The sequence below is a fragment of the Mobula hypostoma genome, chromosome 6, assembly GCF_963921235.1.
Source record: "Mobula hypostoma chromosome 6, sMobHyp1.1, whole genome shotgun sequence".
Classification (NCBI taxonomy): Eukaryota; Metazoa; Chordata; class Chondrichthyes; order Myliobatiformes; family Myliobatidae; genus Mobula; species Mobula hypostoma.
This window is the reverse complement of record NC_086102.1, coordinates 130,559,055-130,847,412: the sequence shown is the minus strand read 5'-3', so window position 1 is coordinate 130,847,412 and position 288,358 is coordinate 130,559,055. Positions and strand designations below refer to the sequence as shown.

Genomic DNA, 288,358 nt, shown 5'->3' with positions numbered 1-288,358 from the left:
TGTTCAGTCACATCTTCAGGCTCGTAAGGCATGACCTGCCTTTGACAAAGCCATGCTGACTATTCCTAATCATATTATACCTCTCCAAATGTTCATAAATCATGCCTCTCAGGATCTTCTCCATCAACTTACCAACCACTGAGGTAAGGCTCACTGGTCTATAATTTCTTGGGTTATCTCTACTCCCTTTCTTGAATAAAGGAACAACATCTGCAACCCTCCAATCCTCCGGAACCTCTCCCATCCCGATTGATGACTCAGCAATCTCCTCCCTAGCCTTCCACAGTAGTCTGGGGTACATTTCGTCCAGTCCCGGTGATTTATACAACTTGATGCTTTCCAAAAGCTCCAGCACATCCTCTTTCTTAATATCTATATGCTCAAGCTTTTCAGTCCTCTGTAAGTCATCCCTGCAATTGTCAAGATCCTTTTCCGTAGTGAATACTGAAGCAAAGTATTCATTAAGTACCTCTGCTGTCTCCTTTGGTTCCATACACACTTTTCCACTGTCACACTTGATTGGTCCTATTCTCTCACGTCCTATCCTCTTGCTCTTCACGTACTTGTAGAATGACTTGGGATTTTCCTTAATCCTGTCCACCAAGGCCTTCTCATGGCCCCTTCTGGCTCTCCTAATTTCATTCTTAAGTTTCTTCCTGATAGCCTTATAATCTTCTAGATCTCTGTCATTACCTAGTTTTTTGAACCTTTCATAAGCTCTTCTTTTCTTCTTGATTAGATTTACAGCAGCCTTTATCCACCACAGTTCCTGTACCCTGCCATCCTTTCCCCATCTCATTGGAACGTACCTATGCAGAACTCCACACAAATATCCCATGAACATTTGCCACATTTCTTCCGTACATTTCCCTGAGAATATCTGTTCCTAATTTATGCTTCCAAGTTCCTGCTTGATAGCCTCGTATTTCTCCTTACTCAAATTAAATGTTTTCCTAACTGTCTGTTCCTATCCCCCTCCAATGCTATTGTAAAGGAGATAGAATCACTATCTCCAAAATGCTCTCCCACTGAGAGATCTAACACCTGACCAGGTTCATTTCCCAATACCACATCAAGTACAACCTCTCCTCTTGTAGGCTTATCTACATATTGTGTCAAGAAACCTTCCTGAACACACCTAACAAACTCCACCCCATCTAAACCCCTTGCTCTAGGGAGATGCCAATCAATATTTGGGAAATTAAAATCTCCCACTACGACAACTCTGTTATTATTGCACCTTTCCAGAATCTGTCTCATTTTCTGCTCCACGATGTCCCTGTTACTGTTGGGTAGTCTAAAATAAACACCCAGTAGAGTTATTGACCCCTTCCTGTTCCTAACATTCCACCCACAGAGACTCTGTACACAATCCCTCCATGACTTCCTCCTCTTCTGCAGCCATGACACTATCTATGATCAACAGTGCCATGCCCCCACCTCTTTTGCCTCCCTCCCTGTCCTTTCTGAAACATCTAAAGCCTGGCACTCGAAGTAACCATTCCTGCCCCTGAGCCACCCAAGTCTCTAATAGCCACAACATCATAGCTCCAAGTACTGATCCACGCTTTAAGCTCATCTGCTTTGTTCATAATACTCCTTGCATTAAAATAGACACGTCTCAAACCGTCAGCCTAAGCGCGTCCCTTCTCTATCACCTGCCTATCCTCCCTCACACACTGTCTACAAGCTTTCTCTATTCGTGAGCCAACCACCTCTTCCTCCGTCACTTCAGTTCGGTTCCCACCCCCCAACAATTCTAGTTTAAACTCTCCCCAATAGCCTTAGCAAACCTCCCCACCAGGATATTGGACCTCCTGGGATTCATGTGCAACCCGTCCTTTTTGTGCAGGTCACACCTGCCCCAAAAGAGGTCCCAATGATCCAGAAATATGAATCCCTGCCCCCTGCTCCAATCCCTCAGCCACACATTTATCCTCCATCTCACTCTATTCCTATACTCACTGTCACGTGGCACAGGCTGTAATCCCGAGATTACTACCTTTGTGGTCCTGCTTCTCAACTTCCTTCCTAACTCCCTGTGGTCTGTTTTCAGAACCTCTTCCTTTTTTCTACCTATGTCATTGGTACGACTATTTACAATGACCTCTGGCTGTTTTCCTTCCCACTTCAAGATATTGTGGATGCGATCAGAAACATCCCGCACCCTGGCACCTGGGAGGCAAACTACCATCCGTGTTTCTTTCCTGCGTCCACAAAATCGCCTGTCTGACCCCCTAACTATAGAGTCCTCTATCACTACTGCCATCCTCTTCCTTTCCCTACCCTTCTGAGCCACAGGGCCAGACTCTGTGCCAGAGGCGCGGCCACTGTTGCTTCCCCCAGGTAGGCCGCTCCCCCCCCCACCCCCCCAACAGTACTCAAACAGGAGTACTTGTATTTCTTGGTCCCTCTGTTCTCCAATGCTTCCCCCGGCATTACTGTTTACTTTGAAAGTCCTACCCTGATTTACCTTCCGAAAATGCAAAAAGTTGCACTGATCTGAATTGAAAGCCATTTGCCAGTCCACGGCCCACTTACCCAGCTGATCAAAATCCACCTCTATTGTTTGATAGCCTTTTTCACTGTCTACAATACCATTTATTTTAATGCTATCCACAAACTTCCTAACCATGCCTTATATATTCTCATCCAAATTATTCACATACAGAAAATGACCAAGTACAGTGGTGTAGCACTGACCCCTGGAGAACACCACTAGACTGAAAAACAACCCTCCACCAACACCACCTGCTTTCTATCATCAAGCCAATTATGGATCCACTCAACTACTGTGACTCTCTTTGGATCCCGTACAATTTAACCTTCCAGATTAGCCTTCCATTTGGGACCTAGTCAAATGCCTCGCTAAAATCTGTATCGACGATATCCAGTGTCCTGCCCTCATTAGCCTTCTTGGTTACCTCTTCAGAAAAATAGCCAAGATCGCCTAGGCAACCAGAAGGTGAACAACAGTGAGCTGCCTCTCAGCACCTGGGGTGCACAGACACACCAGGCTCCAATAAATGGTGGATGTGAGAAGCAGGTAGAATGAGCTATTTCAGCATTTATTTTCCAAGGACGTGTTTCTTGGTTTCTGTCTCTCTGGGCCCAGGTCTATTCCTGTTTGGATCAAATGAAGGAGACCACAAAGTGTCAGGATTTTGGAGTCCATTCCACAGCTGGCCTCTAAAAGCCCTCAGTGGGCTTCTGGTTTCTGAACATTCGAGCCTTGCTGTGCTACCTGTATCATTGACTACACATGTGCCTAGTTATTCTGCGTATTTAAGTTGTGTGAATCGTGCTGTTCTTTGCTCAGTCTTTGAGTCAACATTTGATAGTATACCTGTCTTGTAATCAAGTGCTGTATTCCTTTTGAGTGGGCTCTTGTGTTTGCCCGGCTGTTTCTGTATGTTGGGCATGTTTTATTTTTGAACATTGGATTCAGGCCATTGTTTTTTGTTTTGGAATTGCTTGCCTGCTCCTTTTTGACTCCTGTTTTTTTGTAATATTGAACCACTGCTCAGCCTTCTGAATTGGATAATTGCTTTTGTTTTGAAACTCTGCTGGAAAGGCAAGATATTGAGTAAGATATCTGTCTGAATATTCATTTTGACCTCCTGTGATCTCGGCACCTGGGTTCCTCTCTCTCAGCCCCTTCGCTACAGTGGTACAGTTGTGGACAGCTACACTGGAGACCTGGGTTCAAGCCCAGACAGGCCTGACCCAAAGATACTGGGCCACAGTGTTGACCAGGTGTAACCTCTCAGCACTGGCCATCTGAAGGTAGTTAACCAGTGCATGTCACACTCTCTTCTTCTGACTCCTTTCCCTTTCAGTACTTCTCCCATGGACTTCAGGCAGACGTTAGGGGTCCTGACCCTGTTGTATCTGTTTTATATTTCCTGGTAGTTCAAAATCATAAAGTCGTAGAGCACTACATCACAGAAACTGGCCCTTCAGCCCATCTAGCCTGTGCTGAACTGTTATTCCAATTAGTCCCATCAGTCTGCATCTGGACTATAGTCGTTCATACCCCTCTCATCCACGTACCTATCAAAACTCACAACCACCACCTCCACTGGCAGCTAGTTCCACACTTGCACCACTCTCTGAGTGAAGAATTCCCCTTTAGGTTCCTGCTAAATATTTCACCTTTCACCCCTTTACCAATGACCTCTAGTTCTAGTCTCACTAAACTTGTCGTAAAAACCTGCTTTCATTTGCCCTAATGATACCCCTCAAAATTTTGTATACTGTACCTCAGTCAAATCTCCCCTCATTCTCCTACGATCCAAAGAAAAATCTGCAGCTGTTCAAGAAAAGCTGTAGTTCCCTCCTCTGCCGCCTTTTATTTCTTTTCCTATCAGAACCTCCCCAGCCCTGAACTTGTGACTTCAGAAACCCCATGACCTTTCCATCTCTACACATTGTCTCAGAGCAAGGAATGCCAAATACTGGGGCAGTCTTGAAATGTCTTCTCGTTGCAATGTTTGTTTGTAAATATTGTGAGCAGGAAGTCCTCCAGAGGAAAACATCAATCAGAAAAAAATCAATGGGGAAAATTTAATGGGGGTGGAGAAACTACAAGAACCAAAATCAGGATTATTTGTACTGATATATGTTGTAAAATTAGTTGGCTTGCAGCAGCAGTACATGCAACTTATAAAATATACTATAATTTATGGTAATATAAGAAACAAGGGCATGTATATATTAAAGAATAAACTAGTACAAAAATACAGAGGTAGTGTTCAAGGGTACATTGTCCATTCAGAAATCTGATGGCGAAGAAGAAGGAAGTTCTTATGCTCAGCGTGCATCTTCGGGCTTCTGTACCTCCTCTTTTGCGATAGTAACGAGAGGAGGGCATGGTCTGGATGGTGAGGATGCTTAACGATGGACCTCAACGGTGGGGAGGCTAGTGCCCATGATAGAGATACATCCTTCTGAAGCTCTTTCTGATCCCATCCAGTGGCCCTTCCATACCAGATAATCATGCAACCAATTAGAATACAGTAATTCACAAGGCAAGAAACAATATACAGAGTTATGGATTTGTACCATAACTCTGTAACCAACAGCAGCCATTGCGTCTGTTGTGTGAAACGATTCTTTTCAAGTGAGGCAATGAAACCCTCCAGGCTCCTTGAAGATTTGAAGAGAATACACTCTGAATAAGCAAACAAGAACGTGCTTATTTTTGGTCACTCTGTGAGAACTTTAAGAAGTAGAAAACATTTCAAAGCATATTTGCCAGCACTTCCCCATAAAACAGTAATGGTCTGTGTGCTTCACACAACATTTCATTGCTAAATTTGGAAAGCCCCTACAATTGGAGAATTGATTCTGCCAACAGTAAGGAAGGTTCTGAGTATGTTTTTGCATAAGTTACCAGACCAAAGAATTAAAACGCTTCCACTCTGCAGCAACTCTGTTCAAAGATGAATAGATGAAATGTCTGAGAATATGGAAAACACATTGCACAACACTCTTAGGACGACAGAATTTGCTCTGCAGTTGGATGAGTCAACTTTGCTAGGCAGTGAATCTTTGCTTCTTGGTAATATTCACTTCATAAAAGATTAAAGCATGGTTGAACAGTTGTTATTTGCAAGGGGACTAGAAATACATACAAAGGAAGAGTTAATATTTTGGGTTGTTGAGCAATTTATCAAAGAGAAAGAGAGTCTGCTCAGCAACATTCTTGCTTGTGCAACAGATGGGGCACCATCAATGTCAGGATGCCACTGTGGGGGTTATGACTTTCTTGAATAAAGATTGTGAAATTCACAGACAACATCTTGTCATTAAAAACCTAAGTGATCGGCTGCACAAATCATTAAGTACTGCTATCACAGTGGTAAATAAAATGAAGTCTCATGTCTCTCTATTTCAAGAGCTTTGTATTGGGAATAATGAACAGGTTGGACACTTGCTGGTGCACACAGAAGTCAGGTGGCTCTCAAAAGGAGACTGCTTGAGACAGTATAGGCAGAGACTGAAGACTGCACCAGTGTGAGGACCAAGAAGGTATGGACAAGGGAAGCACAGGAATGCCTACAGGACTACTTTGAATCGGTGGACTGGTCTGTATTCAGGGATTCATCTTCGAACCTGGATGACTATGCTGCAGTTGTTACCGACTTCATTGAAACCTGTGTGGATGAGTGTGTGCCTACAAAGACTTACTGTACATTCCCAAACCAAAAGCTGTGGATGAACCAGGAGGTACGTCATCAGCTGAAGGCCAGATCTGTGGCATTCAAGTCTGGCAACCCAGGTCTGTACCAGAAAACCAGGTATGATTTTTGGAGGGCTATTTCAAGGGCGAAGGGACAATTTCAAATGAGCTTGGAGGTGACATCGTATGTACGACAACTCTGGCAGGGTTTGCAAGACATCACTTCCTCCAAAGTGAAACCCAATAGCATGAATGGCAGCTTCACTACCAGATGAACTGAATGTCTTCTATGCCGCTTTGAAAGGAAGAATATAACTACAGCTGTGAAGATCCCTGCTGCACATTATGACCCTGTGATCTCTGTCTCAGAGGCCGATGTTAGGATGTCTTTAAAGAGAGTGAACCCTTGCAAGGCAGAAGGTCCCGATGGAATACCTGGTAAGACTCCGAAATCTAGTGCCAGAATATTCAAGGACATTTTCAACCTCTCACTGCTGCGGGCAGAAGTTCCCACTTGCTTCAAAAAGGCAACAATTATACCAATGCCTAAGAAGAATAATGTGAGCTGCCTTAAGGACTATTACTTGGTAGCACTCACATCGATAGTGATGAAATGCCTTGAGAGGTTAGTCATGACTAGACTGAACTCCTGCCTCAGCAAGGACCTGGACCCATTGCAATTTACCTAATGCCACAATAAGTCAACGGTAGGTGCAATTTCAATGGCTCTTCACACAGCCTTAGACCACCTGGACAATACAAATACCTATGTCAGGATGCTGTTCATCAACTATAGCTCAGCATGTAATACCATCATTCCCACAATCCTGATTGAGAATTTACAGAACCTGGGCCTCTGTATCTCCCTCTGCAATTGGATCCTCAACTTCCTAACTGGAAGACCACAATCTGTGCGGATTGGTGATAATATCTCCTCCTCACCTATGATCAACACTGGCGCATCTCAGGGGTGTGTGCCTAGCCCACTGCTCTACTCTCTATATACACATGACTATGTAGCTAGACATAGCTCAAATACCATCTATAAATTTTCTGATGATATAACCATTGTTGGTAGAATCACAGATGGTGACAAGAGGGTGTACAGGAGTGAGATATGCCAACGAGTGGAGTGGTGTAGCAGCAACAACCTGGCACTCAACATCAGTAAGACGAAAGAGCTGATTGTGGACTTCAGGAAGGGTAAGACGAAGGAACACATACCAATCTTCATAGAGGGATCAGAAGTGGAGAGAGTGAGCAGTTTCAAGTTCCTGGGTGTCAAGATCTGAGGATCTAACCTGGTCCCAACATATTGATGTAGTTATAAAGAAGGCTATACTTTATTAGGAGTTTGAAGAGATTTGGCATGTCAACAAATTCACTCAAAAACTTCTATCATACCGTGGAGAGTATTCTGACAGGCTGTATCACTGTCTGGTATGGAGGGGCTACTGCACAGGACTGAAAGAAGCGGCAGAGGGTTGTAAATTTAGTTAGCTCCATCTTGAGTACTAGCCTACAAAGTACGCAGGACAACTTCAGGGAGCGGTGTCTCAGAAAGGCAGTGTCCATTATTAAGGACCTCCAGCACCCAGGGCATGCCCTTTTCTCACTGTTACCATCAGGTAGGAGGTGCAGAAGCCTGAAGGCACACACTCAGTGATTCAGGAACAGCTTCTTCCTCTCTGCCATCCGATTCCTAAATAGACATTGAACCCGTGAATTCTACCTCACTTTTTAAATATATATTATTTCTGCTTTTTGATGAGTTTTAATCTATTCAATATATGTATACTGTTATTTATTTATTATTATTTTTCTTTTACATTATGTATTGCATTGAACTGCTGCTGCTAAGTTAACAAGTTTCACATCACATGCCAGTGATAATAAACCCAATTCTGATTCTGACTTTTATGCATTTCTTGAGACTGATAAAATTCTTTGAAGACTTGAATGCTTCATTCAGTTATCAACTCAAGAACATTAGTCGTGACATTGCTTATTTGTCAGAATTGTTTGCAATGTTTAATGAAATTAATCTTCAATTGCAAGGAAAAGATGTGAATCTTATCAAAGTCAAATCAATTGTTTCCACGCAACACACATCAAAGTTGCTGGTGAACGCAGCAGGCCAGGCAGGATCATGGGACAGGAGGCCCAGGGAGAAAGAAAAGGGGGAGGGGGGGAAAACCCAGAGGATGGGCAAGGGGTATATTCCTTGTATTCCGTCTGGGTAGCCTCTAACCTGATGGCATGAACACTGACTTCTCAAACTTACGCTAATGCCCCACCTTCCCCTCGTACCCCATCCATTATTTATTTATACACACACATTCTTTTTCTCTCTCTCCTTTTTCTCCCTCTGTCCCTCTCACTATACCCCTTGCCCATCCTCTGGGTGTTTTCCCCTCCGCCCCCTTTTCCTTCTCCCCGGACCTCCTGTCCCATGATCCTCTCGTATCCCTTTTGCCAATCAACTGTCCAGCTCTTGGCTCCATCCCTCCCCCTCCTGTCTTCTCCTATCATTTTGGATCTCCCTCTCCCCCTCCCACTTTCAAATCTCTTACTAGCTCTTCTTTCAGTTTGTTCAGATGAAGGGTCTCAGCCCGAAACGTCGACTGTACCTCTTCCTAGAGATGCTGCCTGACCTGCTGCGTTCACCAGCAACTTTGATGTGTGTTACACCAGGGAGATTGCAGGATCTTCTCTCGATCCAAATTCCAGACTGGGTAATAATCTATTTCTGAACACTTATAATGAGGAACTAACAGGAAGGATGGAGGAAGAACTGATCTCCCTACAAAATGACTTTGATCTGAAGCTGAGGTTCAAAAAATCATATCAGTACTTTCAGCTGCAGAAAGAAATTTCTGAACGCTATCCTGCACAGCGGAAAAAGGTCAAGATGTTCCTTGTTGCCTTTCCAACATCAGATTTAGTGGAGCACAGTTTCAGTGTAGTCACCAAAGTTCTTACAAAGCAACAAAATAGACTTCAAATTACTGAACTAGAGGATCTGAAACTCCTTCTGATGACATTCAGTCTGACGTTGAGAAGCTGATATCACTGCACCAAACCCATCCAAATCAATGAAAGGTGAGAAAGCAATGAGGTAGAGAATAGTTAGACTACTAATGTATGCTCTAAAATCGTTGATGAAAATTATTTTTACTGAAAACTGAATAACGAATTTATTTTCTTTGAGCTTTAAATAGATTGGAATAATCTTTGCAATTATTTGTCACTGTTTTGAATTTGCAGTTCTTATTTTTAACTGTTCATTGTAACAAAATTCTTCATAGTTTTTATTTCAGGTTGGAAAGGGAGAGTGGCGATGTGGGCTGGGAGCCGGGGGGTCGGTAATCCGAAAATATTTGGGATCCACTGTATTTGGCTAACAGTTTAAAACTAGCACACTGGCACCATCTAGTGGAGAACGTTTAACTCAGCAAGTAGTGGTAATATTACAAACACGAGAAAATCTGCAGATAGTGGAAATACAAAGCAACACACGCAAAATGCTGGAGGAACTCCAGGTCAGGCAGCATCTATGGAAATGAATATAGTCGACATTTTGGACCAAGACCCTTCTTCAGGGCTCTTGGTAATATTAGCAATCTGGTAGTTTGTTATTGAAGCTCACGTCAGTTCCTATTGTATAGACATGTCTTCATCTTGTGAAAAATTGCACATGGTTTGAATCAGAGTCGAAGGCATAGAATCATAGAGCGTTGTAACAGGACCTTTGGCCCATTATGTTCATACTGACCATCAATTGCCATTCTATATTCATAGACTAATACAGCACAGAAACAGGCCCCTCAGCCCAACTCAACAATGCCCACCAAGATGCCAATCTAAGCTGGTCCTGTTTGCCCTCAGAGTCACAGCGGGATGGGGTCTGTGTGCTGATTTATCCCATTTACTACCACTTGGCCCAGAGTCTTGGAGATCCAAGTGCCTGTTTAGATATTTTATAAATACAATGAGAGTCTTTTCCACTACCGCCTTCTCAGGCGGTGTATTCCACATTCCAGACACCCTCGTGGTGAAAGAGTACTCCCTCAAATCCCTTCTAAACCTCTAACCCTTTACCCTATGCCCTCTGGATACAAACATCTCCATTATATTTATCCAAGGGACGTGGGCATCAGAGGCTGCGTCCATCCCTCGCTGCACTTGAGAAGGTAGTTTCGAGCTGCTGCCTTGAACTGTTGCAGTCTTCACACACAATGCTGGAGGAACTCAGCAGGCCAGGCAGCATTATTGGAAAAGAGTGCACTCGACGTTTCGGGCCGAGACCCTTTGGCAGGACTTTAACAGGTCGTGCTGCTGATGAGGGGTCTCGGCCCAAAACGTCGACTGTATTCTCTTCCATGGATGCTGCCTGGCCTGCTGAGTTCCTGCAGCATTTTGTGTGTGTTGCTTGGATCTCCAGCATCTGCAGATTTTCTCTTGCTTGTGCTGCAGCCTTCAAGCTGCTAGGGAGGGAGAGCCAGGACTTTGGTCCAGCGATGGTCGAAGGGAAGTCGGGATCGTGTGTCGTGAAGGGCAAGTTACAGCTGGTGGTGTCCCAGTGGCTTTGTTGCCCCTGGCCCCCTAGCTGAGTAGAGGTGGTGGGGCTGGAATGTGATGTGTAAGGAGAGTTGGTGAGTTCCTGCAATGTATCGTAAAATGATACAAAGTACTGCGATTGTGCATCGATGGTGGAATGAGGGAAAAGCTGTGGATGGGTACCCAGCGAACCACCTGTATGGTGTAGAGCTTCTTGGGTGTTGTGAAAGTTACACTCATCCAGGCATCTGTTATGGAGCGAGGTTCCCTGCTTTCTACTCTATCCACATCCCTCGGGATCTTGTGTAGCAGTATCAGGCTCCTGACTGATTAATTCTGCTGTGAGCCGGTGCAGCAGGTGTCACTGGATCAGACGGTGGAAACAGGGCACTGCTACAGCAGCAGTTTGCTCAGACGACGATGTGCACTCCGCTTATCCCCACTCCAAGCCGATGTATGGTCGCTCCCATCACTACAACTGGGTTCTGCGCCACCAGCCCCAGCCAAGATCACCCTCGTCCTCTTGCTCCAGTATTCCACAACTTGCTCCGATTCCACTGTTGGCATCTGAGCCTTCACATCCACATCCGTTCTCCAAAGCTCCTTACCTAATTATCCCGTGCTGGCCTCTCACTCTCCATCTGAATAGGGCCACAAAGCACACAAGCCTTCAGCCCATCAGAGTCCATGCTGACATCGCGTCCGATTTACCAGCATTTGGTCTGTAGCTTGAGCCTTGATTCAGATGCTTCAGAAATCCTGTGATAGTCTCTGCCTCGATCATCTTAGGCAGAGCGTTCAGATCCCAGCCAAAGTTGTTTTGCACATCCTTTTCATACCTCACCTTAAACCTATGCCCACTCCTTAATTAACTGATGCAAAGGGAAATGTGAGTGCACAAACTCTCCTGAAGTTAATAAACATCTCCATTGTCTTGTTGACATTAAAGAAGAGGTTATTTGCCTGGTACCAGACCTTTTGAGCTCTTCGACCTCCCCTCTGTAGGCCGTCTCATCATTGTTAGTGATGGGGCCCCTCCTCTGTCGTGTAATTGGCAAACTTGACAATGTGACTACTGGGGTGTTTGGCCGTGCTGTCGTGTGTGAGCAGAGTGTACAGTAGTGGGCTCAGCGCACAGCCCTGAACGGACGCCCGTGTTGAGGATGATGGGGAGGGAGGGACGGTTGTGCATCCTGACTATCTGTTGTCCGTTGCTTAGGAAATCCAACACCCAGTTGTACAGCGGAGTATTTAGACCAAAGGTTTTGGAGTTTGTTCATCAAGGTCTGTGGGACAACAGTGTTGAATGTCGAACTGAAACCCAGAAACAACATTCTGATATACATGCCTTTGCTTTCTATATGTGTCAGGTCCAGGTGGATGACGGATGGTTTTGTCAGTAAGCATATGGGTGCGTATTAGTTGCATTAACAACACTGAAAAATTACTTGGACAGATATATAGATAAGAAAGGTTTGGGATATGGGCCAAATTCTGGCAAATGTAGATGGGAATCTTGTTGGTCATAGGCCAGATGGGCTGAAGGCTCCTAGTAGTTAGCATCATGACTCTATGAGTCTAAATACTTACTATTGATGAGTTGGTATGCCCAGAGTTCAAGCCTGGGGTTTGTGGTCCTGCCATTGGCTAGTGCCAGAGTCGATAGATTGATCAGAAGTCTGGAATTTGAAGTCTGATGGCAAAGCTTGGAGGTGAAGAGAGGAAAGGGGATTGCTTTGCTATTGTTATTTGTTTTTGCCTGTTGTGGTGTGTCCTGCATTGCATTGTGAGCATGTTATGGTGGCCCTTGAGGTGGTGGTGACACTTGCACATCCTTAGGAGTGTTGGTTGTTAATGCAAACAATGTACTGCATGGTATATGATAAACAAACCTGGATCTGAATTTTGTTCAGCATCAGGGCTCAGGGCTCAGGGCTGTTGGTGATCTCCTATGCCCACCTGCCTGTTAACCACTCACTCTATAGTCAGTACATTCTGATACTAAAGCAAAGTCCAGCACACAGGAGGCAATGTTGAGATGGAATTGTGGGTGCCAGAGTCGAGAAGGTGGAGGAGAGAAGGTAGCTGAGATGTTAGAATCGTAAATCTTTGGAGCTGGCTGGCCTGGTGAATAAGCCAATTTAGAAAGTGTGTGGAAAACTTTACCGATAGCTACCTGTACAAGGAAGCCAGACCAAACCTCCAAATCATAGACTGCGCCTCTTGTAGGGCATTACGTTTAAGATTCCTGCTTTTACGTAAAATGTTGTTCTGAAGCCCTACCTGCTGTTTGAGAGGTCCATGAACGATTCGTGAAATCAACATTGTGTACCTTTCTTATTAACATAAAGTTACATCAAATGACAACTTTTTAACTTTTATGATTTTATTTACGGGTAGTGTTTTACTGCAGACATATAAATAAAAACTTTATTGTTTGGACAATCACATACAATGAATCAACATGATATTTTGAATCAGGTTCCTGACACTTGCCATTTTCTAAAGTCTGAAAGCAACACCACATCCGGTTCACCAGCAAATAAGGATGGCCAAGGAGATCCACAGTTCCCCAGCTCGCTATCAAAGTCTTCGCTGAATCCCAAAGCAAGGCTGGCCTAATGGACATTTGCAAACTTGGTACTTCTCCATTAGGATGGGAAGTTTTTAATTATGCAGTGGTCTTCAACATCTTAAGAACATCCCAAGTTCTTCACAGCCACTGATTACTTTTGAAGACTCTGTTGTAATTTATGGAACAAGTTATCCAATTTATATACAGCAACCTCCCATAACCAACAAACTGCTCAGCTGCTCATATTAACTGAGGGATGAATAATGACTGAGACGTCAAGGGTAACTTGCCCACAATATATTATACACAAACTTGAGAGGGCAGACTACAACATCCAACCTGAAAGGTAGCACTGTGGCACTTCCAGTGAGCATCAATCTAAAATGCAGCTTCCGGAATGTTGTAAGAAGCTTAAAGTTGAGGCCCTCCGTTGGTTGAGTTTGACCATGGATGTCCCGTCCTGGCTGTCTACATGATATGGAAGCCAGAGCAGCATGATATGGAGAGCAAGCTGTTGCCCATTTAGCTAGCTCCACACAACCGTTGGAACGGCAGGGCCTGATACAGTTTGGTATCAGTGGCATCGTAGGAGTTGAACTCAATGTAGGACTGCATTAGGGACTCCTTGGATTTACTGCCGAAGTCTTCCCCATGGGTGGGTATAGCTGTAAGGCAGCAGGAGATCAGAGTTTTCCTTTTCCTAAAGGAGCTACCAACGACGGCTGACAAACCTGATCTGCTCAAAGTGAATGGTTTTAAGGTGCTAGAAGCCTGCCTTTGCCCCTTCTCCTGTCAGCAGAAACAGTTCTGCCTGGCTTAGCAGCTAAACCACACCTGAGGGTCAGGAGCTGGACTTGGCTGTCAGAGGCTGTTTGGGAGCAGTTAGTGGGAGTTTATCCCCAATACTACCCCCAACTATAACAATCTTAAGGAACAAGAAACTAAAAAATAAAACTAAAAATACAACAAAGATCAGACAACCATTGTGGTTATCAATTGTAAATTAAAGTGATTAAAGAATTGCATTTATAAACCATTTTACACTAAGACCAGAGCAGAATCAGATCATTCAGCCCACCATCTGCTCTGCCATCTCATCATGGCTGATTTATTATCCCTCTCAAACCCATTCTTCTGCCTCCTCCTGTCCCTCACTAATCAAGAACCTATCAACCTCTCCTTTAAATATACCCTGACTCAGGACACCCAGAGCTTGAACAATTCAAAATTACGTTTCTCAATTCCTGTATGAAAGTTCCTGTGCTTCCAGGCAAAACAATCCAAGTTAAAGTAGAATCCCAGAAGCAAAAGATAAAAGCAGGGGACTAAGCATACAGCCTTGTGGTGCACCTGTACTGATGGACAATTGTGGAGGAGATGTTGTTGCCAACCTGAATTGACTGGGGTCTGCAAGTGAGGAAATCGAGGATCCAATTGTACAAGGAAGTATTGAGTCCAAGATCTTGAAGCTTATTGATTAGCTTTGAAGGGATGATAGTATTAAATGCTGAGCTGTAGGTGATAAAGAGCAGATTGATGTATCCAGATGTTCCAGGGTTGAATAAAGAGCCAAGGAAATGGCATTTGCTGTGGACCTTTTGTGCTGGTAGACAGATCCAAATAGCAGCTCAAGCAGGAGTTGATATGTTTCATCACCAGCTTCTCAAAGCACTTCATCACTGTGGATGTAAATGCTACTGGACAATAGGCATTCAGGCAGGTTACCATGTTCTTCTTAGGCACTGGTATAATTGAAGCCTGCTGTTAGTACCTCCAGTTGAACTCTGTCTTTTTGTGTGTTTTCCCCTAGCCATCAGTCTGTGGTTTTATATTGCCATGTGCTCATTTGTTTTCATGCCCCGTGTGCTCCTGTCCCCGCTCCTGCTCTACTCCGGCCCCTGTATTACTGAGTACTCCGTCTCTCACCTGTTTCTCATTATTACCTGTTTTGCTGCCACTTCTGTCTCATTGTGCTCCACCTATCATCTGCATCTCTGTTTATTGTCAGTGTATTTTAGTCCTGCATTTTCACCAGATTGTGCAAATGAGTTTTCCTGACCTTTCCAGAATTTGTATCTGAACTCTGTCCATCCGAATATCGACTCTGCTTGTTTCCCAATTTTGGATTTCTCTGGAAGTTTTGATCTCTGCCTGAACTTTGACACTGACTTTGTTGCCCCTTTGGATTTGCTACTCAGTAAATATCACAGTGAGCACAGTACTTGGTCTGCGATTGGGTCCCTGCTTCAGTGCCCTGACATCTGCTTGAAGCAATAGGTTAAAGATATTGATGAACATTCCAGCCATCTGATCCACACAGGTCTTTAGTTCTCTGCCAGATACCCAGTCAGGGCCAAGTGATTTCTCTAGGTTCACCCTCCAGAGGGATGGTCTCATGTCAGCCTCAGATACTGAAAGCACAGAGTCATGGGGGGGGGGGGTTGTGGGAGCTTGTGAAGGTTCTTCCATGTTGTGATGGTCAAGACAGCAAAGAAGGCATTGAGTTCATCTGGAAGCAAAGCTTTGTTGTTGCCTATGTCACTTGGTTTCACTTTGTTAGAGCTGATGGCATTCAAACCTTGCCACAACTGTTGAGCATCCTTCATTGATTCAAGTTTCATCTGGTATTGCTACGTTGCCCATGAGAGGACTTTCTGGAGAACATACCTGGACCATTTGTATCCTGGTTACCAGACCTGAATACCAATGATCTGGCCCTCAGCAGATTGTGGATCTCATGGTTCATCCAGGGCTTCTTGTTTGGGGAAGACTCTGAATGATTTTGAATGGAAAACACTCACCTACAACTGTTTTAATAAAGCCCATGACAATCGTGGTGTATTCACTCAGGGTCCCTGAACACGGCCCAGTCCACCGACTCAAAACAATCTTGTAGCTTCTCCTCTGCCTCCTGCGACCACCTTTCCATTGTCCTTTTCTCCAGAGCTTTGCTCTTTTGCCTCTGCCTGTGTGCAGGTAGGAAAAGGACAACCAAGCGATCAGATTTCCTGGAATGTGGCCTCGCCATGAAATGGTGGGTATTCCTTATTGGGGCGTAGCTGTGGTCTAGTGTGTTTGGACTCCTGGTGCTTCAGGTTTAATGCTGATGGTATATGGGCAGACCTCTCAAAGTCCAGCCCTGCATCCTTGTCGTGAAAGGTGGAAATGGGAAGACCAGCAAGCAGGGCTCTGGTGAAGCTGTACCGTGGATGCAATGGATTACAGAAACATTGATCTCCAACCATAGCATCAACTTTGTGAGAAGAAGCTCACCATCAACTGAGCACATGACACAGTGCAGGGAAAGTCATCAGGATCCTGCACAGTGGACAACACTTCTGTTACCAAAGTCCATATCTACCTTGGATACCTGAAATGTGAGAACCATGTATCAGGCAGGAAAATCCACAGTCATAGCAAATGAGATGGAGATCAACTGGAGAGACTCGACTGACAGATGGGATAACTATCATCCTCTCAGGCCATCAGAGTATTGGTGCCCCATATACAGAGGGAGTAGCTTTCAGGGTGACACCAGAAGCATGTCAAGCCATGATCACATGGGAAGCCACAAATTCCAGATTCATCACTGCTAGCTTTAAAACCAAGCACAAGAAGATAACAGCTTAAGTTATCCAATGTTACACACCAACAAATGACACTAATGAAGAAGATAAAGATGAACTTTACATCACATTCAGTGCAGTCATCAGCAGAGAGAAGGAAAATGACCTTTGTTATGGGAGATTTTAACGCTAAAATAGGCAGGGGTAATGCGGGACATGACCAGGTGATGGGGACACAATCTTGGAGAAATGAACAAAAATGGGGAACGATTTGCTGAAACTTGAGCTAACTTCAAGCTAGTTATTGGTGGAAGCTTATTCCCACACAAGTCAATACACAAGGCAATGTGAATGTCACCAAACAAGGTTACAGAAAACCAGATTGACCATGTATGTATCCCAAAGAAGTTTTGAAATTCACTCCATGATGTGAGAGTGAAACGTGGTGCAGGTGCCGGGTCAAACCACCATCCTCAGATTGCCAAAGTACAGAAGAAGCTAAAAAGAAGCTACATAGCACACAATCAGTGACTGAAGTATGGTGTGAGCTACCTGAAAGACAAAGAAACAGCTCAGAGATTTTCCCTCACACTTTCCAACAGGTTCCACTTGAGGACTTTGATATTGAAGACAAATGGTCTGCTGTCAAGGAAGCAATAAATGAAGCTTGTGAGGAAGTGCTGGGAAAAAGGACTTTTGAGCAGTTGGTGTAATCCTGGAGTGGATTGCACCAGGAACAATGGAAACAACCAACAAGAGGAGAGCATTAAAAGACAAGTGAAATAGCAGAACTAGGAATGAGAAAATTGAGGCACAGAGGGAGTTTGACAGAGTGGACATGGAAGTAAGGAGAAATATCAAGGTGAACAGGAGAGAGTACATCAGCACCCTTGCATCCCAAGCAGAAGAAACCTCAGCAAGAGGGAATATGTAAGAACTGTACAATACTACCAAGAAACTTGCTGGCAAATTCAACCAGATCAATACCCAAGTGAAGGATAAAGATGGAAATATCCTAACTGAAGAAGACAAACAGCTCCAACGCTGGGCATAGTACTTCAGTGAGATTCTGAATAGACCACCTCCTCCAGAATCTCCTCTAATTCCAGAAGCACCATCAAACTTGGCTGTCAACTGTGGCGTCCTTCAAAGAAGGAAATGATACAGGCAATCAAGAGGCTAAAGTCAGGAAAAGCAGCTGGCCCAGACAGTGTACCATCAGGGGCATTGAAGGCAGACCCTAAGCTTTTGGCTGATGTCCTATACACTTTGTCCTGCAACATCTGGGGCAAAGAAGAGACGTCACAAGAGAGGAAAGAAAGTCACATAATCAAGTTTCCAAAGAAAGGTGACCTTTGAGACTGTAAAAACTACAGAGTTATATCCTTAACATCTGTGGTTGGAAAGGTGCTAAATAGAATTATTCTGCATCCACCTTCAACGAGCTGTTGACACAACATTAAGGGACCAACGAGCAGGCTTTAGGAAAGATCGCTCCTGCACAGACCAAGAGCTACCTTAAGAATAATCATAGACCAGTCAATCGAATGGAATACTTCTCTCTAATCAACTTCATTGACTGTGAGAAAGCCTTTGATGGTTTAGATAGAAACTCCCTATGGAAACTTATGAAACATTATGGAATACCACAGAAATTTATCAATATCATCAGGAACTCCTACAACATCTCATGCAAAGTCATACTTACAGGAAAACTGTCAGCAAGCTTCACTGTCAACACTGGGGTGAAGCAAGGATACTTGATGGCTCCTTTCCAGTTCCTGTTGGCAATGGATTGGATTATGAAACAGACAACAAATGAGAAAGGAAATGGAATCCAGCGGATTATGTGGTGGCAACTTGATGATTTAAAGTTTCAAGGTGACATCGCCCCACTGTCTAGCTCTAACCAACAGATGCAAGTAAAATCAACACTCTTGACTGCTAACTCCACCATGCTAGGTCTAAGACCAAATGCAGATAAAACAAGAGTGATGAAGATCAATTGCACCAGCAAAAGATCCATAGTGATGAGAGATACAACCCTGGAAGAAGTGACTTCCTTTGTCTATCTTGGAAGCATTGTGGGTGTATATAGTGGGACAGATGAGGATGTCAAAGCCAGGATCAACAAGGTCAAAGTAGCATTCTACATCTTGAGAATGTGTGGCCATCCATATCAAGGAAAAACAAAATCAGAATCTTCCACTCCAATGTTAAAGCAGTGTTCCTATACGGCTCTGAAACCGGGAGAACAACAAAGAAGTAATTACAAAAACCGCAGGCTTTCATCAACCAGTGCCCGAGAAGACTCCTAAACATCTGATGGACTGACACATTAACCACCCAGACGCTGTGGGAGAACACCAACCAGGAGTCCATAGACATACAAATACACAAATGGAAATGGAGATGGACTGGCCACACCTTGAGGAAGTCAACCAACATCACCAGACAGGAAAGAGGACAGAGGGAAAAGGGATGTCCAAAGAACACATGGAGGAAAGACACCGAGGCTGAAATTAGACAATGGGGATACTCCTGGTCCACCCTTGAGAAACTGGCTCAGAACACAGGACGATGGAGGTGGGAGGTCGTTGATGGTCTATTGATGGTCTATGCTCCAGTGAGAGCTAAGGGTCCAAGAAGAAGGAGAACTGGGTAGAGATTTATTCCAACAAACCTGATTGAAGTCCCAGACCATGATTTGAAATGTGTCAGGGTAGGCTGTTTCTTGCTTGGTGATGGAAGGATTAATATCTTGAGTGCCTGATTAACGTTGACTTTTGGTGATATGTGGACTGCGGTTAGGTGTCACAGAAGAGAATTTGCCTGGTAATTAGAACAGTTGACGCGTAGTTGTTAGATCTTCCAGGTTGGGGGAATAAGAGTATGAGAACACCACCACATCGGAGCACTACAGAGAGCTTATCATGGAACACAGACCCCCACCTTTTGCCTCCTTTAAATCAGAAGCCCGGTCCATCCGGTGTGTGGGAAGCCTTTGAGTCTTACTGACGCATCTGGTGTGTTTGGAGTGTGCTATGCCTCTGTGAAACACAGCAATTCCTCATTTCCCTCTGACACAGCAATCTTGCCCTTGGGTCGTCATTCTTATTCCCCAGCGACTGTACATTTACTCACAAGATTCTGGGTAAAGGGGGTCTCTCTCCTCTGCATTTCACCCTGGCTTGGAGTCTACCCCTCATTTTTCTCTTCCAGCCATGGTGACGTACTGTCGTCTGCTTAAAGGTGCAGTATCTGCTTGTTTGAGAGTTAAGTCCGCCGAGTCTTTTAGAAGATGATGAAATTGCTAGTTCATTCAGACAATTCAAAAGTACGTTGCTTAAAGGGAAATTACATGCTGCACTGCAGATTGCAGTGGGAGTAGTTCAAAGGAGCTACTGTATATTCAGAAGTTTTGCAAGCAGCCCCCGGCACTTCACCATGGTTCACCAGCATCATCTTGATCACTTGCTTTAAGTTTGTGACTGTGAGGCTAAGCACAGCTCCAATGCCGTATTTAAGTTTGCTGATGACACCATTGTCTTTGGCTGAATCAAAGGTGGTGACAAATCAGCATACAGAAGGCAGATTGAACATCTGTCTGAGTGGTGCCACAACAACAGCCTCTCACTTAATGTCAGCAAGGCCAAGGGGCTGATTACTGACTTCAGGAGGAGGAAACTGGAGGCACATGAGCCAGTCATTTCAGCAGACCTGCCCTGGGCCCAGCACGCAAGTGCAATCAAGAAGAAAGCAGCAGCTCTGCTTTCTGAGAAGTTTGGGAAGATTCGGCATGACATCTAACCCTTTGGCAAATCTCTATAGATGTGTGGTGGAGAGTATACTGACTGGTTGCATCACAGCATGGTATGGAAACACCAAAGCCCTTGAATGGAAAATCCTACAAAAAGTACTGGATATGGCCCAGTCCATCATGGGTAAAGCCCTCCCCACTTGAGCACACCTACATGGAGTGCTTTCACAGGAGAGCAGCATCCATCATCAAGGATCCCCACCATCCAGGCCATGCTCTCATCTCACTGCTGCCATCAGAAAGAATGGTACAGGAGGCTCAGGTCCCACACCAACAGGTTAGAAACAGTTATTATCCCTCAGCTATCAGGCTCTTGAACCAGAGAGGATAACTTCACTCACCCCAAAACAGAACTTCTCCCACAACCGATGCACTCACTTCAATGACTCTTCATCTCTATTTGTTACTTATTATTATTATTTTTAATTTTTCTCAGCTCAAGCTGGTAAATCCTGAGGTACAGGCGTAGCCAAGCATGCTCATTTGTTAATTGCTAGGAACTTTCAGACTATTCAGACAGTTGGTTTCTGAAGATTTACATAGATATTTCTGTGTAGCTCTAGTTGTTTAATACTATTGCGTAGTGACTTTGGGATGACACCAGTTGTAGATATTACTATTGAAACAAGCATAACCTATTCATATTCCAGAGTCTTTCAATTTCCTCTTTCATTTCGGCATATTTCTGGTGTTTTCACTTATTGATTTCTATATGTGTTTGGAATGGCTATATCTATTGAATAAGTTGTTCTTGCTTGTTTATCCTGTAATATTATATCCGGATGGTTAATATGGATTGTCCTATTTGAAATAACTGATCAGTCATAATATAATTCGTGGCATTCTATGGACTTTTAGCTTTTTATTTTTGATTGGTACCATTTGGAAATTGACCCTTCGGTGAGTGAGAACTGTTTCTGCAGATCTGTTCCATCAAAGGCCTTCAAAACTTTTGAACACGTCTCTCCCTAACTTTCCCTGCTTTAAGAAGAACAAGTTCAGTGTCTTCACCCACCACAGACAGCTGTTTTGCATTCCAGTCATTAGGTTTGCTTAGAATTCAATTAAGCTGCAGCATAGTTATTTGAGGGTAGGAATGTGGGTGTGGGGGATGTGTATCTGAAAACAGTTTTACTTGATTACTATTTCACCAAGCTCACAGTTCAGAGCTTTTGCTGCATGCAGAGTAGGCCCCAGTTCATTGTTACCATGGAGAGGTGGTTAAAATACATCCCTCTTCTGCACATATTCCTCTTATTCCTTCTCAGTTCCAGGACTGAATACAATGGGTAAGTGATTCCAATGTTACTCTTATTATTGATAATATCCATCAGTAACTTAAGGGAAAGAAAGATTTACATCTGTCTACTGTCCTTCAGAATATCATGAAACATTATACAGAAAATGAATTTTCTCTGTAAAGCAATTTTAAATGTTTGCTTTATTTGCTATATGTGCATCAAAACATTGTAACACATAGTGACATGCGCTGTTTCCGTCAAATCAAATCAGTGGTGGTGTTGCTGGGCAGCCTGCAAGTGTTACCACAGCACCTACATTGCATGTCTTTAACCTTAACCATGCATCTTTAGAATGTGGGAGGAAAACAGAGTGCCCAGAGGAAGCCCACGTGATCACTGGGAGAACACACACATTCCTTGCAGGAATTGAACCCCTCACCAAGGGTCACTGGCTCTGTAATAGTAGTGCACTAACCACTACACTACTGGGCTGCCTCAACACAGATAAAGTAGGGGAAAAGGTAACAGCAAGCTCCATGAACTGATAATGTGATGATGACCAGATAAATAGCTTATCAGTAATTTCGAATGAGAAGTCAATATTGTTCAAAGAAGATCATTTTGGTCATCAATATCAGGAGTAAGTATTGAGCAGGGCAGACCATATAGGTTATCAATATCATCAGGTGATATCTCTGTTGCATTTTGCTATACTATCATAGATATTTATTTATCAATCTGAGAGAGCATCTAGGGCTTTGAAATAGGTTCTCACTTATAAGTAGACACCCCAGACAGCGAAGTACCCTCTGTTGGGACTAGGCTTCTTTCAATGGCTCTGGAAGGGTCTCTGAACACATGACCTTCTGACACAAAAGTAAAGAACAATACCTCAGTTTAACAAGATTGTTACAAAGTATGGCAACAAAGTTTCCCAGGCAATGGTAATGATCAGATTCCAGTTTGAGCTCGTCGATCCTGGAAGGATGGATAGCACTGCAGTGAGACACTCCTGAGGGGTAGGCGTGCAGCTGGACGCTGGGCAAAAGTAAATATTCACATAGTTGCGGGGCATAGAACAGAGGATCTGACAGGATAGGTCTTCTTACACAGAGAACAGCTGATATATAGAACTTGCTGTTAGAGGTGGTGGTGCAATCAGATACTGTGAGACATTTAGACAAACACTGAAATAGGAAATGATTCCTAACTTAGGCCAATGAGATAGAGTAGTGGCCAAGGGACCCAATAGCAAGGACACCAGTTTGACAGTCCACAAAATCTCGTCTCCATCCTACACTGGAACCAGGCTGCATGTCCTGATATTAACCATTGGATCTAAAACAGATTCCTATCACCTAGGAGGTGCACTTTTCTTATTACCACCATCAAAGAGGAGGTGCAGGAGCCTGAAGACACACACTCAACATTTTAGAAACAGCTTCTTCCCCTTCACCATCAGACTTCTGAATGGACAATGAACCCATGAACACTACCTCAGTACCTTCTGCACTACTTACGTAACTTATTTTTATATATATTTTTATTGCAATTTGTATTTTTTTTATTATGTATTGCACTTCACTGCTGCTGCAAAACATTAAATTTCACAGCAATGCCAGTGATATTAAAACTGATTCTGATTTTGACCCATTGCTGACAAGGACCAGTGCCAGATAAGGCCTTATCCAGTCGTTATATACCTCTATCACCCATCAGAAAGGTCTTAGCACATCCAACACTTTGTGGAACAAAGAAACACTCAGTTCCCTCCACTAATACTGTCATCTGCCCAGACCTTGATCTTATCCTAAACAAAAAAAGCTCCCCTGAACTCACCTGAACATTATCCCCAACTTCACTTGCTTCATCTGCCAGCCCTAACTCCCCACTCTTCACTCCTTCTCTCCTCTTTATATTGGCCACCTTTCCTTCCTCCTCTCAGTCCCCATGAAGCAAATTGACCTGAAACGTTAGCCATCTTTTTGCCTCCGCAGATGCTACCTAACACCCCAAGTTCCTCCAGCAGTCTGTATTTTTTCACCCCAGGTTCCAGGATCTTCAGTCTCTCACATCTCCAGGAAGGTGTCATTGCCACAATGCTTTCCTCAATCCTTCACATCACAATGTTGTATCCCACACCAACACAACCTCTTGCAGTAGTGCAACTAAGTGGGGAAATCCTGCACAAAGACGCCCAAGTCCCTTTGCACCTTGGATTTCTGGATTTGCTCTCGTTTTGCCCACAGCAGCCTAGCAACTGTCTTTCGAAGGGTGTGGAACCAAACCCCTCGGGGACTGTTTGCTCCTTTTACTTTCTGCCATAGACTCCATACAGAGGTGCCCTGATGTACACGGACACCCATAATGGTAGCCTGAGTAAATGAAGGCCCAAGGACAGGGCCTGAGCCACTGCTTCCTTGGCAATCTTAAGTGCTTGCTATGGCTCAACCCCATTCAAAAGCTGCCTTTTTTATAGTTACTTTATGTCAGGGTTCGAACAGGACAGTTAGGTGTGCTGTGTGCCACCTCCAGTAGCCCAATAGCCCCACAAGCCATTGTGTCTCTTGCTTATTGGCTGGAGGAACCATTAGAACAATATTATTTTGTACTTCATCTGGGATCACTTGATCTCCTGATTCACACAGGATTTCCAAAAACTGACTCGATCCTAGTACCATCTGTGGGTTAGCCGTCCGTCCTCAATCCTCCACATTCTGACTCAGGTTCATTTTGTTTATCGCATATATGTCGAAACGTGAAGTGAAATGCATCTTTTGCACTAACGTCCAGCCAGTCACAACCTAAAGATGTGCTAGGGGCAATCTGCAAATCACCACATGTTGCGGTATCAACATATCATGCCCACGATGCTTGGCGGAAGAATACACGGCACAATACGGCAAAACAACAGCAAAGCAAGCCCCCGTCCTCAGTCTCCGCCATCCAGCCACGCACGTACAGCACAGTACAGGCCTCCTCCAGGCTCCCAGATTCACAGTCACTGGGCTCCGACTTCTCCAGAGTGTGGCTTTGCATGTAGCTTACCAGCCCACACAGGGCCTCATCTACCTCTTCTCCATTGGGTCCTCTTAGTCAGTTGTCATCGTTACAGTGGACTACCTGGATACTGGGAGATTCAACAGCAGTGTTCATTAAAACCTGTGTGGATGAGTGTGTGCCCAGAAAGACTTACTGTACATTCCCAAACCAAAAGCTGTGGATGACCCAGGAGCTACGTCGTCTGCTGAAGGCTAGATCTGTGGCATTCAAGTCTGGCGACCCAGGCTTGTACCAGAAAACCAGGAATGATTTGCAGAGGGCTATTTCTTCTTTTATATATAATTCTTTAATCATTTCAGTCATCCTTTATTTTTTTTTTGGCGTGTGCGTCTGCGCATCTGTGATTGTCTTTTTCATGGCTTTTTACAAGGCGCGGAGCGAGAGAGAGACTGTGTGGGGTGTCACTCCTCACAGACATTTTCACAGTATTTTCCCTTTATTTTACGAGGTCGAGTTGCAATCTTGACACTCAACCTGGCACGGATGGAAGGTGTACTTGGGAGCAGACCTGACTAGTTTCGAACCCGGGAACCTCTGCTCCCGGGTCCGGTGCCAATGTCGTTGTGCCACCAGCCGGCCCACACAGCAGAGGGCTATTTCAAGCGTGAAGAGACAATTTTGAACGAGGTTGGAGGTGACATCGTATGCATGGCAACCCCGGTAGGGTTTGCAAGACATTACTTCCTACAAAGTGAAACCCAATAGCATGAATGGCAGCGATGCTTCACTACCAGATGAACTCAATGCTCTCGATGCACGCTTTGAAAGGGAGAACACAACTACAGCTGTGAAGATCCCTGCTGCACCTGATTACTCTGTGATCTCTGTCTCAGAGGCTGATGTTAGGCTGTCTTTAAAGAGAGTGAACCCTCGCAAGGCAGAAGGTCCCAGTGGAGTACCTGGTAAGGCTCTGAAAACCTGTGCCAATCAACTAGCGGGAATATTCAAGGACATTTTCAATCTCTCACTGCTCCAGGTGGAAGTTCCCACTTGCTTCAAAAAGGCATCAATCATACCAGTGCCTAAGAAGAATAATGTGGGCTGCCTTAATGACTCACCCGGTAGCACTCACATCGACAGTGATAAAATGCTTTGAGGGGTTAGTCATGATTAGACTGAACTCCTGCCTCAGCAAGGATCTGGACCCACTGCAATTTGCCTATCACCACAATAGGTCAACGGCAGAGGCAACCTCAATGGCTCTCCACACAGCTTTAGACCACCTGGACAACACAAATATTTATGTCAGGATGCTGTTCATCGACTATAGCTCGGCATTTAACACCATCATTCCCACAATCCTGTTTGAGAGAACCTGGGCCTCTGTACCTCCCTCTGCAATTGGATCCTCGACTCCCTAACCAGAAGACCACAATCTTTGCAGATTGCTGATAACATATACTCTTCGCTGACAATCGACACTGGTGCACCTCAGGGGTGTGTGCTTAACCCACTGCTCTACTCTCTATATACACATGACTGTGAGGCTAGGCATAGCTCAAATACTATCTATAAATTTGCTGATGATACAACCATTGTTGGTAGAATCACTGGTGGTGACGAGTGGGTGTACAGGAGTGAGATATGCCAACTTGTGGAGTGGTGTCGCAGCAACAACCTGGCACTCAACATCAGTAAGCTGAAGGAGCTGATTGTGGACTTCAGGAAGGGTAAGACGAAGGAACACATACCAATCCTCATAGAGGGATCAGAAGTGGAGAGAGTGAGCAGCTTCAAGTTCCTGGGTGTCAAGATCTGAGGATCTAACCTGGTCCCAACATATTGATGTAGTTATAAAGAAGGCTATACTTTATTAGGAGTTTGAAGAGATTTGGCATGTCAACAAATTCACTCAAAAACTTCTATCATACCGTGGAGAGCATTCTGACAGGCTGCATCACTACTGCACAGGACTGAAAGAAGCTGCAGAGGGTTGTAAATTTAGTCGGCTCCATCTTGGGCACTAGCCTACAAAGTACCCAGGACACCTTTGGGGAGCAGTGTCTCAGAAAGGCAGTGTCCATTATTAACGACCTCCGGCACCCAGGGCATGCCCTTTTCTCTGTTACCATCAGGTAGGAGGTACAGAAGCCTGAAGGCACACACTCAGCGATTCAGGAACAGCTTCCCCTCTGCCATCCGATTCCTAAATGGACTTTGAATCCTTGGACATTACCTCACTTTTTTTTTAATATACAGCCTTTCTGTTTTTGCACTTTAAAAAAATCTATTCAATATATGTTATAATATAAGTTAGTCCTGACGAAGGGTCTCGGCCTGAAACGTCGACTGCGCCTCTTCCTATAGATGCTGCTTGGCCTGCTGCGTTCACCAGCAACTTTGATGTATGTTGCTTGAATTTCCAGCATCTGCAGAATTCCTGTTGTTTGTATTCAATATATGTAATTGATTTACTTGTTTATTGATTATTATTATTTTTATTTATTTTATTTTTCTTTCTCTGCTAGATTATGTATTGCAGTGAACTACTGTTGCTCAGTTAACAAATTTCACGTCACATGCTGGTGATAATAAACCTGATTCTGATTGTGCGCTCTCAGCCTGTGATATGGGCTGTGCACATACCCCTGAGGCAATCTGGTGAAGATGTACTGCCTGCCTTCCCATATGAAGACAATTTGCTCCTGTGGCACAGGTAATAGTGGAATAGTGAAGCATGCATCCAAAATGCTGGAGGAAGTCAGCAAGTCAAGCAGCATCAACAAAGTGAATGAGCATTTGACATTTCAGGCTGAGATCCTTCATAAGAACATAAGAAATAGGAGCAGGAGTAGGTCATCTGGCCCGTTGAGCCTGCCCTGCCATTGAATAAGATCACGGCTGATCTGACCATGAACTCATCTCCACCTACCTGCCTTTTCCTAATAACCCTTAATTCCCTTGCTATGCAAACACCTATCCAACCTTGTCTTAAATGTATTTACTGAGGTAGCCTCCACTGCTTCATTGGGCAGAGAATTCCACAGATTCACCACTCTTTGGGGAAAGTAGTTCCTCCTCATTTCCGTCCTAAATTTACTCCCCCGAATCTTGAGGCTTTGTCCCTGATTCCTCCAGCATTTTGTGTGTATTGCTCTGGATTTCCAGCATCTGCAGAATCTCTTGTGTACGTTTTCCAGATATATTACATCTGTGTGTTCAGCGCTGGTATCTAGCAGAGCACTGACCCTTTGCTTATTCCCATCCCTCCATTTGGGGAACAAACTCCTTCTCCTCGGTCTAGATACACCACTGTGCAACTGGGTGTTGGACTTCTCAACCAACAGACCTCAGATAGTCGGGATGCACAACCGCTCCTCCCTCCCCATCATTGTCAACATGTGTGCCTCCCCAGGTTTTGAGTGATGAGCCCATTGCAAGTTCATCGATGACACCGCAGTGGTAGGGCTCATCACCAGCAACAAGATGGTCTACAGAGAGGGGGTGGAAGGTACCAGTGCTTGAGGCCTGATGACTGGCAACAACCTCTTTCTCAATGAAAGGAGATGGTCATTGAGAACTCACACCACTCTCACTTCTCTTTACACCGGTGGCACAGCAGTGCAAACTGCGAGCATTTTCAATCTCCAGGAAGTGCATATCTCACACAACCTCTCATGTTCCCAGAACACATCCTACATCATGAACAAAAACTCACCAATGTCATGTACGTAGCTGCTCATGTCCTTTTACAGATGTGCAGTAAAGAGCATTCAACATGCTGCATCACTGCGTGGTACGGAAACTGCACTGCAACGGACAGGACAGCTCTACAACAGGCAGTCAAAACTGCCCAACACATCACCAGCACCAGCCTAACCGCCATCAAGGACATGTACAGTAAGGAGAAAAGGGCTGAAAGAGGGCCAGTAGTGTCATGAAGGATCCCACTCACCCTGCTCATAGGCTGTTTGTCCCACTCCCATCAAGGAGGAGGCTACGTGGCATCCAGGCCAGGACCACAAGACTTAATAACTATTAACTCCCCCTAGCAGTCAGGCTGATCAACACCTCCACCTACTAACCCACCGCTTCACATCCCTCACCACCAATATTTAATCAATTCTTGTCGATCACCATATATACAGACACTCCGTTGCCTAGGGTCATTTCATGGACACACAATCAATCTATGTATATAAGCTATCTTATGTATTTGTATTTATTGTGTTTTTTTGTGCTGCACCAGATCCGAAGTACAACTATTTCATTCCCCTTTACAGCTGTGTACTGAAAATGACACTGGACAATCTTAAATCTTTATTCTTGAATAGACTATGGCCCATTACTGGATGAACCTAAACTAGACAAGATGGCACTGGTGATCATCGACGTTCTGTGGGCTGCAGACGATAGATCCAAATATTCTTTTAAATACTCTTTCAAATTACTCTCACTGCAATCTGCAGCAAGTAACATCCCTCTAGGCAATGTACTGTTAAATCAGCTTAATGATCTTCAGAACTCTCAATTGTCTGAAGGACTCAGCAGACCTGACAGGTATGGCACATTTAAGAGGTTGAAGATTCATTGTCAAGGCTGGAAGTGAGACAGGAGTGGGGGGGGGGGGAGGGGGGTGGGGGCTACAAGCCAGGCTGAAATGAGGAGGGATGAGGGTTCCTCTACCCAACACCTTGTTGGCAAATGTGCAGTCACTAGAGGACAAAATTGAGGACCTGAGGGCAAGATTGCTGTATCAGAGGGAAATGAGAGTCTGTTCTATTCTATGCTTAACCGAAAAGTGGCTTTCTCCCAGCACCAGATACAGCAGTGCTCTTGGATGAGTCCAGAGTTATTGAACACGTCCACCAACACAGTTGCTTTGAAACTGCCGAGGTTCTGGGAGCAAAATGCCATCACTTGGTTTGTAGCATTGCTCGGTAGTTCCACAGGATCGAGAGTGGTGACTCTGCTTGAACACCGATCTGAACATGAAAAATATTGCATGATGAAAATAAAGCCTCAGTAACCCTGGTCAGTAAGGTTTCCAATACACACACACACACCCGTGGCTGTGAAACAGACTACACTGTGTTTGTGCTTTTATCACCGTCGCTTTTGCACAAATACTAGGAAGTGCCAACTGTCTTGCAACTTTGATGGTGCCAGAGCAGTGGGACATCAGAGGTCTGTGATCACTGTGGTTTCCAGCTGCCAGGGTCGTCTACTGCTCATTATGAACTCCCATTCAGGGCAACATGTGTGCTCAAGTGAGTGTGTGGCCAGCGTTGCCTTTGGATCAGAAAGCAAAGAGCGACGAAACCTCACTGGAGACCACCAATGGCAGCAAGATATAGACTTAAGGCACATGATGGGTGACACTCTGCTTCAGCGGGTGACATTACACATGGGACTTTGTCCTAGCTAAAGTGGCTAGACCTCTGCTTGGTGCAGTTTTCCTATGTGCCCAAGGACTGCTAGTTGATCTTAAGAACTGCCGGCTTGTGGACGTCAAGGACTTTTGGTTGTTACCCTACCTCCCCAATAAGTTCCCCACAATGACTCTGTCAAGCACATGCACCACTGCATGTGAGTTCACCTGACTGCTAGGTGAATTCCCAAACCTCACCAAGCCCACATTCTCAACTACAGTCACAAACCATGGGCTTGAGCACCACATTTCCACAACTGGTCTGCACATAGGCTAGACACATAGAAGCTGGCAACCTTGAAGACTGAGTTTGTCAACATGGAAAGACTTGACATTATACGCAGGTTGAATAGCCCCTGGGCTTTGCCCCTCCCTATGGTCCCCAAGTCCGATGGTGGTTGCCACATATGTGGCAGTTAACGAAGCCTTAATGAGATTACCAATCCCGATCGTTACCCTGTATCACACACCCAAGACTTTTTGGCACATTTAGCTGGAAAGTTAAATTTTTCTAAAGTTGACTTAGAGGCTCCCATCAGGTGCATCTGTGCTCGGAGGACATTTCCAAAATGGCTGTGATAACCCCCATCTGACCTATTTGAGTTTCTGCGCATGCTGTTTGAAAAATGCAGCACAGACTTTCCAATGGCTGATGGGCTCTGTATTAAAAGACTTTGATTTTCTTTTCATTTATCTGTATGACATACTTGTTGCCAGTGCATCCAAATACAAACACTTATCACATCCCTCCACACTTCTCGAGCACTTAAACCGATGTAGGTTTATTATTAATCCTGCTAAATGCCAGTTTGGGTTGTCAACCATTGACTTTCTCGGCCTCGCCAAACAAAAGTAGCCACTATTGTGGATTTCCCACTACCTTGCACTACTACAAGAGTTTTTAGGTATGGTGAATTTCTATCACTGCTTCATTCGGTGAGCTACTGAACGTATGCTCCCCTTGTATAATGCCCTTAAAGGCAGTGCCCCTAATCACATGATTGACTGTTCAGCGGACATGACCAGAGCAATTTTCTGCTGTTTGTGATACAACTAATATAGATTATTCTCTGCCAATTTACCATTCTGTAGTTTGTTTTACCTTCAAAACTTTAAATTAGCTCTAGGGCTATGAATGGGTATAGGTATACTCGTTATAAGTACACAGATTTATTATATAAATTGCGTGAATTATAAAGAAGCAATACTTAAGAAAGACAACGGTCATTCTTTCTTCTGTCTCAACATGGGAGTTTGTCGTTCCTCAGCACCAGGGTTCAGTCATCTGTCACCACGTACTGTGACAGAAAAGGGCTTCAGAGAGAAAGCATACAGTAGGTCATTAGTAAAGTGGTGGATAGGAGTATGATTGCAACAATTAAGAGAAGCTTGGATTAGGATATGGATGGGAGGGATATGGACAGCTATGGTCAGGTGCAGTTCGATGGGACAAAGCTGAAAAACAGTGTGACATAAACTAGATGGGCTGAAAGGTCTCCTGTGCTGTAGAGGTCTATGCTTCTATGACTGTATAAAAGATAAGGTTTTATTTTATTTTGTGTTATCATTTATTTGTTTTCAGAAGATTTGGTGAGTGGAGGCTAAGGCAAAGCACAGGTAAGATCTCTTTTCATCTTATTGCACAAGTAGAGTAGTGGAACGGCAGTCCAGACAATGGTGTGCTCCTTGTGGGATGTGGGAAGTCGGGGAGACCTACAGTGGCGGGGGAGGTCCCTAATGACTACATTTGTGGGAAGTGTATCTGGCTCCAGCTCCTTGCAGACCATGTCAGAGAGCTGGAGCTGGATGATCTCAGGATCACTTGGGAGGCTGAGGGGTTGGTAGATAACAGTTACAGGGAGGCAGTTCACCTAAGCTGCAGGACATGGATAACTGTAAGATTGCCAGGAGAGAGAGAGGGAATAGGAAGTCAGTGCAGAGAACAAATGTGAATGTTCCCATCATAACAAATATAATATTTTGAATAGTGTCGGGGGGTGGGGGGTAGATGGCTGGGGGATTTGGCCTGGTAGAGGAAAACCACAGCAGTCATGTCTCTGGCACTGGCACTGGGACTGGCTCTATTGTACAAAATGGAACTGGACAGAAGAAGAGGGCGGCAGCGATAGGGGATTTATTGGTTAGGGGAACAGATAGGAGATTCTGTGGACAATAGCAAGACTCCTGGATGGTATGTGGCCTCCCAGGTGCCAGGGTCAGAGACATCTTGGACTGAGTCCACAGCGTTCTTGGGGAGAAGGTGAGAAGCCAGAACCTGTACACATTGCTACCAGTGACATAGATGGCATAGCCTTGGCCGAGGATAGGAGCAGATAGTATGGGAGAGTACTTAGTTGAGGGATATAGTGGTATTAGGTAGGAACTTGGATGCATAAATTGGGAGCAGATGTTCCTAGGGGAATGCACAGCAGAAATCTGGAGGTTGTTTAGGGAGCTCTTGTGAGGGGTTCTGGATAAGGTTGTCCCTCTGTGGCAAGGGATGGATGGTATGGTGAAGGAACCATGGTTGAGAAGATAGGTGGAACATATAGTCAAGAGGAAGAAGGAAGTATACTAAAGATTTTAGAAGCCAAAATTGAGCAGCATACTTGACATTCTTAGAGTTGGGTCAGGACTGGGACCTCTCCCCAGAACTGATGGACAAATTGGAGGTATTTGCATGTCTCCTATATGCCCCCAAAGCATCGACCACTAAGGTCAATGAGCTGAGGTATCACCTTTTCTGTGGGGGGAAAAAAAAGGTGAAATCAAAAGTCATCAACTCCCACCATGCAAGGGTTTTTTTTTATTAACTTTTCCAAAGTAAACAACAGACTAATATTTTTCTAAAAATGAAATGATTCACTCTACTTAAATTGGGCACTGTACTGTGAGTGCCACCAATGACATAGTTTTCAATGTAGAATTTTATAACAACAGTTGATGAAAAGTGCTTGAACTCAGCTATCATTGTGAGAAATTTCAATGTTGAGGGATCACTGATGACAAAATACCACTAGGTTGAATATATACGTTGTACTTTATATCGGCCACTTGGTAGTGTTATAAAATGCATGATAGCACACACAAAGCTACCACTGGTGCAATGCTATCACATATTTTCTAACTCTAGAGAAGTATACCTTGCCAAAAATCACTGAGCATTATTCACCTCAGATGGTACCAACCAACCCTACTGGATCATGGACTACATGAAGTAATGCTGCAGCCCTAAAGCTTGGGTGAGACCACACTAGGTGCATTGTGTTCATTTTTGATCACCTCATTATAGGAAAGACATGGAAGCTTTAGAGGGGATTCAGAGATTTAACAGGACGCTGCCTGCATTAGAGATCACGACTTATGAGGAAAGGCTGAGTCCCAGGAAAGTAAAGGTGTTTTCCCACACGGTACTGATAAACATATAGTACACTTTTGTAATCTCTATTTATAATGTAATCTGAGAGATAGGGATGTGGGCACATCTAATAATAGGTTTGTAAGAATACGGTCTGCTTAGCACACTATTTCAAATGCTCTTTGTGGCTGTTTGATGAGATGCCAGTGGAACATGTTCATGGGTGACATGAACTGGTGGCTCGGAGGTATCTTAATTTTGAGGATCTTTTCCTTGTTTGCAAACTGCTTCAAGACGCAATACAATGAGTAAGTAGATGAAGTAAATTAGCATTGAAGTTATTTATTAGTAAGTGATGACTAGCCAAGAGTAGCAATAACTTTATAAACATAGTACAATTTTTAGACTTTGACTCAACTTGTTCAAGGTGCCCACCTAAGCATAAACCCAGAAACATGCAAACATGCAAAAGTCTGCAGACACACACACACACACACACACACACACACACACACACACACACACACAACGCTGGAGGAACTCAGCAGGCCAGGTAGCATCTGCAGAAAAGAGTAAACAGTTGATGTTTCAGGCCAAGACCCTTCATCAAGACTGGAAAGAAAGGAGAAGTTAGAGTAAGAAGGTGGGGGGAAGGGAGGAAGAAGTACGAGGTGGGAGGTGATAGGTGAAACTGGGAAAGGGGGAAGGATTGGGGTAAAGTGCTGGGTGAGACCAGCTCCCAGAGGGGATATATGGCTGTGGTGGCGGGTCTGGGTGAGCATGTGGTCAAAGAGCCGCAGGGCTGCAGAGATCATGGTGGGTGGGGAGCAGTGAGAGCACGTATCACTGAACTTCTGTCGAAGGATGTTTTCTGTAGTGGGGGAGTCACAGACCTGAAGGCACAGACTCGGAATATAAGGATATCCTTTTAGAACAGAGAAGAGGAGGAATTTCTTTAGCCAGAGGGTGATGAACCTGTAGAATTCATTGCCACAAATGGCCGTGGAGACCAAGTTATGGGATATATTTAAAGGAAAGATTGATGGGTTCTTGATTAGTAAGGATGTCAATGGTTACAGAAAGCAGGAGATGGGGTTGAGAGGGATAGTAAATCAGCCATGATCCAAGGTAGAGCAGACACAATGGGCCAAATGGCCTAATACTATTCCTATATCTTATGCTGTGACATTGCTCTGATGGCATGGATTACTTGAAACACCACCACTCTAATCTTGTCCTATGACCTACAGACTCAATTTCAAGAACTCTTTCCAACTCATGTTTTCAGTTCTATTTTTATTTGCACAGTTTGTCTTCTATACAGTTGGTGGCCTTAAAGTCTTCAGTCATAATATTGCCGCCTTTTCCTCATGCATCCCTGTTTTGCTCAGTTCTCTGCGCTCCCTCAGGATGTTAGAGAGTCTTTCCACTTCCCGAGTATTCCAGGGCCCTGAGTCTGCTCATGTTTCTACTGCTCGCCAGTATATTTGTCACGTTCATCTCCAGCTATGTACAGAGAACCCATTCTCCACCCCTTCATGTTAGATCCTGCAAATTCCTCAAGAAACCAGTATGTCGGACAATCCCGGTGCAGAGTCTGCGGCTTTCGTTGTGTTACTGAAAGCGGTGGCAAATAGGCAGAGGGGTGGGGAGCAGAGCATAAAACCAACAGAATTTAGTGTAGGCAGCAATTGCAGTGTCTACTCCAACAATACATCAAATACGCAACCTTCCTAGTAATGAATTCCACTAATTCACCACCCTCTGGCCAAAGAAATTCCACCTCATCTCTGTTCTAAATAGGTGTCCCTCTATTCTGAGGCAGCTGTATCCTCTGTTCCTAGACTCCCTGACTATAGAAACACCCTCTCTACATCCACCCCTTCCACAAAGGTGTGAGGCCATGATGAGGTAGATAGTGATATCCAGAGTCCATCTTTTCATACAAGAGGCTCATTCAATAGTCATGTAAAAGTGGGATTGAAGCTGTCCTTGAACCCAGTGATATGTGTTTTCTATCCTGCTCAATGGGAGGAGGGGAAGAGAGAATTTCCAGGGTGGGTGGGATCTTTTATTATGTTGGGTACTTTACTGAGGTGGTGAGAAATGTAAACATATTCCATAGTGAAGACCAGTCATTTACACTTGAAAGAATAGCTCGCTATTGTTATGTACCCCTAGGGGTCATATTTTCTATGGACTGTGCCTCCTTTAAAAAGAGAGAGAGAGAGAGAGAGAGAGCGAGAGCTGTACAACACAAACACCTTGTTATTAAGAGAGAGACAAAGACTGCTCACAGTTTGCTTGGATATGGTGTTATGGTTTCTCTGCAGCGTGTTTACACTTTTGCAAGGACACTGCCATCTTCTGTGTTCCTACAGAGAGAGAAGGGAGGAGCTACTTGATGGACAGCTGGTGTTCAGCATGGTGAGATAAGTAGAAGGTCAACTGGTAGACAGACAGACACATAGTTTTGGACACTGGATGAGCTTTGTTATGCCTGTAGAAAGGTGGGTTTTTGGAGGATCGATCAGGAGAATCGATCAGTGGCTCTCACAGTGTGGAAAAGGTGTGACTGGTGGGGTGTTATTCATGCGTCCAACCCTCGCCTAGGTTGATAATTCCACAACAGAAGAACAGTCCCCTTTGTTGTGGTCACATTTGGAGGACAATGGGAAGATCGACGGCATCAGCTCACCTGAAGACTCAAAACCCTCCCCCCTCCCCCCTCAACTGAATACCACGAACTGAACTGAACTTTACTCATCACTGTAAGATTGTATCCATTTACCCCTAGGCTTGAAGAAGCTTGGTTTCTATATTTCCACAGTTATATACACATAATCTTTGCTAACATGTTTGATATATCTGAATTTATATTACTGTATTGCGTAGTTACTAATAAATAGTATTAACTAATAGCAATACCAGACTCCAAAGTGTTTTCTATTTCTGCTGGTTCTTTAACCTGTCACGGGGTACGTGACACTATCATATTGTTAATATGAAGCAATGACATCTGAAACTCAGTGCGTCTTTTGGGTATCAACAAGGCAAGTCCAATATGAGCCACAGTCAAGGTAAGCCCCATAAGTAATTACCCATGCAATATATCCAATCACTCTCTTTAAGCTGTTATTGTGTTGTATGTGTCAGGTATTAGAGACCTACACCCCAGACCCTAAAATGGATCGCTTCCTCCAAAACATTAAATTCTATGTCTACCGGTTAGGAACATCGATGGCTACCTTTACTCCTGGACAACAGTAAGTATGATCTGAAATGCTCTGTTGCATTCTGCAGGAGTAAATCACAATTTCTGTACAGTTCAACATCCTTCTCCATCTCAGGATCGTCTGTGGAGAAAGTCCATGTTTTTGTACAGCAACAGCACCTGCTTTGGAACTGATCTCAACAGGAACTTCAATGCACACTGGTGCAGTAAGTGGAGCTCTCTCACCCTCTATCCCTTCTGATTTGCAAGTTAGCACTTACGGTGATTTGGTTGCCTATCAATGATTTCTCTTATATATCCACCACAGCCGTCAGCATCAAGGTTTCTTCTGGTAGTGTGCATCATGTTATCTTCCTGTCTCCTAATCTCTTTGCATATCCAATGCAGCAGAGGTCAGTGGTGACAGTGGAATCACAGGGCTCAGTGAAGGGCAGTGCAGCACACGGGGTGAGATGGGACAGAAGGCCTTATAAGGCCCAGGAACATGAAGATGCTGACCCTTTCTACTGCTGACCCCTCAACGAGGATTGGTATGTGCTCTCCCAACTTTCCCTTCCTGGAGTCTATAGTCAGTTCTTTGGTCTTGTTGACATTGAGTGCAAGGTTGTGGTTGTGACATCATTCAACCAGATCGTTCCAGCTATTTGAGTGCTTAAACTTAGCCTGATCTCTGGATTGACATTCCAGTATAGTATCGAGGGTGTGCTGTGTACTGGGGTTTGTCATTTTTGGTTGAGCTGCCAAGCTTGATTTTCTTCCCATCGTTATAGCCATCATTCTTATTGCTGAAGGTGAAGATTACTCCAGTTGCTGCCATAGCAACTGTGCACATATTCACTGTATCTTCTACATTGTAGAAGGAACCGTAAGATATAGGAGTGGAATTAGGCCATTTGGCCTTTCAAGTCTGCTCCACCATTTCATCACGGTTATTCCATTTCCTTCTCAGCTCCAGTCTCCTGCCTACTCCCATAACCCTACGTGCCCTGACTAAGCAAGAAACCTTCAACCTCTGCCTTAAATATACCCAATGACTTGGCCTCCAGTCACCCATGGCAACAAATTCCACAGATTCACCATTTTCTGGTTAAAGAGATTCCTCCTCATCTTCATTCTAAATGGACATCCCTCTATTCTGAGTCTGTGCCCGTTGGTCCTAGACTACTCCATCATAGGAGATATCCTCTCCGTACCCCCTCTATCAAGGCCTGTCAACATTTGATAGGTTTCAATGAGATCTTCCCTCATTCTTCTGAATTCCAGTGAGTACAGGATCAGAGCCATCGATCAGTCCTCATGTGGTGGCCCTTTCATTCTCAGAATCATTCTTGTGAATGTCCTCTGAACCCTCTCCAATGCCAGCACATCCTTTCTTAGATCAGGGGCCCAAAACTGCTCTCAATATTCCACGTGAAGCCTTACCAGCGCTTTATAAAGCCTCAACATTACATCTTTAGTTTTATATTCTAGTCCTCTTGAAATTAATGCCAACAGTTCATTTGCCTTTCTCACCACTGACTTAGCCTGCAAAGTAACCTTTAGGGAATCCTACATGAGGACTCCTAAGTCACTTTGTACTTCGGATTTTTGAATTTTCTCTCCACTTAGAAAATAGTCTACACTTCTATTTCTTCTAACAAAAGTGCATGATCATATACTCCTTGATACTGTATTCCATCTGCCACTTCTTTGCCCCTTCTCCTAATCTGTCTAAGTTCTTCTGCGGCACCTCTGCTTCCTCAACACTACCTGGCCCTCCACCTCTCTTCATATCATTCATAAACATGGCCACATAGCCAACAATTCCATCATCCAAATCATTGGCATATAACATAAAAAGAAGCAATCCCAACACAGTCCCCTGTGGAACACTACTAGTCACTGGCAGTCAAACAGAAAAGGCTCCCTTTATTCCCACTCTTTGCCTCCTGCTAATCAGCTAATGTCCCATCCATGCTAGTATTTATCCTGTAATACCATGGGCTCTTAATCTGTTTAACAGCCTCACGTGTGGCACTTTGACAAAGGCCTTCTGAAATTCCAAGTACATAGCATCCACCGATTCTCCTTTGTCTATCCTGCTTGTTGTTACTTCAAAGAATTCCAACAGATTTGTCAGCAAGATTTTCCTTTAAGGAAACTATGTTGATTATAACCTATTTTATCATGTGCCTCCAAGTTATCCTGAAAACATTTCCTTAACAATCGACTCCAACATCTTCCGAACCACAGAGGTCAGACTAACTGGCCTATAATTTCCTTTCTTCTGCTTCTCTCCCTTCTTGAAGAGCGGGGTGACATTTACAGTTTTCCAGTCCTGTGGAACCATGCCAGAATGTGCTGATTCTTGAAAGATCATTACTAATGCCTCTACAATCTCATCAGCCACCTCTTTCAAAATTCTGGGGTGTAGACTATCTGGTCCAAGTGATTTATCTACCTTCAGACGTTTCAATTTCCCAAGCACCTTCTTCCTGGTAATGGCAACTTCACTCGCTTCTGCCATTTCCTTGTCCTCCAGCATTGTTTTCCAGTGGGCTGATATTTACTATTGCCTCTCTTTTACTCTTTATATATCTGAAGAAACTTTTGGTATCCTTTTAATATTATTGACTATTACCTTTATATTCCATCTTTTCACTCTTTATGACTTTTTTATTTGCCTACTGTTTTTTCTTAAAGTTTCCCAATCCTCTAACTTCCCAGTAATTTTTGCTCTATTATATGCCCTCTCTTTAGTTTTAAGCTGGCCTTGACTTCACTTATTGGCCACAGTTGCATCATTCTACCTTTTAGAATACTTTTTTTTGGGATGTATCTATCCTGTGCTTCCAAGTTGCTCCCAGAAATTCCAGCCATTGCTGCTCTGCCATCATCCCTGCTCATGTCACCTTCCAATCAAGTTTGGCCAGCTCCTCTCTCGTGCCTCTGTAATTCCCTTTACTCCACTGTAATACTGATACATCTGACTTTAGCATCTCCGTCTCAAATTGCAGGGTGAATTCTTTCATATTACGATCACTGGCCCCTAATAATTCCTTTACCTTAAACACGCTAATGGCGCTAATAAATTCCGGTTCATTGCACAACATCCAATCAGAATAGCTCATCCACTAGTGGGCTCATGCTCAAGCTATCCTAAAAAGCCATCTTGTAGGCATTGTACAAATTCCCCCTTCTGGTATCCAGCACCAACATGATTTTCTCAATTTACCTGCATATTGAAATCCCCCATGATTAGTAATTTGCAGCCCACAGCTTTGCTACAGTTTGAAGGCCTGTATATAACTCTCTTCAGGGTCTTTTTAACCTTGCACTTTCTTAGCTCGACCCACAATGATTCTACACCTTCCGACCCTATGTCACCTTTTCCTAAGAATTTGATTTCATTTTTTACTAATGGACCCCCCCCATCTGCTCTGCCTACCTGTCTGTCCTTTCAGTACAGTGTGTATCCCTGGAGGTTAATCTTCTTTCAGCCATGACTCAGTGATGTCCACAACATCATACCTGCCAATCTCTAACTGTGCTACAAGTTCATCTACTTTATTCTGTATACTGTGTGCATTCAAATATAACACCTTCAGTTCTGTATTCATCAGCCTTTTTGATTTTGTCCCCCTTTTACACTGCAACTCATCCTGTTGACTGCAATTTTGCCCTATCATCAGCTTGTCCTTGCTAGCAGCCTCACTATACACTGCCTCCGTTTATAAACCGACTGCCCCATCTTGAGCCCAGTTCCCATCCCCCTGCCAAATTGGTTTAAACCCTCCTGAACAGCTGTAGCAAACCTGCCCGCAAGGATATTGGTCGGCCTCGGGTTCAGGTGTAGCCCGTCCCTTCTGTACAAGTCATATCTTCCCCGAGAAGAGATCCCAATAATCCAGAAATCTGAACCCTTGCCCCTTGCCACAAATTTTTCTGCCAAATGCTCCTATTCTTACCCTCACTGGTACGTGGCACAGGGAGCAATCCGGGGATTACTACCATGGAAGTCCTGCTTTCTACCTAGCTTCCTAAAATCTCTCCCCAGGACCTTCTCGCCTTTCCTACCCATGTCATTGGTGCCAATATACTAAGGCTTCTAGCTGCTCTCTCCTACCCTTTAGCATGCCAAGGACCTGATCCAAGACATCTCTGACCCCTGCACCTATGATGTAACATTGCATCCGAGTGTCTCTATTGCATCCACAGAATCTCGTCTCTATTCCTCTGACTATGCAATCTCCTCTCACTACTGCAGTCCTGAACTCTCTTCTCTTCTGAGCCACAGTGCCAGACTCAATGCCAGAGGCCCAGTCGCTGCATCTCCCTCCCCTTGTAGGTCATTCCCCCTCAACAGCATCCAAAACAGAATACTTATTATTGAGGGTAACGCCCACAGGTGTACTGAGCACTGGCTGCCCATTTTGCCTCCTTGTGCTCACCGTCATTGATTTGCCTGCCTCCTGCAACCTGGTGATGTCCTCGCTGTAAATCCTATCTATCATTTCCTCAGCCTCCCGTATGAGCTGAATGTCATCGAGCTGCCGCTCGGGTTCCTTAATACGTTCTCCGAGGAGCTGCAGCTCTGTGCACCTGGTGCAGATGTGGTTATCCAGCAGGCTGTAGGTCTGATAGAAGAGGACAGAAGACCATGGAAGAAAGGGATTAGGGAGGAGAACCCAAGGGCAGGTAAAAACAGAAGGTGTTAGAGGGAAATAAGCATGGGGAATGGTGAAGGACAGGAGGGGGACAATTGCCAAAAGTTCGAGAAATCGATGTTCATGATGTCAGGTTGGACTCCCACTGATCTCCCTCCTGCCACTTATCCTTGCAAGCGGAACAAGTGCCATATCTGTCCCTACACCTGCTCCCTCATGAGCCTTCAGGGCCCCAAACTGTCCTTCCAGGTGAGGTGACACTTCACCTGCAAGTCTATTGAGGTCATCTACTGTATCTGGTGCTCTCGGTGTGGCCTGACGTAGTTTGGGAGACCGCTCAGACGAGCGCCTTTGCTTCATCTGCCACAAAAAGTGGGACTTCCCTGTGGCCACCCATTTCTATTCTACTTCCCATTCCCATTCCGACATGTCAATCCATGGCCTGAGGCAACACTCAGGTTGGAGGATGAACACCTTATATTCTGTCTGGGTAGCCTCCATCCTTATGGCATGAACATCAATATCTCGGGTAATGCTTCCCCCACCCACCTCACCATTCCCCATCCCATTTTCCTTCTCTCACCTTACCTCCTTACTTGCCCTTCATCTCCCTCTGGTGCTCTTCCACAGCCTTCTACCCTCTCCTGTGAGGTTTCACATTCTCCAGACATTTTTCCCCTTCCACATATCAACTTCCTAGCTTTTTACTACACCCCTCCCCCCCCCAGTTTCACCTATCACCTGCCACCTCGTACTTTTTCCTCCCTTCCCCCACCACCTTGTTCTGACTTCTTTCCTCTTCCTTTTTGTCCTGATGAAGGGCGGACCTGAAATTTTGACTTTTTTTCCCATCTGTAGGTGCTGCCTGACCTGCCGAGCTCCTCCAGCACATTGTGTGTTATTCTGGGAGACCTACAACATCCTAGATGACCACATCTGCACCAGCTCTTCAGAGAACGTGTTAAGGAACTGGAACTGCAGCTCGATGACATTCAGCTCATATGGGAGACTGAGGAAATGATAGACAGGACCTACAGGGAGGTCATCACCTCTAGGTTGCAGGAGGCAGGCAAATTGGTGACTGTCAGGAGAAAGAAGGGAAATGGGCAGTCAGTACATAGTACCCCGTGGTCGTTCCCCTCAATAATAGGCATTCAGTTTTGGATGCTGTTGAGAAGGAATGACTGGATCTCTGGAACTGAGTCAGGAACAGGAGAGAGGTGAAGAGGACTGCAGCAGTGATAGGAGATTCCGTAGTCAGAGGAATAGAGACAAGATAGAGACACCTAGATAGTATGTTTCCTCTCAGGTGCAGGGGACAATAGAGATGTTTTGGATTCTAAAAGGGGAGGGTGAGCAGCTTGATGCACATTGGCACCAATGACATAGGTAGGAAAGGCGAGGAGGTTCTGAAGAGAGATTTTGGGGAGCTGGGTAGAAAGCTGAAAAGCAAGACTGCCAGTGTAGTAATCTCTGCATTGCTGCCTGTGACACATGCCAGTGAGGGTAGGAATAGGGAGATCAGTGGGGAGTCCAATCTGATGGACTGAACATTGATTTCTTGAACTTCTGGTAATTGGGCCCACTTCATCTTTTCTCCCCACCTTCTTATTCTGGCTTCTTCCTCCTTCCTTTCCAGTCCTAATGAAGGGTCTTGGCCCGAAACATTGACTGTTTATTCCCATCCATAGATGCAGACTAACCTGCTGAGATCCTCTAGCACATTATGCGTATTGCTCTGGATTTCCAGCATCTGCAGTACATCTTGTGTCTATAAGGTCTTCTAGAATTCCCACATCTTACACAAAGAGCATAACCCTGACCCAAAGTTATTCTCATTGCTCTAACTATGACCTAACAGACGAGGAATGAAGAATAAGAAGAAACTTACCAGATACTTACCTCGCCCAAATCTGATAAGCCAAAGCCAAAACCTCCCTACTCTAACACTGTTCCACTCCAACAATGGCTGCTCTGCTTGCCCCGCCTTAATTTTATTCGCACTTGCTAATGAATCCTGCTCATTAATTGGTTGCAATTCAAACTGCGAAAACTGCCGCAAAGTGCTGCTTGTTAAATATTCAATCTTGGACCTGTGTGAAGTTGCCTCTTCTTCTCTCATTCCTGTTGACTGACTGCAGTTCAAGCTCCCAAGACATTGGAGCAGAATTAAGCCATTCAGCCCATTGAGTCTGCTCCACCTTTCCATCATGACTGATTTATTATCCCCTTCAACCCCATTCTCCTGCCTTTTCTCCATAATATTTGGTGCCCTTACTAACCAAAAATCTATCAACCTCCAATAAGACACAAGAGTAGAATTAAGCCATTCAGCCCAACTATCTCTTGCTGTAAGTTGCTTTGAGATAATCTGTGGTTGCAAAATCTCTTCACAGAAATTGCCTTTTTATCTTCTTATACTTAAGGTATGTTGGGATACAGAACAAACACGCCACCTTATGGCAACAATGTGGAAGTATATGTGTTCAGCATGCATCTGCAGGACCACAGGGGCCTCACATTATATAATTTAAGTCAGGCAGCTTGGAGAATAAACTGGGGCTGCAATTGGAGTTGGCACCAAATTCTCAAATCTCATTCTGAGGGTCCAACTCAGTTCTCAGGGTAGCAATAGTGCCACCTTATCCAGTTTTATGTATTATGGATTGGGCCAAATTTTATCCGAGGTTTTAACCAACGAAACAGAAAAGTGGGAACTAGTAGATGGACATTGAAAAAACAAACAATGAGGTAGCACACAAGAAGTGATTCAATAAAATTAGAGCAAATGCCATTGGTGTGGATTCAGGATAGGTTAAATTCTGAAATTTGGGCAGGTAGAGCTCGTCAGCCTTGGACAGCAGCCCGCCTAGGAGAAGGAAAACTCTGATTTTAAACCTCCGCTGCCTTGCGGCCATACCCACCCATGGGAAAGGCTTCAGGAGTAAACCCCGAGGAAGAAATCTAGAGCCGGGGTCCTTAAGGCAGTTTCATGTTGTTTACAACTTCACTTTAGCAACCTTTGCGGCGACACTTGTGCCAAGCTGTATCCCTTGGACTACATCAGTGACGTGGAGAGGGGGAACCCGCTGCATGGGCAATGGGCAACAGCCAGTTCTTCAAATCTTCCCGCCCAGGCTTGTGCCCTGGAGAGGACACAGTCCAACAGAGGCGCAAACCCATGATCCCCCGGGATTGATGGCTGCCTACTACTACAAGTTCTGTAACCAGGGAGGAGCTATGGGTGAGAAGCAGTTGTTGGCTGCCAATGTCTAGTTGTGTTCCATAGAAACATAGAAAATAGGTGCAGGAGTAGGCCATTCGGCCCTTCGAGCCTGCACCGCCATTTATTATGATCATGGCTGATCATCCAACTCAGAACCCCGCCCCAGCCTTCCCTCCATACCCCCTGACCCCTGTAGCCACAAGGGCCATATCTAACTCCCTCTTAAACATGGCCAATGAACTGGCCTCAACAGTTTCCTGTGGCAGAGAATTCCACAGATTCACCACTCTCTGTGTGAAGAAGTTTTGCCTAATCTCGGTCCTAAAAGGCTTCCCCTCTATCCTCAAACTGTGACCCCTCGTTCTGGACTTCCCCAACATCGGGAACAATCTTCCTGCATCTAGCCTGTCCAATCCCTTTAGGATCTTATACGTTTCAATCAGATCCCCCCTCAATCTTCTAAATTCCAACGAGTACAAGCCCAGTTCATCCAGTCTTTCTTCATATGGAAGTCCTGCCATCCCAGGAATCAATCTGGTGAACCTTCTTTGTACTCCCTCTATGGCAAAGATGTCTTTCCTCAGATTAGGGGACCAAAACTGCACACAATACTCCAGGTGTGGTCTCACCAAGGCCTTGTACAACTGCAGTAGTACCTCCCTGCTCCTGTACTCGAATCCTCTCGCTATAAATGCCAGCATACCATTCGCCTTTTTCACCGCCTGCTGTACCTGCATGCCCACTTTCAATGACTGGTGTATAATGACACCCAGGTCTTGTTGCACCTCCCCTTTTCCTAATCGGCCACCATTCAGATAATAATCTGTTTTCCTATTTTTGCCACCAAAGTGGATAACTTCACATTTATCCACATTAAATTGCATCTGCCATGAGTTTGCCCACTCACCCAACCTATCCAAGTCACCCTGCATCCTCTTAGCATCCTCCTCACTGCTAACACTGCCACCCAGCTTCGTGTCATCCGCAAACTTGGAGATGCTGCATTTAATTCCCTCATCCAAGTCATTAATATATATTGTAAACAACTGGGGTCCCAGCACTGAGCCTTGCGGTACCCCACTAGTCACCGCCTGCCATTCTGAAAAGGTCCCGTTTATTCCCACACTTTGCTTCCTGTCTGCTAACCAATTCTCCACCCACACCAATACCTTACCCCCAATACCGTGTGCTTTAAGTTTGCACACTAATCTCCTGTGTGGGACCTTGTCAAAAGCCTTTTGAAAATCCAAATATACCACATCCACTGGTTCTCCCCTATCCACTCTGCTAGTTACATCCTCAAAAAATTCTATGAGATTCGTCAGACATGATTTTCCTTTCACAAATCCACGCTGACTTTGTCCGATCATTTCTCCGCTTTCCAAATGTGCTGTTATCACATCCTTGATAACTGACTCCAGCAGTTTCCCCACCACCGATGTTAGGCTAACCGGTCTATAATTCCCCGGTTTCTCTCTCCCTCCTTTTTTAAAAATTGGGGTTACATTAGCCACCCTCCAATCCTCAGGAACTAGTCCAGAATCTAACGAGTTTTGAAAAATTATCATTAATGCATCCACTATTTCTTGGGCTACTTCCTTAAGCACTCTAGGATGCAGACCATCTGGCCCTGGGGATTTATCTGCCTTCAATCCCTTCAATTTACCTAACACCACTTCCCTACTAACATGTATTTCACTCAGTTCCTCCATCTCACTGGACCCTCTGTCCCTTACTATTTCTGGAAGATTATTTATGTCCTCCTTAGTGAAGACAGAACCAAAGTAATTATTCAATTGGTCTGCCATGTCCTTGCTCCCCATAATCAATTCACCTATTTCTGTCTGCAGGGGACCTACATTTGTCTTTACCAGTCTTTTCCTTTTTACATATCTATAAAAGCTTTTACAGTCCGTTTTTATGTTCTCTGCCAGTTTTCTCTCATAATCTTTTTTCCCCTTCCTAATTAAGCCCTTTGTCCTCCTCTGCTGAACTCTGAATTTCTCCCAGTCCTCAGGTGAGCCACTTTCTCTGGCTAATTTGTATGCTACTTCTTTGGAATTGATACTATCCCTAATTTCTCTTGTCAGCCACGGGTGCACTACCTTCCTTGATTTATTCTTTTGCCAAACCTGGATGAACAATTGTTGTAGTTCATCCATGCAACCTTTAAATGCTTGCCATTGCATATCCACCGTCAATTCTTTAAGTGTCATTTGCCAGTCTATCTTAGCTAATTCACGTCTCATACCTTCAAAGTTACCCCTCTTTAAGTTCAGAACCTTTGTTTCTGAATTAACTATGTCACTCTCCATATTAATGAAGAATTCCACCATATTATGGTCACTCTTACCCAAGGGGCCTCTCACGACAAGATCGCTAATTAACCCTTCCTCATTGCTCAAAACCCAGTCCAGAATAGCCTGCTCTCTAGTTGGTTCCTCGACATGTTGGTTCAAAAAACCATCCCACATACATTCCAAGAAATCCTCTTCCACAGGGTTTGTGTTGGGACTGCTTTTTACATCTATATGTCAATAATTTGGGTGACAGAATTGATGGCTTTGAGCCCAAGTTTGCTTATGATACAAAAATAGGTGGAGGGGCGGGTTGTTTTGAGGAAGGAGAGAGGCTACAGAACTACTTAGACAGATTAAGAGAATGGACAAAGAAGGAATACAGTGTCGGGAAGTGCATGGCCAAGCACTTCAGTAGAAGAAATAAAAGTGTGGACTACTTTCTAACTGGAGAGAAAATCTGAGCTACAAATGGACTTGGAATCCTCACGCAGGATTCTCCGAAGATGAATTTGCAGGTTGGGTTGGTGGTGAGGAAGACAAATGCAATGTTAGCATTCATTTGCAAGAGGACTAGAATATAAAAGTAAGGATGTAATGGTGATGCTTTATAAGGCACTAGAGAGGTCTCACTTGGAGTATTATGAACAGATTTGTGTGGAACAATGCAACCAAAGGCAACATCCTTCAGACAGTTCACGAAGTTACTTTTTTACTTCCTTTACTAATCCATCTTCTTTCAAATTTCACTCAACAACTATTGGAGCCTGTGACTTACAGTTTGATGGCGTGTTTTCAGCCAATTGAGTGATGCTTTGCTGTCTCAGCTGGTGTTTGGTGAGGTTTCAAGCAAAGTGTGTGGCCTGGAGCTGGAGCGTGAGCCCATGATTGACTCCATTTCTCGCCAATTAAAGCATTGGGGAAGATTAAAATCAACAGGGATGAGAGCAGAAGTGGATCAGGTGTTCACGCTATCTGCCTGCAAGTGACCGGTCTCGGTCTCGGTCTCTCTCTCTCTCTCTCTCTCTCTCTCGCTTTCTGCTCCCAGAGGAAGGTGCCTGTGTTCGTTCAATCAATCTCTCTCTCTCACTCTCACTCTCACTCTCACTCTCACTCTCACTCTCACTCTCACTCTCTCTCTCTCTCTCTCTCTCTCTCTCTCTCTCTCTCTCTCTCTCTCACTCTCTCTCACTCTCTCTCACTCTCTCACTCTCTCACTCTCTCACTCTCTCACTCTCTCACTCTCTCACTCTCTCACTCTCTCACTCTCTCACTCTCTCACTCTCTCACTCTCTCGTATTGAGTCTTGGGCAAGTTGTGATCGATGCCGTCTGTGGACTGGACTCTGTTGTTCATGTTACAATGTGCTTCTGCTTTCTGGTTGCTCTTTTTTTGGTGCTTTTTTTGTGCAATTTTGATCTGTGGCCTGCAGTCAATGAACAACACTGCAAGATTGAACGGAATATTCCTGGACTGTTTCATTGACATTGTGGTTTGATGTTTTATATTTTGTCATTTGCGTGATTTGTTCTTTTTTTTGCATGTTGGAGGTTTCTTTGTTTCGTGGCTGTCTGCTGGAAGTCAAATCTCAGGATTGTCTGCTGCATAGATACTTTGATAATAAATTTATCTAAGAAGGGATATGCTGACATCGGGGAGGGATCAAAGGAGCTTCATGAAAATGATTCCAGGATTGAAAGGCTTATCATATGAGGAGTGCTTGATGGTTCTGGGCCTGTACTCATTGGAATTCAGAAGATTGAGGGTGAATCTCATTGGAACTTGTCAAATGTTGAAAGGCCTTGATGTAGTGGATGTGGAGAGGATGTTTCCTATGGTGGAGGAGTTTAAGACCAGAGGACAAATCTTCAGAATAGAGGGACTCCTATTTAGAATGGGGGGACGAGGAGGAATTTCTTTAGCTAGAGAGCAGTGAATCTGTGGAATTTGTTGCCACAGGCAGCTGTGAAGGTCAAGGCATTGGGTATATTTAAGGCAGTGGTTGATAGATTATTGATTATTCAGGGTGTGAAGGGGTACAGAGAGAAGGCAGGAGATTGGGGCTGAGAGGGAAATTATTTCAGCCATGTTGAAATGGCAGAGCAGGCTTTATAGGCCAAATGACCTAATTCTGCTCCTATATCTAATGGTCTTATGGTCCACTGCAAATGCAGAACCTCCTAGTGGCCACCTGTTTCAATTAGACTTCCCATTCCTGGTCAGACATGTCAGGCCATAGACTCCTCTATTATGATGTTGTGGCCAAACTCAGATTGGCGAAGCTCCTTGGATTCTATCTGGGCTGCCTCCAACCTGTTGGCACGAACATTGATTCCTCCAACTTCCAACAATTCCCCCCCACCCCATCAAAATTCACTTTTTCTTTCTATCCCCCATTCTGACTCCCCTCTTACCACTTCTCTTCCTCTCACTTCCCTCTGGATCTCCTCCTTTTTCCTTTTCTTCCACAGTCTGCTCTCCTTTCCGAGCAGATTCCTTCTTTTCAGCCCTTCACTTCTTCAGTCTGAAACCTCCCTGCTTCTCACTTCATCCCACCTCCTCCACCCCCCACCCACCTTTCCCCCTCACTTTGTCTCACCTGTCACCTGCCAGCTCGCGCTCCTTCCCCTCCGGCATTTTGTGTGTGCCACTTTTCTTTCACCCCTGCCCAGACTCATTGAAGGTCAGACTCTAAGAACACAGTCAAGTCGAGCTTGTTGTCATGGGCACAAATAGACTGAGGTGGAGGTTCAACGAAGAGCTTGTCTGTGGCAGCATCACAGGCTTGTGGGTACAGTCAACACACAGAGCATAAATTATACATGCAAGTATAGCATACAGTGGAAAAGGAAAGACTGCAAAAACAAGTCCTTAATATAAAACAAACACAAGGACACTATTTAATGTAGGTCCAGATTAGCGTGAAAGGTGGTCTAATGTTCCATTGCTGAGGTAGTGTTAGGGTTGTGCATAAGAAATAAAATCAGGAGGAGGCCATTCAGTGGGATCACAGCTTATCTTTTAGCTCTGTGCCACTTTCCTGCACTAACTCCAGGTCCTCTGATTTCCCCTATTGTTCAATCTCTAACTTGAATATACTCAGTGACCAAGCTCCCATAACTCTCTTGTATGGAGAATCCCTGCGATTCAACCGTCTCTGGGTGAAGAAATTTCAGCTCACTTCTCTCCTGAATCCTTTAAGTTGATACCATGACCCAAGATTCCCAAGACTCAGCCAGGGGTAACACTCTCCTTCCATCCACTCTCAGCTCCAATAGAACTGTGTACATGTCAGTGAGATTCTTTCTCAGTCTACATTCCAGAGAGTATAAACCCCATCTTCTCCATGGATTGTCCCCTTGTCGTGGTGGAGAACCTTGTGTGGTCCTGTGATCCCGAGAGCAATGCCGTCTGGAGCTATGCTCCTGGTAGGCTCACCCATGGCGGTAAGGTCGAGGGTGAGGTCCCTGACAAGGAACAATCCAGCCAAGACCTCAGCGGTGGAACAGGCGGATGAAGTTACTTCGAACTCAACGGCTGTGAAGGCGGATGAAGGCTGCAACAAATCCATCAGCTCCATCGTCGTGGTTTCCATGCCATTGGAATCAGTTGGTTGATTTGTGAAGTATCATGTGCTTCTTGGAGTGCGACATCAAGTACACATTAAACAAATACACACACAGGCGTCTTCACTCTGTGGGCCACTTCTTCAGAACGAAGACCATCATCCTCGACCTCGAGGGATAGCCATGACGACAAAACCCAGTCTCCTAACCTCTCCGTGTAAGACCATAAGATGTAGGAGCAGAATTAGGAAATTTGACCCATGGCGTCTGCTCCTCAATTCAACCATGGCTGAAGTATTATCCCTCTCAGGAGAATAGGACTGCCTTCTCCCCATAACACAGAACCTAGAAATCTACAGCACATTACAGGCCCTTCGGCCCACAATGTTGTGCCAACCATGTAACCTACTCTAGAGACTGCCTAGAAATTCCCTAGAGCATAGCCCTCTATCTTTCTAAGCTCCACATCCCTATCTAAGAGTCTCTCAAAAGACCCTATTGTTTCCACTTCCACCACTGCTGCCGGCAGTGCATTCCATGCACCCACCGCTCTCTGTGTGAAAAATTTACCCTTGACATCCCCTCAATACCTATTTCCAAGCACCTTAAAACTATGCCTCCTTGTGTTGGCCATTTCAGCCTGGGAAAAAGGCCTCTGGCTATCCACACAATCAATGCCTCTCATCATCTCTATCAAGTCACCTCTCATTCTTCGTCGCTCCAAGGAGAAAAGGCCGGGTTCACTCAACCTATTCTCATAAGGTACGCCTTCCAATCCAGGCAACATCCTTGTAAATCTCCTCTGCACTCTCTATAATATCCACATCCTTCCTGTAGTGAGGTGACCAGAACTGAACACCGTACTCCAAGTGGGGTCTGGCCAAGATCTTATATAGCTGTAACATTACCTCGGGGCTCTTGAACTCAGTCTCATTGTTGATGATGCCAACATACCATATGCCCTCTTAGCAACACTGTCAACCTGTGCAGGAGCTTTGAGTGTCCTATCGACATGGACCCCAAGATTTCTCAGATCTTCCACACTGCCAGGAGTCTTACCCCTTATTATATTCTATCTTCAAATTGGACCTACCAAAATGAACCACTTCACACTTATCTGGGTTGAAGTCCATCTGCCCATTCTCAGCTCAGTTCTGCATCCTACTGATGTCCTGCTGTAACCTCTGACAACCCTCCAGACTATCCACAACACCCCCAACCTTTGTGTCATCAGCAAATTTACTTACCCACCCTTCTATTTCTTCACCCAGGTCATTTATAAAAAAATCACAAAGACAAGGGGTCCCAGAACAGATACCTGACAAACACCACTGGTCACCGATCTCCATGCAGAATATGAACCATCTACAACCACCCATTGCCTTCTGTGGGCAAGCCAGTTCTGGATCCACAAAGCAAGATCTACTTGGATCCCATGCTGCCTCACTTTCTGAATGAGCCTTGCATGGGAAACCTTGTCAAATGCCTTACTGAAATCCACACACACTACATCCACTGCTCTACCTTCATCAATGTGTTTTGTTACATCCTCAAAGAATTTAATCAGGCTCATAAGGCACAACCTGCTTTTGACAAAGCCATGCTGACTATCCCTAATCAGATTATGTCTTTCCAAATGCTCATAAATCCTGCCTTTCAGGAGCTTCTCCAACAACTTGCCCACCACTTAAGTCAGACTCACTGGTCTATAATTTTTTGAGTTATCTCTACTCCCTTTCTTGAACAAGAGAACAACATTTGCAACCCTCCAATCCACTAGTACTTCTCCCGACCCTATTGATGATGCAAAGATCATCGCCAGAGGCTCAGCAATCTCATCCCTCACTTCCCACAGCAGCCTGGGGTATATCTCATCCACTCCCGGTAACTTATCTAACTTGATGCTTTTCAAAAGCTCCAGCATATCCTATTTCTTAATGTCTATATGCTCAACCATTTCCAGTCCTTTGTAAGTCATCCCCACAGTTACCAAGGTTTTTTTTCCCTGGTGAATACTGAAGCAAAATATTAATTAAGTACTTCCGCTATCTCCTCCGACTCCGTGCACATGTTTTCACTATCGCACCTGATTGGTCCTATTCTCACACAGCTCATCCTCTTGCTCTTCACATACTTGTAGAATGCCTTGGGTGTTTCCTTAATCCTTCTCACCAAGGCCTTCACATGGCTCCTTCTGGCTCTCCTAATTCCATTCTTAAGCTCCTTCCTAGCAACCTTGTAATTTTCTAGAGCTCTAACAGTACCTAGTTTCTTGAACCTTTTGTAAGCTTTTTTCTTCTTAACTAGATTTTCTACATACTTTGTACACCATGGTTCTTTAACTCTACCATCCTTTCTCTGCCTCAATGGAACATACCTATGCAGAACTCCTTGCAAGTGTTCCCTGAACATTTGCCACATTTCTGCCATGCATTTCCCTGAGAACATCTGCTCCCAAATTATGCTCCCAAGTTCCAGCCTAATAGCATCATTTTTCCCCTACCCCAGCTACTGAAGTTGCTGGGCCACCTGAAAGCTGAAGGGTTGAAACTTTCCCTGGACAAGTGCCATTTCTGCAAGATGTCTGTCAGCTATGTTGGCACATAGTCTCACTGGATGGAGTAGCTATGGATCTGTCTAAGATAGAGGTGGTGACCACATGGCCAGGGCCCCAGACTGTGAGCACTTTGCAGTCGTCCCTTGGGTTCTGTGGGTACTGTCAGAGGTTTGTGAAGGGTTACACGAGAGTGAGTCACCCATTAAAGGAAGAAAGGGAGGAGGACAAAAGGAGAGGAGGGTAAGGATTATCTTAGCCCTTTGGAGACTTTCAGAACGAGGTGGGATGCAGAATGTGAAGAGGCCTTTCAGTTGCTGAAGGAGCTGCTGACACAAGCACCTGTGCTAGCTTTTGCAGCCACCCCACCAACCCCCAACTGCCATATGTACTGCATATGGAAGCCAGCAGAGAGGGCTTAGGGGGTGTCCTGTATCAGGATCAGGGCACGGGGTTTGAGACCTGTTGTGTTTGTCGGCTGGAGTCTGTCACCCTCTGAGAAGAAACTATCCCACGTACAAGTTGGTGTCCCTGGCATTGAAATGGGCGGCGGTGGATAAGTTGAGTGACTACCTCTATGGTGCCAAGTTCGAGGTGAGGACGGACAGCAATATCCTAACTTGTATCCTAACCTTGGTGAAATTGGATGCCACAGGGCCATTGGTGATTGGCGGCATTGTCTGCCTATGATTTCATGCTGAAATACCGGCTGGGAAGTAGGAACTTTGATGCTGATGCTTTGTCTTGATGTGTATTCAAAGGGCTAGACAGGGTCAAAGAGTGGGAGAGTGCTCCTGTCCTAGAAGTGAAAGCCATGTGCCAGTTTGCCATCATGGTGAAGGCAATGGCAGAATCAAGCAGTAGATCAATTCTGATGACACCATTCCACAAGTTTACTGTAACCAGACCACTCTGAAGACAAACCAGTTGCCAGAATTGAGTTCTGGGGGAGTGGCAGCTGCTCAGCGAGATGACCCAGGCATTGGTACCATTTGGTCAGTGGTCAAAAAGGGAGTCATTGCGCAAGTGGAGAGGGCGAAACGTGCGTTGGTGCCTCCATTACTGAGAGAATGGCCCAGATTGGAGTTGAGGAACCAGATCCTATATCAGATCACATCACCTCCGGACCGGCTTTGGCATTCCCAGCTGGTTCTGCCTAAGAAATATCGGAGGATTGCGTTGAAGTCACTTCATGATGATTCTGGCCATTTGGGAGTTGAAAGGACCTATGGATTGCTCAGAGATCTGTTCTACTGGCTCCGAATGAAGCCAGAGGTTGGAGAGTACTGTAAGTCATGCATTCGATGTATACAATGTGTTTCACTATCTAGTCTACGCCAAGTCATTTAAGCTGCCTACTCCCATCAACCTGCACCAGGACCACAGCTCTCCCTACCCTTACCATCCATGCATCTATCCAAATTTCTCTTAAACATTGAAATTGACATTGCACTGGCAGCTCGTTCCACACTCTCATAACCTTCTGAGCAAAGAAGTTCTCCCTCATGTTCCCTTAAACTTCTCATGTTTCACCCTTAACCCATGACCTTTAGTTGTAGTCCCACCCAACCTCAGTGGAAAAAGCCTGCTTGCATTTACCTTATCTATATCCCTCATAATTTTGTATACCTCGGTCAAATCTCCCCTCAGTCTTCTTATTCCAAGGAATAATTCCTAATCTATTCAGGTCCTCCAGCCCCGGCAACATTCTTGTAATTTTCTCTGTACTCTTTCAGCCTTATTTACACCTTTCCGGTAAATAGGTGACCAAAACAGCACACAATACTCCAAATTATATCTCACCAACATCCTATATAACTTCAACATAACATCCCATCTCTTGTAATCAATATGCCAAAAGCTTTCTCTACGACCCTATCTGCTTGTGACACCACTTTCAATGAATTTGGTGCAACGAGACCTGGGTGTCATTATACACCAGTCATTGAAAGTGGGCATGCAGGTACAGCAGGCGGTGAAAAGGGCGAATGGTATGCTGGCATTTATAGCAAGAGGATTCGAGTACAGGAGCAGGGAGGTACTACTGCAGTTGTACAAGGCCTTGGTGAGACCACACCTGGAGTATTGTGTGCAGTTTTGGTCCCCTAATCTGAGGAAAGACATCTTTGCCATAGAGGGAGTACAAAGAAGGTTCACCAGATTGATTCCTGGGATGGCAGGACTTTCATATGAAGAAAGACTGGATGAACTGGGCTTGTACTCGTTGGAATTTAGAAGATTGAGGGGGGATCTGATTGAAACGTATAAGATCCTAAAGGGATTGGACAGGCTAGATGCAGGAAGATTGTTCCCGATGTTGGGAAAGTCCAGAACGAGGGGTCACAGTTTGAGGATAGAGGGGAAGCCATTTAGGACCGAGATTAGGAAAAACTTCTTCACACAGAGAGTGGTGAATCTGTGGAATTCTCTGCCACAGGAAACTGTTGAGGCCAGTTCATTGGCTATGTTTAAGAGGGAGTTAGATGTGGCCCTTGTGGCTACAGGGGTCAGGGGGTATGGAGGGAAGGCTGGGGCGGGGTTCTGAGTTGGATGATCAGCCATGATCATAATAAATGGCGGTGCAGGCTCGAAGGGCCGAATGGCCTACTCCTGCACCTATTTTCTATGTTTCTATGAATTATGGAACTGTTTTCCCAGATCCCTTTGTTCTACAGCGCTCCTCACTGCCCCACCATATAAGACTTACCCTGGTTGGCCCTACGGAAGTGCAACACCTCCCACTTTTCTGCATTATATTCCATCTACCATTTTTCAGCCCATTTTCCAGCTGGTCCAGATTCCAGTGCAAGCTCCAATAGGCTTCCTCACTGTCCGCTATACCCTCAATCTTGTTGTTGTCTGCAAATTTGCTGATCCAGTTAACCACGTTATCATCTAGCTCATTGATGTAGATGACAAACAACAATGGACCCAGCACTGATCCCTGTGCACTCCACTAGTCACAGGCCTCAAGTCAGAGAGGCAAGTATCTACTTCCACTCTCTGGCGTCTCCCTTAAAGCCAATGTCTAATCAATTTACTACCTCACCTTGAATGCCAAGTGAGTGAATCTTCTTGACTAATCTTCCATGCGTGAACTTGTCAAATACCTTGCTGAAGGCCACATAGACAACATCCACTGCCTTACCTTCATCAACTTTCCAGGTAGCTTCCTTGAAAAAAACTCTAATAAGATTGGTTAGACATGACCTAGCATGCAGAAAGCCATGCTGACGATCACTAATCAGTCCATGTCTATCCAAATACTCATATATCCGGTCCCCTGGAATACCTTCCAATAACTTCCCCACTACTGATGTCAGGCTCACCAGCCTGTTATTTTCTTGTTTAATTTCCTCTCTTCTGCCTTTTTCCCTTCTCGAAGAGTAGAGTGACATTTGCTATTTTTCAGTCCTGTGTAATCTTGCCAGAATCTCTTGATTCTTAAAAGATCATCACTAATGAAATCTTGTTGTGCATGCCCCTGCTGAATGGAGCCGAGAATTCAGTGGTGTGGAGATCTTGGAGAATGCTCCTTCCACACACCTCCTTGGCATTGCCGCCTTTTAAATCTGTGATCTTCCTCTGTCCTTGCAGGCACTGGGTCTTCAAGGACCAGCTGCTCAAACAGTTACTGTGGTTCTGCTTTTGAATCTGAACCTGAGGTCTGGGCAGTGGCTGAGTTTATCCGCCGCCACGAGTCCAACGTTCTGTGCTGCCTGACCATCCACTCCGTCGGCCAGAAGATCCTGATCCCATATGGGTGCACCGGATCAACCATCAGCAACTACGACAAATTGGTGAGGCATCAGCACCCGCGGTGGGGAGCAAAGCAGTGGATCCCTGTAGCTCTGTAGACAAGGGCAGGGATTGACTGAAGCAGGGGGCCTCTGATGAACATCTGTCTCCACATTTAAACACCAGTTCAGATCAAAATCAAAGCTGAAGTTCAAAGTAAGTTTAATTATCAATGTACGTATATGTCATGCCTGGTATATGGCGTAGTGGTTAATGTGGTGCTGTCACAGCTCAGGGCGTTGGAGATCAATCCCGACGTCCTCTGTAAGGAGCCTCTGCATGCCCTCCCTGCAGAATGCCTGGGTTTTCTCCGGTCCTCCTGTCTACCCCACAGTCAAAAGATGTACAATGTAGGTTAATTGGTCATTGTAAATTGTCCAGTGATTAAGTTAGGGTTAAACCGGAGTTGTTGGGAGTTGCTGGGTAATACAGCTCAAAGGAACAGAAGGACCTATTCGGGGCGGTACTGCTAAGTAAATAAATAAAAAAAAATATATATACTACCTTGAGATTCATTTCCTTGCAAGCATTTAGAGAAATACAGCCACATTTATGAAAAACTATACATAAAGACCGACAACCAACCAACCAACATGCAAAACAGAAGACAGATCCTGCAAATGATAAAAAATAGATAAATAATGTTGAGAACATGAGTTGTAGAGTCCTTGAACGTGAGTTCATAGGCTGTGGAGTCAGTTCAGTGTTGGGGTGAGTGAAGTTAGCTTCATTGGTTCAGGATCCTAAATGGTTGTAGGGTGAAAACTGTTCCTGAAGCTGGTGGTGTGGGACCTAAGGCTTCTGTACCTCCATCCCTATGGTAGTAGTGAGAAGGGAGAGAGATAGGGGTCCTTCATGATAGATGCTGCTCTCTTGTGGCAGCACTCTTGGAAAATGTGCTCAGTAGTGGAGAGGGTGACGGCAGGGCTGTGTCACCACCGTGAACCAGTGCCTGTTTTCACTCCAATAGATAGAAACTGGAGGAAACTCATTGTTGCCACCGCATTGCCACCTTGTTGGCTCTCAGGAAGATCGTACAGCATCCTCTAAAGGACAACTATAGTCTGGCATGGGCTCCCTCTCCTCCAGCACTATTGAAGTAGTCCCATGGACAGCATCTAATCATTGCTTGTGAGACCTTACCGTGTGCAAATTGGGTGCTAGAGCAAATGCATTGTTAAATGCATGTGATTGGCAGCAAAATACTCCAAGACATCCTGCAGTCATGAAAAATGGTGCAGAAATGCACTCTGTTCTACTTCCATTAGTTTTTCAACATTAATTCGTTGCCACAGGAGGCCAAGTAATTGGGTATATTTAAAACAGAGTTCTTGATTAGTAAGGGTGTCAAAGGTTGGAAGAAGGCAGGAGAATAGGGTTGAGAGGGAAAATAAATCAGCCTTGATCGAATCATGGAACAGACTGAATGGGCTGAATAGCCCAATTCAGGTATGCCTAGTGATCTTATTTCCTTTGCTGGCACACCACCACTTCTATCAATAAACTCTCAATCCCCATGATGCATTTCTGGCTGGAAGACTTGCCCAGCTGACTTCTCTCGCCTTCCCCTCCCCCTCCTGATGATAATCACTCTCCCCACCCACATCTCCGACCTAATAACCAGAAACTGCTCCTAACTGGTCTCCAGATTTTCACAGCCCTGATCACAAGATTACCGTTCTTTAATTGTTCACCAATTGCACAAGCCTTGGCCACCAATAGAATGTTTTCTCAGTATTAGTCTCCTCAGTAGTCCGTAGTCCAAGCACTAACAGCCCGCCCACAGTGTAAACTGAGATTTTGAGAGATGAGGTCATGAAGATTGCAGCTTGCTTTCTGGGGGGGAGGGGGGTGGTGGGGGAATGTGAGTGTGTGAGAGAGATACATTTAAAGAAGACTAGTGTCTCATACTCAGAAGGACAATAAAGAGATGAGGTTGATTGCATAATTACTGCAGTTAATTTGAAATCCATTAAGATACAAAAATGACCTGTGCTGAGAGTTTTGATGTCTTAAGTTTGTTCTTGCAATGTCCTTCAGAATGAGAGTTGCTGCTCTGTTATTTTCCAGGTACGAGTTGCAAAGATGGCAGCCACAGCTTTGGAGCAGAAGTATGGAACCAAGTACTTCCTCATGGATTCTTTGTAAATTTCATCTCTACTTAACTAATCCTTCCACTTATGCAAATACCTCTCAATGGTCCCTCCAAAGTCTCTCCTAACGTAAGCTAACAGCAAAAAAGAAACCACAGATGTTGGAAATCTGAAATAAAAAGAGAAAAGGCTGGGGGTGCTTAGCAGAGTGAAGTGAGATGGAGTTAATGCTTCAGTCTGCTGACCTTTCATTATGTTTGGGAAAGTGTTGACTGCTTTCAACTTCAGTTGTGAATGTTTTCCAATAATATGGCTACTACAACTAGAAGTGGGTGCCTTAACATATTGCTTTGTAGGAAAAATTAATTTCTGATTATCAGATTTCATAAAGGAAACGAGGAAATTGGATAACATTGTTGGCATTGATAAAATATTCTGTCAGCTGGTACGATTAGTTTGTTGGTTAATTGGCTACTGGATATTGATCCTCGTATGTAGGCGAATGGTAGAATCTTAGGGGAGTTGGTGGGAAGAGTAACATGGGATTAATATAGGATTAGCATTGAAGTGTTTGATAGGTGAGCCCAAGGGCTTGTTTCTATTTAGCAGGCCTTTATAACTGTTGTATTATATTAAATATTATAAAGTAAAGTGCTGTAACTCCAACAATACAGTGGATCTAGAACTGGCTTGCCCACAGAAGGCAAAGAGTGGTTGTAGATGGGTCATGTGCATGGAGGTTGGTGACCAGTGGTGTACCTCAGTGATCTGTTCTGGGACCCCTACTCTTCGTGATTTTTATAAATAACCTGGATGAGGAAGTGGAGGAATGGGTTAGTAAATTTGCTGATGACACAAAGGTTGGGGGTGTTGTGGACAGTGTGGAGGGCTGTCAGAGTTTACACTGATAGGATGCAAAACTGGGCTGAGAAGTGGCAGATGGAGTTCAACTCAGATAAGTGTGAGGTGGTTCATTTTGGTAGGTCAAATTTGATGGCAAAATATAGCATTGATGGTAAGACTTTTGGCAGTGTGGAGGATTAGAGGGATCTTGGGGTCTGAGTCCATAGGATTCTCAAAGCTGCTGCGCAGGTTGACTCTGTGGTTAAGAAGGCATATGGTGCATTGGCCTTCATCAATCGTGGGATTGAGTTTAGGAGCCAAGAGGTAATGTTGCAGCTATATTATACCCTGGTCAGACCCCACTTGGAGTACTGTGCTCAGTTCTGGTTGCCTTACTACAGGAAGTATGTGGAAACCATTGAAAGTGTGCAGAGGAGATTTACAAGGATGTTGCCTGGGTTGGGGAGCATGCCTTATGAAAACAGGTTGAGTGAACTCGGCCTTTTCTCCTTGGAGCGACGGAGGATGAGAGGTGACCTGATAGAGGTATATAAGATGATGAGAGGCATTGATCATGTGGATAGTCAGAGGCTTTTTCCCAGGGCTGAAACGGCTAGTACAAGAGGGCACAATTTTAAGGTGCTTGGAAGTAGGTACAGAGGAGATGTTGGGCATAAGTTTTTTTTTAACGCCGAGATTAGTGAGTGTGTGGAATGGGCTGCCAGTGACGGTGGTGGAGGCAGATACGATAGGGTTTTTTAAGAGACTCCTGGATAAGTACATGGAGCTTAGAAAAATAGAGGGCTATGGGTAACCCTAGCTAATTTCTAAGGTAAGAACATGTTTGGCATAGCTTTGTGGGCTGAAGGGCCTATACTGTGCCATGGGTTTTTAATGTTTCTAACCCTGTCAATTTGTGCGGCAACTTTGAGGGATTGGAGGTGGACCACAACATCCCTCTACCCTTTTAAAAATCCAACCATTTACCCAGTATTCTGCCTTAAAATTTGACCTTCCAAAGTGAATCACTCCATACTTTTCTGGGTTGAATGCCATCTGCCACTTCTCATCCTTTCAATGTCCTATCGTAAGCTAGGTCCAGGGTAGGACACGGTGCTTTGAGAACCTCCTGCAGTGATGGCCTGGGGTTGGGATGGATGGAAGTGCCTTTGTGATGTCGTTGTAGGGAGAATTGAAAAATACTGCTCTAACAGCCTGAATGTTCCCTGTTTTAGATAAAACATCTGGCACCTCACATGACCGGGCAGCTGACCTTGGGATTGGGGGCAATGCGACCTATCACTTCATACTCCCCGAAGATCAGATCCAGCCCTGCTGTGAGGAAACCATGGTAGCCGTGACAACCATCATCCAGTATGTCAATGATAAGCACTTCCTGAATTCATTTCAAGGGACTGCAGCCCTGTGGTCAGGTTTGCTCTGTTCTTTCTTATTAAATACGCACTTTGTCAATTCATTATAACAAAGAAAAAATAAGATATAACTTTATAGAAGTCATGAAGAGATGTGACAGCTAGGCATAGAACCGTGCAATCATAAACTTAAAAAAAAATCACTTAAAAGATGCAGGCTTCCAGCATTTAATTACCCATCCCTGATTGTCCTTGAGATGATGTTGAGTTGCAGTCAATGAGGTGTGGGTGTACTCATAACCCTGTTAGGAAGAATTCCAGGATTTTGACCCAGTGACAGTAAAGAAATGGCCATGTATTTCCAAGCCACCATGGCATGTGGCTAGGAGGGCAACATCCTTGTGGCTTATAGAACTAGAACATACAGCACAGTACAGGCATTTCAGCCCACGATGTTGTACTGGCCTCTAAACCTACTCTAAGATCAGTCTAACTCTGCCCTGGCTATCTGCTCAATCTATGCCTCATGTCATCTTGTACATCTCTGTCAAGTCACCCTCCATTCTCCTTTGACCCAAAGAGAAAACTCAACCTATCCCCATAAGGCAAGCTCTCTAACCAAGGCAGCATCCTAGTAAATCTCTTCTACACCCTGTCTAAAGCAACTTCCAAAAATAAGGTGACCAGAAATGAACACAGTATTCCCAAGTGTGGTCTAACCAGAGTTTTATAGAGCTGCAACATTATCTCATGGCTCTTGAATCATTTCCCGAACTAATGAAGGACAATGCACCATATGGCTTCTTAACCACCCTATCAATTTGTGTAGCAACTTTGAGGGATCAATGGATGAGGACCCCAAGATCCCTCTGTTCCTCCACATGGCTAATTAATCCTGCCATTAACCTTGTATTCTGCCTTCAAGTTCAACCTTCCAAAGTGAATCACTTCAGCTTTCTGAATGGAACTCCATCTGCCACTACTCAGCTCAGCTCTACATCCTGACCTGTTCTAACCAATGACAACCTTGTACATTATCAATAATTCCACCAAACTTCTAACTGGTTGAGGTAGATTTGGAAGGAGCCGACTAATCTGTCCATTTACAACAGTGGATATCATTTTATCCATTGTGTTTGTGCTAGATGAGAACAAAATTCCCATTGGAGGTCTCAGCAAATGATGCTGCCTTTCCCCAGCATTCATTACATTAGAACATAATAAAATTGCAAATGTTATTTTGCTATTTAAGAAGAGTGGGAGGCAGCAGAAAGGAAACCATAGACCTGTTAGCCTGACGTCAGTGGTTGGGAAGTTGTTGGAATTGATTGTTAGGGATGAGATTACGGAGTACCTGGAGGCATATGACAACATAGGCCAAAGTCAGCATGGTTTCCTGAAAGGAAAATCCTGTCTGACTAACCTACTGCAGTTTTTTGAGGAAATTACAAGCAGGGTAGACAAAGGAGATGCAGTAGATGTGATGTACTTGGATTTTCAGGCGGCCTTTGACAAGGTGCCGCACATGAGGCTGCTTAGCAAGATAACAGCCCATGGAATTACAGGGGAGTTACTAGCATGGGTGGAGCATTGGCTGACTGGCAGAAAACAGAGTGGGAATAAAGGGATCCTATTCTGGCTGGCTACCAGTTACGAGTGGAGTTCCAAAGGCATCGGTGTTGGGACCGCTGCTTTTTATGATGTATGTCAATGATTTGGACTATGGGATTAATGGATTTGCGGCTAAATATGCCAATGATACAAAGATAGGTGGAGAGGCAGGTAGTGTTGAGGAAACAGAGCCTGCAGAGAGACTTAGATAGTTTAGGGGAATGGGCAAAGAAGTGGCAAACGAAATACAATGTTGGAAGGTGTATTGTCATGCACTTTGGTGGGAGAAGTAAACGGGCAGACTGTTGTTTAGATGGGGAAAGAATTCAAAATGCAGAGATGCAAAGGGACTTGGGAGTCCTTGTGCGGGATGCCCTGAAGGTTAACCTCTAGGTTGAATCCGTGGTGAAGAAGGCAAATGCAATGTTAGCATTAATTTCTGTGGTATAGAATATAAGAACAAGTACGTGATGTTGAGGCTCTATAGGGCACTCGTGAGACCACACTTGGAGTATTGTGTGCAATTCTGGGGTCCTTATTTTAGAAAGGATATATTGACATTGGAAAGGGTTCAGATAAGATTCACAAGAATGATTTCAGGAATGAAAGGGTTACCATATGAGGAATGTCTGGCAGCTCTTGAGCTGTATTTCCTGGAGTTCAGGAGAATGAGAGGAGATCTCAGAAACATTCCAAATGTTAAAAGGCCTGAACAGATTAGATATGGGAAAGTTATTTCTCATAGTAGGGGAGTCTAGGACAAGAGGGCACAACTTCAGGATTGAAGGATGTCCATTTAGAACAGAGAAGTGGAGAAATTACTTTAGCCAGAGGGAGGTAAATCCGTGGAATTTGCTGCCATGAATGGCTGTGGAGGCCAAGTCATTAGGTGCATTTAAGGCAGAGATAGGTTCTTGATTAGCCAGGGCATCAAAGGGTATGGGGAGAAGGCAGGGGAGTAGGGATGATTGCAAGATTTGGATCAGCCCATCATCGAAGTGTTGAGCAGATTCGATGGGCTGACCTTTCACATTCTATACAGGAAAATCGGGACAACTGCAACTTAAACCATAGAAACTACAGCACAGAAACAGGCCTTTTGGCCCTTCTTGGCTGTGCCAAACCATTTTCTGCCTAGTCCCACTGACCTGCACACGGACCATATCCCTCCATACACCTCCCATCCATGTACCTGTCCAATTTATTCTTAAATGTTAAAAAAGAACCTGCATTTACCACCTCGTCTGGCAGCTCATTCCATACTCCCACCACTCTCTGTGTGAAGAAGCCCCCCCTAACGTTCCCTTTAAACTTTTCCCCCCTCACCCTTAACCCATGTCCTCTGGTTTTTTTTTCTCCCCTTGCCTCAGTGGAAAAAGCCTGCTTGCATTCACTCTATCTATACCCATCATAATTTTATATACCTCTATCAAATCTCCCCTCATTCTTCTATGCTCCAGGGAATAAAGTCCTAACCTATTCAACCTTTCTCTGTAACTGAGTTTCTCAAGTCCTGGCAACATCCTTGTAAACCTTCTCTGCACTCTTTCAATCTTATTTATATCCTTCCTGTAATTTGGTGACCAAAACTGAACACAATACTCCAGATTCGGCCTCACCAATGCCTTATACAACCTCATGATAACATTCCAGCTCTTATACTCAATACTTTGATTAATAAAGGCCAATGTACCAAAAGCTCTCTTTACGACCCTATCTACCTGTGACGCTACTTTTAGGGAATTTTGTATCTGTACTCCCAGATCCCTCTGTTCTACTGCACTCCTCAGTGCCTTACCATTAACCCTGTATGTTCTACCTTGGTTTGTCCTTCCAATGTGCAATACCTCACACTTGTCTGTATTAAACTCCATCTGCCATTTTTCAGCCCATTTTTCCAGCTGGTCCAAGTCCCTCTGCAGGCTCTGAAAATCTTTCTGTCTACTACACCTCCAATCTTTGTATCATCAGCAAATTTGCTGATCCAATTTACCACATTATCATCCAGATCATTGATATAGATGACAAATAACAATGACGCAGCACTGATCCCTGTGGCACACCACTAGTCACAGGCCTCCACTCAGAGAAGCAATTCTCTACCACCACTCTTTGGCTTCTACCATTGAGCCAATGTCTAATCCAATTTACCACCTCTCCATGTATACCTAGCCACTGAATTTTCCTAACTAACCTCCCATGCGGGACCTTGTCAAAGGCCTTACTGAAATCCATGTAGACAATATCCACTGCCTTCCCTTCATCCACTTTCCTGGTAACCTCCTCAAAAAAACTCCAATAGATTGGTCAAACATGACCTACCACGCACAAAGCCATGTTGACTCTCCCTAATGAGTCCCTGTCTATCCAAATGCTTGTAGATTCTGTCTGTTAGTACTCCCTCTAATAACTTACCTACTACTGACGTTAAACTCACCGGCCTATAATTTCCCGGATTACTTTTTGATCCTTTTTTAAACAACGGAACAACATGAGCCACTCTCCAATCCTCCGGCACCTCACCCGTAGACAGTGACATTTTAAATATTTCTGCCAGGGCCCCCGCAATTTAACACTAGTCTCCTTCAAGGTCTGAGGGAACACTCTGTCAGGTCCCGGGGATCTATCCACTTTAATTTTCCTCAAGACAGCAAGCACCTCCTCCTTTTCAATCTGTACAGTTTCCATGATCTCACTACTGGATTCCCTCAATTCCATAGACTTCATGCCAGATTCCTTGGTAAATACAGACGCAAAAAGTCTATTTAAGATCTCCCCCATTTCCTTTGGTTCCGCACATAGCCGACCACTCTGATCTTCAAGAGGACCAATTTTATCCCTTACAATCCTTTTGCTCTTAATGTACCTTCTCAAGACAAAGACAGCAAGATTCAAGTCCAACATTATCTACATTATTCAGCATATCTGGTGCAGGCATTATATCCCCATAGTGCCAATAACCAAAAAGTACTTGGATTTTGCAGGCTGTTGATCATATATATCTATCTCTATTAACAATTCCTGTAATATTCTGTATTACAGGAAGCAACCTGAATTACATGTAAATTTGCATATTAAAGCCAAAACAGTGTATCATTGTGCATTTGAATCTTTAGTGATTTAAATCCCTTACTGTGACTCCCATGGAAATAGAGGCAAACAGAAGCTCATGTCTCATACAGGTTATGGAAGTACAATATTGTTACCTCCAAGTCCTTAAAAGACTTAAATGACAATTTTGGTTTGTTGTGTTTATTAAGAGTCAATGTTACTGAAGTCCTGTGAGGAAATGCTAAGACTTCCTCCTGCTGTAAAAGTAATAGCAACCACACTACGTGTACAGAGCAGGAGTAGCTATCAATAAGTGTCTCAGTTCTTTTAAACTCTGCTTTGAATCAGCATTTTCCTTTACTTGGTGAATTCTTTACATGTTTGTAAATTGACAGAAAACTGCATGGGAATGAATTACAGTGGAGCAATTCTCCTTAGTGTCTAGTCCATGTTTATTCCTCAAACGTCAACACGAAGAATGGATTTCCTTACTAGTTACCCATACTCTTTGCAGGTGCTTTCAACATAGCAACATTTTAAAATATACTCTGTTGCCTGTGAAGTAAATTGGGACATTGTGAAAGATGATACTGTATGCAAATATTAATCTTCCTTTCTTTTAATTGTGTCTTTAATCATAAGTAGCTGGAACTAGCACCAAGAATGAGATCTGTTCAGCTCCTTCTCCTGGTTCTCTTCCTTTCCCCAGCTCACCAGACCAAGTTTCTTAGAGACACTTTGACCCAACACTTGATACTCATTTTTCTGAAGCTCATACTTCTCAATCTGATACTCGTTTTTCTCTTAGCTCCCTTTTTTGCCCTCTACCAGCTCCTCGTCCACCAGTTTTCCACTGGTCTGTGCTTTTGATTTTTGCAAACCAGGAAAAGTCAGGGAAGGAGTAAAGTGAGCTGGATCTTGATGCCTATCCAGAAATGAGAAACTACTACTTGTACAATTTTCTATGGCAGGGCAGGAACTGGGCATTACTGGGAAGGACCACACACTCCTTAATTCACCACAATCAGGAGGTCACGGAGTAACACAAAGAACTTGTAAAGCAAAGAAACTGTAGATCCAATAACACAAAGAATCTGTTGGGCATAGAACAGGGTTTTTAGCTCACTCCTTATGCTGTTGTCACACTCTATACAGTACAACTCATCAGGATCACCATCTCAGACAAAAGCAGAAAAAACCTGATGGCCACACCAGGCTAAACAGCCTCAGTGGGGAGCATCACCACCTGTTGCTTTCTGCATACTCATTACTCTACCCTAAAATCCCACTATTCACAGATCTAAGTTGTTGGATCTATTGGTGTTCCTTTTATACAGTATTTATGAGCCATCATCTCTGTCCACTTAAACACTTGCTAATGTTAAAGGTCTCTACTGAGCTAATCTCTCAGCCTTCTTCAGTCTTGCTGTCCCCAAATGGTAATCTCCAGATTAGTTGTGAACTCCGCACTGGATCGGAGGTCCAGCTGAGGCCTGATGGCCGGAGCCTAGGTCTGCAAATCTTTGCGAGTGCATTGGGATACTGGGGCCCAATGTCTACAAGTCCGCCAGAGGTCGAAGAAGACTGTGTGTGTGTGTGCGCGCGTGGCAGCGAGGGAGGAATGGAAGTGTTTTGCTGTTGTTGCTTAGTAGGTTCCGTCTTGACGTGCTCGGTGTTGTTCTGCCAAGCATTGTGAGCACATCATGGTGGCACTGGAATGTGTGGTGACATTCCTTGGGTGTGTTGGTTGTTACTGTAAATGATACATTTCACTCTGTTTCACTGTACATGAGATAAATGAATCTGATCTGAATAGAACAGTACATTACAGTATCAGGCCTACAATGCAGAGTCAAACTAAATTAGTAAACAAATAGCCAATGATACTACACAATGTCTGTATCTTTCCATTTTCCTCACATTGATGTCTCTTAAAAGTCCCTAATATATCTGCTTCTACCACCACTTTGTGTAAAGAACCTGGCCCTCATCTTGTTTGAAACTATCCTCTCTAATCTTAAATACATGCCCTCTGGTATTAGACATTTCAACCCTGGGAAAAAGGTACTGACTGTCTACTCTATCTCTGCCTCTCGTAATCTTATAAACATCTATCAGATCTCCCCTCAGTCTCTGTGCTCCAGAGAAAACAACCCAAGTTTGTCCAGCCTCTCGTTATAGTACATGCCCTCTAATTCAAACAGCATCCTGGCAAACCTCTGCAACACCCTCTTCAAAACCTCGATATAAGCGAACCAATGATAAATGAAAATCATAGGAACCTAACCAACACGTCTCTCAAACACAATGACAAAAATCTACTTTATCTCATCAATGCTGCCTTTTACTATATCAGCGTCTAGACTTCAAATACACCTCCTTACTGGTAAAACCCTCTTGAACAGCCAGAAATCATGAAGGGCACTAGTTAACCAAAAGGAGATGTACTGGAAAAGTCTGTGATAGCTGAAGAGTTGCTGGTGAGGTGAAGTACAGTATATAACTGATGGTAAGTAATATCAATCAAAGGAAGAAAACATTTTTAAAAAAACAATTGACTTTTTAATGTGTGTATTTGTCACTTGTATCATTCATTTTATTTTTTAAACATGTCTGTTGTGGCTCTGATTCACATTATTCACACAAAGCTGTACCTGTTCTGTGAAGCCCAACAACAGCATTCCAGCAGTGGAAGCATGGCAACAGTAAGTGTAGGAAATACTTGGCTGATCATGCAGCACCTGTGGAGACAGAATCGGGGTAACCCTTGCTCTCTCCACAAATGTTGCCTGAAGTGCTGAGCATTTCCAATGGTTTTTGTTTATCCTTATTTGCAGTATGCATGGGGTTTTGCATCTTGTAGGGAGGTAGTTTCTATTGCTAAATTTTTTTTAAAAATATACTTTTTGGTTGCCTCCCAAGGAAAAACAAATTTGAGCCTAAACTCTCATTTGTAAGGCACAGTTGTCCCACAAAACCAAAAGTTAATCGAGAGTGTATTCTTGTTATAGGGGAAGAACATACTGCAGAAGATGGTCCGTCAAACTCATCCTTTGCCATGATATCCAGGGCATCATCACTAAAACAAACATTCAGGTTCATCTGATATGGCTTCATTCACATCCAACTGTCATTGGGTTCAGGATAAATGTGGCACTGCTTCAAGTTAGAGATTCCATTCGTTGGAGAGTGCCATGTTGTCAGGGGCTGAGCCAGTTGACCACATCTTGTCCACAACAGGCACTCAGTGAGTTCTCAAAGGCTATTCATTCTGCAAAGATCGCTCTCGTTAAGAACTGAACTCTTTCATCTTCTGACATCTTTCCAAACTCATGGTCTGACACCTGGAAGATAGGAATATTGGGGGTGGGGGGGGGGTTAAAAAAAATATAAAAGCAAAAATATCCCTAAGAAACTGCAAGATCTGTTCTGCCAACAATAGAGGGTTTTGACCCCAAACTCAGGCAGCGATCAGGGAGTAGATGCTTGAAAATAATTTATCAGGGAACATTTTCCCTTTAATAAAAATCAAAAACTGCAGATGCTGAAAATCTGAAACATTAACTTAAACTGCCTTCTGCAGATACGCCCTGAGCTGCTTCTTGGTGTGTTGAAACAGATGCTCACTGGGAGCATGACATACACATCTCCCTCTCCCTTCTCACGCACACTCCTGAATGACACACAAGTCTGGTGGTCATATATGGAACATTAAACCAGAGGGTTAGACAAATAAAATGAAAAGCATATATATTTTTTTCCCATTTTACTTTTTTGAATTAGCCTCTTTCACAAATTCAAGACATAGTAAACGACTTTACCAGCAATTAAATACTTCTGAACTATAGCCATTGGTTCAATTTAGGAAACACAGCACCCAAGAAATACCCAGACACATCAATGAGATAAACATTTAGTGATGCAAGTTTGTAAAGTATTAGTTGAGACAATGGGTTTAGTACCATTGTTGTTCCCGAAGAGAGTGTCCCAAAAATGTTACAGTCTCATAAGGGAGATGGGTGTCAGTGTAATATCATCCAATTACAGGACCTTTGACACTGCAGCACTTCCTCAATACTTCATGGGAAAGCCACTGAAGCAAGTTTGAGATTTAAAATTCAATTCAAACAGATCTGAAAATACAAAGCTGGTAGATGTAAAAGGAAACATCAAGCTGTTTGACAATTGTAAAAAACAATGCTCAGAGTTATTGTTGTACTTTATGGAAAGAGACCTTGCCTAGGCTTTGGCACAACTCCAATGTGGCTGACACTCAATGGCCCTCACAAAGGGTTCTACTAGATGACAATCAAACCACCAGAAATAGGCACTTCTCGAAGAAACTGTTTGCAGAGAAACAGTTGCCTGCCTTAGCAACATCACACACATCATATCATCAAATTAAGATGAAATCTTGGCCCAGTAGGACTGTCAAAAAGAAAATCCTCAGATAGCTATTTAACCAAAAGAGAACTGACCTCACATCCACTGAAACCTGATGGTTCCACTTGATACCTGCTTTATCGGGCCAGTGATGGGAGGATTGTGGTTCAGTCAAATTAGATCTCAGATAGTCAGGATACACAACCGCTCCTTCATCCCCAACAGCTTCAACACGGCTAACTCCCAGGTTGTGGGCCGAGTCCATTGCTGTACACTCTGATCACACATGACTGCACGATCAAACACCTGATCAACCACATCAAGTTCACAGATGACACAACAGTGCTGGGGCTCATCACCAATAATGATGAGACGATCAATAGAAAGGAGGTGGAAGAGCTCGAGGCCTGGTGCCTGGCAAATACGGTGCCTGTAAAAAGTATTCATCCCCTTTGGAAGTTTTCATGTTCTGTAACTTTGAATCACAGTGGATTTAATTTGGCTTTTTTTGGCACTGATCAACAGAAAAGGACTCTTTAGTGTCAAAGTGAAAACAGATCTCTATGAAGTGATCTAAGTTAATTACTAATATTAAACACAAAATAATTAATTGCATAAGTATTCACCCCCTTCAAGTCAGTATTTAGTAGATATACCTTTGACAGCAATTACAGCCTTGAGTCTGTGTGGATAGGTCTCTAACAGCTTAGCACACCTGGACTCTGCAATTTTCCCCATTTTTTTTTTACAAAACTGTTCAAGCTCTGTCAGATTGGATGGGGGATCGTGAGTGAACAGTCCTTTTCAAGTCCAGCCACCAATTCTGAATTGGATTGAGGTCTGGACTCTGACTTGTCCACTCCAGAATATCAGCTTAGTTGGATGAATCTTTGTTGCACTCCCTCAATAGCATTTATACAAGGATCTGTGAGACTACATACAATACTCATGATATGGTCTCAACAAGACTGTATAAATGGAGGAAGGCATCCCCGATTCTGTACTCAAACCCTCTGGCTATGAAGGACAATATTCCAATTGCTTTCTTAGCTACCTTCATGCCTGCCTGTCCACTTCCAGTGACTGGTGCACAAGCACACCTAGGTCTCCCCGTTCCTCCTTTCCCAATCTATCACCATTCAAATAATACCCTGACTTCCTGGTTTTGCCACCAAAGTTACTTCCACAATATTCTGCATCTGCTCTTTCATTCAATGTGCCCACCTCACACTACAGCAGCAGTGCATCCTTCCTCATTGCTCCTACTGCCATTCAGCTTCATGCCACCACATCTTTTTATTTCCTTTATCTAAATCACTAGTAAGTTTTGTGAATTGCCTGGGTCCTAGCAGTGACCCCACCACCCACTTGGATACAGCTCCCTTTATTCTTATCCTTAATTCCCTGCCTGCCAAGCAGCTCTCTAACGCAATCACGTGCGCTTTAACTTTTGCATGCCAATATCTTATGTGAGATCTTATCGAAGACCTTTTTGAAAGTACTAACATCCATGTGTATCCATTCTGCCATACTGTATCTGGTCTGCTGGTTACATCCTCAAAAAGTTCCAGTAGAGTTTTCCAGCGAGAGTTCCTTTTTGTAAATTGCAGGTTAACCGTGTCAGGTCTTTCCCTGTTTTCCAGGTGCTCTTCTATTACATCTTTTATGATAGACTCTCATATTTCTCCCCACTACTGACGACAAGATAATCCCTGTACAATTCCCTGCTTCCTTTTTCTCTCCTCTTGTCAGTTGGGATGATTACATTTACCTACTGGCCAAACTGTTGGAGAAGTCACAAAGTCTATGGAATTTTGGAAAATGACTAAAATTGCATTTGTGGAAGTTGGAGACTATTTTTCTGAGTATTTCCAGCATTTTCTGGTTTTACTTTTATTCTGGGACCAAGGCAGATAGAAACATAGAAAACCTACAGCACAATACAGGCCCTCTGGCCCATAATGCTGTGCCAAACATGTACTTTCTTTAGAAATTACCTAGGGTTACCCATAGCCCTCTATTTTTCTAAGCTCCATGTACCTATCCAGGAGCTTCTTAAAAGACCCTATTGTATCCACCTCCACTACAGTCGCTGGCAGCCCATTCCACGCACTCACCACTCTGTGTGAAAAAAACATACCTCTGATATCCCCTCTGTACCTACAGCCCTGGGAAAAAAGCCTCTGACTATCCACATGATCAATGCCCCTCATCATCTTATTCACCTCTATCAGGTCACCTCTCATCCTTCATCGCTCCAAGGAGAAAAGGCCAAGTACACTCAACCCATTCTTGTAAGACATGCTCTCCAATCCAAGCAACATCCTTGTAAATCTCCTCTACACCCTTTTTATAGTTTCCACATCCTTCCTGTTGTGAGACAACCGGAAATGAGCACAGTACTCTGAGTGGGATCTGACCAGGGTTCTAACAACTGTAACATTACCTCTCGGCTCTTGAATTCAATCCCACGGTTGATGAAGGCCAATACACCATATGCCGCCTTAACCACAGAGTCAACCTGCGCAGCTGCTTTGAGTGTCCTATGGACTCAGACCTCAAGATTCCTCTGATCCTTCACACTGCCAAGAGTCTTAGCACTAATACTATGTTCTGCCATTATATTTGACCTACCAAATGGAAGGAATGAGGGTGTTGAACAGCAATGAGCAAACACAAAGCTAAATTTAGTTATTTCGAGAAGACTTGAAGATAAAATCAAGGATGTAATACTGAGCCTTTATAGGGCATTTAGTAAGAAAAGATGAAATGGTATTGGAGAGGGTCCAGAAGAGGTTCACAAGAATTATTCTGGGATTAAAAGGGTTAATATACGAGGACTGTTTGATGGCTCTGGATCTGTACTCAGCTTAAAAGAATAAGCGGGGGGGGGCGTGTGGGGAGAACGACTCATTGAAACCTGTAGGAAATTGAAAGGCCTAGATAGAATGGATGTAGTGAGGATGTTTCCTCTAGTGGGGGAGTCTAGGACCAAAGAGACAGCCTCAAAACAGAGGGGTGTCCATCTAGAACAGAGATGAGGAGGAATCTCTTTAGCCAGAGGGTAGTGGATCTGTGAAATTCATTGCCAGACTTGGCATATATTTAAAGCAGAGGTTGATAGGTTTATGATTAGTCAGGGAGTCAAAGGTTACAGGGAGAAGGCAGAAGAACAGAGTTGAGAATGATAATAAATGAGATAGAATGATGGTGTGGCAGAGCAGACTCAATGGGCCAAATGGACTCTCTCCTATATCTTATGGTCTTAAATAGCCATTACTTGTTCTGTCCCTGTAACTGATGTGAAATTGGAAGACCATAAAGTATAATGGCTTTTAACTAGATAACAGTTAAACAAGTGAGCTAAAACCTATCCAGGAAAACAAATCACAATAATGGAAATTTTGCAACTTGTCAGAGTACCAGCAGGTTGAACTTTTATCAGCTGTTTTTTTTTCCAAACCTGCCATTTCAATCAGATTGGGAAGTTTTCAGACCAAGGAAGCTATTGTAAAAACTCACCAATACCACATGATAGCCCAGTGCCTTGAGATGCCGGATCTCCAGTGCCAGCTTGCCTTTGGGATGCCCTGTCCCAAGACAAAAGGCAGATACTGGTGCACACAGCACTGCCACTCTAGAAGACACAAATAACAGTTACATTGCAAGGAATGTTCCTTTTGTGTTAACAATAAAAGATCCACATCATTGTCCCAGAACTTTCTTCAAAGCCAATATTATTTTGTTTTTGTACTTTATGCTTGGGAAAAAAAACATTATTTTCTTCCTCTTCCTTTCAGGGTATTTCAGAGGACCCAGATTTAAACACAACTGTAGCCCATATTATGTTTCAAGCTTACCAGGGATGTAGAGGTCATACGTGGAGGTACCTAGTCCCTGTGTAAGATTAGTCCACTATTCTTTGGGCAAAGCCCAAGACTCATAGAAACTGGAGGAAAAGCACCTCACAATCTGCCTGGGTAGTGTAGAACCAAATGGCATGAACACCAAATTTTCAATTTTCAGATAATGGCTGCCCCTCTATTCCTTTTGTCACTCCTCCTAATCTATCTAGTTCTTCCTAATCCTGCCCCATCACCTCGTTTCTTTCCTCTCCTCCATCTACTCCATCTGTAAATCCTTTGTCTGGGTCCCTCCCCTTCCTGTTCCTATCAGCCCACCCCTCCTTTCCCTTTCCTGTCAAGCTTTGACCATCTTTGGCCCTTTGCTGCCCCCACCTCCAACCACTGTCACTATTTCCAGCCTTCCCTCCTCACCTGGATTCATTTATTGCTTACTAACTCTTGCTCCACCCCTTCCCTTCTCTTTTTTATTGTCTTTCTCCCCTCTACCTTTCTGTTCAGATGGAGTTTCAACCTGAAACATTGACTGACCATTTTACTCCATAGATGCTGTCTAACCTGCTGAGTTCCTCCAGCATTTTGTGTATGTTGCTCTAGATTTCCAGCATCCGCAGAATCTCTTGCTTGCGTAATTACAGCATGTATACAATTTTTTTGCAAAGATCCTTCATTAGCAGAATTGTTTGCAAATATTAAGTTATTCAGAAAGAAGAATAAAGAAAGATGGAAGATATTGCACTTATCAAATGAGCATAGTGTTTACAAAAATACCAACTACTGAAGTAATCTACAAAAAAAAAGTTTACGGAAATTTTAAGGAACTGGGAAATTTAAATTAATGGCATACTTAATATTTCTGTACAAATAATGCACAATTGTTGCAAGTAGAAAAGTTTTTAAACCTAGACACAAGTGGATCAATGAGAAGATCTGAAAGAGTAACCCTTACCTCTGTACATTGGTACTCTGGACAATTTCATCATCTTGAGGAAAAGGTACTACATGTTTTCTCTCCTGGTCCAAAGCAAATTCAAAATCTTTAAAAGGAGTATGGAAAACTGATATTAAACCATGCGTCTTCTCATGCATCCTATATTTTTAAAACTCATTTGCAAGGTCTGAAAAATCCAGTGATATGCCATTTGCATCAAGGATGCACCCCTACATTCCCATCATCTACGCCAGTGCAGAGGCTGGCAGTATTACCTCTGTTACCTTCACAGGCCAGAGTCATACAGCAGGGAAACAGGCCATTCGGCCCATCACATCCATGTCAACCAGTTGGCACCCATCCATTTTTAAGACATCTTCCAAGATTATGTCTAGTCATCAAAGTGCTCAGCTAGACACTTGTTAAACAATGTCTTAAGACTATAAGATATAGGAGCCGAATTAGGACAGAATTTGGTCTACTGAATCATCCCTGCCATTCGATCAGGGCTGATTTGTTTTCCCTCTCAACACCATTCTCTCTGTAATCCTTGATACCCCTACTAATAAAGAACCGTCAACCCGCTTTAAATACACCCAATCACTTGGCCTCCATAGCCAGCTGTGGCAATGAATTCCAGATTCACTTCTTCTGGCTAACTAAATTCCTCCTTACCTCTGTTCAACCATTCTATTCTGAGGCTGTGCTCTCATGGTCCTAGACACTTCCACTATTGGAAACATTCTCTCCACATCCACTCTATCTAGGCTTTTTAACATTCGATAGGCTTCAATGAGTTTCTCCCTCATTCTTCTAAAGTCCAGGGTATACAAGCCCAGAGCCAGTGCTCCTCATATGTTAACCCTTTCATTCCTGCAATCATTCTTGTAAACCTCCTCTGGACCCTCTCTCCAATGCCAGTACATTCTTCTTTAGATATGTTCTAAACTGCTAGAACTACTCACAATACTTCAGATGTGGTCTGACCAATGCCTTATAAAGCTTCAGCATTAACTTTGTAAGCCTTGCATTAAGTCTCTTCCTTTATTGTGCCCACATCCCCATCTAGCAATACGGCACATTCCTCCAGCTCTCATCCTCACCTTCCTTGCTCACTACAGGTGTCTGTACCTCCAGCTGTATGCAGAGTGAACTCTGGATCGTCCTCCTCAACCTTCTGCCCAGCTCCTGCTTTAGGAGGTTGTGTACAACCTACTGCAGAGAACCAGTTGTAATATCTTCTTACTTGGTGCTGAGTCAAATTTGTCTTGGAAATCTTATGGAGCTCTATAAATGTCAGCTGTTGAGGAGCAGTAAAAGGGAAGCATGGAGGAAGATCTTATGGGGGGTAATGCTGAATCTGATGAGTAACAGCATTGTCACTAATGTAGTGGCAGAATATTGCTCGCCTAATGCAAATCAACTCTGAGCCAAAGATAAATCTACAACCAGTGTACTAAACCTGGCCATACCTCCTTCTGCATGGATTTCTGATCCTGAATCATATTAAGGTATAGCACCAGTATTTGTGAACCATTAAAATTAATAGTTTTGGTAGCTCTGGCCCTTACCACCCAGTGGCCTAGTCCACTTCAGAGTGGATTCCTCATGCTGTCTGCTCTGGCACTTGTGTTCGACAGTCCCAGTGTGTGCCCGGGCTGGCTCTCTGAACTGGTGGTCCCGTAGGGCCCAAGCCCCTCCTCTTTCCACACTGCCCTGAAAACTCCACAACTTCACCTTTGAAGGTACCCTCAAAACATTATGGAACCATCCAGGCAGCAAGCTCCAGACAGCAGCAACATGGATAGTGGCAACAAGATAGTATCTTCCTGAGCAAAGGAGAAGTGCTAACCTTTCTGCTCACAACACTGGTAACATTTTCATACATCTCCCATGTTCACTCTCCAAAATGCTCACTTTTACTAGACTACACTGAGTACAGGGGAAGCAGAGCAGCTCAGCTGCTGCAGCCACTGCCTCACCGCAGTGGAGATCCAGATTTGAGCCTCACCTCAGGTCTTGTCTGCACGGAGCTTGTATGTTCTCACTGACAATGCTTGGGTCTCCTCTGGCCTGCTTGGTTTCTTTTTCCTTCACGTTACAAAACTCTGCAGTTTGGAGGTTAATTGGCTGCTGGAAATTGTTTCTAATGTGTAGGTGAGTGGTAGAATCTATTCCAGTTGATGGAAATGTGGAGAGAATGAAATGGGATTAGTTGAAATGGGTGCTTGATGGTCAGCAGAGGCTCAGTGGACTGAAGGGCCTGTTTCTGTACAGTACGATTCTGTGGCTTTCTTCAATTTAGGCCTGGATTTTGTCATTTTGCTGGCAGCTCTACACAGTTTCCCTTGGGTGTTCTAGTTTCCTCCCACATCCCAAAGATGCGTGGGTCAGTTGGTTAATTGACCAGAGCAGCAAGAGGAAAACTGCACGCAGACAGGACCTGAGGTTAGGATCAAAATTCGCGACATATGCCTGTGATATTAAACGCGATTCTGATTCAAATCTGGACCGCTGGTGTGCAGTTGAGTGGTAGATTAGGGGGAGCTGATGGGATTATTGAGAGAATAAAATGGTATTAATGTAAGACCAGTGTAAGTGAGTAGTTGATGGTTGGCAATGGACTTATTGGGCTAAAGTGACTGTTCGAATGCTGTACAACTAACTGGAGTCCTTTACTCAAGATGCATGCATGCAGTTCCTCTCACACAGACCAATGATTTTCTGGTGGTGCCCCAACTTCTTATTGGAGTTCACCAACATTCACTCAAGGCCTCAGCCCATTAAATTGGCCGTGGACTGTTGTCAATATATTCTAGTTACCATGAGAGATTGATGAATGGATCCAGGAAGGAGTTCTAGATCAGCTCATGCTATTTTAACTTGATTAGGCGAGGGGCTAGTTTTGCTGTTGTTGTTTTGGTGTGTCGTTGCTGCTTGTGATGTTCTGAACATTGTGGACGTGCTATGCTGATGTATGCCGGCACTTACGGGCTGCCCCCATTGCATCCTTAGGTTGTGTTGGTTAATGCAAAAGGCACATTTCACTGTATGCTTTGATGGGTGTGATCAATAAGTGAATCTGAATTTGGTAGATCTCGACAATGGGGAATGTGAATAGCATGAGAGGAGCAGCAAAATCACAGCAAATAACCAATAATGTTTTAAATACCGATCAAATGAATGTCTCTCAACACCGACCCACAGCGATACAGGCTACTGTCACCCAGGATGGTTTCCACCACCTCCTTCATGGCTGTGTTTACCGCAATATTGGTTGGCAAGGGCTCTGCGATCCCAGCAATGTCGGGCATGGCAAAAGAAGGATTCTCCAACTCCATACAGAGCTTGATGCACTGAAGCATTCGCTTATTTGACGCTCGATTGAAATGGTCTAGAAAGAGGAAGGAGATATAATTAGGAATGATAACAAAACAATGCCAAGATCATGATAGGATTAAAGAAATCCATGTTGAAGTCCTCTGCTTGGACAGTCATTGACCTGGATATTTTAATACGCTCCAGGACCACGGTACTTATGTGGTAGAATAGGCCTTAAATGACGACAGTGGAGAATAGAAAGGAAGTTGGCCAGGAACTGAATTGGGTTGGGGATAGGGTGGAAATTATGAGGAATGGAAGTGATGGGAGCACAGACCAAACGTCAAGAGGAAGCTCTAATGATGGCATTAGGAGTGGAATGGTTCTCAGTAACCACAAAAATTTAAAGATCAATTTACACGAAAGAAGATGGATACCTGCAAGACCTCCAGTACTGGTCATGTAAGGACTGGTCTTTTAACAAGAAGCCAGTCCTAATTCTGGACACACAGCTCAGGAAAATATTATTTATGGGGGGGTGCAATATAGATTCACTACAACAGTGTCTGACCTCAGATGATCAAACTGAGTACAAGGTGGCGTGGATACACCAGGCTTGGATTCTCTTGAATGCAAAAAATCAGTCAGTGATTTAGTTGAGTTCAGTACAATTAAAAGATTTGAAAGAAGTAACTAAGGCCCATCCAGCAGACAAGATGTTAAAAAACTGTTTATACTGTTTAAGAAATATAGATTCTTGCTTCCCTTTTACTGTTAGAGACCTCTGGTGGCAGCAAATGGAAGACTCTCCAGTATCTGTCAACACCACTTGCAGAACACGGAGAAGCAGATTAACCATTCGGCCCCTTGAGGCTGCTCTGCCATTCAATCACGGCTGTTTTTTTTTCTCAGCCCAATTCTCACGCCTTTTCCCTGTAACCCTTAAACCATTAACCAGTCAAGAACCTATCAATCCCTGCCAGAAATAACCCAAAGGCTTGGGCTCCGCAGCCCATGATGCAGCAAGAACATTGCAATTGTATTAAAAGAGTAAGTTTGTGCATTTTACTTAAAATATTTAAAACTTTTATGAATTTTTGGGTATATTTGCAATTATCATTGTACAATTCATTGGTGTGGTAATGACTAATGTACCAAGAATAAGATAAACAGCTTGATTAAAGCTGGTTGCCGTAATGATTTGTTACGGTAACCTGCGAGATGAAGTTGTTTGCTCAAGAGAAAGGGATATTTTACTGACAGAGTGGACTTCTCCTTCAGACTGGAGTTGCGAACTGAGCCAAGGGCTGTAAAAAGGAAGGATACGCTATCGCCAGGGTGCACTCTGTTCGTTTTCTCTCAAGATTAATTTAGTGGACTTCCCCTTCAAACTGTGGTTGTAAGTGGTGTTGACAGCTAGTGAAGACTGTTCTACTTGCTGCCACCAGAGGTCTCCAACCGTAGAAGGGACGCAAGAATCTTTATTTCTTGAACAGTGTAAACAGGTTTTTGCTTCTCTTGCTGTTAACCATTTATAAGCAACAAAATAACTTCCCAAACATATTGATTGGATCCAAACCATATTTATTAATCCAGCACTTTCTGATATATGGATGGACCGCGTGCAGAGATGTGCTGTTATCCATGGCACATGCTAACCGAGACTGAATGGCCGACTTTTACTCATTAAAACACTGTTCAAAGAGAAAGCACAGTGGAGTTATGAGAATATGTATGTGACAGCCACTCACCTGAGGACTGGAGCTTGCTCAGGACCTCACCCTGGAAGAGATGGTTTAGTACAGCTGGGGGATAGTGTCCCATTAGACAAAGGTAGTAAACTCCCTGAAGCAACTCCACCGATGAACACTTTGACATGTGTGATTGAAACAGTTCGATGAGAGTCTCTACAAATCTACAGGGTGTGGAAGGAACACAAAAACAAAAAAAAAAACTAAATTAAACACATCTTCCAAAACCAGTCAAATTTCCAGGGTCCACCCACAAAATGGTGGAGGAACTCAGCAGGCCAGGCAGCATCTGTGGAAAAGATTACTCAGCAGGACTCAGGAAGGGTCTCGGTCCGAAACGTCAACCGAGCACTTTCCCGTAGATGCTGCCTAACCTGCTGGTTCCTCCAGCATTTGTGTGTGTTTCTTGGATTTCCAGAACCTTCAGATGTTCTCTTGTTTGAAATTTCCAGGATCAAGGATCTAAGTGATCAGAAGCCTGCAAATCAGAATTGCTTCTCTCACCCAAAGACAGATTAAAAGTTTACAAAGCAAATGTGCTTTATTTTTTAAAAATAGCTTTTATGCATTACATTGAATTTATAGCCACATACTGGTGCAAAGCTTGACATGACGGTGCCCCGACAACTCCACCAGGAGTTAAAGTGCAAGGCAAGGTCAATGTCAGAGGCATTGAAAGAGCAGACATAATTGAAAAAAAAACCTGGAAAGCAGAGAGCACAGATGAACAGAGCAGTAGTGTATACCTGTCTTTGGTTTTATAATCCCAGCTCTTTTGGATATATATCAATAACTTCTTAGATATTCAGAATACAATTTCAAAGTTGGCAGGTTACAGAAAATTCCCTGTAGTGAAGGCAGTGACAGAATCTACAGGCTGGTGAATGGGCTGACGTATGGCAGGTGCAATTTCATGGAGAGAAGTATCAATCCATTTCAGCATGAAAAAAAATCTAAATTAAAAGATTCGGTTATTAAGTATGTGCATGACCAGCAAATCCCAATTCTGCTGCTATCTACCTACATAATCTACAATGGCTAATTAATCACCCAGTCTGTCCATCTAGGAGTAAACTAGAACACCCAGAGGAAACTCAGACAGTCACAGACAGAACATGCCCATCCAGCACCAGAGGTTGGGATTGAACCCGGTTCTTAATGCAGCGAGGAAGCATTAGCCATTCAATAGCACCCGATGTATGTACTTATTTCCAAAGGCGCCAGGGCAAGCTAAGGCATTTAAATAGGTACAAAGTAAGGCTGCTTCATAAACAGATGCCAACACCACTAAATTATGCAGAATCTTTATAAGGACAATACTGAACCAGTTGGAACAGAGAGGTTTATTTCACATGTCACATCTTAGGAAAGACTTCAGTTACATCAAGGAAACGGTGTAACTAAAGGTACAATAATGGACACAATGTTCATAGCACAAATATGGGATAAGAAAATTTGCCAATATTTAACATCTTTAATCACTTAATTATTTTGCTGCTTACGCAACTCACCAGCTGGACTATATCAGTCAGTCTTAAGTAACTACTTATTAAAACTTTTTTATCCAAAGGACAAGTTCTCTTGGGAAACTCTCTCTGTTCTTTGCCTCAATAGCTACCAAGGGATCTAGATTCACCTAAGAGTGTAAATAGGACTTCAGTTCAAGCTTCATACGAAAGAAGATATGCCTGACACTGTTTCACCTCTCTGTACTTCCCTGGTGTGTCAAGCTGGGCTATGTTCTTAAATCCTGGAATGAATCTTCAAACATACCTCAGAGCTGTGAACATTTGAGAATTACTACATTTCTCCTGCACGGTTCTAAAGACATGGTATGAAGCCCTTCAAGTTTACAGCAAACTTCAGCTGGAGGGGACAGTTATCTCCTGCTTATTAAAATAATCAATTAAGATCCTTCAGATTTATCCTTTGTCATCCTGGTGAGCAGATGGCAATAATGATCTCCACCAGGAAACCCAGAGAACCTCCCTGAAGCTCCCTGTCCACCCCTTGGTGATAAATTTTTAAACACAAGAGATCCTGCTGATGCTGGAAACCTTGAAAAACACACATGAAATGCTAAGGGAACTTGGCAGGTCAGGAGCATTTTATGGAGAGGAATGAATAGCTGATGTTTTGGCCCAAGACCCTTCATCAGGACTGGAAAGGAAGGGGGAATAAGCCAGCCTTTCCAGTAACGTAAATAAGACTTGGCCTGAAACAGAGACTGCTCATTCCTTTCCATAGATACTACCTGACCCACTGAGTTCCTCCAGTATCGTGTGATGCAATATCCTTAAGTAACTCTTGCCAGGTTTGTTACAACATCAGGAAGACTACGTATCAGGCAAGCTGTTGTTATGACGGGACACAGAGCACGTGAGAGAAAGGATCAGTGGAACTGAGACCTACTTGATGTGCCCCTCTTCTGGGTAATGGTTCAACAGGGAGTAAACACGAAGAGTTGATAGCACATGGTTAAAAGTTAGGGATTCAGATCTTGCTGGCACCATCTGTGCGAAGCCGTCCATCAGCTCAATATGACGGAATCCGAATTCGGCGAGCAGTGTTAGCAAGATGATCAGCTGGAACACAGAACAGAACAAATTGAAGCCTCCTGCTTTCTCGCACTTATCGCCCTGCAAGTTATGTCTCAGTGACACTTGCCTACTTGTTATATAAACCAGCTATCGTAAAGATTAGCTAAAGGATCCCTCCTATCCATTTAACATGTCATTGCCAATTTCTGCACTCACTCGGGTTGCTTTTCCCTCATTAATCCATAAAACCGTAAGACATAGGAGCAGAATTAGGCTATTCAGCCCAAAGAGTCTGCTCTGCAACTCAATCATGGCTGGTTTATTTTCCCTCTCAATCCCACTCTCCTGCCTTTTCACCCTTACTAATCAAGAACCTATCTGCAGTGGCTGTTAATAGTGTTGTTCCTATGCCACTCATTTAGACACTCTCACACGGAAGGAGTTCACATACTGTACAAGCAGTTATCAACAAAGTTCAATTCAGTACCCTGCATGCTGGCATCCTGGTGTGCTCTGCACTATCCCTCAATAATGAGCACAACACCATTGACCTCCACTTTAAATACACCCAATGACTTGGCCTCTATAACCGTCTGTGGCAATATATTCTACACCCTAGAAGGACGTGTCTTTAGAATAGAGATGAGGAGGAATCTCTTTAGTCAGAGGGTGTTTAATCTGTAGAATTCATTGTCACGGACCGCTGTGGAGGCCAAGTCATTGGGTATATTAAAAGCAGAGGTTGATAGGTTCTCGATTAGTAAAGGCATCAAAGGTTGCGGGGAGAAGGTAGGAGAATGGGTTTGAGAGGGATAATAAATCAGCCTGATGGAATGGCGGAGCAGACTCCATAAGCTGAGTGGTCTCATTCTGCTCCTGTGTCTTATGCTGCTGGCTGCAAGGTTAATAACTTCAGACATTTTGAGCAACTTGAAGAGTCAGCCTTTAGGCATATGTGGCAACTCTACTTACAACTTGGTTTTTTCAGCTGCTGGTTATCCCCCTTCTCGTGGTCACTGCAGCCTAGCCTAGGAAAATAATATCAAGGAGGAAGAGGCCGTTTGGTCCATCACGCCTCTGCCAGCTTTTTGATAGTGCTTTCGCTTCAGTCCCAGAAATATGTTTGCCAGTCATGAAAAGTAGGCCCTTCACCCGGTTCTCGGAAGTGCTTTACCTGCTTCACCTCCCAGACAGCTAGCATGGAAGCCATGTGGTTGCCAGCAGCCGTGAGAAGAGCCGGATTCCGGTAACCGAGGTCCTTGCACGACTGTAAGATCTGCACAAGTCGCCAAAATGGGATGCTGTGGATATTGTCTGCAGGAATTAAATGGTTGTATAACGTGTATTATGTAAATTGAACAGTTCCTTTAATTCTTTATAACTACTACAGTCAAACAATCCTACATATATCTGCAATACTCACACTTTTCTCCAACATACTGTCAAGTCACGAGGAATGGCTAACTTTCCCTGCTCTTTCATGCTGTCTCCCCTCTGTTGGAACCATCTACACTTCCTTGGTTTCAACTTTGGTAGAATCTGGGGGAGCTGATGGGAATATGGTGAAATTAAATAGTAAGAGTAGGATTGATGCAAAAAAAAGGTGCAGGATGGTTGGTATGGACTTGGTTGGCCTGTTCCCATGCTATCATCATCATCATGTGACATGTCGTATGACGTGGGCGATCATGGTCCAGTGACCATGAGTGTTCTTGGCAAATTTTTCTACAGAAGTGGTTTGCCATTTCCTTCTTCTGGGCAGTGTCTTTTCAAGATGGGTGAGCCCAGCCATTATCAATACTCTTCAGAGATTGTCTACCTGGCGTCAGTGGTTCCATAACAAGGTCTTGAGATATGCACCACCTCCTCGTATGACCATCCACAAACTGTTCCCATGGCTTCATGTGACCCTGAGTGAGGTCATGTGCCAGAAATGGCTAAACTGCAGAGACGTGAGAATGTGTGAAGTCTACCACTACACTTCCATTAAATCCCTGATACCTAGCATATTTTAAAAGAAATTTAAAGTTCAATTGAAATAACTGCACAGATATGAAACTTTGGTTCAGAGACTTATTGGGGATACATATTGACTGCATATTAAAATAATTAGTACAGTTGACAAAAAAAACTTCAGCAACTAACGTTGACAATGGAGTGTGGGAGCCATGGAGATAAATGAAAGTCACAAATGGGCCACTGATCTACTGCTCCCAGTGCAGTGTGTGATGTGACACAGATTGAGGGACTGCTTTATCAAACACCTTCGTGCTGTCTGCTGCAAAGTGCAGGATCTCCCAGTGGGTATGCATTTCAATTCGACTTCCCATTCTGATATGTCTGTCTATGGCCTCCCTTACTGCCACAATGAGATCAAACTCAGTTTGGAGGAGCAGTACCTCAGATTCAGTCTGGGTAGTCTCCAACCGGATGGCCTGAACATCAATTATGCTATTCTCCTCTCCCCTCTTTTTCTAATCCCCATTCAGATTCCTTCTTCTTCAGCCCTTCACCTTTTTCACCTATCACCTCAAAGCTTCTTACTTCATCTCCCCCCCCTCCTCCAACCACCTATCCCCCTCACTTGGTCTCACTTTAGACCATAAGCTATAGGAGAATTCGGCCATTTGGCCCATCGAGTCTGCTCAGCCATTTCATCATGACTGATCCATTTTAACTCTCAGCCACAATCTCCTGCCTTTGCCCCGTATCCCTTCATGCCCTGACCAATCAAGAATCTACCAACCTCTGCCTTGATATACTTAAAGACTTGGTCCTCCACAGCTGCCTGTGGCAATGTATTCCACAGATTCACCACTCCGTGGCTAAAGATATTCCTCATCTCTGTTCTAAGAGGACATCCCTCTAATTTGAGGCTGTGTCCTCTGGTTCTCTGGTCTTAGACTTTCTCACCTATCACCTTCCAGCTTGTCCTCTATCCCTCCCCCCCACCCCTCTTCTTCTGGTTTCTGCTCCCTTCCTTTCCAATTCTGATGAAGGGTCTTGGCCTGAAACATTGAATGATTATTCCTCTCCACAGATGCTGCCTGACCTGCCGAGTTACACCAGCATTTTGAGTGCGTTGCTCAAGAGTTCCCACATCTCCAGAATCTTGTATTTCTGATTTGCAGAACAGAATGGACTATCAAAACCTTGTTGAACGATTGAGGGTGATTGAAAACTGCAATTCAGTAAGTGCAGCAAAGTGCCCTTATTATGTTGAATTGCTCCAAGATACTACACAACAACACAAAGAGTTTTAGGAAGAGGAACCAAAACCTCTATTCTAAAAGATATCACAAAATGTCTTGGCAGAGAGGAGGAAAGTGGTGAGGTGATTCTAGAGTTTAGGACTCAGGCAATGGAAGCCATGCCCAGAAAGAAGGTTGGGGATGTTTAAGGACTGGAAGGATTGGAGGCACTCATATCTTGTTAGATTAGTGAGTGCAAAAACCGTTAGGAACATTAATTGAAAAGGTTTGAAGAGAAGAATGAGAACTCACCAATAATCCTGTTACTGCAAGCCTCTAAGAGTGGGTACGAGCGGTAACCCATGGCTGCCAAAGTGATGAACATGTACTGCGAGTTTGGAAGAGTGAACTGATTCAGCAATGACAGCGCTTTGTTCTGTGGAACAGGAAGTGAGAGGCTATAAATCATCTCACAGCACTGTAAATCAAGTTTGGTTAATACTATAAATCAACATGTCCCCACATAACTTGAATAAAGCTTTAAAATAGTGTCATTGCCAATGATATATGATGCATATAAAGCACCGCTTCATATATCACTGGCAATGACACTACCATCAAATGGGAGTAGTGTAACACTCATTTTGTAATTGGTAGTGTCTTCTACACAATGTATTAGGTAAGCTCTGCACCACAGGCACTGAAACACTATTTATTTATTAAGATATAGTGTGGAGGCCCTTCCACGCCGCCTAGCAATCCCCCAATTTTTAATGCTAGCCTAATCAAGGAATAATTTACAATGACCAACCAACCTACCAACTGGTACGTCTTTGGACTATGGGAGGAAACCAGAGCACCCGGAGGAAACCGACACGCGGAGAACATACCAATTCCTTACAGACAGTGGCCGGAAATGAACCCAGGTTACTGGTACTGTAAAGTGTTATGCTGACCACTACGTCATCAAGCTGCCCCAATGACTATTGTGTTATCTGTTTACATCAGAAAAACAGTGGTAGGACACTCCACTCTTTCAGCCTGTATCACCATTCAGTCAGAACGCAGCTGATCTGGGCCTTACTTCAATGTACTTATCTTGATTCTACATTCATTAATACTTTAGAGGCTAGGACATTTAGGTAGGGTTCCTTGGAGTTTAGAAAGAATGAGGACCACCTGATTATTCATTGGTTTATTTATTCTTGTTACGTATATTGAGGTACAGTGAAAACCTTGCCTTACCATTCATACACACCCATTTAATACAACATGTATTGCAATAGACAATAAGGTGCTGTTTTATAACAGTTAGACAGAAACTGTCCTTGAGCCTTATGCTAGATACTTTGATATTTGTATCTCATGCACAATTTATATAGGATATCTAGGGTAGGTGATGTCCAGCTACACTGAGAGCCTTGCCAAGGCAGCAAGAAGTGTAATCAAAGTCGATGAGGGTGAGGCTGGTTTCCATGGTGTGCTGAGCAGTGTCCACAACTCTCTGTAGTTTCCTGCAGTAACAAGCAGATCTTATGCCATTCTAAGCCATGTTGTACCTGGATAGGATGCTTTCTATGGTGCATTGATAAAAATTGGTGTGTGTCAAAGGGGACATGCTACATTTCTTTAGCCTCCTGAGGATGTAGAGGCACTGACGAGTTTTCTTGGCGGTGGAGTTACTGTGGTTGGACCAGGACAAGCAACTGACACTATTCATTTCTAAGTCCTTGAAGGTCTGAACTATTTTGACTTCGGTACCATTGGTGTATACAGGAACATGTGCAGCATCCCAATTCCTTAAAAATCAATGACTAGCTCTTCTGTTTTGCTGACATTGAAGGAAAGGTTGTCATGATATGTCACTAGGCTCCCTATACTCCCACTCAATGTTATTTGAGAGACAACCAAGTGTGGGGGTATTATCTGCAATCTTGTAGATGGAGCTAGAGCAGAATACAGCCCCACAGTCATGAGTGTTTAGGAAGTAGAGTAGGGGACAGGGGACAGAGCTTTATGGACCAGTGCTGAGTATAATCATGGGGGAGATTATTCTGCCTAGCCTTACTGATTGCGGTTTGTTGGTCAGGAAGTCAAAGATCCTGTTGCAAAGGGAGGTGTTAATCCCAGGTTTAGGAGTTTGGAACTACAGTATCGAAGATGGAGCTGTAGTCAATAAGCAATAATCTGATATAGATGTCTTTACTGTGCAGATGCTCTGGAGATGAGCAAAGGACCAGGGAGATGGCATTTGCTGCAGACCTGTTTCTGCAGAGGGCAACTTGCAGTTTGTTAAGGTTGTTTGGGAGGTTGGAGTTAATGAGTGCCTTGACCAGCATCTCGAAGCACTTCATGATGGCGATGTAGAGCATAATTGGTCATTGTAAACTGTCCCCTGATTAAGTTAGGGTCAAGGGTTGCTAGGGCAATGTGCCTCAAACAGCCGGAAAGGCCCACTCCACTCTGTATTGCTAAAATAAATAAATGTAAAATAAAACTAATTATAGGTTATATGATGGAACAATTGCTGAAAAGGTAGGTGCAATATGTAGGAAGGATAAGACATCAATAGTCAACTGAATAGGTTGAAATATATTTACTTTAATGCGAGAAGGAGCAGGAATGAGGGTGATAACTTGCAGTATGGATCAGTACCTGGAGCTACGATGTTGTGATCACGTCACAAGTGCAGGAATGGCTGCTGGATGAATCTCAAGTTTGTATATGGTATACGTCGTTTGATAACAAATTTACTTTGAACTTTGGATGTTCCTGGGTTGAGATGTTTCAAATTGGACATACAGGGAGGTGAAACAAGTGGCAATAGTAATCAAGGATAGTGTCACAGCTGCAGAAAGGGAGGACATCCTCCAGTCATCTTCAACTGAGTACTGAGTGTGGGTGGCAGTCAGAAACAGAGAGGGAGCAATCACTCCACTGGGAGTATTCTATAGACCAGGGATAGGCAACCTCAAGCACAAATGACTTTCTAGCATGCGTTATTCATTAATTTGAGGCAAAACATAACTAGATGTACTTAAATGGATAATTCCCATATTTCAAGTTTTTTTATGGCAATTATCTGGCCCACCGCCCACTCATTAATACGCGATCTGGCCCACAGAGGCAAAAAGGTTGCCGACCCCTGCGATAGACCCAATTCCCCTCCCCTCCTCTTCCCCCACAATAGCAACAGAGACACTGAGGTGCAGATTGGGAGGCAGATTTTGGAAAGGTGCAAAAATAATAACTGTTGTCATGGATGACTTCAACTTCTCTAATATTAATTGGCACCTCATTATTGCAAGAGGTTAGATGGGGCAGAATTTGTTAGGTATGTCCAGGACAGGCTAACTAGAGGAGAGGCAATACCGGATCTGGAACTAGGTAATGAACCTCGTCAAGTGATAAATCTCTTGGTGCATGAATGTTTCAGAGACAGACCCCAACTCTCTGATCTTTACATACCCTTGGGCAAGGACAGGAGCAGACGATATGGGAAAGTATTTAATTAGGGAAGGGTTAGTTATGATGTTATTAGCATTAATTGGGAGCAGATGTTCTCAGGAAATATACAAAGGAATGTAGAGGGAGCACTTGGAATGGGTTCTGGATAGAGCTGTTTCTTTGAGGGAGGGTTGCATGAAAGGACCATGGTTGACAACAGAGGTGCAACATTTAGTCAAGAGAAAGAAGGAAGCATGCACAAGGTTCAGGAGGGTAACATCAAACAGTGCTCTTGAAGTTATAAGGTAGCCAAGAAGGAGCTTAAGAGGGGATTTAGGAGAACTAGAAGGGGAGATGAGAAGGCCTTGGCAAGAAGAATTCAGGAAAAACTCAAGGTGTTTTCCATGTACTTGAAGAACAGAGGACGAGGAGAGTGAAGGTTGGACTGATCAGGGATAAAAGAGGAAACGTGTGCCTGGTGTCGAGGGAGATGGAGAAGGTTCTTAAGGCGATGTCGGTGTAGAACAGCTTAATGTGCTGGAATATATTGAGATTAAGAAAGAGGGAGTGTTGAAACTTTCGAAAATCAGTAGGATATACCACAGGTTACTACGGGAAATGAGGAATGAGATTGCTGTACCTTTGGTGATGTTCTTCGTGTCGCACTGGCCAAAGAGTAGTATCAGAAGACAGGAGGATGGCAATGTTTACTCCTTTGTTCACAAGAAAATTAATAGGGATAATCCAGGGAGTTTCACAGTAGCAGTGGGCAATCTCTTGGACAGGATTTATGAGCATTTGGAGAAGCATAGTCTTATTAGGGATAGTCAGCATGGCTTTGTGAGGAGCAGGTTGTGCCTTGTGAGCTCGACTGACTTCTTTGAGGAAGCGACAAAGCAAACTGATGAAGATAATCTGGTATATGCACTGTAATGTATATGGATTTTAGTAAGATGTATGACAAGGTTCCCCAGGGTAAACTCATTCAGAAAGTCAGGAGGGCATGGGATCCATGTAAACTTGGCAGGGTGGATTCAGAATTAGTTTGCCCACAGAAGGCAGAAGATGGTAGTAGATGGAGTGTATTCTGGAGGTCTGGGACTAATGGTGTGCTGCAGGGAATCTGTTCTGGGACCACTATGATTTTTATAAATGATTTGGATGAGGAAGTGGAAGGGTGCATTAGTAAGTTTGCAAATGACGTGAAGATTGGTGGTGTTGTGGATAGCGTAGAATGTTATCTTAGATTAAAATAGAACAGGATGCAAAGCTGGGCTGAGAAGTGGCAGCTGGAGTTCAATCTGGAAAAGTGTAAAGTGATACACTTTAGAAAGTCAAATTTGAAGGCAGAATATAGATTTAATAATAGTAGGATTCTCAGCACTATGGAGGAACAGAGAATCTTGGGTCCAAATCCACAGATCCCTCAAAATTATCAAGCTAGTGTGGTTAGGGTAGCGTATGGTGTGTTGGCCTTCGTTAGAGGAGTGAGTTCAAGAGCCATGTGGTAATGTTGCAGCTCTATAAAATGCTGGTTAGACCACAATTATAATGAGTGACTAGAAATGAACTCAATACTCAGTTGGAGTATTGGTTTCAGTTCTAGTCATCTCATTATAGTAAGGATATGGAAGCTTTAGTGCAGAGGAACTTTACCAAGATGCTGCCTGAATTAGAGAACATGTTTTATGAGGAGAGGATGAGTGAGCTAGGGATTTTCTCTTTGGAGCAAAGGAAGATGACAGGAGGCTTGATAGAAGTGTATACCATGATAAGAGACATAGATAGAGTGGACAGCCTGTGTCTTTTCCCCAGGGTGGCAATAGGCTAAGGTGATTGGAGGATATTATAGGGGGGATGTCAGAGGTAGATTTTTTTTTAAACACAGAGTGATAAGTGCATGGAACACACTGCCAGGCAAGGGGCAATACTTTAGGGGCATTTAAGAAACGCTTAATAGGCACAAGGATGAAAGAAAAGTGAAGGGCAATGTGGGAGGGATGCATTAGATTGATCTTGGAGTAGGTTAAAAGATCAGCACTATATAATGGGCTGAAGGAACTATACTGTGCTGTAGTGTTCTGTGCTCTGTACCCCCATTTCCTGCCTGTTCATGTGTCTGTCTAAATGTCTCTTAAATGTTGCTGTCATATCTACTTTTACCACATCCCCTGGCAGTGAATTCCACCCTCTGTATAGAAAATCTTACATTATAAATCTCTGTTAAATCTTCCCCCTCTCATCTTAGCCCTACATCCTCTAGTATGACATTTAAGCCCTGGGAAAAAGACTTTATCTATCTCTCACAATTTTATAAACTTTTATCAAGCAGCTCCTCAGCCTCCGACTGTCCTAAGAAAACAATCAAAGTTTGTCCAACCCCTCCTTTTAGCTAATACTTTCCAATTCAGGCAATATCCCAGTGAATCTCTTCTGCATCCTCTCCACAGCCTTTACATCCTTCCTGTAATGTGGCATTTATATCTGGACATAATGCTCTAAATGTAGCTGCACCAGTTTTACACAGCTGCAACATAACTAGCCAATCTTTGTACTTAATGCCCCAATCAACCAAAAGTAGCAATGTGCGTACAATTTCTTTACCACGCAATCCACTTGCCGTTTGGATGTGGTTGACTCCACTGCCACCTCCTCAGTCAGAAGGGATGGACAACAAGGCTTGACTTAAGTGAAGACACCTCCATTTTGAGAATTAAAAAGCGTCCTACCTCCAGTTTCTTCTTCAGAGGCAGTGGGGATTCTTTACCAATACACCTCATCATGGTCTGCAGACCCATCACTGTCTTAATGTTTGGGATACGCAGTTCCACAAGTAGCCTGTGAGGAACAACAACAAATGCCATGTCCAATTCTCTTTCCACAGGTGTGAATGTTTAATATTTCAGAAGCTGGATCATTTTGGAAACATGCACATCTTGGGTAAGCGGAGTAAATACTGGTGTGAAAATTCTACCAGGCCACCTCCCTGCTGCATGCTGGGCATGCCGGTCATGATAATTAAAAAAAACTGCAAATGCTAAAAATCTGAAAGTAAAACAATAAGTGCCGGAAAAATCAGCACGGCAGGCAGCATCTGTGGGAAAATTAGCTTTATTTGTTACATGTAGATGAAATGTATCTTTTGCATCGAGAATGTACTGAGGACAGCAGTAAATGTTGCCACGCTTCTAGCATCAATATAGCATACCCATAATTTACCAACTCTAACTTGTATGCTTTTGGAACGTGGGAGGAAACGGGAGCACCTGGAAGAAACCACATGATCACTGACGGCAGCTGGAATTGAATTTCGATCCTACAGCTAGAGCTGCAAAGTATTACGCTAGTCACTACACTTAATGTTTGGGTTTCAGACATGGAACAATTACTCTTGTTTTTCTCTCCATAGATGCCTGACATGCTGAGTATTTCTGGCATTTTCTGTTTTTATATTTCATATGATATATCAGGTTGTTCTGGGTTCCTGGACTGAGAATCTTCCAACCTTGGGCAGATACAGAACCAAGTGCAGGAAACACCAAGTTCCTAATCTCATTGTACACAGGAGAAACAGAGTAGAATTTTTAATCCAGGAGTATCAAAGGAAAGAATAATATGGCCTTTGTCCAGAATCCGTAATTGAAGAGAACATTTAAAACTGTCCTTGCCCTAAATTCTCAAACTATACTTGATTTATACATGAAGCTAAAGAGACACTACGGGCATTACAGATTTATAAGGATAACACCAGTACCTACATGTTAGTACCATTAGAGGGGAAAAAATATTGAACAACATGGGGCTCTTATATCTTGAATGAAAAAACAGTCAGGTGATATGGTAATGGATTTTTTACACTATTGACAAACAGGCATAAAGATGATGTTCTAGGGGGCACAGTGGTGTAGGTAGTAGTTCCAGCAAATGGCTTCAATCCTACCCTCGAGTGCAGTCTGTGTGGAGTTTGTAGTTTCTACCTGATCAGTAAAGGCATCCATTAGTCTTGCAAGACCATGGATCTGTGCCTGGAAAGTCTTCACTCTCCAGGTCGCAGGCCTGGGCAAGGTTGTATGGAAGACCAGCAGTTGCCCATGCTGCAAGTCTCCCCTCTCCATGACACCGATGTTGTCCAAGGGAAGGGCATTAGGACCCATACAGCTTGGCACCAGTGTCATCACACAGCAATGTGTGATTAAGTGCCTTGCTCAAGGACACAACACGTTCCTTCGGCTGGGGCTCGAACTAACGACCTTCAGATCGCTAGTCCAGTGCCTTAACCACTTGGCCGCATGCCTGATCAGCATCAGAATTATTACCGCTGGCATGTGTCATGAAATTTGTTGTTTTGTGCAGTAGTACATTGTAATACATAATAATAAAAACTATAAATTAGAATAACTGTGTATTTCTATACTGTGTATATATTTAAATTAAATAAGCAGTGCAAAAAGAGAGGAAAGATACTGAAGTAGTGTTCATGGGTTCAATGTCCATTCAGAAATGAGGGAAAGAAGCTGTTCCTGAAATGTTGAGTGTGTGTCTTCAGGCTCCTATACCTCCTCGATGGTAGCACTGGGAAGGGGACATGTCCTGGGTGATGGGGTCCTTAATAATGGATGCTGCCTTTCTGAGGCTTCCATCGCCTTTTGAGGATGTCCTCTATACTGGAGAGGCTAGTGCCCGTGATGGAGCTGGCTGAGTTTACAACTTTCTGCAGCTTTTTCCCATCCTGTGCAGTGGCCTCTCCATACCAGACGGTGATGCAACCAGTTAGAATGCTCTCCACGGTATATCTGTAGAAATTTTCCAGCGTCTTTGGTGACATAACAAGTCTCCTCAAACTCCTAATGAAGTATAACTGCTGTCGTGCTTTCTTTGTAACCGCACCTACATGTTGGGCCCATGGTAGATCTTCAGAGATGTTGACACCCAGGAACTTGAAACTGTTCACCCTTTTCACTACTGATCCCCTGAGGAAGACTGGTGTGTGTTCCCTCAACTTCCCCTTTCTGAAGTCCACAACCAAACCCTTGGTCTTACTCAGGCCGAGTGCAAGGTTGTTGTTGCCACACCCTTACCCAGCTGACCTACCATGTTCCTGTACACCTCCCCGTCACCTTCTGAAATACCGTCAACAATAGCTGGGCTGTCGGCAAGTTTATAGATGGTGTTTGAGTTTGCTTAGCCACATAGTCCTGGGTGTAGAGAGAGCAAGAGTGTGCCCCAGTTGCCTCCTACATCCCCATATCACAGCGGGGGGAAGGGGTTGTTGATTAATTGGCTACTCTAAACTGCCCCTTGCGTGTAGGCAAGTAGTAGAATCCAGGGGAGTTGTTGGGAATGTGGATAGAACACCATTAATGCAGGGTTAGCGTAAATGGGTGGTTAACGATCAGCATGGATTCATTGGATCAAAAGGTCTGCTTCAATGCTGTACAACTCACTATGGGAAATTCAAAATGCAGGAAATTAGGAAAAACCTCTTTACCCAGAGAGTGGTGAAAATATGAATCGCACTAAAGAGTTGGGATGTCATATTACAACTGTACAAGACAATGGTAAGAACACACTTGGAATATTGTTAATGGATAGCATGAGACAGAGGGTGGAAGGTCTCATGCTATCCACTCGAAGTAGGCTGCTGTGGGTTTATTGTGTTCACTCTCCAAAAGTGGCTGTGTGACCTTGGCTTCACTAGAAGAGAGATCAAGTCAACCAGCAGGGCTGTAGCTGAGGCAGCAGAGACAGGATCAGCATGTGTGTGGACCAAGTATGTCCGGAGGGGCAGATAGTTGGACACATCTTTTGCAAACCCTTCAGTAGTTGCATAGTCTGCTCTTCAGGTGTCTATCTGTTGGATGGAAGTGACCAACAACTCTGATAGAGGCAGATGCCAAGTTTTTAAGCTCACCAGTGGGAGGTGGTGCTTTACACTGCTGGCCCACCACCTCGAGGGAGTCTTGATCATAAGAGGGCTGAAACTCCTGAAGGCAGGTGGCAGATCAACTGATGATCCCACTGGTGATAGCACAGGACAGTTAACATCTTAGTCCACGTGTATTTTTAACTCTACAGTTCTGGTCATCATACTATTGAATTGGGACTATTTTTTTTGGCGTGTGCCTGCGTGCGTGTGAGTCTGTGCATGTGCATCCGTGATGATGACTTTTTCTTGGCTTTTTACAAGGCGGTGGGGGGAGAGGGACTGACTGACTGACTGTGTGGCCCGCCACTCCTCACACAGACATCTTCGCAGTATTTTTTCCTTTATTTTACGAGGTCGAGTTGCGATCTCAACACTCAACCCGGCACGGATGGAAAGCGTACTCGGGAGCAGACCCGACTGGTTTCGAACCCGGGAACCTCTGCTCCTGGGTCTGGCGCCGATATCATTGGCCCAATTGGGACTATTTTTAAAGAAGATGAGGAATGACTTTACAGACAATTATATAAAGTCACGAAGGGCATTGGTAAGGCGGATAGTAAGGGTAGGAAAGTCTAAAACTAGAGGGCAAAGGTTTAAGATGAGACCTGTTTCCGTGCTGTAATTATTATATGGTTATGGTTATATTATTAAATGAGAGATTTAAAGGGGATTTGAGGGGAATTTTTTTTTTAACAAAGTGGTGTGTAAATGGCAGAAGCTACCAGAGGAAGTGCACAAATGGAAACAATTAAAACTTTTAAAAGCTGTTGGGACAGGTACATGATAGGAGAGGTATAACGGGATATATGTCAAACAGACAAATGTAACTAGCTCAGGCCGATATTTGGGTCAGCATGGATGAGATGGGCTGAAGGACTTGCTTCTGTACTGTTTGTAAGATTCTGTACAAAAAGGCCTAGATAGTATGGATGTAGAAAGGATGTTTCCTATACTAAGGGTGGAGAACTTGTGGAATTTGTTGCCACAGATGGCCGTGGAGGCTGGGTCATTGGATATATTTAAAACAGAGGTTGATAGTTTCTTAGTAAGGAAACCAAAAGTTACAGGGACAAGGCGGGGAATTGTGTTGGGGGAATAATAAATCAACCATGATTGAATGGCAGACCAGACTCGATGGGCCAAATGGCCTAACTCTGTTCCTATGTCTTATGGTCTTCTCAGAAGGAGCTACAATTATGCTTTATACAGTGAACAGAGATCTGTTTATCATCAGCTTACCTCAGGCCTGCTCGCAATGCAACGACGTTTTTACTCTCCTCCATGCTTCTCAAGCAGCTGGACAGCACCGAGAGAGCCCGCTCATCAAACTCGTTCAGACGCTCCTACAAACAGCAAGACACAAGGAACACACGGCATGCTTTCTGTAGTCACACATGTCTAAAATCTATCTTGCTGTCTAGTAGTTACACTAATGATGGCAGGTAAAACAAAAGCCCTGAGTTTAACTGGTATGTTTCAGAAAATTGAGTATTTTTTAAACTGTGCACAGGCTAATTAACACACAAAAGTTGCTGGTGAACGCAACTTCCTGACGAAGGGTCTCGGCCCGAAACATCAACTGTACCGCTTCCTAGAGATGCTGCCTGGCCTGCTGTGTTCACCAGCAACTTTGATGTGTGTTGCTTGAAATTCCAGCATCTGCAGATTTCCTCATGTTTGCACAGGCTAATTAGTTAGTATGGCACATGAACGAAAACAAAATACACTTCAATCGCAAACACCAATTAGTCAAACTTCTTTTTCAACATGAGGACTGCATCCTCTGCCCTCACTCTACTGCATGTACACTCACGAGTCTGCAGCCAGATTGTGTTCAAACTTCTCTTTTAGGTTTGGATATGGATACAACAGGGTCTTTCAAGAGGCTCCTGGATAGGTATATGGAGATTCGAAAAATAGAGGGCTATGGGTAAGCCTAAGTAATTTCTAAATAAGTACATGTTCGGCACAGCATTGTGGGCCGAAGGGCCTGTATTGTGCTGTAGGTTTTCTATGTTTCTATGATACCACTGTAGTGGGCTGTGTCTGACATACTGAGTCACAGTACAGGAGGGAGATAGAAAGCCTAGTGACATGATGTCTTCGCCAAAGGTTACAGGGACAAGGCGGAGAACAGTGTTGAGGGCATAATAAATCAACCATGAAGGAATGGCAGAGCAGACTCAATGACAGGAAAACAAAAGTGACTTCAGGAAGGGAAGTGTACATATGCTCTTCTTTACATCAATAGTGCTGAGATTGAGAGGGTTGAGAGCTTCAAGTTCCTAGAGTAGTCCTGGTCTAACTCACTTTCATGGACTCTACAACTCATGTTCTCAGTATTATTTATGCATTTCTTTATTTCTTTATTTAGTTGTTATTATTTGTTTCTTTTTGTACTTGCACAGTTTGCCTTTATTTGCACACTGGCTGCTTGTCATTCATTATGTATAGTTTTTCATAGATTCTATTGTACTTCTTTGTTCTACTGGGAATAAATCTCATGATACTTGGTGACATATATGTGCTTTGATAATACATTGACTTTCAACCACATTAGACGCCATGGCCAAAAAGCTCACCGATGCCTCTACTTCCTCAGCAGGCTAAAGAAATCTGGCATATTCACTTTGACCCTCACCAATTTATATCGATGCATCATAGAGAGTGTTGTATCCATGACCGCAAGCAACTTCAGAGCTCAGCATCCCCCAGCAAACAGCCTCTTCTCAATGGATTCTGTCGACACTTCTTGTGCTTTGGTAAAACAGCCAACATATCCAAAGATGCCACTCACCTGGGCATTCTTCTCCTCTCGCTCCTCCCAATGAGCAAGTACCACCATGCTCAAGGACAGTCCCCTGGTATGGCCTTATACCGATTGTCTGTTTCTCTGAAACTGTAACAAGTTATTCTACGCTCCCTTATTGTTTTCTCTTGCACTATTTCAATGCACTGTTGAAAGGATGGTAAGCAAAATTAAATTTTTCACCGTTACGTCAGTTCATGTGACAATAATATACCATTTTACCAATTTTGAAGATCACTGTTCTGTGAAACCACAATTTGGGGTCTAAAACCATATTGAGAAACATCGTCACAATCTCACTATTCGATTTCTTAAAGGTATGGACAACACTAACTAGGCTGGCATTTGTGAGCTAATCCTTGTAGTTCTGAGGTAGTGAGGGTCTTTATTTTGAGGCTGAGATTGAGGACCCTAATAAAATCTGCTCTATTGGTCTGAATTACACAGCCACCCTAAAACCAATCCTCTGAACACTGAATATATATTCAGTGACTGCTTTATTAAGTACACCTGCCAGCTAATGCAAATATCTAATCAGCCAATCATGTGGTAGAAATTCAATGCATAAAAGCATGCAGGCATGGTCAAGAGATTCAGTTGTTCAGATCAAACACCAGAATGGGAGAGAAATATGATCTAAGTAACTTGGACCATGTTGGTGTGAGACAGGGTGATTTGGGTATCTCAGAAACTGACCATCTCCTGGGATTTTCATGCACGACAGTTGCCAAGGTTTACAGAGAATGGTGAGAAAAGCAAAACACATCCAGTGAGCAGTTCTGTAGGCGAACTTGCCTTGTTAATGAGAGGTCAGAGCAGAATTGTTCAAGCTGACAGGAATGCAAGAGTAACTGAAATAACTATGTGTTACAAGCCCAGAAGAGCAGCTCTGAACTCACAACATGCTGAACCTTGAAGTGGACATGCTACAGCAGCAGAATAACACACCAGAGTCCACTCCTGTACCTAGTAAAGTGAGCACTGATTGTATATCCCATGTTCAGGGGATTGCCTGTAGGGGGGCGAGATACACGTCTTCCTCACTACCACCTTGCCAAAACCACGAATCGCACACAGAGACATGGAAAGCAATGACCAGCTGAGGTAAAAGTCAGATTCATACTCCTCTTATTCAATTTCCCATCATCATGGCTGAGTAATTCCTGTCTAATGGAAAGGATGGAGCCAGCAGAAGTGGGGTGCTGTCAGGAGAGAACTTTGACTCCTGGACTCCAAGACTTTCATAGTAACAATCACGCAAGGAGGAGAGCTGAGGAGTACCTGGGCTATGAACTGTGCCTACTCTCCAAGTTCAGTTCACCTGAAACACTGTCTGATCAATGAAACAGAACATTAGTCATTAGCTTTCTTTGCAAAAAGCAGGGAAAATTTCCAAATCAAACAAAATACCACCCAATCCATAAGATCACAAGGGCAGGAGCAGAATTAGGCTATTTGGTCCATCAAGTCTGCCCTGCCATTCAATAATGACTGATTTACTTTCCCTAACTCTGCCAGAAAGGGAAAACAAATTTAAAAAACTGCGAATTAAGGAAAAGCAAAGTCCGTGAGAGGAACTTAAGATGGCATTTGGCTGAATTGGCAGACTAACTGAATATAAGGCATAGCCTTTATCTACTTTGGGGTTAAGTGAAAAATGAGGTAGAAATTTAGCATGCAACCCAGACACATTGGCAATCTGTATCATTTCCCATTTCCCCTGACTCTCTTAAGTTCCTGCCCATTTGGTTTTCACGGGAGTGACAGCAAATGACACTTGGTCACTAATAACTTCATCTAATAAAAATCCGTAACCCACAACCAATTCCAAGATGCAATCGTGATTATGAACACCAGTACAAGAGCAAAGGCTCCTGTTAGTCACAAAATGCGCACTCTTGTTTAGTACAGAAATTTCATTAGATCAGTTTTAAACTAAAAGTTCTCTTTGATATAATGGAACATTACTGCTGTACGGTAACTGGGTGGAAGACTCTGCAAATTTAGGAATGCTATCTTCAGAAATTAGTATCTACCTTCCCCCCCACCCCGTCCCATTGGACTTCTGTCAACAGAGGAACTAAATTATAAATGTAAAAGAATGTTTTATTTTAATAAAACATTCAGTTCTGGTCACCTTATAGGAAAGATGTGTAAGCTTTAGAGAGGATGTAAAGGAAATTTACCAAGATGCTGCCTGAATTAGACAGCATGTCTTCTGAAGACAGGTTGAGGGGGCTAGGGTTTTTCTCTTTGGAACAAAAGAGGATGAGGGGTGACTTGCTAGAGGTGTACAAGATGGCAAGAGGCACAGATCAAATGGAATCCAGAGATTTTTTCCCAGGCTGGAATTGCTAATGCTTTTAAGGCAATTGGTGGAAAGTGTGGGGGAGTGTCAGAGATGGGTTTTATTTTTAAACAGACATTGGTGGGTAGAATGCCCTGCCAGGGGTGGTGGTAGAGACAGATACATTATCAACACTTAAGAAACTCTTGTATAGGCACGTGGATGATAGAAATTTGGAGGGCTATGTGGGAGGGAAGGGTTAGATTAATCTTAGTGTAGGTTACATGGTTGGCACAACATTGTGGGTTAAAGGGCCTGTACTGTGCTGTAGTATTCTATGTTCTATAAAGGTAATATTGTATCAGAGGAAAATGGCAATGAGTCGGCATACAATTCTGTCCAGCAGTCAACAGTAAGACTATGGTTGTATTTACCTGGGAGGCCCTCAGTAGTGTATGAATAACATGGCTATCCTGGGACACTCCCATTTTTACCAAAGCGAAAAGGCTATACACCAAGTCACTACATCTCATTAGCCGAACTTCCTTCAAGGTCTGCTGACAAATCTTCTCAAAGACAGGGTGCTCAAACATCAGCTTCCGCTCGTAACGTTTCTGATCGTCCGACAATTTCTTTGTGGTTTCCCACATAGCCATTAGGGAGTTGCTGATATGCTTCCAGGTCACGTCAGATTGCCTGTATAAGTCCAACACGTCACTGGGAGAGGTGCACTGCTGAAGCTCATCGTAGTACTCTTCCCAAACTCGTTTCCTCTCCATCAGTGACATGCTTTTCTGCTCTGTGGAAGAAACCTCAGCGGTAGGTTCTCTGAACTGCGAGGATGTGGCATTTGTTGACTCGTTAAGGGAAATAGTGGTTTCAACATTAGAGTCTCTGGTTTCCCTTTCATGGTTATTTACATCTTCTGCTTTGCTTGGAATGTGGGAAGTCCTTTTGGAAGATTGGAAGTGGACTAAAGTTAAGCTCATACAATTATTCAAATGGTAAGTGAAGCCATTTTGATTCCTTGATGACAGAAATCCAGTTTTTTGGACCAAAGTGCTACAACTTCTATATCCAGTTGCAGTAAACGCTCGAGGGAAAGAGCTGCACAGTCTTAAAATCCTAACAAGCTGACTCCCGGCTGGATGGGCATTCATGATGACGCACTCAAGCCAACTCACGTCAACTGAAAACAGTGCAACACTGCTTCCTTACAAGCTGTTACAAGAGAAAAAAAAACAGATGGTTAATTTTGCAGTAGTTTTGAAACTTGGAAAGGCATTATTAGGTGACAATTTCAAAAATATCTGAGATATTTTGAGGTTGTCATTTAAAATACAAAGACTGGTGGCATTGTCGACTGTGCAGAAGATTGTGAAAGGATACAGCTTGATATAGATCAGTTGCAGACACGGGTGGAGAAATGGCAAATGGAGTTCATTAGAGCCACATGTGAGGTGTTACACTGGGAGATTAAATGTGAAGGCACAATACATTGTTAATGGCAAGATCCTTAGCAGTGTTGATGTACAGAGGGGTTTAGGGGTCCAAGCCCACTGCTCCCTAAAAATGGTCGCACAAGATAATGGCGTAGTAAGGGTGTCACATGGCATGCTTGCCTAAGCCTTGGAGAAGGTGCAGAAGAGACTTGCCAGGATGCGGCCTGGATTACACAGTGTACTACAGGCAAGGCTGTCCTGTAGGTGGCTCATTCTGCCTGTTGAAAGTCGCTTTGTTGTGTTTGGTTACAATTTACAAATTGATTCCACAGTTTAGAAACTGCAGCTGCTTTTCCCGTTGGATAGCTGCCTGGTATCCAGTTTCAAATATCCGGGGTACAACATAGTACTGGAAGGGGCAACCTCAGCCTTAAATACACCCAAAGACCTGGTCTTCACAGTCGCCTGAGGCAATGTCCCTCTGTTCTGAGGCTGTGCCCTCTGGTTTTAGACTCCCCACCCTAGGAAACATTCTCTCCACACCCTCCTATCGAGGCTTTTCAAGGTACTCTGCAACGGCTGCCCACTTCCATTCCTTCTGAGTCACCCAGATGCCTGCCTCCTGTATCATAGGAGTGACAACCTCCCTGTAGTTCCTACCTATCACGTCCTCAGTTTCCCGTTTGGATGGTGGCGTTCTAACTGACCTGGCAGAGTCTCTTAAGACCAAGGCTGGGTCAACGATGCTGTATTACATAATGTGTGTGTGCGCAACCACGTGTAGCACAGTTTAATTTCCGATTAACTTTAGCCTCTGCCTCCATCTGTCAATACCAGGCGCTGGCTGTTATCCAACGGCCATCGGACGTTGAATGAAATCAAACCTTGCACCTTCAGAACTGAAGTACATGCAAGTCACCCTCAATGCCGAGGGACTGAAGAGGAAGAGAGGACTCTGATAGTGAGGTGCACGAATGCTTATGGTGGCCGACCCACCAAACCACAGAACGTGGGCAAAGCCCATCTCTGGTCGGCAGGTTACACTTCGGGCCAAACTTCCACCAATGACCTCACCCTTTTTCTTTCTCTCGCTCCCTCACCTCATCCACCCCGGCCGACCTCTGGGCGCCGCCATGCTGGAACGTAAAAATGACGCAAACCCACTAAAGGTCCTGAGTGGGTTCACGTTACGTCACGGGCGGAAGTGACGATTACTTCCTCGGGACCAAATTTGAAGGTCGTCTGCTTGTTGCTCGGGAAACGTACCAATTCTGTATCAGTGTACCTCATGCTGATTGCAAGACCTAACTGTAATGTTTGATTTCACTCTTCCTCAGACAAATAATATGAGCACCAAATGAAGAAATTTAACTCTTTTCACCTCTCACCTTAAAGGTCTACCCATCAGTCTTTCGTTCCCCGGGAAAAAAAACTATAGTATTCACCCTATCTATGCCCATTATAGTTTTATACAGCTCTATAAGGTCATCCCTCAATATCTTACGTTCAAAGAATAAGGTCCTAGCCAGCCCAATCTCCCATTAACTCAGATCCTCAAAACCTAACAGCATCCTCGTCAATCTCTGCATTTTCCCTCTTTAATAGCGCGACCAAAACCGCACAAAAGTACTACAATACTCCTAGCACAGTCTCACCAACATCCTGTACAATTGCAACATAATATAATTTTAAAATCAGAGTTAGTCTGCCCAGGAGTGAAATTGAGAAAGTACTCTTTCGTGGAAGTAGTTGAGAACTGTTTGTTGCGTGTGCACTAAAGATCGAGGGTTTTTAAAAAAAAATCAGACATAAGGATGATGAATAAAGGCAAACTATAAGTAAGACTGAACGAGGAACAGCCACTTTTATGGCAAGTGACGTTTAGGATAAAACCGCTGTAAACATTCGGTGGATTGTGCAGCTACTGTGCAAAGAGAAACAGTTTTAGCAGAAGTAGAGAAAGTCAAAAGGTGCAAAGCAATAGGGAATAATGGAGAGAAAACGAGGATGCCTGTAATTGGGCTGAGATAAAAGAGACAATGCTACAAAATCGTGGTGGTTCTGGCTGAGCAAAGGTAATCACAGTTGATCTTTCAGGAAATGTACTATAAAATGTAAATGTAATGGAAATGGAAGGAGATGTATATAAATATGAACGGGGAGGGGGAGGAGAAGAAACAATGTGAACAGTGAGATACAAAACAGCACTTGCAGGAAATTGAAAATAAAAATCTGTAAGTATTCAGCAGGTCAGAGTTCATGGAAAGGGAAAAAAGTGAGATTGCATTAAAGGTTAATGAAGTCTCATCATAATTGACCAATTCTGATACAAACTTGAGCTCATTTGGGGGTTCACTGGAAAAGGTGAAGAGTCAGTATGGGAATATGGTGGAGAACAGCAATATACTGTACTGGCAATATTCAGCCTTCAAGACTAGTCTGATATTGGCCAGATCTTTAGCTAATCTGATTGTAACTTCAACTCTTTGTTCCCCATCTTCTAGAAATAGCATCTCACTCCCTTGCTTATTAAGAAGTTACCTACCTTCTAACTGAAAACTATTTAAAGATGCTAGTTTTGCAGCTATTTAAGGAAGAAGATTCAAATCACTCTTGATCCTCTGAGAGGAAAACATGTGTCAACCCTTTGTTCTACATTCTCCCACAAGATGAGAAACTCCCTTCCATCTATCCTCAAGATTGTACATGTTTAAATCAAGTGACTTCTCATTCTTCCAAACTCGAACAAGTCCAAGCTCAGCCTGCCCAGCCTTTTCTCACTGGACAACCCATCCGCTTAAAGGGAGAAACAAGAGACTGCAGATGCTGGAATCTAGAAAAAAAATCTGCTGGAGGAACTCAGTGGGTCAGGCAGCATATGTGAGGGGAAAGAATCGTTGACATTTTATGTTAAAACTCTGCATCAGGACTGATTAGGAACGTTAGTTAAATTTATTGTCATATGCCTAAATAAATGTATGCACAAGTACAATAAAAACTTACTTGCAGCTCACAGACACGAGCGTCCATGAGAAAAACATAAATTAATCATGAATTCCTACATCATTTTTATAAGAAAACAAAATCGGAACAAAAAATGTCCGTTTTAGTCCAAGGTGATCAAAATGGTTATGGTGTTGCTAAATGGCAGTGATTAGGGTTTGGTCAGTTGGTTCAGCAAGCAAATGGTTGAAGGGAAGTAGCTTCTCTTGAGCTTGTGGTGTGGACTTCAGCCTCCTGCCCAATGGTATCTGCGAAAAGGTGGCATGGTCCAGATGGTGGGGATCTTCGATGATAGATGTTGCCTTCTGTAAATACTGTCAATGGTGGGGAGATGTTGTCTGACCTGCTGGGTTCCTCCAGAGTTTTGTGTGTGTGACTTTGGATCTGCAGGCTTTCTCATGGTTGTGATTCGGTACCCTCTGCTGCTTTTTACATTCCTGCACATTCTCATTACCATACCAGACCATGATGCACCAGTCCGACTGCACCAGTATCAGTCCAGTAAACCTCCTCTGAAGAGTTTCCAGTGCATTTACATTCATCCAGAAATCCTGTTCACAAGATCATACAGTATGCAATTTAATTTATTTAAATGTACAGCACGGTAATAGGCCCTTCTAGCCCTAGTGACCAAATAAACTACTAATACTGTTAATACTTTCCATTTCAGAGGATCTGTCCCGTACGATTACAAAGAAAGCACAGCAGCGCCTCTACTTCTTTAGGAGTTTGCAAAGATTTGGCATGACATTATTTTCATCATTATTATTCCTTTTTTTCTTTATTTTTATATTTGCACAGTTTGTTTTATTTTGCACACTGGTTGTCTGCCTGCTTGGTGTGGTTTTTCATTGAATTTGTTATCGTTAATGGATTTATTAAGTATGCCAACAAGAAAATGTATCTCAGGGTTGTATATGGTGACATATTTGTAATTAGATAATAAATTTACTTTGAACTTTGGAATAACTTCTATAGATGTATGATGGGGAGTATATTGACCGGCTGCATCACAGACTAGTATGGAAACACCAATGCCCTAGAGTGGAAAATGCTACTGTGGTAAACCATATATATATATGTTGTAAATGGGTTACCTGTCTGGACACTCCCCTCTGCTGACTGCCCCTGTGGCTCCTCCCACAGACCCCTGAATAAAGGCGATTGTGCCACTGCTCCTCCCTCAGTCCAGGGCAGATACTCAGCATGGTCCAGGTCACATTTTACTGCCTTTCAGTATTTACTCTACTTCCAGTCTTTTGGAGTAATTGATAGTGCATCAGCTACAAAATGTCCCAGGCCATCACGGGCAAAGCCCTTTCCACCGCTGAGCACATCTACATGGAGCGTTGTCACAGGAAAGGGGCATCCATCATCAGGAACCCCCACCACCCAGGTCATGCTCTCTTCTCACTGCTGCCATCAGGAAGAAGGGTAGAGGAGCCTCAGGACTCACACCACCATGCTCAGGAACAGTTGTTACCGATCAACCACCAGGCTCCTGGACAAATATGGATAACTTCATTCAGCTTCATTCACCCCAACAGAACCTTTGGACTCACTTTCAAGGACTCTTAATCTCATTTCTCAATATTTATTGCTTATTAATGTGTTTATTATTATCTCTTTTTATAAATACACAGTCTAGAGTCTTTTACGCATTGGCTGGCTGTCTGTCCTGTTGGATGTGGTCTTTCATTGATTGGATTATGTTTCTTGGATTTATTGAGTATGCCGGCAAGTAAATGAATCTCATGTTTGTATATGGTGACATATATATACCTTGATAATAAATTTACTTTGAAGTTTGAACATGTTACTTCCAAAACAACGGGATTTTATTTTCCAAAATAATTTTTGATGCGGTTCCTTACCTTCTTCTAGAGAACTAAGCATAGTACTGTACATCCACCAATTCCCTTTGAATTCCAGCACATTATTTCTTCAAAGAGGTCCAATAAGTGGGTTGAACTTGATTTCTCTTTCAAAACCTTGTTGACTTTGGCATATTAATTGAATTTTTTTCAGATGTCCTGCTCTCCCATCTTTAATAATAAACTGTTCACCCATGACAGATGTTAAGCTGTGTTTTTCTGCAGTATTTTTATACCTCCCAGTTTTTTGAATAAAGGACTAATATTTGCTGCTTCCAATCTAATGAAACCTTCCCAAATTCTGACTTTTAGAAAAATAAAAGTAATGATCAATTATTTCACTATAAGCTTTAATTAACAGGTTATAAAGAAGTCAACTCTGACCTAGAGACTTGCCATCCCACGGCTCCAACAATTTGTCCAGGTCCCCTGCCCTGGTCTTTGTAACATTTTCAAGTTTGCCCTTCTCTTCCAATTCCAAATTTTCGGCTATTTTTGGGATGTTGCTGTGTGTATCCTCCATAGTGAAGATCAAAGGTTCATTTATTATCAAAGTATACAACTATGAAATTCTTCTTCAGGTAGCCATAAATCCAAGAAAAAAAGGGAGCATTTTTTCATACATATTGGCTGAAGCTAGGGAGCTTGTTGCTCCAAGGATGGCTATGAGCGGGTCTGGTTCCCACCGCTTCCCAAAAGCCTCAGAGAAACAGTGAAAAATACTGTGAAACATCAGGGTAGAAACTGTGCAACTTTTCTTTGGAATAATGGAGTCTATGTATTGTTTTAAACTGTATAAGTCTGTGTCTGATGTTAACCAAACAATCATGCATACTCTTTAAACACTCATCCCACACCTCCTCTGTCAGTTCTATACCCAATTCATCCAGCCATGCCTGTTTAAAACCTGCAGTATTCACCTGAGCTCCATTATGTAGGATCTGATAAAAATAGGATACCGCACTACAAGTAACAGGATCTAATTTATTTATTGCCTCCAGGGACTCATGTTTGTCTAAAACTTCAAAGTTAGTTATATATTTCCTAACATAATCTTGAATTTGTAAGTATCAAAAAAAACTAGACGCAGAGATATTGTAAACTGCTTGTAACTGCGCAAATGAGGGAAAGTTTCCATTAATATATAGGTCACCTACACTACAGATGCCTCTCTGTTTCCAGGTAGAAAAAACAGTATCATTCAGGCCAGGCAAAAAGGAATGATTGTCATAAATTGGAGTGTCAATATAAGTTTTTGGGGCCTTAATGTGTAGTTGAATCTGCTTCCAAATTCTTATAGTGCTGCCAACCACGAAGCTGTTACTAAAATATGATTTATTAACTGCAGTGGGGCTATTAAGGACAGCGGGTAAGGAAGTCTTCTTACAAAGTGTTCGGTCTATGAGTAACCATGCTGGGCACGAGTCTGAGGTAGAAGGTGGGCCTTTTTTCCACCATGCAAGAATGGATAGGTGGGCAGCCCAGTAATACATTTTAATGTTTGGTAGGGCAAAACCACCTACTTCCTTGGGCTTTGACAAGTGATTTTAGTAATTCTAATGGCTTTATAATTCCAAATAAAGGGTATAATAATTAACACTAATGCCAGTCACTGCAGTGGTTAATACAGCGTATTTACAGTCCATTCCCTTTAAAATAACTTATGATAATTTTTCCTATCTTGGTGTGATTGTTACAAAAAACCCAGATGACCTTTTGCAAGTGAATTGGTGAAACAAAGTTGAGCGGGTTAAACGCAATATTGACTTTTGGAAAACCCTTTCAATTTCTTTGGTGGGGAGGCTTAACGCAATCAAGATGATTGTACTGCCACGATTTCTTCATCTTTTCCAGTCAATTCCATGTTTTATTCCTCTGTCATATTTTAAACAAAGGTATTTTAACATAAAATACCTGGATAATTCATCTGCCATCTCTTTGTTTATTGTTAGTTACTTCCCAAGCTCTCTTTTGATGGGTCAAATGGCCTAATTCTGCTCCTATGTCTTATAGTCTTTTCATTGGATCAATATGCTCTTAAAGTGACAGATGACGGGAACCTAATGGTCACCGTTTAGACTGAATGGAGTCACTCTGCAAATCAGTCACCCAGTCCACACCTGTGCTCTCCGAGTAGGAAAATCTACATTATGAGAACTAAGTGTAGCTCCCCATGATAGAAAATATACCTTTCACCTAGAAGGGCTGCTTGAATTCCTGGATGGTGGGAGAGGAAGAGGTAATTAGGACTAACGAGTACACATGGGAGTGTTAATATTAAGGACCACGTTGAATATATGTTTTCAGAGAAACAATTTAACATTGGTTATGCCCACTGATATTGTGCATTTTTCAATTTTAAAATATTGTAGATGTAGATCAAGTGAGGGGTTTGGAGGTGCAATAAGGCATCCGGGAACATGTCTGACCAAAGTTGTCAGCTTGAACTCAAGTGGAAGGTTTAATACTTGATCTTTGTTGAGTTAATTAATCTCTAAAGTGGGGAGGTAAGTTAATTCGCTGTTGTAAACAGCACCCAGTGTGTAACAGAGTGGTAGAATTGTTGGGGGGGCAGGAAGGAATTGATGGGAACAAGAGAGAGAGGTTAAAAGGAAATTTGGGGGTGTGGGACAAGGGATTGCCAGCAAAGATGGGGTTGAATGGTCTGTTTCTTGATCATAGTAAGTAATAAAGACACAGGAGATCAGCAGACTGGAATTCTCTGTCCCACCAGCATCACAAGAACATCTGTGAACGGTTGCTGTGTGATGCTGATGGAACAGAGAATTCCAATCTGCTGATCTGGCCCAAAAGAAAATCTTCATGCCCAATAGAAAGTCTGTTGTCTGAATGAGATACTCAGAAATGGAGAAGTTAGAGCCAGATCTTCATCAAAAGTTTATAAAAATATCTTTAGAATGTTTTTAACACCGTATTTGCATTCTGGTTTTCTTCTTACTTGTTTAATGTACTCATGTGGGGCATGGTCTCATCATGCCATCTTAAAGATTTCTTTCCCCAGGCAGTTCATCTGATCAACTGTTCTAGTTAGCCCCCCACCCCCGCCACTGTCTATTTTATTACCTCAGGCACTGCACTGTAAACACTTGAAACTCCTTTTTATGATGCTGTTCACATTGTAAATATGTCCCGGTAATTTATGCACATTTTATTCCATATCTGTACTCTAACCTCTAACTTTGTATTTTATGTAATTCTTTATTCTTTATCATTGTTGAACGTTGTTGAGTTTTGTTGCATGACTAACACACCACGGCAAATTTCTAATACATACAAATGAATAAAGTTGATCCTTGATCTGACTGGATTCACAGAAACAAAAGCCTTTCACTGTCTCTCAGTACGTTTGACAATAATAAACCAATACCAAAAGTAAAACCCTGATTTGGAAGCACTCCTTAATGGCTGCATAAGCAACGTGTGCTGAAGGCATGGAGAAGCTAGGGGACTGAAAATCTATAAGTTGGCCATTGGAGCATTCAAACCAAAGGAGGCTAGTGAGGTGTCCCAGCTATGATACCTTTTGCACACTGCTTTAATGTTACCAAATTCCTTGTGTCAATAAGGAATGTTGGTTGCCTGCTGAGCTGAGATCAGAGAGTACAGGACAGTGAGTGTCCACACCCAGCACCAGCCGCAGTTCAGAGTTCACAAGCAAAACACTCAGAACATTTCGACAACCGTGAGAACAAAACACTTAGTAAACCTGCCGACTCGTAGCGCCAGGAACCCAGGTTCAATTTTGACCTTGGGTGTTGTCTGTGTGGATTTTTTTAAAACCCTTGTGGGTTTCATCCCACACTCTAAAGGTGTGTGTGCTGGTAGCTTAGTTGGCCACTTTAAATTGTCCTCAGTGTGTGGGTGAGTGGTAGAGTCCAGGAGACAGTAGATGAGAATATGGAGAGAATTAAAAATGGCATCAATGTAGGACTAGAGAGTGGTTAATAGCTAGCGTGAATTTGGTGGCTGAAGGGCTTATTTTTGTTTTCTCTGTCTCTTATACTATGTGTTTAAGGAGGGTAGTAGTGCTGCTACCTTCCATCTTCAGCAACACAGGTTCAACCCTGACTGCCCTTGTCCGTGTGGAGTTTACACTCCTTCCTGTAACCACGTGGTGTGCTGGTTTCCACCAACGTCCCAAAGATTAAGTGGCCAGTTTAACAGGCTGTCACAATTTACCATGTGTGCAAGTGGGGTGCCAGGGAAGTCAGGGGAAGGGCATGTAAGAGAGAATGAACAGGAAGTATTGGAATGGGACTGATAAGAAGGCACTGAGAGCTGGTACTGACCTGACCAACTGTATATCCCTATCTGGGAAAGGCTTAATAATATGAAAATGGGAGTTCATTATATTCTTAAATTTTCCACTTTCCACTGCAAAACAGATTACAGAATTCAAAGTAAGAATGCTTTAAATTAGTAACAAATATATTTTATTATTTTTAATCTCCTTATAGTGAGGCTACTCCTATCCAATGTCACCAAGCTCCTTAAATACAGATGTACCTTCTCATTATTTTTCAAAAGGGTGATTGACCTCTCACTGACCAGGCCCGCAGCGTGTTACAGCATGTTAGTGTGTGACAGTGCATTAAAGTGACCTGTCTTAGCAATGTGTCGTTCATTGATGCAGATTCGAGGATTAAACCAGTTCTGATCAAGAATCGTGTACGTAATCCTATTATCATACATATGAACACTTGAACAAATTGTATTGTATTTCAGAGGCAGATAAATTACTACATATATTGAGGTCAACAAACCCATTGGGTTATGAGTTGTATATAATTATGTTCCCTCGAAGTGTACTGAGAATGATCAGAGCATTGATAACCAACACAGTAAGATTTCTTTCAGTTTTATTCATATTTTAATTCTAGAACATTTGAAGAATATATATTATATAAAATAAATACCTTGCTTTCTAGGATGGATGGCTGGGTTAAATAGTGAGATCCTAAAGGGGTATAGCACCAAGTGAGGCCATTCAGCCCATTATGTTTGTCTCATTCAGCATACCCCTCCCCCCACCAGAACCTACTCAATTCCCTCCCTCAAGGCCCTGCAAATCTTCCCCTGGCAGAATTTGTCCAATTCCCTATTCACCACTGGTCTCCCACCCTTTCCGGCAACGTGCTTCGGATTGCCAGTCCTGATGAAGGGTCTCAGCTGAAACTGCGGCTCTTTATTCCCCCCTCCCCCGTAGATGCTGCCTGACCTGCTGAGTTCCTCCAGCATTGTGTGTGTGTTACTCAGCATTTCCAGCATCTGCAGAAGTTCTTGTGTTTAGGGGTCGCCAGTCACTGTGCATAAGAACCAACCAAATTTCCCGTCCTCTTTGTCCTGTCGATTATTTTCAATGTGTGGGCCCTGCTTACCTGCACTACAGCCAGTGGAATCAAGCTCCCCCTATAAAATCTATAAACACTGCTGTTAAATTTTCCTTATTTGATGCCACTCCAATGTAGAGAATATTGTGAAATTCATAGAAGCCTTCATTCTAGTGTTCAACATTTTCAAAGAAAACTTTCAGTGGGTGGTGCACTTCAACGCTCTGGTGTCTGTGTGTCTAAACTATTCTTCTCTTCATTTACCATTTAACTGAGACTTTAAGAAATCTCACATGGCAATGCAATGCCATTATTATATCAGATGTTTTTCTTAAGCAATTTATATTAAACCTCATGTTGGTTATTTGCAGTGACATCAGTGCATTCCCATTCCAAGACACAATGGTGGAAAATGCAACATGATTATTCCACTACTTAGAAAAAGTATTTTGAAAATGTTATAGTGTCAAGAGAAAGTTCACGATTTTCATAATGTTCTAGACTTCCCAACAGTTTGGTATTTAGATGGGAATAAACAACATACGGTATTTACAACACTTTCAAACAATACAATTGTACATTTTCTCCGTATGACACATAACTGCAATAAGGCTGCTAACTGTGATAATGCTGGCCTGTCAGACCAGTATTTGAGCTGCAAGTCAGTTGACCATGTCATATTCTCCTCTGAGGTGAGAATGTAAAGATACAAGTAATGGTACTTTAGAAAACTATTTTACCAATTAAAGTGATAAGAAATTGAAAGGTAGTTAAAACATTCACTCCTGCCGTTACTTCCCTTTCACTTGGGTTCCAGGAGTAAGAATGTGCCTTTCTTAGAGAAACTCAGTGTATGTAAAAGTGCTTAAAATCAATCCATTTCTCCAACCAACCGAAGTTTCACACAGGGTTTCACATCATGAGCAGAGTCTTGGTTACAAAAATACTCGACACAAGAGGCATTCACACACCTACCCGAGTCAGGCTTCATTTTTGACAACCCAACCGTTTTTAAAAAGAAGGTTGATCCGATTTAGAGAAATAAGTACCACCAGTAAAGAGGCAGCACCAGGTAAAGGTGGGCTGCCTGTAGTCTGGAGACTACTGGCTTCAGGCTGCAAGATTTTTTCTACTTTACAAAAATGGGAATTGAGGTACAAATGAAAAGTAACCATTCGTGACCAACATGAAGGCATTAAAGGAGACTTGATTAGTTTGGTATATTCTGAAATCCCATGTAATAACCAGGGTTCCTCTTTCACCCGTGTCATTGGACTGAACTGAACAGCATGTCTGGAAGCTACCCCTGGGCTAGAATTTGAAATATCAGTTCTGAGCCAGATGTTCTTTAATGAGCCAGTGAATTCCAAGTAATGATTAGAATTCCACTCAAATTACAGCTTTAAGCTTCAACCCAGGTCTGGTCCATTGTTTGGTAGATTTGCTCCAAAAGGTCTCTTGTAGTAAATTGACCCAAGGCTCTTCCTGGGAATGGCAGAGGGTTCTTCAGCTCTCTGCATTGAGAACAGTACTGAGAGACAAAGGCAGCTGGGAATGTTCCTTCTCCAGTTATTTCAGTTGCAAGAAACTCGGGGAGTGAAGGATGCCAATCAAAACTCCTCACTCTGAATGAGCTAAATGCTGTAAAAATGTTCCTATATTTTAGGATTGCCCAAATGGAAAGGTGGAACTTGGTGAGACAGTTATCAGTTGTCATTGGTGTTGGGGTTGCCCCTGAATTCAATTGGTATGAGATTGTAAACAAAGCAACTTTATTAAAGCTTTTCTGTTTGGTGGAGTGTAACTCGATGGAGAGCTGGGCCTGTGGCCCTAGGGAGTCCTGCTCCCTTATCCCCTCCAAATCCAACTTGACCAGCCTGTTAGTGCTGGTGGGAGTGTCAGCACTGTGTGCCACTGTGTGCAAAACATGAAATAGATATACATAAATAAATAGAGACCACACAGTGCAAACTCCTTGTCCATCCAAATGGTTCATTGGCACCCATCACTTTTCATTAAAGGCTGTAGTCAGCCAGCTCTCCTGATGCAGTGAGAAGGGAAGTAACCTAAATAAAAATTAGTAAAGAAAACCATTTAAAACGCCTTCATTAGTAATGCTTCCACACTGGCATTCACAGAACAGCTTCTGAACTTGGGTTTGTCCTGCATACCTTCTTTTCTGATAATTCCTGAGCATGGTCGAGTTGGCTTGGGATTAAGCAGATCATCCAACAACAAAAAAAATTCTTCATAAGCAAGCAGGATTGTCCCTTCTGACGTGTAACCTAGTTCGCTGAGGTAAATTAGTTCCAATTCAAAGACCCCTGGAGCGAAGGGTCCTCTTGTTCAGGAGTTTCTATGATCTGTGAAGCTCTGACCACATTACTTCTTGGGTCAATAGACTTTCAGTCTGAGCACCTTGGAAATGCGTTCCTTCGCACTGGAGTAGATGAGGTACGAGCCTTCCTCCGTGTTGAACTGCTCCCAGTCTGTACAGCCGTATGTTGGCAGGCGATGGACTGGGACAAAGCTTTCGTAGCCCTGCCACCTGCAAGACAATGTAATCTCTGAAGCAACATTCATTTTATTTTGGAAGGTGACTTTAATTTCAAGTTCAAGTTTATTGTCATTCAACCGTATACCGGTAAACGAAACAACGTTCCACCAGACCAAAGCGCACAACACGGTACACGTTGGTGTTGCATTGTTGGCCAAGCTTGGCAATTAGCTTGTAGGCGTCTCATTACCAGATGAGGTGACATCCTCAATAAGCATCTGCAAGCTAATTGCCAAGCTTGGTGAAAACCCCAATATCAAACACCTCAACCCAAGCTACCATCCTAAACAATACATATTACTCACACACAACACACAAGTAACGTTACCACAAATAAATTAATAAATAATAAGGTGCATTTCTCCTGTTGTATGGCACAGTAAGGCCCCAATGCACCGCACGGAAGCCTTAGCAATCAAAATCCGACATCGAGCCACATAAGGAAATACTAGAAGCGGCCAAAGAGCTTGGTTTAAAGTGGTATCTTGGGGGAGTGGGGTGCTGGATGGTGAAGGGAGATCAAGTGTCAGACAAATCTGGGGAGAACATTTTAGAAGGGGCTTCAAGAGCTGAAGCCCAGCTGCCAGTGATGAGGTGATCTGAAGTCGCAGTCGAGCAATCGGAAAGCGTGGAGATTACTAACAGTTCGGGGCTGGATGGGAGGTGGGTGGGCTGGGTTGGGAGAGAGCACACAACTCAGAGACCCGGAAAAAAAAAATCAAGGACAGGAACTGAAAGCTCAATCTTCCATCAGGACGAAAGTTAGTGTACTTCAGTGAGCAGAGAGAGTGTGAACAGGATTTGGTGGGTTACCCTCACCTGACAGAGGTACTCACCTGTATATAACACTGTTTAAAAAGAACTTAGAGCCGTCATATGAGTTTGCCACAACCAGGAAGCTGTCATCACCCACTGTGAAGAACTCCCAGTCAACAGCACTGCAACCACAAGAAGAGCAGAGGGATGAGAATATGGTACAGACCTTACTCCCGCATTCATCAGGTTCTACTCATTCCTGGTTCTTTCAAGATGCTTCATAGTCGACTTCAGATCACATTTCGATCTCCACCCGCTCCAGTTTCATTCATTCCCAGACCCATTCACAATCAGCCACCATTCATACCAAGGCCCCTTTGCAAAACCAGCTCCCATTCATAAGTTAGCCTCCATTTGTGCACAGGTGGCAAACCCAGATCCCACCTGCATCCAGGCTTCTGTTCCCTTGTCTGCAATGGTTAGATACACGGCGGGATTGACAGCGTGGAACAATTGGGAGGCCATAAGATATAGGAGCAGAATTCGGCCATTTGGCCCTTCGAGTGTGCTCTACCATTCATTCATGGTTGATTTATTTTCCTTCTCAACCCTTTTCTCCTGTCTTCTCTCCTTAACCTTTGGTGCCCTTACTAGTCAGGAACGCTTTGAATACACACAATGACTTGACCACACAGCCACCTGTGGCGATGAATCCCACAGATTCGCCAACCTCTGCCCAAAGAAATTCCCGCTCATCTCTGCTCCATGGAGGACACCCTCGCAGTCACTGGGAGAACGTACAGACTCCCCACACACTCCACCCGAGGTCAGGACTGAACCGGTCTCTGCCACTGTGTGGCAGCAGCTCTGTTAGCTGTGTCACTGCACTGTCCTCACCACACCGGGGACTAGGTCAGTGAGGGGAGGTATGAGATCACTTCTGGGGTGAGGCTGTCTGGTCCTGTGTTTTAATTGGAGGGGTAGCTGGTCATGAAGGAATAAAAGAAAATAGAAATAAGGGAACTCACTCAGTCAAACTCCCTCCTCTGGTCTGCATCTTGTTGAGGGAAACCTCTCTACACTGGAAAATGCAGCAGCAGTTACACCTGACTGGGCTGGGACTCACCTCAGAACCATGAGGAAATAATTTCTCCCCACAACATGGATGAGGGATGTACAAACAATTCTGACTGATGTAATTTAAAAGCATGGGGGGGGGAGATCTCATTGGAACCTATGGAATACGCTACGATCTTATGGTAAAGTTGACTGTTTATTTCCCTCCATAGATGCTCCCAGCTTGTATTTTGTGTGTGTTGAGAAACATGGAGGGGAGTTCCAATGTCAGCCACCAGATGGTGCTGTCGCTCGCAAAGCTGAATGCCGCTCCAGAGGTTGGTTGACTGGGTTCCTGAGGTTTGAGCTCTGTGCTGAAGCAATTTCTCAAATGGGACATGAACAGATCTTGCCTGGGAGATGGTGCAAAATAGTTATTACACAGAAATTATTGGTGTACTAAGATTCAATTTTAACTTCTAAAGGGAGTTAGACTAGAAACAGAAAAAACAACCCATTAGGATTGCATGGAAGGAGCCAAGAGTGGGGGACACTTTCAAGAATGTCAGCACAGAATGATGGGCTGAGTAGTCTCTTGTTGTTTGGTATGATTCTTGGCATAAGGCTGTGGGCCTGATAATACCTGAAGGTTATACTGACATCCCAGCATTGCTACTTTTAGTTTGGTTTGGATCGTCAGAGGAATAGTCTGTTTCATTGTCATAGTCATTGGAAATAACACCCCAGTCAAACCAGTGCAAGGAGGACGCTGTTCACTCATAGAGCACAGTTTCAGTTTCAGCGGATTGAATTTTAAAATCTCTCTAATTTAGTTCTCCAACATCAGAAAAATCCTGCAGACTCTGGATAATACTATAAAGAATAATTATGATAACAATGTGGGCCGGTGCTAGTACAGCTCTGGGCATTCTGGAGTTTGGGGTTCATTTCCAGTGGTGTCCTGTAAGGAGTCTCTGTACATCCTCCCTGAGGAATGCTTGGGTTTCCTCTGGGTGCTCCGGTTTCCTCCCACAGTCCAAAGACATACTGGGTAGGTCAGTGGTCCCCAACCACCGGGCTGCGGACCGACAAGGTCACAAAGCATGTGCTACCGGGCCGTGAGGAAACGATACGATTTGGTGATATGAGTCAGCTGCACCTTTCCTCATTCCTTGTCACGGAGCTCATTACGCACGTGAGGTCATTATTCGCGCGTCATCCATGTCAGCGCAGGAAGATGATCAATTCCTCGAGCTTGCAAATGACGGCGGGCTGAAAAGTATGTGTGACATAACATCTCTGCCGGCATTCTGGATCAAAGTCAAGGCTGAATATCCTGAGACAGCCACGAAAGCACTGAAAATGTTGCTTCCATTTCCAACGTATCTCTGCAATGAATGCAATGAAAACTAAATTGCGGAATAAACTGGACATAAGGAACCCTATTCGAGTATCACTGTCTCCCATCACCCTTCGATAGGACCATCTTGTTGCAGGAAAACAAGCCCAGGGCTCCGACTGATTCAACGATACTGGTGTGCTGCAATGATTTTATATGTTCATACGGGGAAAATATGTGCTGTGTGTTTCATATCCAAACGTTACTTAAAATGTTATGATGCTATTGACTTACTTATATAACCATATAACAATTACAGCACGGAAACAGGCCATCTCTGCCCTTCTAGTCTGTGCCGAACGCTACTCTCACCTAGTCCCACCGACCTGCACTCAGCCCATAACCCTCCATTCCTTTCCTGTCCATATACCTATCCAATTTTTCGTTAAATGATAATATCGAACCTGCCTCTACCACTTCTAATGGAAGTTCGTTCAACACTTATTTCAAGCTCCCCTAATAATTGACTTATCACTATATTCATGCGAGGAAAATATGCGCTGTGTGTTTAATATTAAATTCATTAGATAAACCCTTTTAGAAACGCAATTGAGTGTATTAGCAACTTATCACCTATATTCCGGTCGTGATTAACACCGCCCCCTCCCCGGACAGAATCGCCAAAAACGATTTGCAGAACATTTCGGCATATACGCACATGCGCACTGGTGCCCACGCAAAGCTTCATGGTCATCGTAGTCTTTCTTGGGGTAAGCCCAACGTATTTGACTGCTACTCTTGTCCGTTCCCCCCCCCCCCGGGTCCGCCAGTCCGCCGGTCCACAAGAATATTGTCAATATTAAACTGGTCCGCAGTGCAAAAAAGGTTGGGGACCCCTGGGGTATGTTAATCGGTCATTGTAAATTGCCCCCTGATTAGGTCAGGGCTAATCAGGGTTGTGACGTTGACTAGGTCAGGACTAGTCGGGGTTGTGGCGTTGAATAGGTCAGGGCTAGTCAGGGTTGTGATGTTGATCAGGTCAGGGCTAATCAGGGTTGTGACGTTGATCAGGTCAAGGCTAGTCAGGGTTGTGGCGTTGACTAGGTCAGGGCTGTGGCGTTGACTAGATCAGGGCTAGTCAGGGTTGTGGCGTTGATTAGGTCAGGGCTAGTCAGGGTTGTGGCGTTGATCAGGTCAGGGCTAGTCAGGGTTGCGGCGTTGATTAGGTCAGGGCTAGTCAGGGTTGCGGCGTTGACTAGGTCAGGGCTAGTCAGGGTTGTGGCGTTGATCAGGTCAGGGCTAGTCAGGGTTGTGGTGTTGATTAGGTCAGGGCTAGTCAGGGTTGCTGCGTTGATTAGGTCAGGGCTAGTCAGGGTTGCAGCGTTGACTAGGTCAGGGCTAGTCAGGGTTGTGGCGTTGATCAGGTCAGGGCTAGTCAGGGTTGTGGAGTTGATCAGGTCAGGGCTAGTTAGGGTTGTGACGTTGATCAGGTCAGGGCTAGTCATGGTTGTGGTGTTGCTGGGGTGGAAGGGTCTTCTCCATTGTTTATCACTAAATTAAAAAATGAACAAAGAAAGAAAACAAATAAATAAATGTCTCTGTCACTGACACTTTATTCGGCACTCTGTCATTGTTTTACCCTGTTCCACCTCAGTGCAACGTTGGAATGAATTGATCTGTATGGACGATAGGCCAGACAAATTTCTCACATACATGTGATAATAGACCACTTTACTGATTTAACTGGGAAGATTGTCAGGACACTGAGGTCTTAGTCCCTGGGATCTCCCTACCTATGCTTAGCTGACCAGCTGATGCGTATACTGTTGCATCCGTTTGGTTAGAAGGCTGGTTGACTGGAAGGAGGCAAAGAGTGGGAATAAAGAGGGAGCTTTTCTGGTTGGCTGCTGGTGACTGGTGGTGTTCTGTAGGGTCGGATTTGGGACTGCTTCTTTTCACACCGAACAGTATGCCAATGATTTGGAGGATGGAATTAATGATCTTGCGGCCATGTTTGTAAACGATATAAAGATAGGTGGAGGGACAGATGGTGTTGAGGAAACAGTGAGTCTGCAGAAGGAATGAAACAGATTAGGAGAATGGGCAAAGGAGTGGCAGATGGAATACAGGGTATGGTCATGCACTTTAGTAGAAGGAATAAAAGCATAATCTATTTTCTAAATAAGAAGCAGAGGTGCAAAGGGACTTGGGAGTCATCGTATAGGATTCCCTACGTGCAGCATTTCCTAAAGGTTAATTTGCAGGCTGGGTCAGTGGTGAGGAAGGCAAGTTCGATGTTAGCATTCATTTAATAATGTTTGGAATATAAAATTAAGGATACAATGTTGAGGGATTATAGTGTATTGGCCAGACCATACAGAGTACTGAGAGAGTTTTGGACCCCTTATCTAAGAAAGGATGCACTGGCATTGGAGAGGGTCCAGCAGAGGTTTACAAAAATTATCCCAGGAATGAAGTGGTTAACATATGAGGTGCGTTTGATGGTTCTGAGTCTGAGTTTAGAAGAATGAGGGGGATCTGATCGAAACCTATTAACTATTGAAAGGCTGAGATCGAATGCACACTGAGAGGATGTTTCCCATGGTGTGGAAGTCCAGGACCAGAGGGCACAGACTCAAAATACAAGGATGTCCCTTTAGAACAGAGATGAGGAGGAGTTTCTTTCGCCAGATGGTGATGAATCTGTGGAATTCATTGCCACGGTTGGAAGTGGAGGCCAAGTTATTGGGTATATTTAGAATCAGAATCAGAATCAGGTTTATTATCACCGGCATGTGACATGAAATTTGCTAACTTAGCAGTAGCAGTTCAATGCAATACATAACCTAGTAGAGAGAGAAAAATAAAAATAATAATACTAAATAAACAAGTAAATCAGTTACATATATTGAATAGATTTTTTAAAACGTGCAAAAACAGAAATACTGTATATTAAAAAGAAAGTGAGGTAGTGCCCAAAGATTCAATGTCCATTTAGGAATCGGATGGTGGAGGGGAAGAAGCTGTTCCTGAATCTCTGAGTGTGTGCCTTCAAGCAGAGGTTGATAGGTTCTTGATTAGTAGGGCATCAAAGGTTATGGGGAGAAAGCAGGAGAGTGAGGTTGAGAGGGATAATAAATTGGCATTAAAAGGTTGTGGGTTCAAGCTTGAGAACGTTCTCCTGGCTGAACCTCCAACGTTGACAGACGTGCCACCTTTTGGGGTGTGTCTGTCTTAGGAACAGAGTGGTGAACTTTGATATCTGAGATGTGAAGATTGCCGAATGACCAATTACATTATTCCTTCACTCTCAAGTTTTGAAGAATGAGAGGTGGTTTTCAATTTAAAAAAAGAAAAATAAGCACTATTTTCTCCTTGCACCATCACAATGTAATTATGATGTAATTATCTGTAAGGATGACACACAAAATAAAAATTTTCTCTCGCCTTGGTACGTATGACAATAACCAATTACTAGTGTTATCACCTGGACTTTTCCAGGTCCACAAGCGTCTTGGATGGTTTTTAAAGTAGGTATTCATAATGACCTGATTATTCATCTTGCACCATTCTACCCATTTCTCACCTCCTTCATTTCTTTCCCCTAGTCCAAATTTTCCAATGGTATTTCCATCAGCACCTCGTCCTACTTTAGCATTTAGATCTCCCATGACAATAACAATATCTTGAGATTTGCATCCATTCTTTGCTTGTTCAAGCTCTTCACAGAATTTATCTATATCCTCATTTGTTCCATCTGTTGTTGGTGCATATACCTGTATAATTGCTAAATCAAATGGTTGTCCTCTGAATCTAACAAGGAGCACTCTTTCTGATACTGCCCAATGTCCTAAAACACTCTTTGCCATGTTTTCATCCATAAGAATTCCTACTCCATTAGTATGGGATGTTCCACAAGAATAAATCAGTGTTTTATTTCTAATCTGACTTGTTCCAACACCTATCCAATGAACTTCGCTCATTCCCATGATGTTACTCTTTAGTCTTTCCATTTCATTTATCACATTGTCCAATCTTCCTGCTTGATATAGGGTTCTTACATTCCAAGTGGCAATAATTTTCTTTTGTGTTACTTTAATTTTATAAGCAGTAGCTTGATGATGGTCGGGGATCCCCTGCTGCCCAGAATCAACCTTATCGAGCGAAGGATCTTCAGAATTGTCTTGAAGATCCTCTTGAAGCTGTTGTTGTGTGATACATTTTGAGAGTTTGGACCATGGTTTTCTTAGCAAATAGATTATAGGAAACCTAGTATCTAGCAACGGTGGTTTGCTATTGCCTACCGTTGGGTGAACTAAAGAAATCGCCATTTCTCTTCCCAAATGTTCATCCACCTGTACTATAGCCATTGACATTTGAGATCCTAGCTCATCTGCCTTCTCCGTCATAAGTTCAGTTACTGAACCTGCCGGATCTGCTGTTGGCCTTTGCTCGTATCCTGAGCAGGAACCCTTGTAGGTGCTACTGTTCCAGGTCAGAGCGGCCCTGGGAGCGATGAATGACTAAGGGGTAACTTCACTTTCCCCAAAGCTCTTTCAGTTCCCAATCAGAGCCTCACCACCAGTTGCAGTTTAGAGTCATACCCAGGATATCTCCTTTAATTAGCGCACTGAAACAAACTGGCTGCTCCCAGTCTCAGTAGTCCCCTGCTTTATTTTCACCATGGATGTCCAGTCCCTATATACTTCCATCCCCCATCAGGAAGGTCTCAAAGCTCTCCGCTTCTTTTTGGATTCCAGACCTAACCAGTTCCCCTTTACCACCACTCTGCTTCGTCTAGCGGAATTAGTCCTCACTCTTAATAATTTCTCCTTTGGCTCCTCCCACTTCCTCCAAACTAAAGGTGTAGCCATGGGCACCCGTATGGGTCCCAGCTATGCCTGCTTTTTTGTTGGCTTTGTGGAACAATCCATGTTCCAAGCCTATACTGGTATCTGTCCCCCACTTTTCCTTCACTACATCGACGACTGCATTGGCGCTGCTTCCTGTACGCATGCTGAGCTTGTTGAATTTATTAACTTTGCCTCCAACTTTCACCCTGTCCTCAAGTTTACCTGGTCCATTTCCAACACATCCCTCCCCTCTCTGGATCTTTCTGTCTCTATCTCTGGAGACAGCTTATCCACTGATGTCTACTATAAGCCTACGGACTCTCACAGCTACCTGGACTATTCCTCTTCTCACCCTGTCTCTTGCAAAAATGCCATCTCCTTCTCGCAATTCCTCCGTCTCCGCCGCATCTGCTCTCAGGATGAGGCTTTTCATTCCAGGATGAAGGAGGTGTCCTCCTTTTTTAAAGAAAGGGGCTTCCCTTCCTCCACCATCAACTCTGCTCTCAAACGCATCTCCCCCATTTCATGCACATCTGCTCTCACTCCATCCTCCTACCACCCCACAAGGAATAGGGTTCCCCTTGTCCTCATCTACCACCCCACCAGCCTCCGGGTCCAACATATAATTCTCCGTAACTTCTGCCACCTCCAAAGGGATCCCACCACTAAGCATATCTTTCCCTCCCCCCCCTCTGCTTTCCACAGGGATTGCTCCCTGTGCAACTCCCTTGTCCATTCGTCCTCCCCATCCCTTCCCACCGATCTCCCTCCCTGCACTTATCCTTGTAAGCGGAACAAGTGCTACACATGCCCTTACACTTCCTCCCTCACCACCTTTCAGGACCCCAGACAGTCCTTCCAGGTGAGGCGACACTTCACCTGTGAGTTGGCTGGGGTGATATATTGCGTCCGGTGCTCCCAATGCGGCCTTCTATATATTGACGAGACCCAACGCAGACTGGGAGTCTGTTTCACTGAACACCTACGCTCTGTCCGCCAGAGAAAGCAGGATCTCCCAGTGGCCACACATTTTAATTCCACGTCCCATTCCCATTCTGATATGTCTATCCACGGCCTCCTCTACTGTCAAGATGAAGCCACACTCAGGTTGGAGGAACAACACCTTATATTCCGTCTGGGTAGCCTCCAACCTGATGGCATGAACATTGACTTCTCTAACTTCCGTTAATGCCCCACCTCCCCTTCGTACCCCATCCGTTATTTATTTATAATTATTATATATATATTTTTTCTCTCTCTTTTTCTCCCTCAGTTCCTCTCACTATACCCCTTGCCCATCCTCTGGGATTCCCCCTCCCACTTTCTTTCTCCCTATGCCTCCCGTCCCATGATCCTCTCATATCCCTTTTGCCAAACAAATTTCCAGCTCTTAGCTTCATCCCTCCCCCTCCTGTCTTTTCCTATCATTTTGGATCTCCCCCTCCCCCTCTCAAATCTCCCCCCTGTCCTTTCCTATCATTTCGGATCTCCCCCTCCCCCTCCCACTTTCAAATCGCTTACTATCTCTTCTTTCAGTTAGTCCTGACGAAGGGTCTCGGCCTGAAATGTCGACTGTACCTCTTCCTAGAGATGCTGCCTGGCCTGCTGCATTCACCAGCAATTTTTATGTGTTGCTCCCAATCTCAGCCTCGTTTTACAATATCATTCTGTACACAAATGACCATCTAATCACTGTAGGCAGAGAGATAAAAGAATGTCTTGCCATGGCAATGCACATACCTGTAAGTCAGGATGTCCTGAAATTTGACGAACATCTGAGCGGTGATGTTAAGTTCATAGATGGTGGAGTTGATGTTGAAGGAGTTGATTCCATTCGGCGCCCCGGTCTGATAGCTCTGACTGTTGGCAACTGCGAGAAAGACTCTTCCTTCAACATGGAACATCTCCCAGTCTGTAGCACCGTATGTCTGAGGACCAAAGAAAGAAAGCCTTACTTTTCCTACAGTTCTAAAAACAAGCTTGACAGCTGTGTGTGATTGTGAAATGTGGACAGATTTAAAAAAAGTAGGTAATTGAAAGTTACTCAATGACATAAACAAGATAAGCATCTGCTCTCCCCATCACTCCAGTACCGTCCGTCATGGTGTGCTGTATTTACAAGGTAAGCATCCCTCTCTCCATCACCGTCCCTCACGGTGTGCTGTATTTACAAGGTAAGCATCCCTCTCTCCATCACCGTCCCTCACGGTGTGCTGTATTTACAAGGTAAGCATCCCTCTCTCCATCACCGTCCCTCACGGTGTGCTGTATTTACATTGTAAACATCCCTCTCTCCATCACCATCCCTCTTGGTGTGCTGTATTTACAAGGTAAGCATATCTCTCTCCATCACCGTCCCTCATGCTGTGCTGTACTTACAAGGTAAGCATCCCTCTCTCCATCACCATCCCTCACGGTGTGCTGTATTTACAAGGTAAGCATACCTCTCTCCCTCTCTCCATCACCGTCCCTCATGGTGTGCTGTATTTACAAGGTAAGTATCCCTCTCTCCATCAGTCCAGCACCGTCCCTCACGGTGTGCTGTATTTACAAGGTAAGCATTCCTCTCTCCATCGCCGTCCCTCACGGTGTGCTGTATTTACAAGGTAAACATTTCTCTCTCCATCACCGTCCCTCACGGTGTGCTGTATTTACATGGTAAACATCCCTCTCTCCATCACTCCAGCACCGTCCCTCATGGTGTGCTGTATTTACAAGGTAAGCATCCTTCTCTCCATCACTCCAGTACCGTCCCTCACGGTGTGCTGTATTTACAAGGTAAGCATCCCTCTCTCCATCAGTCCAGCACCGTCCCTCACGGTGTGCTGTATTTACAAGGTAAGCATCCCTCCCTCCATCACTCCAGTACAGTCCCTCACGGTGTGCTGTATTTACAAGGTAAACATCTGCTCTCCCTCTCTCCATCACCATCCCTCACGGTGTGCTGTATTTACAAGGTAAACATCTGCTCTCCCTCTCTCCATCACCGTCCCTCACGGTGTGCTGTATTTACAAGGTAAGCATCCCTCTCTCCATCACTCCAGTACCATCCCTCACGGTGTCCTGTATTTACAAGGTAAGCATCCCTCTCTCCATCACTGCAGTACCGTCCCTCACGCTGTGCTGTATTTACAAGGTAAGCATCCCTCTCTCCATCACTCCAGTACCGTCTCTCACGGTGTGCTGTATTTACAGGGTAAGCATCCCTCTCTCCATCACTCCAGTACCATCCCTCATGCTGTGCTGTATTTACAAGGTAAGCATCCCTCTCTCCATCACCGTCCCTCACGGTGTGCTGTATTTACAAGGTAAGCATCCCTCTCTCCATCACTCCAGTACCATCCCTCATGGTGTGCTGTATTTACAAGGTAAGCATCCCTCTCTCCATCACCGTCCCTCATGGTGTGCTGTATTTACAAGGTAAGCATCCCTCTCTCCCTCTCTCCATCACCGTCCCTCACGGTATGCTGTATTTACAAGGTAAGCATTCCTCTCTCCATCACCATCCCTCACGGTGTGCTGTATTTACAAGGTAAACATCCCTCTCTCCATCACTCCAGTACTGTCCCTCATGCTGTGCTGTATTTACAAGGGAAACATTCCTCTCTCCCTCTCTCCATCACCGTCCCTCATGGTGTGCTGTATTCACAAGGTAAGCATCCCTCTCTCCATCACCGTCCCTCACGGTGTGCTGTATTTACAAGGTAAGCATCCCTCTCTCCATCACTCCATCACCGTCCCTCATGGTGTGCTGTATTTACAAGGGAAACATTCCTCTCTCCCTTTCTCCATCACCGTCCCTCACGCTGTGCTGTATTTACAAGGTAAGCATCCCTCTTTTCATCACTCCAGTACCATCCCTCACACTGTGCTGTATTTACAAGGTAAGCATCCCTCTCTCCATCACCGTCCCTCACGGTGTGCTGTATTTACAAGGTAAGCATTCCTCTCTCCATCACCATCCCTCACGGTGTGCTGTATTTACAAGGTAAACATCCCTCTCTCCATCACCGTCCCTCACGGTGTGCTGTATTTACAAGGTAAACATCCCTCTCTCCATCACTCCAGCACCGTCCCTCATGGTGTGCTGTATTTACAAGGTAAACATCTGCTCTCCCTCTCTCCATCACCGTCCCTCATGGTGTGCTATATTTAAAGGTAAGCATCCCTCTCTCCATCACTCCAGTACTATCCCTCATGCTGTGCTGTATTTACAAGGTAAGCATCCCTCTCTCCATCACCGTCCCTCATGGTGTGCTGTATCTACAAGGTAAGCATCCCTCTCTCCATCACCGTCCCTCACGGTGTGCTGTATTTACAAGGTAAGCATCCCTCTCTCCATCACCGTCCCTCACGGTGTGCTGTATTTACAAGGTAAGCATCCCTCTCTCCATCACTCCAGTACCATCCCTCACACTGTGCTGTATTTACAAGGTAAGCATCCCTCTCTCCATCACTCCAGTACCGTCACTCACGGTGTGCTGTATTTACAAGGTAAGCATCCCTCTCTCCATCACCGTCACTCACGGTGTGCTGTATTTACAAGGTAAGCATCCCTCTCTCCATCACCGTCCCTCACGGTGTGCTGTATTTACAAGGTAAGCATCCCTCTCTCCATCACCGTCCCTCACGGTGTGCTGTATTTACAAGGTAAGCATTCCTCTCTCCATCACCATCCCTCACGGTGTGCTGTATTTACAAGGTAAGCATCCCTCTCTCCATCACCGTCACTCACGCTGTGCTGTATTTACAAGGTAAGCATCCCTCTCTCCATCACCGTCCCTCACGGTGTGCTGTATTTACAAGGTAAGCATTCCTCTCTCCATCACCATCCCTCACGGTGTGCTGTATTTACAAGGTAAACATCCCTCTCTCTATCACCGTCCTTCACGGTGTGCTGTATTTACAAGGTAAACATCCCTCTCTCCATCACTCCAGCACCGTCCCTCATGGTGTGCTGTATTTACAAGGTAAGCATCCCTCTCTCCATCACTCCAGTACTGTCCCTTACGGTGTGCTGTATTTACAAGGTAAACATCTGCTCTCCCTCTCTCCATCACCGTCCCTCACGGTGTGCTGTATTTACAAGGTAAACATCTGCTCTCCCTCTCTCCATCACCGTCCCTCATGGTGTGCTATATTTACAAGGTAAGCATCCCTCTCTCCATCACTCCAGTACCATCCCTCACACTGTGCTGTATTTACAAGGTAAGCATCCCTCTCTCCATCACTCCAGTACCATCCCTCATGCTGTGCTGTATTTACAAGGTAAGCATCCCTCTCTCCATCACCGTCCCTCACGGTGTGCTGTATCTACAAGGTAAGCATCCCTCTTTCCATCACTCCAGTACCGTCCCTCATGGTGTGCTGTATTTACAAGGTAAACATCCCTCTCTCCATCACTCCAATACCGTCCCTCACGCTGTGCTGTATTTACAAGGTAAACATTCCTCTCTCCCTCTCTCCATCACCGTCCTTCACGGTGTGCTGTATTTACAAAGTAAACATTCCTCTCTCCATCACCGTCCCTCACAGTGTGCTGTATTTACAAGGTAAACATTCCTCTCTCCCTCTCTCCATCACCGTCCCTCATGGTGTGCTGTATTTACAAGGTAAGCATCCCTCTCTCCATCACCGTCCCTCACGGTGTGCTGTATTTACAAGGTAAGCATTCCTCTCTCCCTCTCTCCATCACCGTCCCTCACGGTATGCTGTATTTACAAGGTAAACATTCCTCTCTCCCTCTCTCCATCACCGTCCCTCACGGTGTGCTGTATTTACAAGGTAAGCATCCCTCTCTCCATCACCGTCCCTCACGGTGTGCTGTATTTACAAGGTAAGCAATCCTCTCTCCCTCTCTCCATCACCGTCCCTCATGGTGTGCTGTATTTACAAGGTAAGCATCCCTCTCTCCATCACCGTCCCTCACGGTGTGCTGTATTTACAAGGTAAGCATCCCTCTCTCCATCACTCCATCACCGTCCCTCATGGTGTGCTGTATTTACAAGGTAAACATCCCTCTCTCCATCACCATCCCTCATGGTGTGCTGTATTTACAAGGTAAGCATCCCTCTCTCCATCACCGTCCCTCACGGTGTGCTGTATTTACAAGGTAAGCATCCCTCTCTCCATCACCGTCCCTCACGGTGTGCTGTATTTACAAGGTAAGCATCTACTTTCCTCATCACTCCATCACCGTCCCTCACGATGTGCTGTAGTTACCGCTGAGCAAAGCTTCTTCCACTAGTACATCCTCACTTACAACCTCCATTATCCAGAATGTGGACAACAGGAATCCCATCCCTTGTAGATTCCTCTACATGTTGTCCATTGCCCTTCTTTCATCATAACAAGCTCTCTGTGCAGGAATTAAGCAGGAAATCTAGGCTGGCACTTGAACATAGATCAGACCCGATGCATCAGCTTCAGAGATACCTTGCATGCTTTGGAGCAACTCCCTTCTCAAGTGGACACGACTCTGTTCCGGCTCCATTCTGAAGAGGACCAGAGAGCTGTTCTGATATTCCAGCCAGTATCTAGTACTCAGATTCTAATAGTTTAAGAATATCCATTGTCTTACTGCTGTTTGCCATTTAAAAAAAATGTTTATTTAAAATTAATTTACACCAGTTATTAACCATGTCTTGTGTTGTTGATTGGGAGCTGACTTCTTGAAGACTGTGTGGACAGTTTCTCTGACACTGGTGCTAGGGAGGGAATTGTAAGCTGGTGTGCTTTTGGTGATGAAGGAATGGAAATATTATTCTGAGTTGGTATGGTTGTGACTTGGTGAGGAATTTGAAAGAGACGGTGCTCACCTATGCCTCATCTGGAAAATTGCCTGGAGGTCTGAAGGAGCTGTCACAGGAGCTCGAGAGAGTACAGTGTACTTTATAGACGGGACACACGACAGCCATGGGGACAATGGGTGGAGGGGATGCCAGTCTAATGGCAGCTTTGTCCTAGATGGTTGAGTCAATCATGATGACTTTTGTATTTAACTGTACCACATTTGATATATAGCCTTCTCTGCCTTGTCCAGATGTTGTGAGAGTGCCTGCCTCCACCAGCTCAGGTGGAGTGTTCCTAATTCCAGCCACTTTCTGCCTGGAACAAAATGTTTGTGACAGTCCAGAAAGTAAACCTACTGCACTTCTGCACTTCTCTACCACAGCCCAGCTCTCTGAATCCCAGCACTGAAGCCAGAAGCAGGAACTCGATACACACGAGCCGTGGACAGGAGAAAAGCGGAGACAGAGAGCAGGAGAATATTAGTCAGTTGCTACAGAAGCACTAATCCAGGTAGACGTGTGTTTGCACTCAAAACCTCAGGACACCTGAATACCTCCAGATCAATAGCGGTTATTGACACAATGTAGGAAACTACAGGTAACAAGCTCCGACAGACACCAATGTGATAATGACCATGTCATAAAATGATACCAGGAATGAAAGGGTCAATGTATGGGGAGCATTTGAAGGCTCTAGACCTGTACTTGCTAGAGGTTAGAAGAAAGAGGGGGTTCTCATTGAAAAATCGAAAGGCCTAGACAGAGTGGACATGGAGCGGATGTTTCCTGTAGAGTGGGAGTCCAGGACCAGAGGGCACAGCCTCGGAAAACAAGGATGTCCCTTTAGAACAGAGATGAGAAGGAATTTCTTTAGCCAGAGGGTGGTGAATCTGTGGAATTTATTGCCCCTGGCAGCTGTGAAGGCCAAGTCATTGGGTGTACTTAAGGAGGAGATTGATAGCTTCTGATTAGTCCAGGCCATCAAAGGTTACAAGGAGAAGGCAAGGAAATGGGGTTGAGAGGGATAATAAAATCAGCAATGAAGGGATGGCAGAGCAGACTTGATGGACCGAATGGCCTACTTCTGCTCTTAAATCTTACGGTCTAGAACACAGAACAGTGCAGGCCCTTTGACTCACAATTTTGTGCCGACCCATTTACTTACTCTAAGATCAACCAATCCCTTCCCGTCCCCCCCCCAACATAGCCTACATTTTCTAGCATCCATGTGCCTATCTAAGAGTTTTCTAAACGTCCCCTAATGGATCTGCTTCTACCATCACCCCTGGCAGGGCATTCCACGCACTCACCACACTGTGTAAAGAACTTATCTCTGCCATCCCCTTTTACCTTTCCTCCAATCACCTTAAAATGATGCCTGCCCCCCCCCCCCCGTATTAGCCACTTCCGCCCAACAGAGAGCTCCTTAATTCTCTTCAGAATAGAGTCATGGGGTCTCGTGTTCCCAGGGCAGACAGGGCCTTATTTTAGCATCACCTCCAGAAGGTGACTGTGTTAGAGTTCCAATCCAGATTTTGTGCTTAGGATTTATATTTTATTTATTTAAAGATACAGCACAGTAACAGGCCCTTCTGGGCCAATGAACCCACTCCACCCAATTACACCCATGTGACCAACTGACCTACTAATCTACTTTTGGAGGGAACTGGAGCACCCGGGGAAATCCACGTGGTCACGGGGAGAAAGTACAAACTCCTTACAGACAGCAGTGGGAACTAAACCTGATTCGTTGGTGCTGTAAGAGTGTCATGGACACCGCTACACAACCTTGCCCCTCCATGATTTCCTTTGACTAAGTGGTCGGTATATTACCCGCCGGGCCACAGCTAACACTACCGTGCCACTACATTCTGGGTAAAACTGAGCATCATCCTAACCTGAAATCTGAGCTGATTGCTGCCTTATTGTGAGGACTTCTTACTTATCCAGAATAGCATTACTGATCAGAGCCCCTGTTTACTCATGACGAATGGTTGCCCGCAATATGGTGATGTTACACCTGTTCAGGAGCGTGGATTACTCAGAGGTTTCCCATGATCCATTTGAGATGAGAAGCTTGTCTGTCTACCTTCAGATGACTGTGTACCCACCTCACCACGGGGAAAGGGCTGGCACTTCCCACAATGCCCTAACTGGCATCTGATTCTCACCCACACCACTGAAGCCAAGTCTCTGAGCCCTCCTCCAGAGGCTGTTGTTCTTGCTGAGGTCTTAAGAATGGTGGCCCCCATTTTGCAATGTAAATACCTTCATGGGAGTGTCTTCAAAGTCAAAGTAAATTTATTATCAAGGTACATGTACTGTATGTAATCTATATACCCTGAAGGTCATTTTCCTGCACACATTTACAGGAAAATAAAGAATTAATTGTATAGAGTAAATAATGACTGACAAACAACCAATATGCGAAAGATCACAAATCATGCAATTTTAAAAATAAACAAATAACTAACACGCAAAAGTCTGCAGATGCTGGAAATCCAAAGCAACACAGACAAAATGCTGGAGGAACTCAGCAGGTCAGGCAGCAACTAAGGAAATGAATACATAGTTGGCGTTTTGGACCTAAAGAAAGACCTCTGCCCGAAATGGTGGCTATCTATTCATTTCCACAGATGCTGTTTGACCTGCTGAGTTCATCCAGCATTCTGTGTGTGTTGTGATCAATAAATGATACAGAGAATGAGTTGTAGAGTCCTTGAAAGGGAGTCCATAGGTTGCAGAATCAGTCCAGCATTGTGGTAAGTGAAGTTATCCGTGCTGGTTCAGGAGCCTGATGGCTGTAAAGTAATAACTGTTATCCTTTGATATGCTCTCAAGTAATCGATGAAGTTAAGGTTCTGGTCAGTAATTGATTGATTGAATGGTCTCCTTCAGTTCCGATGACAATCGTGGAGTACACAGCGCAGAAACGGCCCTTTGGCTCAACTCGCCCATGCTGACCAACGGGCCTTCTTGAGCTCGTCCCATTTGCCTGCATTTGGCCAACCTCTTTTTAAACCTTTCCAATCCATGTAACTATACAAATGTCATTCATACATTGTAACTACCTGTTTCTACCACTTCCTCTGGAAAATTGATCCATATACCCATTTGGTCCTGTGAAGAAGATTACCTCAGTCCTTTTTAAGTCTTTCCCCTCTCATCTTAAACTTACTTCCTCTAGTATTAGACTCCCTTTTCCAGGTAAAACATCTGTGACTATCTAGCCCTGTCTACACCCTACATGATTTTAATCAGCCTCTATAAACCCCTCAACCACCTTCCCTGCAGATAAAACGCTCAGCCTACCCAGTCTTTCCACTCAAGTTTTCCAATTCAGGCATAATCTTTGTGGACCTTTTCTGCACCCTCTCCAGCTTAATCACATCGTTCCTATAGCACAGTGACAAGAACTGCATACATCTGCTAAACAAGGATCAACTTTAACCATCATATACATCTATATGAATTAGGAATTTGTGTTGGCACGAACTGAAACATAAAAACTTCATTCAACATTTTAGTACAGTATGGAATAAAATGTACATAAATACTTACAGTATACCTATACCAGCAGTTACTTACAATGTAAACAACATCATAAAAAGTGTTTACAGTGCAGTGACAGGGGTAATAGGTAGAGGGGACGGGGTGGGGGTTAACTAGAGTGGTTGATCAGATTACTGCCCGGGAGAATAAATTTTTAAGATGGTGTGATGTTTTTGTTTTAGTAGCCCTATAGCACTTTCCAGAAGGGAATTTTTTTTTTGAAAATGGTAGCTTGTTTGTGGGCCGGCTGGTGGCGCGGCGGCATCGGCGCCGGACCTGGGGGCGGAGGTTCCCGGGTTCGAGACTAGTCGGGTCTGCCCCTGTGCACGCTTTCCGTCCGCGCCGGGTTGGGTGTCGGGGGCGCAGCTCGACCGCATAGAACCGGGGGGGGGGGGGAAGGATGCTGCAAGAGTGTCTGTGTAGGAAGTGGCACGCCGCGCAGTCTCTCTCTCTCGCTCTGCACCTTGGAAAAAGCCATGAAAAAAATCTATCATCATGGACGCATGCACGGACATGCAGACGCACACGCACAGATGCGCATGCAGACACACATGCGCACAGGCACACGCCAAAAAAGAAAGAAAATGGTAGTTTTTAGGATAGGTGGTGTCCACAATGACTCTTACTGCCCGTTTCCTTGTCATGCAGTGATAGTAAACTTGCACAGGAACATGAAATACGACCACCTTTTCTCACTCTGAATTTTTATGTCTATCTAAAGGAGGAGGGGAATTGAGCACTCACCAGGATTGACTGGAAAAGTCGGAACACTCCACCCAGTTGGATGTAAATCCGAGAGTAGATCCGGGTTGAGGTTCCATTGAAAGTGTTCGCCACGACGAGGAAGGAATACGGTCCAACGGTGAAGAATTCCCAGTCATAGGCTCCGGATGTGGGAATAGTCTGGTTTCTTTCAAACAATCGTGATTCAGGGTTCCATTTGTAGATAATACTGTTGATGTTGTGATTGTCTCCTTAAAGGAAAAAAAAACAAATGCCATCAGGTTCAGGAAAAGGATCCAGCATTTACCACCTCAGTGAAGGAGCTCCTGTCTACGCACATGCAAAATGCAGGCATGTACAGAAAAATAAAGAAATACAACAGAATTTATAAAAAGTTATAACAAAGACTGACAAACAAGCAATGTGCAAAAGAAGACAAATCTTGCAAATTATATAAAATATATATTACTGAGAACATAAGTTGCAGAGTCCTTGAAAGTGAGTCTATAGGCTGTGGAGTCAGTTCAGTGCTGAGGTGTGTGAAGTTACCCGTACTGGCTCAGGAGCGTGATGGTTGTAGGGTAAACCAGCCCCTATCAAGCCAAGCCAGATCCCAGATAGTTCCTGCACATGGGACAAGCTGTGGCTGATGCATAAAAGGCTTGAATTTTGATCATATCTTTCTCAGCCTTGCAATACCCCAAAACACTACAGCCACAGAAATGTGGTCACTGTTTCTTGGTAGGAAATACTGCAGCCAATTAGTTTGTATCAGGTTTTGGCAGGCATCCTTGAGGTAAACGAGCAGATCCATTAATCTGCTCATCTCTGGACTTTGTTGCAGCTGGTCTGGCACATTTTCTGGACAACTGGAGTAGTACTTCAATGCTCCGTTAATTCATGTTTATCTGGAGATTAAACAGCAGAATGGTAAGTGTTCCAGTAAAAATAGTAAGTTTAAGGAGCACAGGAAACATGGGCTCAGTAGGTTTCAACAAATTGTGGGGGGGCAGAACCAGGTGAGTGGGAGGTACATGTGATAATTGAGGCACTGGAAAGCAAAAGGAGGTTGGGAACTGGTAAGTGGGAATGAAGCGCGGCGAACATCACTTTGTGAACCCCTGTGAGCCAGCAACTCGGATTCAATTTCCTCCACTGTCTGTAAGGAGTTTGTACGTTCTCCCCATTTGCTGCGTAGATTTCCTCTGGGTGCTCCAGTTTCCTCCCGCATTCCAAAGTCTTATGCATTAGGGTTAGTTATAATGTATGGTTCTATTTCTTCTAGAACAATGACCCCCCCCTCCCCCCAGCACTATGTATGATCTGATGTCTGTGCATGCGCTGATGCGTATGTATGCGCATTGTTCTCTCTCTCATTGTGATGTGAATACACTAGTTAAAGCAATCTCCCACCTGCGTGCTTTTATTTAATATACATGTTGTTGTGCACAGACACAACATTACTAAGTTATGGGCATGCTATGTTGGTGCAGGAAGCATGGTGACACTTGCGAGCTGTCCCCAGCACATCATCTGACTTTGTTGGTTGTTAACACAAACGATGCATTTCACTGTATGTTTTGATGTACATGTGCCAAGTTAAACTAACCTTTCTTCCTTTCTTTCAAACGATGGACCATCATAATTTCTGGAAAGTCAGAGTATGAATTTCTGGAGTTTTATTGTAATTTTATTTGCATTCACATACTGAGTCAGGGATAAATATTGTTCAGGAGACCAGGCAGAATTCTCCTGCACTTCACTAGACAATGACAAGATAAATTACCTCTCCCCATGAAAGGCTGACAATCTAACTTTGATATTTTTTTCATAAAACAACAAATCTGAGTATCAGACTAGATTTTACAATTGGGCTTCTACAGAGAATTTGTACCTGGATTTAGCTAGCTAGTGAAGATAGCAAAACTGCTGTCTGGCATTGCCAGAGACCTGGGTTCAATCATTACTGGTCTGTATGGTACAGTAGTTCTATAGATTACTGATACAGAGAAACTCAATTTTACTTCTGACTTGTAGCAGAGTTATGATTCGCATGGTGCACAAAGGAATGGACTTTTTTCCTCCTGAAATATTAAAACATCTTTTTGAAATTCTACATAACTGTCACAACAGGGATTTATTTCATGTTGTCCCAGGTGGCTTGGGCTCAGAGGTGAAGTTCGATGCTTTGAATCCTAACATCTCTGGACTTTTTATTCCAAAGTTTAAGAGTGAGCGTACTAATAGCACAAGTCATAAAAGAAAGGGATCAAGAATAGGCCACTCAACCCCTCTGACCTGCCCCACCATTTAATATGGAATGGCAGATCTATGCTGGTCTCAACTCTTGTGCCATTCCCTATAACCCTCAGTTCTTTGATCTTTTAAATATTTACAATTCTCTGCCTAAGTACATCGAATGATCTTGGAAGCAGAGAATTACAGAGGTCCCTACTCTCTGAGAGAAGTTTCTACACACCTCAGTTTTTAGAGATAGGATCCTTAGATTGTATCTCTGTCAATTTGTTTTTGATTCTTTCACTGATGGGAACATCTCAACATCTACCATGCTTAGCCTCCAGAAGAACTCATATGTTTGAATAGGTTACCTGCCATTCTTCTAATCTCCAAGGAATACAAATACAAACTCCCTAGCTGATCTTGATATGACAACCTCTCAGCTCAGGAATTAGCCCAGTGAATCTCCTTTAGACTGTCTCCAATAGTACTCCATCTTTTTTTTTTTAGGTACAGCAACCAAAATTGTGAAAAAATTCCAGGAGTGGATTCACCAACTCCCTGTGCAATTGTAACAAAACCATCCACTTCAAGGTTCGATGTGTTGCGCATTCAGAGATGCTCTTCTGCACACCACTGTTGTAACATGTGGTTACTTGAGTTACCCTTCTGTCACCGTTGTGTCACTCTTCTGTCAGCTTGAACCAGTTTTGCCATTCTCCCTTGATCTCTCTGATAAACAAAGCTTTTTTATCCAGAGAACTGCGCAGACTGGATGTTTTTTTTGTTTCTCACACCATTCTCTGTAAACTTTAGAGACCATTGTGCATGAAAATCCCAGGAGATCAGCAGTTTCTGAGATAATCAAACCACCCTGTCTGGCACCAACAGTTATTTCATGATAAAAATCATTTAGGTCACATTTCTTCCCCACTCTGATGATTGGTCTGAACAATTGCTGAAACTCTTCAACGTACACGAAATGCTGGAGGAACTCAGCAGGTCAGGCAGCATCTATGGAAATTAATAAACAGTCAACGTCTCAGGCTGAGATCCTTCTTCAGGATTAAAATGGAAGGGGGAAGGAACCAGAATAAAACAGTGGGGTGAGGGGAAGCAGGACAGGTAGATAGGTGAAGCCAGGTGGGTAGGAAAGGTAAAGGCTGGAGAGATCCCTCCTCCTTCCCTTTCTCCTGTGGGCCACTCCCCTCTCATCAGATTCCATCCTCTCCAGCCCTTTATCCTTCCTACCAACCTGGGTTCAAATTTGCCCTCAGATCCCATTAAGAGTAATGTGATGATGAACAGATAATTGGGTCGTCTGCAATTCATTTTGGGGATCCCGGGAATCAAGGAGGATCAGCTATATTAATGTTCAACAACTATAAAGAATAAAGAATTATGGAAGAATAAAGTTAGAAGTACAGATATGAAATACAAATGTGCATAAATACACAAATACCAGCATTAATTTACAATGTAAACAGCATTGTAAAGAGTGGTTTAAAGTATTTACAGTGCTGTGCAGTGATTGAGGTGCAATGGAGGGACATGTGGCAGGGGGGAGCTAACTAGAATAATTGAGGGGCTAACTAGAATGATTGATCAGATTAATTGCTTGGGGGAAGAAACTTTTAAGATGGCATGAAGCTTCTTTTTGTTTTAATAGCCATATAGAACTTTGCAGAAGGGAGCTTTTGGGGAAAAAAAGACAGCTTGCAGGGCCGGTAGCGTCCACAATGATTTTTCCTGCCCATTTGTTTGTTCTGTACACATATGTACACACGGAAGTAGCAAGCCCAGCATCTACTGCCCACCTAATTGTCCTGGAGAAGCTGGTGGTGACACAAGAAATTCTGTAGATGCTGGAAATCTAGAGCAACAAACACACACAAAGTGCTATAAGGACTGAGCAGGTCAGGCTGCATTTGTGGAGGGTAATAAGCAGTTGATGTTTTGGATCGAGACCCTCCATCAGGACTGGAAATGAAGGGGGAAGAATCCAGAACCAAAATCTAGGGGAAGGGGGAGGATTGCAAGCTGGCAGGTGATAGAGGGAAGGTGAGTGGGATGAAAAGCAATGATGTGAGAAGCTGGGAGGTGAAAGATGGAAGAAGTAAAGGGATGCAGAAGGAATCTGATAGGTGTGGAAATATACTTGTAGTAACAAAATAGCATTTTTGTCAGTAACAAAATGGAACCTGTATTGTACCTGAGTGCTTTGCTAATAATACTCGTGCAACATTATGCCAATGGAAAAGTCCTTTACAAACTGGAGACCAGCAAATGTGTTAATGGAAGAATGCCAATTACACTAATTAAGCAGAAGGACAGAAGGCACCCTTGCCTTGAACTGAGGCATGGGTAACTGCACTGGTGTATAAAGGAGTGACTATGCTGGCTGATTTTTGGAGGCCATCACCAGCGCTTGTGGTAGTGATGGTCTCTGCTTGTTGCAAGTAAGCAAGAGATAATCCAGCACACTCAGGATCTTGCTGGTGCCAGATGAGCTGGCTTTCTAGACTACTGCATGCTATTAATGCCCCAACATACCATTTTTTAAAAGGATGTTGCACAGTAGAATATTAAATCTTCCTGGGTACCCAGTAAGTCTCAAGGGAGGGCAGGGATGGGAGCCCTGGCGAGTCAGAAGGGCGGGCAGCAAACGTAATCTGATCAGGCAGGTGCCAAAACCATCAGGAACTCTGAATGGTTGGATCACTGATTATTGGAGTTTTATTATAAAAAGGAAAAGGCAAATTGTTTCCTTTTCCTGCTTTTCATGTTCCAGAACAACTCGGGGCATTTATTATCCAATGGCCCCTATAATTCTGTTATGAATCAACAATTTTGGTTCTTCTATCTTCAGCCAACACCCTTGTGTTCTGCTTTTGGACATCTGTATCACTGCTTCGGAACACTTTACAACATTAAGGATGCTACATAAATTCAAGTTGTTGTCATTGACAGTACATAAATGCTTAAGGTAGTGAGTAATGCTCCCCCGATTGATTAAAGATTAAAGAGTAGCTCCTTATAGCTATAAAACCCTTCTGCTACCTTCTAATTCTTCAAGTGCAATTTGGTAGACATGCAAAAAATGTTAGATGTAACCACAAGAGTTTCCTTTGAACAGAATGTTGAATACAGCTGCATTCTCCCAATCTTATTCTACCAATCAGTACCACTTTCACCTGTTTACGAATTTGAATCCCATTCCTCAGACTGATATGAAGGCTTAGTGCAGTACTGTTGGCAGTGCTATGTCTTCAATGAGTTATTAAACCCAGGTCCTGACTAGCCCTTCAGGTTGACATGAGAACGTAACAAAACTGGAGCAGCAGTGGGTCACCAAGCCTCACCAATCAATAGGACCTTGGCTGATCTCAATTCCCCTTCAGTGTCAGTTCCCCATATCCTTAATTCCTCAAAGGATTAATGTTCCTCAAATAGAAAACATCTCAGCTCATTCCATTATTCCTGACTGTCCATGCCATTAATTAGCACTAAAGCATGTGACAAAGCAGACGATCCGTACATTGTCATACAGAGAAAGAGAGAATCGGTCACATCCAACCTACCTCAATGTTTAGCCCCCAAACCACATCACTAAAACCAGATTACACAGTAAACGCAGTTCATTGAATTTTGCCCTGTGTAATTCATTTGCAGCAATTTCTTATTTTTTACAGAAGTGACCATATACCCAAGAAACTTGGTAGTCTGTATCAGACTTTGGGATATTCTAAGGCTGTAAAAGGCACGATATAAAAGTGCTTTGTTTTTCCCTTCTGTGAACACAAAGCTCCTTGTACCTTCCGTGTTAGACCATGAGATGTTGGAGCAGAAATACACCATTCGGTTCGTTCAGTCTGCTCTGCCATTCAGTCATAACACCGTAAGGCATAGGAGCAGAATTAGGCGATTCAGCCCATCAAATCTGTTCTGCCATTCCATCATGGCTGATTTTTTAACCCTTCTCAACCCTATTCTCCAGCCTTCTCCCCGCATCCTTTGAAATTTTCCTCTGCTGCATGTAATGTCACATGTTCTTACAGGCAAGGTACAAAGTGACCCAGTTTACAAGAGTGGGGGCTTGCACTCCTATCTTCCAATCTGAGGCGCCAGCAGGCTGACTTCATCTTCTCATCTCACTGCACTCACTTGACAGAGAACAATTTCCTGAAAGATAACACAGCTCAAGGAGGGCCCGTATGCTGTAGCTGTCACATTTAACATACTGAACAAAGTTTGGTTTGTAGCCATCAAAGCAACCTCAGTTTACTGTCAGGTAATCTGATCATCAAGGAGCAGGGACGAGGCAGCATATGCACATCAGGAATCTCGGCAGCTTCTGAGGGGCTACTTCTAGGAAGAAGTGGGAAGCCAGCACTTTCAAACCCAACTCCGCTGGCACATGGTGATATCTAGTTTATGTGGGTGGTCTTGGCAGGTAAGGTTTACCTGATTCCGATGTATGCAACCTCATTGACACTAACACTTAAGCAAAAGAAATGCATCAATGCCTCCGATGAGAAGATACTCCAGGAAAATATTCTGAAGTAACAAGCCGTGGAAGCAAATTTGAACCAGTTGTTGGCTTCAGGAAGAGAAGAAGGCTGCCGTACTGTTCAAAACTATGGTAGGGTCTGTGTGTGTGTATATATATATATATATATATATATATATATATACACACACACACATACAGTCTGAACACAGACTGACAGTCGTGGGGTGGGAGTCAGACCTGGCAGATAGATCTGTGTATTATATATCATTGCATCAGCCACAACAGATCAGATAGGTTTAACCCTGCATCCCGCAGCACACAGCTGAGTTTTTGATCACTGGCAAGGATAGTTGACAAGATAGTCTTTCTTCTTGTTGAAGGCGAGGTCAGAGAAACTTAACTCCAGTCTCGCACTGTTGACTGAGGAGTGTGATTGTTCTGATGTGCTTTATTTATAGCTGGGTAAAATGTAACCAGGAGGTGTTTAATTTGATCAGCACGGCAACTCCATTTTCCTGCCTTTTATTCCATCACTTAATAACTTTATCTTAAAATCTTCTGTTAAACTTAGTTTTGGAATTTCCAGCTGATCCCTGACCTTAACAAATTTTGGGGTAAGTGTTCCAGATTTCCATTACCCTACTGAAGAATACGTATATTTAAGAATATGTCCTCTAAATCACCATTGCATGATTTCTATCTATCCTTTCAAAACCTTTGATCATCTTGTGTGCATATCCAAGGGAATAAGCCACTGTATGTAAACAAATGGCTGCATGTCTATTCTGTGCAATACATTCACTTCTTAACCAGTGAAGTCAAAGCATTATTCTGGTGACAGTATCGGAAATGCCTGACAGCAATCCTGACCCACTCCGTCAGAGATATGACCTTTGGCTTATCTATCCCTCCCCAACCCTCTGCAAGTTGTCTGCTGTCTTTCCCAGATCATACTAAGGTTCTTTGATCTGAAGCACATCAGGGCATCAAAGGATATGGCAAGAAGAAGGTCTATGGGGTTGAGTGGTAGCTGGAATCAGCCATGATGGAATGGTGGAACAGACTCGATGGGCTGAATGGCCTAATTCTGCTCCTATGCCTTAAGGCTGATTTATACTTCTGCGTCAAATGGACGCCGTAACCTACGCAAGTGGCCTACGTGCGTTGTGAGCATTTATACTTGTGTGTTGGTGTGTTTGCATTGCTCTGCAATTCTGGAACGTCGCGCATGCACACACACCTGCCCGTGCAAGGCTTCATGGTCATGGTAGTCTTTCTTGGGGTAAACAAGTTTAAAGCGAGCGTCTTTTTTCGTAAAAGTGAAATGTGTCCTCCATAATTTCGGAGGGGTCTGTAAAGCTTTATGGAAAGCATTGCAGACAGAGTTCCTTCCCTGTCCTTCAGTTGCCCAATGGGAAGCTATTGCAGCGCAGGAGGAAATGCGATGCTACCAAGTGGACCAATCACAGTCGTTGCGGTCTGCATTGTCACGACATGTAGTTACATTTTGGGAGAGGTTTGCGTCGGGCTACGGCGTAGGGATCCGCGTAGGCACTGCATAGGGTTCGCAGCTACGCCGTACCTATGGCGTCGATTTGACGCAGAAGTATAAATGAGCCTTTATGGTCTAAGCATTAACCCTGTTTCTCTTTCCACACATGCTGACTGACCTGCTGAGTATTTCCAGCATTTTCTGCTTTTATTTCAGCTTTCTAGCACGTGCAGGTGCTTTATTTTTTTTTCCCACACTTGTAATTCTTATCTGTTCCCAAACAAAGGCTCCTAAATCCTCAACATCTGGAGTCCCAAAGAGGTACATCGAGGGCAAGAATAGACCCATTTGGGACCAAACTGGCATTTTGAGTGTGGAGCTGTAGAAGATAGATGAGATCTCAAATGTATAATTCTCATCTGTATTTGTGAAGGAGAAGAACATTGTAACTGAAGAATTCAGGGAGGAGGGTTGGTGGAATTCAAAAATAAATTAGCACTGAATAGAAGGAGGCATTGGATGACCTAGCAGATGTAAAGGTGGATGAGTCCCCAAGACCTGATAAGCTTCCTCCCAAACTACGATAGGGAATTTCATGGGCTCTGCCAGAACTTTTCAGATCTTCTCCAGCCACAGAAGAAATACTATTACTTGGGGAAGCAAATATCCAGCTTTTATGCAAGAGAAACAGCAGGAATATGCCAGCTAATTATGGGCTGTTGAGTCTAGGATCAGTTATAGCAAAATTATTAGAAAAAGCTCTGAAGGGCCAAATTAATCTTGCACTTGGTGGGTCCAGGATTAATAAGGAACAATCAACATGGCTTTGGAAAGGAGAGATTATGTTTGACTGAATTTTAGAAGTGGTTACTAGCAAACTCACAACACGCTGGAGGAACTCAGCAGGTCGGGCAGCATCCGTGGAAACGATCGGTCGACGTTTCGGGCCGGGACCCTTCGTCAGGACTGTAGGGGGAAGGGGCAGAGGCCCTAAGAAGCGGTTACTAAATGCGTCATTGAGGGTGATGCCTTTGACTTGGACTGAATTCAGTAAAGTCTTTGACATGGTCCACAATGGAAAGTGGTCCGAGAGACAAAAGCCCATGGGATCCAGGTTAATTTAGCAAAGTGGATCCAAAATGTCATGGTGATAGGAGGCAGGTCATGAAGGTAGAGAGTCATTTAGTGAGATACTTCTGTGTGTGCTGGGACCCTTGTTATTTGTTACACATGGTAAAGATCTGAGTGGAGTTCAGGTATGCTCCACGTTTCCTTCCATGTTCCAAAGGCACAGGGGCTAGTAAGTTACTTGGTCACATGAGTGTAATTGGGAAGTGCAGGCTTATTGGGCCAAAGGGCTTGCTACCAAGCTCTATCTCTAAATAGAGATAAGTAAATATTCCAGTCCTCTGAAGATAAAGACTGTCGTTCTAACAGGTAAGAAAGAAGATGGCAAACATTAGGAGAGGACAGTTACAACATACAGTACCTTCACGATGGTTGGCTACAGCAAGGAAGGTCTCCCCATTGATCTGAAAGGCCTCCCAGTCTCGTGCACTGTGAGTCGCTAGCCTCTGATACAACACAAACAGCAGCTTCCTGCGGCTCCACTTGTAGATGACCGAGTATTCCTGGTTCCTTTCGTTCTTCTCAAAGTTGGCCACCACCAAAAATACCTGAAAAGGTAGAGTATTATTAGCGCGCTAAATACCCCAGGTTATCAGTGAATGAACTCTTGGTTCCTGTCACACATTCAAAATGCAGACAATGGTAATCTTACTAAATGTCACCACAGGAAGACTTTGCATTAAAATGCTGAGGCGTGGCAGATAGAGACACTGCCTCGTGGTGCCAGCGATCTGAGTCTACTCCTGTCCCTGTGGAGCTTGCTTGACCACTTGGGCTGCCTCTGAGTGCTCTGGTCCCTTCCTGCATCTCAAAGATGTGCTGTTTGTAGGGTAATTGGCTACTGTAAATTGCCCCTCATGTGCAGGTGACTGGTAGAAACCACGGGTGGAGGAGTTCATGGGAATGAAAAAGGTAGAATTTGTGTGGGGAGAATCAAAAGATAGAGCTGGTGTAAAAGGGTTGGTATAGACTCAGTGGGGCAATGAACCCGTTTAAAATTCCACCCCACTATTGTTTTCTTTTTTTTTACAAGCTCATTCAGGGGTCAGCAGTGGAAAGAATGAGCAGTTTCTAGTTCCTGGATATCACCGTCTCTGAGGATCTATCCTGGGCCCATCATAATGATCTAATTACAAAGAAGGCAGGTCAGCAGCTACACTTCATTAGCAGTTTGAGGAGATTTGATATGTCACCAAAGACTTTGGCAAATTTCCACTTTTGTGCAGTGGAGAGCATTCTCACTGGTTGTGTCACTGTCTGGCATGGAGAGGCCACTGCATGGTATCGGAAAAAGCTGCAGAAGGTTGTAACTAACAAGGACATCTTGAAAAGGCGATCTCCTGTCAGTAGAAATGGTTCCGCTGGGCTTAGTAGCTAAGCCACATGTGAAGGTCTGGGGCTGGACTTGGTTGTCAGAGGCTATTTGAGACACACACCACTGGGGGCATTTCATAGGTAGTGGGAGGTTATCCCCACTACATCCCCCAACCATGACAACCTTAAGGAACTAATTTTCCGGACTTTCTGGTGGCCAAACGTTTTAATTCCCATTCCCGTTCCGACGTGTCGGTCCATGGCCTCCTCTCGTGCCAAGATGAGCCCACCCTCAGTGTGGAGGAGCAACATTTTGCATTCTGTCTGGACACCCTCCAATCTGATGGCATGAATATTGATTTCTTCTTCCAGTGAACACATTTCACCCACCCCACCTTCCTTTATTCCCCACTCTGACTTTCTCACTTGCCTATTACTTCCCCCTGGGTCCTCTCCACCTTCCCTTTTCCCTAATATCCATTTTCCTCTCCTGTCAGATTCTTTCTTCTCCAGCCCCTGACCTTCTCCTTCTTTCTCAGTCCTGATGAAGGGTCTCTGGCCCAAATGGTCAACCGTTTACTCTTTTCCATAGATTTTGCCTGACCTGATTGCCTCCAGCATTTTGTGTATTTTGCTTTGGATTTCCAGCATCTACAGATGTTCTTGTGGTAAACCATATATGTATGTTGTAACTGGGTTACCTGTCTGGACACGCTCCTCTGCTGTGCTAATAAAAGCCTTTCAGTATTTACTCTACTTCCAGTCTTTTGGAGTAATTGATAGTGCATCAGTTCTTGTGTTTGTAATTTAGAGTATTTTTGATGTATTGCTGCCACAGAACAACAGATTTCACGACATCAGTGATAATAAACTGATTCTGATTCTGAGTTAAACTGTAGATGTAGTCATCTGAATGATAGGTTAATCAGGGAAATTAAACAGATAGATCACAAGCCAGGGAAAACAAGAACTGTGAAATGAGGGCAGAAACAGAATGGGAACATAAATAGAGGAATGGAAAAGTTGTGAAATAGATAAGGGAGCACAAGGTGCACCTAGTGAGAAAGGCTTCAGAATGTTAAAACCATTTAGAATGCTGTACGTTTCAGTGAAATAATCCCTCAGTCTCCTAAACTCTAGAGGGCAGTGTCCCAGGCTGCTTAATCTCCACATTGGGGAAACAAGGCAGCATAGAAATCAATGACGTGAATGAGCCTTTACTGAATTTGCTCTATTGCAAGTGTATCCTTTGGTTGGAAGACCAGTCATCACTCTTTAACTGATTTGAAATCCCACCAAATTTATCTGAGTATTGCATCTCATGTCTTGCATTGTAATCAGATCAAAATAATGAAAATAACCCAGTTTCTCCATAAACAGTGCATGTTGGGATGTCACACCGACAAGGTAAGTGTCAGTCTTTGAGATCCATCACTGAAGAACTAAGTTTCATTGTCTGAAGTCATACAAACTATTCCTGCTTCTTATTCTAATGTACCTGTGGGCCAATGGAGAAGTGCTTCCACGCCTGTGCTTCATATGTTGTGATGCTCTGATACGGTTCAAATTTCCCTTTCAACCACTTAAAAATCGTCGATCCAGGGTGAGGCTTCTTATTGGCTGTGGCAGCAAAGAGTCCAACATTGGGAATCTCAAAGATCTCAACATCAAGTGTTTCCGAGTTGGTGACCAGATTTTGATAATCTTCGACATAATCCAGTCTCTTTTTAGCTGGGGAAGTTACAAAATAAGTCCAAGTGAGATGCTGATGTTAATAACTGTATCTACTGGCCATCCCATGTTTCAAAATAAGGCAAAATATGAATTATTATCGTGGCATTGACTAAGCTCTGGGTGGATTCAAAGGAGAAAAGAGCAAGTGGCCTTTGTATGATGCCTTTCTCAACCACAAGAGGTCACAAAACACTTTGCAACTAACCAAATACTTTTTCCAAGCATAATCCCTGTTGTAATGCAAATCCTGTAAAACAGGCATAAGGTAATAGAGTCATAATTAACCTTTCATGGTGACATAATGTGGGTGTATTGCATTTGCTGACATTTGTTCATGGTGACCTTAATTAATTCCACTGAAGTGCTGATGTAAAACCATTAGTGTGAAACATTAGCTCTCCCTCTTCTCCCTTGTACTGTCCGACAGCTCCCTGCATTCTATTTTCATTTCCTGTTGCTTTGCATCTTGTTGTATCCCAGTCTGTTTTAGGTCTGTAGGTTAAGTATTAAGTATTGGCCAGAAAACTACAGAGTGAATAACAGTATTCTTCAAAACAGTTATGGGCTATTCTGTGTTCCTTAAAGCCTCCATTTAATACTTCATCTGAAAGGCAGCATGTTTAATAGTGGAGCACTCTGTTATTCTTGATTGTTGCCTTTAGTCAAAGCATTATACAACTGGGAAACAAGCTCTTCGGCCCACTAAGTCTGTGCTGACCCACAACCACCTGTTTATGTTAAACTTACATCAACCCTATTTATGTCTCAATAAGATTCTTTGGTTGTACCAGTCATCCCTGTGGGGCCATTCACAATGGCCAATTAACCCACCAACCAATAGGCACTTTGAGATGTGAGAGGAAACGGGGTTGCCCAGCAGGAAGCCCAGCTGGTCATAGGGAGAATGCGCAAACTCTACGCAGCACTGGATTAAACTCCCACCGTAGGAGCCGAGAGGCTGCAGTCCTGTGCCTCCTCTCTCCTGCCTCCGAAGCAGGGGAAAAAAAATTAACCACATCTTTCCGATTCAGAAGCAAGATTAAAACCACGAAAGCCACGGCTGCTTAAGAGAAATAACAAATGGGCAACTTTAGAAGGATTCCATGAGCAGTCCCAGGTCTGTGCGCCCTCGGGCTTGTACAAGCACCATACTGGTTCCTCCCTGTGAACCAACAGATCCAACCAGCGCTGTCATCAAAGGCTCTCGACTTAATCCACACAACAAGGCTGGGGCTTTTAAGAAAAGCCACCATTAAAATATTTTGTTGCTTCTGCATGCAGATTGCATTCAGACAATTGCATCTTTATGTTCATCTCGGAATTAATCCTAATTGTAACATCTTAAGCTCCTAGGGCTGTGTTAAATTTTAACAATCTATAAAGTGATTATTCCCAGACTTTGGCAGGCAGCCCAGTTTGTTTCATACATTTCTTCCATTGTTAGCAGCATATATTGAAAACTATAGATAAATAATGGCAAGTTTATGACCGACTAGATAAGCTGTTCAGTATGCTCCTTTTAATAGTGCTGTAGAAAGATGTACATATGCTTCCTGCCAACTTTTATACAGGGTACACATCGTTTATCTTGATCTACAATTTGTAAGTGTAATTTGCATGGCACCTGTTTGAACGAGTTGAAGTCTGTTTCTTAAATCATAAATGCTGCATTATAGTGACAATGCTTATAGCCAAGCATGGTGCAGCTGATTGGGTAATTTCCCCTGTCAATCAACTTTGGTGATGACACCCCTCTATATTAGATTGATTTTACACACCCAATTACACAGAACTGTCCTCCAAAATCACAGCTTTTTTTCCCCCCAGAAGAAAAATTGCTATTTTTACTGGGAGCAGTTGCCACAGTAGTTTCCTATGTTCCTTAAATTAATTAGTCCTGATGAAGGGCCACAGCCCAAAACATTGACTGTTGGTTCCTTTCCATTGATGCTGCCTGCCCTGCTGAGTAACTCCAGCATTTTTGGTGCTGGTCTAGATTAGCAGGATCTGCAGAATCCCTTATTTTTAATTATTTCCTGCTTGAATTTGTATCACACACTTCTTATATTGTTACCAATAGACAAAAACATTTATAGGTAAACAATGGACGTCTTCCTAGCTCCCTAGCAAAGGCAGTGTTAAGGATAAATATCTCTACCTTGAACTGTCTTAGATCTTGGTCATCTCCTCTGTGCTTATTGACCACCATTGCGTCCTGACAATTTTATAATTTAAACATTCACATCATTGTCCTCAAGACTTCCAGAGCTTCCCTTCAGTTCCCACTGACATCTGAGAAGTGCTGTTAGTAAGTTAATTTGCCAGTGTGCCCCTTGGGTGGCAGGAGATTCGGAGTGGAGCTGATGGATTCCAGAGACGGAGACAGAGATGGAGATAGAGACATTATATATACACAGAGGATATGAGAGAGAGAGACAGATTATATACACACACACTGGATATGAGAGAGAGACAGATTTATATACACACACTGGATATGAGAGAGAGACAGATTTATATATACAATTTATATATATACACACACACACACACACACACACACACACACACACACAGGATATGAGAGAGAGAGAGAGATTATAGAAATACACACATACACACTGGCGATGACATTTACCCTCCTCTCAGTCTCTCTGAGCTGGTGCTCTGGTTCCCACCCCCATGCTAAACTTGTTTAAAGTCTCCCGAGTCGTTGTCGTCTGAACCCTTAGTGCCTAGGTGGCACATGGGGCCTCAGTCTCCTGAGCAGCACTAGTGAACCTCCCAGCCAGGATATTGGTTCCCATTCAGTTAAGGTGCACCCTGTCCTTTTCGTACAGGTCACCCCTACACCAGAAGAAGTTGTAGTGATCCAAGAACATGAAACCCTGCCCCCTGCACCAGTTCCTTAGCAGGGAAGGGTAAAGTTAGGGACAGCAATAGTGATTAGAGATTCGATAGTTAAAGAAAAAGACAAGGGGCTCTACAGCTGCAAAAAAAGACAACAGGATGATGTGTGGCCTCCCAGATGCCAGGGTTGAGGGTGTCTAATAGCAAGGAAGGTGAACAGCAAAACGTCTGGTGTACATTGGCACCAATGACACAGGTAGAAAGGGCGAAAGAGATCCCGCACAGTGACTCCAGGAAGTAAGGTAAGAGTAAAAAGTAGGATGTTGAAGGTGGTGATCTCTAGATTACTCCAGTGTAGTTGAGAGGAAGGTAGATGCTATGACCAGTAAGAATGGACAGGAGCAAGATAATAGGCACCATAGACAGAAGTGTATTTTAATACAATGGGTGAGGGTATGAACTTAGAGCATGATTCAGTATATAGAACTATGATGCCAGTTGAGAGAGGGACAGGAATGGATGATTAATGTTCCAGGGCTTAATTGTTTTAGAAAAGATAGAGAAGGAGGTAAAAGAGGTGGGGAGGAAGAGTTGCGCTATTACTCAGGGACAATATCACAGCTTCATTCAGAATGGAGAGCTTGTCTACTGAATCTATATGGGTGGAACTCAAAGATAGAACTTGACTTTGATGAGCGGAGCTACAATGGCGTTTAACAGTGACTCCTTCAAGCTCATCTGCAGAAACAGCTTAATTTTTACCTTTATGTCTCAAGGTGGACGGGGTTCTGTTGGAGACCCTGACCTAGAGATGAACTCAGACTTCAGTCCTTTGCAGCGGTGGGACCCATTCTTGGAGACTCATTTTTCGGTATCCCAAGGATATGGACTAGAAAATGAACCTGCCCGCAGGGTTCCGAGGCTTCACGGCCCTGTGGAAACACTGACTCTATGCCTGTGCCACCTGTAATGCATGGATCTAATTCTTTTAGCACAATGACTCCCTCATTGACTAATAACTTACGCATGTGCATTGATTTGTCATTTTCTCTGCAAAGTGAATATATAAGTTAACTTTCCTTCCAAGTGCGTGCCTTTATTTATTCGATATATAGTTGAACAGACATAACAAATTGGTGATAAGCACGAACGGATATCATCAACTGCACCGACAGTTATGAGATGACAGAATTGAAGGAAGGGAGAGAGACAACAAGAGGAAAGAATGAACTGAACAAGTATGGTGACAGAGAGGGAAGTCACGGATGCTAGGAAAGGGTGTGTGAGTGACAGTGCACAGTACACTGTGACAGATGCATAATGAGCAAAACTAAAGTAAAAATAACATGATGATGGCCTTAGTCGGGAAAGATGATGAATTTGATAGTGCTAATGAGGACTGGGAATTGTATAATCAAGAGGGTTGAACTGTATTGTATTGCTAACGATATGGAAGTCTCCACACTTCTTAGCTTAATGGGTGCTGGAACGTACAGTCTTTTACACAACTTAGTAACTCCTGAAAAGCCAGCAAACAAGACGTTTGACGAAATTGCTGCAATTTTGCAAAATCACGTGAGCCCAAAACTGCTAGTAAGAGCTGAGAGATTTAGATTTCACAAAAGGAACCAGTCAAAGGATGAAAACCTTTCTGAACACATTGTAGAACTATTGAAAGTTTCCTAATACTGTGACTTTAGAGATGGACTTTCCAATGCATTAAGGGACAGGCTTGTATGTGGCATGCCTAGTCAAAGCACTCAAAAGAGGCTACTGTCAGAAAGAGACCTAACCTTAGAACAGGCATTGAGCATTGCAATATCATTGGAGACTGCAGCCAAAGATGCAGCAGAACTAAAGAAAGAGAGTTTAGAATGTGAAAGGACAAAATATCCCTGAATAGCACAAAAAGCCAAATATTTTATCGAAGTGGAAAATTCTCCCATGATGCAAATGACTGTTGGTTCAAAGAAAAAGTTTGCAGAAAGTGTCACAGACAAGGGTACAAAGAGAAAGTGTACAAGTCAGACAAAAAGCACAACCAAAGAGAAAATTCCACACAGATTGAAAAGTTTCAAACACAAAATTAAACAAATGATGAAGTGACTGAATATGAAACTGAATCAGGCAGCACAGAGTCTGACAAAGATGAGCTGTCATGCCTAGAACTATATAGCATTACTGAAGCAGATCGCAAAATCATAAGCATCACAACAGATATGTCTGGTGTAAAACTGAAAATGAAGCTGGAGACAGGGTCAGCTTTGTCTACTACGTCAGATGCTGACTACAACAGACTGTTTTCTAAGCTACCATTAGAAAAGACCTTGGTGATGCTAAAGACCCACACAGGCAAAAAAAAAGTGTCTCCCAAAGGCAAACTGAAAGTGAGTGTGACATATAGAGGCTAAGCATGGCATTTGGAGCTTTACGTGTTGAGCATTGTTCAGACGCGAATGGTTGAGAAAAAAATCTAACTAGACTGGCTCACAATCAAAACTCTTATTGTGTCATCAACAGACAACCGCAGCCCAGATGGTAACATGAACCAGAGACTGTCACAGCTGCTTAATGATAATGAGAATGTGTTGGAGAAGGGGATTGGTAAGCTCAAAGGCATAAAGTCCAGAATTGAACTGGATGAAACAGCAACACCAAGATTCCTTAAGGTGCATCCTGTCTTTATGCACTATGTCCTAAAGTGGATACTGAATTTCAGAGCTTGGAGGCATCTGGCATCCTCTCCAAGGTTGAGTGGAATGATTGGGCCACATCTATTGTCTCAGTGATCAAGAAAGGGAAAGCCAGAGCTGTTTGTATATGCGGGGACCTCAAGGTGAGCATCAACCCTGTGGTGCATACCGTACAGTATCCTCTGTGATGAATAGAAAATACTTCTGCATCTTTGGCAGACAGAGAGAGGTTTTCAAAGATTGACTTGTCATAAACCTATCTACAAATGGAGGAGCCAAGCAGGAAGTTCCTCATAATCAACACTCACAATCGTTTTATCTGTGGTGTTGCATCTGCTCCACAATTTTGCAAAGAGCAATGGGCCTATCGTAGCAACATAGTGATACCTTGATGACATCATCATGACTGGCAAGAATGATAAAGAACATCTCCAGAACTTTGGTAAAGTGTTTACCAAGCTGAGTGAGTATGGTCTGCACACAAAGAGAGAGAAATGTGAGTTTTTCAAAAATGAAATCTCATATTGTGGATGTATCATTGACAAGCATGGGTTACACAAGTCACAAGAAAAGACCAGTGCAGTGTTGCAGGCACCCAAACCAGAAAATGTGTCACAACTCAGTTCATAGTTGGACTTTGTAAACTACTACCACTGTTTTTTTCCAAATCTTGCTACAGTGCTGCACCCATTGAATGCACTGTTGCAGACAGCAGCAAAGTGGGAATGGGCAGAAAGAGGTGAAAGAGCATTCAGGGAAACAAAGAAACCAATAACATCTTCACCAGAAGTGGCTTACCTGAACAATTTGTGAGTGACTATGGACCACAATATATGTCAGAAGAGTTCAGACTATTCATGAAGGAAAATGGCTTCAAACATTTCAACTCAGCAACAAATGGGTGAGCTGAAAGGTTTATCCAAACCTTCAAGAAGTTCATTAAAGCCATGGACAAGGAGGACATTTCTCTACCGCACAAAATGGACAATTTCCTTTTTGTGTATCGAAACTCTGTTCATGCAATAGCAAATCAAACACCTGCAACGCTGTTCATGAGCAGGAATCTGAGACATTGCATAGACCTCCTGAAACCAGATCTACAGAGGGAAGTACAGAATAAACAGTTCAGCCAGTTGCCAAGTAAATCAGCAAGGAACTCCGAGGTTGGACAGGAATCCTAGCAGATGTTGGATATCGTACATGGAAACTTCATGTGGACTAGATACTAGATGCTCAGCCAAAGAACACTGAGTCGACTGCATCCAACAATATGGACACCTTACAGTCACCGGACTTGCCTCTCAGTGATGATCATGTCACTAACAGCAATGTGACACCTGCAACAGAGAAAGTTGTCCTTCACAAAACACCAGCTAAACCTGATGCCATGCCACAGGTTCTTAGAGAAACAGAGTGCCACCCAAAAGACTGAATCTTTAGTATAGTGAAGTTATGGACCATTATTGTGAAAGAATGTTTATAGGGAATATGGATTATGAAAAGGGAAACTGAATGTTTTGTACATATACAGTTTTACATTAATATAAAGGGGAAGGAAGTGTAATATACGGATCTTTCTCTATTAACGCAATGCACCCTTAGCACTAATTATTGACTGATAACTTACACATGCGCATTGATTTGTTGCTCTGTCTGCAAAGTGAATATACCAGTTATCTTCTTCTGAGTGTGTGCCTTTATTTATTCGATACACAGTTGTGGACACACACAATACGCCGAATGAAACGTCGCGGGAGAAAACGGAACATCGGGATCAATGTTTTGGCTGCCGGGGGAGAACTCAGGAACGAAAAGCAACCTGACAGACTTTATCATCGCAAATCGGTGAGTTGTTTTGTAATGTCTCCCCTCTCACCTCTCTGTCCCTTTATTGGGGAGAGAGACAACCTGTGGTATATCGCATTGCCAAGTGAATGATTAGTTTTTGTTGATCTGCAGATCATGGTCTCTCGCGGGGGCTTTGCTATTGCTTGCCTGGTGGGTGGAGGGTGCTGATGCTTTTTGCTGAAGTGGGGGGGGGAATCATTGTTTTGGGGGGAAGGATCATTGCTTTGCTGCTGCTTGTGTGTGAGAGGAGGAAGTAGTGGGGACTTTGGGGTTCTAACATTTTTATTGTCACTCATTCTTTGGGGCACTCTTCTGTTTTCATGGATGTCTGTGAAGAGCAAGAATTTCAGAGGTATATGAATCTCTTAAATCAATATAGATAGCCCATTAAGAGGAACATAAGACCATAAGACATTGGAAATTAGGCCATTTGGTCCTGTCAAGTCTGCTTCACCATTCAATCTTGCAGACTTTTTTCCTCTCAATCCCTTCTCCAGTCTTCTCCCCATAACCTTTGAAACCCTTACTAATCAAGGACCTATCAAACACACTTTAAATATGCTCAATGACTTCGCTTCCACAGACATTCATGGCAATGAATTCGACAAATTCACTATCCTATAAACTAAAGAAATTCCTTATCATTCTTATTCTAAAGTCATGTCCTTCTATTCTGAGGCTGTGCTCTCTGATGCGAGACACCCTACTACAGGAAACTTTCTCTCTGCAACTAATCTGTCTAGCCTTTTCAATATTCAGTAGGTTTCAATGGGATTCTCCCCTCATTTTAGATGAAGGGCTCAAAACTGCTCACAAATACTCCAAATGTGGCCTAGAGGATTCAGGTAAGTGATCGGAAAGGTTGGGATGGTAGGGGCGTATATTATTGGTCACTGCAGCAGACGATCATAGGGATTGGAGCAGATGACGCTGATGTTGGGGGCCAACAGCTTAGACAGATATTTGGGAACTTTCGAGTGATGGTGTTTGAGATTAGTGGGGCATCTGGTCAATGACTGGGAAGGGTTGTTGGACAAATGGTAGACCGGGATGTGTAATAATGTAAAATTAAAGCACTGAGAGGCAGATAAGGCCTCAAACCCTCCAGCAACAGTGTGGTAAAGCCCTTTAGCTGACACCAAGCCAGTCCTCGGCCTCTGATTAAGATTTGCCTCTGTGTTCTTGGGAGCTTGTCTACATAGTAAGGTTTTATCAGTAAGGGTCTTTTATGCAGTTTGGTGTGACAGTGCAATACCCTGCAACCTCTGTATGCTGGAGCACCACAAATTCACTGTTGATGGTAATAATATCAGCCATGATTTTCTGCAGTAATTGCCCTCCAGGTACCCTTGTGCTGTTCATTATCTACAATCCTCTGCATTTCTCCAGTGCTGGCCACTCATCCAATTCCTTCACTTCATCAATGGCAGTGCCTTCAGCTACCTTGGTCCTGGACTATGCCTTCCCCATGACTGAGCACGTTTACAAGGAGCGCTACCACAAGAAAGCAGCATCCATCATCAAGAACTTCCACCATCCAGGCTATACTCTCTTCTCACTACTACCGTTGGCAGAAGGCATAGGAGCCTTGCTCCCACACCACCACTGGGATCAGGAACAGTTATTGCCCTACAACCATCAAGCTCCTGAACCAGTGTGGATAACTTCACTCACCTCCACTCTAAACTGATTCCACAACCTACAGACTCACTTTCAAGAACTCATGTTCTCAGTATTTTGTATGTATGTATGTATTTGCACAATTTGTCTTCTTTTGCACATTGGTTGTTTGTTGGTGTTTCTTTATGTAGTTTTCATAAATTCTATTGTATTTCTTTATTTTCTTGTAAATGCCTTCAAGAAAATGAACTTTAAGATAGCATCTGGTAATATATAACTACCTTAATCACAAATTTACTTGGACTTTGATAATTCCAGGGTACACACCCCAAAACTTCACAGCACCTTTACCTCTCCCTTCTCTTTTAGGTCAGTTGTTAAGATTTCACTATTTGGCCAGAAAGTTGATTAACATTTAATTACAATCCATTGCATGATCTTTCTAATAAAGTGCACTCTATTTACCTTAAACAGTCAGCACAGAAGCAGAGCCCCATTACCGAGTGTCAGTCAGGGTCAGAGAGAGGAAGGAAGTATATAGACCCAGTGCGATAGTAACCAGAAACAAACATAGGATGTCAATGTGGGATCAATTACTACTCCCTTCAGCAGAAATAAGATTAATCTGTGTAGGAAAGCATCTGAAAATTAACAGGGTAAATTGGCAGAATTAAATAGTTTATGGAATATCATGCTTCTGACTTTGTAGTCAAAGGATGGCCAAATAGGGTAAGCGCCCAGTCAGAGCTGAATTCCTCAGGAGGATAGAAATAAACCCATTTTGTTATTTAATGTGGAGCTTTGTTTAGAGTTTGGAACATTACTGATCCCTCAAACAGTACTACTGAAGAAAAGTGATCTGGTCATTATTTCACTGCTCTCTGTGGTACTTCACTGGGTGGAAATTCATTGCTTCATCTGGTGGAACGGCTGAATCTCAAGTGAGATTTGAGGTTTTGTCCATCTCATTAGGACTTGAGTTTTGAGTCCATGATACAGGATGTGAGCCTTGAGATTTGAACAGTTTTGTGTAGTTTCTGCACCTTCGTACTTATTTCAATTTAATGAATGTTTTGTTAATAAAAGATTAATAAGACTTTTGAAATACCATTTGACAAGATACATTAATTTATATTTATTTAAAAAATGTTACTTTGCTTTATTAAACACTTGCTAAGGTAACCAAGCTGAATGGGGGATTGCTTCTGGAATTAAAGTGAGAATAAAGTTCACCAGAAGATGGGAAATATTTTTGGTGATTCATTGGATATTTAAAGGTTGCAGGAGACCCCAGTGTTTATCAACAACATACGAGGATGATGATAAACCTCACACTAAATCAGTTAGAACTGGTGTCACATTTGGTTCAGTTGGTAGCAACTGGGTTATGGTTATGGAAAAAAACCTGCTAAAAGCTAGGTTAATACTCCAGATGCTAAAACAAACCTCTGTCAGTGCTGTTTAGAGCATGTGGAAGATCAAGTGAGACTAGAGTAAAGGTTTATTCATTTTCATAGATGCTGCCTGAGCTGCTGCGTCCAGCATTGTGTGTGTGTGTGTGTGTGTGTGTGTGTGTGTGTGTTACTCTGGATTTCCAGCCTCTGCGGAATCTCTTGTGCTTATACTAGAGTAAAAGTGATGTCCTGATCAGGATATATCAAATAAAATCCCTCAGAAAAGAAAACAGAGAGCCTGGTGAGTATCTCATTGCCGTTTGTGGGAGCGTACAGCGCATAACATGATTGTTATGTTGGCTTCATCAGCTGTAAAGCACTTTGGGAAATCCAGATGCAAGTTCATTCTTTGTGTACTCTTGTTAGTTTGTTAACAGCTTTGCTAAGAGGCAGCACCCCAAACAATCCAGCAATACCTTTGACATAATTGGTCTTACTTTTTAAGATCGATATCCAGTTCTTGCCATTACAGATAAAGAAGCCTTTGTTGAAGACATCAAACCAGAGGCGGCTGACTTCAGTCTCCGTGCATGGAGGATGGCTTCCTACCATCACCTTCACTTCTGTTTCTGAATCCAACATAAAGAAGGTTAGCAACATTAGAAGTAGCAGAAACAAGTTGTCAAAAGAGTTTTGATGGATCTTCGTCCAGTGGAAACACTGCTCTGTTTTGTTCTCTGCAGCTGCTGCCTGACCAGCTGAGTATTTCCAAATTTTCTCTTAATGCATCAAAATGGAGATTTTACACAATGACAAGTCCAAATGACCATGTTCCCCATCAAGCTTCCAAAAGACTTGCAGTGTAGATTTAATACAATGAAGTGTCTTAAGGCACTTCCCAGGGATGCTATCTGACAAAATACAATATTGAACCACATTAGGAGGCACTGGGACGAGTGAAGAGATAAAGAAATAAAAAAGTTTTAAATCATTATTTTGTTATGGTACAATTATAATAATTAGGAGATATTTAGTTAGGTACATGGACAGGAAAGGTTCAGTGGGGAGATGATAAATAGGATTAACATAGATAGATGAGTTGGTTGATGGGCCCATTTCTATGCAAGATGACTATAGGAATCTGTGAATTTCTTATTTATATCAACATTTATGGAGATTGGTTCAAAGTTCAACATTCAAAGTGAATGTTATTATCAAAGTTGTCTCCATATACAACTCTGAGGTTCATTTTCCTGTGGGCATACTTAGCAAATCTATAGTATAGTAACTACAACAGGATCAATGAAAGATCATCTAGAGTGTAGAAGACAACAAACTGTTCAAATGCAAGTATAAATAATTAGCAATAAATAACAAAAACATGAGATAACAAGATAAAGAGTCCTTAAAGTGAGATCATTGATTGAGGGAACATCTCAATAGATGGGTAAATGAGTGTAACAATCCCCTTTGTTTAAGAGCTATATGGTTGTGGAGTTCTAACTGTTCTTTAACATAGTAAGGTCATATTTATCGGCCTTCACTAATTGATAAGTAAATGTTGGGCCACGTACTAGAACCAGGCAGCACCATGAGCACAGCTATTAGAGCAGCTACCTCACTGGGTTTGATCCTGATGGATCATGGAATGAAAATGAGTGGTGGGAGATTGTCGACAGGCAGCTCCCTGTTACCCATGATGAGATATCATGAGGTCCAGAGTCGATATCAAGCACCCCTGTATGTGTATCATTGAGTTAGCATTATCTTCTGTATCTACCCTACAGACAACAGGATAACACAATTGATAGGCATTTAAGAGTCTGGGATAGATGTGATTTTGTTGTGCCGTTGCAAGACTTGAAACGCTGGCACAACCCCAGTAGAAAAGGATTTTACATGATCACTGGCTGGGTGTGTGTTTGTCAAACCCAACACCACACCTTAAGAGTCCATCTGATTAATACAGTTCTCATAGCAATTTGCATAGCTGATCGGTTATTCAGCAAAAAATCAACCACATTGCTGCAGGTCATGTAGTCAGAGTGGACAGGGCTACAGAATCTCTATACCAAAGGGCAACTGTGAACCTTCCTTTCTTACATCAATCTGGCAGCTTTATAGTCACTGCTACTAGTACATTCACGAGTATATTCATTTCAGATTTACTCAATGAATTGAATTCAAATTTAAAACATTGGTGGTGGGATACAAACTCCCCAATCCACATGATGAGTTTGTGTTTCTGGATTGCTGTTCCAGTAACATTGTGCTCAGCTGTCCTGAGGGGAAGTGACTCACCTTGGCGTGTAACAGCACAGGCAGCCCTCTCCCTTCACCTCCATGCCCAAGGTGGCTTCTGGCTCATGCAGTGAAACTCAGGCGGTGAGCTCCCACTGAGACATACTTCATGTCACAGCATTGCTTTCATAATGTGCCTGCTTCGCCCACGTGTGTGAACTGAACCAGATATTATCCTTTCTTTCTTTCTTTCAAGTCTTTTTATTATTATTATTATGTTATTCAAAAATAGCACGAGTATATCGAAGTAAGCAACACTTACAACGTCTCAAGGAAAAGAAACATTATTTTAAAGATTGAAAAATTTTGGTGATAATTAAAAAAAACCCTAATAAGCAGAAAAAGTGGGGGGAAAGCCCCATTGGGTGTACAACCCTGGAGCCATGCGTCATACAAAAAGCTTCTAAAGATAAACATCAAACCGCCAGCAAGAAAAAAAAAATATATCCAACATTTACAGTTAGATCGTGGAGGAAATCTATCAATTAACTCAAATGATAATAACGAGCAAATGAACCCCATCTTTTCTCAAAATCAAATAAAGGTTCAAAAGTTCGACTTCTAATTTTCTCCAAACTAAGACATAGCATCACCTGAGAGAACCATTGTGACAAAGTGGGAGCTGGTGTATCCTTCCACTTCAACAAAATGGCCCTCCTAGCTATCAATGTAACAAATACAATAACATGTTGGTCAGACACAGAGATACCACGGATATTTTGAGGAATTATTCCAAAAAGCACAGTTAAAGACCTTATCCTGCTCTAAGCCTGCAGTTGTGACCAGAACAGGACAGGGGGTCTCATAATGGATAGTTAGAACTGCCCAGCACATTGCTGGTACCAGCCTACCCGGTATCAAGGACGTATATGGAAAGGTGTTGGGAAAAGGCCAGCGATATCATCCACCCTGCTCAAGGACTGGGATGAGGCTATGCAGCATCCACACCAGGACTATCAGACTCAAAAACAGCGACTTTCCCCAAGCAGTAAGACTGATCAACACTTCCACCCATTAACCAACCCCTCCACACTTCCTGTCACCACTATGTCATCATTTCCTGTCAGGGTAACATTATGTACAGATAATCCTGTATCTAGCATCACTTTATGCACATAACATTAGTCTATGTATATAAGCTAATCTTATGTATTTATATTTATTGTTGTTTTGTGTTCTTTATGCTTATTGCGTTTTTTTATGCTGCATTGGATCTAGAAAAGCAACAATTTCACCTCTTGTACATTTGTGTACCGACAAATGACAAAAAAATATTGAATCTTGAGCAGTGATAAACTTCAGAAAGGGTGCCCTTACTGAAATACGAGTGATTTTGTGATTGATCTGCACTGCCATCAGATTGGAAAACCACCCTCTGAACGCCACTCTCTTCTTGCTGCCTGGCTTATGTTCTTACGTTAAAAAAGCTGGGAGAGCATGTCCCTTTGGAGTATTGCCCTCCAAAATTGCAGTGCTAGCACTACACACTGATTGGAGTCATGATTTGCCTATACAGCATACTTCCACCGGGCAATCACTGCATTCTCGACAATTTGAAATTTGCCCAGTGAATGAGCTAGCAACCTCAGGTGCCATGTTAGGAAGCAACAGCTTTCACTGTGTTCCAAGTCAGGAATGATCAAATGATCATCTATTCCTAAACAGTCAATGTTTCGGGCCAAGACCCTTCATCAAGTCTCACGAAGGGTCTCAGGATCTTGATAAAGGGTCTCGGCCTGAAACGTCAACTGTTTATTCCTCTCCATAGCTGCTGCCTGACCTGCTGAGTTCCTCCAGCATTTTGTGTGCTAGGTGGGGTAATTAAGCAGGTCAGATGAAGGGTTTAGACCCGAAACATCTCTCCACAGATCTGCCTGACCCAATAAACTCCTCCAGCTTTGTGCGTTGCTCCAGATTCCTGTATCTGCAGACTCTTGTGCCTCAGTTAAAATCAGTGATGATCAATTAGCCAGAACTGAGGAATGTAAGCCACTCCAAGAGTTGTAGGGCTAGAGATGACACAGAGAGGGAGGGGCAGAGCCACTGACATTTGATCTATATATACCCTAGAGTGAGGGAGTGCCTCATAACAAACACCATTGCTACCTGGGTGGAAAACACCATCATTAGAAAGACCTGACTCAGACCCACATACTTCCTGAGATATTAGAGGAGTAGTACTGACAGAGATAACATCTTGGGGCTGCCCAGAGTTTTCTGTTCACATGCTCCCTATGGGAGATACAAGCAGTAAAATCTAAGAAAGGCGCTTGATCAGAATTAAGATTACAATTGCAAAGGAAGCTTTCATCATCCAAAAAGTTGTGGTAGGTCTACCCAATAATATTATAGGAGACATCCCTGATATGCAGCTATAGTTTCTGTGTTGTAACGTAATGGGTAGCAGAGATTTGTGAAGGGTACGTGAAGTGGATGGGCAGACCTGTGGCAAATAGGTCATTGACTGGGGAAATGTAAGGTCACCTAACCTGGCCCAAGTTAAATAGATCAAAGTGCTTTCTAATTGTCAAGGGGCCGAGAATAAAGTTATAGTTTCCCCAAACACAGGGAATGGACAGGCTCGTACATTAGCCATAACTCCACCACCAGCGTACCAGCTTGTACTGTCTATAGGATGCACTGCAGCTTGACTCGTTAGACTGCGGCTTCCAGCTAGAAAAAGAAGGCATGAAAAGCTTGGAGATACCTCCAGTTGGAAGCCACTCCCACAAGCTACACACCATCCTGACTTGGAGATACATCACCATCAGTGAGCCAATGTCCTGGAACTCTCTCCCTAACACTATTGAGGGTACACCCACACCTCAAGGACTTGGCGGTTCAACAAGACACCGCCTTCTCAACAACAATTAGAGAGGCACAATTAATTTCTGGCTCAGCCTGCGAAGTCCATATCCCTTGAGTAAATAAAGTAAAAGTAGGCTGGAAGAAAAAGTAGTGGTAGTCATGGTAACTAACAGCTGTACAAAGCTCTGGTTAGACCCCATCCACAGATTTCTAAGATCAGGCAGCCCTGGCAATGCAGCATTTGTTGCCCATTAGTAATTATCCCTGAAAAGGTGGTAGTCTTCTGATTTCTTGAGAAGCTACAGTCCTTCGGGTGAAGTGCTGTTGAAGAGAGAGTTCTGAGATTTGGACCCAGTGAGAATGAAGTACGGGCAATACATTTCCAAGTCAAGATGGAGTGCAATTTGAAGTGAATCTATAGGTGGTGCTGTTCCTATGTATCTGCTCCGGCTTTGGTCACGGTGGTAGAGGTCGGACGTTTGGGATGAGCGGTCAGAATAGCCTGGGCAAGAAACTGCAGCAGGTCGTATATGCAGCAAGCCACCCTTGTGCTGGTGGAGGAGCAAATACTAATCACATGGACTGCCCTCTGCTAGTGCTGTCATGCTTACTGCGAGCTGTTGGAGTTACGTGCATGCGGGCAGGTGAAAAATATTCCAGCATGCTCCCGACTTGTGCCTTACAGATGGTGGAAAGGCATCAGTGTGGCAGGTACTGAAACCCTTACTGTGGGATTCCCAGCCTCTAACAGACACTCGTCACCATTGTCTTAGCTTTTGGTCAGTGGTAGTTCCTAGGATGTTGATGACAGGGAACTCGGCAATGGGAATGCCATTGACTGACATGGTGGGCTTTGGGATTCCCTCTTGCCACTCACCCCGATAGTGTTGCTGGTGACTTCAATCATGCCAGCTTAAAAACAGTCCTGCCGAAGTTCTACTAGCATGTCAACTTTGCAACCATGGAGAATGTATTAGACTGGTTTACACAAATGTTCATGGGGTCTACAAGGCTGCCTCCCACCCTCATCTCAGATACTCAGACCACGTATCCGTTTTGCTAATCCCTGCATACGGACCACTGGTTATACAGGGGTCAAACTAGTTTAGAGGGAGACTGGGACCTGGCCAGAAAGTGCCACCTCAGTGTTGCAGGACTGCTTTGAAAGCACGGGCTGGAGCGTATTCAGGGAGGTGGGTATCTATGATCATCAGGTCGACATCGTGGAATCAGTGACTGGCTACGTAAGAAAGTTCATTGAGGATGTTACTGTGATTAAACACTACACTGCCAAGGCAAACCAGAAACTATGGCTGACTGCAGAGGATTGTGCACTACTTGGGGATTGAGACGCTGCTTTCAGATCGGGGGACAGGATGAGTGTAAGGTCAGCAAGAGTCAAGCTCTCCTTTGCCTTCAGGAAAGCAAAGCATGAGAATGCACAGAAAATCCACAGACATCTTTGGATATACAAGGGATATACGGCACGTGTCAGGGTATACAAACCATAACCGATTGTGTCCACCCTATGTGTCGACAACAGCAACTCGTCCCTTCCTGATAGGCCAATGTCTTCTATGCATGATCTGATGCGTTGAAATATAAAGCCCCCTATCTCCCTGTTTCCTCAGGAATAGGCAACCTGTCTGGCCGGGGTCCCACAAAGCTGTGGGATTGGACGACAGAGTACCTAAGCAGGTGCTGAGGGACTGCCTAGCCCAGCTAACAGAGGTCTTAGTATCTCCTTGAAACAGCCCACTGTCCCTGCAGGCTTCAAGACAACCACCATTATTCCAGTGCTCTAGAGAGCAAAGGTAACTGGCTGAAATAATTACCGCCCTGTGGCACTGACTTCAACAATCATGAAGTGCTTTGAGTGGTTGATAATGGATGGTATAAAATTCCACCTTCCAGCTACATTGAACTCTTTCCAGTTCACCTACTGCTCAAACCAGTCCTCTGATGATACCATAGCCTCGGCCCTCCACGCTGTCCTTGGTGGGACTCAACACCCCTCTCTGCAACTGGATCTTGGACTTCTTGGCGGAAAGATCCCAGTTAGTCCAAGTTGGCAGCAACACCTCAAGCTCCATCACGCTGAGCTCTGTTGCCACACAGGGCTGTGTGCTCAGCCCGCTCTTGTTCGCACTACTGACTCACAATTGCACTGCCAGATCCAGCTCAACTCGCACCATCAAGTTCAAAGATTCCAAAATTCAAAGTACATCAAAGTATGTACGCAGTATACAACCTGAGATTCGTCCTCCCACGGGCAACCATGAAACAAGAAACACCATGGAACCTGTACAAAGAAAATTTTAAACAGCCAACACACGAATAAAGAACAAATCACGCAAATGGAAAAAACCCCAAGTGAATAACACACAGAATATTAAACATCAAAATGCAGAGTCCTTGAAATGGTCTGGGAGTGTTCACTTTAGTTTGGTTAGGTTCCGCGCTGTGTCATTCGTTGACCGCAGGCTGCAGAGCTAATCTGCACCGAAGGGCCCCCAATCAAAACACGCAAAATGGCATAAAAAGTAACCAGAAGCACATGTAACATGAACTGCAGAGTCCTCCAAAAATGAATCCACATCAATCAAATCTTGTGGCACGAGGAAGACTCCTGCATCTTCCTCTGGCAGCATCGAGGGAGAGGGAGAGCAGTCAAACGCATGCGGATGGCCCTGCTTGCCTTCCGCTCTCGTCCTCATCAATTTCAACTTTGCTCAACCCTTTACTCAGTGAGGAGTACTAGAGCCAATCATGGGTTCACGTTCAGCCTTTAGGACACACACTCCACTCTCAAACTTGCCAAGTTCCCTTGGAGATAGCAAAACACACCAGATCACTCAGTTGGCCCAAAAACACATGTTGAAATTGGGCTCCAATCACGTGCAGTTTAAAAGAAGAAGTACTTTTGTGAACTGTCTGCAGGACATTGCCATTGGTCTCAATGAAGCTGGCATCATCCTGTCTATTGATTGCTAATGATACTACTGTGCTTAGCCTCATCAGCAATGATGATGTCAATTGGCATACAGAGAGGAGGTAGAAAAGCTTATCAAATGGTATGGGAACAACAATCTGAGTGTCAACATAGACAAAACAAATGATGGTGGACTTCAGGAAAGGCACAAGTCAACCACTCTCCATTGCACATCAGTGACTCTGCCATGGAGAGAGTAAAGAGCGCAAAGTTCCTTGGTCTGCACATAATGGGCATTCCGACCTGGACCCACAACACTTCCTCACTTGTCAAGGTGGCACAGCAGTGTCTACACTTTCTGAGCAGATTCAGGTGTGCAAGGCTCTCCGTTGCCATGCTAACAACTTTCTACAGGAGCACCATCGAGTGTGTCCTGTCTGGCTGCATCATTGCGTGGTACAGAAACTGCAAGACATTGGACTGCAGTACCTCACAGAGGACGGCAAGAACCGCCGAGAGGATCAGGCCCCCCCACCCCATTTATGACATTTACCGGGAGCATTGCAGACAAAAGGCCCAAAGCATTGTTGAGGATCCCTACCACCTGTCCCACAATCTCTGTGACCCCTACTGTCACAGAGGAGTTACAGGAGCATCAGGACTAGGACTGCCAGACTGGGTAACAATTTCTTCCCTCTGGCTGTGAGACTAATGAATACCCTGCCACCACCGAAATCTCAGCATGAGGACAGCGTGCTGTTTACCGTTTACCTGTGCTGTGAACTACATGTATTTTGACTTATATTTGATTAACTTACTTATGGTAGTAATTTGGTTGATGTGTTATGTGTAATTTTTGTTTTGTGGATGTACCATGGTCCGGAGGAACATTGTTTCATTTGATTGTATACATGTACAGTCAGATGACAATAAACTTGAACTTGAACATTTCCAGGCTCAACGGTGATATTAATATTACTTGCCACTTATCAGCCTATGTCTGAATGCTGCCCGTGTTTTCCTGTATACAGGCATGGACACAAGCAGTCCAGGAATACAAATGGATCTGAGCATTGCTCAACCATCAGTGAACATCCCTAATTCTCACCTTATGATGGAAGGAAGACCACTGATGAAGCAGCTGAAGGTGGCTGTGCCTAGGACACTGCCTTGGGAAACTTCTGCAATGATGTTCTGGGGGTGGGATGATTGACTTCCAAATCCTCGACCACCTTTCTTTGTGTGAAGGCTGACTCCAATTACACGAGTGCTTTTCTCTCGATGCCCCTTTATTCTGATGCTGTGTCCTCTGGTCTTAGGTTCTCCCACCATAGGAAATATCCGCTCCACATCCACTCCATTGAGGCCTTTCACCATTTGATAGGTTTCAATGAGGTCACCCCTCATTCTTGGAATTCCAGTGAATACAGGCCCAGAGCCATCAAACGCTCTTCATGAGCAATAAACCAACATCAAGTCCAGAGCAACACACACAAAATGCTGGAGAACCCAGCAGGTCAGAGGGCATCTGTGGAGGGAAATGAACATCTGACATTTCCGCCTAAGACCCTTCATCAGGATTGGAAAGGAAGGGGGCAGAAGTCAGAATGAGGAGGAGAGGGGAGCGGGCTGTGGGTGGGGCAGGTCACAGGTCATAGAAGCAAGCCCTTTGGCCCAACTGGTCCACGTAGATCAAGATGCCCATCAAAGCAAATCCCGTTTACCTATGTTTGGCCTGTAGCTCTCTACACCTTACCATGTACCAGTCCAAATACCTTTCAAATGCTGTTATTGTATCTGCCTCAACCACGTCTTCTGGCAGCTTATTCCATACATGTGCTACCTCTGCATGAAGAAGTTGCTCTCAGTTCCATTTTAGTTTTTTCCCCCTCTCATCTTAAACATGCCCTCTAGTTTTTCATTCCCTTTCCCTGGGCAATAGTGGGTGCATCCACCCTTTATATGCCTCTTCATGATTTTATACACCTCCATGAGGTCACTCTCATTTTCCTAAGTTCCAAAGAATAAAGTCCTAGCTGCCTAATCTCTCCCTATAACTCAGGCCCTCGAGTCCTGGCAAGATTCTTCTGTGCATATTCTGTGCTTAATTACATTTTTTTTTATAAGGGAGGTAATGAAAACTGCACACAATGTTTAAGGTTCAGCCTCACCAATGTCTTATGCAAGTGCAACTCAATGTCCCAACTCATATACTCATTATTTTGACTGATGAAGACCAATGTGCTAAATGCTTTCTTCCCTACCATGTCTACCTGTGATACCATATACTTGTACTCCTAGTTCCCTCTGTTCCACAACATTCCCGGGGCTTACTGTTCACTGTAGAAGTCCCATCATGGTCTGACTTCCCAAAATGCAACACTTATCCAAAACTGCACATAATACTCCAGGTGTGGGTTCGCCAAGGACCTGTATAATTGTAGCAAGACATCCCCATCCCAATAATAAAATCCTCTTTGCTGTGAAGGTCAACACAATCTTAACTCTTTGGTGCAGGTGCAATTTTTTCCCCCCAGTGTCTGAGCTACAAGCAAATCCATAAACACAATAGATTCTACAGATGCTGGAAACCTTCAGCAACACAAACATAAGTGCTGGAAGAACTCAGAGGTCAACAGCATCTGTGGAGAAGAATAAGCAGCCAATGCTCAGGCCCAGACCCTTCTTCAGGACTGGGTGGGGAAGGGGAAGGAGTACAAGCTGGCAAGTGATAGGTGAAAGCAGGTGAGGGGAAAGGTGAGGAGGGGAGATGATTTGGCAAGCTGGGAGTTGAGGATGGAAGAGGCAAAGAGCTGAAGAAAAAGGAATCTGATAAGGTCCTCGGCCCAAAACCTTGACTGTTTATTTCACTCCATAGATGCTGCTGACCTCCAGCATTTTGTGTGTTTTACGACCACACCCAAGTCTCTTTGTAGCCCAACACTTACAAATCAAACATTTGCTTAAATAATATGCCAGCTTCTGATTTTCCTCTCACTTATCCACTTTGCACTGCACCTGACAAGCTTTTGACCACTCACTCAACTTTGCAGCCTCTTTACTTCCTCATATTAATTCACAATCCCACAGCTCAGAGTTGTTGCTAATTTTAGAAATATTACATTTGATACCTTCTCCAGATCACTTTTCTAAATGATAAATAGACCGTAAGACCATAAGACAAAGGAGCAGAAGTCGGCCATTCGGCCCATTGAGTCTGCTCCACCATTTTATCATGAGCTGATCCATTCTCCCATTTAGTCCCACTCCCCCGCCTTCTCACCATAACCTTTGATGCCCTGGCTACTCAGATACCTATCAATCTCTGCCTTAAATACACCCAATGACTTGGCCTCCAACACTCAATGACTGGGTGGCTGGGGCATAAGCACTGACTCCTTGCTACTCCACTAGTTACTATATTCCATCTAAAACAAGACCAAAGTGTTCTCAGTCTCTGTTTATGCCCCTCAAACTGTTTTTAAGGAACAACAAACAATCTGCTGGAAGAGCTCAGCAGGTCGAACACATCATTAGGGCGGAAAAGAAGTGTCAATGTTTCAACCCGTGACAGCGCAAGCACCTGACTTCATGGTTGAAATTGTTCTGCTTCTACAAACAAAATAAACTTTATTCACAACTTAAATTCTTACAATTTAAAAAAGATTTACAAGAATAAACCATTCAATGTTTTTTTCATTCTTTACATTCACGCTTTCTGTACTACTCTATTAAATTTATACACATCAATAGCATGGCTGCCACTCGTAGCACTCTGGGGTGGTATATAACTGAGGGGCTTCCTCACCCAACATGGCCTCTCTCTCTCCAGTAGGAGAAGAACCGTACATTGTGGTCCTTCACCATTGTGGTGGAAGGTGTCTGTTGACCAAAGACACCTAACTCCCAGTCAGGACAAATTACACCTCATGCGCACAAGGTAACTGTACCTAGTCTGATCACTCCTCCTTACCATAAGGGTACTTCAAAATGTCATTGTCCGAAGGCCGCAGAGGGAGCTCTGTTAGGATCTTCGGGATGGAGAGCACCGCCAGTCTGGGAGTGGGACTGGGGCAGATCCTTTGGGTCGCATCGGATCCTGGCAGTAGCACCAGTTGTCTCAGTAACCCCTGTGAAACAATATATGGAGCAGTTTGAGATTCCTTATTCTTCCTATTCCACCACCAAACCTGTCCCACTCTCCTCACCCTTCTGCCCTCCCTACATTTCCCGAGGTAAATTAGAGGGAAAATTTACTTGGATTGTGCCAGGATTTTATTGAGAAAAATTGAATAGGTTAGGAGTTTATTCCCTGGAGCATAGGAGATTGAGAGGAGATTTGATAGAGGTACTGTATATAAACTTATGAGTGATATAGATAGGATAAATGCATCAGGCTTTTTCCTTGGGAGAGACTAAAATTAGAGGTCATGGGTTTAAGGTGAAGGTGAAATGTTTTCAGGGAACGTGAGGCAGAATTGCCAATGGAAGTGGTGGATGCGGGGTTGATTTCAACATTTAAGAGAAGTTTGGGTAAGTACATGGATGAGAGAGATATGGAGAACTATGGGTTTGATGCAGGTCAATGGAACTAGGCAGAAATACAATTTAGTATCGAGTAGATGGGCCAAAGGGCCTGTTTCTGTGCTGTAATGCTCTGTAACTATGAATGCATCACTCTAGCCCAGGTTTGTCACCCCTTCCTCGGCGTTCCATCTAACTCAACCTTTTAACCGAGCACATCACTTGAAGAATTCACCCTGCTTGATGACCACCCCTCTAGTGCTCCTGCCTGCTCAATACTAACTGAGAGAAGTATGCTTTCAGAACTTTATTGTGAAACAGCCATAACAGGAAAGAGGAGGCTGCAGGTGACCTAATGGAAAACTTTAAAATGATGCATGATGCTTGACAAAGTGGACAAGGTGATGCATCCACAATTAAAGAGCATTAATATGCCAGCCATAAATCCAGAGTTCCACTTTTCCCATGAGAATGGCGGGAATGTGGAACTGGCCACCTTATGGAATAGCTGAGGAGAAGATCCAATTAATGGGATACTGATGAAGTATAAACGGGTGGGAAGGATAGTTGGCTCAGCGGTGAAGTAACTAGCGGGATGGAAGAAGGCTGCTGTAGAGGATACACTTTCTGGCCTGCCAAATCAGGGTCATTTCCACCTCAAGCGAATAGCTGGTGCTCTGGAAAAGCAGATCATCCATTAACATTCTCCTCAGTTAGGGTATTACAGGGCTCTGCTTGATCATTCCTCATATGAGAAGGATAAAAATTAACAAATAACATTCCCAGAAAGGACTGCTATCTCTTCTTATGGGTGACACTGCTTTTAGCCTGGTGCACACTCTAAACGAACTAGCATTTAACCTATAATTGAACATTACTGGCAGTCCATTTACCATCTTAATCATCCACTGTCTCCAGTATAGGAGTACCATAGGTTACAGACAGGTTTATATATTCTTTTTGTTAGGAAGTCACCGTGAGTTGCTTCCACTCTGGTTTTGTAGGTTCCCAAAGTGTCTAATAAAGTCAACATGGGAGTGGCAGATGGTTGGTGGGACAGTGGGTGTTTGTGAGGTAGTGTCCTCTTTCCACCCCCTACCTAGGGCTTCTTTGTGCTGCTGGTGCAGGGACTCAAGGTCCTTGAGGATACCCCGAATACTTCCCCTCCATTTGAGTGTCTATGGGCAATGGCTGTGGGGCGGTTGCACTTCTTGAAGAAAGCTTGAGCACATCTGTGAATCTCTGAACATTTGGTAAACTTCTTTCTGACAGAACTCTGAATGGAGGGTCCATTTTGGAAGTCTAGTTCTGAGTTTGCTTATCCTTGCAAAGATTTGAAAAGCCTTGTGAACACAGTGTTGATAGCATGTTTTTCTTCACAGCAAGAGGATTTTAGTACTGGGACAGGGATATCTTACTACAATCATGCAGGGACTTGGTGAAACTGCACCTGGATTATTATCTGCAGTTTTGGATAAGTGTTGCATTTTGGGAAGTCAACCAGGGTAGTGCACAGCTTTTAATCAATAAGATACTTATTTAGTGGGTGATTCAATGGTTCCACCACAGGACGACAAAAAAAACATAGCACTGCCTGTGGTTGGGGAGTTCAGGGCAGGAGGAAGAGACAGGCCCAACAGTGAAGAATCTTCAGAGACACTACAGCCCAGATGGACTTCTCTGACAGATGATTTATTCACAGCTCAGGTACTCCAAAGCCGATACAGCAACTCCAATGCAACGACTGTAATGGGAGAGCTATGGACAGTGGTGAACACAGGTGCAGAGCAAAGTCAAGAATTAACTCAGACTTGAAATAAGTAAGACAACACAAACAAAATCCAAAGGCAAAAATCGCAAACAGTAGTATTAGAAATGAAACTCCTATGATTGAGCACTGAGTGCTCAGCACAGGGCCTTTATGTATCATGAAGGAATGTAGCAGGCAATAATAATTGGAACTGAGTCTTAAAGGGATGGTGGTGGCTAACCAAACTCCAGGGAAATGGAATGCTGAAACTTGGATGCCTGCTGCTGTTCAGTCAGGACCATGACAGAACCCAGCCCCACTCCCCACCCCCCGGCGCAAACGGCTGGCCCAGGGTGATCAGAATGTAAAGGTCCACTATCAAGATGGGGTTCAGGATGTCCCATGAAGGTATCCAGCTTCTTTCTTCTGGGCCATATCCCATCCAGTCCATGAGGTACACGAAGGGCTGGTACTGAAGGACGGGATATGTGGAATGTGGGTGAATCCATATGGAGATGTGCTGTAACATGCATGACAGGATTCTAGAAAGCACAGGAACTCCTTCATCCTGAGGGATTGTGCACGACAGGAGATTCATCAAGACAACTCTAGCTGGAAGGATGAATCCTACAGGGAATATGAATGACCTTCTAAATCCTTGAAACTGGGGTCCCACTGAGTCTCAGGATTGCTGGTACTGGGACCCCCAGTGAGTCTTGGATATATGGGAACTGAGGTCCCACTCAGTCTTGGGAGTGTGGGAAATGGGCTCCCAGTGCTTCTGGTGGAGGTGCTGTGCTAGTGAGAAAGTGGGAAATGCCAGCAGGTGAGCGAGATGCTGAAGTCTGCATGCTAACCAGACACATCAATCCTTACATAAGTACAGTAATAGTTAAGGAAAGAAAAGAATGAAGAATATAGTTCCAGGAAAAGTAAAGAGTGACAAACAAATGAAGAGCAAAGGCCATGATGATGTCGTTACTCACAGAAGAAGAAGAAAGCCCTTAACATCAAGTGGAGTCAACGGGACGCCATCATGACGGCGGTTTTTTAGCAGGCTTTCTTATTCTTACGAGGCCAATTTGCTAGCTCGATGCTCACCCCAGCATGGATGGAAAGCATGCAAGGGAGCCGGCTGGATTCGAACTCGGGAGCCTTCACTCCGAAGTCCGGCGCTGATGCCACTACGCCACCAGCTGGCCCATGTCCTTACTCATGATGAGATCAGAAGTTCATCTGCAGCTTAGAAGAGGTCCCTTCAGTAGTCTTAGAGAAGCTGTCCTTGAGCCATGTGGTTTGTGCTCTGCATTTCAGTCAGAAGACTAAATAGTACACTGTAACCCTGATCTGCACAGTTCCCGAGTTATGGTGCACTTACTGAAAACAGTCCTTTCCGTCTCCTCCTGTTCCCAATGTAAAATCGAGATCTTGCTGTGACTAAATATTCTGGGAAAGGTACGTCCAGATGCCTGTGTGGAAAATACAGTACTCACGTAGACACATTCAGCACAGTAACATTGCAGTTGGGTAAACTGTAGCCACATCTTATTGAGCGGATAAACATATGAAATGGTGTAAAATATAGCAAGTTCCCAGAAATAGTGTGTGTGAGTGTGAGTGAGAGTGAGAGGAAGAAAGTGTGAGAGAGAGAGAGAGAGAGAGAAAGCGTGAGAGAGGGATAGAGAAAGAGTGAGAGAGGGAGAAAGCATGAGAGAGAGAAAGTGTGAGAAAGAGAGAGAGAAAGCATGTGAAAGAGAGAAAGTGAGAGAGAGAGAAAGCGTGAGAGAGGGATAGAGAGCAAGCGAGAGACAGAGTGCAAGAGCGAGACACAGCGTGAGAGCGAGAGAGCGAACAAAAGCGAAAGAGAGGGCAAAAAAGCGTGTGAGACTGAGAGAGAGAGTGAGAGAGTGAGACAGCGCGAGAGAGATAGAGAGTGTGAGAGCACGAGTGAGAGACACAGCGTGAGAGCGAGAGAGCGAGCGAAAGCAAGAGAGAGGGTGAAAAAGCATGTGAGAGAGACAGTGTGAGAGAGAGTGCAAGAGAGAGTGAGAGAGAGAGTGAGAGCGTGAGAGAGAGTGAGAGAGAGTGAGGGTGACAGAGAGTGTGACAGAGAGAGTGAGAGTGAGACAGAGAGAGACAGTATGTGTGAGAGAGACAGAGACAGTGTGGGAGAGAGACAGTGAGAGAGAGAGACAGTGAGAGAGAGACAGTGAGTGAGAGACAGTGAGTGAGAGACAGTGAGTGTGAGAGACAGTGTCTGAGAGAGAGAGAAAGTGTGAGAGAGAGAGAGAAAGCATGAGACAGAGAGAGAGCGAGACACAGCGTAAGGAAGAGAGAGCAAGAGAGTGAGACACAGGATGAGAGAGAGCGTGAGAGAGTGAGCAATAGAGAGAGCGAGACAGAGAGCACATGCGCGAGAGAGAGAGTGTGAGAGAGTGAGTGAGAGAGAGTGAGAGTGAGAGAGTGTGTGAGAGTGTGAGAGAGTGTGAGAGTGTGTGAGAGTGTGTGAGAGTTGTGAGAGTGTGTGAGAGTTGTGAGAGTGTGTGAGAGTGTGAGAGAGACAGTGTGAGAGAGAGTGAAACAGTGTGTGAGAGAGTGCGTGAGAGAGAGTGCGCAAGAGTGAGAGAGAGACGTGTATGAGAGAGAGGAAGAGAGACAATGTGTGTGAGAGAGAGAGAGAGAGAGTGCACGAGAGAGAGAAAGAGACAGTGTGTGAGAGTGAGAGAGACAGTGTGTGTGTATGAGAGAGAGGAAGAGAGACAGTATGTGTGAGAGAGAGGGAGAGAGACAGTGCGTGAGAGAGCGCAGGTGAGAGAGAGCACAAGAGAGCGCAGGCGAGAGCATGAGAGAGAGAGCACACGAGAGAGGGAGCGCACAAGAGAGAGAAAAAGCCAGAGAGAGAGAGCAAGTGTGAGAGAGAGACAGCATGTGAGCAAGAGAGCGAGAGGGTGAAAAAGCATGTGAGAGAGAGAGTGAGTGAGTGAGAGTGAGAAAGTGTGTGTGAGAGAGAGAGAAACAGTGAGAGAGAGACAGTGAGAGAAAGACAGAGAGAGAAACAGTGTGATAGAGACAGTGTGATAGAGAGAGAAACAGTTGGTGTGAGAAAGGCACACAGACTGTATGTGTGAAAGAGAGGGAGACAGTGTGAAAGCGAGAGAGCGAGCAAAAGGGAGAGAGAGAGAGAGAGAGTGAGAGAGAGAGTGTGAGAGAGTGAGAAACAGTATGAGAGAGAGTGTGAGAGAGACAGTGGGAGAGAGACAGACAGTGTGAGAGAGAGAGAAAAACAGTGTGATAGGGAGACAGTATGATAGAGAGACAGTATGATAGAGAGACAGTGTGATAGAGAGACAATGTGATAGAGAGAGAAACAGTTGGTGTGAGGGAGAAAGACATAGCATGTGTGTGAGAGAGACAGAGAGAGTGAGAGAGAGAGAGAGAGGAACAGTTGGTGTGAGAGAGACACACACAGTGTGTGGGTGTGTGAGAGAGAGATAGAGACTATGTGAGAGAGAGAGAGAGAGAGAGAAAAAGAGCCTGTGAGAGAGCAAGAGAGCGCACACAAGAGCGAGAGAGCATGCGCGAGAGAGCGAGAGAGAGCACGAGACAGACACTGCACGAGAGAGCGCAAGACAGTGAGCGAGAGAGACAGTGTACAAGAGAGCAAGAGACAGTGCGCGAGAGAGAGAGCCAGCTCGCACGACAGAGCGAGAGAGCAAGACAGTGTGTGTGTGAGGGAGAGGACGAGTGACACAGAGACAGAAAGCTTACACTGTTTCTCTCTCTCTCACAGTCTGTCTCTCTCACACTCTTTCTCACTCTCTCTCTCACATACAAACCCTTTGCTTCGACACTTTGCATTAATGGAGTTTATTAACTAAAAATGAGGTGGATCTGGGTCTAGTTCAGGTTGCTTTTGAGAAATATCACCAGCGAGCAAAACAGTGTGAGAGAGACACACACACAGTGTGAGAGAGGAAGAGAAACGGTGTGAGAGAGTGTGGGAAAGAGAGAGACTGCGCGCGCGAGAGAGAGGGCGAGGAAGCGAGACAGCGAGAGGGAGGGCGAGGGAGCGCACGTCTGAGAGCAAGACTGTGTGTGTGTGTGTGTGTGTGTGTGTGTGTGTGTGTGTGTGTGTGTGTGAGAGAGAGAGAGAGAGAGAGAGAGAGAAAGAGAAACGATGTGAGAGAGTGTGGGAAAGAGAGAGACTGCGCGCGCGAGAGGGAGGGCGAGGGAGCGCACGTCTGAGAGCGAGACTGTGTGTGTGTGTGTGTGTGTGTGTGTGTGTGTGTGTGTGTGTGTGTGTGTGTGAGAGAGAGAAAGAGAAACGGTGTGAGAGAGTGTGGGAAAGAGAGAGACTGCGCGCGCGAGAGAGAGGGCGAGGAAGCGAGACAGCGAGAGGGAGGGCGAGGGAGCGCGCGCGAGAGGGAGGGCGAGGGAGCTCACGTCTGAGAGCGAGACTGTGTGTGTGTGTGTGTGTGTGTGTGTGTGTGTGTGTGTGTGTGTGAGAGAGAGAGAGAGAGAGAGAAAGAGACACGGTGTGAGAGAGTGTGGGAAAGAGAGAGACTGCGCGCGCGAGAGGGAGGGCGAGGGAGCGCACGTCTGAGAGCCAGACTGTGTGTGTGTGTGTGAGAGAGAGAGAGAGAGAGAGACACACACACAGTGTGTGTGTGTGAGAGAGAAAGAGAAACGGTGTGAGAGAGTGTGGGAAAGAGAGAGACTGCGCGCGCGAGAGAGAGGGCGAGGAAGCGAGACAGCGAGAGGGAGGGCGAGGGAGCGCGCGCGAGAGGGAGGGCGAGGGAGCTCACGTCTGAGAGCGAGACTGTGTGTGTGTGTGAGAGAGAGAGAGAGAAAGAGAAACGGTGTGAGAGAGTGTGGGAAAGAGAGAGACTGCGCGCGCGAGAGGGAGGGCGAGGGAGCGCACGTCTGAGAGCGAGACTGTGTGTGTGTGTGTGTGTGTGTGTGTGTGTGAGAGAGAGAGAAAGAGAAACGATGTGAGAGAGTGTGGGAAAGAGAGAGACTGCGCGCGCGAGAGAGAGGGCGAGGAGGCGAGACAGCGAGAGGGAGGGCGAGGGAGCGTGCGCGAGAGGGAGGGCGAGGGAGCGCACGTCTGAGAGCGAGACTGTGTGTGTGTGTGTGTGTGTGTGTGTGTGTGTGAGAGAGCGAGAGAGAGAGAGAGCGCGAGTGACAGAGAGAGAGAAAGCTTACACCATACAATCCCTTTGCTTCGACACTTTGCATTAATGGAGTTTATTAAATAAGAATGAGGTGAATCTGGGGCTAGTTCAGGTTGCTTTTGAGAAATATCACCAGCCAGTTAAGTGACTGGGCCGGAAGCGAGTGTTCTGGATCACATAGACACAAGTTCAAATACCATCACAGCAAGCTGGGAAATTTAAGGTAATTAATTAATTGGAATAGAAAGCAAGGAGTGACTGGAGCTCACTGAGGAAATCTGCCCTCCTTACTCAGTGTGGCTCCAGACTCATCAATACACTTGACTCTTATGTCTCCTCACTTCAGAGCTGGGCTAGAAGGAGATCTATTTTAGAAATGTTCACATGTGGAGAACAAATGAATTGAATTTTAAAATGGAAGGATATGTTTGGCCTCGGGGTGGAGAGGAAGGAGGGTCAGAGACTGGAAGTCTGGTTGTTGGGCTAGGCTGAGCTGGGTTCAAGAGGAAAGGATTGAAAAACGGTTCTGCTGCTGACCAGGGGATGGCTGGGTGGGGAAATTGGGTGTGAAGGGGCAGGCAAGGGAGTGTTGTGCAATAGCTGCGAGCTGTGGAGGGCTGGAACTTGCTAGCTGAAGGGGCTACTGCAATCTTGGCCAAAGGGTTTGGTGGAGCATTACTCACGTGTCAACAGGAGGGCAGCAGTCCACAGTGAGAGACACAAAGTTGGCTGACACAGCCAGCACCAAGGTGTGCCACTGGTGGTCGGCCAGGTAGATGTCCTGGAATGTCACCTGCTCCCTGCGGCTGTTGGGCAGGCCGCCCTGGGCAAACTCCAGGTGAAGCTTGTCAGGCGAGATCCTCAGCCCCAGCAACACGTTGTTTAAATCCTCTTGGATCAACGACAAAATGTATTCGTTCTTCTAGAGAGCAAATAAAATTCACATCATGAACAGGTTTTCCGATATACCTATAGGCCTCCTTCTTTCGTAAATCGACACCAGTGACACACATATCTTAGCACCATTGTGTCAGTGTCTTGCTTCTTTGCACTGATCCCAGCTCTAGTCTGAGATTTGCATTGTGCAGCTTCATTGCAAGTGCTAAAAATAAAACTATAAGACTCAGGAGCAGAATTAGGCCATTCAGTCCATCCAGTCTTCACCACCATTCCATCAAGACTGTGGCAATGAATTCCACAGATTCACCACCCTCTGGCTAAAGAAATTCCTTCTTGTCTCAGTTCCAAAGGGATGTCCTTAAAATTCTGAGTCTGTGCCCTCTGGTCCTTGACTCACCCACTATAGGAAATATCCTCTACACCACCCCTCTATCAAGGCTTTTCAATATCTGTTACATTTCACTGAGATTCCCTCCTTATTCTTCTGAACTCCATTGAGTACAGGCCCAGGGCCATCCAGTGCTCCTCTCTTCATTCCCAGGATCATTCTTGTGAACCTCCTCTGGACCCTCTCCAATCACAGCACATCCTTTCTCAGATAAGGTGACAAAACTCCAAGTGCAGTCTGACCAATGCCTTATAAAGCCTCAGCAATACATCCTTGCTTTTATATTTTAGTCCTCTTGAAATAAGTGCTAACATTGCATTTTCCTTCTTTACCACTGACTCAATTTGCAACCTAAACTTCAGGGAGTCCTGAACAAGGACTCCCAAATCCCTTTGCACCTCTGATTTCTGAATTTGTCTCCCATTTGGAAAATAGTCTGCAGCTTTATTCCTTCTACCAAAGCACATGACCACACACTTAACTCAACTGTATTCCATCTGAACCTTCTTTGCCTATTCTCCTAATCCAAGTCCTTCTGCAGATTTCCCATTTCGGTAACACTACCTGCCCCTCCACCCATCTCTATGTAGTTCACCAGCTTGGCACAAAGCCATCAATTCCATCATCCATTTCATTGACATATAACGGGAAAAGAAGTGGTCCCAACACCAATCACCCCTAGCACTGTTCCCTCTAAGCTGTGCAGGTGCGTGGCTGTGTAGTAGTTAAAATGCCGCCGCACTCATAGCCTTTGCTGTCAGGCAGTTGGAATTTTCTTTCAAATGATGTTTTATTAAAATGATGTGCAGTTTTCAGGACATGTAAAAAGGTTGTGCTCAGAGCAATGGTTGGTCCATGCAGCTGTAAAGAAAATTAGAAGGAACATTGAGTCCACTTGCTGCCAGCAACCAACCAGAAAAAAAGCCTCTTTTATTCCCTCTCTGTCTCCTGTGAGTCAGCCGATCTTCTATCCACACTGGTATCTTTCCTGTTTCCGGTCAAGATGGCGCCAGCGAACATGATTCCTCCGGTGTCATCTTCCAGATAGAAAAGTTATTTTTGTTGTTTTTCTACGCCTTTTGCTGGAGCCTGTGACGTGCAGCTTGGAACTCAATTGAATGATTTAGTGTTGTGCTGTGTCTGGAGAGCTGCCTTGTGCAGATCAGAGACGTGCACCCGAAAAGGATTGAGAACACTGGCTGACTCTTGGAAAAGATCAGAGATGGGAAGCAGGGTCATGAATGACTCCATCTCAAAACGGGGTCAATGGATGCCATCGGATCGGCAGTGTTCAGATCCAGTCAGTGATCACACACTACAGAGGCCACCAAGGGGAATGCGGAGGGTGCCAGACGGTGAACGGTCGCTCCCCACGGAGGCCAGACGGTCAGCGATCACTTCCAACGGAGGCAGACGGTCAGCTATCACTTCCAACGGAGGCCACCGAGGTGAATGCCGAGGGGGTTAGCAGTTGCTCCCAATAGAAGACACTGGGCATTCAGATCAGACATGAGTTCTGAGTCACGGAAGGACTGTTCGATGTTCTGAGATTTATGTGATTGAATTGTACTTTATAGTGGTCTCCTTCAGTTTTTCAGCATTTTCTTTCTTGTGAGCATTTGGTGGGCCGGTGGTCTGTTCGGACAGAGTGAGAGAGACAGAGAGACAGCGAGACAGAGAGAGTGAGAGAGACAGAGAGACAGTGGGGTTAATGCTACTCTCACTTTTTTTCTGCAAGTGAGGGGGTCAGGAATTGTTATCATCGCTGTTTTTTTTGCAGGGGAGGGGATGGAGGATGTTGGGGTTTGCGAGTTTTGTTTCTTTTTCATGTGGGGCAAGTTGATGTATGGTCTTTCTGTATTTCCTGGCTATCTGGAGAAGACACATATCAGAGTTGTATTGTATATACATACTTTGACAATGAAATGAACCTTTGAACCTTTGACCATTAAACCATAGGCTCTTATCTTGATTTGCAGCTTCATATGCAGCATCTTGTCAAAAGCCTTCTGAAAATCCAAGCAAACAACAGCTATCGACTCTCCTTTGTCAATCCTGACAGTTATTTCCTCATAGAATTCCAACAGATTTGTAAGGCAAAACTTCCACTGAAGGAAACCATGCTGACTTTAGTTTATTTTATCATGTGTCCAAGTACCCTGAAAACACGCCCTTAGTAATGGACTCCAACATCTCCCCAACCACCAAAGTCAGACTAACTGCCTTTTAATTTCCCGCCTTTTGCCTCTCTCCCTCCTTAAAGAGTGGAGTTACATTTGTGATTTTCCAATCCTCTGGAATCATTCCAAACTTCAGTGATTCTGGAAAGATCACTAGTAATACCTCCACAATCTCTTCAGCTATCTCCTTTAGAACCTTGGGGTGTAGACCATCTGGTTTATATGACTCTTTAGGTCTAATGTTAGATTTTGCCCAGTGGCCATCACTAATGGATGCAGAAGTTCTCCGAGGAATATCTGATAGTGAGCAGATGCAAAAATTGCCCTTCAACCAACATCATCGTTCACCGTGAACCTGCCTGTTCAAATTTTCTGAATGAGAAGGAAATTTAGAGATCAGAGGTGCAAAGGGACTTGGGAGTCCTAGTGCAGGATTCCCTAAAGGTTAACTTGCAAGTTGGGTTGGTGTAAGGAAGGCATATGCAATGTTAACATTCATTTTGAGAGGAATCCAATATAAAAGCAATGATATAATGCCTAGGCTTTATAGGCACTGGTTAGACCACACCTGGAGTATTGTGAGCAGCCCCCTATCTCAGGATGTGCTGGCATCAGGGAAGGTCCAGGGGAGGTTTACAGGAATGATCCTGGGAATGAAAGGGTGAAGATATGAGGAGTGTTTGATGGCTCTGGGTCTGTACTCGCTGGAGTTTAGAAGAATGAGGGGTGAAGTCATTGAAACCTACCTAATACTGAGTTGACATCTAGAGGATGTGTCCAATAGTGGAAGGACCTAGGACCAGAGGACGGAGACTCAGAAGAGGAGGGTGTTCTTTTAGCACAGAGATGAGAAATTTCTGAGCCAGAGGGTGGTCAATTCAACGAGTGGAGGGTTGCAAGGCTGTGGGATCGGATGGCATCCCAGGGCAAGTGAGGATCCAACGGAGGCAAACAGTCAGCGATCACTTCCATCGGAGGCCACCGAGGTGAATGCGGAGGGGGTTAGCGGTTGTTCCCAATAGACGCCACTGGGCATTCGGATCAGGCATGAGTTCTGATCACGGAAGGACTATTCGATGTTCTGAGATTTATGTGATTGAATTGTACTTTATAGTGGTCTCCTTCAGTTTTGTTGGCATTTTATTTCTTGTGAGCATTTGGTGGGCGGGTGACCTGTTCATTGTGTGGGGGTGTGAGAGTATAGGAGTGTGGGAGGTGGATTTGATGAGAATGCGCAAAGAATAAAAACTAGGATTAATGTAGATCAGTGTAATTGGGTGTTTGATGGCTGGCATAGAGGGCAGGCTGAATGATCTGTTTTCATGTTATATCTCTCTGTGACTTCCATAGGAAAGATAAAATACCGTGGATTATGGAAACCTGAAACAAAATGGAGGTATCAGCAAATCTGGCGGCATTGAAGCATAGAGAAACAGAATTAATATTATAGTGTCTTCTGCCCTTTGCCGTTCGGCTTTAGGTGTCCTTGTCGTTGCAAAGTGAAGCAAGGGTAGACCAATATTTAACACAATCATGAGCGTTACTGCCCCCTTCCTTTCCAGTCCTGAAGGATTTCGGCCTGAAATGCCGGCTGTTTATTCTTCTCCATAGAAGTTGCCTAACCTCCAGAGTTCCTCCAACACTTTGTATATGTTCCTCATGATATCCAGCATCTGCAGAATCTCTTGCGTTTATCATCTGACTGTACCCTCTACTCCATAATCTTGTCCACCTGAAGCTATGCTTCTGAAGAACTTACATACCTTCTAAATAATAGTCAGACTGCTTCCTCTATGGTTTAAAGGATTTCAAAAGATTAACAGCCTTCTGAAAGAAAATAAATAACTTAATCTCTATCTTAAATAGGCAACAACCTTTCCCTTTAAATATGACCCCTAGTTTCAGACTCTCCAGGAGAAAGAAACATTTTCTCCACATGAACCATCCCAACATCGTTCAGGACCTTATATTTAAAAGGAGTCATCATTTGATCTTCTGATCTCCAGTGGATAGATTTCTGTCCAATCCCTAAACTCCAGTGAGTACTGGCCCAGAGCCATCAAACGCTATTGATTTTGAAATGTTGTGCCTGAGTGTATCCGTTATATTTTTGTCACGGACTCATTTCTCAATGTTCAATGCCACGTCTCTTGTCAGTGACTAAACAAACTGCAAGGGTGGTGCATCAAGTAGCTTATTAATATCCCACCAGTTCTGGAAGTACCTTTAATTTTATGCTGTTCAGTTTCAGTGTGATGACAATGGAGAATTCTGCTGGGAAGTAATGGCAGACTTTGAAGATGAGAGAGGTGGAGAAGCTGACTGCCTTTGTATCCTTACTGAATCGCAGCCCACGGACGCCATGTTCCTGGACCATCCTGACTCCGTATATCTCCATTCGAGGGGCTTCAGCAACTTCTGATAGGAGATCCAATGGTTGTAAATCTGAAAAGAGTCACTAATGTTAATGACAGAAATTGGGGTGCATCAGCAGGCTGTAATTTATTGCAATGCTAGAATTATACTCATGGAGTTATAGAGCCTGAGAAGTATCCTAGTAGCATTGCGGCCTGGTACGGCCATTACAGGTAAAGCCCTCCCCACTACTGAGCACATTTAGAAAGAGCACTGCAACAAGAAAGCAGCACCCATCATCAAGACCACCATCCAAGCCTCGCTGTCTTCTTGCTAACACCATTGGGAAGGAGGTACATGAGCCTTAGGGCCCACACCACCATGTTCAGGAACAGGTATTACCCTTCAACCATCAGGCTCCTGAAACAACGTGGATAACTTCAGTCACCTCAACAATGAACTGACTCCACAACCTGCAGACTCACTTTGCAGCCACCAAATGAACACTGTATCCAGCACCATTTACAGAAGTTCTAGACTAATCCCATTTTTATTCTCAACCCACACCTTCCCATTCCCAAGAACTCCCCGGACCCTGCCACTCATCTATAGCGTGAGGGGTGAGTGGCCGATTATTCCATCCACCCACACATCTTTTGGATATGAGAAATCTGAAGTCCTCTAAAGGGAACACTGATATTCACAGGGAGGACGTGCTCAGTCCACACAGACAGCACCTGAGGACAGAACTGGACCAGAGGCAGTGGCAGTGCCAGCTGTACCACTGGACTGTTAGCTCTCCTTTCATAACCTTCTAAAGTAACCATGGTTCATCCACTTTGAGCAGTGTGCCTCCCCTACAAGCAACCTGTACACCACACAACCACAGGACTGCTGTGGAGTATCGTGCTTTTGGCGTATTGAGAGCAGTTTTGGGCCCCATGTCTAAGAAAGGATGTGCTGGCATTGGAGAGGACTCAGCGGAGGTTTACACGAATGATACCAGGAATGAAGGAGTTAATGCATGAGGAACACTTGATAGCTTTGGGCTATACTTGCTGGAGGTTCAAAATCAGAATCAGGTTTAATATCTCTGGGATACGTTATGAAATATGTCATGGCAGCAGTACATTGCAATACATAATAGTAAAAACAACGAATTACAATACACACACACACACACACACACACACACACGCGCGCACACACACGCGCGCACACACACGCGCGCACACACACGCGCGCACACACACACGCGCACACACAGGTCGACCTTCACTAATCCGGCACCATTGGGACCTGAGGAGTGCCGGATTAGTGAAAATGCCGAATTACAGAAGGATCACATTCAGCATAATCAGTGCCAGATTATCGAAGTAACCGGATTACAGGTAATCGGATTAGTGAGGGTCAACCTATGTATGTGTGTGTGTGTGTGTGTGTGTGTGTGTGTGTGTGTCTATATATATAGAAATTAAATTAAACAAGTAGGACAACAAGAGAGGATTAAAAATACTGAGGTACTGTTCATGGGTTCATTGCTCATTCAGAAATCTTATGGGGAAGAAGCTGTTCCCGAAATGTTGAGTGTGTCTTTAGGCTCCTGTACCTCCTCCTTGATGGTAGCAATGAGAAGAGCTCATGTCCTGGTTGATGGGGGTCCTCAATAATGGATGCTGCCCTTTTGAGACAACACCTTTTGAAGGTGTCCTCAATGCTGGGGAGGATAGTGCACATGATGGAGCCGGCTGAGTTTGCAACTTTCTGCAGCTATGACCCCTCCATACCAGTCAGTGATGCAACCAGTTAGAATGCTCTCCATGGTACATTTGTAGAAATTTGTTAGCATCTTTGGCGACTTGCCAATTCTCCTCACACTCCTAATGAAATATAGCCATTTGTCGTGCCTTCTTTGTAACTACATCAATATGTTGGGCCCAGGATAGATCCTCGGAGATGTTGACACCCAGGAACTTAAACTTGCTTACCCTTTTCACTGCTGATTCCTTGATGAGGGCTAGTGTGTGTTCCCTTGACTTCCCCTTCCTGAACTTCACAAGCCATTCCTTGGTCTTACTGACGTTGAGTGTAAGGTTGCTGCTGCAACACCACTCAACCAGCTGATCTACGTTGTCCTGTACGCCTCCTCGTCACCATCTCAAATTCTGCCAACGATAGTTGTGTTGTCGGCAAATTTATAGATGGTGTTAGTGCTGTGCCTGGCTACGCAGTCATGGGTACAGGGGGAGTCGAGCAGTGGGCTAAGCACATGTCCTTGAAGTCCACCAGTGATGATCATCAGCAAGCAGGAGCTGTTATTTCCGATTTGTAGAGATTGGGGTCTCAGTCAGGAAGTCAAGGATCCAGCTGCAGAGGGAGGTACAGAGGACCAGATTTTGGAGCTTGTCGATTAGAACCGAGGGTATGATTGTGTTGAACACTGAGTGGCCTGATGTAAGTATTACTATTGTCCGGGTTATCCAAGGCTGAGTGGAGAGCCAGTGAGATTGTATCCGCCATAGACCTATTGTGACGATAGGTGAATTGCAGCGGGTCCAGGTCCTTGCTCAGGCCATGACGAACTTCTCAAAGCACATTATCACTGTAGATGTGAGTGCAACTGGGCAATAGTCTTTGAAGCAGCTCACCTTGCTCTTCTTGGGCACTGATAGGATTGTCAGCCTTTTGAAGTAGGTGAGAGATTGACAACGTCCTTGAAAGCTCCCACCAATTGGTTGGCACAGGCCTTCAAAGCCCCATCAGGTACACCATCAGGGTCTGACACCTTACGAAGAGTCGCTCTCCTGAAAGATATTCTGACATCGGCCTCCGAGACAGGGATCACAGCACCAGATGCTGCAGGGATTCACACAAGTGCAGCTTTATTCTCCTTTTCAAAAGGTGCATGAAAGGCATTGAACCCATCTGGGAGTGAAACATCACAGCCGTTGTTAGGTTTCACCTTGTAGGAAGTAATGGCCTGCAAACCTGCCAGAGAAGATGCACATCCGATTCTGTCCTTAACCTCAATGGGAATTGTTTTTACCCTTAAAATAGACTGCTTTGGGTTGTAAACAACAGGAATTCTGCAGATGCTGGAAATTCAAGCAACATACCTCAAAGTTGCTGGTGAACGCAGCAGGCCAAGCAGCATCTATAGGAAGAGGTGCAGTCGACGTTTCAGGCCGAGACCCTTCGTCAGGATTGTACCTGGTTCTAGATCCCTGGGTACACTTCTGTTTTTATGCTCTAAATTAATGTCCAGTTCTATGAATTAACATGTAATGTTCACATACACTCAGTGGCCACTTTATTAAATATACCTGCTTATTAAATCAAATATCTAATCAGCCAATCATGTAGCAGCAACTCAATGCATAAACGTATGCAGACATAGTCAAGAGGTTCAGTTGTTCAGACCAAATGTCAGAACGGAGAAGAGGTATGATCTGAGTGATTTTGAGTGTAGAATTACACTCAATACTTCAAAAGTAATTAGAGTGTTGGTGCTAGACCAGGAGGTTTGAGAATCTCAGAAACCGCTGGTCTCCTGGGATTTTCATGCACTGCAGTCTCTAGAGTTAAAAGTGAACAGTGCAATAAACAAAAAGAAAATCAGTGAGCAGCAGTTCAGTGGGAAAAAATGCTTTGTTAATGAGAGAGTCAGTGAAGAATAGCCAGACTGGTTCAAACTGACAGGAAGGTGACAGCAACTCAAGTAACCACGTGTTACAACAGTGGTGTGCAGAAGAGCATCTCTGAACACACAGCACGTTGAACCTTGAAGTGGATGGGCTATAGCAGCTGAAAACCACAAACCTCCTGTACCCAATAAATATTGCACTGTACTGCTGTCGCAAAACATAAGGATTTACTATATACTGTATAATAAACTGATTCTGATCAGGTGCATCGTATCAGCTGGATTGAGTCAAATTAGATGACATCAGATTCTTTGACGACAGTGACCTCTAGAGAAGGTTAATAACCACATACGCATTCAGCTTTTCTAGATTAAGTTGGTTCTGGAAGCTTCACCCTAGCCTTCTGTATATATGTTGAATTTCACCATTATTGAGGAGGGGGTCTCAGTGAAGTTCTTTCCTTGCGTTGGCTGTTTAAATACTCATTTTCTCTCAGGACTGTGTGACTGGTTTTGAAACTTGGTTCTGATTCAGCGATTATGAGGTTGCTCCAATCAAAGTTCTAATCATTTGTAATCCAGGCTTCTGCACTGTGTGAGGTCTCCATCCTTCTCTATGTATATTGTCCCATTGTCACCTCAGTTTGAATTTTCTCACTTTCACTTATCAACCTTCATATTGTCACTTTCTCACCTGCTGCTTCACATCGTCCCATTCTTATTTGTCTCTCAGTATAGCTCCATTCACAAGCTTTACAAAACATTCTAGACTATTAAAAATTAACTGTACCAATAAAATACAAATATTATCAGTTATGTTCTACATGGCATTTTTACTCATAAGATTGAAACTGGTATGATCATTATCTATATCTCAGTGTGTTGTTCATTTAAATATACTCAGTTCTCATCATCCCTTCATATGTGCTCTCATCTGTGTCACACCATATCAACCTTTCTCATTTGTCACATGGTATTTTAAATGATCTCAAACTAATCTTTCATGATCTGGTTTATCTCATTCTCTCTTACTTGACACAATATATGTGTATTGTCATTTGCTGTTTGTCTAACCTGATGTTGTTTTATATCAGGTAAGACAAAGAGTTAAATTGTACCACAGAAGCGAAATTCAAAAGGGCGATGAATGCAGGACTAAAAATACGCATAGCAATCGGAATAAGGTGGATGAACTCGTGGCGCAATTACAGATTGGTCAGGATGATGTTGTGGGCATCACTGAGTCGTGGCTGAAGGAAGGCCATAGTTTGGATCTTTGTGGGTGGAATTAAGAAACTGCAAGGGTTAAAAAACATTATGGGAATCATATAAAGGCCTCCAAATAATAGCCAAGATGTGGGGTTGAGATTGCAAAGGGAGCTGGAAAACGCATGTAAGAAGGGTAATATCACAACTGTAATGGGGGGACTTCAATATGCAAGGGGATTGGGAAAATCAGGTTGGTGTCGGATTGCAAGAGAGGGTATTTGTTGAATGCCTACAAGATGGCTTGTGCTTGAGCCTGCTAGGGGAAAGGCTATCTTAGATTGGGTGTTGTATAATAACCCAGATCTTATTGGGAAGCTTAATGTAAAGGAACCCTTAGGAGGCAGTGATCTTGATATGATTTGAGTTCATACTGCAATCTGAGAGGGAGAAGCATAAGTTACATAAGACAAAAGAGCAGAAGTTGGCCATTCGGCCCATCGAGTCTGCTCTGTTATTTTATCATGAGCTGATCCTTTCTCCCATTTAGTCCCACTCCCCCGCCTTCTCACTATAACCCTCGATGCCCTGGCTGCTCAGATACCTATCAATCTCTGCCTTAAATACACCCAATGACTTGACTTCCACTGCTGCCCGTGGCAACAAATTCCACAGATTCACCACCCTCTGGCCAAAAAAATTTCTTCGCATCTCTGTTCTGAATGGGTGCCCTTTAATCCTTAAGTCATGCCCTCTCATACAAGACTCCCCCATCATGGGAAACAATTTTGCCACATCCACTCTGTTCATGCCTTTCAACATTCGAAATGTTTCTATGAGGTCTCCCCTCATTCTTCTAAACTCCAAGGAATACAGTCCAAGAGCGGACAAACGTTCCTCACATGTTAAACCTCTCGTTCCCAGAATAATTTTAGTGAATCTTCTCTGAACCCTCTCCAACATCAGCACATCCTTTCTTAAATAAGGAGCCCAAAACTGCCCACAGTACTCCAAGTGAGGTCTCACCAGCGCCTTATAGAGCCTCAACATCACATCCCTGCTCCTATACTCTATTCCTCTAGAAATGAATGCCAACATTGCATTCACCTTCTTCACCACCAACTCAACCTGGAGGTTAGCCTTAAGGGTATCCTGCACAAGGACTCCCAAGTCCCGTTGCATCTCAGAACTTTGAATTCTCTCCCCATTTAAATAATAGTCTGCCCATTTATTTCTTCTGCCAAAGTGCATAACCATACATTTTCCAACATTGTATTTCATTTGCCACTTCTTTGCCCATTCTCCCAATCTATCCAAGTCTCTCTGCAGACTTTCTGTTTCCTCAGCACTACCGGCCCCTCCACCTATCTTTGTATCATCAGCAAACTTAGCCACAAAGCCATCTATTCCATAATCCAAATCATTGATGTACAACGTAAAAAGAAGCGGCCCCAACACGGACCCCTGTGGAACACCACTAGTAACTGGCAGCCAACCAGAATAGGATCCCTTTATTCCCACTCTCTGTTTCCTGCCAATCAGCCAATGCTCTATCCACATATGTAACTTTCCCATAATTCCATGGGCTCTTATCTTGTTAAGCAGCCTCATGTGTGACACCTTGTCAAAGGCCTTCTGAAAATCCAAATATACAACATCCACTGCATCTCCCTTGTCTAGCCTACTTGTAATTTCCTCAAAAAATTGCAATAGTTTTGTCAGGATGGACTTTCCCTTAAGGAAACCATGCTGAGTTCTGCCTATCTTGTCATATGCCTCCAGGTACTCCGTAACTTCATCCTTGACAATCGACTCCAACAACTTACCAACCACCGATGTCAAGCTAACAGGTCAATAATTTCCTTTTTGCTTCCTTGCCCCCTTCTTATATAGCGGAGTGACATTTGCAATCTTCCAGTCCTCCGGAACCATGCCAGAATCTATCGACTTTTGAACGATCATTGCTAATGCCTCCGCAATCTCCACAGCTACTTCCTTCAGAACATGAGGGTGCATTCCATCTGGTCTGGGATATTTATCTACCCTTAGACTATTCAGTTTCCTGAGTACTTTCTCTGTCCTAATTGTGACTGAGCACACTTCTCTTCCCTGACACCCTTGAGTGTCCGGTATACTGCTGATGTCTTCCTCAGTGAAGACTGATGCAAAATACTCATTCAGTCCCTCTGCCATCTCCTTATCTCCCATTACAATTTCTCCAGCATCATTTTCTATCGGTCCTATATCTACTCTCACCTGTCTTTTACTCTTTATATACTTGAAAAAGCTTTTAGTATCCTCTTTGATATTATTTGCTAGCTTCCTTTCACAGTTCATCTTTTCCCCTTAATGATCTTCTTAGTTTCCTTTTGTAAGCTTTTAAAAACTTCCCAATCCTCTGTCTTCCCACTAATTTTTGCTTCCTTGTATGCCCTTTCCTTTGCTTTAACTTTGGCTTTGACTTCTCTTGTCAACCACGGTTGCATCCCTTTTCCATTCGAAAATCCATGTATCAGTATCATAATGGAATAAAGAGAATTACAGAGGCATGAGAGAGGAGCTTGCCCAAGTGGATTGGAGGGGATACTGGTGGGGATGATGGCAAAGCAGAGATGGCTGAGATTTCTAGGAACAGTTCACAAGGCACAGGATAGATATGTCCCACAGACAAAGTTGTTCCCAAAAGGCAGGGGTAGGCCATTGTGGCTGACAAGGGAAGTTAAGGACTGCATAAAAGCCAAGGAAAGGGCATGTAAGGTAACAAAGGTGAGTAAGAAGTTGGATGATTGGGAAGGTTTTAAAATCTAACAAAAGGCAACTAAAAAGCTATACAAGGGCAAAGATGAAATATAAGGGCAAACTAGCCAATAATATAAAGCAGGATATTAGAAGTTTTTTTCAGTTATATAAAGAGTAAAAGGGAGGTGAGAATTGATATTGGACAACTGAAAAATGATGCTGGTGAGGTAGTAATGGAGGACAAAGAAATGGGGGGTGAGTACCATTGCTATTACAAAAGAAAAATGCTAGGCAAACTCAAAGGTCTTAAGGTGGATAAGTCACCTGGACCAGGTGGACTACATCTCAGATTCCTTAGAGAGACTGCTGAAGAGATAACAGATGCATCGGCCATGATCTTTCAAGAATCACTTGACTCCAGCATGGTCCCAGAGGACTGGAAGATTGCAAATGTCACACCACTCTTTAAGAAGGGAGGAAGGCAAAAGAAAGGAAATTATAGGCCAGTTAGCCAAACCTCAGTGGTTGGGAAAGTGTTGGGGTCTTATTAAGGATGATTTTTCGGGGTACTTGCAGACTAATGATAAAATAAGTCAAAGTCAGCATGGGTTCTGTAAAAGGAAATCTTGCCTGAAAAATCTGAGAGTTCTTCAAGGAAGTAACAAGCATGGTGACAAAGGAAAGGCAGTGGATGTCACTTACTTGGATTTTTAGCAGGCCTTTGATAAGGTGCCACACATGAGGATGCGTAACAAGATAAGATCCTATGGCGTTACAGGAAAGATACTGAAACGGTTAGGTAGAAATGGCTAACAGACAGGAAGCAAACAGTGGGAATAAAGGGGGCCTTTTCTGGTTGACTGCTGCTGACTAGTGGTATTCCCAGGGGTCGGTATTAGAACCGTTACCTTTCACAATTGTTTGTCAGTGATTTAGGTAATGGAACTGATGGCTTTGTGGCAAAGATTGTAGATGATATGAAGATAGGTGGAGGGGTAGATAGTGCTGAGGAAGTAGTGTGATTGTAAAAGGACTTAGACAAACTGGAAGAATGGGGAAAAAAAGGCAGATGGAATACAGTGTTGGGAAATGTATGATAATGCATTTTCATAAAAGGAACAATAGTATGGACTATTATCTAAATGAGCAGAAGGTTCAAATATCAGAGGTGGAGAGGGACTTGAGAGTCCTCGTGCAAGACTCCCAGACGGTTAATTTACAGGTTGAACCTGTGGTAAAGGCAGCAAATGCAATGTTGGCATTTATTTCCTGGGGAATTTGACAAGGTGCCACACATGAGGCTGCTTACCAAGTTAAGAGCCCATGGTATTACAGGAAAGTTACTGGCATGGTTAGACCATTGGCTGATTGGTAGGAGGCAGTGAGTGGGAATAAAAGGATCCTTTTCTGTTTGGCTGCCAGTGACTAGTGGTGTTCTGCAGGAGTCAGTGTTGGGACCACTTCTTTTTTTGCTATTTATAAATGATTTAAATGATGGAATAGATGGCTTTGTTGCCAAATTTGCAGATGATACGAAGATTGGTGGAGGAGCAGGTAGTGTTGAGGAAACAAGTAGGATGCAGAAGGACTTAGACAGATTAGGAGAATGGGCAAGAAAGTGGCAAATGAAATACGAAGTTGGAACATGCATGCTCATGCACTTTGGTAGTAGAAATAAATGTGTGGGCTATTTTCTAAACAGGGAGAAAATCCAGAAATCTGAGATGCAAAGGGACTTGGGAGTCCTTGTGCAGACACCCTGGAAGGTTAACTTGCAGGTTGAGTTGGTGGTGAGGAAGGCAAATGCCATGTTAGCATTCATTTCAAGAGGTCTAGAATACAGAGCAAGGATGTGATGCTGAGGCTTAATAAGTCACTGGTGAGGCCTCACCTTGAGTATTGTGAACAGTTTTGGACCCCCCATCTTAGAAAAGGTGCTGGCATTGGAGAGGGCTCAGAGGAGGTTCACAAGGATGATTCCAGGAATGAAAGGGTTATCATACGAGGAGCGTTTGATGGCTGTGCGTCTGTACTTGACGGAATTCAAAAGGATGAGGGGAAGTTCTCATTGAAACCTTTTGAATGTTGAAAGGCCTAGACAGAGTAGATGTGGAAAGGATGTTTCCCATGGTGGGAGAGTCTAGGACAAGGGGGCACAGCCTCAGGATAGAGAGGCGCCCTTTCAAAACAAAGTTGCAGAGAAATTTCATTAGCCAAAGAGTGGTGAATTTGTGGAATTTGTTGCCACATGCAGTTGTGGAGGCCAGGTCATTGGGTGTATTTAAGGCAGAGATTAATATATTCTTGATTGGATATGGAGGAGGAGATAAAAAAAAAGGATCAGCCATGATTGAATGGTGGAGCAGACTCAATGGGCCAGATAGCGTAAATCTGCTCCTATGTCTTATAGGCTTAATAGAATATAAAGCAAGGAGATAATGCGGAGGCTTTATAAGACATTAGTCAGGCCACATTTAGAGTATTGTCAACAGTTTTGGGCTCCATATTTCAAAAAGGATGTATTGTCATTGGAGAGAGTCCAGAGGAGGTTCACAAAAATGATTCCAGGAATAAAGGGGTTAACATATGAGGAGTGTTTGGCAGCTTTGGGCCTGTACTCACTGGAATTTAGAAGAACACAGTGGGGGTGGGGTGGGGGGATTCTCATTGAAATCTACAGAATGTTGACAGTACTAGATAGGGTGGATGTGGAGAGAATGTTTCCTATGGTGGGGGTATCTAGATCTAGAGGGCACAGCCTCAAAACTGAGGGGCAGCCTTTTAGAACAGAGGTAAAGAGGAATTTTTTTTATCCACACAGTAGTGAATCTGTGAAATACTCTGGCACAGACTATGGTGGGGGCCTAATCCGTAGGTATACTTAAGGTGGAAGATGATCGTTTCTTGATCAGTCAGGGCATCAAAGGATATGGCAAGAAGGCAGGTTGAGCGGGATCTGGGATCAGCCATGACAGAATGGCGGAGCAGCATGGCAGATGTTAACCCCTTCATTCCCGGAATCATCCTTGTGAACCTCCCCTGTTAACATTCCACTATTAACATTCTGAGAGTCACCCATGATCAAAATCGCAAATAAATACATTGACTAGAAGAGCAAATGGGTATCCCCATGAGGCTAGGTCACTTCCTGAGCCTCTACATCCAAATTCAAAATCCTTACAGAGTGCTCTCCATTTGCCTGGATGAGTGCAGCTCCAAAGCTCATAAGAAGTTTGACACAGTCATGAACAAAGCAACACACTTGAATGACATCCCATTTGGCAGCTAAACATTCATTGCTTCTATCACCAGTGCTTGGTGAGTGTTGTATGGACTATCCTCACAAGTCCATTACAATTACTCATCAAGGTCACTCTGAAAGGATCGCTGAAACCAAAGTCTTCCATCACCAAGTCAAGAGTATGTGAATGATTACAATACTACTTAAAGGTTTCCCTCTGCCACCCTGACTTGGAAATGTACTGCCTCTGCTGTTGCTGGGTCTAAATCCTGGAATTTCACATCTAACAGCATTGTGACAGTATCTGCCATAGAAGGGGTGAAGCAGTTCAAAATAGTAGCTCATCACCATCTTCTCCAGGGCAGCTACGATGAACATTAAGTGCTCTCCACATCCGGACAATAAAATTATATCATTCAATGTGACCGCTCCTTTTCACATTATATGCCAATGATTTGGATGATGGAATTCCTGTTGTGTAGCCCTGCTGAAGGGTCTCAGCCTGAAATGTTGACTGTACTTTTTTTCCTTAGATGCTGCCTGGCCTGCTGAGTTCCTCCAGCATTTTGTGTGTGTTGCTTGGATTTCCAGCATCTGCAAATTCTCTCCTTTGTGGATGATGGAATTGATGGCTTTCTGGCCAAGCCTGCAGATGATATGAAGAAAGGCGGAGGAGCAGGTAGTGTTGAGGAAGTAGGGAGGCTGTAGAAGGACTTAGACTGATTAGGAGAATGGGCAAAGAAATGACAGATGGAATATAGTTTAGGGAAGTATATGGTCATGCACTTTGGTAGAAGGAATGAAGGCATAGACTATTTTCTAAATGGGGAGAAAATTCAAAAATTAGAAGTGCAAAAGGACTTGGAATCCTCGTGCAGACTTCCTTGAAGGTTAACTTTCAGGTGGAGTTGGTAGTAAGGGAGGCAAGTGCAATGTTAGCATTAATTTCAAGAAGACCAGTATATAAAAGCAAGGATGTAATGCTGAGGCTTTATAAGGTATTGGCCAGACCGCACTTGGAGTATTGTGAGCAGTGTTGGACCCCTCATCTAAGAAAAGATGTACTAGCATTGGAGAGGCTCCAGAGGAAGTTCCTGAGAATGATTCCAGGAATGAAGGGGTTAATGCATGAGGAGTGCTTGATTATTCTGGGCCTGTATTGCTGGAGTTTAGAAGAATGAGGGGAATCTCATTGAAACCTATTGAATATTGAAAGGCATAGGTAGAGTGGATGTGGAGAGAACCTCTTTAGCCAGAGGGTAGTGAATCTGTGGAGTACATTGCCACAGATGACTGTGGAGGGCAAGTCATTGGTATAATTAAAGTGGAGGTTAATAGGTTCTTGATTAGTCAGAGCATTAAAGTTTACAGGGAGGAGGCAAAATAATGGGGTTTAGAGGGATAATAAATCAGCCACAATGGAATTCTGGAGCAATCTCAATGGGCTTAACTCTGCTCCAATATCTTAATTTCCCTTGTCAGCCACAGTTGCCTATTCCACCCTTTAGAATGCTGCTTCTTCTTTGGGATTTATCCATCCTGCACCTTCCAAATTGCTCCCAGAAATTCCATTGCTTTTCTGTCGTCATCCCTCATAGTGTCCTCTTACAATCAACTTTGGCCAGCTTCTCTCACACATGACCCTGTAGTTCCCCTTAATCCACTGTAATACTGCTACATTTTAGTTTATCTTCTCCTTCTGAAACTGCAGGGTGAATTCCATCATTGTATGATCATTGGCTCCTAAAGGTTCCTTTAGCTTAAGCTCCCTAATCAAATCTGGTTGATTACACTATCCCCAATCCAGAATTGCCTTTTCCTCGGTGGGCTCAACCACAAGCTGCTCCAAAGAGCCGTCTCATAGGCATTCTATAAATTCCTTCTCTTGGGATCAAACACCAACCTGATTTTCCCAATCTACCTGCATACAAACTCCCCATGATTATCAGAACATTGCTCCTTTTACATGCCTTTTCTATATTCCGTTTTAATTTACACCCCACATCCTGGATACTGTTCAGAGGCCTTTATACAAGTCCCATTAAACTCTTTTTACCCTTGCAGTTTCTTAATTCTACCCACAAGGATTCTACATCTTTCAACCCTATGTCACTTCCTTCCATGAATTTGATTTCAGTTTTTTTACCAGAGTAGCCCACTCCCTCTGCCTATCTGCCTGTACTTTTGATATGAAGTGTGTCTTTAGATGCTAAGCTCCCATCTATGATCTTCTTTCAGCCACGGCTCACTGATGTGCACAATGTCATACCTGCCAATCTCTAAATGCACTATTAAATCATCCACCTTATTCTGTATACCGTGTGCATTTAAATCCCGTATTCATCGCTCTTTGCAATTTTCCCCCATGTTAATTGAAGATAATGTCTTACTCTCCCATGTCATTTTCTACATCATCGCATTCTCCAGTAACATCTTTATATCATCAATCTTTTCACTGATGTAGTCTGACCCTTTGTTGTATGGACTTGCTGTCTTACGTGCCAGATTACTATTTGTTGCAATGTGTATTGTTTTGTCTTCACAATGCACATTGCCCCTCCTTACATGTGACATTACATATTTACTGAATTCATCTGCCACACTGTATTTAAGCTAAATTCTGTTTAATGGGCACGTCACCCATACCCATCATTTGGATTCCAGATGTTGACATTTAACTCTTTTGCAGCTGGAAAGCAGGAGTGAACATTGTCCTGGACCTGATCACAGAGGTAATCAGGTCAACCAGGAAACTCCAGGAACATTCCACAGCACAAGACAAGGCCAGACTGTCAGCTTTGTCCTCTGTCAAAACCATTAAGTTTGTGGAATGGTTCTGAATACTTACAATGTTCCAAAGCATTTTAAAAATAGTATTTAAAAATTTGTGATAAGTAAACTTTAAAAAAAATTAAAGTACTGAAACCACACACACAGTTGAAAACCATGTACACGTGTTTTGATGACACAAGTAAAAATCTGTATAAAAATGAATGAAGTATTGAATCCTCTGCCAGTTTTCAACTAAAAGAGGATCCAGGAGATGATTTCCTTGTATAAATTCTGGGCAAAGTTCATTCTTCACTGCTGGACACTATGCAAAGTCTGTCAGCAGAACATAAAGACAGATTGGCCAGCAGAGATCTGCCAGTGAGTCCAGGGCTTTGGTCTTTTGGATGGGACTTTAAACTAGAATCTCAAGTAGATATAATGGTTTCACAACTTGATTCCAAAGAATGGGGGTGGGGAGTGGTGGGTGTTAGACAATATTCATGCCTCATTCAAGATTGGGATTAAGAAAATAGTTTAATAGCTCATTATCCCAATGGCTGCTTGTGAGAGCTAACTGTTGTAACTAATTGTGAGGCCTAACATGGGGGCTAACTGTCGTAGGTGCGGGAACTAATTGTGGTAGCTAGCTGAGGGGTTTGCATGTACAGAAATTGGTTGCTCTATTCCTAATGTTATGTTAGGAATATAACAATAAGTACCTCATTGGTGGTAAAGCAGAAGAGGTCATAGATATGAAAACAGCCATGTACAGTAAATGCAAGTCTTCCTCTCTTTCTCACCTATTCTATCGGTGACTGTTTCACCCTCATTCAACTTGCTATGGTATTTTTGTTCGCACCTCTTACATTATACCATCAGTTATATTGAAAAACTGTTTACAAATGCTTTCCACCTGTTACACTTGGTAAAATTTCATCCCCACCCATCACACACTGCTCACTCACTACTCACACCCTCACGCCACAATATTATTTCCCCCCTCACCTGCTCCTCACACACTGTTTGTGTTGTCTCCTCTCACCTGTTAAACTCTTCATTGTTTTAATCTCACCTGCCACACAACAATTTGTCTGGTTTTCACCAGAATCATTGTGTTCTATCTCATTCTCACCTGTGATGCAGTAAGTGTTTGACCCTCACTGATTAATAACTGATTGTAGCATTAATTTGTTTTGAGATAATTTTATATTTTATTTGATCAAATCTAACCTTGTTTAAAAATGTTTTCATTGTTTACCATTTGTTTAATTTTTTATTTGATTCCGAATGGTGGGTATGTTTAAAAGTATTACAGATCTCACAGTTCTGACATACATCACACTACCAACACTTGCTTAGAAGTTTGTATAGATTTGGCAAGTCACCTAAAACTTTGACAACCCCTCCGCAGATTAGGCACATCACCCTCACTGGCCTCATCATGGCGGCAACTGCGCTGCCCAATATCTCAAAGAATTGCAGTTGTGTACACAGCCCAGTTCGTCACACAGACCAGCCTCCCCTCTACTAACTTTGTCTAATCCTCCCAACGCCTCCGGAAAACAGCCAACATAATCCTACTCAGATCATTCTCTCTTGCCCCCTCCCCCGTCGGACAGACGTCTGAGGGCAGGTACCACTAGACTCGAGGACCATTTCAATCCGGCTTCTATCAGATTCTTGAACGGAGCCCTCATACACTAAAAAGCGATTTTTGATCTCCCAGTCTAGCTCATCGTTGCCCTTGCACTTTATGTACTTGCGGAATTGTCATTTCTTTCAGTTCGTCGTATAATTCATGTCTCATTTATGTTTAATTTGTGCGTGTCCTCATCTTGTAATGTACTATGCTGCTGCTAGGAAAAGCTAGTTTCCGTGGTATTTATCCCCCTGTGCACTTAATGCCCATGACAATAAACTTGCGTTGTCTACCTGCACTGCACCTTCTCTATAACTGCTACACTCTGATCTGCATTCTGTCTCTTTCCCGTGGCCACGAAGTTACTACGTGCGGATGGACCTACCTGGGGGGCACCTTCCACTGTATTTCGGTACACGTGACCATAATAAGCGACACCGACACCGATCATTCACCTCGGAGCCCACCAAACCAGTAAATCACCCTCGATCCCACACCAATGAGTCCATACAGTCAGCGCTGACTGCACATTATCCCGTCGCCTTGGATGCGCTGTTACCTACATTATTTTCAATTCCACCTGTCACTGTTTGCCGCGGGCTCAAGGGACTTCCTGCGGGCCGTCACATCCCCTGTGGTCTCAGGTCCCCCTCCACACCCCTCTCCGGCTGCCCCATCCACCTATGAGCGCTCACCTGTGCACGGACCGTGCCTTCCGGCCAGATTGAGGTCCACTCCCAAGTGCAGGACCGCGCAGATCATCAGGTAAGCAGACATCGGGATTTCTCAGTCACATCCATAAACCGGAGCCCTCCTGTCCCACGCGGCGCTCGTCCCGACCATCCCCTTCCGAAAGCCCTGGGAAATTCAGACAGCTCCCGCTCGCCTCCGGCATCACAGGGGAGGCTGTCGGAGCGCGCAGACCGCTCTCGGGATTACTGGCCGGATCTCGCCTTTCCGACCAGCCCAGCGACCATCTCTGATCCCGAGAAAGGAAGGGTTAAACAGGGGGAAACTCTCCCTCTGGCTCACCTGTTCGGATTTGGAGTCTCTTCGCCTCTGAAGAATGAAGGCACTGGAGCGCCCAGAGAGCAGTGATGAGACTTACGATTGGTTCGCTGTCAACTCCTCTTTTAGACGGGAGTCCCGGCGGGTGGGGTGAAATTCCAGACGGTCTGCCTTCCCTCCATGACATCAGCAATGCACAATGACCCTCCAGCCAAGTCAGCTCCTCGTCAGGGCTTCTGCCCGAGGACACCGGAGCCGCCACCGCCTCAGAAGCCGATGTATCTGCAGCTCTCATCCGCCGCCAGCGGCCGGGTCTCCAAGCAGTGGAGGAAATCCCCCTCTCGGTGCCTTTCCCCAGACTCACAGACTGCACCTGGCTTCACATCAGCCGGCTCAGTTCGCACCGTGGACCGCGGCGGTGCGAGTTTGTCAGAGTGTCTGGGCAGGCTCAAGATGCAGCGGAGACTGAAAGGATTAACTTCATACGAATTTCCCTCCACCCAGGGACTGTTCACGTGTAACAACTGTTAAGTTGTCAACGCATGTTCCTCGTGGCATGTCTCAAAGTGGAAGCGCTTACCAATCGAACAGAGTTCGCCAAGACCATGAGCGACCCGGTTAGAACTCTCACAGGCCAACGACGATTCTTTCCACATGCAGTATTTAGCTAGTTCCACCTCGGAAGTCTACTCACGCCGTATTTTCAGATCACAATTACTCGTTGTGTTGAAAGCAAAAGAAAACCCTTTTTATCTTTTTCCTATGAATTATCATCAATCGGGAAGAATTTTTGCTTATGCCGTTTATAAATTAACGCATAAGATTTGAACGGGCTGCAACGTACGTACGGTGGTGTAGGTGGAGATCTCTTCGCCATCTCTCTATGCAATTTGAATAAGACCCCACCCACCACGCTGACTAAATAGCATCCTTTTATTGTGAAATGTATCTGCTATTTCTGTCCTTTGGTTATCAATACAACCGAGGGTGCAGACGTTTTGATCCCGTTTACACAATAAAATTATTTCAATATTTAAGGTATTGAAGCTCATGGTGCGTGGTGGGAACGGTTTCTAACATATTAAACGCGATTCTGGTGGCGGGGAGAGAAGTTTGCTGTGGATACAGTCATCAGTACAATGTGGCACTTTAATTAAGATACCAGTAACCAGCGGGTAACGCAGTGGTTTATTCAAGCGTGTTAGCGGTTACTAGCGGGGACATCCGCCCATTCCAGACGTCAGCCAATCTACGCCACACGCACTCCACACCCTCCTTGTTCTATGCTACACCCATTCCACTCACTATCCGCTCCCACCGCGCCCCATTCCACTCACTGTCCGCTCCCACCGCGCCCCATTCCACTCACTGTCCGCTCCCACCGCGGCCCATTCCACTCACTGTCCGCTCCCACCGCGGCCCATTCCACTCACTGTCCGCTCTCACCGCGCCCCATTCCACTCACTGTCCGCTCCCCATTCAACTCACTGTCCGCTCTCACCGCACCCATTACACTCACTGTCCGTTCTCACTGCGCCCCATTCCACTCACTGTCCGATCTCACCGCGGCCCATTGCACTCACTGTCCGATCTCACTGCGCCCCATTCAACTCACTGTCCGCTCTCACCGCGGCCCATTCCACTCACTGTCCCCTCTCACCGCGGCCCATTCCACTCACTGTCCGCTCTCACCGCGGCCCCATTCCACTCACTGTCCGCTCTCACCGCGCCCCATTCAACTCACTGTCCGCTCCCCATTCCACTCACTGTCCGCTCTCACCGCGGCCCATTCAACTCACTGTCCGCTCTCACCGCGCCCCATTGCACTCACTGTCCGCTCTCACCGCGCCCCATTCCACTCACTGTCCGCTCTCACCGCGGCCCATTCAACTCACTGTCCGCTCTCACCGCGCCCCATTGCACTCACTGTCCGCTCTCACCGCGCCCCATTCAACTCACTGTCCGCTCTCACCGCGGCCCATTCAACTCACTGTCCGCTCTCACCGCGCCCCATTCAACTCACTGTCCGCTCCCACCGCGCCCCATTCAACTCACTGTCCGCTCCCACCGCGGCCCATTCAACTCACTGTCCGCTCCCACCGCGGCCCATTCAACTCACTGTCCGCTCTCACCGCGCCCCATTCAACTCACTGTCCGCTCTCACCGCGCCCCATTCAACTCACTGTCCGCTCCCACCACGCCCCATTCAACTCACTGTCCGCTCCCCATTCCACTCACTGTCCGCTCTCACCGCGGCCCATTCAACTCACTGTCCGCTCTCACCGCGGCCCATTGCACTCACTGTCCGCACTCACTGTCCGCTCTCACCGCGCCCCATTCAACTCACTGTCCGCTCCCACCGCGGCCCATTCAACTCACTGTCCGCTCTCACCGCGGCCCATTCAACTCACTGTCCGCTCTCACCGCGGCCCATTCAACTCACTGTCCGCTCTCACCGCGGCCCATTCAACTCACTGTCCGCTCTCACCGCGGCCCCATTCAACTCACTGTCCACTCCCACCGCGCCCCATTCAACTCATCACTCCCACCGCACCCCATTACACTCACTGTCCGCTCTCACCGCGCCCCATTACACTCACTGTCCGCTCTCACCACGCCCCATTACACTCACTGCCTGCTCCCACTGCGCCCCATTCAACTCACTGTCCGCTCCCCATTCCACTCACTGTCCGCTCTCACCGCGGCCCATTGCACTCACTGTCCGCTCCCACCACGCCCCATTCAACTCACTGTCCGCTCCCCATTCCACTCACTGTCCGCTCTCACCGCGGCCCATTGCACTCACTGTCCGCACTCACTGTCCGCTCCCACCGCGCCCCATTCAACTCACTGTCCGCTCCCACCGCGGCCCATTCAACTCACTGTCCGCTCTCACCGCGGCCCATTCAACTCACTGTCCGCTCTCACCGCGGCCCATTCAACTCACTGTCCGCTCTCACCGCGGCCCCATTCAACTCACTGTCCACTCCCACCGCGCCCCATTCAACTCATCACTCCCACCGCACCCCATTACACTCACTGTCCGCTCTCACCACGCCCCATTCCACTCACTGCCTGCTCCCACTGTGCCCCATTCAACTCACTGTCCGCTCCCCATTCCACTCACTGTCCGCTCTCACCGCGGCCCATTGCACTCACTGTCCGCTCCCACCGCGCCCCATTCAACTCACTGTCCGTTCTCACTGCGCCCCATTCCACTCACTGTCGGCTCCCCATTCCACTCACTGTCCGCTCTCACCACGGCCCATTCAACTCACTGTCCGCTCTCACCGCGCCCCATTCAACTCACTGTCCGCTCTCACCGCGCCCCATTCAACTCACTGTCCGCTCTCACCGCGCCCCATTCAACTCACTGTCCGCTCCCACTGCGCCCCATTACACTCACTGTCCGCTCTCACCGCGGCGCATTCAACTCACTGTCCGCTCCCACTGCGCCCCATTACACTCACTGTCCGCTCTCACCGTGGCCCATTCAACTAACTGTCCGCTCCCACCGTGCCCCATTCAACTCATCACTCCCACCGCACCCCATTACACTCACTGTCCGCTCTCACCGCGCCCCATTACACTCACTGTCCGCTCTCACCACGCCCCATTCAACTCACTGCCCACTCCCACCGCGCCCCATTCAATTCACTGCCCGCTCCCACTGTGCCCCATTCAACTCACTGCCCGCTCCCACTGCGCCCCATTCCACATCCTCGCCACTGAACGCCATACTCATTTGGCATGACACACTATCTACAGCTCAACCTATAAACGTCTGTTCCACATCTCCCACAACCCTTCTTCACATGGTCTGCTCTATACGCTTTCATTCTACCCATTCTGTGCTTGGCCCATTGTGAGCTGGCTGCCGCACTTGTAAGGACTGTGATTCAATCAGCTAAGTAGGCTGCCTGAAGGAGGCCTATGCATTCTAGCCAAAATGACCACCTAAGCTAATTCCATCTGCCAGCAGTTTGGCCCATATCCCCCTAAATCTTTCCTATCCATGGACCTGTCCAAATGTCTTTTAAATGTTGTTAATGTAATTTCCTCATCAATAACATTTTCTCTGATAGCTAGTTTCACGTATGTACCACCCTGTGTGAAAAAATTTGCCCCCCCATTCCTATTAACTATTTCCCCCCTCACCTTAAACATATGCCCCCTGGTTCCTGCTTCCCCAAACCCAGAAAAAGACTAAGTGTATTCACTCTATCTATGTCCCTCATGATTTTATACATCTCTCAGTCTCTTACACTCCAAGGAATAAAGTTCTAGCCTGCCCAACCTCTCCCTATAACCCAGTCCCTCAAGTCCTGGCAACATCCTTGCAAGTCTTTCCTGTACTCATTCCAGCTTTCCGGTTTGTAGGTTACATGGTCGTCTCAACATTGTGGGCCGAAGGGCCTGTAATGTGCTGTAGATTTCTGTGCACTTAATGGTATCCCTCAATGCCATCTCGTACAGGACCATAACATCTCAACTTCTATACTCGGTGCCTTGACTAATGGCCGTCAGCATGTCAAAGCTTACTTCACCATCCTGTGTACCTGTACACACCTCCGTGCCCATATTTGAGAATAAAAGGGGAGTACCCCTCTGACTCAGAGTTCTGCACAGTGCATGGCATTGTTTTTGAAGGGTGATTGCTGGAATAGTGTGGGAAACTCAGCTGGCAGGTTTGGGGCTGAGTGGGACATAAAAGATCCCACAACATTCATTCAAAGAGGAACACAGGAACTCTTCAATTCATCTTGGCCAACACTTAAAGCTAGATCTTTAGAACACTACTTGTTGTTTGTGGGACCTTGCTTTGCATAAATGATTTTTTCCCTACATTACAAGTGAAAACTACTCCTGTGACTGTAAACTCCTTTGAGGTGTCCTGTGAACATTATAGGCACTCTACAAATGTTTTCTGGACTCTGTTGTTGTCTTTTTGCTGATAGTTCTGGTTACAGGGCTGTCCTACCAATATGCCAATTATTTACAGAATTTTCCCATCTATCATATAGCTTGCATTTTCTTTAATGTAGTATGGAATCAAAGAATCGAAGAGGGAAAGAGGCCCTTTATCATATTGAGTACATGCTGACCATATAGCTCACATTACTGCTAATCCCATTTTATTACCTGTGGGTTAATAGATTAATCAGACACTCTATAACTTGCTCTTCATAACCACAGAATGTGGAGGGAGTTGAAAGGAATTAGGAATAATAGGTTACAGGGAAAATTAATGAGAGAATGGGATTGCTCTGTGAACCAGCACAGTGTTGATGGGCCAAATCACCTCCTTCTGTGTCATCAGAAGATACAGTAAGAAATATGGAAAATATAGGTTCTTGGTTAAAGTAGCATGATAAATATCTGACACCATGGGGAACCAATTCCTTACACAACTTTCCAGCCCCCACCAGCCTAAGCACATTCAACAGTGCTCCAAAGTGGGAACTGAACCCCTAATCTTTGTGTCTTGATGAATGAGCTGCCCCTTTAAAGAGTGCCCTTAGCAAGCACACATCAGAGCAAAACCATAGTTTACCATCTGGGATGTAGAATATTAACTCGCAAATGTTCACACCAACTCAGCGATGGATTTGACAAATTACATTGAGACAGGCATGACCTACCAAACTTAAGTAGATCAGGAGGGTCAAGGACAAGAACAATGGAATTACTTTATGCAGCCCCCTGCACAGGAAAGAACAAAGTCAACCCATTTTGGACAGATGGTTCCCATTGAATTGGATGGCAAGGATGAAATGCATGCAGGAAGATACTTGTATTGGTTACGATCTTCAGTACAGAACAAAGGGATTTTTGTACTGACCTTCCAATGTCATCATAGACCAACTTACCCTAACTTTCCAAAATCACATGATTAGAAACAGGAATCCCAATAAATGACCCAACCAGGCTGTAAGGTTGTATTTGCACTGTGAAAAGTCACTTTAAGATCTGTATTACTTAATTGAAGGGAAACTCTAAACAATTTCTTCATGCATGTGTTTCTAATTTTGCGACAAATACATAACAGAAGGAAATGACCCAAAGTCTGAAAATGACTGTTTTTTGTCAATGTGTTGATAAATCCAAAATAAATTTAGTGATCACACACAATTGAGAAAAGTCATTTTCTTCAGCTTGATGGGGAAAATTCCAGAAGTCTGCAAATGAGGACTAAAACATTGATAAGGGAAGGAAAGTAGAATATGAGACTAGTGTGATAAAACAGATAGACTGCAAGTCTTCTACAGATATGTAAAAAGACATAGATTTGCAAAATGTTAATATGTGACCTTTATGTACTGAAACAAGAGAAATTATTTCAGAAAATAAGGATATGGTGGAAAAATTATACATACTGTATACTGTATTTTGTTTCAATCCTTGTGGAATAAGAAAGAGTGTTGAATTACAGGTCTGTTATGTTAAAGAAATCATTACCATTAAGCAAGTAGTACTGGAGAAATAACGGAATTGAAAGTCAATAGATCTGATACACGTACTAGAGTTTTGAAAGACGGGGTCATGGAGAAAAAGGATGCATTAATTAACATCTTCCAAAATTCCACAAATTTTAGAATGATTTCTACAGGTTGTAAGCTATTGAGAGTAATTCCACTAATTAAGAAAGCTCAAAAGTTCAAAGAGGAGAGAAAGAAACTACAGTTAAATTAACGTCAGTTATAGGGATTATACCAGGATCCACTATAAGACAATGGAACAGGAGGATCTGTTTGGTTCCACTGGATTTGGATTGGTTGATAGGTCATTGCAAATTGTCCCCTGATTAGGTTCGGGTTAATTGGGGTTGTGCAGTCGCTGGGGCAGCCTGGCTCGAAGGACACAAAGGGCCTACTCTGTGCTGCATTACAAAATAAATAAATAAACCTCTTCATTCTGAAGACCTCTTTCAGATCAATCTTTTCCATTCTTGAAATAAGGAATCCAGCATCCACAACCTTTCCTGACAGGTATAATGCTCTGGTTGATGAGAAAGAGGAGTATGTTTTTTCTCTTCTCATTGTGCTTTAAACCTCCTATTGCACCTTCCACTGAGCCTCCTTTCCCTGTTTGCCATACAGACACCCCAAACTGCCCTCTGTGCTCCATGTGGTCCAAACAAGAATATCAAAAACCTAGCCAAGGAGTAAGAGACTATAAAGCTTACGATTATAACAGCAACCGAAGTGATCCTCGAAAGCACTTTAGAAAAGCAAGTGAGCAGATCTAATTCCAGACTCCATTTATATTTTGCTATTGTGTAGAAGGCGGCCACATAGCTCATCAAGTCGCAGCAACAACCTGGCACTCAACGTCAGTAAGATGAAAGAGCTGATTGTGGACTTCAGGAAGGGTAAGATGAAGGAACACATACCAATCTTCATAGAGGGATCAGAAGTGGAGAGAGTGAGCAGTTTCAAGCTCCTGGGTGTCAAGATCTCTGAGGATCTAACCTGTCCCAACATATCAATGTAGTTATAAAGAAGGCAAGACAGCGATTATACTTCATTAGGAGTTTGAAGAGATTTGGTATGTCAACAAATACACATAAGAACTTCTATAGATGTACCATGGAGAGCATTCTGACAGGCTGCATCACTGCGTAGTTCGGGGGGGGGGGTGGGGGGTGCTACTGCACAGGACCAAAAGAAGCTGCAGAAGGTTGTAAATCTAGTCAGCTCCATCTTGGGTACTAGCCTACAAAGTACCCAGGACATCTTCAAGGAGTGGTGTCTCGGAAAGACATTGTCCATTATTAAGGACCCCCAGCACCCAGGGCATTTCTCACTACTACCATCAGGTAGGAGGTACAGAAGCCTGAAGGCACATGCTCAGCGATTCAGGAACAGCTTCTTACCTTCTGCCATCCGATACCTAAATGGACATTGAAACTTTGGATGCTACCTCACTTTTTTTAATATACAGTATTTCTGTTTTTTCTATGTTTTTTAAATCTATTCAATATACGCATACTGGAATTGATTTACTTATTAATTATTATTTATTTTTCTCTTCTATATTATGTATTGCATCAAACCGCTGCTGCTAAGTTAACAAATTTCATGTCACATGCCGTTGATAATAAACCTGATTCTGATATTGATGAGGACAGTGAGGTTGATATAGTCAAAGTTAACTTCCACAAGGCCTTTAGCGGGGTCCCACATGGGGCTCATGGGATCCAAGGTATGCTGGGAGATTGCAGGCAGAGAGTGTGATTGGGAGCCTGTGACCTGTGATGACTACACAGAATGGCATTGGACCTTTCCTGTTCATTCTACACCCTACCGATTTCAATGTCACTGCAGAAGGGATGGTAAGTACTTTACTTTACTTTATTGTTACCAAACAATTGATACTAGAGCATACAATCATCACAGCGATATTTGATTCTGCACTTTGCGCTCCCTGGATTACAAATCAATAGTAAGTAGTAAAAATTTAAATTATAAATCATAAACAGAAAATAGAAAAGGGAAAGTAAGGTAGTGCAAAGAAACCAAGAGGCAGGTCTGGATATTTGGAGGCTATGGCCCAGATCCGGGTCAGTAATAAGAATGATAGCAGGGAGGATTGTCAGAAGTTGCAGAACAATATTGATGAGATGGTAAGGTGGGCAAAACCATGACTGAAGAAATTTGATCCTGACAAATGTGAGGTGCTACATATTAAAAGGCCTAATAAAGCTAAAACATATGCAATGAATGGCTGGGCCATAAGGAGGATTGAGGAACAGAGAGTGTTTGGTGCACAAGTCGATAGACCTGAAGGTGGCAGCACTGGTAGATAGGATAATGAGGAAGTGATATGGGATGCTTGCCTTTGATATCCAGGGTATAGAATATAAGAACAGGGAGGTTCTTAAGCTTTAAAAAAATTGGTTAGGCCACGGCTTGAACTTTGTTTTTACAGATTTGATCATCTCACCACAGGAAGGAGATGTTGCACAGGAGAGGTTGTAGAGGAGATTCACCAGGACGTCGCCTGGGATGGAGTGCTGACAGCTATGAGGAGAGACTGGCTGTAGTCTGGGTTTGTGCTTTGCTGGAGTGGGGAAGCTGAGGGAGACCAATGTGTACAATATTATGAGGGGTATGGAGAGGGTAGATGGTGAGAAACATGTCCCCTAAGCAGGAGTGCTAAATCAGAGGACTTTAGGTGAGATAAGATGTCAGAACTACCGAGGAGCTGTTTCATTCAGGTTGAAATTTTCCAGAGGTGCTGGGAGAGAAGGTACCCTGAAAATATTTGGCCCTTGAAATGGCACGCCATAGACAGCTGTAGGCTCAGTATAGGAAGTTAAGATTAGTATAGATGGGCAATGGCAGTGGGCTCAGTATGGGAAGTTAAGATTAGTATAGATGGACAATGGCAGTGGGCACAGTATGGGAAGTTAAGATTAGTATAGATGGACAATGGCAGTGGGCACAGTATGGGAAGTTAAGATTAGTATAGATGGACAATGGCAGTGGGCACAGTATGGGAAGTTAAGATTAGTATAGATGGGCAATGGCAGTGGGCTCAGTATGGGAAGTTAAGATTAGTATAGATGGACAATGGCAGTGGGCACAGTATGGGAAGTTAAGATTAGTATAGATGGGCACTTGAGGGCCGGATGGACCCAGTGAGACCACGTTCATGGCTGAATAACTCCATGACCAACACACCATATCACCACGCCAAGACTGTTGGCTTCTTCCTATTGTGGTCTAGAAAACTGCTTCAATTAATCTTAATCTACTACTGTGTGGGGTCTCAAAATTAATGCTCACTACCAGCTCTGCAGTGGCTAAATTGCAATAGACAATATGCTCTTATGCCCAACCTGAAAGGATGGGTTAATTTAAAATAGGGCATTGTATCCAGAATTTCATAACACCACTATGGTCTCTCAGGCCTTCAGTGCTCCCATAGTAGTACCCAAAGAACAAGAATTCTTCACTGGAAAAAATGGATTACCTCAGTGATATCAGCATGTGGTCTGATGGCTCTCTGCCATGCAGCCTGTGGCTCTTCAGAACTGCTAATTCTGTATTGAATATGACATTTTATTATAGTGAAGTAAATATTCTGGTTTTTCACTGTATATTGTTAACATTAGGAGAGCACTGGGATTCATTCTACAACCATGTGCATTTCAGTAGCCCCTGCTGTGTTTGCAAAACTAAACAAATCATAAGCAATTGCAAGAGAACAAAGAGGAATCCAGATCTTTTAAAGAGGTGGGAACATGATTTCTTCGTTGTGCCCAGTGGGGGAGATAAATTCTTCTGATTAGATAACCAGTAAGCAAGTTAGCTAAATTTAATTTTTATTGCACCAAAAGTTTATTTGGTAAGCATTTTAATATGTTTTTATATCTGTATTTGGTGGATTGGTGCAGAGGGCATTCAGTAGTCATGAGGTACTTTTGGTAAAAAGGTGCTTGTGGCTGGAGGATCATGTGACAGTGAGCAGCATAGGATCAACTGATCATTATCCTACTGCTCTGTCCTGCACAGAATTTTGCTCCAACATTTCCCATACGTTACAACAGCAAAAAAATGTTCTTTGTTGGCTGTAAAGGGTTTCAGGTTGTCTTGAGATTCTGACAGATGCCATAATGCAAAGTCATTGAGACTGCCATTGACCAAGTGGAGAAACATTCTATTTCTGTCCTTGACACTCTTCCCATTTATGAATGCAAAACCCTCCTTGAAGAATGCAAGCTAAAGTCACCTTTTAGATGAAAGGCACTGCCAAATGGTTAATCTACATAATCTGGGAGATCTGTAATGCTGGTCCCTGTGTGTGTGGTCAGCACAATAGCACATCTGTAATGCTTTCAGTGGGAATGAAACACTTCAGTCAAACTGCTCACAAAATTGGGTGGGGGGTCGGGGAAAACAAGTCTGTGACTGGAAACCAACATCAAACAGAACCTTACAGCAGCGAAGAGCCAGCCCCATTCAACATAAAGAGCTTTTCTGGAGACGTGATGTGTCCGCAGTATTTCTGCATGAGTCAGATGTGGACCCTTTCAAAACTTTACTAAACACCTGACTGACATCAGAGAACGAACGAGGTGAGGCACAGGTAGTGGCTCACACAGTGGGTGAGGTCCTTGATCAGTAACTGAGGAAGTCCTGAACTCCTGTTGTGAAAAGTTCCCCAGGGTACAGCTAATGACAATCAAAATCTGAAATTCATCAAGCCACAAAACATCTGGAGGAAAGATATATATTAACATAAGTGGGAATATTTTAATATATATATCCACAATGTGCAAAAATAGGCAAATATGATTAGTGTGAGCTGTGGTTTCATAAGAAAAAATCAGATTTATATAGCACCTATCAAAATCCTGAAGCATTTGACTGTGAAAATACCTTTTTGAAATATTGTAGCTGAAATACGAACCACACACCGCTAAGGTCATAGCACGACTGAGCCAATCTGATTCTCTGATAAATATTGGCCACTAGAGAGAACTGATCTGCCCTTCTTTGCCCAAGTATTGAGTAATTGCTCACACCGGCTCAGAGGACAGGTAGCTCCTGTGGTCAGAGAGGAAAGGAAATGTTCATTAAATACAGAGGAGAATTAGGAAGTGAAGTAGGGCACCACGGTAGCGCATTACTATTACAGCTCACCGAGTTCAGAGTTCAGTTCGGGTGTCCACTGCACAGAGCTTGAATCTCTAAATAGATAAAAATAAGTGACTAAATTTTGCCATCATTAAGCAGCTTGTGAATACTCTCACAGGAGGTTTCCTGAGAACCTGTTGGGGATTGTGTGCACTCTGTTTAACTAAGTTCAAAGTATATTTATTATCAAAGTACATACGTGTCACCATATATGTATATGTCACTGTATATCTAAATGAATAAAATGATACCATCCTGAGATTCACTTCCTTGCAGGCATTCACAGTAGAACAAAGAAGTACAATAGAATCAATGAAAGGCTGACTACAAAGACTGGCAAATAACCAATGTGCAAAGGAAAACAAATTGACCAAATACAAAAAAAAATATTGAGAACATGAGCTGTAGAGTCCTTGAAAGTGAGTCTATAGGTTGTGGAATCAGTTCATTGTTGAGTTGAGTCAAGTTAGCTATATTGGTACAGGAGCCTGATGGTTGAAAGGTAATAACTGTTCCTGAACCTGGTGGTGTGGGACCTATTTCTCATCTTTCTGTGGTTCCCACTGTTTTTTCAGATAATCAAAAGAATTGACCTGTAGTTCTGACTGGGGCAGATGTTGAGAGAATGGAGACATCCATTAACATCACACATGGAAGTGTGCATGGTGTAGTAATGGCAGAAGTGGGTCTGCTCCCCACAAACCAGTGAGATTTAAGATGCATGGAAGGAACAGCCAAATGACAAAGAGGAAACAGGTTGAATTGAGCAACACAGTAGCACATGTAGAAGAGCCACCAGCTCGCAATGTGAGAGAATGTTCAATCCTGACCTTGGGTACTGTCTGTGTGGAGTATGCACGTTCATCCTGTGACTGTCTGGGTGCTCTGGCTTCCATCCACATCTGTGCAGCTCGGTAGGTTAATTGGCTGCTCTAGATTGAGCTTAGTGGATGAGTGTGCGAGCTGTGTTGATGAGAACATGGGGAGGATAAATGGTTTAGGGTTGGATTAGTGTTAAAAATGGATGCTCAATGATTGGTGTGAATTGGGAGGACTGAAAATTTTGTACCTCTCTATAACACCATGAATCATTAACTCTCTGAAAGAGCCTTATCATAATGCAGGGAAAACACGGTGAGGAAAACGGTAAAGGGACAAAAGGGAATAAGTAGGATTGGAGGAACAGGTTCTAATTTCTTGTAGAAGTTATGAGTGGGCAATGTTAGTGCAGGTTGCTGGTAACACCTTCCACATTGGAGCATGACTGCTCATGGGCTGCACCTTCAGACTGGATCACAACGATCTGCTGCACAGCTACAATCCATCAGCTCAGTTTACAAACTTCAATTTACTAATTTTCTCCTTTGTCTGGGCCTTTGATTTCTGAAGCTATTTCCACTTTAATGAACGTTCCACACAGATAAACACACTATGGCTAAATACTCACTGTGCATTTTTGTCCAGCCTCTTTCATTTACAAATACTTGCTTATCGAAATATTTTCCAGAAATGTAAACCAAGGACTGGTTGTTTGGGAAAAGCTGTGTTTTACAGATAGAAGAGCAGTCCCCATCCCCAGTTAATTGTGCTACATCTCCTCCTTTTATTCTAGGAATGGAGGATAGGTTCAGCCTGACTACAAAAATCTTCACAAAGTGATGAGTATAGCACAGTCCATCACAGGCAAAGGCCTCCCCACCATGAGCATGTTTACGAGGAGCACTGCCACAAGAAAGCAGCATCCATTATCAAGGACCCCCACCAGTGAGGTCATGTTCTCTTCTTGCTACTACCATCGGGCAGAAGGTACAGGAGTCAAACCGCCACATTCAAGAATAGTTAATACCCTTCAATCATCAGGTTCCTGACAAGTGTGGATAACTTCACTCATGTCAGATCTGAACTGATTGCACAACCTACAGACTAATTTTCAAGGACTCTACAGCTGCAACTATCAGTGGGAACTCATTTCTGTGAGCTTCAGTTCTGAATGCTATTTATTTACTTTTATTGTTTGCACTATCTTCTTTTGTTTTAATGGGTTCTGCTGGGTTTCTTTGTTTTGTAGTTTTGAAGACAAATCTCAAGGTAGTATAAAGTATACATATTTTGATAATAAATGTACTTTGAATTTGACTTACGATCTCAGCATTATTTTGATTTCTCTTCTTTCACGATCAAATCCTCAGAGGTGACGTAGGGTCTGAAGGTGTAGAATCATTGTGGATAGAGCTCAAGAACTGCAAGGGTAGAAAGACCCTGATGGGAGTTACATATCAGATCTCTGAACAGTAGCAAAGACATGGTCTACAAATTACAATGTGAGATAGAAAATGCGTGCTAAAAGGGCAATGTTACCATAGTCATGGGGATTTCAATATACAGGTAGATTGGGAAAATCAAATTGGAGCCGGAACTGAAGAGGGTGTATTTGTAGAATGTCTATGAGATGGCTTTTAGAGCAGATCATGGTTGAGCCCATGAGATAATCTATTCTGGAATGGGCATTGTGCAATGAACCGGAATTGATTAGAGAGCTTAAGGTAAAGACAAGTGATCATAATATGATAGAATACACCCTGCAATTTGAGAAGGAGAAGCTAAAGTCAGATGCATCCATATTACAGTTGAGTAAAGGGAATTACACAGGTATGAGAGAATAGCTGGCCAAAATTGATTGGATAGGAACACCAACAGAGATAACAGCAGAGCAGCAATGGTTGGAGTTTCTGCAAGCAATTCGGAAGGTGCAGGATAGACCCATCCCAAAGAAGAAGAAATATTTTAAAGGCAGGATGATGCATCCATGGCTGACAAAGGAAGTCAAAGCCAAGATAAAAGCCAGAGAGAGGGCATATAATAGAGCAAAAATTAGTGGGAGGTTAGAGGATTGAGAAGTTTTTAAAAATCAACAAAAGGCAACTAAAAAGTCATTAAGGAAAAGATGAAATATGAACATAAGCTAACCAATAATATTAAAAAGGAACCAAAAAGTTTATTAAGTGTAAAAAGGAGGCAGTTGAAGGTAACAAACTACTGAAAAATGATGTTGGAGAGGTAGTACTGGAGGACAAGGAAATATTGGATGAACTGAGTAAGTATTTTGCATCAGTCTTCACTGTAGAAGACACGAGCAATATGCCAGAAGTTCGAGAGTGTCAGGGAGCAGATGTGAGTGAAGCTACCATTGCTAGGCAGAAGGTGCTTGGGAAACTGAAAGATCTGAAGCTAGATAAGTCATCTGGACCAAATGGTTCTGAAGGAGGCAGCTGAAGAGATACTGGGGGCATCAGTAATGATCTTTCAAGATTCAATAGATTCTGGCATAGTTCCGGAAGACAGAAAATTGCAAATATCATTCCACTCTTCAAGAAGGGAGAGAGGCAGAAGAAAGGAAATTATAGGTCTGTATGTCTGACCTCAGTGGTTGGGAAGACGTTGCAGTCGATTATTCAGGATGTGGTTTCGTGGTACTTGGAGGCCCATAATAAAATAGGGCAAAGTCAGCATGGTTTCCTTACTGGAAAATCTTGCCTGACAAATCAATTAGCATTCTTTGAAGAAATAACAAGCAGGATAGACAAATGAGAATCAATGGATTTTGTGTACTTGTATTTTCAGAAGCCCTTTGCCAAAGTGCCACACAAGTTAAAAACCCATAGTATTGCAGGAAAGATAAAAACATGGAGAGAACATTGGCTGATAGGCAGGAGAGAAAGAGTGGGAATAAAGGGAGCCTTTTCTAGCTGGCTACCAGTGACTAGTGGTGTTCCACAGGGATCTGTGTTGGGACCAATTCTTTTTACATTCTATGTCATTGATTTGGATGATGGAATTAATGGCTTTGTGGCAAAGTTTGTGGATGATATGAAGATGGATGAAGGGGCAGGTAGTTTTGAGGAAGCAGAGAGGCTACAGAAGGATTTAGACAGATTAGGAGAATGGGCAAAGAAGTGGCAGATGGAATACAGTGTCAGGAAGTATATGGTCATGCTCTTTGGTAGAAGAAATAAAAGCAAAGACTATTTTCTAAAAGGAATAGAAAATTCAAAAATCTGAGGTGTAATGGGACTTGGAAGTCCTCATGCAGGATTCCCTAAAGGTTAATTTGCAGGTTGAGTTTGTGGTGAGGAAGGCAAATGCGATATTAGCATTCATTTCAAGAGGACTATAATATAAAAGCAAGGATGTAATGTTGAGACTATATAAGGCACTGGTGAGCCCTCACTTGGAATATTGTGTGCAGTTTTGGGCACCCTATCTAAGAAAGGATGTCCTGACACTGGAGAAGCTTCAAAAGAGATTTACAGAAATTATTTTGGCAGTGATGCAGCCAGTCAGGATGCTCTCAATTGTGCTCCTGTAGAAAATTTTTAGGATTTGGGAGTCATGCCCATGAGTTTTCATAAATTCTATTGTATTTACTTACTGTCCTGTAAATGTCTGCAATAAAATTAATCTCAAGGTGGTATATGATGACATATACATTCTATTAGGTGCCTCCTATATCTAACAAAGTGGCCACTGACTGTATGCTCATGACCCTCTGCTGCTGTAACTCATCCAATTCAATCATTCCACAGTCAAAGTCACTTAACTCACATTTCGTCCCCATTCTATTGTTTGTCTGAACAACAGCTGAACCTCTTGACCATGTCTGCATGCTTTTATGCATTGAGTTGCTGCCACTTGATTGGCTAATTAGATGTTTGCATTAATGAGCAGGTGTACAGGTGTACTTAGTAAAGTGGTCACTGAGTATATGTAATTTGATAATTACCTTACTTTGACTTTGATCTGTTGGGGAATGATTGGATGTTTAAATAAATGGTACTGAACTTTTGCATTCTTAGAGTTATTTTCCTTGAGATATACAGCACAGGAAAGGGCCCTGCAGCACAGCAAGTCCATGGCGACGATTAAACACCCTTTTACGCCAATATTACAGTATTCCCAAGTTTTTATTCTCCCCACCAACTCTCCCTAGAATCTACCCCTCGCCTACTCACTAGGGACAATTTGCAGTGACCAACGAACTGCCAACCTGCATGTCTTTGGAACGTAGTATGAAACAGAACACCCTGGGGGGAACCCACCGGTTACAGGGAGAATGTGCAACTATCACACAGACAGTACCCAAGGTCAGGATTGCATGTGTCAGGATTACAAGACAGTCTCTTTATGAGCTGGACCACTGTGCAAGGTTTTTAATATCTTCGAGGGGTGCTGTAGGTGAGGACCCTTAATTAGCCATTTCTGATCTCTGGCAGACGTGGTACCTTTGTCCAATGCTTTAGTTTAAAGGTCCATGCGACAGGCAGGGAAATATGTCCAAAGAGCGAGGAGAAAGATCGTGAGATGGAACACCCACCAAGATACACAGAGATCAGTTTGTCTGTATGGAAGATCTCACTGAAACTAGGTTAGTGAAGAACCAGCTTCGGTGGGGTGATGCCGACCAAGATGCTGCCTGGCACAAAAATAATGCAGATGAGGATGGACCGGAGATCTCTGCAGTTGGAGACACCCTCTCACCATGAGCAGCAGCTGTACAGGCTGGTTGGGAAACAGGCCAGAGCCAGGAAATTAGCAGAGTGCTGGGGTAGGAGATGAGTGGTCTCATCTTCAGTCTTCAAGAGACAGTGTGTCAAGAAGACAGCATCCATCATTGAAGACCCACACCATCGGGGATGTGCCTTTTTCACATTACTTCCCCAGGGTGGAAGTACAGGAGCCTGAAGACCTGCATTCAGCATTTTAAGAACAGCTTCTTTCCTTCCACCATCGAGTTTCTGAATGGCCCATAATCTCATGAACACTACCTCACTATTCGTTTTTTGCACTATTTATCTATTTTGTAACTTTAAGTAAATTTTTTATGTATTGCACTGTACTGTTGTCACAAAACAACAAATTCTGCAACATATATCAATAACAATAAAGCCAATTCTGATTCTGATCTTGACAGTCTGTGTCTTGGCCGTTTAGTGTGATGCCTTACCTGACCTAGCACATTATTTGGACAGGGCTTGTTTTGTCTACACCAAAGATATGGTTATGAAGGCCAAATTGACATTTGGGTACCCGCAGTGACAGATCAAGATGGCACAGGGCCAAGGGATTTATTGAGAACTTACTTATTTCCCCTAATAAGTTTTCTCTTGTGTGGGCATGTGGCCAAGTGGTTAAGGCATTGGACTAGCGACCTGAAGGTCGTGAGTTCGAGCCCCAGCCGAGGGAATGTGTTGTGTCCTTGAGCAAGGCACTTAATCACACGTTGCTCTGTGACAACACTGGTGCCAAGCTGTATGGGTCCTAATACCCTTCCTTTGGACAACATTGGTGTCATGGAGAGGGGAGACTTGCAGCATGGGCAACTGCTGGTCTTCCATACAACCTTGCCCAGGCCTGCACCCTGGAGAGTGAAGACTTTCCAGGTGCAGATCCATGGTCTCGCAAGACTAACGGATGTCTAAAAGTTTTCTCAAACTATTTCAGAACTGAGTTTTGAAATTGGCATGCTGGGTACTGTGATGTGAGTTACCCCGTGCGCAGGTTCCATTTTATTTTCTCCGTACCCCAAATCCTGCCACTCACCCACATGCAAGGGACAACTTAAAAATTAACTGACTGTTTGACGTGGGGCGGGGTGGGGGGGAACCAAAGCACCTGGAGAAAATCCATATGGTCACAGGGAGAGCGTGCGAACTCCACACAGACAGTACTAGAGGTCGGAATTGAACCAGAGTTACTGGAGCTGAGTTTCCTCTGGGTTTTCTGATCTCCTCCCACATCCTGAAAGCATGCTAGGTTCATTGACTGCTGTGAATTTCCCCTACGGCGTGGATGAACAGTAGAATCTGAGGCGAGGTGATGAGAACGTGAGGAGAACAAGATGGGTCTAGGTAGGACTTGACGTAAAAATGGGTGCTTGGTGGTCAGCACAAATGCAATGGGTTGAAGGGCCCCTTCTAAATCAGGTGGGCATATTTTGGTTGTTTGCTTTCCAAGGCTTGAGGAGTGGGCCTGCTTGCAACATAAATGTCAGTGTTGAAAGTATCCCTACACAGTTAAAACTCCAGCATACTGCTAGTGGTTAATTGAAGAAACAGCATTTCCTTGCAGCTCAAGTAAAGCCAAAACTATACCGAATGCCCACTTACTTGCAGTTATTCCCAACCTCACAGTGTAGTTTTGCCTCAGCACTGCTACTGGCTGATAAGTAAATTGATGACATGGATGCATTGCAAACTCAATGTTATTTTAGCTGCAGAGCCTGGAAAGACCGGTTAACGGAGGATAAACATAGAAAAAACAAGAGATGGCAAGAGACAATTATTACACCGTGAGTGGATGAGGTTTAACGTAATGTGAAATCAAGTTGTTGGCCGTGATCAATCAGAAAATCTTAACATAACCAAATAAGACAGGACCAATGACCCACCCATTCTCTGAAGATAATTCTAATGTTGGGTCTCAGCCCAAAACATCAACTGTTTATTCCTCTCCATAGATACTGCCTGACCTGCTGAGTTCCTCCAGTGATTTGCATGTGATATTTGTCTGGATTGTTTGTATTGTAGTACTTGATTACATCGCACTGAGGATAAAGAGGACAATCGATTAGATTAGAACTGATCACACTAGACAACAGAACTATACCTCCATCGTTAAATGTTGTCCTTTCCAACATTTCTGCCCCATTCTGCGGGACTGCTTGCCAGCCTGATGACTCACACAAAGGCAGCTCATAAGGCAGTTCTGTTCCTTTGGGATGAGGGCACGCTCCAATTACCAACGAGCTCAAGGAGAAGAAGCAATATCCTGGGATGCAAAAACCCAGGGACGGCAGGCTACAATTAAAAGCACAGGCCTGAACAGTCCCAAAGAAGGTAAACTGATTGTGATGTTTGAAGTGTGCATTTTCAAAGCACCAATACAACAGAGACACAAAGACCTATAATTAAACCCTGAGCCAGCAACCTCTGCACTGGGTGTGATCAAGGAGCCTCATTAAACCAACCTCTCTATTTATCTAGCAGTCTTTAGGAAGAAAGCAGCTATTTACAGCCACTAGTTTCAATTATATTAATATTCCCTTTGATGTGATACCTATAAGGAGTACAGAGAAAACTTAAAGTGCACAGAACTCTGGTTCAGACATACCCACATCTAGGCAACTCACATCCATCAGCTGGGCGGCTTTGTTGACCAATGTTCCTGCCTTTTTTAAAGCAGGTGTGCAATCTGTTCAAGAGCTTCAGAAATACAAACAAGGCATGATTGCCAATCCCTTTAACAATTAGAAAGAGGTAATTCTTCTGCCCACTCCATATCCAGAAGGTTAAAAGAACAGGTGAAAGTAAAAAGGGAGCAAAAACTCAAATGATTTAATTGAATTATTAGCAGAGAAAGGTTCCATTCAGCCTATCACATCTGTTAGAGTCCCAGAGTTCTACAGCATGAAAACAGGCCTTTTGTCCTACTCATCCATGCTAATCTGAACTGGTCCCAATTGGCTACATTGGCCTGTATCCCTCTAAACCTTACCTGTCCAAATGTCTTTTAAATCTTCTTCAATATAAGTAATTCCCCCCTCCCACCCCCCAGGTTAATTTCTTTCCTCCACGGCCCTGCAAATTCATCCAATTCCTATTTGAAAGTTGTTATGTAATCTATTTCCACTATCTCTTCTATATTCCAGATTATCATAATTTGCAGCCTAAAATAAATGTTCCTCATCTCCCTTCCTTATGTCTTAAATCAGCATAGTCTGTCTACTGATGCCTCTGTTTGCGGATACAGCTTCTCTTCAGTTTTCTATGCAAACCACTAATGATTTACAGCCCCTCTACTGAATTCCTTTTAACCTTCTCTGATGCAAGAACAGCCACAGTCTCTCCACAGCTGTCATTCTAGTAAATCTCTAAGTCCTCTAACTTCTCCCCACAAATGGACTGAAAACCAACTGAATCAGCAGTTTTCAAAGGTGTAGCAGAACCTCCTTGGATTTTTACTCTGAACTGCTATTTTTCAACTTAAGAAACCCATATGCTTTAATTCTACCCTGGTCTTGAAAGGTGATATTAATGTCATTTCACTGATTCCAATCAAGAGCAACTTGTAGCTGGTGTTATTACGAGTTTCTCTTTGGTTGGCTGTGCAATTTAGATGCAGCATCCATATAATGCTGCAGATCTTGGAGAAAGTATAGATCAAATGAGATGCCTAGGTTCTGAAAGATATATTTTAGGGCTTATTTAAAGCAGAGATCGATAAGTTGTTGATTCGTAAAGGCATCAAAGGTTCCGAGGAGAAGGCGGGAGATTGGGTTTAAAGGGAAAATAAATCAGCCATGATCGAATAGCCGAGCAGACTTAATACGCAAATGGCCAAATTCTGCTCCTATGTCTGATGGAAAGGTAAGGCTTACAGATGGAAAGGACCAGTTGTGAATTCTCCTGAAGTATTTCAACAACAAATTTCTACATAGCTTTTAGGTATGTATAACGAGTGGTGCTTAACAAGTGTGGCATCAGCAAAATTTGTAACCGATTCACAAGAGGAGAACACCAAAAGGCAAATGATGGAGGGAATGAAAAATTAGGATGACGGATGACTGCCACTCAACAGGGCTGCATTGTTCTGGATGGTGTCAAACTTAGAGCAGTGAAACACTCCCTTCAGCCCAACTTGTCTGTACTGACCAAGCTAGTCCTATTTACCTTTATTTGACTCGTATCCCTCTGAACCTTTCCTACCCATTCTTGAGGGCATCATGAGAGTGATCCAGACAAGTAAAGAGGATTTCATTATGCTCCTGATTTGAGCCTTGAGAATGATGGAAAGAAAACGAATAACTCACAGTGAGGTACACTGTGCCTGATCTGCTCTTGTAGCTGGTCCAGTTGAGCTTCTGACCAATGGTGACCCCCTAGAATGGGAAATTAAATGATGCCACAATTAATGATAATAACACTATTACCCACCTGCTGTCTTTTATTGGCTTTCCTCCATTACGTCCTGTTTAAGTTTAGAGAAAATAAGAAGTCAGATATTTGATTTGAGCAAATCTGGTGACCTTTTATTCAATATTTTCATTTGATTTGATTTATTACTCTTCCAATTTTTTTTTGAAGTTTTAGATTTGATCAGAAAGTCTTTCCTTTTTTTTGGTCGTATCCTTAGAATGGACTGCCCAGTCCCTTTTTTTTTGCCCTTTTTTCATATAGTGTAGTGGGGTGTTTTTTTTCCCTTCTCATTTAAAAAATTTAAAGTTTTTTTTCTCTCCCTATGAATTAATGAGGAGAATTAGCTGTCCTCTTTTCTATTATATACTACATATTAGCTTATTACTATGTATGATTTTGATAATGTCTATTTCACTTTCTGTTTGTATTATTGATATATATATATATTTGAGATAATTCTCCTCTTGTTTGTATATATGCTTTTTTAAATCAATAAAAAGATTAATAAAGAAGAACACTATTAGATATCAAGAAAAAAATAGCTTGACTTTCTTGTGCTGGGTATATTTATGTGTTGTGTGACTGTTATCTGGGGCTTATCAGTCCAACCTCAATATTGTCCAGGGTTCACTACACACAGGCATGTACTGAGGAACCTGGAATAGAACTGGCACTGTGCGATCATCTACACACATCTCCTCTTCTCAAAGGAGGATGAAGAGAAAACCAGCGAGGAAGCAGAGCTCATGGCATGGTTCTGACAAACTCCTGCAGCAACGTCCTGGAGCCTGAGATGATTAGTGGCTCACCTTCCTTTGTACTAGGCATGACTCATCCAGTGCCATGATTTCCTTGAAACCCTATTGCTATAATTTTATTGGGCTCATTGATGCCAAAAGCTGGTCCTGTAATGTTAGATATTGTCATTCTCACCATACCCCTGGAATTCTGCTCTTCAGTCACCATTTGGTGCTGGGTGGACCGAATGACTTAAGGAGCAGGGTACATCTGACAAAAGTTAAAATGAAGTTTGATGATTAGTTCTGCGTCTCATTACTATTAATCCTTTCATCCATTTTATCGATAATTGAGAATGAACTAATATCATGCTACTCAGTGGGTATGATGTTGCTCTTTTTGCAGACAGTGCCATATTTGTGCTAGTTTCCACATTGTGGTTATGACATTACATTCTACATTGTGGTTTGTACTTGTACGGGAACAGCTGGCTAATGGTATCATTTTGGCTAAATTCTTCTTTTTATATATAGTCTGGCCTATTCACATCCTTTAAAAAGCAACATGATGCAGTCAAAGAAGCTAAATCTGATTTGAAGTCCCTCATGAGGTCACCTAGTCTCACCCTATCAGAGCTATTTCCTTTGTTCTATTCATCACCATCCCTCATCTTCTCTGCAGCTTAGAACTAATCTTCTCTCTCTTTTTCCTAGTTCTGATGAAGGGTCTCAAATCTAAAACATTAACCCTGTTTCTTTTTCCACTAGTGCTGTCTGACCTGTTGACTGTCTCCAGCATTTTCTGTTTATGCTGCAGTGGAGGATATTAGCTACAAATATGATCACATCAGGCAAGTTACTTCACTCACCTGCCTGACAGCTCTTCCAACTTGGTCCCAATTCCCAAGATGCTCACAAGGAGGACTTGACAGGATGCAAAGAGCAAAGCATGACTTTCTTGAGTAGAGTGCTCGTTTCAATGGGAACTCCCTTCAGTACTTTGGTAGTGGAGAGAATGGCAGATAATCTTCCATAATGTCATTAGAGAACTAGATGGAATTGTGGTAGATTATTAATAAGCATAAATTACAGTTTATTTAATCAACAGCATTTAATTTCTGTACTGAGTCTTGGGATTTGTTATCCATCTTGCCATTGCCTGTATGATCCATAACCCTGTGAACACTTTCTTGTATGTGAACCTGTCCAAGTGACTGTTAAACGTTATAATCATACTCGCCTCTGCTACTTCCTTAGGCAGCTTGTTCCATTTAGCCACCATCCTCCATGCAAAGAAGTTGCCTCTCATGTCTCTTTAAAAATGTTTCCCTCTGAACTAATGCCTTCCTGATTTTAACTCCATTTCCCTGTGAAAAATATAAAGATTTGAAGATCACTTATTTTAAAGTCAAGTCAAGTTTATTGTCATTTAACTACAAACTTGTATACCATCAAACGAGACCATGTTTCTACGAACCCAGGTGTAAAGCACTATAGTATACATAACACGCATAACACATAATAACTCATGAAAGTAAAGATGAAATCTACAGGCGGATTACACATAAATAAACAAACTAAAGTGTATAAATTAAATATTGTAAGGTACAGAACAGATTAATCAGTGAAACTTTGAATATGATGCGGCAGGGAGCTCAGAACTCTAACAGCCTGAGAGAAGGAACTGTTTCTCATCATGACCATTCTTGTTTCTATGCACCAGTCTCTCCTGCCTGACAGTAGAAAGTCAAAGCGGATGCTGGATGAAAGGTTGGGTTCCTTAAGAATACTATGTGCCCTGTGTATTCAGTGCTCCTGACAAATGTCCCCAGTGGATGGTAGGGAGACCCCTACGATCCTCTCAGCCATTCTCACAGTCCTTTGTAAGGACCTCTGGTCCAATGCTCAGCTGCTCCCGTACCAGATGGAGTTGCAACTTCTCAGGACGTCAGTATTAGCAAGGGGCTGGGAGGTAGGGGATGTATACAGCTACTGACACAACTGTAGTGAACTCCATCAGTATATAAAACGGTCTGCGTTTCACAAAAATTGACACAATCATTGGTGAAATGTGGGGTGCCACTACTAAAGCATCTGTACACCGGCTCTTATTTACGTAAATATGATATGGCCACCACAGGTCTTGCCTGAGATCACTGGGTTCCTGTCAGCTCAAAATGCACTGAAACCTTCCAGCTGGATGGAGTCATGAAGCCGAGATTCCATGAGAAAGAGGAGCTTTATTTTTCACACGTACATTGAAACATAGAGTGAAATGCATCATTTGCGTCAAATCAAACCAGTGAAGATTATGCTGGGTAGCACACAGGTGTCGTCCTGTTTCCGGCCCCAGCGCAGCATGCCCACAGCTCACCAGCCCTAACCTGTACGTCTTTGGAAAGTGGGAGGAAATCGGAGCACCCACAGGAAACCCACGTGGTTATGGGGAGAAAGTACGCACTCCTTATGGTCCGTGTGCAGGTCAGTGGGACTAGGCAGAAAAATGGTTCGGCACAGCCAAGAAGGGCCAAAAGGCCTGTTTCTGTGCTGTAATGTTTCTATGGTTTTCTATGGTTTCCTTTCAGACAGTTCTGTACGCATTCACCCTATGTCCTTAATAATTTTATACACTTGTGTAACCGACAAAACGTACCAAGAAAACACATGGAATTGAAGCCAAACATTTACGCCTCAGCCTCATTTGAGTATTTTCCCCAGTCTGATTGTTTTCCTTCAAGAAGGATGACAAGGAGAGTGTGCAGAGGACATTGACAGCAATGGGACCTCAAATGTAACTTCAATCCAATGGAGAGACCAGAGGAGCTGGGGCTGCTGAGTGCAATTGGTGGGGAGTTTGATAGCTCAGTTAGGAACTACTTGTGAATAAGACTCAGTAGTATTCTTAAACACGATATTCTGCATTCTGCTATTGTTCTTCACTTAGTACTACCTCTCCGTACTCATGTATAGAATGGCCAGTCTGCATATCATGGAAAACAAAGCCTTCCACTGTATCTCAGTACATGTGACAATAATAAACCAAGTCTGAACTTGAGAAGGAAATATTAGAAGGTCTGCAAAGAAAGGGCAGGGAAGTGGGACCAATCAGCAGCTCAAGAGATTACAGACTGAAGGGCCTCCTCCTGTGCTATGTGATTCCATGTTTACAAATATGGATTTACGATAAGGTACTGGAAAGGGAGAGGGACGTCCTCTATGAACACCCAAACTCGGATGAGTTATTGAAGGAAGAGAAACTCAGAAAAGAAACAAAAATAAAATATTTTTGATAAAAATCTTTGTGTTTTTTCTATGGTTCAAAATGGTTTTGTCATTCTTTTTCATCTTTGAACAATATGTTACAAACTTATTTACCATTCATTGTAAGCATGTTTGACAGGTCATCTATTTCATTGTTGCCTCACACTGTCGAGCTCCATATCCTTCTCATGTTGTCATAGGTTAATAAAATATCTCATTTATGTATTACAAGGGATTAAAGGCAGCTGGATTTTGTTTTATCTCTCTGTCTGTGGGCTTCTTTACGAGCTGAGGTCCCAGCCTTGCAAGTAAAACAAAAAAAACAAGTTTTGCATGGTCTCAGAAAAAATTTCAATATGTCTGGATGCCATGAAATCAGGAAATAAAAAAAAGAGAGGAAAATATTTACGTGCTTCGAAACTTAAGAAACAGGTCAGTGGAATGACGGCATGTGTGAAGGTTGGAATTCAGCTCAGAAAAGTGTGAGGGGATATATTTTGGTAGGAAAAATTAAGATATATTCTAAAGAAGGCAATATTAAAAGGGTACAATAACAGTGATCTGGAGGTGCCTGTGAAAAATCTGCAGGGGTGACAGTTTAGGTCAGTAAAGCAGTTTATAAAACATACAAGAACATGGGTTTCAGAGATAGACGCAAAGACTAGAAAAGCCATGATTGACTAGAAAACTGCTTGAAACAGTTAAAATTCTGAGGGGTCTTGGCAGGATGGGAATGCATTTCTAAACCTTTCAAAAATAAGGAGTGAGGATTTCTTTTCGGGTGAACGGTCATGAGATTCTGGAACCCTCTTCCTCAAGGAATGGTGATTGATGGAGGTAGATTGACACATGATGTGCAAAAGGTGAGGAGTTGCCATGGGTGGATGGAAAAACAGAACTGAGCTTACAATCAAATCAACTATAATCAAATTAAATGGCAGAGCGAACTTCTCTTGCTCTTGACTTGTATGTTCCTGAAGTAAATCTATGCTGTACAAAAAACTCTCTCATTCCCAGCTAGAGTGAACTGTAGAATTCTGGATACTACGCACTAAAAATGATGTGAAGTGGGGTGACTTAACTGAAGTGGAAATAAATGGTCCTTAGTCACCTTCTTCTTGTGTGCATTCATCTAAATCATACTTAACAGGTACAATGCAGAATTCATGAATTGGCCTCACCAGGATTCCAAAATGTGCATGGGACATCTCTGAGCTGGCTTACCGGTGTTATGTGGTTTGCCACTTGCCACATCATTGATTTCAGGACGATGGCGTAAACTCCACTTCATCAGATGAGCTTTTGAGTGGCCAACTTGGGCGCAGAAATGCTTTAGTTCCTTCCATACTTCCTCTGCTCTTGCGGCAGATACCCAGATATCCTGATGCATAAGCTAATCCCACTGTCTAAATTTGAAAGTCAAGTCTGCTTGTGATCGCTGGTGTTGTGGTAGTCTTGTTCAGTTCCATACAGTTGCTAAGGAGAAAGCTGGAGATGGCAGATTCTAGTGGGCACAGAAGACAATGGATTTCATCCCCTAATATTTAAGCAGAAGAACTTCTTTTTTCCAGCTCATCAAATAGTGTGCGAACTTAGAGCGAACTGAACATGGGATACCTAAATGAACACAAATTGATAAGGTTTTGCCTGAGTAGAAGCAGTAAAGTAAAGGGTAACTTGTGGTCAAATGGACAGGGAGCAGAAGGTATCACCGCTTCTCCATTTGTTAGGAGAAGTTATAGTTTAGATTATGAGGACACACAGTCCTCTTTTATTGTCATTTAGTAATGCATCCGTTTGTATATAGTTTGTATAACGCATCAGAATTTGATGATGTAGCTAAACTAATCTGTGGATTCAAGATGCTGAAGACAATGGCTAGTAACAGTTTCAACTCCAAGGTGCAGAATAAATGGAGATAGAGTACCAATCTCATAAAATGTTTTACAATGTTCATTCCATTCCATCATCAGACTACTCCATTAGAGACAAATCTCACTGATCCAGTGTTATTAATGGGCATGAAACTAACACAGATTAAAGAAGTGAAGTATGCGGAGTAGCAGAAATCTCCAGTTACAGCACATGGGGGAATTTAGCTCATTACCCCATTTCAGAACTTCTAAAATTAAACGAGGAGCATGAGCCATTTCAGTTAGTGGCCAGCAGAACTCCAAGTGTAAATAGTGGTTGCCTGTAAGTAGATAGTGAAGTTCACAATACATAGTGGCAACTGGGACACATTTTCTTGTTCAGGTTCTACAAGGTCTGTGAAGCCAACTTTGCAAAATGGATTCTCATTTCCAGTTTAATAATCTTATTTTAAACTGTGCAGCAATGGATGGCCAACGTCTGAATAATTTCTGCTCTACTAGAAGTAGTTTTGAAGCTCCTAACTTCACCAAAGCAATAAAAGTGCCATATATCTGGCATGGCAAGGCAAAGAATGCACTTCCCCACCACACTCACTAATGACCACCTCCTCACTGTTGCAATGAGGCACAACTGACATTCAGTGACCCTTCAATCAGTCAACTTACAATGTTTCTGAACACTGGTGATCCACAAGACTACATCATCATCCCCTTACTCTACTCTCTGTATACTAATGACGGCGTGGCCAATTTCTGCTCTATCTCCATCTACTTGCTAGTAGATTATACCAAAGTACTGGGCTGTATCTCAGGTACTGACGAGCCATTGTTCAGGAAGGAGATACAGAGCCTGGTAATACAGTATCATGGAACAACAAATGTATTGAAAACCACAGAGCTTGTCACCGATTTCAGGTACAGGGGTGGGGTGGGGTGGGGTGATACACATGCTCCTGTTTACATCAATGGTCCTGAGGTCAAGAGGGTTAAGCACTTCATATTCCTAGGAGTAAACTTCACCAATAGTCTGATCTGGTCCAACTAAGAAAGCTCATCATTGCATCTGCTTCCTCAGGGCTAAAGGATTTTAGTATGTCTTCATTGACCCTTACCTATTTTTATCAATGCACCACAGGAAGCATTCTATCTAGATGCATCATGGCTTGATATGGCAGCTGCTCCGCATGTGACCCCAGAAACCTCAGGAAGTTGTGGATACAGCTCAGCACATCATGAAAGCCAGGCTCCCTCCGTAGACTCTGTCTACACTTCTTGCTGCCTCAGTAGAGCAGCCAGCATAATCAAAGACCCCAACCAGCCCAGACATTCTATCTTCTCCCATTTCCCATTGGGCAGAAGATATTAATGCCAGAGAGCACATACCACCAGGCTCAAGGACAGTTTTTAGCCCACTGTCATAAGACCCTGGTGTGATGAGATGGAAGCTTGATCTCACAGTCTATCTTGTTATAATCTTGCACCCTTATGTTTTACTTGCACTGCATTTTCTCTGTAGCTGTTACACTTCATTCAGCATCGTGTTATTGCTGTTCTACCATAATGCATTGATCTGAAGGACAAGTATACAAGACGAGCCTTTCACTGTACCTTGGTACATGTAACAATAATAAACCAATTCTAACAGTCAGAACTGCTTCGTACATTGGAAGTCATGCCTCACTAACATGATTTGAATTTTTTTGATGTGGTAAAGAAGAGGACTGATGAGGGCAGGGCAGGACACATTGTCGACATGGACCTTAGCAAGATAGGATTAGTCTGGAAGGTTAGATCACAAGTAAACCAGGGTGAGCTAGCAAACCAGATTCAAAATTGGGTGGATGGAAGGAATAAGATGGTGGTAGTAGATTGTTGTTAATCAAAAAGGCCTGTGACCAGTAGTGTGTGCAGGGATCGACACTAGATCCTGTCTTCTCTAGGACAGTGCATTTATTGATTGAGAAATAAACTGCGATGCAGAGCCGGTTGACACTGACTGTCAGTCAGATGGATTCAAGTCTATAGTCCAGTACAGGGATTCCCAAGGTGGGGTCCACGGACCCCCTGGTTAACGACAGAGGTGCACAGCATAAAAAACGGCTGGGAGCCCCTGGTCTCATGCAATATTGAGGGAAAAGTGCATTGATGGAGATGCTGCCTTTCAGGTGAGCTTAAACTGGGCCCTCATCAGAGTAACCATAAAAGTTACTGTGACATTACTTCAAAGAAAAGCAGAGATCTTCCTAGCATCCTGGTTAATAGCTTGCTCTCAACCTACACTTAAAACAGGGTACCTAGTCATTACAGTCCCTGTGTCAAGCTGGAAGGAGCAGTATTCTCCGAAACCAGGAATGGTGGTTTCAGGTTTCTCTTATTGCAAGCCTAATTTATGCTTGAAACAGCAGGGAGGCAGAAATAATTTGATAGTTCTTCCAAAAGAGGCAGCAACGGAAGAGACTCGGTATCCTGCATTATCATTCCTTGTTGGGTGGGGGGGTTTCCCTTCGTGGGATCTTGCTGTGTCGCAGAAGTGCTTTATTTGCTGGGGTGGCCAAAGCCTAGTGTCTGCGGTCCCAAGTCCTTGTCCACTGGGAGTGCGTGCGTGGGAGGGAGGAAGAGGGCTTGCTTTTGCTGTTGCCGTTGGTTGCTGGTTGTGCTCTGTGTTGTTCTGCTGAGGATTGTTGACATGCTATGTTGGTGCTGGAATGTGTGCCGACATTTGTGGGCTGCCCCCAACACACCCTCAGGTGTGTTGGTTGTTAACACCAATGACAGGTTTCACTCTGTGTTTCAATGTATACACGACAAATAAACTTGACTCTTGAATTGGGAACAAGGTGCTGTGGGGGGTCCTGAGGCTCCTTGCCAAAGGGATGGGAATACGGGACAAGAAACCCACCATGCCTTCAGTAGGTGGGGAAACAAACATAAAGAGATTCCTATCTGCCGGAGATATCAGGTGTCAAGGCTATTTGTAACAGTGACTTTGATAAGCAGTCAACAGACATAAAGCAGAAATTAAACTGTAATAATTACCCACATGACATGGTTTTAATAATCATATTAAAAGATAATAAACAAAAGAACTTCATGTCATACGGGCAAAAAACACCAACAGCAGTGTGGGGGGTGGTGGGGTGGCAATATGGTGGCTATTAAAATACTTTGTTTTTTTTGGGACCTTTGAATTTGCTTTAGGTTACGTGTGCAATTTAACTCTGCATTTGAAGGCAGATTTGTAAACTAACATGATGCTATTAGGAGCAGATTGGTTCCATTCTGAGCTATTAGTATGAATTTAGCTGTCACAGCATTTGTGGTTAAATACAAAACTCATTGAACAAAAACGACCCCATGGGCTAGGAACAGTTACAGAGAAGATTGACGTTGCATTTACCAACACACTCCTTAAGGTGACAGGGACTCAGCCACTGGGACTGGTTGTTAACAGCTCAGCTTATCAGCTTATTAACTCTTTCAGCACGGACAGTGCTCATGACAGATCTGAAAATACAGGTTTTCTGTCTTGATGAGATGGGTTATGGTTTGGACTGTCAAAATGCCTGAATCATTGTCAGCCATTGCCATGGTAGTAATAAGACATGCCCTCTTCTCATTACTACCATCAGAGAGGAGGTACAGGGGCCTGAAGACTCACACTCATCATTTTAGGAACAACTTCTTCCCCTCCTGAATGGGCAGTGAACTCACAAACGCTACCTTACTATGTTTCCTCCATATTTGTACTATTTATTTAATTTATTTTTAAAATATATTTCTTATTGTAAATTATAGATTTTAATGTACAGCACTGCTGTCACAAAACAACAAATCTCACCATACTGAGAGCTCTGTGGAATAATCTCTGTATTTAGACCTACTCAGGCACACTTCCTCAATGCATTTTTTGATGCATCGACAACTGCACTGGTGCTGCTTCCTGCACTTTTGTAGAATTAGACACTTCAATACATTCACTGCCAATTTCCACCCGGCTTTCATGTTCATCTATAACCCTTGACTTCCCTTCCCTTTAAGACCTCTCTGACTGTCTCAGAAGACAGTTAGCAACAAACATCCATTACAAGCACACAGACTCCCATAACTATCTTGAATACACACTCCTGCCATCTCCTGCCACCCTCCAACCCCCCACTATCAGAAGGCAACATCTATCATCAAAGATAGACCCTGCCATTTGGGCAATGTCATCTTCACACAGCTACCATCAGGCAGGAGGTACAGACGCCTGAAGTCCCATATCAATGGCTTCAAGAGCAGCCTCTTGCCTTCAACCGAATGGTTCTTGAACCTATGTGCACAACCCCAATCACTACCCAAATATTGCAACACCATCACCACTTGGCACTACAGAGGACTTTTCTTCAATTTGTCCGTTTTCATTAAAAATGTATATAATTAATCTTTTCTTTATATGTTATATGAGAATGCTGTGTATCTGATGCTGTGTGTCTTTGATGCTGCTGCAAGTTTTTCATTATGTACTGTGGACATGATAATAAACTCAGCTTTTATTAGACTTCTTCCCACTCTTCCTCTTGGCCAGGATTCCATTTCATTCTCTCAGTTCCTGTCTCTATTACCGATGGATGAGAAGACACAGATGCTTCTGATGTCATATCTCTTCCTGAAGCATGGCTTCCCGTCTACAATAACTGAGAGAGCCCTTGACACCATCAAATCTACTTTCTACACCTCCATTGCTCTTAATCGTTCTTCTCTCAGATAGAGCAAGGACAGAGTTGTCCTGGTCCTTACTTTCCACGCAGCAGCCTCCATATTCACTGGAACAAAGTACTGCCAGGTTCAGGAACAGTTATGTCCCTCTCAATCAGCAGACTCTTGACCCAGTGGGAATAACTTCACTCATCCTCACTTGCCCTGTCACTGAACTGTTTCCACAGCCTATAGACTCACTTGCACGGACTCTTCATCTCATGTTCTCAGTATTTATTGCTTGCTTGCTTGCTTGCTTGTTTGTTTGTTTGTTTGTTTGTTTGTTTGTTTATTTATTTATTTATTTATTATTTCCTCTTTTCCTTTGCACAGTTTATTGTTCTTTGCGCACTTGGTTGTCTGCCTTGTTGGTGTCAATCTGAGGGTAATAGCCAGCCAGTGTAATTTTGAGATGTCTTGGACAAAGTGCTGAGTCACACAGATCAGTGTTAGAGTTAAATGATGAGCACATCCGGGGCAAGCTCTTTAACTGACAAGACCTCACTGTTATGTAGGCAATGAGAATTGCTGTTTCAGCTGAAACGAGACCAAGAAGCATGAAGGTTTGGTTTGTTCAAGGTGGATAAAGTCATAATTATAAAGCACAGTAAACAGACTCTTTCACTCAGTTCCGTTTGTCCATGCTATCTGAGTTAACTAAATGAACTGCATTCCATTATCTGCATTTAGCCCATATTGCTCCATATACACGCTATCCTCAGTGTTAAGAGTTGTCCCTCAGGTCCCTTCTAAATCTTTCCCCTCTCATTTTAAACCTATACTACTACCTTGTTTTGGGTTCCCCTACCCTGTAGGAAAGAGGTATTCACCTTACCTATGCTCCCCCATGATCTTATAGTCTTCTGTGAGGTCACCCCACAGGCCTCTAAGCTCCAGGGAAAAAGTCCTAGCCTATCCACCCTATCCATATAACTCCCACTCTCCAGTCCCAGTGACATTCTAGTAAATCCCTTTTGCATCCTTTCCATTTTAAAGACATCCTTCCTATCACAGAATGAACACAACCGTATGCAATTCTCAAAATGTAGCCTCTTGTATAGCTGTAACATGACAGCCTTAACTTCTGCACTTAATATCTTGACCAATGAAGGCAAGAGCCTTCCTCACTACCCTACTTACTTTTCTTGCCACTTCTAAGGAACCACATCGCGACACCCTTGGGTCTCTCTGTTCTACAAAATTCCCCAACCCTCTGCATTAACTGCACAAGTTCTGCCCTGGTTGGTCTTACCAAAGTGCAACACTGCACACTTAACTGAATTAAACTCCATCTGCCATCTCTTGGCCCACTGGCCCAGTTGATTTAGATCCCACTGTAACCTGCTTCACTGTCCATGATACCAGCAATTTCAGTGTCGTCCACAAATCTTGATAACCATGCTGCCCACAATGCAGTATATTCTTAACTAAATAGTTAAAGTAACTGACAAAAACAGTAGACCCAGCACAATTCCAGAGTACTCCACTTGTTACAGACCTCCTGTCTCAAAATCAACCCTCTGCCCCACTCCCTATCTCCTACCACCAAGCCAATCTTGCATCTACCTTGGATTCCAAGTGATCTAACCTTCTGGTCCAGCCTACCCATGCAGGACCAAGCATCTGTCTGCCAAATAATGCAGACTGCTGTCATAATTGTAGGAAGCACAGCAGGACAGGCTTCAAGGCATCCAAAACAGAAGCTGAGTTGAGTTCTGGGAGTCAAAGCTTCAAGAAAGCTCACCTCTGTCCCAAGATACCGACAGACTTTTACCGCTGTACCATTGAGAGCATACCCACCAACTGCATCTCAGTTGTCCTGTATCGGACCGCAAAGCACTCCAGCGGGTGGTGAAAACTGCCCAGTGGATTATCAGCACCCAATTGCCCACCATTGAGAACATCTACCATAAACGCGGACTGGGCAGGGCGAAAAGCATTATAAAGGATGCATCTCACTCTAACCATGGACTTTTTACTCTCCTCCCATCCGGTAGGCGCTACAGGAGCCTCCGCTCCCGCATCAGCAGGCACAGGAAGAGCTTCTTCCCTGAGGCTGTGACCCTGCTGAACCTCACATCACAGTGCGAAGCAGTATTGCACCCATATTGTACTGTCTCAGTACTTTTATATTTGTGTGCTGTAGCACTTACTTTTTATTGGCAGTTATTTTGTAAATAACACTATTCTTTACATTTCTGGTTAGATGCTAACTGCATTTCATTGGCTTTGTGTCTGTACTTGGCACAATGACAATAAAGTTGAATCTAATCTAATCAAAGGGAACAGTGGGATAGAGCAGCACAGCTATAAGAAGGTCTGAGGATATGAGTACAAATGTACAACAGAGAGCTGAGAACCTGGAGAGGTTGAAGTCTGTGAGAGGAAGGAAGATTCCAACAAATACACTTATGTTCAGCACCCTCCAGAGCTGGCACTAGAGACAAGAAAGTCTGCCAGTAAGAGAACAAGAGACCTGCAATGTATTTTAAAATATAAACATGCATATACTGTGCAGGTAAGTTCTTCAAATGTAAGTGATGTTATATTATTAATGTAGGTAATCAGGCATGTTTACAACTGAATCATTAGTTTATAATAATGAATGTATTTACTTGTTATTACATACAGTAGTTGTTCACCTCTTTCTTTTGAAAGGGAAACAGTGCAATGGATGTACGCAGAGTATGTTAGCCAAAAAGATACTTCAATAACATTGGTGAATTGCTATTATTTTAATTACATGATTGTAAGATGCTCACAGCTTCCATTGAACAATAAACAGCCGTTTTATCAACATGCAGTAAGTGAAAGAAACTGGACTCCACTCCAAGCCATTGTAGAGGAACCCACAATGAAATACTTTTGCAATTTCCTTATTTCTATTTACTGTATCTCCATCATCTAATTTCAATATTTTATCATAACATTTTCCTAATATGACAGATGTTTTATTTTTATTAATGTTGCCTTCCATTTCAAATTTCTTTTGCTTCAATTTTGCATTTCCTACTATGTTTTACCAACATTTACTGTCTTTTATACCCCTTGCAAGATCTGAGCCACTTTTTTTTTAACTAATCTAACTCAATCAGTGGAACACAACTGTTCACTCTTTGAATATATCCATGCTAATTACCTCAGCCACTCCCTGTGTCAGCAACTTTCATATTCAATCACTTCCTCTATAAAGAAGCTACTCAGCATTCCCAACTGGGTTTTGAGGTGACTAACTTTTTATGAAGGTCACTGGGTTTATTCTCTCTTATGAGTGAAAATATATTCTTTGTGTTTACATTAACAATCTGGAAAAGGGGACCGAGCGTAGCGTATCTAAGTTTGCTGATGACACTAAATAGAGTGGAAAAGCAAATTTTGCAGAAGATACTGAGAGTCTGCAAAGAGATATAGATAGGTTAAGTGAATTGGAAAGGGTCTGGCAGATGGAGTGCATTGTTGGTAAATGTGAGGTCATCCAATCTGGAAGGAAAAATGGAAGACCAGATTATTATTTAAATGGTAAAACTTTGCAGCATGCTGCTGTGCAGGACTTGGGAGGGCTTGTGCATGAATCACAAAAGGTTGGTTTGCAGGTGCAGCAGGCTATCAAGAAGCCAAATGGAATGTTGGTCTTCATTGCTAGAAGGACTGAAATTAAGAGCAGGGAGGTTATCCTGCAACTGTTTAGGGTACTGGTGTGGCCGCATCTGGAGTACTGCGTGCAGTTCTGGTCTCCTTACTTGAGGAAGGTTATACTGGCTTTGGAGGCAGGGCAGAGGAGGTTCACCAGGTTGATTCCAGAGATGAGGGGCTTAGACCATGAGAGGAGATTGAGTCACCTGGGACTGTACTTACTGGAATTCAGAAGAATGAGAGGCGATCTTATATAAACATATAAAATTATGAAAGGGATAGATAAGATAGAGGCAGGAAAGTTGTTTCCACTGGTAGGTGAGACTAGAACCAGGGGACATAGCCTCAAGATTCGGGGGAGTAGATTTAGGATGGAGATGAGGAGGAACTGCTTTTCCCAGAGAGTGGTGAATCTGTGGAATTCTCTGCCCAATGAAGCGGTGGAGGCTGCCTCAGCAAATATATTTAAGACAAGGTTGGATAGATTTTTGCATAGTAGGGGAATTAAGAGTTATGTGGAAAAGGCAGGTAGGTGGAGGTGAGTCCATGGTCAGATCAAATGAGTCCATGATCTTTTTGAATTGGGGAGCAGGCTCGATGGGCTAGATGGCCTACTCCTGCTCCTAACTTTGATATTTTAACACTGAAGAAAGATTTTTGGACCACAGGAGAGTCAAGATTTAGAGGGAACTCAGCAGGAAAGTAGACCTGAGGCCCAGAGCACATCTGTTCTGATCTTATTGAATGGTGCAGCAGGTTTGAAGAGCAGTATAGTAAAATTTAAAGTACACTTATTATCAAAGTACGTATCATATACTACCTTGAGATCCTTTTTCTTGCAGACATTCACAAAAACATGAAGAAATACAATAGAATCAATGAAAAACTACACAGAAAGGCTGACAAACAACCAAGGTGCAAAAGAAGACAAACTGTAATGATAACAAACTAAGTAAATAAATAAATAATACTGAAAGCATGCGTTGTAGAGTCCTTGAAAGTGAGCCCATGGAAAGTGAACTCACAGCATGCTCTTGATCTTACTTCTTAGCTTCTCAGGAGGAAAAACACCGAGGCCTATTCATCTTTTATTGAGAAGGACGGCTTCATATACTGGTATCATCCATTCATTCATCTTATTGTGGCCTTTTCACCTGTCTTTCTATTTCCTTCTCTCTATTGTACTTAACTAACTTCCTTTAGAAAACATATTTAGAATCAACAGACCTACCTATCAAAGACTTCCATTGTTGATGGTGTGTTATGGGATATTCCTGAGCACAACCCTTTCTTTATACCCAGCATCAAACACACCTTGACTGAAATAACTGAAACAGTGCAAGCCAACATTTGTCACGAAGGCCTTGTTGTTTCTAATGCAGAGACTTTTCTTCAAGCAATGTAGTGTTTCCACAAACTACGACAATCGGCTGCTCTTGGGCTATTAGGGGTCAGTATCATTTTGCTCCACTGTTAGATTGCAAGCAATTAAGAACTTCCAATTAGTGTTTAGGATTCAGCTTGCTTTTAAGGGTGTTGATTCTGAATGAAGTCTTTCCAGTGTCTTTGTAAAGGGTAGGGGACTGTCTGTTTCAGTAAACAGAAGATATAGATTCCACAGTATTTTTCTGTGCACTCTGCTCAGAGTGGGGGGGTGGGGGGGGGGCTTGAGAGGAGCAAAGAGACGAACTTCCCTTTCACAAACTCCCAGTGGACAAGGTGCGGCTGTAGCAATGGGCTTTCAGAGGAAATTAATGAGGATAATATATGGCCGAGCTGCTGAGTTTGAATGAAAACTAGCAATTTGGTTGAATAAGGAGAGGGCAGCAAAAGGCTTGGTCGTGACAAGATAGATGCACAAGCACGAGCCAAAACTTTGACAAACAACTATATTTATTATTACATAGCATGAAAGAGTCACGGCATGGAAACAAACCCAACAAGTCCAGCCTGACCATCAAGCACCCATCTGCATCTATCTATTTTATCCTGAGTTCTGAAGAAACACACACCTCTAGTTTAGAATGGTCCAAAACTATAATCATAGTTAAGAACCTATATTCACAATTTTTTTGGTGATTATGGAAGAAGTGCTGCAAAGATGTTACGGTTTCAACATATGTGAAAAGAGTCATGTTGATGTTTTGCATATGTATCCCTGGGAGGCATCTACACCCAAAACATTAAGCTACTTTTCCCCACAGATGTTGACTGAATCATAAATCAACAGTACTGTTTTATTTTGTTTGTCAGGCTTCTTGCAAATCCCTTTTTATTGTTAATACCTGTTTTGTTTTGTATATACTGTAATTGTTACTCTTGGATTCATTTTAGTACCTTTTACTCTGCCTAGTTCCACTCCAGAGACACTGCTTGGGAGGGAGAGGGTTCTGGAATGTTAGAGATGCCATCTGTCAGATGAGATGTCAGCCAGGCTTCTGACCTATGTTTTCAGGAGCACGTAATATTTTGCTGAGGAGCAGAGGTGTTATTCCTCTGCGATCTGATCAACTTGCATCCTTCAGCAAACCCTACGAACACAGGCGCCCTAGTCTTTTAATGGAACCCCACATTTTAAATTTAGCAGCACCAAAACAGCTTTGTTATGCACAAGTCACGTTAAAAATGTCTGAGCTTATGAAAGGACTTGCAAAGCCATAAATCATTTATTCTTGCAAGTTCAAATAGATAATTTCAAACCTTTGAGGTTGACAAAATGAACATAGAACACTACAGCACAGTACAGGACCTTCAGCCTATGATGTTGTGTCCACCTTTTATCCTACTGTGTGATCAATCTCACCCTCCTCTCCTACATAATCCTCCATTTCTCTGTTATCCATGTTTCTTAAATGCCCCTGATTGTATCGGCCTCTACCACCATCCCTAGCAGGATGTTCCATGCACTCACCATTCTCTACGTAAAAAATTATCCCCCTGCCCTTATGCTTCCACCAATCACCTTAAAATTAAGCCCCCTTGTATTAGCCATTTCCGCCCTGGGAAAAAGTCTTGGGCTATCCTCTGAGTTTGTGCCTCTTTTCATTTTGTACACCTCTATTAAGACACCTCTCATTCTCCTTCGCTCCAGAGAGAAAACTCCTAGCTTGCTCAACCTATCCTCATAAAACATGCTCTCTAAAGCAGGCAGGAAACTGGTAAATCTTCTCGGCACCCTCGCTGAAGCTTCCACATCCTTCCTATAATGGGGTGTATGGGAGGGGTAGCGCCTCTGGTGGGGGAACATGTCACGTCCTTTTCAAGGCGGTTAGTCCACCTTTGGTCCCCACCTGGCACTCAGCTCTCACCTGTGGCTCCCCGTAGCTGTTTGCATGCGACAGCAGCCACACCCTGGGCAATGTCTTCGACAAGCCGACTAAAGCAGGTAAGGATAGCCGACGAGTCTCAAACCCTCAGTGAGATAGGGAGTTGTCTATCCCAGCATGTGAAGATAGACTCCGGGGGATTGAGCGGACGAGACTAATGGAAGGTCCAATGGTCAAGAAGGCAGTCTTTGTAAGCATTGTGGAATGTGTAGAGCACGACAAGACACAGAAGACGTCCTGGTCATCCACTGCGCCTAGTCCCATCTCCAGTCGTCTCGACTCTTGTCTTGCCACTGGATCCGGATGGGAATTGGGAAGAGAGAGTGAGGCTGACGTTGTGCAACTCTCCCTCACTTAAATCCAAATCATGCGCTAGTCTCAACACGATCATCATCATAATGGTGTCGAGGTCTTCATCGACGACGATGGATGAACAACATAATGGGGCGGCCAGAACTGAACACAATATTCTAAGTAAGAGTGAAGTGATGTAGGTTAGATTCAGTTTCCAACTGCACATCAAATTGAAATTTCTAAGCTCCTTTGGAAATTCCCAATAATCCATCTAAGGAACAAGCCTTGTCCCACTTGGTTGTCTTTTTGGCTTGATGGTGACCTGACAACATAAACCACGGAACACTGGGTGGTCAGCGTGCCGACTTTTGGGATGAGGTAGTAAACCAAGTCCCTCTTTGACTTCATGGCGCAATGTGCAGGTTTCCGCATGCTATTTCCATTTGTTGTGCAGATGGAAACTGAATCTAATCTACCTGCCCTTACCTATATGACAATATCTACACACAGAGGTTTCAACAAATGAGGTCCTGCCACCAGCAACCTTCTCTCTCTCTCTCACACACACACACACACACACACACACACACACACGACACTGCTTGGCCGATACGACTATCTTCACAGTGCCTCATTTTTTTGCATCACCCGGATGATGAACACTCTAATTGTCTACTTACACCATTATTAAACATTATAGCCAACAGAAGCATGCAAGGAAAATTCGTGAATGCCTGCATTTCATAAATGCTCCTGTGATTTCTCTGTTGCTTGCTCCAGGTGCTGGAAATTAATCATTAATTCCTGGCAGTTCCAAGACTTCTCTGGGGAGTCAGAACCCTATCAGGAGCCTCTGATCTCTTCCTCGATCAGGATACCAGATCAGTCCAAGCTGCACCCATGAAGTTACAAGTGCTTCTCATTGAAAGCCTGTCTGAACCATCAAACTTTCCAGGGCTATCCCCTATCAACAAACTTCTTTTAACTGAAGCCAAGTCTCGATTGTCTCCATCTACACAGGGGGTAGCTGTAATCTCAGTAAAATCAGCCTCCATATACTTCTAGGCTTTACTTACATTAAACAAAGGACAGAGCACAAGTCTATGTAGAAACTGCTACTGATCAAAACCCTGGTAAAGAAATCACAAAATTTATCAGTCAGGTAACAACTAACAGAAAACAATGAAACAGGAACCAGTAAGGAATTTCTAAGTCTTCTGCCATATCCATATTTGTGGAATTTGTGCTGTGCTACACAATGGCTGTGGAATTTGTAATTGATCAATGTTTCTCAATAAACAGAGCAGTGATGGTTCTATATTAACGTACTGGTGACAGGTACTGGCAAGGATAGGGAGAAGGAACTAAATATTTTCTCCAGACATTATTAATTTGTAGGGGAACTATAAGAGATCTTTAATCATTGTTTGATGAATAAATCAGTCCCATACTTTTACTAATCTGAAGAAGGAACTTTCAGTTACATTTATATATTTATACATATGAGGCATAGTTCCATGGAAGCTTGGCTGCATGGATTCGGAATTGGCTTGCCCACAGAAAACAGAGGGCGGTAGTAGATGGACGGTGTTCTGCCTGGAGGTTGATGATTAATGATAGTCTACAGGAATCTGTTTTGCTCTTTGTGATTTTCATGAATGATGTGATAAGGAAGTGGAAATGTGGCTGAGTAAGTTTGCAGGTGACATGAAGCTTGGAGTTGTTATGGACAGTGCAGGAAGTTGTCATAGGTTACAATGGCATATCGATGGGAATGCTGGGCTGGGCAGAGAAGTGGCAGATGGAGTTTTATCTGAAAAAGTATAAAATGATAAATACAAGAGATTCTGCAGATGCTTTAGCTCTGAAGCACCACACACAAAATGCTGGAGGAACTGAGCAAGTTAGGCAGCATCTATAGAGGGAAATAGACAGCTGACATTTTGGGCTGAGACTCCTCATCAAGACTGAGTGTGAAGTGATACACTTTAGAAAATCAAACAGAAAACAGGGTACAAGGTTAATTCAAAGATTCAAAGTACATTTATTATCAAAGTATGTATGCAGTATACACCCTGAGATTTGTCTTCCTGCAGACAGCCACAAAACAAAGAAACAGCATGGAACCCGTTCAAAGAAAACATTAAATACCCAACACGCAAGAAAAAGAACAAATTGAACAAATGGCAAAAAATGAGTGAATAACACACAGAAAATAAAACTTCAAACTGCAGAGTCCTTGAAAGTCTCGGAACGTTCACTTTAGCTCAAGTTCAGTCCAATTTAGTCCTGTGACGCTCGTTGACTACAGGCCACAGAGCTTGTCTGCCTTGATCAAAATCGTACAAAATAGCAATTAAAAAAAGGAGTAACCAGAAACCAGAAACACATATAACATGAACTGCAGAGTCCTCTAAAGATGAATCCAATCCACAAACCACACTGATCCAACCTTGCCCAAGACCCAAGACACTCGCACCAGCAGTGGGTGAGCGAGAGGGAGACTGGTCAAACACAGCTGAACACCCGCTCACCTTCCACTCTTGTCCTTGTCGATTTCAATCTTGCTCGATGCTCTAATGAGAAAGGTGGTTGAGAGTTGGAGCCGACCATGGCTCTGCACTCCGTCAATGGACATACTCAATTCTCAGCCTCACCCTCACTCTCGCTCTCAGCCACGCAGAATTCCCTCAGAGACAGCAGAAGTGCCAGATCACTCAGTCAGCCTAAAAACACATGATCAAAATGTAAACTACAGGCTCCAATTGCACAATGATCAGCAGTACAGTCGGCCCTTCGTATCTGCAGGTTCCGCATCCCCAGATTCAACCAACTGCGGATCAGGCTCGAGAAAAAAAACGGAAGTTCTCTCTCCAGCACTTGTTGTTTGAGCATAGATCCTGACATTAGAATTAGTGAGCCTCCTCCAAAGCTTCCTTATTCCCTGAACAATACAGCGTAATGCATAGGTTATATGCAAATACTACGCCATTTTATATATGGGACTTGAGCATCCATGGAATTTGGTATCCGCGGGGGGGTCCTGGAACCAATTGCCTGCGGATACGGAGGGCTGACTCTAGATTTAAAAGAATAAGGAGAAGAAGTAGTAGTTTTATGAGCTGTCTGCAGGACATCGCTGTTAGCCGCGCTAATTGCTGGCACCATCTTGAATGGTGGGATTCTTAGCAGTGTGGAGGAACAGAGGGTCCAAGCGCACAGAACCGTCAGACGCTGTGCAAGTTGATTGGGTGGTTAAGAAGGTGTATGGTTTGTTCGTTTTCATTAGTCAGGGGACTAGTTCAAGAGCCGCTAAGTAATGTTGCAGCTCTCTAAAACTCTGGTCAGATCACACTTGGGATATTGTGTTCAGTTCTAGTTGCCTCATTGTCGGAGGGATGTGGAAGCTTTAGAGAGTGTGCAGAGGATATTTACCAGATGCTGCCTGAATTAGAGAACATGTCTTATGAGGAAAGGTGAGTGAGCTAGGGTTTTTCACTTTGGAGCAATAGAGTTTGAGAGGTGACTTGATAGAGGTTTATAAGATTATGAGAGACTTAAAATCTTCCTATGGCCAGTCGTTAGTTACCTGTCCTAAAGGGCCCATGGACTAACAAAGGTGACCAGAAGTGAAATAAGAAGGAAAGTATTGATGAATGCATTCTATCTAACCTTGTTGAAATATATGGGTGACAACATCACAGTTCCAGCAACATGGTTTCAACCCTGATTTCAGTTACTGCCTGCGTGGAGTTTGCACATCCTTTTGGATGCTTCGGTTTCTCTCCACTTTAGTGGATGAGTGAGGCACTGAAAAAGTTTAAAAAGGAGATTTCAGAGTTTAGAAACGAAGAACTTAGAGCTCAGCAACAGGCAGCTTGGCTATCATTCATATGGAGAAGGAAATTGGGGATATGGACAACACCAGCAAGGCACAGTCCTGGGGTCAGGAGGAAAAAGACGAGGAAAATCTTGGATTACAAGGATATTTCATCATATGTTTCGATGTTCTGATGTATATGTGTCAAATAAAGCTAATCCTTGAATCTGAAAACTTGCAAAAACCACTAACGTAGCAACGCAAGAATGGAATAAGGTTTCATTATCTGAGGCATGGACAGAGAAAGCCAATGAGATGGAAGTGAAGCAAGCTGTCTTGGTGAAGTATAAGCGACAATATGTTAGATGTCATTTTAACTTGTAATTAACTAGTGAAACCATCAGGAGTGTGATGAAAGGCAAGCCAGCTTCCATTGTTGTATTTCCTATTACTGTACTTGACATTGTTTGGTACTACACCTTGCTGATTATATCCCAAGGTCGAACATTTCCACGGTACGTCTATGATAATGATGATGATGGTGGCTGGTTCTTCGCTTGCAAAGATCAGGAGGGAAAACTCCATCGCTGTAGGACTTATCTTCCCGCCTGCGCTATGTAGGTTTATAGTGAGGATCAGTGCACGTGGACCGATTCCACACTTCAGGCCGGGGGACGTTCCACAATGGCACAGTGAGCTGTGACGACTGCAACGACCGCAAGGCTGCAGGTTGAGTATCAGAGTTTACCTTCTCCTAGACAGACTGCCTGGCAAGGCTAACGCGTCCTATCTACCCGGGTTTGGAATCGGAGGTGTCCTTCTCCAAGGCTGATGAGCCCAGCCTGCCTGCCCAGACGTAACCACTGGAGGCTCCGAGGCACCATGACATAGCAAACTACCAAGAACAGGGACGCCACATGGAGGTGTTGCTATGGGGACAGCAGTGTGGGAGAGGCCATATGCAAGTGACATCCTGCAAGGAAAACCGAACAGTAGTCCTGCAGCAATCATTACACCTGGAAGGGTGAGGCTATGGAAGACACTTCACCTTCCTCAAGAGAGCAGGATGTCCAGCCCAGGAATCACCCGTCCCCATGAACACTCAAAAAGGTCCAGAGGCACATACAAAACCGTTTTGGAACTAACTTAAACACAAGAATTTCTGTAGATGCTGGAAATCTTTAGAAAATTTTCACCTAGTCTAGCAATTTAGAAGCATTTCTTTGAATTGTATTCTGGTTGTCGTGGAAGTTAATTTCCGTTTATAATATGGAAATTTTAAAAAATATGTAATCTGATCATGCATAATGATGACCGTAAAAATAGCAGATATGTGGTAAACACACACAGAATGCTGGAGGAACTTAGCAAGTCAGGCAGCACCTACAGATGGAAATAAACGGTTGATGTTTTGGGCCCAGGGGTCTGAGCCTGAACCCCTCCATAGATGTACCTAGCTTGCTGCGTTCCTCCAACATTTCGTGGGTGTTGCTTTGGAATAAACCTGTCAATTTGGAGAGAGTAATCAAAGAAATCTATGTCAGCCCAAGATGCCATGCGAATAAGCAGACACAAGGCAAATATTCAGAGAGCGATTTTATTAGCCTGTCACAGCCAATGTTGCCCATTTCCTAATTAATTATCTACTATAGATGGTATCTGCTCAAAGATCAAACGCTTGTCATCATAAACTACCTGTATCTGAAGCTCCAGGCATTGGTGGAAGTGACTGTCAGATGATAGACGCTAACCTCATTATGAATATTGACTCCCTCACCTGTGACGGTCACAAGAATTAATGAAAGAAAAACTTTAACATTTTAAAAAACTTATGAATCACAATATGAAGTACATGGTTTTAATTCATAATTGCTCTTTTCTCTGAAATTGAAATTGAATTTATACAGTGGTGTACCCAACGGTACTTTGCCAGCCAATGAAGACCGTTGGAAATGCAGTTACTATACTTTACAATGCAAGGATTGAGGCTGTTAATTTTAGCAAAGCAAGATCTGACAAATAACAATGCGAATGAGGAGTTAGATGGAGACAGGAGAGACTGCAAGTGTTAGAAATAAGGAGCAAAAAGAAGGGCTACTGGAGGAACCAGAGGGTCGAGCAGCATCTGCAGAGGGAAACAGGCAGTTGATGTATTGAGTTGAAACCCTTCAATTGGGCTGACAGTAACTTGTTTCTTGCTGCAGTAGTTTTTGAAATGTAGTCACAATAGGAAAGGCATGAACTGTTTAGTCCAGAGCAAACTTTTCACTAATAGTTACTAGATAATCTGCATTGAAATGTTACAGGTAATGCCGGAAATATTCAGCAAGCCAGGCAGTATCCATGGAGAGAGAAACAGTTAACAATTCAGCCTGGTGACATTTCAGTTAAGGATTGTGCTCTGGACTTGATAGATTTGGAAGCATTTGTCGTCGCTATATTCCACAACAAGACTCCTCAGAGAAGCCAAATGCCATTGCCCAGTCATGTTGAGGATTACACTGGAGGAAGAAAAATTGCCTCCACTATCTTTGAATGACAAAGCTTGGTGCAGGATCTGAGCCCCTCAGTGATTTCAGTGGGATTTTTGATTAGGAGACATAAAGGGAAAGAATTCTTACTTTTTAACATTTGTTTTAGTTTAACATTTTTAATTATTAAGTTCTCTGATGTTTTTAGTTAACTTTATATTTAACCAATACTACAATTTTTCAACTTGCTGGAACTTGCATAAAAAAAACTGGTGGAGGAACAGTAGTTCAGGATGCTAGGTCTTGATTCAAAACGTTGATTAAAGATTACAGATTAGTCTTTTTGTCACATGTACATTGAAACATCAAAGCATACAGTGAAATGTGTCATTTTCATCGATGACCAACACAGACCGAGGATGTGCTGGGAACACCCGGCAAGTGTTGCCATGCTTCCAGCGCCAGCGTAGCGTGCCCACACCTCACTAACCCTAACCAGTACTACTTTATCCAGTACTAACCAGTACTACTTTGGAAAGTGGGAAGAAGCTGGAGCACTTGGAGAAAACTTTTGCAGTCACAGGGAGAACAGAGAAGCTCCTTACAAACAGAGGCGGGTATTGACCCCCAAATTTCTGAATGCTGGCATATAAAGTGATACGTTAACCACTACGCTGCCATCTTCAAAGTTCCCTCCCATGGATGCTGTCAGAATCATTGACCAGTTAATTGTTGAACAATTGGTGTCAACATAGCATGCTCACAATGCCAGGAGTTTGCTCTCAAAACTGAGTTGGATCTACAGTCTTGAAAATCAGAGGCACAGCTGACATCTTGGATTATCTTTTACAATGATGACACTATCCAAGTGCAACCTTGTTATGACCTTGCACCTTATTGTTTACCTGCACTGTACTTTCAGAAACAGAATCAGATCTATTATCATTCATATGTCGTGAAATTTGTTGATTAGCAGCAGTAGTGCAATGTAATACATATGCAATACCCATGGTTTAAGACCATGCTTTACAGTATTTTATTACAGTAGTAAAGTTATGCTTTTGGGTATTTTATTTTCTGCAGATTTTCTCAAAGTGCAACATATTCCTTTAATTATATTATACAATCAAGTAATTCAGCTGATTGATAAGTTAGGCTTGTTGAAATAGCCAATTAGATTTGTCTTATTAATACTTGGCCAATAAGATGCCCTGGAATATTCTGGAGGGATTGGGGGTATTCTGGAGAGAGTGCAGGAGTTTTGGAGGAAGGAGGAAGGAGGAGGAAGGAGGAGGAAGGAGGAAGGAGGAGGGAGGAGGGAGGAAGGAGGAAGGAGGAGGTAGGAGGAAGGAGGAAGGAGGGAAAAAAGAGGGAGGAAGGAGGAAGATAGCAGAAGAACACAAACTCATTTGGAGGGACAGATACTGCTGTCAGAAAATCCTCATGCAGGCAATGGTCTCACAGAGAATGTGCAGGTAACTTTTAGTTAACTAGCTATTCTGAAAAGAGCAGGGAAATAATAGCTGGCATCCTGACAATGTGTGAGCTTCACTTTGCTGACCGTGGAGCTTTCTTGCGTTCATATTGTCTGCTGCATTTCCTACATGATATCAGAAGTGCATTGTGGTGGCCTGAGCTGAGGAAAAGGAGGTACAAGTGTAACAATATCTGTCACCAGTATTTGGCATTTAAGGTGCTTGGAATCATTTATTCATTAGTTTCAGCGATTATTCAGTAGAAACTGAGTAACTGTTCAAATCCCCTTCCCATTAATTTCCTCCTCCACCTCCATCAATATGACACCCTGTGCTTTGCCAACTATTCAACACTGCACTAGACAGTGAATGCCAGCAAGATATTCATCTCTCAATGTAATGGAGGGCATTCTAGAACTTTTAAAGTTGGCAATACCAAATAATATTGCAGTCTGCCTCCAGCACATCCTTAGGCTGTGTTGGTTGTTAATGTAAATGACACCTTCCATGGTGTGTTTCTATATACATGTGATTATTAAGTGAATCTGAATATAATATTAAAGAACACTACCCATGCCTCTCCTTAGCTTGGGGTGACAGAAACCAGCTTTAGAATACTAGGGGTGAGTACAATAAAGATCCATTAGGTTAACACAGACTAGAAGTTAAACACAGGACCTTCCAAAGCATTTAACACTTACCCACCACAACAACAGCAACTTACAATTACATAACATGAGAATAATCAAAGATCTTTATAGAGTGTGGGTGAAATAGACCTTGTACTTGGCCACAAAATGACTTGATGGTGCTGCTTCAAAGCAGTTCCAAGGGATTTTTTACGTCCCTGGGGCTAGATGGGGCCTCTGCTGAACACCACATCCAACAAAGCAGAGCTTCGAATCATGCAGCTTTCCTCAGAACACCCTGGAGTGGTATCGCAACAGCAACCTTGGACTCAACGTCAGTGAGACCGAGGAATTGATTGTGGACTTCAGGAAGGGGAAGTCAACGGAACACACACCAGTCCTCATCGAGGGATCAGAAGTGGAAGGGGTGAGTGGTTTCACGTTCCTGGGTGTCATCATCTCTGAAGATCTCTTACAAAGAAGGCATGTCATCAGCTATATTTCATTAGGGGTTTGAGGAGATTTAGTATGTCACCAAAGACTATGGCAAATTTTTATATTTATACAGTGGAGAGCATTCTTACTGGTCGCGTCGCTGACTGGTGTGGAGAGGCCACTGCACAGGATGGGAAAAGGCTGCAGAAGCTTGTAAACTCAGCCAGCTCCATCATAGGCTCTAGTCTCCCCACATCCTCAAAAGGCCACATCCATCATTAAGGACCACCCACTACCCAGACCATGTCCTCTCCTCATTATTACCATTAGGGAGGAGGCACAAGAGCCTAAAGACATACACTTAACATTTTAGGAACAGCTACTTCCCCTCTGAATCTGAATGGACAATAAACCTTCGAACACTACCTCACTACTTTTGCTCTCTCTTTTCACTACCTTTTAAATTTTATATGTGTGTAGTGAATTTAATATTTCAGTAATTTTATACATACAGTGTCTATAAAAAGTATTAACCCCTCTTGGAAGTTTTCATGTTGTATTATCTTACAACACTGAATCACAGTGGATTTAATTTGGCTTTTTTTGACACTGATCAGCAGAAAAAAAACTCTTGTGTCAAAGTGAAAACCAGATCTCTACAAAGTGAATGAAATTATTTACAAATATAAAACACAAAATAATTGATTGCATAAGTATTCACCCCCTTTAATATGACACACCAAATCATTACTGGTGCAGCTAATTGGCTTTAGAAGTCACATAGTTAATTAAATGGAGATCACCTGTGTGCAGTCAAGGTGCTTCAGTTAATTGTAGTAAAAATACTTTATTGTCGCCAAACAATTGATACTAGAATGTACAATCATCACAGTGATATTTGATTCTGCGCTTCCCACTCCCTGGATTACAAATCGATAGTAAATATTAAAAACTTAAATTATAAATCATAAATAGAAAATAGAAAAATGGAAAGTAAGGTAGTGCAAAAAAACCTAGAGGCAGGTCCGGATATTTGGAGGGTACGGCCCAGATCTGGGTCGGGATCCGTTCAGCAGTCTTATCACAGTTGGAAAGAAGCTGTTCCCAAATCTGGCCATATGAGTCTTCAAGCTCCTGAGCCTTCTCCCGGAGGGAAGAGGGACAAAAAGTGTGTTGGCTGGGTGGGTCATGTCCTTGATTACACCTGTATGTGGAAGATCCAACTGCTGGTGAGTCAGTATCCTGGCAAAAACTACACCATGAAGACCAAAGAACACTCCAACCAACTCTGTGAAAAGGTTATTGAAAAACACAAGTCAGGAGATGGATACAAGAAAATTGCCAAGTCACTGAATATCCCTTGGAGTACAGTTAAGTCAATCATCAAGAAATGGAAAGAATATGGCACAGCTGTAAATCTGCCTAGAGCAAGTCATCCTCAAAAACTGAGTGACGGTGCAAGGAGGGGACTAGTGAGGGAGGCCCCCAAGAGACCTATGACAGCTCTGGAGGAGTTGCAAGCTTCAGTGGCTGAGATGGGGGAGACTGCACATACAACAACTGTTGCCTGGGTATTTCACCAGTCGCAGTTTTATGGTGGAGTGGCAAAGAGAAAGCCACGATTGGGAGAAAATAAACTCTCATGAAATCTCAGTTAGAGTTTGCCAGAAGGCATGTAGGAGACTCTGAAGTCAGCTAGAAGAAAGTTCTATGGTCTGATGAAACCAAAATTGAGCTTTTTGGCCAACAGACTAAATATATGTTTGGCATAAGCCAAACACTGCACATCATCAAAAACATACCATCCCTACTGTGAAGTATAGTGGTGACTGCATCATGTTGTGGGGATGCTTCGCTGCAAGAGGCCCTGGAAGGCTTGTGAAGGTAGAAGGTAAAATAAATGCAGCAAAATACAGAGAAATCCTGGAGGAAAACCTGATGCAGTCTGTAAGAGAACTGCAACTTGGGAAAAGATTTGTTTTCCAGCAAGACAATTATCTCAAGCGCAAAGACAAAGCCACACAGGAATGGCTTAAAAACAACAAAGTTAATATCCTGGTGTGGCTAGGTCAGAGCCCAGACCTCAATCCAATTGAGAATTTGTAGCTGGACTTGAAAAGAGCTGTTATTCATGATCCCCATGCAATCTGACAGAGCTTGAGCAGTTTTGTAAAGAAGAATTGGGGAAAATTGCAGTGTCCAGATGTTCAAAGCTGATGGGGACCTATCAACACAGACTCGAGGCTGAAATTGCTGCCAAAGGTTCATCTGTTAAACATTGACTTGAAGGGGGTGAGTAATTATGCAGTCAGTTATTTTGTGTTTTATATTTGTAATTAATTAAAATCACTTTGTAGAGATCTGTTTTCACTTTGACACAAAAGATTCTTTTTCTGTTGATCAGTGTCAAAAAAGCCACATTGAATCACAGTGGATTTAATGTTGTGAAACAATAAAAACTAAAAACTTCTGGGGGGCAGGGAGTGGGGTGGGAATGAATATTTTTTATAGGCACTGTACCACTTTGGACGCTGTTGTGGGGGGTATGATCTAGCAGGAGGAAGTCACAGCGGTCAGGTCCCTGGCTCTGAGACCCCGAAGGGAAGGGGTATAAGAGGTGAGCTGTGGTGAAAGGGGACTCATTAGTTAGGGGAACAGAAAGGCAGTTCTGTGGATGAAAATGAGATCCCGGATGGCATTTTGCCTCCCAGATGCCAGGGTCTGGGACATCTCGGATCGAGTCCTCAGCATTTGAAATTGGGAAGGTGAGCAGCCAGATGTCATGGTCCATGTAGGTACCACTGACACGAGTGACAAGGTTCTGCAAAGTAAGTTCAGGGAGTTAGGTGCTCAGTTAAAGGGCAGGACCTACCTCCAGGTTGTGATCTCAGGACTGCTACCCATGCCATGTGCTAGTGAAGCCAGAAACAGGAAGATCATCCACATGGCATGGTGCAATGAATGTCCCGAGCTGCGTATGTTTCAATGTAAGAAGTATTATAGTAAAGCCAAGTGAGCTCAGGGCATGGATCAACACGTGGAATTATGATATTTTTTCTATTCATGACCATGATTGTTCTTGGCCAGTTTTCTACAGAAGTGGTATGCCATTGTCGTCTTTTGGACAGTGTCTTTACAAGACGGGTGACTCTGGCCCTATCAGTACTAGAGTCATAGAAAAGTACAGCACAGAAACAACCCCTGAAGCTCATCTACCCATGCCAAACTATTTAAATTGCCTACTCCCATTGGCCTGCACTGGGATCACAGAATGTCCATAGGCATCCATGGGGAGAGCCTGCTGCTGTGCCCAGAGAGTACTACCCAGCTTTTTTCTGCATTTTGGGTTTGGACTTTGGACTATAAACTTTTTTTTCAGTCTTGTAGTTTTTTAAATTGTGTTTTTTCTTTCACCTGATCTTCTCGTTTTTTTGTGCAGGGGGAGGGATTTGGGGGTGGGGGGGCAATGTGCCTGATCCATTTTGTTCAGTATTTTTTTTTGTGAGGAGGAAGGGATTTGGCGGCCGATGTGACTTTTCCATTTTTTTTCAGGGAGCTGGGATTTGGGGGTTGGTGATCATGGTGCTTTTCTTCTCTTTCTTGGTTTCATGGCTACCCAGAGAAAAAAAGAATTTCAGAGTTGTATACATTGATAATAAATGAACCTTTTGAATATTTGTAATTAATTTAGATCACTTTGACACAAAAGAGTCTTTTTGTGTTGATCAGTGTCAAAAAAGCCAAATTAAGTCCACTGTGGTTCAATGTTGTAAAACAATAAAACATGAAAACTTCCAAGGGGGTGAGTACTTTTTATAGGCACTATATCTCTGCTAGGGCACCAGCAATTTCTGCACTTGCACTCGTCAGGCCCTGGTAATTTAACTACCCTAATTTGCCTCAAGAAGTAGATGCCTCCTCCTCTGTAATCTGTATTGAGACCATGAAGTTAATGCCATTTTTCCTTACTTCTGTAGACCCTGTGTCCATCTCCTGAGTAAATACAGATGCAAAAAATCCATTTAAGATCTCTTCCAACTCTTTTGGCTTCAAGCATAGATTACCATTCTCAAGTCAAGTCACTTTTTATTGTCATTTTGACCGTAAGCTGCTGGTACAGTACAGAGTAAAAACAAAACAACGTTCCTCCAGGACCCTGGTGCTACATGAAACAACACAAAACTACGCTGGACTAAGAGAGATAACACAAGTCTACACTAGACTATGTAAGACAACACAAAAACTACACTAGACTACAGACCTACACAGGACTACATAAAGTGCACATAACAGTGCAGGGCAGTACAATAAATAATAAACAAGACAACAGGCACAGTAGAGGACAAATTACAATATAATAATAAATGATGTAGATGTCAGTCCAGTCTCTGGGTATTAAGGAGTCTGATGGCTTAGGGGAAGAAACTGTTGCACAGTCTGGTCGTGAGAGCCCGAATGCTTTGGTACCATTTGCCAGATGGCAGGAGGGAGAAGCGTTTGCATGCTGATCTTCCGGAGGACCAATTTCGTCTCTTGCAATCTTTCTGCTCTTAATATATCTGTTAGAATCCCTTGGGATTCTTCTTCACCTTGCCTGTAAGGCAACCTCTAGCTTTCTTTTAGCCCTCATGATATCTCTCTTGAGTATTATTTTGTATTTCATATACTTCATTTGTTCCTACCTGTCGATACCTGCAATGCACCTCCTTTTTTATAAGCAACACACATCAAAGTTGCTGGTGAACGCAGCAGGCCAGGCAGCATCTGTAGGAAGAGGTGCAGTCGACGTTTCAGGCCGAGACTCTTCGTCAGGACTAAATGAAGGAAGAGTGAGTAAGGGATTTGAAAGTTGGAGGGGGAGGGGGAGATCCAAAATGATAGGAGAAGACAGGAGGGGGAGGGATAGAGCCGAGAGCTGGACAGGTGATTGGGAAAAGGGGATACGAGAGGATCATGGGACAGGAGGTCCGGGAAGAAAGACAAAGGGGGGGACCCAGAGGATGGGCAAGAGGTATATTCAGAGGGACAGAGGGAGAAAAAGGAGAGTGAGAGAAAGAATGTGTGCATAAAAATGAGTAACAGATGGGGTACGAGGGGGAGGTGGGGCCTTAGCGGAAGTTAGAGAAGTCGATGTTCATGCCATCAGGTTGGAGGCTACCCAGACGGAATATAAGGTGTTGTTCCTCCAACCTGAGTGTGGCTTCATCTTTACAGTAGAGGAGGCCGTGGATAGACATGTCAGAATGGGAATGGGATGTGGAATTAAAATGTGTGGCCACTGGGAGATCCTGCTTTCTCTGGCGGACAGAGCATAGGTGTTCAGCAAAGCGGTCTCCCAGTCTGCGTCGGGTCTCGCCAATATATAAAAGGCCACATCGGGAGCACCGGACGCAGTATATCACCCCAGTCGACTCACAGGTGAAGTATTGCCTCACCTGGAAGGACTGTTTGGGGCCCTGAATGGTGGTAAGGGGGGAAGTGTAAGGGCATGTGTAGCACTTGTTCCGCTTACACGGATAAGTGCCAGGAGGGAGATCAGTGGGGAGGGATGGGGGGGACGAATGGACAAGGGAGTTGTGTACGGAGCGATCCCTGCGGAATGCAGAGAGGTGGGGGGAGGGAAAGATGTGCTTAGTGGTGGGATCCCGTTGGAGGTGGCGGAAGTTACGGAGAATAATATGTTGGACCCGGAGGCTGGTGGGGTGGTAGGTGAGGACCAGGGGAACCCTATTCCTAGTGGGGTGGCGGGAGGATGGAGTGAGAGCAGATGTACGTGAAATGGGGGAGATGCGTTTAAGAGCAGAGTTGATAGTGGAGGAAGGGAAGCCCCTTTCTTTAAAAAAGGAAGACATCTCCCTCGTCCTAGAATGAAAAGCCTCATCCTGAGAGCAGATGCGGCGGAGACGGAGGAATTGCAAGAAGGGGATGGCGTTTTTGCAAGAGACAGGGTGAGAAGAGGAATAGTCCAGATAGCTGTGAGAGTCAGTAGGCTTATAGTAGACATCAGTGGATAAGCTGTCTCCAGAGACAGAGACAGAAAGATCTAGAAAGGGGAGGGAGGTGTCGGAAATGGACCAGGTAAACTTGAGGGCAGGGTGAAAGTTGGAGGCAAAGTTAATAAAGTCAATGAGTTCTGCATGCGTGCAGGAAGCAGTGCCAATGCAGTCGTCGATGTAGCGAAGGAAAAGTGGGGGACAGATACCAGAATAGGCACGGGACATAGATTTTTCCACAAAGCCAACAAAAAGGCAGGCATAGCTAGGACCCATATGGGTGCCCATAGCTACACCTTTAGTTTGGAGGAAGTGGGAGGAGCCAAAGGAGAAATTATTAAGAGTAAGAACTAATTCCGCTAGACGGAGCAGAGTGGTGGTAGAGGGGAACTGATTAGGTCTGGTTAGGTTCCTTTTTTATAACCTGGGCCTCAGTATCTCTTGAAACCAAGATTCCTTACACCTGTTTTCTTTACTTTTTATTCTGACAGGCACATACAAGCTTTGCACTCTCAAAATATCACTTTTGAAGGCCTCCCACTTGCCAAGTACACCTTTGCCAGAAAACAGCCTGTCCCAATCCGCACTTGCCAGATCCTTTCTGATACCATAAAAGCTGGGCTTTCTCCTATTTAGAATCCCAAACCACAGGCCTGACCTTTCTTTTTGCATACAGTATTTACTTTGTGATCACTAGATGCAAAGTGATCACCTACACAAACTTCTGTCGTCTGCCCTGTCTCATTCCCCAACAGCAGACCAAGTATTGCATACTCTCACGTTAGGACTTCTATTTACAGATTAAGAAAATTTTCCTGAGCTTATTTGACAAACTCTATCCCATCTAGTGCATTTATAGAATGGGAGCTCCTGTCAATATGTGGAAAGTTAAAATCATCTACTGTAGCAACCTTAAGTTTATTGCAACAGTCTGTGATCTCTCTCCAAATTTGTTCTTCTAATCCCTCGAACTGTTGCGTGGTCTGTAATATAGCCCCATTAACATGGTCATACCTTTCTTATTACTCAGTTCCACCCATAAAGCCTCACTAGATGTGTTCTCTAGTCTGTCCTGACTGAGCACTGCTGTGACACTTTCCTTGATTAGTAACGCTATCCCTCCCTCTCTGTCGCATCTAAAGCAATGGAATCCCAGAATATTGAGCTGAGAGTCCAGTCCTTCTAAGTCTCACTAATGGCTACAATATCATAATTCCAGGTGTTGATTCATGTCCCGCGCTCAGCTGCCTTTCCTGCAATACTTGCACTGAAATATACGCAGCTCAGGACATTAGTCGCACCATGCTCAACCTTTTGATTCCCAGTTTTGTCTGAGGTTTTAACAACATCTGTTCATGCACTCTTGATCCTACCCCCTGCAACTCTAGTTTAAACAATCTCCCCTCCCCCAGTGCAGCACTAGTAAACCTCCCCACAGGAATACCAGTTCCTTATTATTATTATTGTTGTTTCTTTTTGTATTTGCATAATTTGTTGTTTTTTTCACATTGGTTGTTTTCCAGTCTATTGGGTATGGTCCTTCATTGATTAAATTGTGTATCTTGTACTTACTGTGATTGCCCGTAGGAAAATGATTCTCAGGGTTGTTTATGGTGACGTGTACTGTATGTGCTTTGATAATAAATTTACTTTGAACTTTTGAAAGGCTGGGCTGAATCATGTAAAAAAAATTAAACTTGTGTCACTCTGGTTGAGGAGGATATTAAATTCCTGTCCACCTGCTAGGGAATATTAAAATCCTGTCAGTCTATGGATAATATTAATTTGTGTCTGTCACCTGGAGAGTCCCCTGCTTCTGCACTGAGAGAAGATTTCAAACTGCAAACAATCTAGCATTGTATTGTCAAGATGAGGCCACACTCAGGTTGGAGGAACAACACCTTATATTCCGTCTGGGTAGCCTCCAACCTGATGGCATGAACATTGACTTCTCTAACTTCCATTAATGCCCTCCTCCCCTTCTTACCCCATCCCTTATTTACTTTTTAAAAAATTTTTTCCCCTTTCTTTCTCTCTCTTTTCTCCCTCTGTCCCTCTCACTATATCTTCCTCTGGTGCTCCCCTCCCCCTTTCTTTCTCCCTAGGCCTCCGGTCCCATGATCCTCTCCCTTCTCCAGCCTTGTATCCCTTGTGCCAGTCAACTTTCCAGCTCTTAGCTCCATCCCTCCCCCACCTCCTGTCCTCTCCTATCATTTCGGATCTCCCCCTCCCCCTCCCACTTTCAAATCTCTTATTATCTCTTCTTTCAGTTAGTCCTGATGAAGGGTCTCGGTCCGAAACGTCAACTGTTCCTCTTCCTATAGATGCTGCCTGGCCTGTTGCGCTCCACCAGCATTTTGTGTGTGTTGCTTGAAATAATCTAGCAGTAAGCTTGTCCATTCTGATGGACTGTCTCTCCCAGTGTCCTGATGGCAACTAACGAGACCCAGCTAATCAAGTGAAGAGAATATTACTTTCACAGACATGTAGCAATCTGATATTCCTGGCAATCTAGTTGCCCATGAAGGATTGGGTAAGTTTGAAAAATTCACATTCACAGCATTCTGCACGGGAAAACCATACAATTGCTGAAGCCATATTAAGAACATACATGCCCATTCCTGTTCTGCTGAGCTACTTTTTAAAGATAAAGATAGCTGTATTTCTCACATGTTCATTGAAACATACAGTGAAACGTGTCAATAACAAACAGAGTATGAGGATTTTGCTGCAGCAGCCTACAAGTTTTTTTTAATTTCAAAATATATTTTATTCAAAATTAAATTATATACAATAAACCATTCAATAACTTTCCATCCTTTACATACGTTTCCATTATAGTCAGTACATATCCATACTTATGGCCACCCACGTGGCACTCCAGCTGTTCACCTTACCCCATCGTTGTTGAGGAGTATACTCCCCGCCACCCGACCCCTCCCACTCCCGCGGGTGAAGAAACCTATACCGTGGTCCTTCCCCACCGGGCCCTCGCGGTGGCTGCACCGAGTTTCAGTGCGTCCCTCAGCACGTACTCCTGCAGCCGAGAATGTGCCATTCGGCAGCATTCTCCCACGGACATCTCCATGTGCTGGTAGATCATCAAGTTTCGGGCCGACCAAAGGGCGTCTTTCACCGAGTTGATGATCTGCCAGCAGCACCGGATGTTTGTCTCCGTGTGCGTCCCCGGGAACAGCCCATAGATCAGAGAGTCCTCTGTTACGCAGCTGCTGGGGATGAAACGTGACACTAGCCCGTCCATCCTCCTCCACACCCTCTCTGCGAACTGACAGGTTGCAAAGAGGTGGGTCGGCAGCCTACAAGTTATGAAGGACAATAGAATTGATCTTTGATCATGACAACATGGATACTGAGTTCACATGTTCTCAGTCACAGCATTCCTCTAACTTGTGATGGTTACTTCGTTCTATGTTGAACCTAAGGCCTGAGCACCTCTACTTTCTTAGAAGTTTCAAACATTCAGCATGTCATCCAAAACTTTGACAATCTTCTACAGTTGTGTGGTGGAGTGTATATTGATTTGTTGCTTTGCAGTCTAGTACGGAAATATCAATGCCTTGAAAGGAAAAGCCTACGAAAAGTAGTGGACATGGTCCAGTCCATCACGGATAAAGCCCTCCCCACCAGTGAGCACACCTACTCGGAATGCTGTTGCAGAAAAGCAGCATTAATCATTAAGGACCCCCACCATCCAGGACATGCTCTCTTCTCACTGTTGCCATCAGAAAGAAGTTACAGGAGCCTCAGGACCCACATCTCCAGGTTCAGAAACGGTCATTACTCCTAAATCATCAGGGTCTTGAACCAGAGGGGATAGCTTCACTAAACTTCACTCACCACCCCCTCCCCCACACCATCACTGAACTGTTTGCACAACCAATCCTTGAATCCTTTCAAGGATTCTCCATCTTGTGTTCTAGATATTTATTTATTATTATTCCTTTTTATTTTTGTATTTTCACAGTTGACATCCTTAGCATATTGAATGCCCATCCTATTGGGACCAGCGTTCATTGATTCTTGCGTGTTTCTTGTACTTACTGTGAATGCCCACAAGAAAATTAATCTTGGGGTTGTATATGGTGACATATATGTACTTTGATAATAAATTTACTTTGAACATTGATGAAACATTTCTTCTTGGAAAGAATTCTTAATGTTGCGAGTTGAATACATCTTGGACTGAACCTTGGGCACCACGGTAGCGTAGTGGTTAACGTGACATTATTACAGCTCGGGTGTCGGAGATCAAATCTTGTGTTTTCTCCGGGTGCTCTGGTTTCCTCCCACAGTCCAATTAACCTACTGGTTAGTAGGTTAATTCGTCATTGTAAATTGTCCCGTGATTAGGCTAGGATGAAATTGTTTGTTGTCGCTGGGTGACGCAGCTCAATAGGCCAGAAGGGCCTATTCCACACTGTATCTCTAAAATAAAATTTAAAATGCCTGAATGTTACTGATGTGGCGATGTTTTCCTTGCGGTGGGGGTGGGGGGAGCACTGCAATGGCTGGAAATGTACCCCGCGTGTAGGAAGGTGGCTATGACTGCACAACATCAATCATCCCAGCCCCAAGGCAACGCTGCAGGAGTTCCCTGTGTCTTTGGACAAAACAACATCAGCTGCTTTATCAGTGATTTTCCTTCCATCATCAGAAGTGGAGAAGTTAACTGATAATTTATAATACTCAAATATAATTACATAATATTCAGTTCAATTTGTAAGCACTTGTGTAATGAAACAGGTCATGCAATGACTGGTGAGACCTAGACATCAATCAGGCTTGGATGTTATGTGCCAAGTAATATTTGCACTACAAAATTGCCAGACAATGACCATCTCTACAAGAATGACTTTAACTATCCTCCTTTATATTCAATGCAACCCCAATGCATTCTCATCATTGAGCCAACAATCACTCACCAGCAACATCCTGACAATTGCCACTGAAGAGAAACTCCCTTACACATAAGTAACTAACTTCTTGCCCTCCCATAACCTTTCCACTATCCACAGGCTACAAACCAGAAGTACAATGGAATAACCTCCATTCAAATGGATGAGATAAGCTCCAATAACACCTGGGAAGCTCGACCCCCACCGGGACAAAACAACTTTGTGGGATGCCATCAACCAAACTATGTTGGTACCTCAGACAACATTGTCTTCCACCAGAACTGCAGCATGAACCATTTGCGAAATTACTTGCCCTGCCAACTTTAGAACACCCGCCGCTTGCTTCTTAGGTCCATATTTTGGCCACTCAAGGAGCTAAAGCATAAGCTGTTCCTTGACAGTCAAAAATAATAGCCCCAAGAGGCAGTATACACCAGTCAGTTCATTTTTTTTATCACTCTTCTTGCTCTCATTATTAAAGTTACCTACTAATAAACACAATTCCCTGATTGCTTCTGCTTTTCTGTTATGGAGCTCCCTATCTTTGCTAATGATGTCAATATCCCAAGTATGAGAAAGGCAGAAGATGATACAATATACGTATAATGTTTCATCATAGTAAAGCACTCAAGACATTAACAGCAAAATTGCATTTTGTTCCTGCTGTTGCTCACCTGCTCAGTTACTACTTAATACATCTACTTGTCAGATTTAAAATTGAATGTACTATTATGGTAAAATAATAATTAATGGTACTTTCTATGGTTTTCTATGGTTTCTATGGTACTTGTGCCAAAACAACGGTTGTTACATTGATACAATATAGTCTGCGCAGCCAAAGCGCATTAAATTAAAATGTTATCTCCACTCATTAAACTTAACCATAAATTTTGATGTTCAAAGTAAATTGTTGTAAGGTATTTATTTTAAAAACTAGGAAAAAAATATACAAACATTATTTTAATTGTTAATGAGCTTGGGTGGGACCATTCATCGTGCTTTCCAGATGGCTGATTTTCTTTTAAATTAAAATGATGTGTTGGTAAAGTGTATGAAGAAGGGCTCTCTGACTGCTCAAGACACCACCACATATTCCCAAACTATTTTTAAATGCCGATCTGCTCTCTGTTATCAGTGTTTCTCCTGCAACCATGCAGACTCCAAAGTAGGACTGCATTGTCAAAGGTTTGAACTTTTGGACTCAACTTTAAATCGAGGCGCAGACGCCCTTTCAGATGGACGTAGAAGCTCCCATGACAGTATTTGAGGAAGAATTTAGACAGGCACATGAGCAAACAGGATATGTAGGGGCCCAAAACGTCGATTGTACCTCTTCCTAGAGATGCTGCCTGGCCTGCTGCGTTCACCAGCAACTTTGATGAGGATATGTAGGGGTGTGACCATGTGTAGGCAGATGGGAGTAGTTTAATTTGGCATCATGGTCAACGTAGACATTGTGGGCTGAAGGACCTGTCATTGTGCTCTCACAAGAGCAGGGAGGTTATTCCCAATCTCTCAGTTAGTATTAGTGCCAGCCAAAATAACTGACATCAGATTTCACTGACGTTGTTTGTTGCTGTTTGTGGGATCTTGGGTTGTGATTAGGCTGCTGTGTTTCCTACCTCATAGCAATGACTATATGCCATTAAGGTATTCTATTGACAGGACACCCATTATGGAGGTACAAATTCTGGTCATATTTCAAACAGAAAAAAAGGCTGTGCTTGTATCCTGCATTTTTTTTAAACTTTAGCCACATCTCCCTCCTTCATAAGTTCTCAAATGGGAACAAGAAGGAGACATAGCATTCCAACAGTGGGCTGTGATGTCCTGGATGGTTTTCAGATCTCTGAGGGTGTTACTCAGGCCCACGTGAAGTGTTCTGTCCAGTTTTCAGATACCAGAAACTATTTGGGGACTCACAAGAGCCACTTTTGGCAGAAGACTTGCAGCGCGCGCGCACACGCGCACACACACACACAATACCGTAGTTCAAAAGTGGGCTCCTCAAGGGAAGCCAGGGATTGACAACAAATGCTGGATCTTCAGTGTATCTCCTATTTTGCAATCATCCCTTCAATGGACATCTCACAGCTTCTTTCATGCTCCGCATTCCTCAGTGCTTCCCTAACTTCCCAGTTCATGGATCCTCAGTTATAAACAAAAAATAACTTTATGGTAGTGTAACCGTTAGCATGACTTGGGGCATCAGAGTTTGGAGATCAACTCTGGCATCCTCTGTAAGGAGTTTGTATGTTCTCCCCGTAAAATGAGTGTGTTTTCTCTGGGTGCTCCGATTTCCAATGACATACTGATTAGTAGGCTATTGCAGGTCATTGTAAATTGTCTATTATTGTCTAAATTGTCTATTAGGTCATTGTAAATTGTCTCATAATTAGGTTGGGATTAAATCGGGAGAAGACCAATTTGGGTGAGCATGACTATCAAAAATATTCCACCAAAACTTTGAAATACTTTAATATAGATTCAAACATAACAAAAGAAAAAAGTACCATTATTTGTCACATCCACATCAAAACATACAGTGAAATGCACAGTTCATGTCAATGACCAGTCAGAGAATGTGCTGGGGGCAGCCTTCAAGTGTTGCCATACTCCCAGTGCCAACATAGCATGCCCACAACTTATCACCCCGAACCCATTCGTCTTTGGAATGTGGGAGGAAGCTGACAGTGTCACAGGGAGTATGTACGGCAGTGGGAATTGAACCCTTGTCAGCGGCACTGTAAAGCATTATGCTAGCCACTACACTACTGCGCTACCTCATGGAAGTGAAATTTGGCCTGCTTATTTCTGTGAAATGAATTGCTCACACTAAATGTTGAACATGTACTACAGCTGATCAAGAGATTGTCCACCATTGCTGCTTTGTGATTCAGTTTTCATTGAGAAGGGTGTGACTGTCAGGTTTGATCAAAACCTGGCATTCTGATGCTTCAGATCATGGTTGGACCATCATTAAAACAAATCAGCTTTATCTTGGCTCTAATTATTAGCTACAATAATAAATATTTTAAAACAAGGTGGGCAAATCTTTTCAAAGCTTTTCTAGAGCAATGTCACTGAAAGGCACCAGAAGAAAAAGTGGATTTCAGGTACCTCTGAAGGGAGTCTGTCGAAGACTCAATCTTGTTTTACTGTATTTTACTGTAAGAGTATTTACCCCATTATTAAATGGAAATAAAGCCACAGATCTCAGTTTAATACATGACCATGGGCAGCCATTGACTTATGATTCCGCCAACGTCAGGTTACATCTTAAAATTATTCAGTAAGTTTTGGTCAACAGCCAACAACTAAACATACTTGGTCAGCGATTTCAAGAAGCACTTGCTGGGTCTCAGCTAGTCTATGAATGTTTCTGTGAGGTACACAAAATTGGAACTGCACGTTTACATTCAGTTCCCCTTTTAGCCAGACAGACTCGGACAAAGGTTGGCAATACCTCATTATTGGCATGAGACTGACAGGCTGTAAGGTCAGCAGTATCTCGTTATTGGCATGACCTATTGTTAGCTAGCATAAGCAAGACAGTCTGTCTTTTATTCTGTCACCCTCATGACCAAAATCTTGAGCAATACTTAACTAGTCAAGCTTGACAACAAAATTTAATTCAATATTTAATTTTCTTCCACAGAGTCATAGTTAAAATTCCTCCTGTCACAGTAAGACAAGTTGTTTTGTGAATAAATGAGAATTATTCTGATCAATTGCTCATAAATTAAAATTTTGTGGACATCATATTGCATCGGAGATTTTCCACATTATTATACGAAAGTTAAGAAATAATTCGGAAGCTCCTCTCTCTGCAATATAACATGACAGTCTATGCAGAGTCATTATATATGTACACACAATATACACAGTGTTGTTTCTATATATGGCTCGGTCAGCAGGATGTAGTTGTGAGATCTAAGATTGACTGGCAAGGTCACATTCCAACACTTGAAGCTACCTAGTGTAACCTGAAATTTCTGGGAGGAAGACGAATGATTTTTAGGGCTGGAACCTTCTAGATTTTGTTTCTGAGGCAAACGTGTAATTGTTCAGCCAAGACCTGCTATATGTGATAGGACATGAAATACGTAAAACTCTGCTGAGTCCGGACAATCAACATTGGTGCCAAAATTGAGGTGATGTGGTTAGATATTGTTACACAAGGAAAATATCAATCAACATGTCTGATCCCGGTTGAGTACAGGATTCTGTGAATAACCAAGGTGACCAAAGAATCAAAATAAACCCTAAAGGTCATATAAATGCCACCACTGTCTACTTAGCTTAGAGAGTTGCTAACCTTGGTTCAGTAATGACGCTCTTCCCTCTGACTCACAAAATTCTGGTTCAAGCTCTAAGCCCAGAAGAAAAAGAAAGCCCTTAACTCCAAGTGGAGTCATTGGGACACCGTCATGATGGCGTTTTCTTTTATCAGGCTTTCTTAACATGGGGACACTGTCATGATGGCGTTTTTTTAAGAAGGCTTTCTTATTTTTACGAGGCCAATTTGCTAGCTCGACACTCAACTCAGCACGGATGGAAAGCGTGCAAGGGAGCTGGCTGGATTCGAACTCGGGAGCCCTCACTCCGAAGTCCAGCGCTGATGCCACTACGCCACCAGCCGGCTCCTAAGCCCAGAGGCTGTTGGAAATCCTGAGGAAGCACTTTACTGTTGAATGCGTACATTTCAGATTCTGTTTTAAACTGATACTTTCTTTTCTCCCCACAGCTAGAAGGAAATAACCCATGAGATCGGTTCATGTTATTCTGGCTGACATTTATCCCTTGACCAGCATTGTTAGAACCAGATTAGCTGGTCATTATTACATTTCTATTTGAAGGGGCTATCACTGTGCGAGCTGTTTGCTGGAGTTCCTTGGAGACTGTACTGCTGTCATAACTCAATGGTTGTTAAACTCTTCAAAGTGGGGAAATGTGTTAAGTAAATGCAATTAATTCTATAAGCACTTGGCACATTTGATAATTCATGTGATCAAGCATGTATTCAACAAGGCCTTCAAAGTCCAAGTAATTTGTTATATCATCAGTATAGGAGAAGTATTATATGTTAACAGCTTTAGGCAGACCACTGTTACTAAGAACATGTGCTCTGTTTGTCAGCCAAGCTATTAAAACAAAATCTGAACAGTTCAAACAGAATAAAAATATAGGAATGACTTTCAGCTGTTTATACATCATTTACATCTTTTAATTCACCTACCAAAGACGAATGAACACCTATTATTACCGGTAAATGAACACAAAATTCTTGTACTTAATAATTTAGAAATACAAAATTACTTCCAAAATGACTTTTTATTTCAAGTAAAATACTTGGACACGTCCAGATCTGTCCTGAAATGCATTTTTTCCTATAAACTAAACAAGGCAAGTTTGTAACTGCTGTTTATATTTCATAAGGAATGTAGTTTATTCCAGTCATGCAGTTGCCTATTTGGTAATTGCAATCAGCTATGCAGATAGGATGCAAGTCAGAAATTTATGGGTTTAATTTACTTTCCAGTGCAGATAATTTAAGATGACTCTTAAGTGTAACAGTGAGGGAGGGCAGCACTTTCAGAAATTCCATCCTTTAGTCAAGATATTAATCTGAGTGTCAGTCTGTACTCTCAGGTAGATGTAAGCAATCTCGTTTGCCCATTAAAGAAATGCAGGTGAGCTTTCCAGGTGCCATTCCCAAATATATTTCCCAACCCATGTTATTAAAAGAGATTATTTCTTGTCAACGAAAAGTAGTGGATACAGCCCAGTCCAGCACAGACAAAACCCTCCCCACCATTGATCATATTTACAAGGAGTACTGCACAGAAAGCAGCATCCGTCATCAAGAACGCCCAGCGTGCCCTCTTCTTGCTACCACCATTAGGCAGGATGTACAGGAGCCTTGGGTCGCATACCACCAGGTTCAGGAGCCAACTTCACTCACCTGAATTCTGAACCCATTCCACAATCTATAGTCTCACTTCCGAGGACTCCACAGCTCCTGCTTTACAGTATTAGTTATTTTCAATTCGTACAATTTATTGTTGTCTTTTGCACAGGTTGCTTCTCAGACTTTGTTTATGTATAGTTTTTCGTAAATGCTATTGTATTTCTTTATTTTCCTGAGAATGCCTGCAGGAAAATGAATCTGAGGGTAGTATGTAGTGACATTTGCATACTTTGTTAATAAATTTACTTTGATTTTGATCACATTTTCATTTGTGGAAACTTGCTGTGCACAAATCGACTGCCACACTTTCTACTTCACAACAGCGACTGTACCTCAGAAGTACTTTATTAGTGTAGGGGAACTCTGTCATATCATGAAACCAAAGTTCAAAATAAAATTTATTATCAGAGTACATACATGCCACCATATACGAGGGGTGATTGATATGTTCGTGGCCTAAGGTAGGGGGAGTCAATTTTAGAAAACCTAGCACATTTATTTTTCAACATAGTCCCCTCCTACATTTACACACTTAGTCCAGTGGTCGTGGAGCATACGGATCCTGGACCTCCAGAAAGTGTCCACAGCAGGGATGATTGATAAGTTCATGGCCTAAGGTAGAAGGAGATGAGTTATACAGCTCTCGTTACATGCACATGCAGTTCAACTCTTTGAGTGATCTTGCAGAAAGTTTGAAGTTAATAACTCATCTCCTTCTACCTTAGGCCACAAACTTATTAATCACCCCGATGAGTTATTAACCTCAAATTTTCTGCATAATCACTCAGAATTGAACTGCACGTGCATGTAACGAGAGTTGTATGACTCATCTCCTTCTACCTCAGGCCATGAACTTATCAATCACCCCTCGTACAAAACCCTGAGATGGTTTTTCCTGCAGGCGCATTCAGTGAATCTACAGAACAGTAACTGTAAACAGGATCAATGAACAACAAAACTGTGCAAATGCAAATATAAATAAATAGCAATAAATAATGGGCATGAAATAACAAGATAAAAGAGTCCTTAAAGGAGTGTAGTTTGATCAAGAGTCTGATGGTTGAGGGGTAGTAACTGTTCTTGAACCGGTGGTGTGAGTCCTGAGGCTCTTGTACCTTCTAACCGATGGGAGCATTGAGACAAGACCATGGCCTGGGGTGAGGATTTTTGATAATAGATGCTGTTTTTCTGCAGCAACGTTTCATGTGGATGTGCTCAATGGTTCGGTGGGTTTTACCCATGACGTGCTGGGCCGAATCCACTACCTTAAGTTGGATTTTCCACTCAAGGGCATTGGTGCTCCTATAACAGACCATATGGTACCCAGTCAGCACACTTTCCAACACACATCTATAGAGTTTTGCCAAGGTTTTTAATGACAGGGTGAATCCCGCAGACTCCTGAGGAAGTAGACACTTTGTCGTGTACTCCTCGCAATTATATTTATAGGATGGATCCAGGACAGGTCTTCTGAGATAGTGATACCCAGGAATTTAAAGTTATTGACCCTCCCCATCTCTGATCCTCCAATGATTACTGGCTCAAGGACCTCTGGTTTCCCTCTCCTGAAGTTCACTATCAGTTCCTTGGATCAGATGCTTTTCTTGGATTCACTCTCTTGAAGGCAGCCTGTATGTCATCTTCAGATACTGAGACCAACAGATCATCAGGAGGCATGGGGGTGCGTGTTTATTCGTCATTGTTCCGGTGATTAAAGAGAGTATAGAGAGCATTGAGCTCATCTGGCAGTGAAACTCTGCTGTCCCCTGTGTCAAGGATTTAACTTTGCAGGAGGTTATGGCATTCAAACTGCCATAACTGTCAAGCATCCCTCGTTGATTTCAATCTAGTCCGGAATCTCTTGCTAATTCCAGTCTAATCACTTCGCCAGTGATACGGCTTTCAGGAGGTTCTATCTGCACCTCTTGTAGCATTCTATATGAATTCAGCATTCTACATAAAATGTGTGAGAGGTTGTTGTTATGACACCACTCAACCAAATTTTCAATCTCCCCTCGTATGCTGATTCATCACCACCTTTGATACAGCCCACGACAGTGGTGTCGTCAGCAAACGTGTACATGGTGTTGGAGCTGTACTTACCACACAGTCACAGGTGTAATGCGAATAGAGCAGGGGACTAAGTACACATCCCTGCAGTGCTCTGGTGCTGATGGAGATTGTGGAGGACATGTCTTTGCCAATCCGGACTAAGTGAGGTCTACAAGTGAAGAAATCGAAGGGATATAGAGGCCTAGGTTTTAGAGTACTGATTAGTTTTGAGGGGATGATTATGTTAAATGCTGAGCTGTAATTGATAAAGAGCATCCTGATGTTTGCACCTTTGCTGTCCAGATGTTCCAGGGTTGTGTGCAGAGCCAATGAGATGGCATCTGTTGTGACCTCTTGCTTTGGTGGGCAAATTAGAGCGGATCCAAGCTGCGACTCAGACAGGATCTGATGTGCTTCAGCACTGGCCTCTCAAAACACTTCATCACTGTGGATGTAAGTGCCACTCGGCAATTGTCACTGAGGCAGGTTACCACGTTCTTCTTGGGTACCAGAATGATTGAAGCCTGCTGGAAGCAGGTGGGTACCACACACTGCCGGAGCGAGAGGTTGAAGATAGTTGTGAACGCACCAGCCAGTTGGTCAGCTCAGGTCTTCAGTACTCAGCCAGGTTCTCCGTCCGGACCGGATGCTTTCCTTGGATTCACTTGCCCGAAGGCAGCCCGCTCGTCATCTTCAGATACTGAGACCAAAGGACCATCAGGAGACCTGGGGGTGCATGATGTTCGGGTGATCAAAGTGAGAAAAGAAGGCATTGAGCTCATCTGGAAGGGAAGCTCTGCTGTCCCCTGTGTTGCAAGTTTTAACTTTGTAGGAGGTTATGGCATCTCAAACCCTGCCACGACTGTCGAGCATCCCTCATTGGTTCCAATCTAGACCAGAATCTCCACTTCCACCGTGAAATGGCTTTTCAGAGATCATACCTGCACATCTTGTGGCGTTCCATAGAAACTCAGTATAGGAATTCAACATTCTCTTTGCATTGAACACACTCTGTGAATTCAAGTTCGTTCTTTCAACATGGCCCAATCATTTATCTATCAGCAAGTTAGATTAGGTGCCTACAGCTATTTTCAATTCATGTTCAACAACATTGACCTTTCAAAGAGGTTCAAGATTAGTATAATTATTAGGTGCCTAACCTCACGTGAATGTTTACCAGAATTGGCTGCCACAGACATCTTCTTCTCAATGACGTTTCTGCCTCACGTTCCACAGGATGTGAGATCATTCCTACCTCCCCTCACTGAACTACAGTTGTTCCAATACCATCTGTGACAGAAAATTCTTGTCAGAACTGAACAAAAATTCAGCCCGTAGCAGGAAAGGGAAAAAAGTTTCATCCATTTATAATATATAAGAGCACAAGACATGTGAGCAGAATTATCCATGGGAGTTAACCTGAGGATTGGGTGCCATGGTGATGCAATGGTTAGCGTGACACTACTACAGTTCCAGTGTTCGGAGTTCAATTCTGGTGCCATCTGTAAGGAGTCTGCACATCCTCTCTGTGGAATTCACGCGTTTTCCTGGGTGCTCCAGTTTCCTCACACAGTCCCAGCACACACCGCATAGGTTAATTGGCCATTGTATATTGTCCCATGATTAGCTTAAAATTTATCAGGTTTGTCAGGGGTTGCCGGGGCAGCATGACTCAAAGGGTAGGAAGGGCTTCCTCCATGCTCTTTCACTAACTAAATAAATACGGCTATTCTGCCCATCGAATCTGCTCTGTCATTCAATATTGGTTGATTTATTGTTCCTCTCAGTCCCGTTCTCGTGCCTTTTACCTGTAATCTTTGACGCCCTCACGAATCAAGAAATTATCAACCTCTGTTTTGAAAATCCCCAATGACTTGGCCTCCACAGTATTTGTGGCAATGAATTCCTCAGATTCGCCATCCTCTGGCTAAAGGAATTCCTTTTCATTTCTGTTTTAAAGCGACATCCTTGTATTCTGAAGGTGTGCCCCCATTCCTAAACTCCAGTATTGGAGTCATCCTCTCCATGTCCACTCTATCTAGGCCTTTCATTATTTGGCGGGTTTCAAAGAGATGCCCCCTCATTCTTTTAAACTCCAGCGGCTACAGACCCAGACCATCAAATGCTCCTTATACCACAATCCTTTCATTTCCAGGACCATTCTCCTGAACCTTCTGTAGGCCAGCACACCTTTTCTTAGAACTGCTCACAATACTCCAAGAACGGTCTGACTATTGCCTTATGAAGCCTTAGCATTACATCTTTGTTTCTATATTGGATAAAATGAATGCTAACATTGCATTTGTTTTCCTTACTACTGATTCAACCTGCAAGTTGATCTTTATTGCTGGCACTCAGCAGCTTTGATTTTACCATATTTGATTTGGTCAGAAGGTTACAGTAAGATTCCACTGCTTTGCACAAGTTATCAGCTGTTTGCATAATACAATCAAAATCAACAAATCATCCACAGAATGGGATTCATGCAGAGCTTGTAAAGGAAATTTGAGCAAAGTCTCCAAAATCACTTTCACACAGGTTCATCAAGATTTAATTCAACGCACATTGAAAAGGGCTGAGTTTTATTTTAACCACTCATGCTGAGCCATGAAAGAAAACATACACACAGTAAATTACAAGTTTTTAAATGGAACTGGGAAGAAAAACGTGGCTTTAATTAGTAACATTTGCTGACAGAGACACAAAACTAAACTTAGACAAAATCTGTGCAGGGTTAACTTCATTATATTCCAGTACTTGCTGCAACAGTCAAACAACTCTCCCCATCACAGCAATGACCATAAGATTACAACATTGTTAGAATTCGAGGGGAACATAGACAAACATGCAGCAGATGAACATTAGTAAACACAAGTGCAAAGTGATTTTGCAGGAAGAATGAGGACAGGTTATATAATCTCAAGCACAGAGACCTAGAGAGTTTCAGACACAAGTTACATGAGCATAAAATACAGGACAAGTTGACAAAACATTTGGGGAAAAGAATCAATGGGGTCCTGGGCATGAATAATAAAAGCAGAAAGATCAAGAGTAAGGAGCTTCTGTTAAAATATTAGTCTGGTGATGACGAGAGCATTTTTCACTATATCAGATATGAAAGCCTTAAAGGAGGTGCTGAAAAGATTTACTACAATGCTTGCAGGGAAGAGAGACTTCAGTTACTTTGATAAACCACAAAAGCTGTTCTTCTTACGTGGAAGGTTGAGTGGAAATTTGATTCAAGTGTCCAAGATAATGGAGAACACAAACCAATGAACAAGAAGCTGTTTCATTGGCAGAAAGTTGGAGAATCAGAGATTGAATATATATCAAAAAAGTACCAATGGAGACACAAAGAAAAGTAATTTTTAATGGAATGAGTAGTTGTAATCTGGAATCCATTGCCTGAAATAGTAAAAGCAGATGCAAATGACACGTTCAGATGGAAATTAGATAAATTCTTAAAGGAAGAGAATTGCGGAGCCACACGCAGAGAACAGGGGAAGGGGATTGAATGATCCCACATAAAGCTGACAGAAATATAATGGGTTGAAGGGATTTTTCTGTTCTGTAATCATTTTTTTTTTAAATTTTGAGACTTCTAATTTTATCTATGTTTCGAAGTTGGCTGTAAGGAATGACAATGTTGTGAGGGACCGTGTAATAACTTCAAACATTTCTCTTCTCTTTCCACACCAGCTAATAATAATGATATGGCTTCTTTCAGTTGTTGCATCTGATATGAATTTAGGCAGAGTTTTCAATCCAGTCCCATTTTGTTTGCCAAAACTACACACTTCTCCTACTCAGTTGAGTTCTTGGAATAGAGGATGATCAGCTTCTATTCCAGTTCAGGGGGTTTCAGGGTGGCTGACTGGGTCCAGTGTGGAACCTGGAGGGTCTGCCTCAGGTAGGGCGAGAGGCATTGGATCCAGTTCAATGTGAATTGAGCCTCAGTAGTGGGAATACTGGCTCGCTCATCCTCTTGTTCAGAATCAGAATCGAGTTTATTATCACCAGCACGTGACATGAAATTTGTAAACTTAACAGCAGCAGTTCAATGTAATACATAATCTAGCAGAGAGAAAAAAAAAATAAATTAAAAAATAATAATAAACAAGCAAATCAATTATGTATATTGAATAGATTTTTTTAAACGTGCAAAAACAGAAATACTGTATATTTTTTTAAAAGTGAGGTATTGTCCAAAGCTTCAATGTCCATTTAGGAATCGGATGGCAGAGGGGAAGAAGCTGTTCCTGAATCGCTGAGTGTGTGCCTTCAGGCTTCTGTACCTCCTACCTGATGGTAACAGAGAGAAAAGGGCATGCCCTGGATGTAGGAGGTCCTCAATAATGGACGCTGCCTTTCTGAGACACCGCTCCCTAAGGATATCCTAGTACTTTGTAGGCTAGTACCCAAGATGGAGCTGACAGATTTACAACCTTCTGCAGCTTCTTTCAGTCCTGTGCAATAGCTCCCCCTCCACTCCCGCCATACCAGACAGTGATGCAGCCTGTCAGAATGCTCTCCATGGTACAACTATAGAAGTTTTTGAGTGTATTTGTAGACATACCAAATCTCTTCAAACTCCTAATAAAGTATAGCCACTGTCTTGCCTTCTTTATAACTAGATTGATATGTTGGGACCAGGTTAGGTTCAAAGATCTTGACACACAGAAACTTGAAGCTGCTCACTCTCTCCAATTCTGATCCCTCTATGAGAATTGGTTTGTGTTCCTTCGCCTTACCCTTCCTGAAGTCCACAATCAGCTTTTTCGTCTTACTGACGTTGAGTGTCAGGTTGCTGCAGCACCACTCCACTAGTTGGCATATTTCACTCCTGTATGCCCTCTTGTCGCCACCTGAGATTCTACCAACAATGATTGTATCATCAGCAAATTTATAGATGGTGTTTGTGCTGTGTCTAGCCACACAGTCATGTGTATATAGAGAGTAGAGCGGTGGGCTAATCTCACACACCTGAGATGCGCCAGTGTTGATTGTCAGCGAAGAGGGTATGTTATCACCAATCTGCTCTGAATTGTGGTCTTCTGGTTAGGAAGTTGAAGATCCAATTGCAGAGGGAGATACAGAGGCCCAGTTTCTGCAGCTTCTCAATCAGGATTGTGGGGATGATGGTATTAAATGCTGAGCTATAGTTCATGAACAGCATCCCGACGTAGGTGTTTGTGTTGTCCAGGTGGTCTAAAGCTGTGTGGAGAGTCATTGAGATTGCATCTGCATCTGCTGTTGACCTATTGTGGCGATAGACAAATTGCAATGGGTTCAGGTCCTTGCTGAGGCAGGAATTCAGTCTAGTCATGGCTAACCTCTCAAAGCATTTCATCACTGTCGATGTGAGTGCTACCAGGAGATAGTCATTAAGGCAGCCCACATTATTCTTCTTAGGCACTGGTATAATTGTTGCCTTCTTAAAGCAAGTGGGAACTTTCACCTATTGCAGTGAGAGGTTGAAAATGTCCTTGAATACTCCCGCTAGTTTGTTGGCACAGGTTTTCAGAGCCTTACCAGGTACTCCATCGGGAGCTTCCACCTTGCGAGGATTCACTTGTTTTGCTGGCCCATCTCAGCAATTATAGTATCTGAAGTCTTCAAGGGGGAAGGGGTCAGTGCTGCCCTGTAGACTAGGAACTTCATACTAAGTTTAACGTACTGATCTTCAAACTCTCTTTTCTTTAAGAGGCTAAAGGGTTTGCTCATGAGTCACTACTTACACCCTACTAAATATCTTTGAAATATAGTTAGTTTTATAATTCTCAAAGCATAAAATGGTTACAGAAGAAGCCAGAACCTTTAAAGAGACAGGAAAAGTGATTAGGGGATTAAATGATCCTACAGAAACCTGACAGGAATACATGTAGTCTTAAAATTATCTTCATTTAGTTCTACTAGCATTGAGTCGACCCCTGAAATATGGGAAGTGATCCATCCTTTTCAAGGTCTTGAGGACTTTCATTGTTGTTAGTTGGTGTTGTGTGGGTGTTGGGGGGGGTGCAGATCTGTATTTGTATCCCATCCAGAGATTCAAGGGTCCTTTCAAATGGAGAAGTGTCCTTGCATGTTGTTTTGATTTGGTATACTGTAATTTGTGTTTTGGATGTGGTTTCGTCTGCAATGGAGAAGCCAAACACACACTGAACGACTGCTCTTCCCACCACCTGTTACTTTAATCCCATTCTGACCAGCTGTTAAACTGTTAATGAGACTATCATTGAGAGTTTAATAAGGGCAATCAGAATAATTGCAAAAGCAATGGAAAATCTGTGAAGTATGCATGGATGTAGGATGCCCTGCTAGAGATGCACTGTTATAATAGGCTCAATGTAAAATGTCAGAACAATTCTTCAACTTCCATCTGGGCACTCAATCTTTAATTAAACAATTTCTGGTAATCTGATTTCTCTGTTTCAGGATTGCTCATTCTGCTGTGGGCTACCAATCTAACATTGACTCTGTTTCTCCTGTCTTCACTAGCATGGTCTAACTTGCTGGGTATTTCCTCTATCTACACATTTTTACATCTTTGTCATTCCCTTCACCTTCTCTCCAACTACCCTCATTAACCTCTTAATCTGATGGTCTAATCGACACCTTATTACTGCAGGTAAACCTGGCCTCACCTTTTTGGGGATAATCCCTTTGTTTCCATCCCTCTCTGAAGCTTCTGAAACCTGAATATAATGTTTCCTCATTCCCAGTTCTGATTGTGTGTGTGTGTTCGTTCATCATACTTTAATGTCAATTTCATTATCTTAACCCTTAAGGGGCTCTTGCAAGAGATTTCACCAAGTTTTTCCATCTCCCTGGAAGGCTAACATTTAATTATACGAAGTTCAAAACATTGAGAGGTGCAGTTGATCTTTTTGGTTTTATAATTGGCTTTTCCTAGTCCTATAAATACTTATGGCACACATGTTTGACTTTTATAAAGCAGTAAAGGCCTGGATCATCACAATAACCTGTGATATGAGCAAGAATAGCTTTTCAGTTGCAAGTTTTGATTGGTTTAACTAGTTATCGACAGAGGAAGAGGGGAGAAGAAGGAATGTCCGTTATGGGACGGGTGTTTGACTACACTGCTTTACTGTGGTAGTGAGAAGTGTAGACAGAGTCCATGGAAGGGGTTTTGGTTTCCATGATGTACCATGCCGCATCCACAACTCTCTGCAGTTTATTGCGGCTACAGGCAGAGTAGTTACCATACCAAGCCGTGATGAATCCAGAAAGGATGCTTTCTATAATGTTTTCTAAGATGCATCAATAAAAATTGACAGGGACAACAGGGACATGGCAAATAACCCTAGCCTCCTGAGTAAGTAGAAGAACTAGTGAGCTTTCTTGGCTGTGGCATCAATGTGTTTGTACCAGACTATACAGTCATGGGTGTACAGGGAGCAGAGCAGAGACCTGAAGGACATAAAGTTATGGAGCACCGCGATTTAGAATAATGGTGGCAGGGTGCTGCTGCCAATCCATATTAATTGCAGTCTGTTGGTCAGAATGATGGTATACAGGTGAGCGAGAGCAGCCCTGAGAGCTGTCAACACTGATTCCCGACCCCATTAATCAGGCCAAAGGTGCGGAAGGGAAGCTCCTCTACTCCCTGTCACGTCTCAGCCGAGGCCTCACTGCTGCTCCACATTGAATAGGAAGTTTTGATAGCAGAAGGGACACAGAATGTACTCCAGATAGGGGTGTTCTGGGTATCTCAAAGCCAGACGTCGATAATGAAATTCACAGTTGCTTTAGATGTATCCATTCAAGGAAAAGGATGTCTGAGGATCAAGACCTCAAACTGTGGCACAAAGCTGTCACTGTGGGTGCATCTGAGATTTGGAGTACTCACGAGCTGGTGGAGATTTTACATAATTCTAAAGAGGCACTGAGATTTTCAAAGATGTTTGAGAAAATATCTCCTCTGTCCATCTGATTTTATTTCCCCTCCTCCCCCCAACCACACCCTCCGCCTGAGACTTAGGTTAGAATCTCTTCAGAAGTCTGTGTAGGATATATGAATTAAATGCTCTACCTTACGGAATTAACTTAACTAGGGACTCAGTGCTGAGGAAGCTAGCCTGCCATATGACATTGATGTTGCTTTGCTTGTGCTGCCAGCAGGTATCAAGGCACTGGGAAGATACCACCAACACTGTCGGCAGAATTGGGTGGCACAATAGCACAGCGGTTAGCGCGATGCTATTGCACCTCATGGGAATTCTGGAGTTTGGGGTTCAATTCCAGCACCGTTCTGTAAGGAGTTTGTATGTTCTCCCTGTGGAACACATGGGCTCCCCTCACAGTCCAAAAAAGTACCGGTTAGTAGGTTAATTGGTCATTGTAAATTGTCCCGTGATTAGGTAAGGGTTAATCGGGTTTGCCGGGGGTTGCTGTGGTTGCATGGCTGGAAGGGCTGCACCAGCCAAAGAGCAACAGCATTTGAAAGCCTCTAGCTTGGATCAGGAGCACACAGAATTCCAGCACAGAGGGCAGGCAGAAGGACTACGTCACCAAAATAAACTTCCGCAGCAGTTTGTCCCCCAGACACCTCCTATCCCACAGGTGGAAGAATCTGCAAGTCCCTCACCAGCTTATGAATATTCCAGGCCTCAGAAACCCACTTCAGAGCCCACAAAATCTGGGTGGAAGTCAAACTTGACCGGTGTAAAAGCAAAAGGACATCAGAAATACACCCAGCTGCTTATGACACTTGTGTTTATCTACTAGCACCTTACAGACTCAATTCCCACAATATCTCACTCAACCCAATGAAAGATCTGCTCTTTATTCCTCTCCATGTTGCTGCCCGACCTGCTGAGTTCCTCCAGCATCCTGTGTGTTACTCTAACGCAGCAGAGATCTTGCACCACTACTGAACCATTTCTTTTTAATCTGGCACCCTCAGGAAAATTTGGAAGGTACAAATTTGGAAACTGCAACCAAAAGCATGAGAAAACAATCAGTGACTTCATTGTTAATTAAAGAACGTCATGTCACTGTATCGTTGACAGTTTCTTGGCCACTGGTTGAAAGGCTGATTCATGCACAGCCCTGCCAACAATTACATTCAATCTAAGCTCTTAAATACATCAGATCTTAAATTTGAAAGGGAATGCAAGATTGCCACAACCTGGAAACAGAATCAAAAAATTCAATTTGGAGCAGGCGTAGATACACACTCGAGTAAGATAAGTCATTAATGGTGGCATTGCCTTAAAAGGATCAGGACCTGGGACCACATGTTCACAAGGGGTAGGGAAACCTGTGGTTGTCAGGGCAACAAGTTAGTTCAAACATTTCCATTCTGAGCCAGGAAAACCTGTTATCAGATGCTGCCTGACCCACTGAGTTCCTCCAGAATCTGTGTTACTACAGATTGTAGCATCTGCAGGGTCTTGTGTGTCCAAACTTGTTACGGCTGTCCTAGTGACCAATTAGCTCAACAGTTACCGTATTCGTAGCTGTGAAAACCTGGCACTGTCATCAAGGCAGCAACTCAACATCTGTTGTTTCCACTCACACACAATTGTCTGCAAGAGTTTCCATTGTACAAGCTGCAAGGAAAGCAGAACTTCTCCAAATGTCCAGCTACCATGGGAGAAATGACAAGCACAGTGAACTTCTAATTAGATGAGGACTGCACAGAACTCCTTATTGTCTTCAGGAGAACTTGGACAACTCACACCCCTCTTTGAATCAGCTCACAATTTCCATTGCTGTGCTGCCGATGTATACACCTGGGAGTGCACATCTTGCAAAACCTCTTATGGTCCTAGAACACATCCTGCACAATTAACACAGCTCACCAACACCTTTACTTTCTGAGGAAGCTGAAGAGAGCTGGACTATGCACATCAATACTCATGACCTTTTACAGATGTGCAGCAGAGAGCATCCTAACATGCTGCAACACTGCATGGTACAGAAACTGCACTGCGGCAGACAGAATGGTAGTCAAAACTGCCCAACACACCATCAGCAACAGCCTACCTGCCATCAAGGACATATATACAGAAAGGTGTCAGAAAAAGGCCAGCAACATCATGAAGAATCCCACCCACCCTGCTCACAGACCTTGTCTCACTCCCATTAGAGAGAAGGCTACATAACATCGACACTAGGAGCACTAGACTCAAAAACAGTAAGGCTGATCAACACCTCTACTCACTAACCCACCTCACTACATCCCCTACCACCACTACTTCAAAATTCAATGCTCAAAGAAAATTTATCAAAGTACATACATTTACAATCACGAGATTCATTTTCTTGCGAGCAATCACAGTAAATGCAACGAAGCACAATAGAATCAATGAAAAATATCTGCACAGAAGTTGGACAAACAATCCATGTGCAAAATACAACAAACTGTGCAAATACAAAACATAATAAAATAAGCAATAAATATCGAGAAGCTGAGATGAGGAATCATTGAAAGTGAGTCCATAGGGTATGGGAACAGCTCAGTGTTGGGGTGAGTGAAGTTATCCCCTCTGGTTCAAGAGTCTGATAATGGAGGGGCAAGGGCAATAACAATTCCTGAACCTTGTGCTGGTGGTCCTGAGGCTCCTGACCTCCTTCCTGATGGCAGTTGTGAGAAGGGAGCATGGCCTGGATGGTAGGGATCCTTGATAATGGATGCTGCTTTCACATGATACCACGCCTTGTCGATGTGCACAATGATGGGGAGGGCTTTACCCACGATGGACTGGTTGTATCCATGGTTGTAGACTTTTCCATTCAAGGGTATTGGTGTTTCCATACCAGACCATAATGCAACCAGTCAGTATACATTCCACCCCACCACTATAGAAGTTCGTTAAAGTTTCAGATGACTTGCCAAATCTTTGCAAACTTCTAAGAAAATGTAGGTGTTGCTGTGCTTTCTTTGTAATGGCATTTATGTGCTGGACCCAAGACAGATCCTCTGAAATGGAAACACCAAGGAATTTGAAATTGCTGACCCTCTCCACTTCTCATCCCGCTATGAGGACTGGATCGTGAACCTGGGGTTTCCTCCTCCTGTATTCAATAATCAGCTCCTTGGTCTTGCTGACACTGGGTGAGATGTGTTGCTGTGGCACCACTCAGACAGATTTTCAATCTCCTCTCTATATGTTGATTTATCACCACCTTTGATTCAGACAATGACAGTGGTGCCAGTAGTAAACTTAACTATAGCATTGGAGCTGTGCTTTGCCTCACAGTCACAACTATAAAGTGAGTAGATTGGGGCTAAGCACATAGCCTTGTGGTGTACCTATCCCGATAGCAATTGTGGAGATGTTGTTGACAACCCGAACTGACTGGGGTCTGCAGGTGAGGAAATCAAGGATCCAGTTGCACAAGGAGGTATTGAGGCTTAAGTTTTGGGGCTTATTGATTAGTTTTGAGGGGATAAGAGTAGCTTCATCATTGCCTGTCACTTAAAATGCAACTAATTACAACTGAAATACTCCAATCCAGGCAACATCTCAGCAAATCTCCTAGGCACCCTCTTCAGTGCAATCACATTGTTAGGTCACTGAAGTATGTGAAACAGAGAGTAACTTAATGAACTTGGCAGCAGTTTCAGGATGCTGAACATGGGCCATCTGCTACAAGGGCAGAATACCAAATATCCACAATGTGATGGCAAGCTAAGTCACAAAGTCACAAATTCATCTTCTCAAATATCTGCGGTGACGCCTGGTGGAAGAACAAGCTGGACCAGGATAACTTAGCATTAATCTACAGTCATGCCACTCAGGGATTTGAGGACTATATATTTTTTTCTCTTTGTGACTGCATGTTTTTCTGAAACTGTAACCATATGTTTTATTTGGGCTATATTGGTAATATGTTTTGCACCTTGGCCCTGGAAGAATATTTTTTCTATTTGGCCATATTCTTTTGGTGTTGAATGATAATTAAACTTGAACTTGGAAGATGTAAAAAATATAAATTGATTAAGTTATAGAAGATGCCTAGCAGAACTATATAAACTAGGTTTACACCACATGTACCATTTAGGGTTGAGATCAGAAAGTTCTACTTTAGTTTCATCCAACCAGAACACCTACTTCCACATGTTTACAGTGATATTTGTGAAGTTTTTATGGGCAAGGATATGCTTTTTTTAAAATGGTACATGTGGTGTAAATCTAATACTGCACATCAGCCAAGTGACCCCATACCTACTGTAAGGTATGGTGGAGGTAGCGTCATGCTATGGAAATGCTTTTCAGTTGCAGGGACTGGAAATCTGGTCGGGATTGATGGGGAGATGAATGCTGCTAAATACAGTGAGATCCTGGATAAAAAACCACTAGCCTCTGCCAAAAAGCTTAAACTGGGGAGGAAGTTCATCTTTCAGCAGGATAATGACCCAACTCAATAAAAATTGAAGATAAACAAATTTGCAGGACTTTGGGGAGTGAGGTGGGACCAGCTAGATTCCTCTACAGAGGCTGGCACGGCCTCAGTAGGCAGAATGGCCTTCTTTTGAGCTGCAATTATCGCTATGATTCAATGCATTAGTGAAATCAATGACAGTCCTTTCCTTTATGTTGTATTATGCTATTAGACAGCAGAGACATCATCCTGGAGCTACCTCCAATTCCCCAGAGGTATTAAGTCAGAAATTATTATTGTTATTGTTCCTTATCCAGCTGTCATAAAGTGTGTGCCATCATACTAATGGCAACAGTTCAGACAGCATCACCCTTGAATAACTTTAATAATGCAAGCAATTGATAAAACCAGATCAAAATAACTCATTCAGCAGCCAAACTGCTCCTAAAAATGATCTTACTCATTGTTACTGACTGAGGAGTAGAGGTGTTGCCCAATTTTCATGTTTACTCTTTGAACTCTTTATCCATACATCTTGTTTAAGGTCTGCTGGTTTCTACTTCCAACACTTTCAACTTCCTGCTCTTCAACCAGTAACGAGCCCTGGGGCTGGGGGAAGAACACAGGCAGAGAAACCTGTACAGGTGAAGAAATTAGATATGAACCTTACTTCATACTCCCATCCAATTTAAGGATTATTTGTAAAATATCGCTGCTACTTGCCTCATTTCCTTTCAGTTAAGGTCAGTGAAAAGGGCAGAAGAAAAAATTCATATCTTTCATGCTTCATTCAAATTATTAGTGTTTTAAACCAATGAAGTTTAGCTCTTATTAGAATGGAGGGGAAATGAATGCTTATTTGTGCAATACAAGAACATGATCTGTAGAAAAGTTTATTAGGAAAATAAATATTCATCATGACACCACAGATAATTGGAAACAGAGCAACAGAATCCTTTGCTGCCACACCAGAAGTCTCATGCAAAGGATGCTGCTTCCAACAGCAGAACCCTCTCCCAGCACCATAAAAGATTTACAGCTAGGTTCTGCTCAAGTTGCTGGAATGGGCCTTGAATTCAGACTCTGACTCCCCAGGCAAGCACATCAGCTGCGTGTCAAACATTGATACTCATCACGTGTTTTTGTTAGGATACCTATGGTGATGGCTGATTAGAGTAATCTAGGCTTCAAAGTTGCTTTCACAAAGACGGCAGGTGTAGGGATATTGTAGAATCAGCGATTCTTGATTTTAGAGATTCTCTTTTCCACCTTGCTTCATATAACAGACCATAGAACAAGATTGCAGCCAGATGATCATCAGGCAGATGATGGGTCAAAACTGCAGCCAGCAGGGTGATTATCAGTGCGTTAGGTATGCAGAATCAAAAAGGTCAGCAAATGCAGTACTCAAAGTGTTATATCTCAATACACAACACATAAGAAATAAGGTGGATGATCTTACTGTTCTTTTACAGATTGTTGGATATGATGCTGTGGCCATCAATGAATTGTGGATGAAGGATGGTTATAGCTGGAAGCTGAATGTCCAAGATTACACATTGTATCGGAGGGATAGGAAGGTAGGCAGAGGGGGTGGCGTGGCTCTGCTGATAAAGAATGGCATCAACTCATTAGAAGGCTGTGACAGAGGATCAGAAGATGTTGATTCCTTGTGGGTTGAGTTAAGAAACTGCAAAGGGTAAAAGAATTCTGATGCAGTTATATACAGGCCTCCAAACAGTAGCTGGGATGTGGACTACAAATTACAGTGGGAAATAAAAAAGATGTGTCAAAAGGACAATGTTATGATAGTCATGGGACATTTTAACATGCAGGTAGATTGGGAAAAATCAAGTTGGCAAAGAATCTCAAGAGAGGGAATTTGTTGAATGCCTATGAAGTGTTTTTTTAGGGCAGTTTCTCATTGAGCCTATCAGAGGATCAGCTATACAGGATTGGGTGTTATGTAACGAACCAAAGGAGATTAGGGAGCTTAAGGTAAAGGAACCTTTAAAAGTGAGGGATCACAATATGATTGAGTTCAACTTGAAATTTCAGAGGGAGAAAGTAAAGCCTGATGTAACAGTATTTCAGTGGGGAAAAGGAAACTACAGTGGTATGAGAGAGGAATTGGCCAAAGTAAATTGGAAGGAGATGCTGGCAGCAGTGACAGCAGAGCAGCAATGGCCTGAGTGTCTGGGGTAAGTGAGGAAGGTGCAGGATAGTTGTATTCCAAAAATAAAGAAATACTCAAATGACAAAATAGTACAACCATGGCTGATAAGGAAAGTCAAAGCTAATGTAAAAATAAAAGAGAGGGCATACAACAAAGCAAAAATTAGCAGGAAGATAGAAGTCTCCCCTTCCCCCACCAATACTCTGCAATCCGGTCTCCCTCAGATCCCACCGTCAGCTCCTGGGCCCTCAGAGGCTCCATCTACCTCTCACCCCAACCCTTCCCTCTCCACTGACACCCCCAGCCTCCCCCCTCCCCCCTCTGATCCCAGCTCTCATCCGTGCCGGGTCTTTACCATCCCCTCCGACCTTCAACTGTCGGAGGCAGAACGCTCTGTTCTCAGTAAGGGCCTCACCTTTGTCCCCCTTCGCCCACACCTCAGCGAGTTCCGTGTTCGCCACGATGCGGAACTTTTCTTTCGCCGTCTCCGTCTCCGAGTCTACTTCTTCGGCAAGGACTCTTCCACCCCCACCGATGACCCCTTCTCCCGTCTTCAACCCTCCTCTTCTTCATGGACACCCCGCTCTGGTCTTCTGCCTGCTCTGGATCTCTTTATTGCCAACTGCCGACGGGACATCAACCGTCTCGACTTCACCGCACCTTGTCCCCATTCCAACCTCACTCCTTCGGAACGCTCTGCTCTCCACTCCCTCCGCACTAATCCTAACCTTATTATTAAACCCGCCGATAAGGGGGGTGCTGTTGTAGTCTGGCGTACTGACCTCTACCTTGCCGAGGCACAGCGACAACTCGCGGATACCTCCTCTTATTTACCCCTCGATCATGACCCCACTAAGGAGCACCAGGCCATTGTCTCCCACACCATCACCGACTTTATCCGCTCAGGGGATCTCCCATCCACTGCTACCAACCTTATAGTTCCCACACCTCGCACTTCCCGTTTCTACCTCCTACCCAAGATCCACAAACCTGCCTGTCCTGGCCGACCTATTGTCTCAGCTTGCTCCTGCCCCACCGAACTCGTTTCTGCATTCCTCGACACGGTTTTATCCCCCCTTGTTCAATCCCTTCCGACCTATGTTCGTGACACTTCTCACGCTCTTAAACTTTTGGATGATTTTAAGTTCCCTGGCCCCCACCGCTTTATTTTCACCATGGATGTCCAGTCCTTATATACTTCCATCCCCCATCAGGAAGGTCTCAAAGCTCTACGCTTCTTTTTGGATTCCAGACCTAATCAGTTCCCCTCTACCACCACTCTGCTCCGGCTAGCGGAATTAGTCCTCACTCTTAATAATTTCCCCTTTGGCTCCTCCCACTTCCTTCAAACTAAAGGTGTAGCTATGGGCACCCGTATGGGTCCTAGCTATGCCTGCCTTTTTGTTGGCTTTGTGGAACAACCTATGTTCCGTGCCTATTCTGGTATCTGTCCCCCACTTTTCCTTCGCTACATCGACGACTGCATTGGCGCTGCTTCCTGCACGCATGCAGAACTCGTTGACTTTATTAACTTTGCCTCCAACTTTCACCCGCCCTCAAGTTTACCTGGTCCATTTCCGACACCTCCCTCCCCTTTCTAGATCTTTCTGTCTCTGTCTCTGGAGACAGCTTATCCACTGATGTCTACTATAAGCCTACTGACTCTCACAGCTATCTGGACTATTCCTCTTCTCACCCTGTCTCTTGCAAAAACGCCATCCCCTTCTCGCAATTCCTCCGTCTCCGCCGCATCTGCTCTCAGGATGAGGCTTTTCTTTCTAGGACGAGGGAGATGTCTTCCTTTTTTAAAGAAAGGGGCTTCCCTTCCTCCACTATCAACTCTGCTCTTAAACGCATCTCCCCCATTTCACGTACATCTGCTCTCACTCCATCCTCCCGCCACCCCACTAGTAATAGGGTTCCCCTGGTCCTCACCTACCACCCCACCAGCCTCCGGGTCCAACATATTATTCTCCGTAACTTCCGCCACCTCCAACGGGATCCCACCACTAAGCACATCTTTCCCTCCCCCCCCCTCTGCATTCCGCAGGGGTCGCTCCGTACACAACTCCCTTGTCCATTCGTCCCCCCCATCCCTCCCCACTGATCTCCCTCCTGGCACTTATCCGTGTAAGCGGAACAAGTGCTACACATGCCCTTACACTTCCTCCCTTACCACCATTCAGGGCCCCAAACAGTCCTTCCAGCTGAGGCAACACTTCACCTGTGAGTCGACTGGGGTGATATACTGCGTCCGGTGCTCCCGATGTGGCCTTTTATATATTGGCGAGACCCAACGCAGACTGGGAGACCGCTTTGCTGAACATCTACGCTCTGTCCGCCAGAGAAAGCAGGATCTCCCAGTGGCCACACATTTTAATTCCACATCCCATTCCCATTCTGAGATGTCTATCCACGGCCTCCTCTACTGTAAAAATGAAGCCACACTCAGGTTGGAGGAACAACACCTTATATTCCGTCTGGGTAGCCTCCAACCTGATGGCATGAATATCGACTTCTCTAACTTCCGCTGATGCCCCACCTCCCCCTCGTACCCCATCTGTTACTTATTTTTATACACACATTCTTTCTCTCACTCTCCTTTTTCTCCCTCTGTCCCTCTGAATATACCCCTTGCCCACCCTCTGGGTTCCCTCCCCCCTCCTTGTCTTTCTTCCCGGACCTCCTGTCCCATGATCCTCTCGTATCCCCTTTTGCCTATCACCTGTCCAGCTCTTGGCTCCATCCCTCCCCCTCCTGTCTTCTCCTATCATTTTGGATCTCTCCCTCCCCCTCCAACTTTCAAATCCCTTACTCACTCTTCCTTCAGTTAGTCCTCACGAAGGGTCTCGGCCTGAAACGTCGACTGCACCTCTTCCTGGAGATGCTGCCTGGCCTGCTGCGTTCACCATCAACTTTTATGTGTGTTGCAGGAAGATAGAAGATTGGGAAGCTTTTAAAACCCCCCACAGAAAGCAACTAAAAGAATCATGAGGAGGGAAAAGATGAACTATGAAAGCAAGCTTGCAAACAATATTAAGGTAGATAGAAAATGCATTTTCAAGTATATAAAAAAAAGAGATGACAGTGGATATAGTACCACTAGAAATGAGGCCAGATAAATAATAACGGGGGACAAGGAGATGGCAGATGAACTAAATAAGCGTTTTTGCATCAATCTTCACTGTGGAAGACACTAGCAGTGTGACAGGTGTTGAAGAGTGTGAGGGAAGAGAAGTGAGTGCAGTTACAATTACAAGGGAGAAGGTGTTCAAAAGCTGAAAGATGTAAAAGTACATAAGTCACCTGGACCAGATGAACTGTGCCCCAGGGTTCTGAAATAGGTAGCAGTAGAGATTGTGGAGGCATTAGTAATGATCTTTCAAGAATTATTGGACTGTGACATGGTTCCAGAGGACTGAACAATTGAAAATGTCACTCCACTCTTTAAGGAAGGATGGGTGGCAGCAGAAAGGAAATTATGGACCAGTTAGCCTGAACTCTGTGGTTGGGAGATGTTGGACTCAATTGTTAAGGATGAGGTTATGGAGTACTTGGTGACACAGGACAAGATAGGACAAAGTCAGCATGGTTTCCTTAAGGGAGAATCTTGCCTGACAAACACATTGGAATTCTTTGAGGAGATTACAAGTAGGATAGATAAAGGGGATGCAGTGGATATTTGGATTTTCAGAAAGCCTTTGACAAGGTGCCACACATGAGGCTGCTTACCAAGTTAAAAGCCCATGGTATTACAGGAAAATCACTGGCATGGTTACAGCATTAGCTGACTGGTAGGAGGCAGTGAGTGGAAATAAAAGAATCCTTTTTTGGTTGGCTGCCAGTGACTAGAGGTGTTTCATAGGGTTGGTGTTGGGACCGCTTCTTTTTATGCTGTATATGAATGATTTTGATGACGGAATAGATGGCTTTGTTGCCAAATTTGTTGATGATACCAAGATTGGTGGAAGAGTGGTTGTGTTGAGGAAACAGGAAGGCTGCAGAAGGACTCAGACAGGTTAGAAGAATGGGCAAGAAAGTGGCAAATGAAATACAATGTTGGAAAATGCATGGTCATGCACTTTAGAAGAAATAAATGTGGAGATTATTTTCTAAACTGAAAATCCATTCAAAACAGAGATACGGAGAAATTTCTTTAGCCAGAGGGTGGTGAATTTGTGGAATTTGTTACCACAGGGAGCCGTGAAAGCCAAGTGGTTGGGTGTATTTAAGGTGGAGATTGATAAGTTCTTGGCTGGCCACAGCATCAAAGGTTATGGGGAGAAGACCAGGGAGTGGGGCTGTGGAGGGGGAAAAGGATCAGCCATGATTAAATGGTGGAGCAGACTCGAAGGGCCAAACAGCCTAATTCTGCTCCTATGTCTTATGATCTGACAGACAAAGGGAAAACAGTAAACTGGAGGAAAAGACACTGATTCCTCCAATTCACTACATCACTGTAGCCTAGAGGTGGTTCTGGGTCTTGCAAGAGGAATCTATTATCATTTCCCTGTTCCTCCCTCTCCCCACAAGCAAAACTCCTGCACTTTTCTTTAACCTACAATAATTTTTCCCACTTCTGTTCATTTTTCTAGACCTGTGTGCTGCTGATAATACCAGTATTAATTGCACTTCTCCAACTGCCCTTGATAAGGCATTTTGAGTTGCTGCTGTTCTTCTGGCCATGACTTTCGGTGCTCTTGGTTAGGGAGCTCCATGATTTACACCTGGCAATGAAAAAGGAATGGAAATATATTTACAAGTCAGGCTGGTGTGCAACTTACTATTGGCAGTGTTCCCATGCAACCCAATCCCCTGCTCTTTGCCGCAGTACAGATCATGGGTCTGGGAAGTGCTGTTGAAGCAACTTGAACAAATGACTGCATTGCATTTATAAATTGTACACACTGCACCCAAGCAACACACACACACCGTGCCGGAGAAACTCAGCAGGCCAGGCAGAATCTATGGAAAAAAGTACAGTTGACATTTTTCCATAGATGCTGCCTAGCCTGCTGAGTTCCTCCAGCATTTTGTGCGCGCTGTTTGGATTTTCAGCATTCGCAGATTTTCTTTTGTTCGGCACTGCGCCCAATGTATGCTAGTTAGTAATGGAAACAAATATTTAGGATTATGAATAGAATATCAAGCACAATTCATACATCAGACTTAATTGAACAATAAGAACAACTCAAGTTTATTATCATTTAACTATATACAGTACTGTATACTGCCAAACATTTCTCTACCAGGATGTAAAGCACAGAAGTACACATAACACATACAGTATACCATACAGTAACTTGGGAAAATAACCATTAAATCTGCAAATTATGCATAGATAAACAAAGTAAAGTGCATAAATTAAATATTGTACGGTACAGTATAAATTACCCGGTGACATTTCAATGTGATGCGGCGGGAGTTCAGAGGCCTAATGGCCTGAGGGAGGAAAGTGTTTCCCAGCCTGACTAATCTTGCTTTAATGCGTTGGAGTCTCCTGGCTGAAGGCAGGACGTCAAAGACGATGCTAGATGGATGGGTGAGATCCTCAATGCTAGGGGTTCTGGGTTCGCAGTGCTTCTGATAAAAATCCCCTATGGATGGTAGACCCTATGATCCTCTCTGCTGTTCTCACAGTCCTTTGTATGGTCTTCCAGTCTGTTGCTCTGTTGCTCTCATACCAGATGGAGATGCAGCTTGTTAGGACGCTGTCAATGGTGCTACTGCAAAATTCCGTTAAGATGAGGAATGGGGGGGGGGGGAGTGGGGAAGGAGGTCTCGCTTGCCGCAATCTCCTCCGGAAGTAGACACGCCTCTGTCTTTTTATTTAGGGAGGTGATATTGAGGAACCAGGTGAGGTAGTCCGTGATGCCAACTCCCAGGAACTTGGTGCATTTAACTCTCTCAATTCCTTGGTCTTCTGTATGTTCAGACTGAGGTTGTTCCAGCTGCTCCACTTGCTCTCTGTACTCCGACTCATAACCGTTACTGATGAGACCAACCACTGTTGTGTCATCCGCAAACTTGATGGTATGGCGTGAGCTGAATCCTGCGTCACAGTCATGCATCAGCAACGGGCTGAGCTCACAGCCTGGGAGCGCCAATGCTCAGCGTAATGGGAGTGGAGACTTTGCTGCCCACACATTCTGCTTGTGGCCTTTCTGTTAAGAAGTCCAGGATCTAGTTACAGAGAGAGGCATTGAGACCTACTAAGGACAGTTTCCGGGGTATGACGTTGTTAAACACCGGACTTAAGTCTATAAACAGCAACCCGCCATATGAGACCCCATTTTCGAGGTGGGACTGTACAGAGTGGAGGGCAAAGGCTATAACATCATCGACGGATCGATTTGAGTGATAAGCAAACTGTTAGGGGTCCTATGTACCCGAGGAAAAGGAATCATTTCATAATAGTTGATGTTAATGCCACAGGATGATTGTCATTTAGGTAGGTTACTGTCACTTTCTCTGGCATTGGAACGATGGTCGTTGCCTTGTAAACCGAGGGGCCAATGGAGTGTTCCAGAGATTTGTTAAATATATCAGCACCTCAGTTAGCTGGGCTGCAGTTTTTCAGAAATCGGTCTGGTATGTTATCGGACTCCACAGCTTTTCATGGGTTAATTCTGGCCAAGGTCTTCCTCACCTCAGTTTCAGCCGGCTGGATGGTGTGTCTGCTCCCCCGGGGGGAAGGGGTGCCTTCCTCGCCAGCACTTTGTTCTGTGCATCAGACCGGGTGTTAAGACATTCAGCCTGTTGGGGAGTGAGACACCCTGGTTGCTGACAAGCGGGGTAGACTTGTAGTCTGTAATCCTCTGATTTTCCTGCTACATGTGCCTCGTGTCTCTGATATCACGGAAATGGTTGTATATTCTCTGAGAATGCTCCCATTTTGCTTTCCTGATGGGGTGGGAAAACACAGTTCTTGCTTTCCTGAAACTTATTTGAAATTAATAGCACTGTTACGTAACATGGAGTAATATCAAAATATTTGAATGTTACGTATTTCAAAGTTCAAAGTAAATTTATTTATCAAAGCACATATGTCACCATATACTACCCTGATATTTATTTTCTTGCAGGCATTCACAGTAAATACAAAGAAACACAATGGAATCAATGAAAAACTGCACACAAAGACAAACAACCAATGTGCAAAGGACAACAAATTGTGTAAATACAAAAAGAAATAATAATAAACAAACAGATAAAAGAAGATGAGCTGTTGTGTCCTTGAAAGTGAGTCCACAGGTTGTGGAATCAGTTCAGTTGTTGAGGTGAGTGAAGTTCTCCACTCTGGCTGGCCAGTGAATTTATCACTAACTTGTTTTGTGTGAGCTCGGCATTAAATAATTTTGCCTTTCTCCTGTTATTTCAGTAAATTTCGACTTTGGATGAATTTCTTCAGCAGTGCCTCATGATATAAAGCACAGAACACTACAGCACACTACAGAACCTTTGAACCACGATCTTTTAACACACTCTAAGGTAATTCTAATGCTTTCCTCCCTCATAGCCCTCCATCTTCTTTCACCCATGTACCCACCTAAGCGTCTCTCAAATGTGCCTTGATCACCAACCCTGGCTGCACATTCCAGACACCCACAAATCTGTGTAAAAAAATTCTACCTCTGACGTTCCCCCTATACTTTCCACCAATCACCTTAAAATTAAGCCCCCTTCATATTAGCCATTTCCATCTTGGGGAAAAAGTCTGTCTGTCCACTCTATCTATGCCGCTTATTATTTTATACACCTATATCAAATCACTTCTCATCCTCCTCCACTCAAAGTTCAGAGTACAAAGTAAATTGTATTATCAAAATACATAAACAACCCCGAGATTCATTTTCTTATGGACATACTCAACAAATCTATAGAATAGTAACTATAGGAGAATCAATGAAAAATCGCTCAACTTGAGCATTCAACCAGTCAACAAACTGTGCAAGTGTAAATATAAATAAATGGCAATAAATATCAATAACATGAAATGAAGAGTCCATTGGTTGTGGGAGCCTTTCAATGATGGTGTAAGTAGAGTAAAGTTATTCCCTTTTGTTCAAGAGCCTGATGGTTGTAGGGTAGTAACTGTTCCTCAGCCTGGCCGTGCAATTCCTGAGGCTCTTGTACCTTCTTCTCCATGGCAGCAGCGAGAAGACAGCACGTCCTGGGTGGTGGAGACCCCGGCTAATGGATGCTGCTTTCCTATGACAGTGTTTCATGTAGATGTGCTCAATGGTTGACAGGGCTTTACCCGTGACAGACTGTGCCGAATCCACCTCTTTTTGTAGGATTTTCCAAAGTCAAACTTGAAGGCAAGGGTTAATGGTAGGGTTCTTAGCAGTTTGGAGGATCAGAATGGTCTTGGGGTCCACGTTCCCAGATCCCTCAAAGTTGCCATACTAGTTGATATGGTGGTTA

At 43.6% G+C, this 288,358-nt stretch overlaps 3 protein-coding genes across 5 annotated transcripts; 1 reads left to right on the top strand and 2 right to left on the bottom strand.

Annotated features, from left to right (window-relative positions):
- The first annotated feature begins 59,161 nt into the window (after positions 1 to 59,161).
- On the top strand, positions 59,162 to 85,950 carry LOC134348403 (carboxypeptidase O-like). The gene is made up of 3 exons (XM_063051715.1): positions 59,162 to 59,204; positions 61,232 to 61,429; positions 85,861 to 85,950. Exons 1-3 carry the CDS (start codon positions 59,174 to 59,176, stop codon positions 85,869 to 85,871), a joined length of 240 nt encoding a protein of 79 aa, XP_062907785.1. The 5' UTR covers positions 59,162 to 59,173; the 3' UTR covers positions 85,872 to 85,950.
- Positions 68,605 to 103,094, bottom strand: fastkd2 (FAST kinase domains 2). Of its 3 annotated transcripts, none has more exons than XM_063051713.1 (12): positions 103,023 to 103,094; positions 100,915 to 101,701; positions 96,624 to 96,727; positions 92,188 to 92,296; positions 86,324 to 86,447; positions 83,995 to 84,134; positions 82,693 to 82,865; positions 80,281 to 80,444; positions 78,381 to 78,602; positions 75,227 to 75,314; positions 73,937 to 74,051; positions 68,605 to 69,375 (listed from the first exon to the last, which is right to left on the bottom strand). In XM_063051713.1, the coding sequence occupies exons 2-12, from the start codon at positions 101,638 to 101,640 to the stop codon at positions 69,298 to 69,300; spliced, it is 2,043 nt and encodes a 680-aa protein (XP_062907783.1). In that variant the 5' UTR covers positions 101,641 to 101,701; positions 103,023 to 103,094; the 3' UTR covers positions 68,605 to 69,297. The 3 variants fall into 3 exon arrangements, with proteins under 3 accessions (XP_062907783.1, XP_062907782.1, XP_062907784.1); XM_063051712.1 differs by having other exon boundaries at positions 102,997 to 103,082; XM_063051714.1 differs by lacking the exon at positions 68,605 to 69,375 and having other exon boundaries at positions 73,938 to 74,051; positions 75,227 to 75,291; positions 102,997 to 103,082.
- Positions 103,095 to 114,271: 11,177 nt separating this feature from the next.
- LOC134347635 (thrombospondin-type laminin G domain and EAR repeat-containing protein-like) lies at positions 114,272 to 181,983 on the bottom strand. The gene is made up of 10 exons (XM_063050012.1): positions 181,783 to 181,983; positions 176,774 to 177,012; positions 172,295 to 172,385; positions 168,616 to 168,772; positions 145,961 to 146,193; positions 143,510 to 143,696; positions 133,799 to 134,028; positions 124,452 to 124,639; positions 115,544 to 115,645; positions 114,272 to 114,698 (listed from the first exon to the last, which is right to left on the bottom strand). Exons 1-10 carry the CDS (start codon positions 181,954 to 181,956, stop codon positions 114,545 to 114,547), a joined length of 1,755 nt encoding a protein of 584 aa, XP_062906082.1. The 5' UTR covers positions 181,957 to 181,983; the 3' UTR covers positions 114,272 to 114,544.
- Positions 181,984 to 288,358: the final 106,375 nt, after the last annotated feature.

Coding starts and splice junctions, on each gene's coding strand:
- LOC134348403 (XM_063051715.1), top strand. CDS start 59,174: ATGGAACCAAGTACTTCCTCATGGATTCTTT. Junction 59,205..61,231: donor TACTTCCTCATGGATTCTTT/GTAAATTTCATC, acceptor TCCCTGTTTTAG/ATAAAACATCTGGCACCTCA.
- fastkd2 (XM_063051713.1), bottom strand. CDS start 101,640: ATGAATGCCCATCCAGCCGGGAGTCAGCTTGTTAGGATTTTAAGACTG. Junction 75,315..78,380: donor GAGAGACATTCATTTGATCG/GTATTTAAAACA, acceptor CTCCTTTTAAAG/ATTTTGAATTTGCTTTGGAC. Junction 69,376..73,936: donor TGGGCTATCATGTGGTATTG/GTGAGTTTTTAC, acceptor CCTATCTTCCAG/GTGTCAGACCATGAGTTTGG.
- LOC134347635 (XM_063050012.1), bottom strand. CDS start 181,956: ATGGAGATATACGGAGTCAGGATGGTCCAGGAACATGGCGTCCGTGGG. Junction 172,386..176,773: donor TGCTGCCCTCCTGTTGACAC/GTGAGTAATGCT, acceptor TTTTCCACACAG/GCATCTGGACGTACCTTTCC. Junction 134,029..143,509: donor TGTAGCCAACCATCGTGAAG/GTACTGTATGTT, acceptor TTTTCCTTTAAG/GAGACAATCACAACATCAAC.